Source organism: Diabrotica undecimpunctata, chromosome 1 (genome assembly GCF_040954645.1).
Source record: "Diabrotica undecimpunctata isolate CICGRU chromosome 1, icDiaUnde3, whole genome shotgun sequence".
Classification (NCBI taxonomy): domain Eukaryota; kingdom Metazoa; phylum Arthropoda; class Insecta; order Coleoptera; family Chrysomelidae; genus Diabrotica; species Diabrotica undecimpunctata.
In genome coordinates this window covers 196,465,240-196,709,032 of record NC_092803.1, presented here as the reverse complement: position 1 = coordinate 196,709,032, position 243,793 = coordinate 196,465,240, and the positions used below count along the sequence as shown (strand labels likewise).

The window sequence follows — 243,793 nt, the reverse complement described above, 5'->3', positions numbered from 1 at the left end:
ATTAATTATAGGAGCCGATTTCCTAGTATTTAAAAATCACAGAATTACTCATCTCTACTCTATAATTAGTAACGCATTCGCTCCTATTCCTTTTTACTTAATCAACTTCTGCAAAATATCTTATTTCAGTTGGATGTTGGATTATTTCATAATTTATTTTACTAAATTCGTTCGCGAAGCTATTCTAAACATTTTTTTCCATTTGTTATAACTGAAGATTAGCGTAACTGACTCCTCTCAATGTCACAAAATTGTCACATTTATAAAGAAATTCATCTAAAAATATTCGATTGAATCCTTAAATAACCACCAACCAGAGTATATACCCCCCTCTGACCACCAACAACTCAAAAACATGCAAATTCTGCTTAAAATAAAATCTTGGTTTAGGCCCTAACTTAGAATTAAAATACATAAAATCGTTGTAATCTATGAAACAAGATTAATCGATGATTAAATAGCTACTCTATCACTGAAGAAGCAAATACACACATTCTTCGATTAAAATTGAATTAAAATACTCTAAAGATAATCATAGGGCAACGGCGTAATTTTTGTACCATTTCGAAAGAGGCGGATGTGTTTAAACGTTGAAGCATTGTTTGTTGAAGCTTCTTTAAGTATAACCGAATCAACTTTATTTTTGGTAAATTTTAGGTAACAGAAAAATTTAGAAAAAAATTTGTTTCAATTATTAAAGCAGTAATGTTTTGTTTCTAGATGAAAAATAAAATTTCTTTAAAAACCTAATTGAGAAAAAGTACAATAAGCTAAAAAAGAAGAAAAATAAAAAATGATATCTTCTGTACTATGACCAGTAAATATTATTATTAAAATCATTTTTATATATTGGCCATTATAATAAACAACTGACATAAAAATAATTTTTTCTTATTCTGTTGTTGAGATCTTGGAGTTATACATAGTAATAATAAAATGTTTTAAAAAATTATAATATAGTCGGTTCTCTATTCTCAGTCCTAACTGTCTAGTGAATTTAGTCATTATTTTTTTGCGAAGTTAGTTACTTTTTACAGTTACAAGTTAGTTACGAAGTTAGTTACAGACTAGAAGTGGCTGGAAATTACTATACAACCAAACACACGTACTCACAGCCAATATTAATAGTAAACAAACTAAATATTAAATAAAATGTAACTTTACGTATTACCGACAATCAATGTTTATTTATTTGCACCATATAATACATGGTTATGTTAAATTATAACAACTGAAATATATTTTTTAAATATATACTACCCAAAATTTTATGGGTTTAGTATACACTTCCACTATTTATAAAAATTCTTCTTTTTTCAATGAAAGAAGTCTGTAATAAAAGTTTATTTAAGCTGTTAATACTGTGAGCTAGGAACTTTTGTGTTGTAGGTTTCCAGCTATGAATCTGTCAAAATATGCCCGAGTTGAGCGAATGGACTTTAAAAGCATAAGATAAAGTTGGTTTTATTTGATTGTGCTGTCACTGTCAGTGGTCAGTGGGCAAACTTTTTTGCAGCAGATGAGCCAGATTACAGATCCATGTAAAATATCCATGAAAGGAAAATATTTCTTAATGAATTAAAAAAATGGAAGAGAAATCTCACATTGATGATTTTATATGATATAGAAATGAAGCTCATACAGTTTTAACCTAAATATAGCAAATTAGCCAAATTTTTAATTTATACATAGTAAATAATTAAGGTATTTTTAATTGATGGTTAGGTTATTTAATTTATAATTGAGCTGTTTCACTATTTAGGAAAATAGCTAGAATAATTGATCAAGAAAAATGCCCCCAAAGAGAAAAAAAGGAAACACAAACCCTATTGTAGTGGGTACCGTGTCCACTAGGTCAACAAGAAGGCAAAGCATTGTAAATATTGATATTCCAAAATATAAAAGTAGATCAAATAAATCAACACCAAAAACTATAAAAGGTTTAAAAAATGTCGAAACGAATGTTGACTCGCCAGAAAGTGATCTATTTAGTAACAAAATAAAACAGTCCTTTTTAAAGGTTGTTCCAAAAAATATGAAGAAGTCGCAATCTGTAGTAAAAAGTTCACACGCTTCTGATAAAGATAAGAGAGCTTTACTAGAGATATTACAGGTGAGTGTTCAAATCTTTGACCAAAGTTTCCAGTAATGGTTTTGTTCTAAAACAAGTTGGTAGTTTCATCTACTTTCTCTAATTAGACATCTATTATGTTCTGTGTATGTACAAAAATATTGTATGAGATTTATTTGTCTTGTTAGAGCTGTATCTCTAAGAGGCAATATCAAGCATTTATCCATTAAGATATTGGTATTGCTCATAAAAAGAAATTTTAACAAGTCATTATTTTTAGGATTGGGACGATAATGATGGAGAACAGACTGAATCGCCAGAAAATAGCTTTAGTAATGAAATTTTAACAAGAAGATTCAATTTAGATGTAGTTACAACCAAAACTAGTCAAAAATATGCAAATACTGACCAAATTGAATTAACTTTATCTAATTTGCAGACTGAACATGAAGATAATGAAAGTACTTCTTCCCAAACAATAAAAGGTACCTAATATTTGTATTCTGATACATCTTTATTGGTACTAGTTGATGTATATAGGTACTATGTGTTATATACCTATATAATTATGTGTAAACATATATTTTTGGACATAACTTTTTGTCTAAATTGTGCTAGATATTTTCCTTCATTATAATCAATCTATGTATCTTTAGATACTCAGTTTCCTGTATTTTTGGACACTTCTGGATTTAATCTCGTGATATTAGTCCACTGTTTAAAAAGAATAAACACAAATAAGTACACATTTGAATGCACACTGTCAATTTCTTGGGAGAAAAAAATGCTTTCAGTTGGTAAAATATTTGACAGGCAAGAGAGAATTACAAATATCTCCTTTAGTATTTTTTTTAAGTATGGTTTATAAGTTGGCTCTAGGTTGTATTCGAGAAAAGAAATTTGTTGGTAAATAGTAGGAAATAACTTCAGATTTAGATATTAATTTTGTAATTTATTGTTTAGATTCGATAAAAACAGTGGAATCTACAGACGAGAGTTCCAAAGAGAGTGCAATGGGGGTCAAAACAGGTAATTATTATTCTAAATCACCTATTGTTAGTCTACAGTTCGTTTTCAGTAAACAGACAATAGATCAATAGGATAAAACATTTATTTTTTAATTTGTCCAGCTGTATGTGCAAGTAGATGGCATTTCACATATCGCACCCGTCAAGGAATACAGTAACATCTCAAAATTTGTAAATATGAGTTTATTACGCCATTCAACTCGAGTTTGTGAGTAAATTATCTGCGAAAGACTGAGATAATATTGCTTCAACAGTAGACTGGGTGATGACACTTGTTACACTTTTGCCATTGTTGGGAAAGCCCTAACCCATAAAATAATACGGAGAACATGTATCATCTCAGAAGCCTTATCTTTAAAGAAATTGAAATGTCCCTGCTGTAGAGTACTTTTGTCAGTTTGTTGAAAGAATTTCTTGCCTGTCCTATTCTTGCCTTAATCTCTTCTGTGTACTCATTATTTTCGTTAATAATTATTGTACCCAGATATTTATATTTTTCAACTTTTTTAATTTGTTCTCTATGTATTGTTATGTTTTCTTGGCGCTGTTGGGTTTTTGTAATTACCATAAATTGTGTCTTTTTTGTGTTTAGGGACAGTCCTTTTTCTTCACTGACTTCTACCACTCTGTCAACCATTTGTTGTAAATCCTACAGTTATTAAAAATATAAAACATGTAAAACAATAATATATAATATAAAAACAACTGCCTAACTATTCGTGCTTTTAATTTGGTCCATTAATTTGCTTTTAAACATTTGTACAGATGAACAACTTTTGACTGTTTGAGGAAGCTTATTAAAAGATCAAAACCCTTAAATAACAAAGGGTTTCTTTGTTTTCACAATGCCACAATGATATGGATTATAGCAAACTAATACTTATATAAAATTCTGTTTTTTTTTTCCAGGGCAATATAGAATCGAATCGGTCCAAGATATAAACCTTGAAATATCTAAAGATGAGACCTCAGTCTCGACTGGACCAGATAAAGAAGAGTTCATAATAGAAGAACAAGCCTCAATTCCGTTTGCAGATGATATGATTGTCGATGAGAAACCAGATATGTTAGAATCCGATAGTAACTCTCAAATATCATCTACAAAAAATGTCTCTGAAGTTAATATCGATGAAGCTGAAATTTTGGAAGACAATGCTAGATTTGCAGAAGATCAAGCTGAATTTTCTGATGCGAATCAACCAGACAGCATCGACAGTTTGACTAATAAAAATGAAGGGAATAGTTTGCCTGTCAGTAATGAGCAAAGTAGGGATATGGAATATACAGTAGAGGAAGCTCCTATGAAAATTAAAGAAAATCTAAGTGACGATATAAGCAATTTAGAACTACAAGCTGAAGGAACGGAAGGATCTAATAGCATGGATGCCAAAATTGAGGAAAATGCTGAATTATTTATAGAAAACAATAAAATAGAAGAGGAAACTAGTCTTCCATCGTTTGTGGAGGAGGCAAAAGTTGAAGAAATTGTAGATATAGTAGAACATAGTAAAATTGAAGAAGAGAATAAGAGAAGTGTGTTATTAGGTGATGTAAGAGATGAAGGAAATAGTAATATATCTTTCATAGGAGATAATGCAATGGAAGTAGATAGTAGTATGTTTTTCAATGAAGATAAATATATAGATGAGCACATTGAAGAATGCGAAAAAATGGATCATAGTGAAAACGAAAGTAGTAAAGTTGACGAAGAAAACAATTTAGAAAGCCGAATAGCTGATATGAAATTAGAGGAAAGCCAAATATCCACGTATAATGCAGTTACTAAGACGGAAAGTGAAAAATCTAGCGAAGATAGTTCACCAAAAAAGAGTAAGTCCAAAGAAACTGTAGAAATTGAAAGTAGTGGAGACAAGAAAAAAAGTAGTTCCAAAAATAAAAGCACAAGGACTTCAAGTGAAGATAAAAATAAGAAATCACCTGAGGTACAAGTTAAAGGTAAAACGCTGGTGCCGATTCCATTATTTCTTGAAGATGTTGCCAGTAATCTTCCCGTATTTAAAAATAAAAGAAAGCCAAGATCAAGATCTAAAACAAACGAACCGGTTTCGCTTAAACCTGAAAGTAAACCAGCCACTAAACCGACAAAAGCTCAAACCGATAAAGCACCTACTTTTAAAATCAAAAAAGACACCAGACCAAAAGAACCCAAAAGTAAGAAGATAACTCCTCAGAAAGAAAAGGATGATAATAAAGAAGCTAGTAAATTGGGAAAGAGCGACAAGAAAGTCGCAAAATCTGAAGAAACTGTTAAAATCGGCAGTAACAAATCTGAAAGTGAAGCAGATGATGAAAAAGTGAGGCGATCTTCGAGAATCAAATCCATCAGTGTTCTTAATAAGAAAACCACCGGCTGGGGCTTGGTTAAATCAAAATCGGAATCCTCTGTATTCGAAAGCGACGTTTCAGACAGTAACTCCTTACAAACTGAGTCAGATAAAAGCACACCTACGGCCTCCCCCAAAGTAAATTCGAAAGACCGCAAATGGAAGCCGTTTTCAGAAACTCAGTCTCCTACGATCAAGTCAGACAATCAGGTCACGATGCCGTTCAAATCCGTCGAAGAGCTCAACAAAAGACCTCATAAAGATCCCGTGGTAGAAGGCAGGCTAAAACAGTTCGTGCATCTTAAAGAAAATCAATACAGGACCGATAGGATGGTTTGTAAGGAAGCTAAAAAAATGGTTTGCGATTGTTTTTTAACTTCCGAAGAGCTAGTTGCTAATGAATACGGATGCGGGGAAGATTGTCTGAATAGATTGCTATTAATCGAGTGGTAAGTTTCTCGTATATTATTATTTTATATATATAATGGATGTCTCAAAATTCACGCAAGCTTTTAATTTGCCGCCAAACAGGAGCTGGCAACAAGAAAACAAAAACAGTTTGACAGCTGACAGTTAAGGCTTAGTAAGAATCATAGAGGGCCGGTTGTTCGAACGCGAATTAAAACTTGATTGTAATCAAATATTTAATTAAAATCAAATGCGTCACATTTTGAGGTTATGTTGATCGAATCATTTTATTATTTTGCGTTTTAATTTAAAATAAACCTTAATTAAACTCTTTCTGATGTTAATTTCCTGTTTTTTAATTTACAAATCAATAATAATAAGCAATTTGTAATAATTTTGACAGCTGCTGTGGCATATTTGCTTGTAATTAAATATTTGATTACAATCAAGTTTTGATTAGCGTTCGAACAACCGGCCCTTAAAATAATATAAATAGGCTGTGCGTTTCATCAGGCAAAGTGAAGGGACCATCTTTCTTTTTTCCTCTTTAATTTCTTTCAAACTTGTTTCCTCTGTCTCTGTCTTTTTGTACGGAGGTGTGTGTGAGAGAGAGGGAGGGAGGTAAAATAACGAGCTAGAGAGAGAGATAGAGGAAATTAGTTGAGGAATCTCGCTGACATTAGAAAATGCCGACTGGCTTAGTCTATTGAAGAATGAAGCGTTACAAGAGAACAACCCGTTCTCATTGTTAAACAATATTTTAAAAACTAGTGATTCTGCCCGTCACTCTGTATTAATTTAAATAATAAATAAAGAGATAAATCCTCTGATTTTAGCGGAAGTTTATGTGTCGTTGGAGACAGATGCACGAACAAAAGATTCCAGAAAAATGCTTTTGCTCCGGTCGAAGTCTTCAATACCGACAAGAAAGGTCTCGGACTTCGAGCTGCAGCTAATATTCCCTTGTAAGTACAATAGTTTTTATTATTTAACTACCCAATTTTATAATTTGATTCCGCAAATTTTTCACATTTGGTCTCGATGAAGATAGCCTCAAATGAGTTTGACAGAACGAAATATTGGTGTTTGGCAGTGTTGAAATTTACATTATAAATGAAACATGCAATCATAAGCAATAAGATATTTAAAAATTAATAGTTTGGAATAAGAATTACCAAAAAAGTAAAGTAAATACACTGCGCTCCAAAATGAACGCATAATTTTAAAATTCTTATTTTGAGTTGTAATTAAAACATTTTTGTTTGTTCTTTTCTGCTTTATGGTTGTTTTAGAACATCTTAAATAAAAAACATTTCTTTTTTACAAAAAATGTATTGAAATTAATAATATAACAACATACATCTAAACAAACTAACATTATAAATTAATGACGAAATTGAAATTTTTAAAGTTGAAGAAAATACTAGTACCGTGTACTAGTATCGAGTATTGCCTCCTCTGGCATTTATTACTGTTTGACAATGATCTCTCATACTGAGAATAATCGTTCTGATTTCTTCTTGATCAATTTGATCCCAAATTTCAACCAATAGCAAAAACAGTTCATCTAATGTGTTTGGTGCATTAGGTAGTTGTCGTAGTCGTCTGCCTATGATGTCCCAAACATGTTCTATTGGGTTGAGGTCAGGACTTCTCGCAGGAACCTCCTGACGATACTGCTGCACAATTATTGCCGTGTGTGGACTGGCATTATCTTGCATAAGCATGAAATTATCCCCAATAAATGGTGCAAATGGCACGACATGCTCTTCTAAAATGTCTGTTATATACCTCTACGATGTAACCCGACCGCGATCTATTAAATTAATCCTCTAGTGTTCGTAGGTGCGTAGCGTTCCCCAGGCCTTCTATACACTCGGTTTCTCCTGTAATCAGAAAAAAGACAGTACCTGGATTCATCGGTGAACAATATTCTTCCCCAATCGTCATTATTCCAATCAACATGTTCACGATCAAAATGCAATATTTGCCTTCTATGGTCTCTGGTCAATAATGGGCCAATTGGTGCCCTTCCAGGTTGTAGGTCATTTTCGGCAAGTCTTCTTCTAATCTATTTTGGCTGATTCTAAAGTTGTAACGATCCAAAAATTTATTTTGTAGAGAAGTACTGGTAACAAACCTTTGTCTCAGTGTCATCATCATCATCAACTAGCCTCTAACGGCCACTGCTGAACATAGGCCTCTCGCGTGCTTTTCCACTTAGTCCGATTTTGCGCCATCTGAATCCAATTTGTAGTCACTCTTTTTATGTCATCTGTCCATCTCGTTGGGGGTCGACCTCTATTTCTGTTAGCTTGTATTCGGGGTCTCCATTCCAAAATTCTTTTTGTCCACCGGTCATCAACTGATCTTGCTACATGACCTGCCCAGTTCCACTTTAGTGTTGTTATCCTTTCAATAACGTCTGCTACTCCTGATCTTTTTCGTATAGTAGCATTGGGTATTCAATCATGTAGAGAAATCCTTAACATTATTATTATTATTATATTATTAACAAACCAACGCACGGCCATATCTAAGCAAATAAAGGCTTCAATTATGTTTTCATCTTCATTATCTGAACTTGCAGTTGATGAGGTGCTAGATGTGGTGGCAGTTTTATTATTCATTTGCTCTATAATTTCACTATCTTGCATAATTTGGTACCCGGGATCATCGTCGTCGAAATCCATCCCTTGTTGAACTTCTTCTTCATCACATCTGTCGCAATTGAGTTTTTTTAGCATATCTATCATTTCAGACTTATCTTCGTGTTTTTCATTTGCATATTCTCTTTTTTCCACTATTTCACTATTTTTCACTAAATACAAAACTTTATTCCACGTTTTTCTCAATTTCTGCTCTTTTACACAGTTCCATGCTGCTCCGATCATGTAGGACGCGTCCTTCAAATCAATTTTTCCACGATTTCTTGTCAGGCTTTCTTCTCCCTCCTCTTATTTTTCCAAAAGTAACTTACATAACAATTCTTTTCTATAAAACCGTTTGAAAGTTTTAATAACGCCTTGATCCATGGGCTGTAATAATGAAGTACCATTAGGTGGAAGAAACATGACTTTTATAAAATCGTCTTTTTCATGTAAGATGTCACATGATGGCTGAGTTGGGGCGTTATCAAGAAGCAATAATATTTTCTCTTTTTTATGATTTTTTAATTGATGAGCTTTAACGGAGGGTATAAAAGTTCCTATAAACCATCCCATGAAAATTGTACTATTCATCCAAGCACTCTTTTGCGAAGTATAAACGATAGACATCGCATTCATATTAACGTGTTTAAAACAACTTGGTTTCTTGCTTTTACCAATAACAAGCAACGATCAACGCTTTAACGCCGTGACGCAAGAGTTTTTCGTGGCAAAGCTTTCCAATTGAGCCGGGTTTCGGCTGCATTGTAGACGTTTTCGAGAGCGTAATTTTCTTCCTTCAGTACTTAATTAACTTCGTCTTATTTTGAATTACTCTGCTGCTGATGAATCAGCAGATAGTTTTTCTCATTGTATTTGAAGCTCACGAATGCCATGTCTCGACTTAAATCGTTTTAACCAGCCTGTGGTTGTTTGAAAATTTGACGAACTTTCTCGTTTTTCATTGAATTGAACTGCTTTTTCACACAGAATCGGACCAGAAATAGTTCTCCTGGGAGAACCTATTTGGTTAGAATGTCCTGGATGAGAAATTTAAGACAGTGGTTTGGCTGTACCACTAACGAATTATTCAAAACAGCAGTAAATAAAATTAGAATCGCCCTAATGATATCCAATCTCCGATACGAGAGGCACTCAAAGAAGAAGAAGACACAATGAATTCTCATACTTGTATTTCACTATTTCTACTATTAATATTTATAGAAATCAGCGCACATATTTTGATTATTTTATCTTCTAAATATTTTAGCGGTGAATTTATATTGGAGTACGTGGGAGAGGTCTTGGACAGTGATGAATTTGACAAAAGAGCCGAAGTTTATTCTCAGGATAAAAATATCCATTACTATTTTATGGCTTTGCGAGCTGACGCTATCATCGATGCAACCATGAAAGGTAAATATAGCTAATTTTAATCTATTTAAAGCTTATTTCTTGTGGCATTTTAAAGTAATTACTATTTTAATGGGAATAACCCACAATTGACGGTTAAAGTAAGTTTATTGACGTTTCAATTTCCACTTCGGAAATTGTTCTCAAAAAACTTTTATTTAATTTATTTTGGGAACGATTTCCGAAGTGGAAATTGAAACGTCAATAAACTTACTTTAACCGTCAATTGTGGTTTATTCCCATTAAAATTAGTAAAAACTATTTCATATTTTTATACTATACCAGAAATCGAACAATGATAATTGAATGCGTTATAGTTGCCAAAAGTTCCAGAGGAAGATTACCATTGAGTACATCATTTTCCAGCTTGTAAGGTACTTAATTCCTGGATATCTGCTGACCAATGTCTTTCCAGTTGTTACGCTTTAACGTGCTCCTCATTCAAGCTCTTTCACCTGCTTTGGTTACGACATTTATGCATCTTGTCCAGCAGTAAGCTAGTAGGTACTGTATTCACATTCCTTTATTGCTCATGATCAGGACTTACCACAGCTATTTTTGGTCGTTAGATGTCAAAGTACATCATCGAGATGAATGAATATACCTACTTATTAACAGCTGAGTTACGGATTTCTAGCGTGATTTGAAGCTCCCGTGTAGTTAAATTCTAAAATCCCATCTGGCAACTCTGGCTTGGTCTCGCTGGCTGTTCAGATATAGCAACGATTTAATCTCCTGTTGAACTGGGAAAAGTAAAGTTTTATCGCGTATATACGTTTTTTAACGGGTTGAAATCTTTTAGGAGGCACATGTAACTATTGAGGGCGATTCGCGACCTGAACTACCGTCAACGTTAAAAGCAGACAACATCCAAAAAATTGGTAAATTGGGCATCGAAAATCGCAGTCTGATCGCAATTGTGAAATCCCAAGAATTAAAAAAGAAAGTATCTAACATCTGGCAGATTTTGCATAAATCATTCATTCAAAAATTTTACCATAGCTTCTTGCACAGCAAAGGAAATCGAGAATAATTGTACTACCCACTGTATTAGCCTGATCTGGCCCCGTGTGATTTTTTTTTGTTTCCCACTCTAAATACGAGCTTAAGTGGACACATTTGACATAATGTGGACTCACTGAAAGCAAAAGCAATACATGTTCTCAAGAAACTGCCAGGGGCAGACTTCCGGGACTTTCAACAATGAAAAATTCATATGGAGCATTGTAGGGATCGGTAAGGAGAGTATATTGAAGGAGATTAACTGTAATTGGTGATTACAAGCTCTTTCACCTGCTTTGGTTACGACATTTATGCATCTTGTCCAGCAGTAAGCTAGTAGGTACTGTATTCACATTCCTTTATTGCTCATGATCAGGACTTACCACAGCTATTTTTGGTCGTTAGATGTCAAAGTACATCATCGAGATGAATGAATATACCTACTTATTAACAGCTGAGTTACGGATTTCTAGCGTGATTTGAAGCTCCCGTGTAGTTAAATTCTAAAATCCCATCTGGCAACTCTGGCTTGGTCTCGCTGGCTGTTCAGATATAGCAACGATTTAATCTCCTGTTGAACTGGGAAAAGTAAAGTTTTATCGCGTATATACGTTTTTTAACGGGTTGAAATCTTTTAGGAGGCACATGTAACTATTGAGGGCGATTCGCGACCTGAACTACCGTCAACGTTAAAAGCAGACAACATCCAAAAAATTGGTAAATTGGGCATCGAAAATCGCAGTCTGATCGCAATTGTGAAATCCCAAGAATTAAAAAAGAAAGTATCTAACATCTGGCAGATTTTGCATAAATCATTCATTCAAAAATTTTACCATAGCTTCTTGCACAGCAAAGGAAATCGAGAATAATTGTACTACCCACTGTATTAGCCTGATCTGGCCCCGTGTGATTTTTTTTTGTTTCCCACTCTAAATACGAGCTTAAGTGGACACATTTGACATAATGTGGACTCACTGAAAGCAAAAGCAATACATGTTCTCAAGAAACTGCCAGGGGCAGACTTCCGGGACTTTCAACAATGAAAAATTCATATGGAGCATTGTAGGGATCGGTAAGGAGAGTATATTGAAGGAGATTAACTGTAATTGGTGATTAAAAGAATGTTTTATAGCACCGCTCTAGTTGTTTAATTGTCACACTTCGTTTACACTCATTCTTTGGAGCGAAACTGCTCGTAAAAAAGGCAGACCAATGGACAGCAATGGTTAACCGAATGGTATGGTATCACTGCTTACTTATAAAGGAGAGAGAGTACTAGCAACTAAAGATTATAATAAGATACTTTATTAACAGATAGGAGATTAAAGATGGTGCTAACAATTTCCTGTTCCCTTCCCATTCTAGATAAGTAAGTAATTTTGAAAAGAAGGAATCTACATATAAATGAAGGACCAGTCTCCATTCTTTCCTATTCTTCTGCTTGGTTTAGATCAGAGTACTTTTTAACGCCTAGGTACAGAAAAACTTAACGAGTATAAAGAGAGGCTTGCTCAGAGTAGTATTTAACGATCAGGTACAGGAAAACTTAAGAATATTGAGAATACGAAACTGGAAGATCCAGGCGAAGAACCAAGAGTCACGTGAAGCTGAAATGGGAGTAAAGTTAACATTTATAGAGAGCCAGAAATTGTTAGACAGAAGGAAAGTGAGAAGGAATGCAACTAGAACGGATTCAAACCAAAGTTACATAATAAAATGAAACCTTAGTAACATATCCTTGTCTTAAAGAAAATTCTGTGCAAGCAGATTGTAATATAAAACATCTAACCTGAATTAAACAGAATGTCGAACAATTGGTCCACGACGATGCTATTCTCTTTTACATATATTTAAATTGGAAAAAATATATTCGTTCGAAAAATTCAAAGTTATTTTTTGTAGGAAACATCTCCCGGTTTATCAATCACTCCTGCGATCCAAATGCGGAAACACAGAAGTGGACTGTTAACGGTGAGTTGAGGATTGGATTTTTTAGTACCAGAACGATCTTAGCTGGCGAGGAAATTACTTTTGACTATCGGTTCCAAAGATATGGGTAAGTACCTGTATTTAAGAAACATTAGAAATTATATTTGAGGTTTGATTTTTTGTTACAATTTGAATTTTATAAAAAGATGACACAAAAGTCTCTTATATGATAATTATGACTTTCTTAAGATCATTTTTATTTGTAATATTTGCAATTTGTTTATTGTTATTGAAATATTCTCTTATATTATCTATGATGTGGAATGGTAAATGGCCGGAGCATAAAGTTTTTCAAATTAAAGTCTCCAAAAATGGGAAGCGGAAACTTAGGAAGGTTTAGGCTAGGTCATCTAAAGTTTCTGAGAAAATTGAGTGTATCTGTAGTACTGAAGATATTGGGCAGGTATATATAAAGATCCAAGGATAAAGCAGTTTATACATGTTCAAACTGTAATGAAGACCTGCTTATTTTTGTTTTATTTACAAACATTGTCGCATCAACCTCTGAGGTTATTAGCGGCATATACAGGGTGAGTCATAACTATTTGGACATAGACTAAGGACAGGTTATTTGGACCAAAATATGGCTATTGGGCCAAATATGCCTTAATAAAATGTTGCTGAGAAAAAAATACAGGGCGGTAAAGTTAATTTTTGTTTTTCGTTTTTTGCTAATAGTTTTCCTGTATATTTATAAATTGCTATCAAAATTGGAACAGAGGCATAATCTTAAACCAGAAATAGTATTTTATTTACAATTCCACTATCAAATACCAAACTAATAAACAAAGTTGCAACTAACGTAAGGTTTCCGTTTTGACGATAAATCAAAACTAAACACACTTTAACTTAAAAGAACTCACAAAAACTCAAACTAAATGTTCTACATGGTCTCCTCCGATTTCTATGCCTTTTCTAATTCTTTTTATAAAGGATTTTCAGATGTTAAAAAAATATTATTCTGTCCCCTTATAAGATTAGCTGCATTTTGAATGTATCTCCAAAGATCGTCTCGTGTATTAATTTCATTGGCATAAACTAAGGACTTCATATGTCCCCAAAAATAAAAATCTAGTGGGTTGTACTCAGGACTTCTTGGTGGCCATTGAAAATCACTGCCTCTGCCAATCCATCGTTGAGGAAATACGTCATTAAGATGATTTCTAACAGCTAATGAAAAATGAGGTGGCATCCTGTATAAACCACATTTTTCTTCTTACATCCAGTGACAGATCATCTAAAATATCACTAAGAGTATTTTCCAAAAAGAATAACTAAGAATCTCCATTTAAATTCGGAGGAAGAACATAAGGCCCTAGTAGTTGGTCGCCTATAATGCCACACCAAATATTCAATTTAAACTCATGCTGAAAATGTCTAGCTTTAATAGCATGCGGGTTTTCTTCTTCCCAATAATGACTATTTCGCCAATTAAAAACCCCTCGTCTGGTAAAAGTTGCTTTGTCGGTGAACATAATATTCTTAATAAAGTGTCTGTCATTGCGATGTTTATTCAGAATACGTTGGCAAAACTGTAACTGTCGTGGAAGATCTATTGAAAGTAAATTTTGAACAGGAGTGAAGTGATAAGGATGGAGGTTCTCTTTTTTTAGAATTGTAACAATAGACGACTGACTTACTCCTGTTGCTGCTGATAGGTGTCGTGAACTTATTTCAGGATTTTCATCTACTCGAACCCAAAGTTCATCTTCTTGATTAGGTGTGATTTGTTTCGGTCGACCACCCCATTTTTAGTGTGAAATGACCAGTTTCACCTAAACTATGATATAATCTTGCAAAAGTTTTGTGATTTGGTTGCCTTCTGTTTGCGTATAACATTCCATACCTTCTGGCTGCCGAGCGACCGCAAAAATTTTCTTGTGCGTATACGCAAATCATATCTAGCATTTCTTCATTAGTAAAATAATTGTGACGAGGCATTTCAATCAAAAAAAGTAATGATTACTTTTAAAAAATGCAACATTACACTACACTGTCACATCAAAAATAATTTACTCTGAACAAATGACATTTACCAACAACAATTATCTGACAGTCCAAAGCATACTTTTCATAAATGAAATAATATTTGAAATCCTTTTTTAAGACTCTAAGCAGTTCGACTGCGTTTTTATCGAAAACGGTTGAAATTATCATGTTTAAACAAGAGTACCAATTTTACGTAAAAATGATGTTTACGTCATATTTTTTAATAAAAATTACTAAAAAGTTTCATCAGAAAAAGTTTAGACTCAATTTGATCATTAGGAATGATCCACGTGGCGCCCTCTATGACAAAACGTAAAATTGTAAATAGAATACTATTTTTTGTCTAAGATTATGCCTCTGTGCCAATTTTGATAGCAATTTATAAATATACAGGGAAACTATTAGCAAAAAACGAAAAACAAAAATTAACTTTAACACTCTGTATCTTTTTTCTCAGCGACATTTTATTAAGGCATATTCGGCCCAATAGCCATATTTTGGTCCAAATAACCTGTCCTTAGTCTATGTCCCAATAGTTATGACTCACCCTGTATACATATACATGAGATAATTTACTTATAAATATTAAATTTTGTTAAGTATATTAATGTCTTTAAGGAATTTTACCAATTGTTCAATTTTACATTTTTCTCCTAAGATTTCACTTGTTGATCCGATGATGTGGTTGGTCTGTCTCTGCAACTGGTATCTTGGACACTATAAGGACATGCTTAACACTGAGTGGAACATTACAATTGTCACATAAAGTAGGATTAGTGCGGCCGATTATATGCCTGTGGGTAAGTCGGGTGTGTCTTAGACGAAGTCGGGTAATAACGACTTGAGCTCTGTCGGAAATTTGATATTTCCACGGTTTTACATATGTTTTCACTTCGCGAAATTTTGAAGTTGAACTGTGCCACTGCATTTCTCGCGTCACTCGCGGTTTCACTGTTTCTTGCTTGTTGGGCAATGTGGTCCGCTTCTTCGTTCCCTTGAAGTCCAATGTGTGAAGGAACCCATAGAAATTATACAGTATGGTTGCTGCTTTGTATGGTAGCTAGTTCTTTTTTAATTCGGAGAGCAATTGGATGTGTTATGTAAAGCTGGTTAATGGTATTGATGGAACTGAGGGAATCGGTAATTATAATAGCTTTGGATATATTACCCGAGTTAATATGACTGAGAACTTGGTAGATGGCATATAGCTCGCCGGTATGTATGCAGCTTAAGGATGGTAGTTTATACTCAAGTGTAATATTTGAAGTAACGACAGCTGCCCCAACCCCAGTAGATGTTTTAGAGGCATCTGTGTATACGTGATAGAAGTTAGAAAATTTTGTAAGTTTGTTGATGAAGGTCTTTTTTATTAAGGAGTAGGGAGTATCGTTCTTTCTAAAGATATTTAATGATGTGTCGGAATGATGAATGATTATTGTCTAAGGAGGAGGAATTCTTATGAAGTTGGAATAGGTATTTGGTATCGGAATTTGTAAAGCCATGAGGATTTGCCTAACTCTTTCGTAGAATGGTGGTTTCACATTCATATTTTCAGTATATAAGTTTTTAAAACAATCAGTAAATATGTTGTATCTAGTTGGATTGTTCGGATTAGAATTAGCGGCAAATGCATATGTGAGAGTCAAATGCATACTTCTATATTTAAGTGGTGCCTCTCCAGTTTCTGTTCTCAAACTTTCTGTTGGGCTGTTCCTGAATGCTCCTGTGTCCTATTCTTATTGCCGTAGTTTGAATAACGTCAAGTTGATGTAATAAAGATTCTTTGGCAAATGCATATACTATGGAAACGTAATCTATACTTCTATACCTGTCTACAAATAGTTTACTTACTTATTTACTCCGTGGCTTTACAACCCTTCGTGGGTTTTAGCCGACTCTACAACATGCCTCCACTGTTTTCTGTCTTGAGCAACCTCTATCCAATTCTCCACGCCCATAGTGCTTAGGTCTCCTGCTAGATTATCTCGCCACCGTAAACGAGGGCGTCCGCGTGGTCTCCTTCCAGTTGGGACCTCCTCCCACACCAGTCTTACTGTTCGTTCGTCAGAATGTCTTCTGAGGTGTCCTGCCCATTGGAATCTTCTGAACTTTATTTCTTTTATGATGTTGGCGTCTGGGTAAAGTTCTTCGAGCTCTTTGTTAGTTCTTATCCTATATTGTCCTGATGCTTCATCCAGCGCAGGGTCAAAGATCTTCCTTAGGATTCTTTCTTCGTTTGCTTTTGTTATCGTCCACGTTTCGCTTCCATACATCACAACGGGTCGTATGATTATTTCATAGACCTGTATCTTCGTACGTCTTGTTAGTTGTTTCGATTTTTAGCAACGGATAGGCACTATAAGAAGAAGGTTGGGTTTGACAAATTCTAGTTTGTGTTATAATCCCTAGAGAGCTGGCGGATGTTTTTAATAAAAACGGAATCTATGTTTTTACGAGCGTAAGAGTGGTGTAAATCCGCTCACCTTTGATTTCTCTCATTTCATTTTCAGTAATCCTTAATAAAAAAAGTATCCCTTGATTAAGACGGTGTTCCGTCAATAAACAAGATTTATAACCCGGTCGATAAAGGCGCTGATAACCAAATTTTTCCGTAGTTTATATAAAAACTTTTGGTAATGGTTGTAACATGAAGGTTTGGTCGAGCAACAAACCACTTTTGATGATTTTTATTTGTAGGATCGAGATCCGCACCAAGAATTTTTTTTATTAATTTTTTAACTGTTACCTTTTTTAATTTTTTTAATATTACCGTTAATTTTTATATATAAATGAATATAACTTATTGCTTGTTTATTAAATTATGATAATCTTAGTTTAATATATAATAATTCAGGACCCAATGATAGGTAAGGCTTACATGTAAGCTATGGGGCAAGGCTACCGAGAAGTCGCTTTAGGCATATTAAAACAGAAAAGATCACTACAAAAAGACAAAACGTTTACTAGCTTACAGTGATGCGTGACCTGAATAGAACTGCAACATAAAGTTGTCGCTAATATGGAAGGGTCTTGTTGAAGATCCAATTTTGAATCCAAATTGATTTGATCCAAAATTGAAACGATTGGTCACAAATTCATGTTCTCAGGTCACTATTTCTTACCAAATGGCCGGGATTTTGGAAATATCGAATTGATATCTATATGTTTTGTCCTAGAGACTAGGTCAAAATACTAAGGGATGCTAGAAGTAAAAACAAATTTATGTTTTGTGAAATAACACATTTTTTTTCTTATCACCACTTTTAGAAATTCAGATTTACATTTACTATACTTCCATTAACAATTTTTTTATAAAATATAGCAAAGAAGCCCAAAAATGCTATTGTGGCGCAGGTATCTGCCGAGGTTGGCTTGGCGAACAACCAGATTCTGATGAAGAAGAGGAAGAAGAGGAGGAAGAGGAAGAAGAAGAAGTTGAAGAAGCTAAACCAATTCTACCCGAGCTTCCTCAAATCGATAAAACTGGAATATCCGAAATTCCTGGTAAATTGATCTAAATATCGAAAAAAAGCAGTTTGGAGTGTTTGTTAATGTGTAGGGTTTCTTATGGGAAGGAATGACGAAAAATTTACTAAATAGTTAAAACTCTTTTATATTGGTAACACCACACAATTACTTGTGTAAGTGACAATTGTTGAGATTTTTTATTTAACATCCCAATTCTATTATAATGTGCCTATTATTCACAAAATCGTATAAATATCATTATCATCATCATTATCCTCGATACAGTCCATGGTAATCTTAGTCTTTTCCACAATTTGTCTTTAGTTTTTTCTCCTCTTTACCACATCTCTCCACTTTTTCACGTCCTGTTGCCATTGCTTCCTTGGTCCTTTCATTATTTTGTAAAAAATTTCCCTTTAGAACCTTTCCAGGTGATTCTTTCTACATGTCAAAGCCTCGTCAGTCTTATCGAATTTACAAACTTTTTTTAGTTGCTATTTTGCCAGATTAAGAACCTAAGAAGATATCCATTAAATTCTGACAGGCAACGGGTGGGGGGGGGGGGGGGGTAATCTTTTTTGGACATCTACGTCACGGAACAAGACACCCTGGCATCTTTCGGCCGAGTCCCAGGGTAGTGCCGGATTAACCCGTTCCAGAGAGGTGGTCTTGCCACTCATAAATTTTAGATCCCTGGCTCAATTTCCTCATCTGTCCCCCTGCTCCTTTTTCTTCATCGCAACAGAAATCAGACAGTGTACTTCTCTCCATTCTTTTTCTCATCTCAACATTATGTTTACACCGTTTCTTTCATCCAGTTCGAAACCCATTCTCCTCTCGAAATCTCCCCTCTCATTTGCCCATCTCTGGCAGTTAAAAATTTGGGCGGGAGCGTCCAGTACCCCACAAACAGTACAGTCTGCCGAGACAGATTTGCCTATTCTATTTGTGAAGGTGCTAAAACTACCATGTCCGGTCAGAAACTGCGTCAGGAAGTTGCCTTTCCGCTATCATTCGCCCATTCTCTCTGCCACTCTACTATCGTTCTTTCTCTCTCATTTTCATCTATATTTACATCCATCCTCCTCGCATACACCCTCGCTCGCTCTTTGCACAACAAAACGATCGGTATCACCGCTCCAATGACATATAGAGCCTCATTTGAAACTGTCTTATATGCGCCAGATACCCTGAAGAGCATTCGCCTTTGAGAAGTCTCCATCAGCTTAGCGTATTTCGCAGTGTTTAGTACGCTACACCACACGGGGGCAGCGTAGGTTACCACCGACTGGAAAACTCCATTTAACACCTTTCTTTTGGTGCTACCTGGGCCTCCAATGTTTGGCATCAACCGTATCAACGCCTCCAGATCTCGGTTCGTCTTTTCTACCGTCTTTTGAATGTGTACTCAGAACCTTAGTCCTTCCGACAACCAGTCTCCCAGATACTTAATCGATTTAACCGGTGCAACCTTCACACCTTCCACTATAAAGCGAAGAGAGGATTTTTCCCGGCTCCCTTTGAGAACGAACACCTCAGTTTTCTGAGGCGCTAGCTGTAGATCGTTCTCGCTGATCCACCTACTAATGCGACGCAGTCGTAGTGTTCGTCATTTTATGTTTTTTCGAATAATTGTTATAAATGACTTAATTAGTAAACATTGTGCTGACCAAAGAAAACTCCCACAATCCCGAGCTGCTTTTTTAAGACTTCTTATATAATAGGCGAGATAACGAACACTAAACCTACCAATTTTCCCCAGCAATATGAATCGCTATGCAATTTTTTGTATTTTATTGAGAAAGTGTAAGGAAAGCTTGTGAGCAAGATTCATGGTGGTCACATGAAAATTACATTTTGTGCATTAGGAAAATGCATTTTCAAAGTGCATAGAAAATGATAACGACGATGGTCCTCAAACTACTTGGTGTCCAGTTTCATGTTATTTTCATTCTTAATCAGTCGACAATCAACTCAGGGGGTTTTAGAGGTCGCTGAACAAGAATATGGTAACGACGACAGTTCTCGAGCAACCTGGTGCCTCAGGGGGACCACGTCTCCTTGAGTTTTATGATATTTTCATTCGAAATCAGTCGAAACTCATTACTCGGGGGTTTTCGATGTGGCTGAACACGAATATTATGTCGGCGATGGTTCTCGAGAAACCTGGTGCCCAAGGTGAACCTCGTTTCCTGGAGTGTTATGTTATTTTCATTTGAAATCAGTCAAAAGTAATTAATCGGCGGTTTAAAGTCGCCGAACAACAATATTATGACGGCGATGGTCCTCAAGCTACCTGGTCTTAGCAGTTTTTATTCACGAAGTTGCAGTAGCATGGAATGAGATACCTCAACAGGAATTCGACGACGTCATCAGAACGATGCCCAGGCGTGTCAATGAGTGTATAAAAAATTATGAACCCTTAACACATTATTGAACCAGCTTCTAGAGTAGTTTCGGCTGTAATAGAATTGGACACTTCTCTTTTTCGGTTTCTTAATTCATCCAAATTTTGGGCTCTAGCCTCAGGATGATGTTTTTAAATGTCCCCATAAATAGAAGTCCATGGGTGTAAGATCTGGAGATCGCGCAGGCCACTTAATATCGCCTGTTCCACTGATAACTCACTGAACACACTGAACTGTGTGAACACCATGATATAATATTGAAATAATTCTTCTTTTCTTCATTCAAACATAGAATAACTTTGGAGATAAAACATGTTGAACGAGGTCGCGATTGAACACCTTGGCTACTGCATACCTCACATCTGCCTCTTTGGGCACCATATTTTACCCAGTGGGAGCCTCAATTTGAAAAGCGTACGGGACTGAATAATTTGTTCCTCAGGTTTTCAGGGTAGACATCACTATTTTGTCTTCGTCTTCAGACATGTAGCAACTCCTTTTCGGAAATCTAAAAGATATTGCCTTTATTTTACGTCGTAGAATATTTTATAAACATTAACGAATGATATGTCTATTAATCCCCAAAATAGTCTATGCCACCATTTCTTACAGCGTTTGTCTAGTCCATAAGCTGTTCTCAAACGATCAGCATTGTCTCGTTCAAATGTGATACGTCTCGTTCTGCTGACTCAAGTTTATGGACTGAGCCAGATCTTCTACCTCTAGTGTACTTGAGTTTTCTGGTACAGCATAGTTAGAGTTATTTAACGCCTCATCATCATTATCAGATTCTTCGTCAGTTTGGAAAATTATATCATCCGGTATATTTTCAAACAAGAAATTATCAACAATATTTAATAATTCCGCATCATTTAGAGGATTTTTGCTGGTCGCTTCTATTCTTTTTTCCATGTAAAAGAAGAAAGAGGTTAGAATATAACAAGAAGCGATAGTCAAGAAACCAATTTATGACTAATAGTAAATTACTTTCAAATGCCTGATGGTACTTTTAAGTCCATAACGAAAAGTAGCATTTTTCCCAAAAACCAGTAATTATTTGTCAAAAGTAAAAATACTTAAATTTGTAGTCAAATGTTTAGTCTAGTATAATATAACCAGTTATACTCAAATTTGATGATAATTTCAAATTCATTGACACACGTGTTAAAGAAAACAAATCACAACGCCGCATTTAGGTTATGTAATAATATGGTCATTACTTTCGTGCTAAAATAATGTTATCGGTTTATTGAAATTAACGTATATTATTCCCTAAAATGTACTTTAAAGTACCTACAGGAAAAAAATTAAGATAAATATAAATAAAGGCATGTTTTAGACATATTTTAAATAAGTAGTACTTTAAAGTACCGTCGTCAACTAAGGATTAAGTAGCACGAGGTACTCTAAATCATTTTTCAACGAAATATTCGTGTTCAGCACCCCCGGTAATAACTGCCCACTGATTTAGAACGAAATTAACATGAAACTCCGGGAGATGAGGTCAACCCTGGGGTCATCAGGTAGCTCGAGGACCATCGTCGCTATCATATTTGTGTTCAGCTACCTCGAAAACCCTCTTAATAATGGCTGTTGACTGATTTAGAATGAAATTAATATGACATTCCAGGAGACGAGGTCCACCCTGGGCCCCAGGTAGCTCAAGGACCATTGTCGTTATCTTATTCATGTTCAGCGAGGTCGAAAACCTCCGCGTAACAAAATTGAACTCATTCATGTTGATATTTTATGAGTATGTTTTGCAAATTTTTCATTTTCTGTGCACTTTGCAAATGCAATTTCCTTATGCACAAAATCCAATTTTCATTTTAGCACCATGAATTTTGTTCACAAACTTTTGTGACACTTTACGGAATTGATGCGGGAAATTGGTAGGTTTAGTGCTTTATTGCCTCGCCTATAAGTGATATATATATTGTTTTATTTATTGGTTCTATAGTTCCAGCAGAAGTTAAAGACGAAGAGAAAATAGAAGGTGTGCAGGAAATTACGAAGAATAAAGATGTCAGCATACAGGAAACTCCTCAACAAGTTACAGAGATCAAGCCAAAACCTGTCAAGAAAAAACTCCAGAAGAAGAAACCGAGAATTGAAATGTTTGAAGAAGTAGACGTAAGTACCATCTGGAAACTTATGTCAAAATATTATATATTTGTTTTTTTTAGCACTTAAATGAAGAAATAGAGATGTTGGTTACCACTGGATTGAAAAATCAAGCTCATACTCTTAAACTAAGCAGATTGATGGTGAGATCTAAAGAACCTCAACAAAGAGCGAAACTCTTACGTGTTTTACGAAGAGGAGAGCTACCTTGTAGGAGGTTGTTTTTGGATTATCACGGTCTTCGTCTAATGCACGGATATATGATCGATGCTCAGCAATTGGTAATATCAAATAAACAATTTGAATCATTGAGGTATGTTTGACTTGATTGTCATCGTTTAACTAGTTTATAACAATCTATTTGTTGTTTTTCCAGATTGGAAATGCTTCAAACACTAGCAGTACTACCCATTCCTAATAAATCGATGCTTCAAGACAGCAAAGTTATTTCTACTGTAGAAAAATGGGCCACCAGTAAAACTTTAACTTCACCGCTCGATTCCGAAAGCAACTCACCGAAAACCGAAACGGACATGCCAAAATCTAACGTAAAACAAGAAATTAAAGTGCCGGTGAAAGATGAATTGGTTTCAGACAAGACTATCCAAGACCAAGAAGAAGAAATAAAATTCTTAGCCAGCAAACTCTTGGAGGAGTGGAAGAATCTAAAAGAAGTTTTTAGGATACCGAAGAAAGAGCGTATAGAGCAAATGAAAGAGCACGAAAGGGAAGCTAATAAGAAATATATGCAGACCAGCCATAACACTTATGGTGGCGACGAAGATAAAGACAGGAAAGCCGATAGGTATGTGACTACTTATTAAATATTCATTGTGTTATTGTTTGTGATGTTTTAACAATTTTTTTCATCTTTCATTGTCATATAAAATCAATATTGTAACGTTAAAATCAAATACTGCTTCTATTTCATATAGACTATTCGTTTACAACTTTTATTTATTTGTGCAATGACTTCTGAAATATATTTTTAGGTTAATGTAATTAAATCAGCGTTCTTATTTATATGTTTTGTACAATAATCGCAAGTTCTTGGGTGTTTGCACAGTTCTTGCAGGCGAGTTGAATCATTCTCTGAGTTTCTCGTACTTACTCGGATGAAATGCCGTTAGTATAGGTGCTTCGCTATATTGTCCCCTTTTAGTACTGACCAGGCCAATCGTAAGTTATAGGCAGATGCTTTTGGTGGCGAAAGCGACAGGTGTTTCCAGCTCTGGACAAACTTTTGATCAAGAAGTAATAATCTACTGGCCTTTTAAGGTCACCATTATTTTGAATTAAACCAACATACGGTAATTTATAGACCAGTCTCCCGAAAAATCACCTCAATCATGCTTTTCACTATTTTCTACTCCAAGTTTTCCAACCTATGGCCTGTCTTTGGCAAAGCCAGTTTTTTTATGCTATAATTACACATAAGTGTGCTATATGTTCTCGTAGCTTGTTCTTTCAGTAGAACACCTCTGAAGAACGATCGATTTCCATCTTCTATACGCAGCACTGTACCAACTTTAGTCTACTCACTTTTTCAGTCATCCAACCATCCTAACTTTTTGTGAAATACTGACGAGATTGGTTTGGTCATATGGAAGTCTTGAGCGACACAAACAGCTATATAGAGATACCATCCGGAAAAAAGATCTTTTTGTTTTTCGATGTCCATACCACATCTTCTGTTTGCGTAATTTGACATAAATTCGTCGGTTATTTGTATTTTGTTGAAAAGCTGTTCCTTCCTCTGGGACATTAACATTTACTTAGTATCGTTAACATTTACTTTCTCTTGTGATTCAGAATATAACGTCATTTTATTCTCTTTTTGATTTCGTCACCTACTTCGAAGCTGCCATTCGTGGATCGAGAATTATATTGAACTTTCATCCTATCACTGTCAATTCGAATATGTTGTTGTACAAAGTGATGCATGTTGCTTAGATGATGAACGTAACTTCATTTAGTCGATATAGTCTTCCCGTGCGGCGTTTTCTTCGGAATTTTTATAGCTGGCAGCGGAACTTTACGACCCTACATCAAGTAAGCGTGGATTTGACCACACATTTCATTAACAGTCGATCGGTAGATCACCAAGACCACATGAATGAATATATTTTATGTTCCTAGTCAACTTTGGAAAGATGTTTGTCCATTGTTCTATCATCCTACCTATCAGCCCACACCTGGCGCCATTTAAAATCAAACGCAATATCATTTTTATATAAACTATTTATTCTTAGGTATTCTAAAAGTTCTCACCGGTGAATTTGGCGTGAATCTTGTTAATACAGCCGGATATATGTTTAAATTTATTTTCTACCCTTGATTAAATTTTTGAAATCTGATTTTCGGATATTTTATGTCATCCATCTATCAATTGTTGTCTCCTATATTTTCATTTTTTGGCTAAGTAGTTTTATGTACTTATAATTGTTGTAGCTTCAATTCTACTGTCTTCATAAACATTGTTGAATGATATATTATAGTTTTCGAAGGGTTTATTTGACGTCCCTGCTGATGTAAGCATCACTAAGAGTTGCTCAGACTATCAGAAAAATAAATCACAGGTAGATAGATAAATAGATTTAGAGAGGTGGTCTTTTGGCCTATCCCACTGCGACCTTTTCAGGTCTATTGTGGTTCTTTAGTCCTAGATAACATTCTCTAGTCTGACCCTTTTTAAAAAGTCTAATATCTTCGAGAATGTACCTTCCTTGTAGCTATTTGCCGGTGGATTTTCTTCTCCTAATGCAAAGAACCGCACATTTGCCAGACTGTCACACTGACATAGAATGTGCTCTGCTGTTTCTTCTTCGAGGTGACAGAATCTGCACATGTCATCATCTGATAATCCCATCAGCTTCAAGTACCTATTCAGCTTACAGTGCCCTGTTAGAAGACCTACTATGGCTTTGACTGTTTTCCTGTCTTTGATTATTAGGTCTGCCGTAAATTTTGGCGAATGTTCTGTAAGGAACTGTTTCGCTTTTCTTTGTCCTGGTGAATTCCTTAACCATTCCAGAGATCTGTGAGCTACCCACTTTGTAGCCGTTCTTGTTACTGTCTTTGCCACGCCGCCTAACGATTCCGGTCCAACGAATGGCATTGACGAGCCTTGTTTGGCCATTTCATCTGTTTATTCATTGCCCTTATGACCCTCGTACTCAGGCTACCGTAACCTTGCTACGGTCTCCTAGTTTATTTAGGGCACACACACAATCTCATACTAGCTTAGAATTGACCTCTACAGGAACTGAACGGAACATTCTTTCCTGCCTTTCTGTTTCTTCCACGCAGTGATAGATTGCCGTTATTTTTGCCTTTGTGACATCCTTAGATAGACTTGCCGGGAAATGTATCCTTTGATTTGTCCCTACTATGCCGGCTCCCACACCCTCCGATGTGTTTGAGCCATCCGTCTACCAGGTAGCAGCAGCTTGTATGGGTACACCTTCATTCCAGTCTTCCCCGCCTGGTATCTTAATTGTGAACTTAGGGTAATAGCTATATAGGACATAGTAGCTTTCTGTGTGATTTTCAGAATGTGAGCATTCCATGTAAGCCTATGTTCAAAATACACCCCAAGGTATTTTGTTTCTTTGACAAATTAAATTTGTTCCTCACACCACCGGTGGTTTTAGGCATTATAGTAGTACTTTTTGTGTTTTGTGAGCTTTTTTTTGACTATCAGTCTCTCTTGCTTACAGCAGTCGTCAACTATATTTAGGGCTGCTTGCATTCTCTCAGATCTCACCTGGGCAAACCTGCCCCTGACAACGATTGCTATATCGTCAGCATATCCTAGACAGTAAAAGCCTCTGTGGACAGATCTCTTAGGAGATCATCTTCCAAGATTCTCCAAAGTAGAGGGGACCGAACTCCTTGTGGACAGCCTCCACCTACTTTTGCTTTGATGGTTGATATTACTGTCCTATTCTCTAGGGATGCCCTTATCCATTAGCATATTATCGCAGGTGCGCCTCGTCTACTCATAGCCCCTATCAAAGAGCTGGTAGTAACATTATTAAATGCCCCTTTTATATCTAAAAAAGCGGCCATTGCTATCTGTAGCAAGACAGTATGCTTTTTAGCTACTCCACTATCGTTTTACCAATACTAGAAACCAACAGCTCGTCCGTTCTGAACTGTGGCTTGCTGAACGTAGGCTTCATATTTTTTCTTGGAAACAGCTCCAGTATTTTGTTCAGAATCTTCTCTTAAATCGCTACTAAGTGTTCCACTGAAATTCTGTGGATAATGTGTAGTATTTCTACCGATATGGCGGTACTGTATATTAAAACTAAACATGAATAAGACATTTTTTTTCTATTTTTTCATGACCATTTACTTTATTTTTTTTTTGATCAGATATCGTGGACTATCAAAAAATAAATTCGAAAGAGATTTACACAAGAGACCACCAAAACCAGGCGATAAACCAAGCGCAGAATATCTAAAATTAAGTAAGTCGGAACGAAGAAAGCTGTTCGCGTTACAACACGAGATAAAAGAAGAAGAACGGAAACTGAAACAACGAGAAATGTGGAGGGAACATGAAATGAACTGTATGATGATAGGAGCTGATCCCAGATTCACAGCACCGTTCGATCCTAACAGGGGATATCAGTTGATATGGAATCCACAGATAGGTAAATTTTAAAGTTTAAATCGTCACTCTTTCAGTGCTTTTAGTTCTAGAGCTAGATTGTAGTGTTTGTAAGTAGTATGAATATATTATAAAACAAATGTGAACACAAAGTCAAACACCTGGCTTAGGAGCAGTGGAACTGAATCAATCAATGAATTAACTTTCATTGTTTTGCTAGAAAGTGTTTGATTTATTTTCACTATTTATTTACTACTTTATTATATTCTACATAATAATTTTTACGACTAAAACCCTATAAAAATAACCCGATTTTATATAGTCATTGAAAAAATTGGAGACAATTCAGGCAAGCAATCGAAAAATTCAGAAATATTATGACTAAACTTTTACGAGTAAAACCACATAAAAATAACCCTCTTTATATGGCCATTGAATAAAATTCGAGAAATTCAGGTAAGCAATCGAAAAATCGAGAAATATTCCCCAAAATCCGGCTTAAAAACATATTCTTGAACTATCTGGTGAATTACAAATATAAACCGGTCGAAGATCTCAGCAATCAATATTGTGGGGTTGACTGTAGGGATGCTGGTGATAACCTAACACGTTGTCTTATTATTTCTAGTATAATAATAAGTTATAATAACTCCACCAGAAGAGTTATTTTAATAATGACTACAGAGGGAAATTTACTTCTCGACGTCTATGTTTGCCCCTTTATGTCGACCCGTTTTTGTTTTTCAACTGTTTTGTTGGTTTTCTGCAATAACGACGAAAGTGACCTAATTTGCAATACTTCCAACACCTGAGCATACTTTTCTTCTTCCAAAGCAATATCAAGAGTTTTATCTAAGAATTTTGGTCCTGTTAATTGTTGTGTTCTCTGTACATCACTATTTCTTCCAAATTATTATCAGAGGCTTCTCTGACTAAGCTAACCACACCATACGACCAACATCTGCTTCAAAATCCTGTATTCCTGCAAAGTTCTCACTTGTACGCTGTGTTCTATTGCAGCTGCGCTTTGTGCACCTGTTGTAGATTGACATCTCCATAGCGTTTTTACAGTCGATCGAATAAGGTTTTATAGCATTTTCCTTGCTCTTTAGGAATCGATTCTGAAATGTCTGTATCACCTTGAATATCCTCAATGGTATGTTCTTCTATCAAACGATTAGTCGTTGCAATAGCTTCAAATTGTCTGAGATATTAATCTCAGATTATGCGTCGTTTCTTCTTTTATCCATTCTGTTCTTATTACGAGGCTTGTTTTTTTAGTTTTGCATATAGCCGCTTAGAGGGCACCACTAATAAAACCTTCCGACACAAATGTAACCTCAATCTTTTGTTGACATCAATCGAGAGTTTCATTGCGATACAATAAGTCGTGTAGATACAGTGAATTTTTGAAATTAGTAAGTCGGCCAAAAAATGGATCTTAGCCAAGAACATTTTCGAGCAATAATTATTTAAAATTTTTAGAAAGGATTATCCCAACAGCAATGTCTCGCTGAAATGGTTTCTATATTTGGGAATGAAGCATCACACCAGTCAACTATTTCCCGCTAATATTGCGAATTTCAACGTCCTCGCTCCAGTCTCAGCAACTAATTAAGGCCAGGTCCATCCAAAACAGCAGTCACACAGCAAAACATTGATGCGGTTCGTCAGCTAATCAAGGATTACCGCCGTGTAACATACCGGGAGATAGAGGCATCTTTGGACATTTCAAAGACCTTGATCCAAAATATCCTACATCAAGAACTGAGTATTACGAAGTTGGTTTCTCGTTTTATCCCTCATTTGCTCACAGAAGAGCAAAAAGCGGTTTGTGTCAATTGTCGAAATTTGTGTCGAAAAACATTGGAACAGTTCATTACAGGAAGCTCAGAAAACGTTTATAGTATTATAGTATTATATTTACTCATACGAACCGGAAAATAAACCACTGTGTGGGTGTTTCACGATAAGGAAAAATTAACAAAAGTGATCCGTTCTCGAAATGTGTCAAAGAAAATGGTCGTAACTTTTGTGTCAAAATCTGGTCAGGTGGCAACAATTGCTTTAGAAGGTCGAAGAATGGTTACTTCTGATTGGTATATAACCGTTTGTTTACCAAAAGTTATTGTGAAACTTTGACAAAGCAACACACAACGGCGAATTATTTTACATCAGGACAATGCAAGCGCTCACACTGTCCAAAAGACAATAGAGTTTTTGTAGCTTCAAAACATCGAATTGTTAAACCATCCACCGTATAGCACCGATCTAAGTCCCATCAACTTATTCACGTGCCCAAAGATCAAGAATTCAATGCGTGAAGTCGGCAGAAGAAGCCATCGATGCCTTTAAAACAGCAATTTTGCAGGTGTCAACTGAAAACTGGAATAACTGCTTTACCAATTGGTTTGAACATATGCAAAAGTGTATCGATCTTCATCATCATCATCTTTGGCTCGACAATCCTTTGTGGATCTTGGCCTGCTCTAAGATTCGTCGCAATTCTGTTCGGTTTCTGGCAACATGTTGCCATCTTCTGATTTTTAATATCCGTAAGTCGGTTTCAATTCCATCTAACCACCGAATTCGCGGTCGGCCTTTGCTTTTTCTTCCTACAGGTGTTCCTGTGGTTAGCTTTTTAGCAATCGTATTTTCTGGCATTCGTATTATGTGTCCAGCCCATCTAAGTCGCTGTGTTTTAATGAACGTTATGACATCTGGCTGATCAAAGAGCTGATACAATTCAAAATTATATCTTCTGCGCCACTGCCCTTGGTCGTTTATAGCTCCAAATATTTTGCGGAGTATTTTACGCTCAAATATTCCCAAAAGTCTTTCATCTTTCTGCGTTAGAGTCCATGTTTCTGCTCCATATGTGAGGACCGGCCTCAGCAATGTTTTGTATATAATAATTTTAGTTTTTCTTTGAATGTTTCTTGAGTGGAAATGCTTTTGGAGTCCATAGTATGCCCTATTTGTAAGATTTATTCGTCTTTTGATTTCTTCGCTTGTTTTATTGGTAGCTGTCAATAGCGACCCAAGGTATGTGAAGTTGTCAACACGTCCAAAGGTATGACTTCCAAAGACTGTTTCTCGTTCCTCATTTGCTATCGGATCCTTTGTAACCAACATGTACTTGGTTTTGTCTTCGTTGATGACTAGACCGACCTGTTTCGCCGCTGTTTCTAATTATAGGAGTATTGCTCAACATCTTGCTTGCTACGCCCTATTATGTCAATGTCATCAGCATATGCTAAGACTTGTATCGATCTATTGTAAATAGTACCGCCATCCCTAATTCGTTTATCGATCTTGGTGGGACATATTTTGAAAAGCAATAAAGTATTTTAAGTCTATATATTTTTTTGTCTTTATGGCTATATACAAAACGAAAAAGGGACCAAACCTATCGTTGGAACCCCTTTAGTTACATTTTATTGCGTTTTATCAACTGTTCGAGGAACTTCTTCGAATTTACTTGAAATACTTAGAATTTCGGATAGGTCTTTCTAGATACTCCTATTGTATAACTTTATAATCAGTCTTTTTACAAATTTCTGTGATTATAGTTGAATCTCTCATCGGTTTTTTGACAAAATTCTTTAGTTTCTCATGGAGTTTCAAAAACGCTTCTTCTACAGATTTTCTAGAAGTTTCATCGATTATTCCGTTTTTAATGGTCGCCTGTTGCTGATAACTTCCTTCAATTCTTCTTGAAGTTTTTTTAAACTCTTAGCATTAGAATCTTTATGTTGTTACTCCAACTGCTCCCGCAACTGCTTCACAGTAAGATGTTTTAGCAACATCGTTGAACGAACACACGCATGTTCAATAACACGTGTTTAGTTTTTCGACTTCCAACGCATATATAAATTGTTTTCACGAATAATTAACGTAACCACTTTAAATCTATTTTAGGTCAGTGGCAAAACTGTCCAATACCAACAAATCTTCGGATATATCCAACACAACCACATCCGCCGCAGATGCCAACAATGCACGTCCCACCGCCATCAGTTCACCCATACGGAAAAACATTACCGACATATCCTCCATACCCGTCTCCTCAAGGAAATCAGGTCAACATGGGAAATAATCAACCGCCTTTACCGCAGATTCCTCTACAGTTGCCTCCACATCAGTTGCCGCCGAATACACTGCCAAGCCATTTACCTCTACAACAGCCAACGATGCCACTGAATCAAATTCAAAGTCATATACCACTACCGCAAACTTCATTGCCAACACAGCTACCGCCGTTACCCGCGGGTATGCCACCTTTACCAACGACGACCTTGCCACCGCTGCCGCAAGTAAGTAAATGTTCAGTCTGTTAAATTTTTATGTTACTTTTATTACATCTTGGCATTAAATTTGTTTGTGTCTCTTACTTAGCTACCACCGATCGTTCAGTCAATTGAAGAGGACCCATCTCAAGTCAAATTCGCCGGACCTATTCCTCCACCTGTGAAATTACCCCCGAAATGGAAGTGTGCTAAAGACAAGTATGGCCGACCGTACTATTACCACATCAAGATCAGGAAAAGTCAGTGGGAGCCTCCGCCTCTCGATCCACCCGAAGAAGCTGTGGAATGTAAGTTATTAAAATCTTTTGTATTTGTAGTATAATTTCAAAGCGTTTTATCTTTTTCTAGGTTTTGCAGATCCAAAAGGTAAAAGTTTGTTTCAAGAGTTTTATTTAAAAACATTCAGTAATGGATTATAAAAAAAAACTGCCTTGAAATAAGGAATTCTTGATGCTTTATTAATTCTTCACTTTTTCTGAAACTAAAAATGTCCTGAGTAGTCTCAGGCGTATGAAAATAGATAATAATTAAAATATCAAAGTAATCTTTAATAAAGTACTTGATCTACTATGCTTTTGATGAAAAAGTAACAACAAGCTGAAGTGTTAAAAAAGTAAGAATTATAAATAGAAATCAATAGATGTAGGTCGATTGAAAGACAAAAGGATAAATTATCAGGCTGTCAATAAAATAGATCAGGATAATATTGACTATAAGACAGTCCAAATTATAGTCAGAACAAATAACATTAAAAAGTCTAGTGCTGGATAGAAAAAGCAAACGCATAATAAATATTATGTCGAGGAAATAGTCAAAGGTGGAGACAACTAAAATTTCTTCACAAAGGAATTAAAATTATATACGATGTGTGTTCAAACAATACATGGAATGGAATTTGCGTTTTTGGAAAAAAATATTTATTTATTCTTCTACATTAATGTTGTCTCCTTCAAAGTAGTCCCCATCAGATATTATGCTGTGACAATGCTTCTGCCAATCATTGAAATACATCTCAACCTCGATCTTTGGGAAGATCTTTGGTATAGCCTTTAGTTCTATCAGCTTTGAATGTCATGTATGCTTGTGAAACGATGGCACTTAAGAGTTTTCGTTATTTTTGTAAAAAGTCACACGGAGCCATCTCTGGCGAATGTGAAGGCCGGGGCATCATTACAGTATTGTTTTTGGCCAAAAATTCACAAAAACAATGAAGTGTGATTTCGTGCATTATCGTGATTCAAATGAGAAACCAAGAATGTTACGGCCTTCTCCAGCTGATTCTCCAAGGGAAAGTAAATGGTAAGAGAGGACCGGGAAGAAGACGCATTTCCTGGCTTCAAAATTTGCGAAAGTGGTATAACACGACTACCACTGAACTGTTCCGCGCTGCAATAAGCAAAGTGAAGATAGCCGTGATGATCGCCAACGTCCGGAACGGATAGGCACTTTAAGAAGAAGATCGTGATTCAAAAGCCATGAGTTGTTTTTCCACAAATCCGGTCTTTTTTCGGATTTCGGCCATTAAAATCAAATAACACAGTGAGCATAACCTTCACGTTCGACCGCACAAATTTTGCTGGCATGAGTTTCATACCCAAAAACGTTTGAAAAATTGTCGCGGTATGAGCCAATTGATATGCCAACTTTATCAACGACTTCTCTGATTGTGATTCGTCGGTCGTTCATAACCATTTCTGCCACTTTTTTTACGTTTTCATTGGTTCTTGATGGTTCATATTGGAAACGCTTACACCACTCGTAAACACTTGTTTTTTTTTTCATACCATACCATTACCATGGGCCTTTATTAACATTTCACACACTTTGTTAACACTTTTGCATTTTTTACGCAAAATTTAATAAAAATTCTTTGATCCATATTTATGATATGGGAAGGGGCTCGTACATTACGTATAAGAAGAATCATAAAACTGCCGGTTTTGACTGCCGCGAAAAATAGGAAAAACATACTAGACATGCATGTGAAATAGTATACAGTGTGTAAAAGCCAAATGGAATAAATTCATTATTTAGGTTACTGTACATATTTATAAAAAATCCCGAAACACGTCAAATTTAAATTATAACTTGACATTCTTTAACGTGAAAATGCAACCCCTACCTTCAACCCCCTTAGAATGAGAGGTACAACCCCCAATTTTTAAAATATTAAGTATAGGCTTGTGATATATCGTTTGAAAGGTCTTTTCATTCTCCATTCAAAAATGTTGTCGCTTTCAAGTTTATTAAGATTAATTAAGATAAAATAAATTAAAATCATGTGGTTACCGAAAATCACTAAAATATACTCAAAACTTATTTCCCGTTTAGGTCTTGATAATGAGAAAGTGAACAAGAACCATAACAATGTGGTTTTTAGATGGTAACCATTAAAAAACTTTAAAGAATTTCCGTGGCAACGTTATTTTAATACGCATTAGTAAATTGTTTTATTTAAGTTGTTAGTATTTGAATTTAAGTAAAAAGTTCGTTCAATTCAATTCTGAAAAATGGTTAGATTAACGGAAATGCATAAAATAACAGTTTTACAAATGATTTGTTACGGAGATAACACCCGAACATAACAAGAAGTAACTCGCCTATTTCATGAGAAATTTCCTAATTTACCGCCTATATCCCAAGGAACAATAAGTAAAATAGAGAAGCAGTTTCGCGAGTTTGGTCATGTAAGGCAGATAAAAAAAGGAGCTGCCAATGCACTGAGTGATGAACTCAAATTAGATGTGTTGCTTGAGTTTCAGGAAAATCCACATACATCGAGTAGACAGGCATCCACTACATTCAATGCTAGCCATACATCGATAGTAAACATATTAAAAGAAAATAAATTTCATCCCTATAAGATGATACCTACTCAGGAGCTCATGGAAGACGATTTTGATAGAAGAACTTTTTTTGTGAGCAAATGATGGACATGTTGGGTAACAATATTATCCAATTAGAAGACGTTATGTTTTCTGATGAGTGTACTTTTTCACTTAACGGTCATGCTAATCGGCAAAATTGCCGCTACTGGGCCACGGAAAATCCTCACTGGATGAGAGAAGAACACACTCAATACCCCCAAAAGGTTAATGTTTGGGCAGGGATTGTAGGAAACAATATCATTGGTCCCTTTTTCATTAAGGGCAACTTGAATGGCAACAATTATTTGGCACTACTTCAAAATGATGTCATTCCAACGTTGGCAAATTTATATCCTGATCCAGGAAACCCTCAAGTTCCAGCGAATACGATATGGTTTCAGCAGGATGGAGCACCACCACATTACCAACTTAATGTCCGGCAGTACCTCGATACAATATTTCCCAATCGGTGGATAGGGAGGCGAGGATCGATTGAATGGCCAGCGCGATCACCTAATCTTACATTATTAGATTTCTTTTTATGGGGATATGTGAAGAGCCATGTGTACAAAACTAAACCTTCTGATTTAAATGACTTAAAAGAACGAATAACGCTTGCGATTAGGTCGATCACGCCTGTTATGTTAAATAATGTTAGAAGACAGTTTTATTTGAGATTAGGATGTTGCCAAGACGTTCGCAGTGAACATTTTGAACATCTACTTCATTAACATTCATAGTTCTTTTTCGTGTTCTACATTTTATTACGTTTTGCATTACATTTTAGTTTTTGATTGTATTGTAGCGAATTTCGGTAACCACATGATTTTAATTTATTTTATCTTAATTAATCTTAATAAACTTGAAAGCGACAACATTTTTGAATGGAGAATGAAAAGACTTTTCAAACGATATATCACAAGCCTATACTTCCTATTTTAAAAATTGGGGGTTGTACCTGTCATTCTAAGGGGGTTGAAGGTAGGGGTTGCATTTTCACGTTAAAGAATGTCAAGTTATAATTTAAATTTAACGTGTTTCGGGATTTTTTATAAATATGTACAGTAACCTAAATAATGAATTTATTCCATTAGGCTTTTACACACTGTATAAGGAGAAACATTTATTTTCTGCCTACTTACTAACCGAAATTAAATAAATGCAGTATTTAGTTAAAAATTTCATGTATAATATACTGTCCCTATATACTGGTCGCTCGAGCGACCACAATTGTGTCTGTGTACAGCTTATTTCGATAATACGTACAGATATAAACTTTTGTTTATAATCTTGTGTGTTATTGTTTAATTAAACTTACAACTAAAACGTCAGGTTTATTTCATTTTCAGCTTCAGACTCAGACTCCAGTTCAGACACAAGTTCGGTCAGTTCGGATTCCAGCTCGGAAAATTCTGACAGCGACGAAGAAGTGGACGACACGAAGTTGCTGTTAGAAGTTCGCAGACAAATGGTACATCTACCGCAGATAAAACCTCCTGCTTTGCAACAGGACGACAGCCCACAAGGAACTCCGAGTCCGGATGGCGAAAAGTCCTACGAAAGAGAGTTCAACGTCGACGAAATAATACGCAGGAGTTTCGCGGATGACGACGTGAAAAGACCTTCGATAGACATGAGACTGAAAGAACTTGAACTGTTTAAAGATGATCATCCATCGAGGAAAAAGCGAAGAGCTGGATTGTGCGAAGAAATTATGATTAGTGTAAGTATCTTCTTCGTTTTAAGAATTAACAACCTGAGATATAATAACAAGAAATCGAAAAAAATATTGTAATTGAGATAAGCCATGGAATATTGATCACTCCCACACAATTCAAAATAAATGTAGATGACCTAACCTAAGATAATATAAAACACTTCTAAGTGCTTTTTTGTTATTTTTGTAACATATACAAGGGATCTATTTGTCAGGAATGTAATAAAACTCGTAAACAAAGTCATTCAAACATTCTTTGTGTACACAAATGTATGCAAATTTTTGAAGTATACGAAAATCGTGCGAAATGTGCTACATAAGAAACTAACCACTTTAGAATCGAGAATTCTAGTCATGTCATTGGCGTTTGCGGTGAATCAGTGACTACCTTTGAGAATTAATTTAATAATAACTTGTTTCAATCTGCCTAAATCCAATAATGAAATTGTAAAATGCATTGTATAGGAGCATTCATAAGATCACATTGGACAAATTTACAACAAAATGAATAAGGTAGTTCAGGAAAATAATTTAGAAGGGCACAAATATTTTCATGTTCGTCTGGTCAAGTATCTTTCAGTAGTAATAAATGAGAAATAAAGACTTTTACTGCCCCATAATAGGCAGCCATAATAAGTAACTGTTCATCAAACAAGTATTTCTACGTTTTATTTTTGGATGTGGATATAAAGGGTGAAGAAAATTTCAGTGTTAATGATTGTAAATTTTTAGTTTTTGTAGTTTAATTGTATAATTGTAGTTTTAACACAGAATCATAGATTCTTAACAACAAAATATTTAGTGATTGTCAAACTATACTTATAAATAATATATGTATAATATAAAATAAACAATAATGGATTTCTTAAATATTGTCATAAATCGTGTATTTCACTCGGTATTTATAGGTATTGTGACTTACCGTTAATCTACAATTTAACCCTTTAATGGGATATTTTTAAGACGAATATTTTTGAAAAATGTAAAATCAAATAGAAGTTAATAAGTTCGTAATAAAAAAAAAACAGAAATTATCTTCAAACCTTTTATTAGGTGGTTAATATTGCTACCAGTACCATCATCTGCAAATTACTGGTAAAGTTTTCTACCGCTACATTCTACCTTGAAGATCTAGATAGAAGGGATATCAATGGGATAGCCAGATTTTGCACAGCCAATTGTCCATATATTATTCCTCTCTTCGCTGGCTTCATTGACATACGGGGTCGGGCTGACTCAAAAAAGGCTCCAACTTTAATTCTAAAATAAAGGCGCTAAATACCTCTCCTAAGCTTTTTAAATCAAATTTCTTTTACAGTAGTCTCTCTTTATAACGATTTCCTATATAACGATAATTTCCCTATAACGATGAAAATAGTAAACGTTGTTTGGTTCGTCATAAGGACAATGTATTAATTATTTCTCTATTTCGATATCGTTTTCTCTTTATAGCGATGACTTTTCAGCGTTCAATAATGATGGCAAATGTGTTATTGTGTTTTTGAAAAAGACTTTTGATAGAATTGGTTGAGAACAATGATGATCTCAAACTAAACGTTCTTGACGCCATCCTAATGACTAGTAAATCCTGTGACGAGGTGACTAGCAATACGATAAAACATTCTTTTAAGCACGCAGGATGGCTGGAAGATCAAAGATTGACTTAGGGTGAAGATCCTGAACAGCTAACCTGCAGCTAGTTGTTTGGGCCAGACACTTTGAACTTCTTATCACCTACGGACCGGAAGAGCTAACATAGCAAGTTAATGAAAATGTAGCTACAACATCTGGACTTTCTGACGAGGGCATCCTACAAGCACTTCGTGTAGAAAAAGAAGAAGAAAACAGTGATCCGGAAGTGGAAGCAGAGCCAGAACCAGTTTCGACCCCTCAGCCAGAATTGGGTGCGGCAAAAATACTTCATCGGTCGTTCATCTACCAGGAAGACGATATGAGTGTTGCGGAAGATTTTATGCGTCTTCAGAACAAGGTCAGGTCAGTTCTGTGGATAGGGGAAAGGAAACGGACTAGGATGACAGACTTTTTCGTCAATGTAAGCTAAATATAGGATGAAATATTTTTTTATACCTTGATGAAAATACTGTACAGTACCATATTATTTTGTTATTGTACAGTACACTTACATTTTTTAATTGTACAGTAATTTTTTTGTATTGTATTGCTTATATCATTCTTTAATAAATCCATGTTGTGTACAGTATATACAGTGTTAATTGATTTATAATTGTTTTAATCAATTATTTAAATTACAATAGGTTAGTTAGTACAGTATTATTATTATTACAGTAACGATTTTTGTCTCTCTCTGTATAACGATCTCTCCTTATAGCGATGAAAATTACCGGTCTCTTGCAAATCGTTATAGAGAGAGAGGACTGTATTTACTTAATTTAAGCTTTTTAAATCAGCCAAAACCAAAGCTAAAGAGAAGTTTCTCCCTGCCCCTTATACTCCGTTATACTTTTTGTGCTCCCTGAATACTCCAATAAATGTTTAAAAAGTGTGAGTAATTTTTCAACTGCTTCTACAGAAGAATCTACTCGTTAAAAATATTTGAGAAAAATCATGGTGACCTTTCTGAATTGTTTTATAGTTTTTAGTGAGCTCCAAGGCTCCATGTAAAATACTTTCGAAAATGGGAGTATTTTAGTGAGTATTTTACATTATCCGAAATTCGAAAATTTAGAAGTAAATACCACTGCGAAGAGAAAAATCTAAATCGGTTAAAACCGTGACAGACAATTAGAATAGGAATTAATTCAAAAAAGTCGTTTGAAGTAATTTTGGAAATTCGGCTCATCAACAAGTATTTCTTCTGTTTCTGCTTCGTCTTCCCCTCCTTCTTCTTCATCTTTTTCTTTTAGTTCTTTGAAATATTCATTAAGAACAAAGAAAAAATTATTATCATACATATTTTGAACAATATTTTTCTTTTAAGGGTTATAGCGAGAATATACTATTTTTCTGTAAAGGCACCGAAAAAATAGTCGGCACTTGCTAGAGCGGACTACTGTTATCGAGGTGAGCCAGTATCAAAATTTTTAAGAACTTTTTCACAGTAACGACATCTTCGACCCTTTGTCGAAAAAAAAAACCAGGATGCCAAAAACATCCTTTAGTTCTTCCACAGTGACTTCTAAAAATTTTTCTAGCTGCACTACATAGATATTTGATTCCTCCAGAATTTTTTCACAGATTTCATCATTAAAAAGAGCACTGAAGAAATGCAAGAGGTGGCATTTTCTAGAAAGTCAATGTTGACATTTGAATTATGACTAAAATGAAATTAATTATAGTCTAAAATTAATTAAATCGAGTGCTACACTTAGCCGAAAAGGGTACAAGTGAAATACAGATTTCTGTATCAGACTGCATTTCTGCATAGAAACTAATTATCATCATCGGTATCATCCAGGTGTTGACAAACTTTTCCAGTTATCTTGCAGTAAGATGGCGATTGCCTTCGTATTTTCGCTCACTGAAAAAAAAGTTTCTCTAAATGTTCACCCAGAACATATTTTCGCAAAAACGTAAAAAGATATCTCATTTTTATATGAAAGACTAGAAGATACACTAACATTCTTCTTCTTCTTCTTTACGTGCCATCTCCGCGACGGAGGCCGGCAATCATCATGGCTATTCTGATCTTATGTGCATCCGTACCATTCCCTCAAGTTACGCAGTCATGAGATTCTTTTCCTTCCTACACTTCTCTTGTCCTGGACTTTCCTTTGTATAATCCATAATACATTCTTACATCATGCAATTCCTCAATTTGTTTTTTTATTCATGGAAAATAGTTGTCAAGTTTGTAAAAAAATAGGTTAGGTATGTTGGCAATGTTTAATAGATTGAATTAACCTCAATACTTAGTCTGTATTATGGCAAAACGTTTTTCACGCTATATTTTATACAACTACCCTTTTTATTTTCCAATATTTCAATGAATAAACTAAGGAAAAACTAGAATACATTACTATATCAACAACACCAGTAGAGTACTCTACACAAATTCTTCTTACTGGTAGCTATCTTTACCGCTCAACCACCTTCATTTGTGCAAGTATACACAAGTCTAGTGGTGTCTAATTTCACCAGGGATCATTTGCATCAGTACTGTTTGTGCTTGCACAAAAAAGGTTAGAAAAATAACTTTTTTCAACAGTGGTAATTATAGCTACCACTGACATTTAAAGGGTTAAATTGGACATTAAAAATTTAAAAATTATGCAAGGCTTAATACTGATGTAATAAACACCTGAATGTTTCTGCTTTTTTGCAGCACTAATTTATAATTGTTATATCCATTTTATCAAACATTTGTTACCAAGAAAGCATATTAGTCAAATATAGAGCAAATTACTTAAATACAGCTACGTAATTCATAATTCGTAGTGTAGTAAAATATTTTGCCAATCTCAGTTTTGAAAATATTTGTTTATCTAATTATGGGTATTAAAATATTCTTAGATGTCCTTATCGTCTTCATAATGTACATGCTTTGTAGTTTATTTATATAGAATAAATATTATTTTATTTATTAATTATGGAAAAAAAATAAGAAATAAATAATTGTTACACCATTCAGGTTCTGGAGCCAAGAAATTCTTCTTTTCTCCATTGTCCTCTTTTTCTATACACATTCTCCTAAAGAACGAATTGTAACAAGCCTAATATCCACTCAGTTCTCATAATATGGCCCATTCCTTGCGTACTCGTCATATATTTTTCTTTGATCGATCCTCTATATATGTACTACTGATAATGACCTCACAATTTTCTTTTTTGTCATGCGGCAGAAGCCGATTACGGCCCACTCATCTAGCACATCACCTGGGATCAAATTTGGTGAGAAGGTATGTAAATTCAGTTGATGCTAAGGTTTGGGTCATTTGTAGACCAGAAAAATATACGTGGTATGACCAGAGAATTCAACGGTATATTGGATTCCGAGCTGATAGGCCGTTGTATGGAACTGTTTCTTGTTGGTATTTCGTCCACAATTGAGACAGACATTATCAAAGGCGATGTGGCAATGATCTAAGTTCACTTTTTGACTTTGCTCAGTTAGCATCAGCAGGATAAATAACATTAAGGTTGCGATCAAACATTCTTGTAATGCACCAAATGCGGGATCCATTCTTAATTAAAGAACCATATACCAGAACCTTATACTTTAATAAAATGCTGGATTTTAATTCTGTTAATATCTAATTTAATTTTGAAACAGATTTTTACTGTTGCCACGGTAGCACATTAATAGCGAAGTAAGCACAGGTTATTTCGTTTTTATATCGTTTTTGTAGTATTTTTAAATTCTTACATCTACTTTCTTTGAAGGTAGTACCAGTTACTTTGAGGGGAGGAGAGTGATAGAAAGGTGGGAGAATATATTTACTTGGGTCATCTAATAAACTTGAGCAGACGAAACCAACACGCTAAAGTAAACCGAAGAATCCGCATGACATGGGCTGCTGTTGGCAAATTTAGAATTGTCCTCAAGAACAATAATATTCCCATAAATCTCAAGGCTTTCGATTCTTGCATCCTTCCAGTGATGACATACAGTCTAGAGACAATAATGTTGACAACATAAAAGCCGCCAACATAATAAAAGCGCACAGTGGAACGACTTATGGTGGGAATAACTTTACGGGGGTCACGTCAACATTGAAGAAATAAGAAGAAGAAGAAGACGTTATTATTTCTTATTACTATTTACTAGGATACATAGATGTTTGGTCTTTTAGATTTTGACCTTTCAATTCTAGATTTCGCACTCTTCAATTAACTGGAGCAACAGGTACTCCATATTTTCCTTATCATTTGATGTAACTTCTTGGTCATCGGAAAACTACAAAGTGTAATGGGTCATGTTTTGTATTATCACTTATCACTCCTTGAATTTTTCTTTTTCGTTGTTACAGAACTGTAGTAGCATAGATTTTGAAGAATGTTGGCAATATACAATATGCTTGTATCAAACCTTTATTCACTGAGTATTCATCCCGGATTTGGTAGAGTGTTAATAAGAGTGTGATATATCTTTTAAGACTTCTAAGAGTTTCATTGGTGCTATTTTCTTATATGCTTTGAGTAAGTCTACAAATGTTATATGTTTTTCTCAACGATTTGTTTGAGACAAAATATATTGTGGTTACATGTTCTTCTTGCACGAAATTCTTTGTTCTTCTACTTATTTGCCATTAATTTCTTCTTATATAATGTCTCTCAGTACTCGTCCGTACAATCTACTGACTGTACTAGTTACGGATAATCCTTTGTCATTTTCACATCGCTATTTGTTTTTTTTGTAGATTGATGTTATACAGATAGTGTTCCTTTCTTCTGGGACAAGATGTTCATTAATATACAAATTAAATGTGTATATTATCATATTGAATAATGTTTCGGTTTTATTTTTCATGCTTTTTAGGCTTTTTTGACAATATCCCTGATGATTTCAATATTTTAGATGATGATGATTAATTTATCCGGAAATACTTTATGCCTTGGGGGGGGGGGATATGGGAATATTCTTTCGTATTTTCTTAATTTCGATACATAAATTTATTACTGTTACAGCCAAGAACTGAGGAGGACAAACGTCAATTTAAAGAAGACATCAAAAGGTACAAAGCTAATAAGGAAAGGTTAAAACGGCAAAAGGAGAAGATCCTACAGCAAACTAAAAAACAATTAAGAGAAATAGAAATCAAGAAAACCAGAGAAAAGCGACCGAAGACGACGGTGAAGGTTAAATTGAAAGACAAGCCCGATTTTAATAGCGAGGCCGCAAAGAAAATCAAGGAGACTTTCAAGGTTAATATGGCTTCGACTGTTGTAAATGCTTTAAACGTCTACAGGAAGCCAGATTGTACAGAAGGAAGAATTACCAACACCCAGGACTTTAAACATTTAGCGAGAAAGGTAAGACATTACATGAGTAAGAGTTTTTGGAAAATCTTTATTTGATACTATTAATATTATTAAAAGTCGTTTACAAACCTGTAAATGTAAAATTGCTACTTGAATTTCCGACACGAGGCAATCCAAAAGATAGCAACATTATTTATTTGTTGCTCTCTGCCCACTGGCAAGATTTTCAATTCACTCTAGGGCTGGTCGCTTGATTCAGAATTTAACAGACTCCATTGTTTATTATAATGTTTAGAAGAAAGTTTGAATACATTTAGTGGTTCCTTACTCTATTTCGTCTGATTGTTTCCATTTTCATTAAAAATCATATACGATCTTGGATTTCTATTGTAGGTAACCATTTGATCTGGTTACCACTTCTTCTAGACATGCTTGTATACCATAACACTTCTTTGTTAAGGATAAGTCTTTGAAACTGTTATTGCAATACTTATTATATGTAGCATACCTGTGCTGCAGCTTACCATGCAGATTTTAACGTCAATTAGGCTACAGTAACTCTGAATTGATGGATGGTTCAGTTTTACGAGTCCGGATCATTATCAATTGAGATGGGAAACAACCAATATGCGTGAGAAGTATGTTACGGTATTGAAGCAACGCAATTTCTTTTACTGTTTTGTTAATTTTTTTAAGATTAAAAAAGCACAGCGAATCGAAAACTGTTAATCTAATAGAGTATTAAAAAACGTCCAAAGTAGCGAAAAGAGGGTGTAAAGTGTGTTAATGCCATGTGTATGATCTACTACTGTCGTTTTGCCGATTTTTCGTCATTTTGAATACTTTTACTTTTACTAATTATGGTTGACACTCAGAGAACCAAACTTAAAGTGCCAAAACGTTGACAACAGAATCGAAAAAGCAACAAGAAAAGATTCAAAAGCGTCGAAAAAGCATAAAAAATATGTCATCTTTTGAATTTGAAGGTAGCACGTCAAAAGGGTCAATAAATGGTTGAAAAAGTGAAAGAACCCAAAAAAGCAAAGACAAAGAATCAGAAAAGTGTCAAAGGTATCGAAAAAGGCGTCAAAAGCGTGTTAACGTTATGTCGCTGACTTGTTACTGATATTTTGTGGTCTTTTTGTTGCTTTGGATTCATTTTTGATGCTTTCCCAACTCTTTTTTCTATTTTCGTCGCATATTCTAAAATGTTGGCGTGTGATCTTGATCGCGCTGCTTGCGGGATGAAACGTACTTAATAAATGACCTACTATTGATTTTAATTATTCAATACATTGTTTCATTATTTTTGTTTCAGTTAACCCATTTCGTCATGCTAAAAGAGATAAAATACTTGATGAAGATTGAGGACTTAACTTGCACGGATAACGTCAAAATGAAAGCCCGGGAATTTATTCGAAAGTACATGAGCAAATTCGGCGAGGTTTATGTAAAACGAATCGATTCTCCGGATTTTAAAGACTAAACTGGTACGGTAATTCAGTTGGTAACTTGTAAAGTGTAATTCAAAATTAGTATATTGTACAAATTAACGACATTGGCAAATTAATTTATATCTTGAGCACTATATTTTAGACTGATTCTTCGTTAATTAAGACTTTGTTCTGTTCTTGGCCTTCAGTTGATCGGAATGTCAAATTTTCGCGCCACTTTTTGTGTTGTTGGCCTTGAACTTTTCTATTCTCTAAAACAGGGTTTTTAGTACTCTCTTTGCACTTTTTAAATTATTTAATTAGTGTAATAGACAAGTGCTGTATGCAGATGTCTTATGTAGCTTGTTTTTTGTCTCAGAATTCAAATAAAATTGCATCGAATTTTTCATTTGTTATATATTGTTTTAAATTTATTTTCAGTAACATTGTAAATAACCACGTTTGCAATGCTTCCAATGTTTATGTCACGGTTTTTCAAGGTCCATATTTCTTCTAGGAAGGAGAGGAAAAAGAAGTCATTTGGTATAAAATCAGGACTGTACACTTGACTTGATTGTCTTCCTTTTTTCACCAAAGAGTTCTTACCAATAAATTATGAATAATTGACCATTTTACGTTCCTCTAAAGGTACTGTTGCCTGATCAGTTTGTCAAGTACTTCGAATGCGAACAACTTTTGTTGGATTTGATTCATCTTGAAACTTCCATAATTTCCCAGATGTGTCTTGTTTAGGGTTAATTATTGTGAATTGGGGCTTAGATTTTTGTAGAAATATCTCTAGAAGGTTACTTATAGTTATAATATAAAAAGTTGTGGAAACTTTACAGATTCTTATTTCCTGAATATATGGAAAAGTAAAATGCAAATGTAAAAATTATAGTGGTAGAAATGAAAATTTGGGAATGGTCTTCAATTTCCTGAAAATTTGGTATAAAAAATTTGATTAATTTCCAAAATAATGGCATAAAGAAAAATACGATAATTTCCTTATTTGTTCCATACTAAACAGACCCCTCAGGGCTAATTGTATGTTTCACTTTTTATATCGAAATGAAAATAATGACAATTAAAAATATTCTAGTATTTAATTTTGTTAGGTCCGTATGTCTTTTAATGTATCTGTTGTGACTGAGCATATAATGTTCCAATATCATTTTTAAATACTACTATTGCTTTACTGTTGAGTCTTAATTCTTCAGCGTATTTACTTCTGGTGATGTAAATTTTCGATTTAACTTTTATAAATGACAATCTTTGTAAAATCCAATATTCGTTCAATTGGACTAACCGTATACAACACAAATCGTGCTCAAATAATAAAACCTTGTGAATTTTATGTTTAAATCGTCAAACTCTCTAGTGGAAACATCAGATGATAAAACTCAGTATTGAGTAGATGTAGTAGGTATGTTCTGGACTAGGAAGTGACGCCAAAAAGCTGATAACGGCAAAAATGAAATGTCACGTTCTAAATATGTTGTATTTTTACGTACAATGCGACGTAGAACGTGACGTTTGACAGGAAACGTGACGTCCCCTTTCCAACAAGACCATATACGCGATTCTGTGTTAACTTGGCGCTAACCAGAGTATTTACCCCCTGGTAAGTCCCATAGAAAGTTTTGGGAGAGTTCCTGGCGCCAAATGCGGACGGGCCGAAACTAATTTAATTTGGCGGCAAATTCAAAACGTAGGTTCTGAATTTTAGGCGGCAAATTCAAAAGATATGCTCTGAATTTCAGGCACCAAAATTCAAAAAGTATGCTTTTAATGGAAAATAAATATAGTCATAAAATAAGAAATAAAAACTTATTCTATGCCAAAAAATATGTTGTCTCTGTCCAAAAATATAGTACACACTTACGCATTTTTATATATAAATGTATAACATAATATCAGATAGAGAGAGAAATATATTATGGAACAGGAAAGTTTTTATTTAATAGTTTATGACTATATCTGTTTTCCATTACATTAACAAACCAAAGTCCTGAAAACAACAAAATTAAACACAGATATCCTGACACTTGTTTATTTGTATAATTTTCTTTGGTAAAGTAGTGGCAACAAATATCCCAGTTGGGTACTCTAAATACTATTATCTAGCTGTCTCCAAATACTGCAATCCTGTACCAGATGGACAACTTGATGTAGGGATTTTTCCACCAATGTTCAGTAAATCTTCCCATCCTCTTCCTTTTGATAAAAAAATATAGATGCCTCTATATTCATTAGTACTGGTTTGTTATAAGTTCCACACCCTCTCTAATACTCTTCCTTAAAAGACCATCTGTAGATAATAAAGTGTAAACTCTTGCATTTCTGTGATCTTGCTCTTCAGGGTCATCACTAATCAGCATGTAACTATTGCTCAGAAGTAGAAGGTCCATGAAAATGTATAATAATGAAATATTATTAAAATTAATAATGTATGACTTTTTTATAAAATAAGGCAAATTTTAGAAATGCAATTATAAGAGTTAAGAGTTTTTTTTTATAAAATAAGGCAATTTTTAGGAATGCAATTATAAGAGTTAAGAGTTTTAATGATTGAAATATATATATATATATATATATATATATATATATATATATATATACATAGTACATAAATAAAAGATTCATCTTGGTTAAGATTTAAAGGTAATTTAACTACAGAAGCAAAATGTACAAAATAGTATCGAATTTGTATTTACTAACAAAAGTTTGGTATAATTAGGCGCTATTCTTAATTGGTGCTTATAAAAATAAACTTCTAATCCTCAGAATGTCTAATAGCCCTTTAACTAACTTTCACCCATCAACAAAAAATGATTCTTTTAATTTTTTCAATTTGGAATACTATACCATTTTGGTACCTTCTTCTCTTTTAGCAATGTTTATTAGATATATTTTATCTAATTTATCTTAAATTTATGTATACTGTTTTTATCACCTATTTCTAAAATTTGGGATACGATGTTTTTATAACGCCATTTGCAACTTGCAAAGGCGTGGATTACAATGTTGCCACTTACACATTTTTTTTTTCGGTGGCTACTCAAAATTCTTTAGAAATTAGTTATTGTAAATTTAAGTGATGATTTTAGTAGAATTTGCTATAGCTCGAGTGGCTACCGTGCGTACGATCACCGCAACCTTAAAACGGCCTCTTGTCCGAATCTGTCCCTTGCCGATAGATGGATGAAGATTAGATGGTCAGCATTTTTTACTGATTTTGTTTTGTTCGGCTTTTATCAATAGAATCAAGACGCAACCACCATTTTAATTTTAATTTTTTTATTTTAGTTTAATTTTTGAATATTTTATTAAGATTTGTATAGGAATTGTATTTGTATAGGAATTGTTTGTATTAATTATCGTTTTAGTTGTTTAAGTAATGATAGTATTTAGAATCCGTTTTGTTTTTTAAAGACCTTATGGCCTTTAAAGGGGGGAGAATGTTTAAATTCAAATATGGTTGTATAAATTAATCATTACATTTTCCTCCCCTGTATTCATCCGATCCTAATAGTACCGCTGAGGCTCGGAAATACATCTCGCGAACACAAGAGCACAAGTCGTTGAGAAGAACAGACGTATCCGGCAAGTGAACCCATTCACGCATATTGAATTCGTTTTTGTTCGTTGTTTCGTAAAGTAGCGCAAACCATGGTAATTAGAGCCAGCGGTAAGTTTTTACCTAGTTTTACCTAAACCTATAAATTGGTTTTGATTGTTTATTGCAACCATTTAAATTTGGATAATTATTTGCACATATGAGTAAAAGTTCATTTATTTCGCCAGAGCTATCGAAGGAATAGTTCCTGATAATTTAATTACTATTAATTCGTAATAGTACATTATTTGTTTAATTCCCCACAGTATAATCATTATTTGGGTAATTATGCAAAACTAGTGAAACCATGGCAACAGCACTTACATCAATGTCATATGCCTCTTGCTATGTGATACCCCCCACCTAACGTGACTAGTAGGGCCGTCGTCAAGTCGCCATTACGAACGGCTTCTTCTTCTTGTGCCACTCCTAGAGGAGATTGCAAATCATCAAGGCTATCCTGACCTTGTTTACAGCTGACCTAAAGAGTTCATTAGTGGTACAGTCATACCACTCTCTGACAAACCACTGTACAGTGTACAGTCAAACCACTCACGAACGGCTGACGATCCGACCATCCAGTTTACTGTTGTCAACTTTGTGATGTCGTGTCCTTGTCCAGACCATACCTATTACATCTACTGTTGCTAAGGCTCAAAATATAAGTAGTAATTCTAATTTTACTATGATATATTTACTTTCGAGTTAAGAGTGCTAACCGCTTATCTTTGTTTATGAAACCAAAGTGCTCATTCTCTAGAAATCGCAACTAGAAGTCCCTAGAACGACATTCTCATCGGCAAATTTCAAATTAATTACAGAATTATACATTATATCGTACATAGATCTGCTGAAAAGTCTCAACACTTTAGTTGGTATTGATAAAGAGAAAATTCCAATCAGATATGCAAAATGCTTACCGAACTCACTGATCAAGTGTCTGAATCAGTTCAAAGACACAGCTGAGTAATCCGTGCTTTAGGTCAGTTGGATCTGTAATGATGGGTCTTAGAAATAGGTAATTAATTGTGAACGAACAAATTTTTAATGGGCACTCACCAAGCTAATTTATAGATATGTATTTAATTTTTTTTTTCAGAATTATGTCTATAATGTATTGTAAGGCATTCATATTATTGTAAGAATTATTTATTTAATATGTATCAGGTTCTTTATTGATTTTTTTATTACACTCATGGACAAAAATATGGAATATTTTGGAATCTTCAAATTTTTTTTTGTAGTCACTATTATTTCAAAATAATTTTATATTACTGATGATGATCATATAGTAGGCAGATGTTCTTAACTGGTTTGAAATATTTTGACGTTTATTCAGCGTTTAATGTCATTCGTTCATTTTATCATAAAAATCCTTCTTCAATTTTCTCCACATAAAACAGTGGACTCGATCTACTGTTTTATGCGGAGAAAAACTCTTCATCACAATAAACGATTTAATTGACCAGAATTAATTTGCAAAAAACAAAAACTTAAAAATTTCAAAATATTTGATATTTTTGTCCATGAGTGTGTATTTTTGGATTTGTAATAAATAGATAGTACCTAAAGGCTCAAAAGTACGAAGAACATGACATAAATATTATACCGAGTGATACCTTTTAACTTGTTTTTGTAGAAATCCAACGTTCAGCGTTTTCTTTATGTTTAACTTTATGCTTGATATTTGAATAAGGGGACGTGTAGATATAGTACGATGAATTTACATTTATATTATGATTTTGGTCGTTCGTCGTATTTTCTTTAGATACTTTAGTAGATATCTAATTTTTATTAACTTATGTTGCTCAATAGCTCCTTTAATTTATTGTATAAATGTACATACTAATGTATTATCAAACCATTTGTACAATTAAACATAATGATTTGTTAGTAGTTTTTATTACTATCCTTAACTCCTTGTTTCCAAATTAAATAAGAGGCCACATATTATTGCGAAACGGAATGAAACTGATGAACATCCTCACATTAATCCGGAATTTTGCAGCAAATTAGATTTTTATGTGATTAGTTGGTCATTAATCATCAATGATAAGAGAGTCGAAACAAACTTACTATGAGGAATAATGTAAAGAGATAGAAGATCTTCAGAACAAATATAACCTATTCAACCTATGTAAAAACATTAAATAAATGGCAGGGCTGCAAAAAAGGAACCACAACACAACTCTTTTATATCTCGTACTTATATGGTGTTTTTGCACTGGCCCGAAATCATATTTAGCGTGACTCAAAAAATCGAGAGCGTGCAGTAACTTTGCAGTATACAGTAATATACACTTTTACATATTTATAAAACGTAATTTTATTTTTTTATAACAACTCGAGAACGATCGGATCGATTTGGTTAATTTGGATTTTAAAATATTTGTATAAAATATAATAAGCTAATAAGGCGTGAGTCTAAGCTTAGAATCTACAAAACTGTAATTAGACCAGTGGTCACATATGGATGTGAAACGTGGACCCTCTCAACCACTGATGAAAATCAACTGAGAATATTTGAACGCAAAATACTAAGGAAGATATTTGGACCAACGCTATGGTTCGTGGAGAATTAAAATGAACCACGAGCTGGACGAACTAATGCAGAGCGCAGATATTGTTAGATTTGTAAAGTCACAAAGACTAAACTGGCTTGGTCACCTAGAAAGAATGCCAGATAATCGAGCTGTAAAAGTAGTCCAGAGATGAAAGCCCCAAGGAAACAGAACAAGAGAAAGGCCCCGTAAAAGATGGATAGACGACGTAGAGAGGGATCTTAAAACCATGAACATCAGGCAGTGGCGAAGGAAAGTATCCGTCAGGGCAGAATGGAAGAACATTGTTAAGCAGGCCAAGACTCACAAAGGGTTGTAGCGCCATTAGAAGAAGTAGAAGAAATATAATAAAATCTAATTGAAATAAAATAAATTACATTGTAAACCATCGCTCCGTCCGTAGCAAAAAACCATTAATTGTGTAGTAATTTATAAATGTTAATAATTTTGTTTAAAGTTATTAGCAGTTAATGAGTTATTAAAGTGTGCTAAATTTCAAATAGATCAACTAAGTTACTGAATTTGTTTATCCCTGAGAGCGATAATTTAAACAATTGTACTTGACCAGATCGGCTGGTTGATTTCTCTATTAATAAGGTACTTATAATTACAAATACCTTGTTCAAACTTCCTAAACGTAGACTATATACATGGAGGTCAACAGCTGACAATAACAACAAAATAGTCAGAAATCAAATAGATTATATTATCGTCAACAGGAGATATAGAAATTCTATAATATCCAAAACTTATCCAGGAGCGGCCATATCCTGTGATCAAAATGCGGTTGTTTTGTCGATAAGAGTGAAACTAAAGAATGTAAAGCACCCTAGCTCCAAGAAAATCATGGATACAAGACGGCTCAAACAAGACAACACAAATGCGGAAACGAAATTTAAAATAAACGAGAAATTAAGGAAAGTCAAAGAAGATAATGCAGAAACTCTAACATGACCAAAAATGGGAAAAAAATTCAACATGCCCTTGTGTCAGTTGGAAAAGAAACCCTCAAACCACTTGGGGAAAAAACAAAACCTGGGATGACAGTAGAAATTCTTGAACTTATGGAAGAACGAAGAAAACATAAAGTAAAAGACCTGAATAAATATAAAGTCACCCGCTTGTAAGTCGGCTTAATGAAAAGATGATGAAAAATCATACTTTCCAAACAAAAATAAAACCTTCAATGACCAATAGGAAGTAAGACAACTTTTTTTTTCTAAAAATCATATTTCCAGTGTTACCACCCCACTTAATTTAGTCAGACTCTCTCCAATTTTGTCTCACTCCCTCTAATTTTTCTAGTAAACGGGAGTAAATTCCTCATATCCTTCTCCAATAATTTCTCAATTCGGAGCACAGAATACACCACCCAACAAGAAGCGAAAGCTTTGCCGGTACATTTGATGTTCGTAGGACGGAAATTTCGGAGGTAGAATGACAGTTGCACTACTTAGTACACTAAGAAGAAAGGTAATGAGGAAGTCGTTGAAAACAGTAGTAAAGTTACACCGAGAAACAAAGTAATTATTAAAACTAATGTTTTTTAAGTAGATCTGTTTTGTATGATTGTATTTTTTTCTGTAAAATTTATTATAACCCATATATTAATTCTGTACTGATAAGTAAAAAGGTCTTCGATTGAATTTGAGAGTTAATTTGAAAATAGAGATGAAAATCAGTCGATTTTTATTACTTGTTATCGATTTTTTAAGGTATTAAAATGTGTATATGTATATACAAAATATGTTTAACAGTATGAAAACTCTATCGCTTCCTTGGAATAATTTTCCTTACGATGGTGTATCCACAACTTTGATGCTTACGTTTGTGTTTTTTCTCACTCTTGAGAAAACAGAACTAACATAATGTTTTATTTGTAATTAATATTGTTAGTATTTTTAATTGAACGTATCATTTCAAGAACAAAATATGAATGAAATGTTAGATGTGAGTAGTTCAGATTTTCTTTCCTAGATGGAGCTAGTATTATTTATTAAACTTATCATTTCAAGACAAAATATACTTAATTGAAATATGGTAGTTCATATTTCTTTCTCTATAATTTGTCTCTCTATCGTGTCAAATGCTGCTCTTGGGTCCATGAATGCTAATACTAGTTCCCCCGTATCTATGCTTCTTTCTGTTAGGTTCTTAATGATATATACTTATGATGTCATTTGTCTGTCTTCATTCATTCTTCGACAGTTCCATTTCCACTTCTTGTTTTATATATTTTAAAGCATACTGATGAGACATATTACTCTATAGTTGTCGCAGTTTATATGTTCTCCTTTTTTGTATATTTGCAGGATGATGTTCTGCTTGTCTTTAGAGATTGTTTGTTTTTCCCACATCTCTTTATATATTTTCCATAGCCAGGTTCTACCTTCTTCTCCCGCGTATTTTACCATTTCTGGTTCAATTTCATCATCTCCTCCTGCCTTGTCCATTTTTATGTTTGATAATCCTTCTATTACTTCTCTACTTATTTGCTTTTCCGTCGCCATCTCTAGTCCAAATCCTAATAAAATAAAACTCTTGAATTTCTAACCAAAAATATACACTTTATTGTATACGATTTACAAAATACTTTTTGTTACAAACATTAAAAATATAAAACATAAATAATATCGCTAGTTCGTAAATATATCAAATTTAACCTTCAAATATCTGTATCGAAGGTTACAACTTTTTGCCCTGCGTTACTCTTGGCGTTATTCAATAACGCAGCTTCAAAACTTTGTAAGGTCTTGTTAACTTTGGCAAACAACAGGCACAAATTATTTTCGCTTTCTGGAGGCTGCAAGGTGGCTAAAGCTTGATAAATCTGATTCATGGATGACATTACCTCATTCTTACTAATCTTTTTGGTAGATTTCTTAGTGTTAGTCCATGTCAGACTATCTACAAAGTCGCTAACGTTTTCATGTCCGTTCATATCTATTGCGTTAATTAATATATGTGTGTGCCTATTCCTCACAGGATCCTTTATTATCAAAGTATCTGACGAAAAAGTACAAGTCAATCCGTTCCTACAACACCAGTCAGTTAAAACATCCAACATGATATTATCTACTACTACATCCGTTTCATCAGTCAGTACACATTCCAATTCTTCAAGAAAGTTAGTCCTATACGGCGACAATTTTACATTATCATCAATTCTTTTCATAACTCGAACCTTCGACTCAAGCTCAGCTTTGTACTTTTCAGCCTCAGCTAATTCCTTTAGCTGCGTTACTTTGGTTTCCAAAAACCTCTTCTCCCAGTTCTTTTGAGCAGCATCTAACTGTTTTTCTGAGTCACTTAGTTTCTTTCTAAGTCCTTCTAGCTCTTCATCATGGGCATCATTACATGATGTAAGAGAAGAGGAAGATAATGAACTGCGCTCGAAGTCTTGACGCAAGGCTCGCAATCTCTCAACTTCGGAACGAAGTTCTCGTATTAGACGATCGTGTGGATTCTCGTTAACTCTAGCTCTGTTAACTATTGATCTAGCTTGACAAGCATATCTAAGCGTGGCTAGGGTTTCATCTAGATGTGTACTGGAAGGACTTATCGTTGCTAACATAGTGGTTAATGAATTGCCTCCAAGACTCTCCTAAAAATATAGTTTATTAGTAAAATAAAATAAATGTGCTGGAATTTGGACTCACTAATAAACTAATCTAAATTCTCAACAATGACAGTTTGAGAGAGGGTTAACAAGATATATATGCAACTTACATCCAAGATATTGGGTATAAGGTAGGAATATATTTTGTCTACCTTGTTGGATGATAAACAAAATCCAGACCTGTACGCCATTACATACGAGAAAGACCCCAAAACTTCTACCTACTAGGCCAGTATGGAAATCCAAACAAAGATCAACTGTTTTCTAGAATATTTCACTGGTATATAAAATCAGTTTTTGTTATTTAGTTTTCAATCTGTATTTTATACTTAAGAAACAATTATACAAGTAAATGTAATTGGAAATAAATACCAAGTATAAATTTGAGTAAGTGTAAGTGCATTTTAAATCCTGTTTCAGTGGAATACTCATTTGAATAAATTATAAACTAAACATAAATGCTGGCACAAACTTTACTAGAAGAAACATTGAACTTTCAATGTTTTAGAAGTCAAAATCAAACAATTAGACATCATGTTAACTAATGGGGCCCCAATGAAAGATGTATCACTGTGGCATAAAGTAACAGTAACAGCAAAGCATGAAAAAAGGATGATTAAAACAAGAATCTACACATCATATGAGACTCAAATTGCCACGATTTGATGAAAAGTCTTCTTGGATCATATACCTCATACTTCTAGTAATGGCATAACAGAAAAAAATGAACCACTTGAGTGTGCAAAAGACAAGAACACCAGAATGAGGGAAATGGTCATCAGGATATGGAAATAAAAAAGATGAGTTTATTATCACAGCTCAAATTCGATGTAAAAACACTGAAACAATAGGAAACATAAAATCAGTGTCAAAATACAAAAAAAAACAAATTAACGAACAAGCATTGGAAAAAATTAAAGAAATTTAAGCAAACTTTGGAAGAAATCTAATGTAAATAATCACTCTCTTATTACAGCTCTACAAAATCTGTCAAATGAAACAAAATGAAAAAATACAAATAGGAAATTGTATCACATATAAATTCTCAGTGAATAATAAATTGAGACAAGATATGTTCAAAACAGTTCCAAGGAAAATTCCTGAAATAGAACGGGAATAGAACTCTAAAATATGACCCTTTATTTTGCATCAAATAATAAGGAAAATGATGAGCAGGTTAATTGAAAAGTGTGAAATTCCAGTTTCAGGGTCAACATTCAAAAGACCAAATATCTGTATCTGCAAAGAACCTAGTGGTCCATCATTAAATAATGATAGAACCATAACACATTACCGAGATTATAATTATCTGGTAATAAATTTTGACTGAACTGGAACAGACAACAAAGAAATATAACAAATAATAAAACAGCAAAAAAGCAGTATCCTGACTCAATGGCATTCTGCAGAATAAAAACATTACAAAAAAAAAGTAAAAAGATTAGAAGCTGTTGAAGATATCTCAGGATTCCAAGAAAAGATAGAGGTAGAAATGATGGGGGTATAGGTTCAATATGAGTGGGTGCTTTACCATCCTACCACTTGACCTAAGAGGTCTATTGGGGTTATGGATGAGGGTATTGAAGGGACCATTACAGATGACATAAAGAAAAAAATAATTGACATGGTATGAAAACATACAATATATATCAGAAACAAGACTATCTCAGCTAATAATGAATTGACCACCAACAGAGCATCAGAACAGAGAAAAGCCAGAGACTAATATTTGAAACAGGGCATGACTAATGCCATGAGTGCTAGAATCATACAAGAATTGAACTATAAATACAGAAAAAAATGGAAGCAATGTTTCAAATACTTAATGTTCAATGTGTTAAAAATTTAGACATATCAACTATTGCTACACTGATAAAAATCTTACCTTGAGTAACCACGTTAGAACTGATTCCCTATAAGGCACAAATTGATTTTTCTTTTGGTCGGCTAAAGCAGAAATAACCTTTCCTAATGTCAATAAAGATTTGTTAATGCACACGCCTTCTCTAATTCTTCCTTCAGTGCCATGTGAATTCCCCAATCGTTCACTTCCAGCTAAATCAACTAAGCTTATTCTACTTTTTCGACTGGCGCTCTCTCCGTTTTTATCGTCGGATAAACAAAGTTCAATGGAAAAAATACTGTGTGACCTGGAAGATTTTTCGTTCATTGTTGTAGCTGCTGTAGCTCTATTGCGGTTGCCTACTAAAAGCCAATGCCTCAATTCCTTGTAGGATTTTACAACTTGCACACTTAAATCAACTACATATGGTCCCAATTCTGGATGTTCTCTGACTTTTAGAGGCTGTTTAGTTGATGTAGATGAACAGGCAAGCAAGTCGTGGATCTTTTCATTATATATTTCAAAATAACTAACTTCTACTGTACATATTGAGTTTTTGTCTAGTTGAGCAATTCTGTTAAAAATATCTTTACAGAACCTTGGTGTGATGCCAGAAAACACATGGCAATCCATGTCAGAAGCTTCACACATATCTTTGCCCATCATGCTGAAACTTTTACCTAAAAAATATTAAAAATGTTTAATATTTTATATTATTGTAAAAAAACTGAAAGGAAATAAGCATATATCACAAGTAAACTAAACCTCGCTAAACCTTCCTAGTGGTGACACAGAAATTAACCCTGAAAATTTAATTGACAGTCATCAGGATTTTATTAATTCGAATATAAAAGACCTGGAATGGGATTGATTGGAAAATTTAGCCGGTTTCATTGCATTTAAGTTACAAAAAAAAAGAAATACTTATATATACGTATATATTCCGGACGCTAACAATAAATCGTTTAGTTGGGTAAACCATGTTTCTGAGGGTGGTTTACTCAAACCAACACTGGAATTTGTAACTAAGTAAATGTAGTGAACTGGAACATATTTTTCGTAGTTATAATGACAACAACAAATTAAAAATAGCTAAAAATTATTTAAAAAACCTAACAGAAGCTGCAAAATACAAAAATGTTAGCGAAGATGTAAAATTACTTTTTATATGTAAAATGTATTTAATACTAATTCTAAATAAAAATAATAAAGATAATTATTACAATATCCGCAAGAAAAAAATCACGAAGATTGTAAAATAAATGTCTAAATGATATTCATAAAGTCTGAAGTATGACCTGCTTTTACTTATGTTTCAAATTCTTTACATTTTACCGGCCTTTTATATTTAATTTATGTTTTGTAGCAATATGTATTTTGTTTGTAATACACACAATCAAATCGAAGATTCATATATTTCTTTAATTAATTTTACAAATTACTTATTAATTTTCAAACAACGTTTTCACAGAAAGTAACTAGTTATGACGTAATATATAATTATAATGTAAATTGGCAGCTGATAAAGTAAAGGAACTAGCAATAGAAGAAAGGGGATATACTGCAGAATATATGAGGATGGCATATTGTATTGAACTAAGTACTGTGTGTTAGAAAGATGCAAAAACATCTAGCTTCCATTTATGTAGAATTGCAGCCTTTCAACCAACAAAGTAGTTCATTATGACAGAAAAAAAGCAGTACATTCAAGTGGACTGTGATGATTGGAAAAATGAAGAAAAGATAAGGGGATAATGTAAAAAAGATATGAAACTTTTCAAAATCAAACAAATTCAATATAAATATTGAGCTTCTATGCAAATTTTAAATGCAGCACTTCCGTTTGATTAAGTAGAGCTGTATAAATTCCATCAACCTTTCATATAGAAATGCCATGACACCTTGAAAAACAAAGTACCTGCTATGTAACCTGACAATAACATGATCAAAATCTTATATTGTATTGTACAAATATGCATTAAATGAGGAAACACTTTGCAGTGTTTGCAGAGCAGTGTTGGAATTATAAATAGAATATTTATAAAAGAATGTAAAATATAATCATACCTGAACCAGTTTGACCATAAGCAAACAGACACCCATTATATCCTTTAAAAGCACTGTTTAGTAAAGGTCTTCCTAATGTTCTAAATACATCTTCCTGAGAGGCATATGAGTCATTAGATTCATCACAAGACCAAAAAATGTGATCGTACTGAAATTGATGATCAATACTCATACCACTAGTGTTACTCTGAGCCCTGATGATTAATTCTTTGTCTCGCACTAGAACTACGTCTGTTGCCCCTACAACAACTAGTTCTCTCGCATTCATAGGTCTTATCCTTACAGCTACAGTTAAATTGCTGACTTCATCAAACTTATCTTTACTAGTCCTTCTTTTGATCACGGGGGTTTCGACTTGAACATTATTAAAACATTCTGGGGTAGTGGGTAGAGTCTCCACCTTTTTATTCTTTGGTGTAGCATAGCTAGATTTTGGAGTTTTATCGAAGATTGCTGAAGAAATCACTCGTTTCCTGGCAGAACTAGGGGTCGAAAACGCCATATATCTTAATCCTACTAAACACAGATGAAATGTTGATTTTTTCTTACTACTTTAAAACATAATAGACGTACAAATAAGTTAAAAACCACTATATTCCAAATTTTAAACATACTTCTGTCAATTTTGACAGAATAAAACAACCGTTAAGTTTCAAGATTGCAAACGTATTTTATGAAAAGGACTAAAATATTTATGTTGGTGACAGTGTTTTTTGTAAATAAAATCGAAATGTAGTTGATTTTGTCTGATAGATGGCAGCAGTTGCGTACTGCGTAATATAAGCACACGAGATTTCACCTATACTACACAAGTCCGCAGAACAAATCAGCTTTGCGCAGTGGCGATATCGTAACCAATGAGGTTTTTCCGAGGTGCGATTATTGCTAGTTGAAAACTTTAACCAATACCCCGCCATGTGCACGTGAAAAACCGTGCGCTACGGCAATTTTTGCAAACCCCTGCGGGGGTTATTAAATTAATACAAACATAAATAATTATTATTCTACATAATAAATAAAAAGTTACACTGCACTGAATAACAAATAACATTAAGAAATTAATTTTTGGATTTTAGTCGCTAAAACGAATTTTTTTTTCGACAGTCGACACAAATCAGTCATAGAAGATAAAACGAGAAGGTTGGCACTGCTGGCACGTTGGCACTTGGCTGGCAGTAACATCCAACAGTAACGAAGTGGGAAATACGAAGTTGTCACATTTATATTGGGTACATATACTACATAAATATTAAGGTCTGGATTCTACTAAGTAGACGAGAGAAAAAAAAAAGAGGACTTAAAAAACTTTATTTGTCATGTTTATTTTAAACCGTATAATATAATCTCAAACTAAATGAAATATTGAAATAGACACCTGCTACTTGTTTCACCTAGGTTTGAATCACTTTCAGAACTTGACGACATAACTATTAAATTATTGTTACGCGTACAATAAAAAATTACGCTACTAATACAATAACACGACGTTACGAGTTACGACTTCACAAACCTCAACTGACTGAAATTTAAATCTTTAAATGAGTCTGTGACTAGGAATCGAATACTTATCCGAGAAACGAAAACTCAAGTATAAAACCTTTTTACAAGGAAATATTATTCAACAAACAAACTACCGAGTTTTTATGTGAGGTGCACTCGGAAGCTTAGATTAACTATGCGTTGTTCCGTTCCTAACTTGACAAATTCCCAGAACCAAGCGGTCGGGATCACAATGGATTTGGATTCATTTATTGCATTATTAGCTTTTATGACATCGTGTACTTTGTAAAGTACCGCTTAGGTATCATTTAAGAATAAATTTTTGAATGTTTTCACACGTTTTCGTGAATACACAAAAATGCTCAATGCAAATTACACGTATCGGAAGAAAAATTGTTTTGTCTCTTACATATTTCTTCTCAAATTTAAGAATAAGTAAAAATTTCTATCTAAATATAAAAATCGGTAGAATTTAAGCCTGTGTCGGTAGATCGGTAGAAATACGTCGAAATCGGTAGATCTACCGATTTATCGGTAGGTTTGGGAACACTGGGTCATAGACACAAATTTTGTTCCTATGGCTTTTGTGGGGCTGTGTCATAGATTAAAGCAGTACCACCAGTCCACCAGTACTAAAACTTTTCATTTTTATGATTCCAGGTTCGAGTTATCTTAAAATTTAATGAATTAGCATAGTAGAATTTAATGAGCACAGTTATCTGACGGAATTATACATTAAAAACGGTTTTACTCAGAAATAATCGATAGTTGTTTAAAAACAGTTATTAGATCATATTTATTTTATAACATCTCGACTAGTAGAACGAATATAGACGTCTATATTCGTTTATATTGATATTAGTCTAAATGATTATTTTATGACAAGAAAAGAAAATACACATACATTTTAGGATTGCAAGTTAATAGTTAACCAAAGGTAACCAACAACATAAATTATTTGTGCTGGATTCGAAGTAACAAGCGAAAAGGTGAGAAGGAAAGTGTATTCGAGGCAAAAATAGAAGAAACATGAGCTGAAACATGAAAAGGAGTTAATACAATTAGGAGAAATATTGCTAGTGTTATTAGAAATAATCATTTATATAGCTAGATTCTCTGTATTATGCAGTTGTTATCCATTTTTCTGGTATTGTCTTTAGACCATCTGCTAGGTGTCTGTTTGTGTAATACCAAAGAATATGGACGCGTACCTAATACTACCGAACATAGACGCATGTTGGTAATAGTAATACGCATATATGTGTCTACATTATATGGTAATACTTATGACATCAGCAAATATGTCATTTGTATGCCATTTTCTTCACAGCTTGCTCCAAAACGATTGTAAATAGATTTGGTGGCATGGAGTCATTGTTCAAATAAATTCTTGTATATAAATAATATAATACGTTATAATAGTTCAAAAAAAATTATAAAATTAAAATACCACTAATAAATATAGCTTTTCCACGAAATACTAAAAACTTCTCTATTCCCTAATAAAAATCTTTTATATTAACAAAATTTTGCAGAATTCTGTCAACTTTAATTCTGGTTTTGCCACTAGAGGGCACATGAAGAAAGCTGTTTCTAATTTATGTTTATAATAATTATTTGTGTTTACTGTTGATTGAATATCTGAATAATATATTCAATCAACGGTTTTACTAAATAGTCACTAAATTTAAATATTATCTATCTAATATAAATATCACTAAGACATTATTAATTACCTCTTAAAAAGTAATCCAAACTTTATAAAATTTAAAGTTTGTTTTTAGGTATATCTACTCGACATAGTTTATTTTTTAATTTTATTGCAATTTACAATCTGAAATGCATATAATAATGAGTAAATATGGCGGAAGATAAATAAGGGCTTGGGTCAGGTACCATCCTTCAATGTTTCACTTTAAATTTGTGTTAATTCTTCTGGTCATAGTCTCTTGAGTCTTCTTTCCGTTGATTGGTTGAATAGTTCTCTTATTAGATGATTTTTTAGACATTAATTTTTCATGTGTAAACCATGGTATTATGATTATTGATTTTTGTTGTTTGTGTTGATTGTTCTTTGTCTTATTGTCCCTGCGGTACTACTTGTAATGTTAGCTTTTAGTTTTGATCTGGATTCGTCACCTCTGTCTATTTTTGTTTGCAATTCTGGAATGTGGGATATCTTTTCTTCCATTCGTCTTTGATAGAGATTTTAGTGCTGTCATTTTCTAGGAATTCTTCATTAAATTTTGATATAAGTAATTAGTTTCCTTTCTTCTCTTGCATTTATATTCGATAATTCGAGCTTTGCATAAGGCCAAACTATGTTATGTGATAGCAACAAGTATGTATTGTTTATAAGTACGTAATTCATTATGGAGCACAAATTTATCAGTCTTTTGTTCTTCGTTGAATCTCTGCATAGTTTTTCGTATGGTGGTACCTCCAATTCTTGATTATGAATACACATTACGACATTTATTATAATCTGAAATCTGCATTATATTCTGGTTCGTAATGGTTCGGTAACACCTACGATGCTGTTTTCAAATTTTCAAAACCTCATTTGTGATACATTTTTACTGAAAACGCATAGAAAATCCTATAAAATTAGGGCTTGCAAAGGTATTTTGTTAATAATTGCTATGAATTTGTTAAAGGTATGATGTTAATGGCTTCAAAAGTTAAAAAAATTTCTAAAAATACACAAAAATTTCTAAAAACACACAAAAATTTTGATTTCCCGTGAGAGAGAATAAGGACAATATCACAACTATTCAGTTTTAAAACTTTCAGGAAGTTTCACTTAATATTTCTTGCAAAATTGAAATTGTTTATCCCAAAAAGCTTTTATCTACAACATAGTTATGTGTAAACTATTGTGTCTACACGAATTCTGAAAGCATCAAATTGGAGAAAAAAGAAAAAGATTAAAAAAATTTTTATCAAATTAAATCATATCAAATATTGTAAAATATGTTAACGTGCTAGCTAGCTAGCTTATAAACAATTATAATAACTAAGATGCAATAACATGTAGAAAGTTAATATTTTTTATTCGCCATGTTGGCATTTTTACACGAATTAAAAAAACATAATGTTCGACCACCCTTACAACCTGAGTTAGCCCTTTTTTTTAATTCACCATGGCTTTGTTTATTTTATATACAATAAGTAATTTAAAAAGAACCCTTTTGGTGTTCCAGATTAATCACGCCTAAAGGTCGAGCATTAATGAATATCATCCAACAAAATAACTTAAAATACTTATCAACGGGAGAACCCACATACTGGCCTACGGACCCCAACAAAATCCCAGATTTGGTAGATTTTGCTATAATAGAAGGGATAGCTGACATCCATAGTACAATAGAGTCAAACTTCGATTTATCATCAGATCACAGCACAGTAATAATAACTTTAAGTACACACATAATATGCAGATCACTACCACCCAAACTCACGACTAAAGAAACAAACTGGGATGTTTTCCAAAATTCTGTAAATACAAAGATTAGAGTTGATATTGGGATAGAAGAGAACCAAGCTGTAGAGAAAGCAGTAGACTATTTAACAACAGTTTTACAAACAACAGGATGGGAAGCAACACCACAGCGCCGAAGAAGTGTGCAAGAAAACCATCATATCCCCCTTCATATAAAAGAACTTGTAGCAAAAAAAAAGAAGAGCTCGACACATATGGCAACAAACGAGAAATCCACTAAATAAAACGTACCTTAACAGGATAAGTCTTAGACTAAATTTACTCTTTCCAGTTTTATGTTTCGAACCTCTCACATGAAGACAACTCTATATGGAAAGCTATAAAAAAATTTAAACCCTGGGCCCGCACAAACGCAAAAAAAGAATAGTATTCGCAGAGCATCTTGCAACTGTATTCGCAGCACCAGATACTAATAACGATGAACAAGATGATATAAGAATGTATCTCGAAATTACATGTCAACTATATCTTCCTCTGAAAACATTTACTCCGACAGAGGTTAGACAACAAACAAAAATGCTAAATACTTCATAAGCTACAGAGAAAAGCAGTGGTGTTATTAACAATAACATACAACAGCATACTACGTCTTCGATACTTTTTAATACAATGGAAATTTGCTCAAGTTACTATGATTCCGAAACCTGGTAAGTCAGCAACGCAAGCAAATTCATATCGCCCTATAAGCCTACTCTCAATAATATCGAAAGTATTAGAAAGGCTACTATTACATAAAATCGAGCAAGTTGTTTCTATAAACGAAATTATACCACAACACCAATTCGGATTTAGACATGAATAGAACACTCAACCATCCAACAATGCCATATAATAGTAAATATGTATAATTAGTGGAGCTAATTATAATATGTATAAATAATATAAATATGTATAAAAACGAACAGTGGAGCAATGTACAGGAAATAAAGTGCCGCATAGGAAAGGCAAGAACGGTCTTTAACAAAATGAGCGCCATCTTCAAAAGTCACAACATATCCCTGGATACAAAAATGAGACATTTGAGATGCTATGTTTTCTCTGTGTTGTTGTACGGGGCGGAGGCATGGACGCTTACAGACACCCTTATTAAAAAACTTGAAGCATTTGAGATATGGCTTTATAGAAGAATGCTGAGAATATCATGGACAGCAAGGATCACGAACAAGGAAGTTCTAGAAAAAATGAAGAAGGAACCAGAGATTGTGTTTACGATCAAACGCATAAAATTGCAATATCTGGGACACGTTATGAGAAATCAGCACCGTTACTCCCTGCTGCAGTCTATATTGCAAGGTAAAGTCAAAGGTAAGCGAGGACCCGGTAGAAGGAGAATATCATGGCTGCGGAATTTTAGAACATGGTTTAAGAAAACCTCAACGGAGCTGTTTCGAGCCGAAGCGAGCAAGGTCATGATTGCCAATATGATTTCCAACATCCGAAACGGATAGGAACCAGAAGAAGAAGAAGATGTATAATTAAACCAACTCTCGAAGAGAAAAAAACGTTTTGCGATGGAGTGTTTCTAGATATGCATCAGACATTTGATAGAATAAGGCATAAAGGTCTCCCCTTCTTCTTCTTCTTGATGTGCCTATCTGTTACGAATGTTGGCGATCAGAAAAACCAGATTCTGAGGTTCTTTAACCAAGATGTACTTCTTCTTCCTGGACCTCATTTTCCAAATATTTTTCCTTGCAGGATAGCTTGAAGGTCTCCTCTACAAACTGAAATTACACCTAACAGACCAACTATACTTTATAATAAAATCGTATCTTACTGAGTGTTACTTCCGAGTCAAAATTGAAGACAGCTCCTCAAATTACCAGATCATACAATCTGGCGTACCTGAGGGTAGCGTTTTGGGTCCATTTCTGTATCTGATATTTACAGCAGACGTTCCAACCAGCAATGATACCTTCTTAGCTGCTTTTGCCGATGACACAGGAATCTTAGTAGTGGATATCGACCCTAATGTAGCATCACAAAAGTACAAATCATTTAGTCCAATTACAAAACTGGCTTAAGCGATGGAAGATCAGTGTTAATGCTAGCAAATCAGTACAAATTACTTTTACGACAAGAAAATCTACATGTCCACAAGTTTATATTAATAATACTCCCATTCCTATAAAACCAATTGTCAAATACTTAGGACTGCATCTGGATGAAAAACTTACATGGACAACGCACATTACAACTAAACGGAAACAACTAGATCTTAAACTAAAAAATATGAACTGGCTATTTAACAAAAGGTTTCAGTTATCTCTTGAAAATAAACTGCTTCTGTACAAAGCTATATTCAAGCTCCATGTTATGTATCTATCCAAACACTTCACAATGATCTGGACATCCCATTACATAAAGACATAATAAAGAATCACTCAATAAAATATAAACATCGCACCACTGATCACAACAACGAACTGATAAATAATTTATTCACCCAACCTCTTGCCGAAAGAAGATTGAGGAGAGTATGGCCAGAAGACCTACCGCAATAATACTTAGAGAACCGTCACTTGACGGTACCTAACTGACGTTAATTTACTCATATACTATTTTAGAAAAAAAAAATTAAAAACGATTCCTTTAAAAATGAGCAGTCTATGAAGCGCCAAAGATAAAAAGGGTTTAACCCTTTATAGGTCTGTGGTCGATATTTCGACCACTGCTCTTATTAATACTTATGAGCTAGTAATTGACATGAAAAGTTACCGAAGTGCAAATTCAGTGTTTGTAAATAAATTGTACCCGAAATGAACACCACAGAACAAAATACGGCAACGTGGCAGCAATGTGGTCGATTCGCCAACCACAACCCATCATACTCTGTAAGTTACCGTTGAACGTGATCACAGGTTTTTGCCGTTTGTAAAAGTTAGAAAAATAATTTACAAAAGATTTATACATCAAACTCAAGGTAACACATCACAGTATTATGGTTTTTTATTATCTATTCAGATTTTATTGGCGCTAAGATGATATATCTTGATTTACTAAACATAACCTCAAAGTAGCACATGCTGATTTTACAATTGTTCTATTGAAATGTATTTTCACTCTTGTTTATTTTAAATCTATACAATTATATTCTTTTTTTACGTAAATCTGACTTACTTGAATAATATTTCCAAGAATTAAATTGCTGTGCGGTAGATCAAGTAATTAAATTTTTCAAGTATTTGTATACAACAATGTACGTATCTTTTGCAGTAAAATGGAACACCGCAATATACTTGAAAATTTACAAAATATGACTCAGGATGATTTATTTGATTACATAGATGGTATTCCATATCAACAAGCCATAAATTCAGATTTTGAGGGTGATTCTGATGCAGAAGATAATCTTCCTATTTCCAACCGAACGTCGGTTGCATCCAACGCGACTATTACTTCATTGTCTGATGATGACAAGGTTGAATTTCTTGATGTTGATTCAGATGACTCAATGGATGATGTAGCTTTCGACCCTCAGGTAAGAACAAATCGCATTTTTGACGACGTCGATACTTCCTCAGGCGAAGACGAAATAGAAGAGAACCAAGAGAACATAGTAAAGTGCGATGATACATATAAATGGAGAAAGAACGCTTCTGATGCACAAAAATATTCGAATGCGCCGTTTACCAGACCATTTGGCCCAGCAAAACCGGTCAATATAAATTCACCATTCGACGTGTTTTCTTTGTTCATGAGCAAAGATATTATAGCTAATATAATTACACAGTCAAATCTCTATGCTCAACAACAAAATCATAATAATCTCGACCTAACTGAGGAAGAACTGAAAGCATTTCTAGGGGTTCTTATAATCATGGGGTTTCATAAACTACCTAGTTTGAGACATTATTGGTCAACTGATATTAACATGCACGTGCCAAGAGTTTCGCAAATTTTTACGCAAAAACGATTCTTAAAAATTCTTCGTTTTCTCCATCTAAACAATAACGAAAACATGGAAAGAAATAAAAATAACCCCAATTTTGACAAACTGTTCAAAGTAAGGCCTTTGATAACAGAACTGCAGCAACGCTTTCAAGAGAACTTTTATACAAGTAGAAATGTTGCGGTAGATGAAAGTATGGTTGCTTTCAAGGGGCGAAGTTCTCTCAAACAATATATGCCGAAAAAGCCCATAAAAAGAGGCTTTAAAGTTTGGGTCGTTGCATGCTCCGAAACTGGATACGTGCACAAATTTAGCATATATGAAGGCAAATCTCAATCACAACATGCTGAATATGTTTTAGGCGCTAAAACGGTATTAGACATTACCGAGTCTCTTACAGGCGCAAATTACTGCATTTATTTCGATAATTTTTTCTCGAGTTTTCCTCTTCTTAAGAAAATGTTAACCTATGATTTGTTCTGCTGTGGAACTTTTAGAATAAATCGTAAAGGCTTTCCAAAACAAATGAGAAAGGACAAAACAATGAAAATGGGAGAACACGATTATTTCATGTCCAATGATATGTCTGTTGTTAAATGGAAAGATCGGGGGCGCAAATGCGTTTTAGTCGGCAGTACTATGCATAATCCACTTGAGATTACTTCAGTTTTGCGAAGAAAACCGAATGGTGAACAAGAAAGTGTTAAGTGTCCAAAAGCCATAAGTGATTACAATCGCTATATGGGTGGAGTCGATCTATTCGATCAACTTCATGCTTCTTATCCAATTTCATGGAAATCCCGAAGATGGTATATGAAGATTATTTACTATTTGATTGATGCAGCAGTGGTAAATTCATATATAACTTATAAGACTACAATAAAAATGAGGTCCATTAAATCGAAACCAATGAGTCACCTGCATTTTAGAAGTGTATTGGCCAACGAGCTCATAGGTGATTTCTATAACAGAAAGAGACCAGGACCTAAGGTAACAATAGGAAGAAATAAACTGAAGAAAATGGGAGCAACCACTAATTCTGTTAGCGTTGAAAGCACGGTGAGACTAAGCGATGTTGGCAATCACATGCCAGAAAAAGGAACATCAAGACGTTGTGCACTCTGTTCAACGAGAGCAAAGTCAAAACGTTCAAGTAATAAATGCTCAGATTGCCAGGTTGCATTATGTATTCAATGTTTTCCATTATTTCATAATAAAAATGTTTAATTAATGTGTTTTTTTCTGTGGTCGATTATGGAACCACAACTACATTTACCAAAGTCAACATACCTAATCAGGCTGTGGTCGAAATTTCAACCACCTAAAAAAACAACAAGGAGTGAAAATAAAATGAAAATAAGAATGAAAGTTCAATAACGGATCATTCCTTATCTATAATCTGCAAAGAATTTGTTTATATTACCAAAAAATAATTCTGCCCTATAAAGGGTTAAAAGCAAAATAAATAAATATTGTCTCCTATAAAGAAGGAAGAAGAAAAAGAAAGCCAACAAGTTAAATAAATTTTAAATTGTTTCAATTATTTATTAATATGTTAAATTAGTAGGAATATTTTTGATAACTATCGTATAAGTGATTTAAAAATAAACCTCATTCTCAGTGAGAACTAAAAATATTATGATAATTATAGCTGAGGAAGTCGAAATACAAAAGAAAATTCTCTTCGCTCCTCAACCACGTTGATACATATTTGTTTCATTTTGTAAACAAACAAAACAGAAAATTAAAGAAAAAAACCAATTCGACAACCGGACGCTCCCGAACTATTAATCTACTAAATTTAACTCAAGTCACCGAGACGCGATCTGCCGCGCACCGCTCGCTTTTAGCATCGCACACACCAAACTCTTAAAATACACACATTAGTTCATAATTTTAACCTCACCAGTGAAACACCTCCATGCTTTTCAACAAAAATGATCCCATAAGGTACGTTACCCTACTTATAAGCAATTATTTCAATAAATATAATCAGCTTCGATTTGATGCAACCTAAAAATAGTACGATACATTAGTGAATTGTTATAGACACGTGTTGATGTCCAGAAATAGTTTAATTTTTATATTTTTTATTTTTTTAGATCCGGGATGGCATTTTCTATTTTCCAAGGAACATGAACATCACAAATAATGAGCTTCAAACAAAGACTCCCCCCAGAAAACACTAATCAAAATGTTGGCTGTGATCCAATCTCGAATACTTCCAAACGGAATAGTGGTCTATTTGCTTTCTTAAAATGGTTCAAGCCTTCCACGTCTCGGGAATCTATAGATACGGATCTACAAATATCTCACTCAAGTAGCTGTGATAGTTTAACCTCTTCTCATAGTGTCGGTACGGTCGCTTCTTTCTCTTATATCGCACCCGGTGATTACAAGCATAGTGTGTCGGAAAAGTGCATAACCCCCGGCCCGGAAACGGACACTTACAAAGCAAGACTGAAACAACGCGACAAAATACGCGAACGGGACAAAGACAAGAATCTTACGCTAAGAAAGAAGTATAACTTATTTTTCAACAGAGACTCGTTACTTAAGTCTAAAAATAAAAAAGAAGAAATTGAAAACTCTAAAAGTTTACCTCTTATGACGAGAGGTGTTATGGAAGAAACCCAAGAAGAGATTAATAAGGTAGTGCATCGTAGAACCAATAGTGAATCCTCAAAAATCAGAAAAGCTGGTGCGTATCTGCATGTTAAAGGTAAGCGAAAAGCCCCACAGCCCCCCGGAAACAAGCTAAATCCTCAAGACGAAACTTCAACTGCTAGTTTACGAAGAAAAAAACGCTTAGCTCCTCAGCCACCCACCATAGAAGAAAAAATAATGAAAACTGGTAAAGAAAAGACTGATGCTCCTGTATACGAAGACGTAGGAATCATTTGTAACGACTCGTTAAAACTAGATCACGGCATTTTGCGACCTGTCAAAGAATCAAATATGCCAAGTACTACTACGAATCAAAATAACACAACGCTGGCCCCTTCCTCCGCTAGAACGAGCATAGAAGCTCCTGTGTCACCGAGAGCGTGGTATAAAAGAAATTTAGCCGACAAGATAAAAAAGGATAAAACAGACAGCAGGTACGAACCCATCGAAATACTTCCGGAAGTTCAATTCTCTAGAAATTCTTCCTTGGATTTAACTTTAGAAGATGCAAAATTAGATCGAAAAAAAGAGGACAAAAGGAAGTCAGGTATGACGTTTCTTACAAATATAAGCGAACTGGACAGAGAAGCATACGAAATCGTAAAAAACAAAGAATATGAGGCTATATCGAAGTCAAATATCTCAGAAATGCCAGAATTCATGCGACCTAAAAATACCAAAGTGGAACCAGAAGAGTGGATTGTATCTCCCAAAAGAAGATCCGCAAGAGATTTAATAGCTAAATTTAACGCTATAACAAACGTACGAAAAGGAGTTTTTGGATCACAAAAGGACAAACTGTTAGACAAACAGACGAGCCTGGACGAAACTAAACGAAGACAGGAATTTCTGTTAGAAAGTCACAAAAAACGTTTGGAAGAGATAGACAAGAAAAACTCGCCTTTAATGAAGTCTGAAAGTGCCAGTGCTATTAAACCAAAGAAGGAGACTCCAAAGCTAGAGAGAAAGAGTTGGCATTGTCCAAAATGTAACGTTGAAAATGAATATTGGAGGATTATTTGCCACGTGTGCTCCAACATTAAACCATACTTTGATGATTTTTCCTCGTCATCGAAAACTGAAAGTAATGTACAAGAAAAAACAGTTATTAAAGAAACTAGTCCACCAAAAAAGACTGAAATGAATTTTGAACGATCTAAAACGCAGATAGGATTTTCTGCTTTAGTTAATTACAACAACAAACTCAAAGTAGGAAACGCATCCAGTTCGAACGATGAAAAAGTAGAAGACACAAAGAAAGAAGAAAAAGAAAAACTGAAAAAAATGTTAATAGAAATGAAAAATTCTTTACCAAAACGAAAAATAGCACAAAGAAAAAATAACGTTGCAAGTATTATCGTTGAAAATGCAGATGCAAAAGAAGAGACAATTAAAAACGAAACACCCGATAAAACAGAGGACAAACTTGAAGTTACTGATACATCAGAAAATACAGACGATAACAATATTGAAGAAAAAACTCAGGAAGAGAAAGTGGCTGATATTCTTATAGGCACAACCACAACGGTTTATGAAAATATTAAGGTTAAGAAAACAGATAATCCTAAACCTCTGAAAGTGTCCAGCTCTGCTCAAACTACAGCAGCTATAAAACAGCATCTACCAGCTTCAACCATAAGCAATTTGCTGGAAGACCAAAGAATGAAAAAAGACTTTAAATTAATGCAATCCAAAGATTTCGAAAATATTTATTCCCAATCTAGTCAATCGGCTGCCAAGATGTACGCCAACTTGGTGAGAAACGATGAGTTGTCGTTGTTTTTTAATATACCAAAAACAGTAAAAAAGGACGAAAAGACTTCAAGAAACCTAAGTCGAACGGACAGTCTACAAATTAATCGGTTGTTGAAGAAACTTGAAGTGTCAATTTCGAAGGGAGAGTTGAGTGATGCTTCGAATATCGCGCGGGAATTGGCGTTACTCAAAGTGAATTGTTCTGTTGTGAGACATAAAACTTTAGCTTCAGCGAGGGAACGGACGAAAAAAATTCAGTAAGTACAAATGCTACCAAAAAGCACATTCAATGATGAAAAATTTACCTTTAATGTATATAGGTCAAAAACAATTATTTCATTTTTGTTTTTAGTTTACATCTACATGTAAATCTGTCTGTCCATCTTATTAGAATTATTTCTGTTATCCTGTATCTCGTTAGTTGTTTTATTTACCATCTTTTTCGTAATCAATCCTGTGATCGCTTTATTATAGTCTGATTTTCTATACTATTTATATTTACATTTAAGGATATCGACAGCTGTGATCTTTAACACTTTAACTTCCAGACCCAACACAGAAAAGTTTCGGTGGAACTCAGCTATATTTTTTTAAAAATGTTTTTATAAAGTTTTACTTGATGAGTTTAAATTCCATAGTTTTTTTTTAACTTAGTATTTATAGACTAGGGCTGACAGAAAATGTTATGTGATAACTTTAGTAATAATAATTGACTATTCGTTCCTCTCAAATATGTCGAGAATATCAATAAAAAAATTAAAATATTTAAAAATTAGTAAAAACATCGTCTTTTTCAACTTTTCTGGTTTATAACTTTAAAACAATTTATTTTGGAGTAAAGTGGTCAAGTGGTACTGAAATAAAATAGCGATAATTGAATTTTTTACAAGATACGACTAGTTCAAAATGTTTTAATTGTTTACCCTTGCTGTAACATAGCGATAACCACAAAAAAGGGGGGAAAGCCTTATTCAATGTTTGCCAACCACTTATATTGCACTTAGGAACTTCATAATTCGCTTAGAAAATCTTTATAACATAATAAAACCCCAAATTTCATTGAAATCGATTTTATCTATTTCGCACAATCTTTTGCAATCTACATTAAAAAAAAATGAAATTATTTAAAATTTTTTTAATATTTTTTATGATACATTGATAAAAATGAATTTCACAACAATATAATTTTATGTTCTTCTTCTTCTTCTTCGTCTAGCCATTCACGTCCACATCTGAACATAAGCCTCTTAAAGTCTTCCTTTCCATTGTTTTTTATTGTACGCTACTTGTAGCCAATTTTTCCCGGCAGTCCTTTTCAGATCATCTGTCCATCTCATAGGAGGTCTGCCTCTGGGTCTTTTGTGTTGGTATGGTCTCCAGGTTAAAATTGATCTGTGCCATTTGTTTAGATCGCTCCTAGCTACATGTCCAGCGTATTCCCATTTCAACTTTAATGATTTTTGCACCACATCGGTGACTTTGGTTTTCTGTCTTATCCATGTGTTTGTTTTCTTGTCCTTAAGTGATATACCTAGCATTGCTCTTTCCATCGCGTGTTGAGTGACTCTAAGTATATTCATATTCTTTTTTGTGATTGTCCATGTTTGTGCCGCATAAGTTAATATCGGAATAATGCATGCATCAAAAACTTTAGATCTAAGATGTAATTGAATTTGTTGATTTCTGAGTATATAGTTCAGTTTACCGAATGCTGCCCAAGCTAACTTTCTTCTTCTTTTTATTTCTTCAGTTTGAATTTCCCTATTTAGTATTATTTTTTGTACTAAGTATATATATTCTTCAACTTTTTCTATAACTTTATCGTTTATTATTGTCACGGTGTCTTCGGAGTGCATGACTTTTGTTTTGTTTAAATTCATTTTCAGTCCTATTTTAGAAGATTCGGTATGTAGTTCTAAAAGCATGGTTTGCATTTCTTGTAGGTCAGTAGCTATCAGGATTATGTCATCTGCAAATCGTAGATTACTGAGGTAGCGGCCATTGATGTTTATTCCCTTATATTTCCAATTTAGGTTTTTAAAAACGTCCTCCAAAACTAAGGTGAACAGTTTGGGTGATAAAGTATCTCCCTGTTTGACTCCCCTGTTTAATGGTACAGGGTTCGTGTGTTCATTTTCATTTAGGTAGCTTGGTTCATAGTTTCTTTTATTAAGTTAATATATCTGCCGTCTATTCTACAATTTTGCATTGCGTTTATTACGGCCGTGTGTTCTATCATATCGAAAGCTTTTTCGTAGTCTACAAATGCTAGGAAAACTGGAAACTTGTATTCGTTACATTTTTCTATTAACATTTTTGTGGTTAACAGGTGATCGGAAGTTGAATAGCCTTTTCTAAAACCTGCCTGTTCATATGGTTGGTATTCGTCTAATTTCCTTGTTAGTCGAGTAGTTATGACTGGAGTAGGCTGATGGGTCTGTAGTTTTCCAATTTTCGACTATCACCTTTCTTGTGTAATAAGATTACTTTAGAGTTGTTCCAGCTCTTAGGGACTTTGCCCTGATGTAAACAACTGTCCACAAGCTTAGTTACAATTGCAATTAGTTCCTTAGCTCCTTCTAATATCATATCTGTGGTAATATTATCTTCTCCTGCAGCTTTATTTCTCTTCATATTTTGCAATGCTGTAGTTACCTCTGAAATTGTTACTTTTGGCATTATTTCTGATCCAACATTTTTTATTAATTTCCGTGCTGGTCTCATCTCATCATCTTGTTGATGTGTTCTGTAAAGTTCTGTGTAAAATTCTTCTATTCGTGTCAGTATGTTTTCTCTAGTTGTGATTTCATTTTCGTCTTTTCCCATTAATGATATCATCTGACGTCGTCCTTTTATGTTATTAGATTTAATTTATAGAATTTAATAAAAGTATTTTCAATATAGAAAGCATAGAAACAAAGAAACTTTCTATATGAAATAAATAAAAATTTTTAATTCAATTCTATAAATCATACGAACAAGCTGAATTTTGCTGAGAATGTCAATGATACTGCTAATTTTGAAGAAAAATGTTTATTATCACAAATCTGATAGTTTATCTGCTAATTCATTGTTGTTATTTTTGTTATCTGCATTTGTTTCCAATGGCAGCATCTCTATAACTAATTCTGTTGAAATTATGAGCATGATGTTGGGTAGGTGTATTTACATTGGGACTGTTGACAGGATTTTGAGTGGTAATTTATTTTGATTTGTCATTATATCTGACATTTAGTAGTTCACGATAAACTGAACATTCTCTATAATTAGAAGGATGGTCTCCGTTGCAGTGAGTGTTTTTTGGTTTCTTGCAGTCCTTTGTATTGTGTGATCCAGCTCATTTTACGCAATTATATGGTTTTGCACAGTAGGTTTTAGTATGACCATATTCTTGACATCGTGTACGTTGTGGCATATTTCTTTTCATTCTCGGTGGTTCTACCCTTATTTTACAATGTTGTACATACTATAGTTCAAATATTTCTGTATTGTTGGTTTGAGGCTCGAAGCCCACAAAAAAATGGTAATGGTTCACGGCTCAATCTGCGTCTGATATTTGTAATGTTCCTCACCTTATGACACTTTTTATGATTTTCGCTTTTATTTCATCTATCGGAAAGGAGGGATGTAGGTCTCGAAAAACTGCTCTGTATGCTCTTTCTTCGTTAGGTTAGTATGTATGGTGGACGATGTTTTCCTCTCGTAAGTGATGTATTTATTTTTAGTATTAGGTGTTTCGATTCAGGCGTCTTTGGTAAAATTTTTATTGTGCCGTTTGTTAAGGCTTTAGTAAAGTAAGTTTCTAGTTCTACTGCTTGAGCTAAATTATCTATTATTTTGCTATAGTCAATCAGGCCATATATAAATGTTGGAGGTGTTGTTGATATTGGCGGATTTTGATTCGTATCATTTACGGAGTTTTAAGCCTTTTTCTTTTTGATCTTATTGTTTGCCATTGATGCCTACTATTTTGAGAGTCTTCATGTTCTTCATTTGACATTGAATCATATTCATTCTGTGTTTCTGGATGGTTTTTAAGTTTAAATTAGCTTGGGAGTTTGAAGAATGAGAAGTTCGTTTGTTGGGCAACTCTTGGCTGTACCTGATATTGTTGTTGATAATTATCAAAAGGTATCACTTGGTTTACTGTTGATTGATTTGATCACAATGATGAAGCTTGAGTATTTATTTGACTTACTTGGTAATACGGATGTATTAGGTTTGTACTTTGTAGACTCGTTCTTCATTACAGTTGGAAACTGCACTGTAGCGTACTGAAAATCACTTTATCCTGGTCCTTCCCTGTTGGAAACACTTTTACTTCACTTTTATTTCATTGACTGGACACAAGTACAATATCTTCAGAAAACCGCCAAAAATTAATATTTTTCCAGGAGAAGACCAAAATTCACACTAAGTTTAACAGCTATTTTGACAATTAGTCTATAACGACTAAAGGGACAAAAGGTTCAAAGTGAATTTTAAACGTTTTAGGATGAAATAATTTATTTAAACATAGTTTTAAACACTTTTCAGCTAAATAGTACTTCACAAAAAGTTCTCTTAAATTTCTAAAAAAGAAACTCACGAAAACATTTATAAAACTTCAGGAGACAGTAATTTTTTAGTGCATTATTTTTACTAAGTATTGGCCGAACTAATCAATCAGATTTTAATTGTTGAATTTAATAGCGAATTTAGTACAAGAAACAGGTTTTAAGAAAGAAGCAAACGTTTGATTACGTTATTAAACAAGAATAAAAAAATTTCAGCTCTAAATATTATGATAATTATGATAACAATATTAATTGCTCATTAAAAAATTGACGTAATCTGATTGACTGACAAAAATAATCTAAGACTACTGTTTGTTGTATCTATTTTTTTTTATTTGTTAAGATTTAAATCCGGAAAAGTTCCAATATTCGGTTGTTGACAGGATATCTCAAAACAATCTAAAAATAGGTACTTTTATTTCTGGCGATTTCAATATTTTTTATAGCCGCATAACTTATTTTAGAATTATCGTCATATTTATTGTAACATTCGGAAGTAGAAAGTGTAACAAAGGTTGACATAAGTACAATGTATAGCTCGACTCAATAAGTCCTAGGACTAACTAATAAAATAGCAGGCAAACTTTTGGCCATTATATTTTCTGGTATGGTGCATTGTCTTGGTATAACACTTTTTTTTCTTTATCTTTGGATCAAAGCCTCTTTGGACGTTTTGGTAGTCTTTCACCTGCTTCAGTCAATACCGATTTGACTTCGATCTGAAGAGGTATATCTATGTTTCATTCAGTGTTACATATCAATGCAAAATTCTTGTTTATTGCGCTGAACCAGTTATAAAAAAACTTTTTAATCGTCCAGACACAGCAATCACATTGAAAGCAACTCTCTTATTTCTGGATTTTTTTATGTTCAGGGCAAGTTCCGATTTAAAATCAGTATTCTACCTTTTTACCAATACTTTCGATAGCGCAGAGTCTGAAACTGAATAACGCTATTAGTTTGCTTGAAAATTATTTTTCCCAGCAGGAGAGCAGTGGGTTGTCAACCCACAAAATTCATATTTTTCCTTAACACCCAAGTGGCGATTTTTACCTAAAGTAACAATTATGTTGCGAAAAGTACCGAAAAGTCGGTAAAATAACTTTGTTATTGCTTTAATCGCATTTGCGATAATAATAAATAAAACAAGAGATTTCTAACTCACTCACAACAATAAACTTTTACTGCTATTCTTATATTTTTTTTAAGTTTTCCTTACTTGGTCTCACTCTTACATACACTTTTGGCTTCACCCCTTATTGATCTTCTATTGCATAGGATAACAGCGTCTTTAAAAATATTAATTAGTTCACCATTGATTTTTACTCCAAAGTCTTTATCTTGCAAAGCCTGTTTGAAGATTATATACCAACAGATATTAAATAACAGTGAGGATCTGTGGCGCACCCAGGGGGGAGGTTTTGGGGGTTAAACCCACCCCCCAAGGGCATATAAAGTAAACAGTATATAAAGAATAGTAGAAAAATGTAACTTGTCTTTCACACACAATACAAAAAATCCAAAACGCTGATTGAATAATTAAATTACCACTTTAAATATGTAGAACACAATAATTATTGTATAAATACGCAATAATTAATAATATTTTTCATTATATTTAGATATAGATACCTAATATTAGGCTTATAAAAAATTAGACAGAACGAGTCTGTTGCGAGTAGCATGCGCCTACAGGACTGTATCTGCGGCAGCCTTGTGGACTATCACGGGTTGTGTTCCTCTGCATGTGTTAGAGCAGTAGAAAAGAAAAGAGACATCTCTATGGGAGAAGAAAGCATTTGACAACAGCTATAAAAAAAAGAAAGGGAAAGATCAATGGAAAAATGGCAAGAAGAGTGGAACAACAAGGAAGATGTTGCTCAGTGGACAAAGATGCTGATTCCGAGCCTAAGGGACTGGGTAGATTGTCTGTTTTAGGGCGTATCTTCATAGGTTCAGAAAGACAGATGCAGATAAATGCCTATACTGCGAATATTCCGACACTGTTACTCACACAATGCTGGAGTGTAATAGATGTACAGTGGAGAGAAACAGAATGTATAAAGAAATAGGTATGAACCCTGTGACTGCAAGAGATGATCGTAAAGATGACGGGAAATACGGAGGGATGGAATAGTGTTCACAATTACATCCAAGCAGTCATTAAAAAGAAAGAAGAAGAAGAGAAATACCAACCGGGCTAATGACAGAGATAAGATCTAATTACTATTTTAATGGGAATAAGTCGCAATTGAAGGTTAAAATAAGTTTATTGACGTTTGAATTTTTGATCTTTGATCTTGCACTGATAACTTGTTTATACTCCAACAATTAATATAAAAAAGAATAGCGGTTGGTACAGAAGTACATCTAGCCTTCATCGACCTAGAAAAGGCGTATAATACAGTTCCAAGACTTAAATTGTGGCAAGCTTAACAACAACTCGACATTAGTCCATACCTTTTAGGAATAATCACAGAAGTATACAGGGATAACACTACTTACCTAAAAATCGGATATAGACTATCAGAGCCAATAAAAGAAACTAAAGGACTAAAACAAGGATGCAGTATGTCACCCTTACTGTTTAATTTATATATTGAGGCAGCCCTCCAAAATTGGAAAAACCACTGCCAGGGAATGGGAATCCCCATAGGAAATGACGTACTGTTCTCCCTAAACTTTGCGGATGACCAAGTCATCCTAGCTCAAGATTCTTATGATCTAGAATTTATGATAAAATGTCTATAGAGAGAATATTTAAAATGGGGGTTACAAGTCAGCATGAAGAAAACAGAATATTTACTTAATTATCAGTTCAGATGCAAGGTTTGAAGTGTTGATAGACGAGGACGTGGAAATCAAACAAGTGAAAAAATTTAAATATTTAGATCCACTCATTGCTAAGAACGGCTTGGGAGAAACCGAAATTAAACACGAAGTAATCAGGGACGTAAAATTGTAGGATGTCTGAACTCCTTATGGTGGGATCACCACATTTCCAAAAGGAACAAAAAAGAATAGGGCAAACCATGGTTGAATCAGTTCTTTGTTCTATGGCTCTGAAGTATGGATAATTAATGTCGACCTGAAGAGAAGATTGTTGACAGTTGAAATGGATTATTTGAGAAGAAGTGCTAGAATATCAAGGCAGGAAAGGAAGACTAACGAATCTATAAGAAATAACATGAATGCTACAGAAACGGTCATTGACAGAATAGAAAGAAGAGGTTCAAAATGGTTTGGACATCAATTGAGAATGTCTGACAAACGTTGGCCCCAAAAACTTCACAAATCGAAGCCCCCTGGAAGAAAAAAAAAGAGGTAGACCTCGACGCTCTTGAAATGAAGGAATTAGAAGAGCGATGGAATCGACAGGTTTGGAGGAGGAGCATGCCTTGCACCGGGAGGATTCCCGGAGGAGAACGGGAATACGGCGATAGCCGTCTTCAAAATGTATTGTATTTACAAGTTCGATTAATGTCAAACGTCAATAACCTTATTTTAACCTTCAATTTTGGCTTATTCCCATTAAAATAGTAATTACTTTAAAATGCCACAAGAAAATAGCTTCAGAACAATAGATAAGATCTAGATAAGAGAAGGGAGTGTTCCAAAAATGTCGTCAGCCTTACAGTGGCCATCCCACTTTCGGAGTACGGTACGTGCGACAGTCAACTGCGCATAAGTAAGAGAGGGTGGTTTTAGTTGGTAGGTAAGATAATAGATACCTATCTGCTTATCTTTAGTACTTTAAATTAAACTAAAACCCAAATTGTAGGAACTCAACATGGAGGTAGCAGAAAAAAATTTCAAAACCCCCCCCCTAAGACAAATTCTGGGTGCGCCACTGGTGGGGATAGAATGCATCACTGTCTCACCCCTTTTTAAATGTAACATTTAACATTCATTTGTTAATCTGCCATCGACTCGTACGACTGCTTCAAATCAGAGCCGATTCTAGCGCACCGCACGCGGGCGGCCAAAAACAAGGGACGGCCGCAGGCCACTTTTAATTTTATTAATCAAGCAAAATTTTTCACGTATTGTCTTGTAAAGTCTTGCATATGCACACTATTGTGGGATGTGAAATAGATCCTACTCGTTGCACATATTCCGTTCTTGATGTCACATTGTTCTGATGGACAAACGGAATAAGTTGCAAGATCATTTATTATCTAACTGACTAGATAACGCGAGCTTGCTTGGAATTTAAAGAATTGGGTAAGGTGGCGGCAGGAAATCCGGAAAGACATATTTTAATATACTTCTCGAGTGGCCACAGCAGGATTCATCCGCGCATTTAATTACTTGCAAGAAATATTGCGACGTGAATGCAGAAGATTCTGCAAGTTTTTCTTCAGGTTTTCTGTATTCTGCCGAATCATCGTCCTTGTCAATGATCGAGTTTTTTCACACTGACTACAGTAAAAGTACCTACGTACAATACAGTCAAAATAACAATATTGTACAATATAATCGAGAATTCCTCGTAAAACATAAACGAAAAGGTTCATAACTTGGTTATAGGAAATCACCGAGGAAAAATTCAATGTAGAATCACTGTGGAACGACTTTACAAGAGAAATGTACGAAAGGAGGCTAGTACAAAAGATACAGCTGAAACAAATAGACGACATCGAAGATATAAATGCGAGCTGGAAGAAAATTAAAAACAACATTGAAGAAGCAGCAACAGAAGCTCTAGGAAAACGTAAAGTCATACTGAACAAAAGAAATAACAACAATATACCATGGTTCAGAAAAGAAATAAAAGAAAAATGTAAAGAGAAACGAGAGACCTACACGAAATACAAAACATCAAATACACCAGAATCCTGAGACACCTATAGAAGAATACGAAATGAAACAAAGCAGTTGGTAAGAAGAACAAAAAATGAACACTGGAAACAATTTACAAAAAGGATGGAAAGCGACTTCTACGATACACAAAAACAAATATGGAAATTCATAAGAAACCAACGGAAAGAAATGGCAGAATTGAAGGAGTACAATAACATACCAGCAAACGAATGGGAAAGATACCTGACGGAACTGTTTAAAGGAAAGTTTAATATACGAAATAAAACAAGCAGTACGTAAAGGTCATGGTTACAGAATAAATCCAAATATTACGGTACGCAGACGACGCCACATTAATCGCCGAGACAGAAGACGAGCTCCAAAGATTAACACTAATCTTCATTACAACAGTCAAGAAATACAATATGATAATATCAGCAAAAAAAACCAAATGTATGAGAACATCTAAATACCCACTACGATGTAATATCGAAATTGATGGGAAAATAATAAAGCAGGAAGCAAGGTTTAGATATCTGGGAATAGATATAACTAATTAAGGAGATGTTGAAGAAGAAGTACGACAACAAAGCTTAAAAGCAAGTAAAGCGGCGGGATCTCTTAATGACACAATCTGGAGGAACAAACACCTAAAACAAGACACAAAAACAAGAATCTATAAAGCAGCAATTAGACCTATATTAACATACACGGTGGAGACAAGACCCGATACATTTAAAACGAGATGACTACTAGAAACAACACAGATGAAAATACTTCGACGAATATCAGAGAAAAGTCTGTTGGATGCAATATAGAAGACATGAACGGATGAGTGACAAAACGAAAACAGGAGTGGAACGAACACATTAGTAGAATGACAGAGGATAGGACAGTACGAATAACACGAGATAAGTCACCAAATGGACGAATAAGTATTGGCAGACCAAGAAAAAGATGGTGCGATAATTTAAACAATTTAGGAGGCTAATATTGAAGAAGAAACAGGCTTTAAAGCCTACATACAAGAAGGCAGAAGAATAAGAAGAAGTTCGTAACTTGGGAGATTTCAATTCCATAGTTTTTTTTAAATAAAATAACTATGTAACGTAACGCATTGTTTAACTGCCCTCTCGCCCCTGTAATGCACCATAACGTTTTACAAGAACCTCTTCCCCAAATTGCGTTACGTAATACAAACGACCCCTTTCTAGTTATTAAATTAAATAGTTCTGGTAACAACATATCCAGAAAATAGTTAATTTGGTATAAAAAATAATTAGGATTATTATGCCATGACGTTTGACAAGTTATCTTGATTTAGCTCCCACACTAACTACTTATAAATCATATAATATCCGTTCTGAAATGTTGGTCATCTAATAACAATTGAAATAATCACCAATCATATCTTCAAAGAATCTAGCAATAAACATAAAAATATTTTTGTTATTTTGTTTTTAAAATAACACCAGAACGAAAATAAATACCCCGCTATATATTGTCTGTGCGCTAAAGCAACCTAAACATTTTCGTCAGAGTAATGAACCCATGAATTACGCTGATTTCTAATACCTACAACGTCTATTTAGATTGGTGCTAATTTTTAAATTAACTTCTGAATTTTCGGACGGTCTGATCGAAATATCTTGTTTATAGTAGTTCATAAACATGTTAATATCGATTATGCTACCTAATTATTTTTCGTATTGCTTTATTGAGAACATAAAGTATTTATGTAATAGTAAAATCATCAATAAGGCACTATTTATAAACTCAATCACTTGGGTTAAATAAAAATTTACGAAATAAATATAAAATATAAAATAATTCGGCAGGAAACCCTTGCCTTTGTCAAGATTCTAAAATTTACACGTATAAGACAAACAGTTATTGTAAAATATGTATATATATGACTTACCAAAACGTAAAACGGGACACAGACATTAATGAACTGATACAATAAATAAAAGTTGATATCTGATATCTCATGGTTTACTGTTATTAGTATACGTAAAGTGGAGATATGTTATGACTTTAAGAGATTTTTATGGTGTTATATTTATTATTATTTAAATCAGATTGAAATATATTTTATTTAGGTTTTGTGTATCTTTTTTGTCATTTATTGCGTAGGTATTTCTTTTTATTTCTATTGATTCGTATATCTCCCTCTTCTTTTTGTTTTGTTCTGTTTTTAAAATTTTGATGTTTTCAAAATCAAATTTATGCTTCTTCTCACTTTCATGTTTTGTGAGCGCAGTGACGTTGTTCTTGTCATGTTTGTGAGAGCGAATTCTGGATTGAAGCAGTTGACTAGTTTGACCGATATATACACCTATTGTGTAGCTTCAATTCTTGCACGAGTTGAATTTTGTAAGCACGCAAACCAAGATCTTTTCGCAAAATCTCTCTCCATTAAGTGGATGGACACATGTCCAACTGCTGTGTACGATGGCGGATAGACTGATTCGGGTCTTCCTCTATGCTACGCTCTACATCAACAACAGCTTCTTCTGTACGCGTATGACATCTCTGTGGATGCGTATTATCATTTAAAGTAAACGTGGTGCGAAAACGTTCCATGGTTAATCGAATTAATTGCTCTGATGAACGATTATGTTTACCATAAAATGAATGTAGTACACGATACTTATTTCGAACAGAACCATGATTTTGAAAATAAATTTGCACAATTTGGAAGCGTTGTTCAGGCGTCAAGTCTATTTATGCTGAAATGCCAAACCCAACTTAACATAAATCACTTTGCAGCTGTCAAAATGGCCGACAGTTAAAAAAGTGTTACCAATTTACATTTTTATACCTCTAATACAAACACCCTTTACTATAGTCTATTAGTTCTCTAATGCAAGTTTCAGAATGGTCTCGATGTGATTTCCATGTATATATAAATATATATATCTTTTTTAACTTTGACATTATAAATTGCAATATATAATTATTTTAACCGAAATAAAGCAAAAACAAAATTGTTTTCCTAAATAATGAAATTTCTAACATAAATTGGTTGTTCCAGAATAGAAATGTACGTCGAAGACAAAGTATCGCACAGAGGCCCATTTCCAGTAGATGTAAGTCCAGATCAGACGTTGGCACAACTGAAAATTCAAGTAGAACGAGAGTTTGAAATACCGATGGCATTCCAGAGGTGGATACTAGGCAAAGAATTAGTTACTGACGACAACGCTCGACTGAAAGACTATGGCATTGTTAAAGAAGGCTGTCCCGTATTTTTATATTTAGTAGCACCAGGTAAGAAGATTTATATACTTATACCAAGTTTGCTATTTGAAACAAATTGTTAATAACAGAGTATATAATTTAGTTAAATATATTAAAAAAAGGTTATTATTCGAAAATACTTCAGCCATTTGTACAGTGTGGCAATTTTAAAACTTACAATGGGCTATATCTCACGAACAAGGCTGATATAGAAAAATGCTTGAAACCGTTTCTAGGATAGTAAGGGGGAACTAAAATGACATGAAAGAGAACTCAACTCCATCAACCCCCTAGGCCCCACCCACCACAACCAAAAAAGTTTAAATTTCAAACCCCTACTTATGATACCTCATTGAAAAGACTATAAAAAATGCTATCCAATGATATAATTAATAATTATACAGGGTGAAGCAATTATTGTTAAACCTTTATCTTAAACGGAAAATTTAATGAGGTTTTTGTTGAACTACAAATTTGTTAAAAATGTCAATTAAGTAAATGTTCAAAGTGGGTTCCGTTGTTTTGTAAACAATAATACAGCCTATTTTCGAATTCTGCACGAACTTTGGCAAATGTTGTTCTAGTAATAGCTCGACATGCTTGCGTAAGTCTTTCTCGCAATTCCCCAAGTGACGCAGGTTGAGTTTTATAAACAACCGACTTGAGTTAATTCCATAGAAAAAAGTCAGGTGGCAGTAAGTCTGGTCACCTCGGTGGCCACTCAATAGGACCTCTCCTTCCAATCCATTCATTCTGATAATTAGTATCCAATCAGTGCCTAACTAAAGCTGCACAGTGAGGAGGTGTTTCATCTTGTTGGAAGTGCAGCAAATCTTCGTCTAGAGCTAGGTTGGCTTGATTTAGTTCTCTAATTAATGCACAACTAAAGATTCGATGGTGTTTTCCAGTATATCGAGATAAATGTCGCCACTTAAATTGCCTGGTATGAACAAGGGGCCAATTATAGCATCCCCTGATATTCCTGTCCAAACATTCAGTTTTTCAGGATATTGAGTCATCTGTCGATGCGGGTTCGACATGCATTGTTGTATTCATTCAGCATAAAAATACATTCATCAGTGAAACAAATATTTTTTAAAATTCTCGGTTCAACGCGAATTCAGTCATGAGTTCACAAAACTCAATTCATCGGTCTGGGTCATCATCGCCTAGTTCTTGAAGAATTTGTGTTTTGTACGGGTGAAACTTATGTAATTTCAACACCTTTCTAACCGACTCATGTGAAAGTCCTGTCATTGCAGATACTTGACGTCAGCGGCGGCCGGCCAGGTGAAGTAGGTGAAGGTGAGGTTCACCAAAAAAATATAATTAAATTGAGACAAATAAATAAAAAATGAAAGCAACATTATTATATCTAAATTCTGAAATCAATTATTTATTCTCTTTTAATTAATCTAAAAATTATAAAGACAACTAGCTTTATAAGCGGTACGTACTTGACGGTCAAGTCCTGACCTGCGTCACTAGCCGTGTACTGAATCTTAGTATTCAGGAATAGGTGAATATAATTTTTGAAATTCGGAATGCATCTGCATGAGCGTTCACGGTTGCCATGGCAACGTGACGTCAGCCTATCCTTAGTGATAGCTGAGAAAACTGGTGAGTGCAGTTCCGACTATAAATATATTATTCGTCTTCAGCCACTGTTGGATGTGTATTTGGTATTCCTATTTTTCGGAAATTTCTCTCAGCGACAATATTTTGAAATTTAGTCTATTATATAGATATTTTTTATATAGAATAGTGTATAGTATAGTATTTATTAGTTTAGTTTAGTCACAGTATTAATTTTATTTGTTTAGTGCACTTTATTAATACATTTCTCTGTGGTTTGTTTCGGATTTCGGATATAAAGTGTTCTCGTGGATTTCGTTTGAACAAAAATAATTTTAGACAGACATAAATCCAATTAATGACTTCTTCTTCTTCTTCCTATGCCGTCTCCATTAAAGGAGGTTGGCGACCACGTTTCCAAAAGTTTCTCTGTCTTTTGCAACGTGGAATAATTCATCTACAGTCATGTTTGTCCAGTCTCGAATATTTCGCAGCCATGATTTCCTCTTTCTACTTATTCCCTTTTTGCCATCGACTCTATCCTGCATGATGACCTGCAGAAGACTATATTAAATGGTGGCTAAATTAATGACTTGGTGTGTAATATATTAGAGACTCCGCTTAGGCATTGGAAAAATGAAGATAAAAGGGATGTTCTTTTACATGGTCGACCAACCAGTATTTTAAACATCTGCGTCTGATCCAGAGTGGTCAGCTGCAATCAGCATCTGACTCAGAGTGGGCGGCTGAATCGAAACTCACCAACCCGTTTAAGCAGGCGTGGTGATTTAATCGCCAAAAAACCCTCAATGAAATGTCAAGGTTCAGAACTAAAATACCCCAGGACAGCAGAACAAATCGTATCTAGTATAAGTGCCCTAAAAAACTGTTTTCAAGTTATTAGGGCCCTAAACTCTATACATTTTTTTAACAAATTTTTAATGAGTTTTGGGCGAGACGTAGGTACCAAACCTCCTTTTGGTCCGGCAAGCTTTCCTCATCTTCACCACTTTTATAGGCCACGAGCCGCCGCTGCTTGACGTGTTGATGTAGTCAACAGGCTCTATTGCAAAATTTCCAAGGACCTCAATTTAGGATGCTTCATTCAGTAATCTTGGGGCATCACTTTTTTTATTTTGCACTGATCCCGTTTCCCTTAACTTTTTAACTAAATCGCGGACTGATACTAGCACCCTGTATAATTATTAAACAATAATTATATAGGGTCATCTACAGAATCAACAAAAACCCCATTACATTTTCTATTTAAGCCAAAGTTTCACAATTATTGCTTCACCCTGTATAATTATTATGTATACCATTGGATAGCATTTTTTTATAGTTTTTTCAATGATGTATTACAAGTAGAGGTTTGCAATTTAAACTTTTTTGTTTGTGGTGGGTGGGGCCTAGGGGGTTAATGGAGGTGAGTTTTCTTTTATGTCATTTTAGTTCTCCCTTACTATACTAACTTACTGAGCGTAAAAACTCAAAATTTGTGAGTTTTAATCCGACAATTTTTACTAAAAAAATTTTTTTACCAAAAAAATATGGTAATTACTATTTAAATGGGAATAAGCCACAATTAAAGGTTAACGTATGCTTATTGACGTTTCAATTTCCACTTCAGAAATTGAAAAAAAAAGTGGAAATTGAAACGTCAATAAACGTACTTTAACCTTTAATTGTGGCTTATTCCCATTTAAATAGTAATTACTTTAAAATGCCACAAGAAACTAGCTTCAGAATAATATTAAAAAAATATGGGAAAACAAAATGTAAGATATAAATCAGTCCATTGCAAAAGTTCTATACATATATTTGTTTTCATTGCTAATATGATTAGAAATTAATTTAATTTACCAATTCTAAAGACACTTTAATTTAAATTTCTATAACATTTTTCTAAAACCTGAGCCTAAGACTACTTCCGGTGAAAAGGTATATCAAGTAGCCAACTTATTCGTATTATATTTTTAACTGCATGTTTTATTTTAGGATTCTCTCTAAATCATGAAATACCACACGTTCTGTCTGAAATAATTGGGATATCGGGTAAAAAATTTAGTATTTTACGTTTATTCAACGGGATTTTTGTTTTTTATTTAACATTTCAAATCTGGTACAAAGGGTCCAGATAATACCTAAATAAATAAATAGATAGTACCTAAATCATAAAAAACAGGACTTCCGCCAAAATAATACATGAAAAGGGATGCAATTAAGTTGTGTTTTGTCGTTTTGATTCTTTTTTCAGATAAAGAGCTTATTTTCATAAATATCTTTATGAAAGCTCTCGAAAAAAATGTAATAATTCGTCATATTCTTTGCCTTTATCCCTGTTATGGGTTAGCTTCCCCAATTAACTGTCTTCTTAAGTTTCTATCTATAATCATACCAACATCACTACCCTTTACCGATATGTGCTGCCTTTCAAGGTATCTTTCCAAGACTTCTTTTGTCTTCCTCTCCTATTCTTTATAGGAATTAACAAATCAGCTATTCCTCGTATTGGATGATTGGTCCTTAATCATTGGTGCAACATCTAGATTTTTGTCACTTTCATCAACCTCAACCTTCTTATTTGCGCCGCATACAATCGTTGTTTCTCTTTCTTTTAAACTGCTAAACATTCAGTTCCGTACATAATCGTTGATCTTAAAGCAGTTTCATAGAATTTTCCTTTCAGTTTCATTGAAATCTTTCTGTCACACAACGCACTATTTGCTTTCTTACATTTCATCCAGGCCACCTTAACTCTACTACATCTCTCACTCGTGCCGTTTCCCCAGGATCGTGATTTCTTCCAATATTCCTAACAATTTTTCTCCATTGGTCTCTTCAGCTGCTTTGAGAGCTTCGCAGAATGAGTTTCCAGCTGAATTCTTAATTTGGTCTGGCCATCTAGTTAGTGATAGTCCTCTTGATCTTCTCCCCGGAACGTTTTCAGAAACAATTAATCTCTACAGATCATCACCTCTGCGAACCACGTGACCGAAAAATTGCATTGCAGACATATTGTGGACAGTCTTTTTTAATCTAGAGTTGGTTTGGATTGAAAACGTTTGTCCTATGAGCTATCCAAGGTATGAGCAGCATTCTTCTCCAGCACCACATCTCAAAAGCATCAATTTTTTGGCACTCGCGTCCGCGAAGAGTCCAAGTCTCTACTCCCATATAAAAATACAAGGGTATTCACCAGTATTCATCTTGATATTTTGAGAGATAGATCAGTCTTTTCAAACTTTAGTTAGGCGACTCATCGAATTTTTTGCCATTTCAATATGTCTCCTAACTTCTGCTTTACAGTTACCATCGTTAATTATACTAGACCCGAGATAGACAAAACTGTCCACTATCTGGTATTCCTGTAACATATTAGTCAGTTGAATAGTGTGGAATCTGTCGACCACCATTATTTTTATCTAACCTTTATTGAATTTCAGACCAACTTTATTGCTTTCATACTCAATTCTTCGCAGGAGATTAAACATTTCTTGCTCATTTGCTGCTACAAGTGTAGTGTTATCAGAAAATCTTAAATTGGATATTTTCCTACCAGCCACTGTGACTCCACCGGCCCCCCATCTATCTAAAGCCATCCTCATGGTATGTTCACCATAAATATTGAATAAGTCAAGTGACTACAGGCATTCTTATCTAACACCTCTCTCGGTCTTGAATTGGTTTAAGAACTTCTGATCTAGTCGTGCTGTTGCTATATTCGACTGGTACAGATTTTTAATAAGTGTCACCAGATGCATTGGTGTGCCCATTTCTATTAAAACCACAGACGAAGCATATAATGATAGGTACTTGAAATTCTCTAGACTTTTCAATGAGTTGTCTCAGGTTTAGGATTTGTTCCCATGTACCTTTAACCTTTACAAACCCTGCTTGTTCCTGAGGTATTTGGGAATGTAGATAGATTTTTAATCTGTTTTTGATGATATGCAACAAGCCTTTACTAGTATGTGTTATTAGTGACAGGGTGCGGTAGTTTTCACATCTGGTAGTAGTTCCCTTTTTGTGTAGCGTGATATAAATTGAGGTACACCAATCAGATGGCCATTTTCCTAAATTCCAAACAGCGACACAGATAAAATGGATGATATGTAATCCTTTGTTATCTAGTAACTGTAGTATTTCACCTGGTAGTGAATGAATGCCTGGGGATTTATTTCCCAGTAGGTTCTCTAGGGTATTCAGGGGGCCATTGATTTTCTGCTGACACCTCGTTATTTTTATATGCTGCTACATGCGTCTCCATATATTTACCCCATTACTATGTAATATCGATCCTAGGTATTTAAAAGGTATCACTTTTGACATTTATTTCATCATCCAAAGTTATCATTTTATTTGCAGTACTTCTATCTTTAAATTAATGTTAAAATACTCTGTTTTTGTCCTACTAAGTTTCTAAACTTTTTTTAAGAGATTATCTCCACTGTTCCAGTTTTTGTTGTACATCTCTTTCCATATTCCTACTATCTATCAATTACTTTCTATCAAATTTTCATGCTGTGACTAAACTCTAATTTCACTATTTGGGAGAGTGAGTCATCGTTTGAAGTCGTAGAAGTGGGGAAAGTCGTATGAAAATCCAGTGGCGTACACTCACTTTTATTTTAACGTTAATTATATTATATTGTTTACATATTATTGTTCAAAATAGGCCACAATATATTTATCTGCAGGTTTTTACTGAAGTTTCCATCTCTATATCCAAAGACCGTTTTCAAAGATATAAATTATAGTTATATTTATTTTATTTGTTTATTATTTTATATTTATATATTCTTATATTATTTTCTTTTTTTTTTCTTAACTTTAAAAACGGTCTCTGTACTAGAGATCGAAACGTCAGTAAAATAAACATGTAAATAGATGTATTGTGGTTTATTTCCAACATTCTCCCTAAAAATACGGAATGCCACAAGCAAAAATCCACAGAAAAATAAATATTGCTATCATTTGTATATTTGAAAACGATCTCTTTATATAGAGATCGAAACGTCAGTAAATTAAACATTTCAATTAAATATATTGTTACTTATTCCCAACATTATTTCTAAATATACAGAACGGCAAGCAAAAAGCCATAGAAAAATAAATATTACTATCACTTGTATATTTGAAAACGATGTCTTTATATAGAGATCAAAAAATCAGTAAATTAAACCTATAAATAAATATTTTGTGGCTTATTCCATACAGTCTCCTAAAAATACAGAATGCCACAAACAAAAAGCTATAAAAAACAAGTAATTTTGCAGAAAGCTTACTGATGCCACCAGGCTGTCGCGGAAGTTACGCTAAAACGTCTTTTGACGTGACCCGTCCTTAAAGAGTTACACAATGAAATTTTTTTAAAACAAATTTTAAGACAATTTCCACACCACCCGAGAGGTATGTCTTGTGGCGCGTCACTTTTTTTTAAATGGGTGTTCGCCAAGAGCCATATTTTCCCATTAAATAAAATAAACAAAACACTTAAACGGTATAAAACAAAACAAAATAAAATCCTATAAAATAAAATAAAATTCTATAAAAACAAAATAAAAATAATTTTGGATGTAACAAAACATTGTACTATTCTATTTAAACACAAACACTATACACACTTACTATGTTCTTCTCGTTTTTTTTTGTTTTTAGTTTTTTTATGCTGATGCCTACTAAACTATTAGAAAATATTATTCGCTGTCTAAATCTGAAGATGCAGTGCTGCTATCGCTGTCATTATCTTCACCTGGTGTAATTATAATTGGCTCTAGTAAAACTTTGACATGAGTGTCAAGTTCCCACATACGATATTCTTCTTTAATTATGTGGCCTATACATTTAGCCCATTTCTCTGGAGTTACATGGATAATTGCTTGAATCAAAAGTTCCTTAACTTCGTTTAATTTGAGCGTTTTGTTATTGCGTGCTACTTTTCCTTTCACTTGCGCCCAGATAAGTTCAACGGGATTAAGTTCGCAATGATAAGGTGGTAGACGTAGAACTTTGACATCATAATCTTTTGCAGTTTCATCCACAACATATTTAAGATATTCACTTTTCCTTAACCGTGCAATGTCAAGTAGTTGAATTTTGAGCATTGATTCTTCGTATGCAATCCCCTTTTCTGTAAGCCATTCTTGAATTCTCCCTTTCCGCCATGCCGTCGTCGGTAATTGTTCTAGTCTGCGGCTATGATATGGCGCATTGTCCATAACAACCACAGACCCAGATTCCAATTTTGGTAAGATTCTCTTAAACCAGCGCTCAAATACTTCGGAAGTCATTTCTTTATGATAATCACCTGTTTTTTTCGACTCAAATTGAAGCAAATCATCATCAAAGAACCCTGTATCACTTCCTATATGGGTGATGATTAAACGCCGTCCCTTTCCTGATGGAGCTTTTAATCCTGTAGACCAGCCTTCTATAAATGCTTCGCGTTTACTTTTGACATTTAAATCTTGCCAAACTTTTCCAACTGTATGACCTTCGTTAATCCAGGTTTCATCCAAATAATATATTTTGCATCCAGTGCTGCGAATTTTTCGTATTTCTTCTAAATATTTTCTTCTCCATAGAATAATTTCATTTTTTTCTAATAGCATACTTTTTCTGTTGCGTTTTACATATCGAAAGTTCATTTCGCGCATGGTTCTGATTAAGACCCTATGAGATATCTTGGGTAAAGAGTCATCTTTTTTGAGCTCTTCAGAATTTTTTTTCAGTGTTGGAATTTCACTCCGAAAATAAAATGAATGAATTTTTCGACGTATAATATTCCTTGTCTCGTCATCGAAAACAATGCTTTTCCTACCTCTAGTTTTACCTTTTTCTTCCTTTTTATTTTCCGATGTATTTTTAAGTACACGATAAATACAGCTAACGGATACTTTTGTTAAACTGCTACAAATGTCGACCGCTTAGCTAACATTTAATGCCATTTTTCTGCCGACAATTCCTTCATAAACGTTTCGTATCATTACCTTCTCTTCGGACGTTAACATTTTCCGTCTCTTTTGCGGCTTTTCATTTTTGGAATCAACATCAGAATTTTGCTGTCTTCTCTTGGAACAACTCGGTTTTTCGTCCAACTCCAATAAAACTCAAACCAAATAATCACAGAATATAACTAAAAATTTACTATAAAACGACAAACTATAACACTCGTATTATCAATAACACATTTTATCAATAACACAAACTTATCGCATAAAATATATTCACAAAATGCAACACATGCCCTACCCTTAGAAACGCCTATGTAAATGAACTATTGTTGCTGGGCACTTGCTCGACAAAAACTAGTTTTACGGATTTCTGCGGGTCGGAATTCCGTCGCTAATTCCAAAGTTGCCAAACTATTGAAAAATATTGTTTTAAAATATCGATTTTTATTTTATAATTTTAAATATGTAACGAAACGAAACATATAAATAAAATTTATTTAATTACAATTTTGTACTTAATTTTTACTATTGAAAAAATAATATTTTTTGGTATTTTTATGACGGTAATAATCGCTGCGTGGAAGAATACAGGTTTTGTATGACCATAATTACTACTTGTGAACAAGAATTGGCTACACTGTACGACAACTTCTGGTCAGTTTTTCTATAGAGAAGCACAAATAAATATACTACTTTAAATATTCTGTAATTTCTTATGAGGAAACGCAAATTGCAATCGAGAAAACAGGCAGTTTTCGAGGGACGCTGTGTACATTTACATTTGAGGATATTCGGCGTTTAAACTATGAAATCACTCTTCTGAATTGAGGGTTTCTACTATAAGTAGTTTTATGGTCCTTTAGCATATCTCCTTTGTTTTTCAAAACTACTTCCCCATTCATCTGGCATTTGTCCCAATTTACAGAAAAATGGACTATTCAAAGGGACACAGATGATCCTTTCTCTTCTCAGAAGAATTAGAAGAATACTCTTTTTTATGAGACTTATAATTTTTTCAGATGGGGCAACAGTTTTTTTCAAATGGAACCGTCTCGTGACAACTTTTTCGCTGATAATCTAAGGAAAATCCACATTTTACAATCAAGGCTCGTGACCAATGTTCATTTAAAACGAAGATGTTGTGTTTATAAAAACATATTAATTTGACTGTATATTTTCCACCAATCTATCAATTATGACTTACAGATACTCAGATGTTTTTTGGCCTGCTTAATCCCCTGATTTAACTCCTCTGGATTATTTTTTATCAGGTTACTTAAAAACAAAAAGTTTACTATCAAGTTTACGATATACTGTATGATTGCATTTTAGGCCCTTCAATATGCTGTGAAACATTAAGAAATGCATCATAAATAGCTAAAATCCAACACTGCAATATTGTGAAATTCATACCTAGAATTAGAGTAACATTATTTGTGACTCATACTACAAAGAAAATTGAATTGCTCACTGAAGGGTCAAGTTTAGAACCATTACAATAAATTGTTATTCATTTTATACAATGATTTCGTTGCTATTATATAATTAGATGCATCAGTGTGGACTAACAAGTCATTAACTTGAATGAACCCGAAAATTGGCACATATCCGAAATCGTTAGTCATCTGCGACAGTTATAAATACAACTTCATTGTTCAAAGAATTATTATAACAGGAGCTAAAATCAGAGGAGTGAAGAATATTGAGGAAGGTCTGTCTCGAAAAAATAAACTTGAGGAAATGTGTTCCGAAACAGATGTAGGTTAAATATTTAAACACTTTCGACATCTCTTAACCTGCTTTTCACAAATTGGTTACAATGTTTATATTTGGTAGTTTATTGTTGTAGCTGTAGTATAGACTTATGTACCAAAACATTATAATAACTTGGCAAGTAGATTTGAGTTGAGAGTCACTTGAAGAAAAGATTTTAATCAAAGCAGTTAAAATTATAATTCAACATTGCATATCTGAAGTGGTTTTTCCTTTAAGATTAAGGGAGTAATGGTGGTGCTCAAACAAATCAATCTTCACTTCAGGTTTTCCTTACTGAAACAAACGAAATTTAAGGACCATGATATAAGGACCATACTAAAACGATGATGATTGAAAATAAAAAAAAAGTTTGAATAACACCCTGTTGACAGGACGTACCTTGTATTTTGAATTAAATACAATGCATATCCAATTTTAGCTGTGACTAAGACCCCCGGTGTCACTTGTGATATAAAAAGCTTGTATTCATTTATGAATCATCATTTGACCTTTTCAAAAATTTCCAGTTAAAATATCAAAACCGAGAAAACAAACAATAAGTTGACTAAAATACATGTTAGTAAGTTGACAACATAATGGAAAACATTTTTGTATTAATTTTATTAATTAACGTTATTAATTTTAGAAAAGTGAATGATTTTTTATAAAAACTTCTGCAATTACTAAAATCTAAAATGCAATCATAAATCATCAAATTCTTTCAGTCGTATTCGACGTTTGTCAAAAAATATTAATGTTGCTTGGGAGTAAAGCACACATTTTATTTTTGACAATATCGAATTTCGTCTACTCAACTCTTTTTTTGGTCTTCCAATAGGTCTTTTTCCTTACATTCTTGCGTTTAGTAATTATCACGTCCTGGCTATCGTAATCGCAACTGGTTTGCCAGTTGTTATTTTCACTTTTCATTTTACAAAGATATTGTAAACTTCAAGATTGAAGTCTTCAATTAAGTAGAGAGATTCCTCTATAATTCTAACATAATAATGTGTTTCCTCCTTGCTTGTATAGTGCTGCCGGTATTTTATCTGTTCCCAGCGTTTTATTACTTTTTGTATTTGGATTGTCATTCGAACCTCCTCTAGCGTTGAAAGTTTAGTTAGTTCATTTTCTTCTTCATCTTCAATCAGTTTTTGTTGTTGTACTTCTTGTTGTTCCCGCTTCCTTCATTGTACCCTTATTGCAGTGGTTCGTTTAATAGTTCCCTAACTCACATCATCCAGTTTTCTTAATTTTCTGCGTATTACTAATGATTTCACCCTTCTTATTTCTGCATAGGCTTATATCTATGTCTAAAATATTTGATAAGTTAATATACTCTGCGTATTTCGTTTTCCTTTAACTCCCTCCTTATGTTTAATATCGACTAGTTTTCGTGCTTTCTGCATAGTTAATCTCTTCGTCTTTTGTTCTCAAACTCTATGTTTTTCTCTGTAGTTCATCTGAGCATCATCATCATTTTGACTTTACAACCCTTCGTGGGTCCTTGCCACCTCAAGAATTTCCCTCCAGTCGTCCCTATCCATCGTCTTCCTCCACCAAGCACGTGTTCTCATATTTCTCATGTCTTCATGGATGTTATCAAGGAACCTTGTTCTGGGTTTTCCTCTTCTTCTCTGACCAATGGGTCTATCAAGGAGCGTTTTTCTATCCACCTCAGACGTCCTATCTTAATATGTTTTACGATATCTGGATCCTGGTATATTCGATAAAGTTCGAAGTTATATCGTCTTCTCCACACTCCATTGTCATTCACTGCTCCATAGGTTCGCCTTAGTACTTTTCTTTCGAAACATCCCAACATTTTTTTAATACTTTTTGTTAGAGTCCAGGTCTCTGAACCATATGCTAGGACTGGGCGTATTATTGTTTTGTAGAATTTTAATTTTTGAAATTGTCGATATAATTGTGGATTTAAGGAGAAGATTGAGCCAAAAATAGCATTTGTTGGTAGTGAAAATTCTGCGACCAAACAAATGGGTGTACTGCGAACAAGGTATACAAATTCGTTCACTGCTTCGATGACGTCGTTTTCTTTAACAAGTGGTCGTAGGGTTTGTGGTTGCGTGCTTAATTTCATATACTTCGTTTTGTTGGTGTTTATTATTAAACCCATTTTTGTAGCTGGTTATTTTAATGCTACATGCTCCTCTCGTACAGCGTTCTCGGTTCTCCCAACAATATTGATAACATGATTATATGCTGTATTTCTTTCCTGAATTACTTGTTTACATTCTTTATCCAACCATTCTTCTTTTCGTTGCGTTCCTAGGACTTTTTTTGCTATGTTCAGTATGATGCTGCTTATGGTATTCCACTAATATTCTATTGCGGATTCTTCTGTATTCTTTTCTTTTCATAATCTTTCATCCACTTGTCTTACAAAAATTTATTTACTATAAATATTTATATACTTATTCCTTCCTCCATTTTGGCATGTTTTGCTCACGATAGCCTCTAGAAATGTATTTCTTAGCTGTAGAAATTACTGCTTCTCTAAACCTTTTCATCAATCATTTTTGTTATTAAAGTTCTAGCGTGATTGAGGAATGATTGTAACCAATGGAATTTGGATATAAATCGCAATAATAATTGACATATGCTCGCTATGTGGAAAGTGGAAAAGAATTTCTCTCTTGATCAGTAAACTTACTTACTTGTTTTTTACTTACAAAATATAAATCTATCTCCATATAGGATATAGATAAGAAAAAAGACAGACTTGATTGCAAGACAAACGAACAATAGAACATAATTTTTTTATAAATTATATATTTTTTATACTTACTTTTAGAGGAGGTCTGCGTTCGATAGTGGACAAATTTGGCGGTGCGACGATGATGTTAAAATGAGTTTGACTCGATTAAATGTTAACAAAATGTCGTTGTTGTAACTGCAATTGGTCGTATGTCAAAAACAAGTTGTTTTCAAAAGTTTGTCAACATACAAACTCCAATAGATCGTATGTCCATGGGCCAAAAGAATATCGACTATTATTTTCATTGAAAAAGTGGAATCATCTACATGTATGTATATGGATGTTTTACTTCCTTCTGAAAACTGTTTTAGCTTTCATATACGACCTATTGTAGTTACCACAATGATATATTATTTTCTTCTTGGAATCCATTTAGTTCTCAGTTGGTTTTTGGGCCTAAAAATTTTGGTTCGTCGTACACGTCATTTCTAATTATTGTACAATGAGTTTTATATATTAATCTCTTGTCGTTATTTTTTTCTGTAGTCGTTTTTACATTATTAGTCCGGTTCTAAGGCTTCTAAGGCAATAATTTTGGATAGGACCGGCAGTAAGGCAATAGGTCTATAGTTGCAGACATCCGATTTTTCACTACCCTTACGAAGAGGGTTAATAATGGCTGTCTTTAGGCACTCTGGAAATATACCTTTTTCAAAAGAATCGTTAATTAGTGATTCCAGGACTTCCAACACATGTTTTGGGAGATTAAAGAAAATTTTTATGGATAGTCTAACAGCACTACAGGAAGATTTGCTTTTGATACTATTGATTGTTTGGATCAGTTCAGATTTATCAACTGGTCTTATAAAGAATGCATTCGAGACCTTTTTTGGATTGGGGAGATAAAAAATAGGATCTTATTGTGGCAAAACTTGATGTTATATTTTTACTCACATTAACGAAGTATTTAGATTTTCATGGTTTGGAAGAATAAATGTTTGAGCTGTGTTAGTTTTATTTCGAAGATCGTTTATTATGGAAAAAATTTCTCTTGCAACATTTTTAGAGCTTTCCAGATGATTTTGATAGTACATGTTTTAGCTGAAAATTTAGCATTGAAAATACAGACAAGCTTATCTAAAAAATCACTGAAATTGTAGTCCACGTCCACAGAGGGAAAGTGCCACCCAGAAGATAAGCACAAATTTTGGAATTTACGAAAGTTCTGAGCGGAAAAAATCCTACCTAAACGTTGGGTTTTCGAGGATTGTTTGTTAAGAGTGTTAAACTTGGTATCTACTGCTTTATGATTAGATAATTGGTATATACTGCATTATTAATTGTAGAGCGTACATCAAGGGGTGAGAACTCTGAGACAATATAATTAATTATGGTAGATGTTGATAAGGCACTATGGGACAGAGCTAGAAGTGCAGATGTACGACGTAGATGTAAAGTGAAGAACTTTAAGGACTGGGTAAGAAAGAAAATTAGAATGTAACGATCATATGAGTAGAAATACAACAATAAAATAGTAAAGAGCCGAGAAATGGTTCTCCAACAGGAAGACGATCAGTGGAATGAAATAATGTTTAATAACTATTGTTGTATTACTTTATTGATTGTATTGATCTATTGTAATTACTTAACCTAGAAATAGAAAAGAATATTAAAATTTTTCAGCCTGATTATAGAGAAGAAAAATAACAATTATTAAGCGAATAGATTATAATAGACTCATTAAACAAATAGAATTTTAAGAATGGTATTAGTTTAAAAATTGCCGGCCGGGCCGTTTAGAAACTCTTGGATATTTTCCAAGAGAGTTTATTCATTTCTGTGTTCATATGTTTTTTTTTTATTTAAGCAGTTATCTGGAGTTCGTGTTCTTCGGGTATTTATAAAGTTTCAATGCCAAACATCCAAAACAAATGTGGAAAACTACTTAAAATTTTAACAAGTCGTTAGTAGCAAATCTATCAGAATTAAACAAAATTTGATATTGGAAAAAATTAGAAGATGTCCACCGTGAAATAATAGCAAATCAATTATTGTTACATGATTTATTTGTGATGACCTATGTTGGTAGAATAAACTAACACATTTTCAAAGACTAAATGTACAAATATACTCTGAACTCGATTTCGATTTCCACTCCAAAAATGGTTTTCAAAAAAGATTATTTAAATAATTTAAAACATTTTTGTTTTAGTGTATAACCGCCAAAGGCTTGACGAGGTTATGTATCTCATTTCACGGAAACTACAATAAAACATTTGTTTTTAATTTTTATATTAAAAATTTACATTGGCGCACAAATTTCCCATAAACGAACACAAACAATTTAGACAATATTTTGAAAATAAATAAAGTGTACAATTTTGTTCAAACTGTTTATTTTTAAAACTTTGATTGTGTTCAGCTAATATCCGAAAGTAAAATTGCACATGGTGTTTACGAAAAATCCATCATTACTTATAATTTACACCTAATCACAGGAATAATGATACCACTAATCAGGCCCGGACTGGTCCGCAGATCCACTGACCCGCTGGCCGGTGCTCCTTTAGATTTAATTAGCATGTTTTTTAACAGGTCGTCACACAATATTCTTCACTCGAATTATTCATCTTGACATACTGCCGCGAAAAGATCCAAACATGGAAGACTGTCATGCCTTGCTAGACTAATAGTTGGACAACGTCGGTTGTTTACCAGCGCGGCGCTGAAAACGTTCGTTTTTAACCAGTATGATTATTTACCTGAATGTATATCTGAAATTCTTATAAAATGGACATCGCTTGTTTTTTATCCTGACCCTTCAAATGATCAGCAACGATTAAAACCATTATTATCCTTGAAGAATTGATTATCGTTTGAAGAGAATCGAAACGAATATCGCAATTGCAGTTGATATGTCATTTAATAAGTTACACAGCCTTATATTTAAGGAATTAACCAAGATATTAGTTCTGAGTGTACGTGTATAAAATAAAGAAGGATAGGGCAAAGCCTAGATATCTAAAAAAATTTACATAATAGATCAGTCAATTCACAGTCAGAATCTTAAATAATTTAAAATAAAAAATGTATTAAGAAGGGTTTTGTGGTTAAATCCTCTTCTGCGATAAACGCCAAGTGACTTGAAGTAATTTGAGCTTTTCTGATTCGTTTTTCGGAGGATCACTTCGCATTTTCTTTATTTTCTTCCTTGACAGGTTATTGTGTGATTTCGCAATTCCTTTCTATTTGCTATTTTTGTTCTTCAGTTAGGAATATTCATTCTGTTGATATCTTCTTTTACCTGATCTTCCCATCTGCACTTTGGTCCAGTGACGGATCCCCGGGTCACGGCGTCATGACCCTCCCCATACAAAATTAAATATTAAACAAATAATCCTAAAAAAAAATAATTTAAAACCCATCAACGCTATAAACAGGAAGTCAAGAGTTGAAATGATTCAAACTATACCCTATACTCTAGGGGTAAGTGTAGAATTTTGCGGAAGCCTTTTTATATTGCTCTTTAAAAAAAATCAACAATTCTGAATACAGTAATACCTCGACGAACGCTACCCCGACTTCCGCGCGAATTCATAGTTACGCGATTTTCAAATTTTATCAATTCATCATTTGAGTGCCAGAGAATAAGATGGGATAGAATTACCGCCCACACATTATTGCTCATTCCATATACATGACATGACTTTTCGCATGAAATCAGCACATTTTTATTTTGTATTTAGGTATTTCTTATCTTCAGTTTTGTCTACGAATTGGTTGTTTGTAATTTGAATATGTATTAATAGTGAATATTAATAGTGAATATTGTTGTTGCATTAGCTCTGTCTGATACGTTAGTGAATACAAATAAAGGAACTGGGGACTGCTATCGAAGGTATTTGTGAAACTCGTTGGGTTGAAAGGCATTAAGGTCATCTTCAGTTCCAGGGCGAATCAATCATCAAAATATATAACGCTCTTGAAACAATTTCTACGTGGAAGGACAGTAAAATGTCAGCTGATACATTTTCATTAATGCAATCTATTGGGAGCCCAGAATTTCTCATTTCACTAGTTTTTCTTAGTGATGTTGTAGGTTCAACTGTATCACTTAGTCGTTTACTTCAGTCAAAATTAGATTTGAAGAAAGGTACTGAGGCCATAGAGGACACTACATGCACAAAATAAAAGATCAAATGCTGAATCTGTTTTTAGCAAACTTTACTATGAGTTAAATGAAATAGCTGAACAACCAGACATTGAATTGAAGATGGTATAGTTTCTCGTCAAAACCAATCTGCTAACTCTTGCGAAGAATATTTCAGAAGATTTATTTATTTATCCCTTTTAGACAATATCTTTACTGATTTAGAAGAACGACTTTCACAGAAAGTTATGAATCTATTTATTCTTCCAGTTGTTTTACCTAAAACTAATAACAGACCAGAAGATAAATTTGCATTAAAAAAATTGTTGACTTGGGAATTGTTAAAGATATTGTTGGACCATCTACTGCGTATTCCACAATAGAACAAGAGTTTTCAATGTGGATTCAAAAGTGGAAAAGAGTCGTGCAAAATAATGGAAAACTTCCTGATTCTATTTTAAAAGTAATAGAAAATTGCGATTGTGTATCAAAATATTTCTGCAAATGTTAATTCTACTGCCAGTCACTGCAGCAACAGCACAGCTTAGTTTTTCTACACTTAAGCGTCTAAAGACTTAGCTTAGAAATAGAACTTCGGAGGAAAAGTTAAGTGGTTTAGCACTCATCAATGTGCATCCTGATTTTCTCTAGATGTTGATGCAATCATATAGCGATTTGCTAAATCGGATAGGTGAAAAGAATACATTTTATAAAATTATATAATATTTACTTATCTTATTCTTATAGTATTTTTAATCACTGAATTTTTATTTACCACTCGTTGCCGGCTGTTGCTGACAATTCGTGAGAAAAATTACAATACCGAGTAAAAAAATATTTCACTCACTTGTAGCCTAATATGCCTAATTATAGAAATAACTATTCTTAAATTATATTATGTTTTTTGTTGAATAAATTAAATTAAATAAAATACTGTTTACACTTCTTCTTAAGGTTCCTTCTTCATTACGGAAGGGTGGCTATAACTACAGCAAACTGCTCTCTATCTTGAGCTGTTCTTAGTATCGAATGTGTGTTCATGCCTGTCCAGTCTGTTACATTCTTCAGCCAGGAGCATTTTCTTTTTCCTGGACCTCTTTTTCCTTCTACTTTTCCTTCCGTATTTTTCTTCTTTGTAAATAAGTCCTAGATAACTCGTTCTTCTGTTGTTTACAATATTTAGGAGTTCTCTCTCAGTCTTCATTCTTCTCAGCATCTTGTTGTTGGTCACGTGCTCTGTCCACGAAATATTCAGCATCCTTCACAAAACACACATTTCAAAGGCTCATACATGGCAATAAGAAATAAATAAATGTTTTTACAAATTGATATCGGATATTCAACGATAAAATGGAGTTTATTAGGAATATTTAATATATTCAATAATGTTTACACTTACATTGAGTTATTGTATTTAAATTACTTAACTTTGGTTTATACTTACTTATCCTTGGTTTGTTCTTGATTTTGTAGCCATAGGATAGGTGGGTTTAAATTAATTGTCTTTAAAATAACTAGTTTAAATTGACAGTCCTTGATTTTTCAGTATTTATATTTTAATAACTTTCTTTTGGTTTAATAGTCTTGTACACTTGATTTTACTGTCATAAAGCATGTGGGTTTAGATTTTTTTTTTTAATAATTATTGAGGAAATGGATCCCTTACATGAAGCAAAAATCATATCAATTGTAAGGGTACAAAAATCTAAATCCTATAACAAAATCACCTTCAAGACTCATGACTCCCCACTACAAAAATTTCTGGGGATCAGCCACTGAAAGGTGCAAAAACCTAAATCCTATATCAAAATCACCCTTAAGACCCATGACCCCCTCCGACAATAATTTCTAGATCCGCCATTGCTTTGGTCTCCGTCTAGGCCTTGTGGTTGTAAGTATTATTTCGTTGAGCTTGTGTTCTTATTATTTTGATTTTTAATTTTACCATTATAAATATCTGGTTTTAATCAGTGTTTGCTCCTCTGTACAATCTGACATCTTGATATCTTTTCTTCGGCCGAAAAAAGGGCATGTTATTTTATTGAATTGAATGAATTGTTTCTTTCTCTGCAACTTCCCTATTATTCCCCTCTTTTCCAAACTTAGCATTGAACTCTCTTATTATTATCAGAATCTCGTTTCTGTTGCTCGTAGAAATTGAATTTGTCTTAATTACTTGCATCTTCTGTTGGAGCGTAAACATTTGTGATTGGCATGTTGGCTTGTGTTCTTGATTGTGATATATGAAATTCTTCCACTAATTGCTCTGAAATCCATGACTCTGTTTCTTAGTTTTTTACCGATCATAAATGCAGTTTCATTTTTTCCCTGCTTATTTTCTCCAGAGGAATAATATAGTGTGAAGTTTTTCTTTTCTATTTTTTCCTCCTTTTTCCAGAGATATCTAGTTCATATTTTCTAACCTGTTAGGCTAATTCCTGCAGTTTTCTCACTACTAGTATGGATTTTATATTCCAAGTTCCTATTTTTACTTTAACTTTTTTCTTGTTTTTTACTTTTATTTGGTATACTTTTCAGTTTTCCCAATTGTTTGTTCTCTACTTCTGTTTCCATAGTTATTCCTTTTCATTTGCCTGGGCTCTTTCTTCTACGTCCGTTCTTCCTTTATGTATCAGTGTTATGATCTTTCTAGCGTTGAGGTTTCTTTGTTTCAATTCCAAACTTCTCTTTCATTTTTCAGTTTAGTAAAAGCTATTTTAACTTGATTTGGGACACAATTTCTCCCGCTACATGGATTTTTGGAGGTAATTAAGGCTCATGTGGACAGGTTCGTATCCCTGAAGATCATAGACCTGCAATCCATGCTTAATCGATAAAATATAAACTATAATTTAAGTGGTCAATCAATAAAACCAACTCATATTACTAAATTTGAAATATCGTATTAAATAATATAGCAAGATTTGCTTCATCTTAATTTACATTAATAAAATGTATTTTTTTTGTTTTTAGAAAAAACTGCTGAGCCAGAGAAGAAGCTTTTAGTCAATTTAAAAGACGTACCATCAACATCAAAAGAAACCAACTTTGTGAAGCCAGTAGAAACTAAAGTAAACGGTATATCGTCGTCTAACCCGTTTGATAGAAATAAAAGTAATATTCCAAAATTGGATTTAGCCACTAATGCTGCTAATGCTTCGAAAATAGATCAAAATGGTTTAACCGACTTGGATCATACACCAAAAATAGTAAACGTAATACCCAAAATAACAGAAATAATAACGAAAATCCCTAATGCGTCTGGTTTACCTAAAAAAGAGATTGCAGACAAATCAAAAATATTGAAAAAAGAAACTTCCCCGCCAAAAACAGAAGTCAAGCTAACACAAAAACCTCCAATACCAACAGATGTCCTAAAAGTCGAAATAAAAAGCTCACAAATACCAGTAACAGTTGTAGAAACTGTAAAAATGGAAGTAAAGACAAAAGAAACGCCCACAACTACTAAAATTGTTAGTTCCGTTTATAAATCTGAGGCTTCTGTGGAAGAGAAGCGAATTGACACTAGTGTCGCTGCAAAATCTCAAGCCTCCAATGTTTTAATAAAACCAAAAACACCACCGGCGAATTTGGATCCCAATTTAGAAGTAAAACCAATAGTTCAGCACGTTTTTCCAACAATTCAAAATTCCTATCAACCTCAAATTAATTTAGATGACTTAGAAAAAGCAGTCCAACTGCCACCACATAAGATAGATTTACCACCACCTTCTTCTTCTTCAGTATCCGGAGCTGAACAAAAAATTAAACTTTTACCTGAGTCTACACCAGGATCTTCTAATACTCCCCCTAAAGCAAAAGAAGAGGAAGATTTTTCAGATTACGAATCGAAAACATTGAAGCCTGTTAAAGAATGGGAATGTCATTTATGTACATTATTAAATCCCTTAACAAGTAACATTTGCGCTGTATGTTCGACGATTAGACTGCGCACAAAAACGGAACCAGCAGAAGAAAAGAAGCAAGAAGAAAAGAGGGTTAAAATAAAGCCGGTTACATTGGAAGAAGAGAAAACGGAGCAACGTACAGAAGACAATCAGCCCCAAACGTATATGCAATTGCTGAATTTAGACAATAGAGATTTAATAGAGAATACTGAAACATTTACTTGTTTAGTTTGTTTCATTGACATAGCCCCAAGAGAAGGAGTAACGTTAAGAGAGTGTTTACACCAGTTTTGTAAGCCATGTTTATCTCAAACAGTAGAGTTTTCCGATGAAGCTGAAGTTAAATGTCCATACAGGGACGATAACTACGCCTGCAACCTGAGTCTTCAAGACAGAGAGATTAAAGCATTAGTCAGTACGGCTGTGTATGATCAACATCTGGCAAAGTCGGTAGCTCAAGCAGAAAACCGAATTGACAATTCGTTTCACTGTAAGACTCCTGATTGTAAGGGATGGTGTGTTTATGAAGATAATGTTAACGAATTCAAATGTCCAGTGTGCAAGAGAACTAACTGTTTAACCTGTCAGGTGGGTAATCCATTATAATTTATAATACTCATAATATATTCAATAATGACTACTATATTGAATGGCTATTAGTTGAATGAGTATTATATTTGCTGTAGTCCAGTGGTCTGGAATGCATCTTAATGTTAGGCTGTTCATAAATATACCTGCTAAGATTTTCCAGGTTTTTTGCCAGCGTATTTAAGCAGTTCCACTGTTATACCATATATTTCAGCTGCTTTACCGCTTTTCATCTTTGTGAGTGTCGATTCTATTTCTCCGTGAGGACTTTTGGTACGTCTTCTTGGTCGTTGGTTGCCTCTTCGGCTTTGTTTTAGCATCATTCTTATTTAATCAGACAGTTTCGTGGTCATTCTCTTATTGCGGGCATCCAAGGATGATTTCAATTAATTGAGAACTGTCGATTTGGTCGTGAAATATTTCATTGATTGTCCTTTGGTACTGACTTTTCTTTTAGGTTGTTGATATTTATATCGGTTACTGTTGGTTTTGTGATTAATTTTATTCTTTCTAGTTTTGGATCTACAACAACTCTTGCTCTGCTTAGTCAATGATCGCTACCTGTTTGGAATTTATTGATTACACTGGCATCTTTTATTGTAGCAATATTGTTGGTTATAATAAAGTCGATTTTGTTCTTAGTGGTTCCATTTAGTTTAACTGAACCAGTCTTTCTCCCCTTTTATTTCTCTTATCGACTCCATACTTTCCCATAACTTGTTCCTTACCGTTTCTATTTCCCACTTAGCCATTAATTACTTAAAGTGATTCTTATTTTTATTTAATGCTTCAGTTATGTCATTGTAGAGTTCCTCTATTTCTTTGTCAGTGTGGGTAATCCTTGTATCTCTGATAGTTGTATGATTAACTCAATTCGAATACTCTTATCTTCAATCTCTTATCTCCAATAGCTCTTTATCTTTCCGTTACCGTACGATACAGTTTCTTTTTCCAGTTCTTCAAGTCTGGATTGGTTTAATAGCGAGCGGTAGATATATGTAGCTATATAAAGCGTTGTTATGTTCCCAAAAGCTACCCAGTTCAGAGCCATTTAAGCCTACGGAGAATGATGAAAGCACCCATGAATTGGGTGTGTCTTCCATCTTTCATATTAGGAGTTGTGAGACGTATTTTACCAAGCTACCTTAGTGCGGGTTGGTAACGGTTAGCTGGTGTGTTCCAGTTTTAAGTCGCCAAAGCCAGCCTTTCTCCTTCCTTCTTAAACTATATAACATACTCCCATAGTACGTCATAAATTGCCTAGGAATTACGCGATTTATATATTCGTGGACTTAGGAGGTAGGATTCGTTTTTAGATCAGCTCTAATTTATTTGTCATTATCACTTAGAAATTTACTGGAAATTTTAATTGTTTAATTGAATTTTAATGGTCAGCAAAAAACAACCCCTTCTATCTACCTACACCAACATTTAATTCGTTAATTAATATGGAAAGACAATTACGTATGTATATATATTTTTTTAAATTGTAGGCAATCCATATGGGAATTAACTGCCGCCAATTCCAAGAGAGAATAAAAGACGACGCTAATCTAGATGAGGATGGCAAGAAGACCAAAGCTATGTTGGAAGAAATGGTACAGAAGGGAGAAGCGATAGAGTGTCCTACGTGCAGAGTGATTTTAATGAAAAAGTGGGGGTGCGACTGGTTGAGGTGCTCCATGTGTAAAACTGAAATTTGTTGGGTAACTAGGGGGCCACGGTGGGGGCCAATGGGTAAAGGTGATACCTCTGGAGGTTGTCAGTGTGGCGTGAATGGAGTCAAGTGCCATCCGAAATGCAATTACTGCCATTAGTATAATTTATATTGTTTGTTTTAAGCTGTTTAAATTACACAATTTTTTCACACGAAAGTCCAATAGGAAAAATTGAAATATCGAAATTATTATTTTTTTGGCGTTGGAGTGATCCAATCTCGTCAGATCCGTAAAAGACCATATCCTCAATAAAGACCATGGTGTGTACGAGATACCTTGTTCCAATTGCCCACGTAAATACATAGGACAGACAAACCGACGAAACCATAACCGTATTTACGAACATTCTATATATCTAAAACATTCCGATATTACTTTCGAAAAAGAAAAAACCATCGCTCCGCACGTAAAGAGGATGATCGGGATTGCAGACAGGCGCCAAGAACCACACTACTCAATTTCAGCAAGCAAAACAAAATATATGTCACGTTGAGCGAAAGGCAATCTCAATCACAACGACAGCATTTTGTGGTAGCAGAAACACGGCAAGATGACGTTGAAAAGTAGAATTGACATAATATATAATAGTCTCCCGTTTTATACCGCTCGCGGCTTTGGGAGTATAGCAGGGTAGTCTGCTATATCTAGGGCCTACGGTAAACAAGGAAGGTAACATGGCCAGTGCTACGCTTCAACCGCCTATTATTACCCCTGGTTTTACCCAAGGTACTCACTTTATTCAGGCTGAGTCGACCTGGGGCCTATAGACATTTTTTTAAAAATGTCTAGTTGTTCTTGCCGGCGGTAGGATTCGAACTCCGGACCACCGGCATGCGAGGCAAGCATCCTACCGCTTGCGCTACGCAGGCCCTAGAATTGACATATAAGTCTATAATAATAGATAATTTAAATTACGGAACATTTACAATTTACATTTACAAGATAGATATGAGTAAATAAACTTAACGGCCAAGTTGGACCTTGTTGTGCAAGAATTGAGACGAAAGTACTCTAGTCTCGAGTTAATTAGGGCTCAGAATGCTGTGGAGAAGGAGAAGCAAGACTAGCCCTAATTATGGGTTACGCACATGGAACCATTTCGAATCAACGGGAGTTTATCTTTTTATAAACTCGATATTTGACTAGAGAAAATACATCAGTATGAGTTCTTGGAACATAAAGGCCTTAAGGATACAATGGAATGCCACTTTCAGTAATAAAGAAATCGAGACATGACCCGTCCCGTGGATTTGTTAGCTCATTGGAAAATACTTTGGACATACTTCAGTATTGATAACCAGTTTTGACTTATCTTTCTTCTATATCACTTAACTATTGTCAATATTTCTATTCACAGTTTCTATATTTCATATAGTATATAATATCTCTCTAGTCTAACTTGTACAATATTTGAAAAATATACAAGATCAAGTAGTTGTATTTAAAAATTTCGATAAATTTGCGCAAATATAGAAAAAAAAATAAGAACCAGCTGATACGCATTGTACTTCAATGTAAAATCAAAAATTGTGTAATTCTAAATGGTATAATTTAGTAAAATATATTATTTCAATACGATTTACATATTATATATTTTACGTTTTGACTCAATTCTTGTTTTTGCATATGCTTTCAATATACAGTGAGAAAATAAAGTCTTACTCACCCCCCTTTCCCCCCGCCAATTCCTATACTTTAACGATAAAACAAAATCGTTCAGATACGTCGATTTTTAATAATTTCTAATATCTAACAGTATCAAAGTTTCGGTATTTCGATGAAACACTTTCAGATGACAGCTACGCCCCCATTTTTTTATTATAAAATTATGAGACAGCAAATTATTATGAAACATTATTATAATTATTATCAACATTATGAAACGCGTTTCTAATTCTAACCTTTATGCCATTAATTGTTGTCTGAGGTTCATGGTACACTAGACTTTTAATATAGCCTAAGAAGAAGAATTCACTTTACTTAATTCTGGTGATCTAGCTGGTCAATAGTCAATAAATTGGTCCTTCTCTTCCTATCCACCTGTTAGAAAATTGCTCATTAAAGTCACCTGAGTGCATTATGATGAGAAGGACCTCCTTCATGTCTTCTTCTTCAAGTGCCATCTCCGCGGCGGAGGTCGGCAATCATCATAGCTATTCGAACTTTTGAGACGGCTGCTCTGAAAAGTTCATTTGATTTGAAAAGTAAACTATCCTTCATGTAAACTATCATAATTGTTGATGGATGTTGAGTGGCACGTTTTTAGGTAAAATAAGTAGGAATTATTTACTAAAAAGTCTAAATCAACTTCTCCGTTTACTGTTTCCTCAAAGAAGAAAGGGTCTATTAGATAATTACTTAAAATATTACCCCAAACGTTTAAGGAACACCTAGTTTCGTTCTTTGTAATTATTTAGTATGTATTTGTTGTGGAGTAATACTGGAAGTTATGCCAATTGACACATCCGTTTTTGTGAAACGTTACTTCATCTCTGAATAAAACAAAATCAAAAAAATTTTGAAAAATATTTTCTATTATTGATATAAGGTTGAATGCTCGAATAAATGAACTTTGAAAAATTAAAGGCAAATATCGAGCACAATTTTAATAATCAAATCTTGCCCAAGTACTTTCGCTTTCTACAGCATCATCAGGGGCATTTGGTCAAATTTGGGCTATCCAGCAAGCGCAGAATGTGATAAACATGAAATTAAACATAAATTGTACATAACACATGTGTTAGGTTAGGTTAGGTTATGTACAATTTATGTTTAATTTCATGTTTATCACATTCTGCGCTTGCTGGATAGCCCAAATTTTACGTAATGCCCATGATGATGCTGTAGAAAGCGAAAGTACTTGGGCAAGATTTGATTATTAAAATTGTGCTTGATATTTGCCTTTAATTTTTCAAAGTTCATTTTCTATTATGCCCATTCATCATTCGCAGACAATTCTTATCGTCGCTGGTGTGGTATGGGAGCATGTGGTGGACAATGCCAAAACAATTTAATTTAAAACATATATTCATAGCAACCCTGATTTTAATGGTATATTTTTATTTAATTTTTGATTTTTTTATGTGTTGCTTTAAAATCTTTGTAATTTGTATATTAAAAATAATAAATTTGATTTATGAAGAAAATATAGGGTAATGCATTCAAAAAATACTGAGCTAATAATGAATTTGTATTTCGACTTACTAGTAGATTTAAAGAGTATTAGCAAAATCAATCATTTTATAAATTTTGACAGTGACTTAAAAAACTAAGGCTACAAACTAGTGGTTGCTTTTGTAACACTTTTCAATTATACAGGGTGTTGAACTTGTTACGATTTTTATTGAAACTTTTTAACTACATTTCATAACAGAAAATAACTTTATATTCTTGTAACGAGGAAATGAAGCGGATTTTAAATTGAAAATAAAATACAGGGTCATTCACAAAAACATATCTTTGATGCGATACAGTGTTATGGAAGACCATGTATATTTATACAGGGTCTTCCACAACACATATACAGGTCCTTATTTTTTCAACTGCTTTTGTTTGTACCTATGTTTTATATTAATAAATGTAACGGACTTTGTCACAAAAGTCATCCTGTATCTATATTATTGGTATATATTTTTCAAATCAGATTTTTGCAACCTTTTAAAGGAAGTGTGGCATGACCCCCTTTGCTATTTAAAAAAATTGAGGGTGTGGCTGTGACCTGAATGTGTTTTATCAAAATACCGAAATTTTTATATCCGCAGATATTAAAAAAAAGTTTAGAAAACGATATATCCCATTCCCATACCCAAGTCTCTAAAATAATCTCTCAGTGTCTGATATTAGGAAAAGATTTTTCTTTGTTTTATTAAGTTGTTAGTTCCTTTACAGTAAATTCAAAGAATATAGACGCATAGCATACTATATTATTTGGTAAATTGATCAAAACCCCATTAAACTACAATTTTCTGTAAGGCCATTATGCCCTAATCATGCAGGATATAATAGCGACTAGATTTTGTTTTGAAAATAGATTATATTCAAAAAATAAATAATATAATTGTAACCAAACACTGTTTACTTATACTAGGACGGTTAAAGGCATATTTTGTGATTTTGATAATTCCAAATCAATCTAAAGTCAATTCAAACATTCAGAAAATCTTAGCCTGGCCGTTATGCCGACTTTCAGTTGATTGTTTTTTTTTTAATGAAAGATATTAAATATACCTAATTATGAACTCTCCTTATATTTTTTCAATATATTTTCTGATTTCCTTATAATTATAACTTGCTATACGGATTCTGGGAAAGAGTTCTAAAAATGGAGAAAAAAATTTACCAATTTTAAATGTTTTTTTTTTTTAATTTTTGATATTGATCGCCAAATGCAAAAATTCTTTGAGTTCCGAACGCTACTTTTTTGTTATCTCTATGTTAAACATTATTTAAATTTTTGTAAAGATTTGAACTTTCTAAAGGGAAACGTTATTTGTCTTTTGTTTAAATTGAGATGTAGACACTTATATGATATTACATATTGTGATTATTTACTAGTGAATAATTTAGTATCTACATTAAGTTTCTCACTCACACATCAAGTGTTCACAAAATACAATGAGTTAGTATGTAATTAAATAAAATGTTTTCATTAAGTATTTGTTTTATTATTAGTGTTCTACCAATATTTAATCAACCTCGTTCACATATATATCTTCATTTTACACTGGAAATAATAGTTTACACCAATTAGGCTGAAAAGCCAGAAAAGTCTGATTTACTATGGATTTACAACAAATCAAAAAGAATAGTTAACAATTCTAATTAAACAAAAAGAAATCAATGAAGTTGATGAATACATATATTTGGGATTGACGATAAAACTGTACAAACTATACATAAGTGGAGTTTCAAAAAAACAACAATCAAAAAGTGAATTAATAGTAATTGAACCCTTGTGCTACCAACCAAATAAATTTACACTATTGGCCAACCAGGGGACCTGTGTCCCCTGGTTGTCCAATAGTGTAAATTTATTATTACAATTAGTACTGTGACAGGTACTAATTTTTATGTAAAATTCCACTGCAACTTACAATTATCTCATACATTAGATGCAGATTGAAGATATTATGAGCGAAATAAGATTATAGAATTACATAGAATGGCCTTCAATCCTATAATCTCAATTCAGGTATAAAAAAACGCAAACTGCATATTACCTGCCTAGCGATTTTTTTCTTTATAATTAGATATGGTAGCAAGAAGGGTCTATATATTCTTTTATACATGAGAAACATTTGAAAAAAACATACACATTTGAAAAGCAGTTTAGGTTAGTTCGTACTGACCACTCAGATGAGTAAGACATGTAGTGTACATGTGTTGTACTTATATTTTAACCGTATTTATAAGCAGTTCATGGAGATTTTTTTTTGTTTATAAAATTAAGAACAATAGTTTCAATCTACTTATTTTGTATGGTATATAAAAGATGGAGAAGATCTCGAGAGCAGAATTTTTGAGGTATGATTCTTGGCAAAAATATTGCTAATTTGAAGTTATATGAAAAGGCCTACACACATGAAAGAAGCATAAAAGTTTAGTGAATATGTGATACAAAAAATTGTTTTCTGCTCAAAGGAATTGTTTATACAAGCAAGATAGGTAATACTCAATATGTCAGTCAAAAAAAAATAGTTGGACCCTAACTATCGTTGGCACTTAAAAAACAACAAGCTATAAACTCTTGAAGAAATGAAAGCTTCGAAAACAAGAGAACACTTTGCAAACTTTTTTCATCTTTCGTGCAAAAGTTATAGTGCCCTATGATGATAACACGTCTGATGCAATACATAAGAGACCAGAAATGATTTTGTTTTATAATAAAACCAAAACTGTTCTTGATACAATGAATCAAATGTGCGTGAAATACACTATGCAATGGCAAACGTGTAGATGGTCATTTGCTTTTTTCTACAAAATCCTTGACATCTCTCTTGCTGCTTATATTGTTTATTACTAAAATAATACCAAAAAGAATGACTCAATGGAGACCTTTTTGTGCCAGCTTGCTGAAGAATTGGCTATACCATTGATCGAAGAGCAAGCTTCAAATCAGCAGATCATACCACAGTATTCGACAAAACTAGCAATTGAAACTTATTATAAGCTGATTGCAGTTCAATGAACTGCTAATAATTTAGCACGAGACCACACTGACAGGAAACTTGTTGGATTGTGCTATATTTGTCAAGTCACCTATTTGCAAACAAAGAAAGACCAAAAGGTGATGTGTTGAATTCCAAAAGCCAGTCAGAGATGAGCATACCACAAAAATATCAAAATGTAGATATTTAGTTTTTTATTAATTTCTTAAAATATGATTAAATGTTTATAATAAATAAATAAATCATTCATTTTATATGAAATCTATGATTTTCATAAGCAGATACCTGGGTGTGTCTTTATTTTCAAAGCAAATATTTTCTTGGTTCAAATAAATAAAATAAATCTGTAAGCTCATACATCTATGGAGAATTAGTTAAATCATGGGCATTTGGTAGGTTATTAGAGAATTAGAAAAAAATTATTTGGCAAAATGTATGTTGATGGATAGGTGGGAACCAAAAAATCCTTTTCTCTTTCGTATTTAATTCTATTGCGAGATAGTAGCTTTTTATTAATTAGATTTTCTCTAGTCTAATTTGGTTTTTATTTCTTCTTGTTGCCTGATGAATGTTTATTATTAATCCAAACTTCATTCATATAAACACACTTGAAGAATAGCAGAATTGAAGACTTCGATTACCATATCAAATAATTATTATATTTCATGATAATCCAAACAGACAACTAATCATTCTGCAAATTTTGAAGATTACACATGTCTTGTAGTTGGGTAACTGATCAGTCATTCAAAACTTATTTCCAAAAATTTAGCATCAATCTCTGAATCTACTCATCTACTCCCGTCTTCAAAAATTGGAAACAAAAACTAACAGTGATACAAAAAATTAAATAAAGATATATTTTTCGTTCTATATTAACAAAAGTTGTATTCTGTATTCAAGTCAAAACTAAAAATACAATGGTACTATGATCATATTAATCTTATACATGCAAAACTCACTTAACCCAAAACTGTGTAAATTTACACAAAATTAAAGTTGACTTAATCACTAATTAATTAAAAAGGTCTTGGAGGTCCAGGTGGTCCACCTCTCATCATACCAGGTGGCGGTCCCCTCATTCCCATTGGCGGCGGTCCTCCACGTCCCATTCCCATTTGGGGAGCCATGCCCATCATTCCAGGAGGAGGTCCCATCATACCTATAAAAAAAAATATGTCAATATAAAAAATTTTATAATTTTTTTAATTTGCAACTTCTTCAAAACTTTTGGCATTGTGCCAATGAAGAGTTGATTTAAATGGATCTTGTATAGGCTCTAGGATATTATCAGTCCTTCTGGTAGAATTTCAGAAAATGTCCAGTTGGTTATTACTTTGTCAATACTTAATGGCTGATTATTAAAAAAAATTTGTCAAGACCATTATAATTTTGGTACCTCATCTAAAGAATCTCGTTTATAAAATATGACAATATTTATCATATGAAATATATTTGTTCCGCATTTGAAGGAAAGATGGGAGACTAACGTTTCTTATTGGGCTAAAATTAGTGTCTTTTAAGACAAAAATTAACAAACACAATAATTGCAGAACATAGGATAGAAGAAAAGTAGCTTCTTTAAAAGAACAGCACAGGTCTGTGGTGCTGATGGAATATAATGAGAAATAGTAAAATGGTTGGAGGAATATGGAAGAAAATAGGAGAAGAGCTTTTTAAATTTTATAGACTTTAATAGCCTCAAGCAAAATTTGTGTCACAGTTTCTTTACTAATGTCCACATGTTTAGTAGTGGTCCTATGAGTCAATCAACAGTCTTTAAAATGCAACTTATATTCGCCTATTAGAAGTCTGGATACAAGCATATTACATACTTTTCTCATGTTAGTTCCTTATGTAAAATTTGGCACATACTTTATTAATATACACAGGCTGGATGAGTGTAACCATTTTTCAACTATCTTATTTGATAATTACAAAACTGTTGCAGCGACTTAATTTACCATTTTTGCGACCATTTTTACCCAAGGCCAACATTACATTTTCTTATTTGTGAATTACACAAAATAAAAGGCTCTTATTATAAAATAGCTTAAAAAGTTTACCTGGCGGTGGTCCTCCCATCCTTGGTGGTCCTTGATTCATTTGTGGAGGAGCTGATACTTGGCCTCTACCTCCTGGTGTCATAACCTGTTGGGATGGTCCTCCCACTCCTCTTACAGGTCCTTGCAAGCCTACGGGTACACCTGCCATGCCTGGTGGCATTCCTCTACCTCCAGCTCTACCAATTCCTGTAAGTAAAAGGTTGTGGTATATTTCAAAATTCGAACTATTATTATTGCAACAATTATTGAGTATATATAAAAGAAATTAGCCCTAATAGTAGAGATCGGAATAAATGAACATTTTAGCTATAAACTTGAACATTAAATTCATATTTTTAGTGATGAATGATTTGTGTACTTTTACTGATTTTTAAATTAGTTATTTACAATTACAAATTATTATTTACTGATAGTTTACTTGTTACATCAACTACTAATATGTCTACAATAGTATCAACCCAAACAAAATTATTAAAATTGAAGTATATAACATATTTATAAAATGTTGAATATAAGTCATGAATTTGTATTGAAGAAATGAACCCTAGATTATTAATTGTCTTTTTTAAAAACAAGAGAATTACATTTATAAACGCGGAAAACACTTTCAAGATAAGTTGAAAGATTAACAATATTCATTAATAGGTAATGTACTCTGTAATAATATATTGTTTACTTTATATATCTTAATTACCTGGTCCTGGGGCTGCGCCAGGAATTGGTACTCTGGGCAAACCTTCTTCTGGAGGGGGAGGACCTTCTATTGTCAAAGAAACTATGCTTTCTCCTCTCAGTAAAACAAATCCTAATACTCGTTTTTCCTCACGTTCAACTTTGGACATTTTTGATTTAATTTTTCGAAACTCTTCACAGTCTCCTAATATCATATTCATGTGCTTGTCGAAGGCTTTAAAAGTTCCTATGAAAGTACGAGAGTCTTGCAGAGTTACCCGAACTCTGAAGTTTATGTGTTGTACCATTTTATTATTTTTTCCTATCGTCTAAAAATCAAAGTATAAATCACTAAGATCTCGTTATTTATTTAATGTGAACTTACCATTTTGAATTATGTTTTTATTTACTGTAATCTTAAATTAATAATAACTAACGTAAGCTTTTGGTTTTTTCAAACATAACCTATTTTTTGTTTTAATAAAACGCCGCTTCCCAGTATAAAACCAGAATAGCCAACTTTTGAATTTTTTGTAACCTATTTTAAGAGAAAAATTAATTTGTTACTTAGAATTTTGTCTGTTTAAATTTTAATTGTAACTGTTAGATTTAAATCTACAATTTAAAATTAAATGTAAAACAGAATTAAAAATAACTTTCGTTTGAAAGTTTTACAAGAGGAAGTGACGTCATGCATATTAATCTACGAATTATTATTTTATTATTAAAACATGATTGTTACATAAGATGTAATTAAAATTTATTAAATTTAAAAGCATATTTATATTTATTTGTGAATTGTGAAATAAATATTATAATATACTAATTTTATAATTTTTTGTTGGCAATGCGGATGTCATTGGTCAACTGTGATACATCCGGCTGTCTTCCCTGTCGCTCTTTTTCGGTTTCAGTGGAAGCATGACAGGTTTTAGTGAAAAAGTAAGCAATTTTCAAAAGATTTTTGGGATTATATTAAGTTTTAAAATAATTTTAAGTATTCTAGTTTGTTCATCTAAGAATTTGTAACACATTTGACATTATAGTTCGTAATAATAACATAGTTTGTATCATTTTAAAAACTTCCATTGTAACACGTGTTAACAACATTCATTTTATTTTCAGGCCATCCTAATCGATGGCAGAGGCCATTTATTGGGCCGTTTAGCGGCTATCGTGTCCAAAGCACTCTTAGAAGGTAACAAAGTCACAGTAGTAAGATGTGAACAATTAAATATTTCCGGAAATTTTTACAGGTTAGTTATACTTCTATAATCAAAATATGGTGGTGTTGTTTATGAATACTCTACTTGGTTTTATTTATATTTTTCAGAAATAAGTTGAAGTTTATGTCATTCCTCCGAAAGAGGTGTAATGTGAACCCAGCTAGGGGACCATTTCACTTCAGAGCTCCCTCAAGAATTTTCTGGAAGACTGTAAGAGGTATGTCATTTAGAGTATTTAAAATGAATTAGAATTGCAACAACATGTTTCAAGTTAGGCACTTCTAGCTTACCCTTGTATTTTTTGTGAATCAAGAATACTCTATAGACTTGTTACTTTAATTTATTAATGAAAGTTGAATTGAAACACCTATAGCATACTGAATGTCCCTTAGTTCTACAAAACATGTAAAACAGCAAATCTTGCTAAATATGCATCCAAATACACATTAATTGCCCATTTTAATGTTTGTCCATACTAATCTAGTCTTTACAATATAATGACTCCAGCCCTTATGTTCTACCCACAGATCTTCTACTTTCGTGGGTGATATCTTGTACTAATATCTCTATTGTGCAAATCCATTTTCCTCATACTTTCTTTCGGTGCTTTTACTTGACATTTTGTTGTTGGCTTGGCTCGTTTATTGTTTTGTTTTGTAATCCTTAATTGTTTTTGTTAATGTGGTTATCATATTATATAGTATGATTTGATTCTGCCAGAAATGTCTCATGTAGTTATTTTGAGGTACTTTTTATTGTACATGGTTGTTCTTTAATTTTGATACGTAATCAACTCTAAATCATATAGTACTCTTAAGATATTTTAGTAAGGTAATTAAATGTTTTAAAGCAAAGAAATATCAAATAAATTTGTTTTAAAACAAAGAAGATTGGTAAGAAAACCAAAACTTTTAGCCACACATATACATATTCTAAAAACAGCAATCTTATTTTTCAAACAGAATTCAAAATGGGCTGTTGCAGCCTTGGTATCTTCTTAAGAATAAATTCTACATGGACTTTATTACCTTTCAGTGCCTTTGCTTAAAACATTGTATGTGGGTGATTGGTGAAAATGAAAAATATTAAATTCTTCACATGATTAAAAACATCTTACCTACATTATTTGATAAAGATGAAATGCCTCATTTTTTGTATGATTTTTTGTAAAAATTACTTCTTTTATTATATTTATAGATCAACTTGTTAATGAAAGATTTTTTTCAGGAATGTTACCACACAAATCAGAAAGGGGAAAGCAAGCTCTTCGTAGACTAAAGGCATACGAAGGTATCCCTCCCCCATATGATCGCAGGAAGCGTGTTGTTGTGCCTGGTGCACTTAGAGTAATTTGCCTTAAACCAGGCCGTAAAGTAAGTTTTTTGCATTATATTTTTTTAATAATTCAGTCACACAGAATTTACAGTTCACTTTCTAATGAAGTTGTTAAATTAGTTAAATTAGAAACAGTTAGTTTTTATCTGCATTTATTTGACATTTAAAGTAGACAATTCTGTAATAGCTTGCAGTAAACAATTTTAGTATTATTGATCTAATTATTTTATTTTCCTTAACACTTTTCTACCAAAAAAAGTTGTTCAATATGCTAGTGAAGTCTATTTAACCGAGAATTTTAATGTGACTGTAGTGTTGCCTGACTATGTTTACAGTTTATTGTGCCATCTGCCAGTATCTTCGTTAAAACATCCCAAATTAAATTAAAAATAACCTTAGAATAGAATTCTCAATATATTATAATGTTAGTTTACTAAAAAGGTGGTATATTTGTAATAGATCAAGTCATCTTATAGGTCTTGTCCATTATGTATGATTTATAGATCTTCTTTATTATTCTCTCTCTACAATGGCGCTACTGCCCAAATTGAGCCTTGACCTCCAAACTATGCCTCCAACCTTGCCGGTCCTGCACCGATCTTCTCTAGGTTCTCACGTTTAGCAAATTTTCTGCATCTGCTGCCACTTTATCCTCTCACTTTTTCTCTGGTCTTCCTTTTGGTCTTGGGCCCCTCATTTTACTATTTAGGGCTCTTTTTAGCAATCTTCAGGTCTCTATTCTGACTACATGACCATGTTCTTTATTATTGGTTTCAGAAATTTTTATGTGTGGAGTTATCTTATAAATATTTACCATAAAATGTAGAGTTTTTACTATGATTATTTACCTACATTATTTGACATGATGATGATGTAACTATTTTTAAATGAGTGTAGATCTATTTAATGAAAATTGCTCCATTGTTTTTTTTTCCTGAAATTAAAAACATATTTTTATTGTTTCAGTTCTGTCATGTAGGCCGTCTTTCACATGAAGTTGGATGGAAATACCAATCTGTTGTACGTACATTGGAAAGCAAACGTAAAGTTAAGGCTGTATTGGCTATCCGCAAACGTGACAAACTTAAGAAGCTCACACAACAAGCTTCTGAGAAGGTTGCCAAGCAAACTAAACCATTCACAAGTCTTATCAATTCTTATGGTTATAATTAAAGTTTTTATTAATAAATGACTTATAATTTATTTTGAGTTTCATTGATATTGCGATTTTTAAAGGTTTTATAATTGTAAAAAAATTGTAAAATCTTGATAAAAACAACTCAAGAAGATAAAATTTTTTTCTAAATGTACATATCTTATTAAACATGTTAAAAAGGTTTTATCTTACAAAAACATTAGTAAATCTTGCCTCAATTATTACCAAGTTCCCAGTTATAGTCCCCAGACTAATATCCAGTTTTAAATTAATACCACCAAACAGTGTAATTGTTATGGACAAAGCATCTTTTCGTAATAGAAAATTAAATAAATAGAAAGTTCAAGGCTAGAACCTTTCCTTCTTAAACCCCTCTGTATTTATTGGTTGGTTTTCTGCTTGTAAAAATTATGCACAAGTCAACTCACTATATTGATGAATGTACCTTATGTTATAAACCGATATGGTATGAAGAAATCAGAGAAAAATCAATCTTTACAAAAAAATATGAATGAAACGTTAGATGTGAGTAGTTCAGATTTTCTTTCCTAGATGGCGCTAGTATTATTTATTAAACTTATGGTTTCAAGACAAAATATAATTGAAATATGGTAGTTCATATTTCTCTATAATTTATCTCTATCGTGTCAAATGCTGCTCTTGGGTCCATGAATGCTAATACTAGTTCCCCCCGCATCTGTGCTTCTTTCTGTTAGGTTCTTAATGATATATACCTATGTTGTCATTTGTCTGTCTTCATTTATTCTTCGTCAGTTCCATTTCCACTTCTTGTTTTCTATATTTTAGAGTATACTGATGAGACATATTACTCTATAGTTGTCGCAGTTTATATGTTCTCCTTTTTTGTATATTTGCACGATGATGTTCTGCTTGTCTTTAGAGATTGTTTGTTTTTCCCACATCTCTATATATTTTCCATAGCCAGGTTCTACCTTCTTCTCCCGCGTATTTTACCATTTCTGGTTCAATTTCATCATCTCTACTTGCTTTGTCCATTTTTATGTTTGATCTATTACTTCTCTACTTATTTGCTCTAGCTCTATGTTTTTTTCGCCTCCATTTCCGCCGCCATCCCTAGTCCAAATTCTAATAAAATAAAACGCTTGAATTTCTAGCTTCAAAACTTTGTAAGGTCTTGTTAACTTTGGCAAACAACAGGCAAAAATTATTTTTGCTTTCTGGAGGCTGCAAGGTGGCTAAAGCTTGATAAATCTGATTCATGGATGACATTACCTCATTCTTACTAATCTTTTTGGTGGATTTCTTAGTGTTAGTCCATGTCAGACTATCTACAAAGTCGCTAACGTTTTCATGTCCGTTCATATCCATTGCGTTAATTAATATATGTGTGTGCCTATTCCTAACAGGATCCTTTATTATCAAATTATCTGACGAAAAAGTACAAGTCAATCTGTTCCTACAACACCAGTCAGTTAAAACATCCAACATGATATTATCTACTACTACATCCGTTTCATCAGTCAGTACACATTTCAATTCTTCAAGAAAGTTAGTCCTATACGGCGACAAGTTTACATTATCATCAATTCTTTTCATAACTCGAACCTTCGACTCAAGCTCAGCTTTGTACTTTTCAGCCTCAGCTAATTCCTTTAGCTGCGTTTCTTTGGTTTACAAAAACCTCTTCATCTTAAAGATGAAATAAAAATGAGTTCTAAAACATACTTTTCATATCTCTTTTTTTATGTATTTGTGTTGCGTTTATTTTAGAAATAAGGTTTGATTTTTGGAATGTCTTAATATTTTTGTAAACTTTGGTAATATGCGTACTCTTAAACATATAGATGCGTACTCTTATGCAAATTTGTGTATAAGAGTACGCATTAGCAGCTTCGCAAACAAAATTAAATATTTCTTATTTGAATACAAACATGGTTGAAAACTATTCTAAAACATCTTTTTAAATGATTGATTAACGTGAGGAATGATAAATAGTCTATTTTCGTAAAAATAAAAAACTGTCGTACTTTTAATATTAAGTGCGTACTCTTATACGCATTTACTTTTAGTGAATCAAATATAGCGAACTTAAATTTTGGTTTTAATAAATCCTACACTTTTATTAATTAATGAAAACAAATTTGGGTAGTAGTAAAGAAATGTACTTTCTTTGACAATATATTTTAATTATATCAAAAAACTAAATAAAGAATACTTTTTTATTGACGTTGCGATCGGCTATATTAGGATTACAGGTCTATTATTGCCACCCATGTCAATATTAAGCAATGCAGAACTGCAGTTAAAAGTAACACATTTTTTTGAACAAAATAAATTCAATTAAGTGATATAAAAGTATAAACGTAACAAACATTTCTAAAAAATATAACTTAAGAACTTTGAGGGCAAGTAAATTTTTCTTTGTCACCTTTACTCAGTTCTACACAGGCCTCGTGAACATAACGATAACACACTATGTATATATCTTCTTTACTACAGATGATACAAAGAAAACGTTACCACGATTCTTCATTACTTGATTTCTTTGTCGTGCTGTAGGAAAAACTGTAGAACTTCATGGTACCAAAATGTCTCAAAGCTTTTAAACACTGATTTGTCCATAGGTTGCAACTCTTGTGCCGTGTTGCTAGGAAGACAAAATAAACTTATGTCCATGCGGTAAGCTGCCTCAACTAGGAAATATCTAGGTGACTTTTAGCTCCGTCAAATATTAGTAGGGTAGGACCAGGGTTTCTAAATGAAGAGAAATAGTCAAGCCACAAAACAAACGCTTCGCATGTGACAATAGCTTTTAGGCCAGAGGGCAAGTGATCCGACCATTCAGGTTTAAGAGCGTAGGCGCAAAATTTCGGGCCAATGCTTTTTAAATGCATTCATTTTTTTCGAATCCTGAGAAAACTAACAAATATTTTTGAAAAATTTAAACGCAGAATGAAAGATTACATTATTACCGAGGGCCAAAATTCCCTTAGAATAAACAAAAAGTTTTTTTGAATGAGATATTTAAAATTAAAAATCACACTAACTTTTTTCTTTTTTTTCACCCCTGTAACTTATTAAAATAAACATTATAGAAGTTTTCAGAGACTTTCGGCCCCCGATAATAATGTATTCTTTCATTCTGCGTTTAAATTTTTCAAAAATATTTATTAGTTTTCTCAGGATTCGAAAACAAAAAGAATGCATTTAAAAAGCATTGGTCCGAAATTTTGCGCCTACGCTCTTAAATCTTTGGCCATTACTAAGCACAAAAGGCGGTACAGGTTGCGCATTTCCGCAATCTACAGTTGGCACGTTTTCTCCGTGCTCGGGTGCTGTTATACATACCCGTTTTGCTCCCCTTTAGCAAAAACAATTTGTTGCTTATGGATTGTCAATCTGCATCCTTTTTAGTCTATATTGTACATGCTACCAGGTTTCAAATAGGTTTAGTTTTTCTATAGTAAGTATCTCTCAATTTATGAAAGAAGTCATTGACGATGAAGTGATTGTTTTATTCATTTTTTGGGCTTGAGCCATATTCATTTGTTGAGCTTTTCCCTTAGCTACGTCTGGATGCCTGCACAAGAATAACTTAGCTATTTTCTACCAGCTTTATTTTTGACTCATTAGAAAACGAATTTTGTATATGAGTTGTTGTAGCGTAAGAAAACACACTTTTCATTAGAATCTTGCTTGTAACATGCATACCTACCTCAGCTAATCTGTCAATTCTTTCGATAAGATCATTTTCTTGTGCTGCAGACAACACTGGTGATCTTCCAAGCTTTCTTACGGAATTTTGTGTTCTGTGATGAAGACCTAGCGTCAAGTGGGGAATGTTAATGGCTTGGCAGCACCTTTGATTCCATTCGCTATGGCTTGCAGCGCCGAGCGTAGATCTTCTGACCACTCAGCTAGTTTTCTTGGCATTCTGCAAAAGAGTTTAATATTTAGTCCCCAATATTGCCGCTGGCAATATTAGGAATTATTAGCGACGGCCATATTAGTAACAAATGACGTGCAGAAAAAAAATCCGTAAATTAAAATTGCATTTGAAATAATTCATGCAATTTATGCTGGAGTGTACCTAAACTTAATTACAAAAATCCAGAAAATTTTAATATATCTTGCGTAGGGTGAAAGGAAACGCGTTTCCTGTAAGAAAAAACAGGTTTATTTATAACGAGGACACGAAAATCAAATAGCTGCTTCTTATTCGTCTGACTAGGATTACTCCTGTTTGTCTGCCTCTTATTCTGTTTCAGTCGTTGGCTGTACATTATCTTTGGCTGTCTTCTGCTATATGGCTTATTGTTTTTACAGATGTTCGCTAATCTATCTGGTCCCATTCGGTTTACATGTTCGTTCTATTTTTTTTCTGTTTTTATCCACCTGTTAATATTTTGAATTTTGCATTGTTCGCGTATACTTCTGTCTGTTTTTCTGTCTCTTAATGATATGCCCGCTATTGATTGTTGATTTGTTGTTTCGTCTTTCTTGTATCGGTCCTTGTCTCCGCTGCATATGTTAGGATTAGTCTTACTGTTGTCTTGTATACTTTCATTTTGTTTTCCATGGTCAGATATTTGTTTCTCCATATGGTCTCTCGGAGGCAACTACTTACTCTTGCCGCTTTTGATGCTTGCCTTGTGGTCTCTGTTCTTATATCCCTGTCACTAGTGATCTCTACTCCTAGGTAATTTCATTACTTGTTCTACAATTTTGCCGTCTATTTCTAGTTTGCATCTACGCGGCTCTTTACTGATCACTATACATTTAGTTTTTTCTACTGATATTCACATATTAAGTTTGTTTGCTGTGATATTGAAGGTGTGGAGCTGCCTTTGTAAGTCATCTTCGTTATCAACAATTAGTACTGCATCATCGGCATAGCATAGTATCGTGATTTTATGCGCTCATATGTGGTATTCGTGTCGTTTTCTTACTTCGTCGTGAATTATTTGATTTATCACCATATTGAATAACAATGGGCTGAGCGAGTCTACTTGGCGGGTTCCTCCTTTTAGTTCTAAGCATTTTGTTTCCCCTGTTGGCATCATAACTCTGGTCTTGGTGTTCTTGTTAATTTCATTAATTGTCCTTATTATCTGATGGTCTATTTGTTCAACTTGTAATAAATTTAAGAAGTCATTTCGCTTCACCCTGTCAAAAGCACTTTTTAAATCTACAAAGCACATGTATGCTGGTTTTCCATATTAAATAGACTTTTCTATTATTTGTTTGATAATAAAAGTTGCGTCTATTGTGCTGCGGTTCTTCCGGAAGCCTTGTTCATCTGCCATGTTCGCTTTTTCCTCGATTTTATCTTTTATGACTACCGTTAAGAATTTTAATGTACTATTCATCAGATTAATGCCTCTATAATTTTCAGGATTTCTCGAGTCTGCCTTTTCAAATATCGGTAGGAGGAGACTTTCCTTCCATTCCACTGGTACTACTCCGGTATTTATTATATCAACGAATAATTTTAGGAGCCATTTGCGTAGTGTTGTTCCTCCATATTTTAGCAGTTTATTGTTTATCTTATCAGGACCAGGTGCTTTTCTGTTTTTTAATTTTTTCATTCGTTCTTGTAGCTCTTCTTCTGATATTAGTACTCTATCGTGAGTTTCGGTTATGATTCTTTCTCTGTTCTCTTCTTCTCCTTCTCCATATAATTTCGTGAAATGCTCAGTCCATTGTTCCTCCGTAATGTTATCTATGCGTACAAATTCATTCATTTCTGTTTTGTCTCTCCTTATTATCTTCCACACCTTTTTCTGGGATCCATAGAGGTCGTATTCCATATCTTTGGTAAATTTCTCCCAGTGTTCCTTTTTGATGTTATCTATTTCTTGGTTTAGTCTATTCCTGATTCTCACGTAGTCTTCTCGTGCCTCCGGTGTCTTCACTCCTTGTATGTTAGGAAAGCTTGTTTCAATCAAATAGCGAGCTCCTAAATCTGATGGATACCATAGACTATAGACTAAAACCGCCGGATAGAAAACTAGTTGCTGATAGACAAAGAGACTTGCCACTGTTGCCACCTTACTTGCAACGTCGATACTATCTGTGTCATCACTATCATATTTTTGTACATTAAGTACTGATTTTTCTGTTCGATATCTTGTCCGACAGTGAATATAACTAATTTTTCCTAGTTTTATCTCAGAAACAGCACCTGAGTCTTGGCTCACAAAACTTTTACGTAATTAGTGAAGAGTTAAGCTAGCCAGACGATTCATACGTTACGATTTTGTTGTTCTTGTTTAGTTTACAAAATACCCGAATTTTCCCGAATACCCCTCGTATCGACGTGATAGAAATTGAGTAACACTTGTGGACTTACAACCTTTATAAAACGCTCAAATATTTCGAAATCAAATGTTCCGCCAGTGCATGATAAAAATGCTCCTCTATAATTTGTAACGCATCATTTGGGAGCCGAACGGTATATATCTTCTGAACGCATCTTAAGATTTAAATTCTCAGCAGAGGGGTTCTCTATGAATAATTCATATTGGCAAATATAGCAATATAGAGATATCGATGAAGGTGTGGGGTGAAATGCGGGTGATGGGGTATTAATTAACTTAGGGTTTCTTTACACGCCTTACAGTAACTATTAATCACTGCATGAAGCGGGTGTGGATTTAATCTGTGCACTTGTAGAATTAATGTCGCACTCCTGCCCTCTTTAGGAAGGTAAAGCACTTTATCATTTTTACTGAAAGTACTATCAGACAAAAAAAAAACATTTATCGGGTGATCTTGGTAGAAACTTGCTCTCAGGAATACATTGAATATTTTTTTATTACCTTCTGATAAGGTTTTTTTCTTAATATCAAATGGTGGATGTTAAAATCGAGAAGCAACGTTTATACAGAACAAAAATAGTAAAATAAATAAGGCCTAATAAAATTTGTAGAAATGTGGTTAGTATTAAATATCATGTGTATATGGGATTAAGCCAAAATTGACTGTAATGAAAATTATATTTTATAGTGGATGCTTATAATTTATGATTAGTATTATTAGAAATAGTGGTGTTGGAATATTTACCTGAAAAATCCTACCAACTACCCGTATTTCTTGCCTTCGCAGACTATGAAAAGACATTGGACAGTATCGTGATGTGGGCCATAGAACAAGCTATTAATAATTGTAGAAAAGATTCGAGATATAGGTATAGTATAGTAGTATAGATATAGATAACTAATACCTACATAATATATCGACACCCCCCATCGAACAAGATTGTAAGTCAAGTTAGATCTATTTTCAGATTTCAATTCTCAATAGTTTTACTAATACATACTCCGTTGAAAAAAGTTGTGTACTTTAACTTTTTTTTTAATTGCCGTATTGCCAGATTCCAGTAAGAGCCTAAGAAGGTATCCATTGAATTCTGACAGGCAACGGCGGGGGAAATTTTTTTTTGGATTCTATGTCTACGTCATTTGAACGATCGTAATCTACGTCATCTACGTACCTGGGATCTTCTGACCTACATATTAGGTCAGAAGACCCCAGGGTAGTGCCGGATTAACCGTGTTCCGACTAAAACCTTAACCACCGTTCCAGAGAGGTGGTGTTGTCACTCCATAAACAACTAAAAAAATAAAAAATTAAAAATTTATAAATAACCATACCTATTACCGTAAATTAAAAAATGTTTAAGACGTGAGGCCATAAACTAATAAATAATATTAACCATAAATTTCAGAACCCTGGCTCAATTTTCTCCTCTGTCCTCCTGCTCCTTTTTCTTCATCATCCCAGAAATCAGACAGTGTACTTCTCTCCATTCTTTCTCTGCTCTCAACATTATGTTTACAACGTTTCTTTCATCCAGCCCAAAACCCATTCGCCTCTCGAAATTTTCCCTCTCATTTGCCCATCTCTGGCAGTTAAAAATGTGGGCGAGAGCGTCCGTTACCCCACAAACAGTATAGTTTGCCGAGGCAGATTTGCCTATTCTATTTGTGAAGGTGCTAAAACTACCATGTCCGGTCAGAAACTGCGTCAGGAAGTAGTCTAGTTTCCTGAACTTAAATTCCCACCACGGCCTCAGATCGAGAATAAACTTTTTCATCCACCTTGCCTTTCCGTTATCATTCGCCTATTCTCTCTGCTACTCTACTATCGTTCCTTCTCTCTCATTATCATCTATATTTACATCTATCCTCCTCGCATACACCCATGCTCGCTCTTTGCACAACAAAACTATCAGTATCACCGTTCCAATGACATATAGAGCCTCATTTGAAACTGTCCTATATGCGCTAGATACCCTGAGGAGCATTCGCCTTTGCGAAGTCCCCATCAGCTTAGCGTATTTCGCAGTGTTTAGTGCGCTACACTACACGGGGCAGCGTAGGTTATTACCGACTGGAAAACTGCATTTAACACCTTTCTTTTGGTGCTATCTGGGCCTCCAATGTTTGGCATCAGCCGTATCAACGCCTCCAGATTTCGGTTCGCATTCTCTACCGTCTTTGAGATGTGTACTCCGAACCTTAGTCCTTCCTACAACCAGACTCCCAGATACTTAATCGATTTAACCGGTGCAACCTCCACACCTTCCACTATAAAGCGAGAGGATTTTTCCCGGCTCCCTTTGAGAACTAACATCTCAGTTTTCTGAGGCGCTAGCTGTAGATCGTTTTCTCTGATCCACCACTACTGCGACGCAGGGCTGTGTTAGCAGCATTAGCCATGTCCGTTTTCTGACTCGCCTTCGCAGCCCACTCAAGGAACTACAAATTACGGGGGAGAGGAACATAAATTGCAGTGAAATGGAACAAGTCCAAGAATATATCTATCTAGACCAAATTCGAAAACTTCTAAAACAAATAAAACCAAATTGCGGAAATTACTAGAAGAGCATGACTAGCATGGGCACGATTTGGAAAACTCAGTTGGACACTGAAGAACCGCAAAATACCTCAATACTTAAGGAGCAAAGTGTTCAACTAGTGTATCCTTTCTATCATGACATATGGATGTCAAACGAAGGCAAATATGGAATAAGCCAAGCTCAAATGGAGCTTCACAGGACACACTGCTAAACAAAAAGACCACGTTGGAATGCCACAATTCAACATTGGAGACCTTACAAAGATGGACGACTAAGAGGAAGACCACATATGAGATGGGTAGAGGACGTCAAAAAGATACTCGGAACAAATTAGAAGTACAGTACGGTAGCGTTAATCCGAACCCAAGGTCGTCCGAACGACGCGGTAGTCCGAACGAGCTCATAGCACGACGGCTCCACGTAAACAAGCGACTTCGCTACTGACTATCGAATAAAAGACCAAAATTCTCAAGTTGATACAGCAAGGAACTAGCTGCAGTTTCATTTCAAAACAGTTCGGTATTGGCAAATCTACCATTACGCATATTAAAAAGAACAAAGAAAAGATCGAAAAGTTCGTCAGCGAAACGGAAAGTGGTCCAGGGAAGAGGAAAACCATCAACCTACCGAATATCCGAAGGAAGAAAGTACGTTGTTTAAGTGGTTCCTATAACAGCGGAGAAAGCATGTTCCGGTGAGTGTTGTGTTGTGTGAAAAAGCCCGTCATTTCCATCGTGAAATGTCATCAAATCACCAAGCTTTTAGAGCATGTAAGGGTTGGTTGGACAACTTCAAACGATGTCATGGAGTTAGACATCTAAAAATTACTGGTGAGAAACTTTCGAGTAATGCCGACGGCATCGAACCATTAAGAACTGCATTTGAAGAACTTGTGATGTGATTAAAAACAATTTGACACCTGAGCAAATTTACAATGCAGATGAAAGTGGGTTATTTTGGCACATGTTATTAGACCACACATTGGCGTCATCTCAAGTAAAGAACGCTCTTGGTCGAAAAATTATGAAAGAAAGAATCACCTTTATGCCTCGTGCAAATGCTTCAGCGACTTACAAACTTCGTTTGCTTGTTGTGGGGACGGCTAACAAGCCTCGTGCATTTAAATCTGGTGATATTCCCGTATAGTATCAAGGCAAGAAAGTGCATGGGTGACAAGAGATTTGTTCATGGATTGGTTCAAAATTGAATTCGTCCCTCAGGAGGCTGGACAGATACCAAGGTTAGACAACTGTCCTGGTCATTCATCCGCTGATGAACTTCGTAGTGAAGATGGTAAATTCTTTACCACCCAACACGACAGCTATAATTCAACTAATGGACCAGAATGTCATCTAAAACACAAAACTGCGCTATTAAAAAGCTTTACTCTCCAACATTCTTGCTGACGAGCAAAGTGGTACGGATCTGGTAGTAGCTTTGAAGAGAGTTAGTCTCAAGGACGTCGTTTTCAATTTGGCAAATTGTTGGTCATCCATTTCAGAACTTTTGATTCAACTTTCTTGGAAAAACTTGAGCCCAAACTTAGTGGCTGTTGACGACTCTTTATTCAACGAAAAAGACATCATTTTAAGCTCCCTTGTCCCCCCTTAAGACAATACGACCATAATTACTGAATCTGAGGTAGAATGGGCATCAGACGGCTGTGAAAAAGAAATTGACACCCAAGAAATGCTCACGGGTTAAGAAATTGTAAGGTCCATTTAAAATGAAGAAACGGAAGAGGAGGATGTCGATGATGAACCACCTGCTTCGCAAACTTCTGCTGCTGAAGCTGTTAAAGCCTTGACCACGGCCATCAGTTGGGCAGAAGACAACCTCAACAGAGCTTTTGATCAGCACGTCGAGACTAACGTTCAGAAAAATATTACAGATATTTTTACTGCTTCTCATTGAAATGAATATAGATAATATGTATTTATTAAATATATTGTATATATATATATATATATATATATATATATATATATATATATATATATATATATATATATATATTTGCATAATATAGTAATTTATTAATATTCATAAAGCATTTTCAGTCATTTTCATTGTGTTTTTGCAGTTTTTCTTCTCCCAATAAAAAAGTAATAGGTAATCCGAACGATGCGATCATCCGAACATACCGTTTCCCCGATTCCGTTGGGATTAACGCCACCGTCTTGTATGTTACTCAGGATAAAGATCGATGGAAGGAGTTAGGAGAAGTCTATGTCCAAAAATAGCCCATTTAAGTCTAAGAAGAAGAAAATGTAGTCTGGCGAGAAGAGGTCTAGTGGCCGACCTCATATTTTTCTTCCAAATTTTACGACTGGTGGAAGTTCTGTTTCTCAAAACACTGTTTTATACGCTACTTTTATTTCTTTTTATTTATCATTCAACTTATCAACAAAATAAGCAGAGGTGGGATAATTTGGTCCAGGAGTGTGGTTTCAGAACCTAAATTGTAATTTACTCCCATTAAAAATAAGTATTTATTTACTTTTATTGACATTCTAAAGCTTTGTTAGGACACGCTTTATATACAGAAGTCATAAAAAGAATGGAAACAAAATGAGAAACTTTGTACGAAATAAATAAACGGATGATACAATTTTTTTTTGAAATTGTATGTATAATATTGATTTGGTATACTATACACATACAACCACCAAAAAATTCCTATACAGTTCATTTCCTAAAACTAAACTTTCTGATGCATTGGTAGGAAAAAGAAAACGAAAAAGATTAAAATTTTATATATTATTACTCTGTTTTATATGCCTCCCTTCCATAAATATTTGATTAGCGAAGAACATGTCCCAAACCCAAATCCTAATTTAAAAAACAAAAATTTAATGCCTAAAAGCAATAAAATAAAGTAAAAAATCACCCAAGCACCCTGTAAATGCATATAAATATCCAGTAAACATCTTCCCTCTATAAATCTAGTATTGAATGTTCTAGTAGAACATAAACGCACTAAAAGGGCTGACCCGATCGTCTCAAACCGGGACAGAAATGCCCACACAGCATATTTTATAAATCTATAAAGGCCGCAGGCCGGGGCTGCCCGTTCCCTTTTTCTTTGCTGTCCGCTTTTCAGCCCGAACTTTCGTCACTTTTCTTTTCACTTCGACCAAATTTAATTTAAATGAGTTTTCTTTGACCCTTTTTACAGTTTCGTTTTGATAACTTTGATAGAGGTAAAAAATATTGAAACGTACATATAAAACCGACAACCGATAAATATAAAGATCGTGTCTCGGTAAAACAGAAAGAGATGTCTTTGTTGTCGAAATGGAAAAATAAAATATTAGAATATGGTTAGGGGTGAACGCTAACCAAAAAAAACTTTTTTTAAACTATTATATATTAATTAAAACTTAAGAATGTTTAGTTTATTATTTTCTTCTTTTTTTGTCTCTATGGCTTCCACGCCGCGCGCCGTGGTGATACGCCAGCTCAATTTGGTGGTAACCACGAAGAAGTCTGGCTCTAAACCAAATCGTGGCCACTTACTTTTTTTTTTAACTAATTAGATGGCTTTGGTAAAGACCAATTAGCCAGACGATTTTTTTTTCTCTAACTATAATAATTAAAAAAAAAAATAAACAAAAAAAAACTTTACAGAAATTTAAAGAAAACTCATCCTTCTTCACAATAAAAATGCTTAAAGTATTAGTAGTGTAAAAGTTAAGTGTGAGCAGTGTAAGTTTTTTTTTGTGTTATTTTTTTTGTGTTATTTTTTTTTTTTTTAATTTTTTCGTCGCCCACTTACAAAATCTAACTATGTAGTTGCAGAATTGCTAAGAAAGAGATGGTTAGCAATTTACAATTTCATTTTGCACCTTTTGGCGTGATTCCAAATTCATGGCCAAATTCAGTTTGAAAAGATGTTGATTTGTTAAAGAATGACCGGTCCGCATTCATATAATAGTTGTATTGTGTCTCCCATCTTTATATTAAAAGTTTTGAAACCAAGTGTTATTAGGGAAAAAATATTTTGTACTCTGTAATATTGATACGATTTTTTACTCGATGTTTTTTACTAATTAAAGTTTTTCAGTTGCTGTCGAACTGGCAGCTAAACTAAAATGGAAATGGGCTGGACATAACGAATGTCTTACAGATGGCCGACGGAATAAAGAAAATGTGAAGCCAAAAGACCACGAGGAAGACCGCAAATGCGATGGAGCGACGATATTAAAAGAACTGCAGGGCCAATGTGGAAACGTCTTCGGCAAATCCGAATAGAGAAAAGGGCTTAAAAAAAAAGTTTTTCAAGTGTTTTTGAATTTATTTTTATGGATATCACGTCTTGGGAATCTAATTTCATATCAAAGGAACATAAGATCTCTCCCTATTTTGGTCAGTGTGTCAGCTTGTAGGTTGCCCGGTATATCGGAATAATCCGGTATCCATGAGATAAGTATTTAAAACACGTTTCTATTTGCAGATGAAATAAGATTTTTTGTTTTAAGGCACCAATAATCTACCGAAACAGAAATATTGTTATTATTAATTTTAGAAATTGCACTAAGAGAATCGGAGAAGATAATAACTTTATTGATGTGTATATTAATGGTATTAATGGACAAATTAACTGCTTGATATATAGCCATGTTTTCTGCTTTGCATATGCACAGTTCATCAGGTAGTTGGGATGAAAATTTGTAATTGATACTAGGAATATAAATGCTCAAACCTACTTTGTTACAATTTTTTGAGGTATCCGAATAAATCAAAGTAAAATCATACATTTTTCAGTAAATAATGAAAATTTTTCTTTAATCATATATTCATACTTTGTTATTTTGCAATTGAACGATTTTACTGGATTGACTAATGTATCAAAATCCATCTCATAACATAGGAAATTATTACCTTTTGTATATTTTGTTAAAATATGGAAAAAAGTATTCTAGTGTTGAAACTTAGTAAAGTATGTTATCTTCATTATAAAAATTAGGTTTGATTATAAGTTTATTCCGTAAGTTAATAAGGGATAAAATCAAAGGATGGTTTTTGATATTAACGATCTTGCTTAAAAATTTAGTAGCTAATATTAAACTTCTATGTTTTAAATCATATTGCGCCGATTCTGCTACCAGAGCCAAGTGAGGGGCAGATTTCATTCAACCTAAAGAAAGTCTTAAGCCTTCAAAAAATACTGTGTTAAGTTTATTAATACATTTCTGAGATATATAGGTCTGAATACGAACGAACCATAGTCTAAGTGAGATCTTATTAAAGCATTAAAGACAATTTGCAAATTGCACGTAAAAAAATGATATTTTTCTTTGTTTTGACTAAAATATTATCAACATGTTTGCCCCTCTTACGATGATATTCAAAAATTATACCTAAAAATTTAACTTAATCTTTCAATGGTATAATTGTCTTACTAAGTTTGATTCCTGGGGTAACAATTTTGCGTTTTCCCTTTTCCCTTCGAAAATCTTACAGCTTTACATTTGTCTATAGAGAGAGATAGGTCATGTTCTAACAACCATTCTTGTACATTGTACAATGCCATATTTACTTTATTAACCATTTGTTGGATAACTGATCCTTTAATATATAAAACCAAATCGTCAGCATACCCATTAATATTTATATCTCTAGGAAGAATGGAAAATAGATCCAATAGGAATATATATTAAATAAAATTCCTGGGGTAAACATTTGATTGCTAAAGATGGGCCCAAAAAGTCATCGTTATTTGATCTAGTATAATACCTGTTTTGCAAAATTTTGTAATTTATTGTAAAGTTTATATATATATATATATATATATATATATATATATTCACATTATCATTATTGAAATAATTCAATATGCAGACGATATATGTTTATATACCAGCCATAAATCCTATGTTGAATCTAAAACTTAGCTTTAGTAACATAGATAAGTGGGTGAAACAAATGGGTTTTAGTACATCACAAGAAAAATCTTCGATTGTATGTTTCACTAGACGTAGACAAAAAGTCACAGGCAAATGCCAGATAGGTGATTATAATTTCCCCTTAGCAGAAGAGTATAAGTATCTAGGCATGATCCTAGATAAAAAACTCTTGTGGTCCAGCCATATAAAGTACGTAAAACAAAAGTGCGAGCGTGGAATTAACCTTCTGCTTTTCGTTTCTAAAAAAAGATGGGGTGCAGATCAAAATATCTCTTTAATGTTTTATAGATCCTACATACGATCCATTCTGGATTACGGTTGTATTCTTTACGGTTCAACATGCAAAACAAATCTATTAACTCTTGACAGAATACAATTTAAATCAATAAAAATTTGTCTAGGAGCTATGATGTCTTCACCAAACCAAGCAGTTCTCGCAGAAGCCCAGGAACCACATTTACACATACGTAGGCAAATGTTAGCCAACAAACGTCTAATAACATACAGATCGTTTAATACAACTATGGTTCACAAAATAGGTTTACTTTTGACAGAAAATTTAACAAATTCTTACTGGAGAATAAAAAATTCTCCTCCTCTTGCAGAATCTTTTATCGATACGAATTCATTTCAATCTTATATATTACAGCTACCAAAATTTCCTTTTTACGTACAATACTTTGAAGCTCTGATAGACAAACCAACCATTATAATGCCCTCTTATTCAGATTTGCCAACTTTAACTAATCTGATATTCAAATCCATACTAAGCAAATTAGGAGAAGATTTAACAATGATTTATACAGATGGATCAAAAACTGTTGAAAGTACTGGTTTCACTTTTTTTGTTTCAAACAGAAATTATGTTGAGAAATATCGAATTCCTGAATGTTGTTCTATTTTTACAGCCGAGGCTGTTGCTATACAGAAAGCACTAACTTGGTGTGTCACTAATTATTGTGAGGACATCGTAATAGTATCAGATTCTCAGGCAGTATTACAAGCTATTCGTAGCCATCCATTGGATAGTTTTTAAAACTCCATTATACTTGATATCAAAAAATTATTACATGATCTAAAATTCACAAAAAAAACAGTTACTTTACTCTGGGTTAAAGGACACAATGGAGTAATTGGAACGAATTAGTGGATGGTATGGCAAAAAATGCATCTGAGATATCCGCAATTACAAATTTTTACTACTTTAAAGATCTTTTTTCTATTATCAGGAGTATTGGCAGGGAAAGATGGATGTCAAAATATAAAGAGGTTCAGAAGACTTCAAGAAACCATTACTTTTCTATTCATCCATGCTTACCAAAAAATATTCCCCATTTTAATTTTAACTATAATAAAGTACATTCTTCGTTAATAACCCCGCTAAAACTTAACCATAGCCTCTTTCCAAAACATCTGCATAGGATTGGAATCTATGAAACTCCTTTCTGTCCTTGTGATGGTAAATCTGTCGGAGATTTGAACCACTTATTTTTCGATTGTCCTAATCATAGAGAATAGACTCGAAGCCTATATTTGGGTTTAATTGATCTCAATATTAGCCTACCAGTTAACATCAGCAATCTGTTATCTTATTCTGACAAATCTATATATAATATTCTAATTAAGTTTATAAACGATTCTAAAATAAAAATTTCAACATCCTTATAACAATTTTCTGTGGCAAAAAGAATTTTTGTCTAATGCCATCTCTCCCTCTCACACACACACACAGGTTGTTTATATTTGATTATATTAAAAACACAGTTCGTAACAACTCAAACAAAAAAACAAAATATATTTTAATTAACGTATACTTGTTTCTCCGTTTTTCTGAGACATTAAAAAGAATCACCTATTATTTTTTTACGGAATTCTTTATCAATAAAAGAAATTCCCCTTTTCCCTTGTTTTCAATACAGCGCAATTTATCACCCCAGCCGATATCTCGATACTCCCCCAAATCCCGTCGAATCTCCAGAACGGACAACGTTATATTTAATTCGTTCTGGAGTTTTGGTTCGACCACGTTATGCGGCGGATTATAAATATTCCAATCGTATAAATCTGCGAGGACATGGTGCGGCAAAAGGGCCGTTCTCCTTTCCAATAAATCTTCCACGAACTTTGTACAGATTCTTAATGGAATATTTGGGCCGGGATTATATCTTAACTGATACTTTGTTTAGCCGAATCCAATTTTCAGACATCATCTACTTCAAAGCTTCGAAGCGGCTCTTCGAAGCGCAATCAAAATCAAATGTGGACCCGATCCAGTAAATAGACTATAACTGCGGATCAAGTCGAGTTTTGTATTTGGAAGTTCGGACAGAGGGAAATTATAGGGATTTGCCGAACAGTTTAGAACTTCAAGATGGTAACTGGATTTTATGGAAAAGGCCGACAACTTAGTATAAAACAAAGTATTACAAGATTGAAGTATATAACTTTTGCACACATAATCATACAGACAATGTGTATTTATTACCATTATATATTTATGCCAAATAAGGAATAAACACACAGAAAAATGACCATAAAAATATTTTTATTTAATGTTTGAAAACACCTTTGAAAAAAGAAGAATGTTTTTTACCGTCTCATGATTTTAAATTGTTAGGTAGATAATGCGTTTCACTACTGACTTTTTTGTTTTTTCTAACTTCGAAAACTTCTAACTTTGTAACTAACAAAAAATAGAATAGAAATAGGCTAAACAAAGATAGATTCAAGTGTGAGTTACTTCAATTACTGGACAAAATCTGGGATGACCCCAACATTTTATGTGATGAAATAATTAGAACCTTTCAAAGAAACCTCGTACAAGTTAAACTAAAAAATCCTTTTCGAAGAAATAGTGCCCCCTGGTTTAATGTTGACATACTAAAATTAGTACTAGAAAGAAACTATTACTATAAAAGGTCTAATGTGTACCCCAATACTGTGGCGCACCCAGGCCATATAAAGTAAACAATATATAAAGAATAGTAGGACACTTTAAATGTAGAACACAATAATTATTGTATAAATACACAATAATTAATACACAATTATTAATAATATTTTCACTATATTTAGATATAGAAACCTAATATTAGGCTTATGAAAAAGTAGACAGAACGAGTCTGTTGCGAGTAGCATGCGCCTACAGGACTGTATCTGCGGCGGCCTTGTGAACTATCACGGGTTGTGTTCCTCTGCATGTATTAGCAGTAGAAAAGAGACATCTCTATGAGAGAAGAGAGCATTTGACAACAGCTATAAAAAAAAGAAGAAAGGGAAAGATCAATGGAAAGATGGCAAGAAGAGTGGAACAACAAGGAAGATGTTGCCCAGTGGACCAAGATGTTGATCCCGAGTCTAAGAGACTGGGTAGATTGTCTGTTTTAGGGCTTATCTTCATAGGTTCAGAAAGACAGATACAGATAAATGCCTATACTGCGAATATTCCGACATTATTACTCACACAATGCTAGAGTGTAATAGATGTACAGTGGAGAGAAACAGAATGTATAAAGAAATAGGTGTGAACCCTGTAACCGTAAGAGAGATGATCGTGAAGATAACCGAAATACGGAGGGATGGAATAGTGTTCACAATTACATCCGAGCAGTTAAACAGAATAATTAAACAGAAAGAAGAAGAAGAGATCTAATTACTATTTTAATGGGAATATGTCGCAATTGAAGGTTAAAATAGGTTTATTGAAGTTTGAATTTTTGATCTTTGATCTTGCACTGCTAACTTACTCCAACAATTAATAGAAAAAAGAATAGCGATTGGTACCGAAGTACATCTAGCCTTCATCGACCTAGAAAAGGCGTATGATACAGTTCCAAGACTTAAATTGTGGCAAGCTTTACAACAACTGGACATTAGTCCATACCTTTTAGGAATAATTACGGAAGTATACAGGGATAACACTACTTGCCTAAAAATCGGATATAGACTATCAGAGCCAATAAAAGTAACTAAAGGACTAAAACAAGGATGCAGTATGTCACCCTTACTCTTTAATTTATATATTGAGACAGCCCTCCAAAATTGGAAAAATCACTGCCAGAAAATGGGGATCCCCATAGGCAATGACGTACTCTCCCTGAACTTTGCGGATGACCAAGTCGTCCTAGCTCAAGATTCTTATGATCTAGAATTTATGATAAAGCGTCTATACAGAGAATATTTAATATGGGGGTTACAAGTCAGCATCAAGAAAACAGAATATTTAGTTATCAATTCAGATGCAAGGTTTGAAGTGTTGATAGACGAGGACGTGGAAATCAAAAAAGTGGAAAAATTTAAATAATTAGCACTTATTGCTAAGAACGGCTTGGGAGAAACCGAAATTAAATACCGAATTAATCAGGGACGTAAAATTGTAGGATGTCTGAACTCCTTATGGTGGGATCACAACATTTCCAAAAGGAACAAAAAGAATAGAGCAAACCATGGTTGAATCAGTTCTTTGTTATGGCTCTGAAGTATGGACAATTAATGCCGACCTGAAGAGAAGATTGTTGGCAGTTGAAATATATTATTTGAGAAGAAGTGCTAGCACATCAAGGCAGGAAAGGAAGACCAACGAATCTATAAGAAATAACATGAGTTCTACAGAAACGGTCATTGACAGAATAGAAAGAAGAGGTTCAAAATGGTTTGGACACCTATTGAGAATGCCTGACGAACGTTGGCCCCAAAAACTTCACAAATGGAAGCCCCCTGGAAGAAGAAAATGAGGTAGACCTCGACGCTCATGGAATAAAGGAATTAGAAGAGCGATGGAATCGAGAAGTTTGGAGGAGGAGCATGCCTTGGACCGGGACAATTGGCTGAGGAGAACGGGAATACGGCGATAGCCGTCTCCAAAATATATTGTATTTACAAGTTGGATTAATGTCAAACGTAAATAAACTTATTTTAACCTTCAATTGTGGCTTATTTCCATTAAAATAGTAATGACTTTAAAATGCCACAAGAAAATAGCTTCAGAATAATAGATAAGATCTAGATAAGAGAAGGGAGCGTTCCAAAAATGTCGTCAGCCTTACAGCGGGCACCCCACTTTCGGAGTACGGTACGTGCGACAGTCAACTGCGCACAAGTAAGAGAGGGTGGTTTTAGTTGGTAGGCAGGATAATAGATACCTGAATAAAACCCAAATTTTACGGATTCAAAATGGAGGTAGCATAAAAAAAATTCAAAACCCCCCCTCAGACAAATTCTGGGTGCGCCACTGCCCCAATACTAACTATTTACTTCAACTTTATAAAACATCTCAGAAGACACTCACAGAAAACATTATACAGAGAAAAAGAGAATTTTATCAAATGGAGATAATAGAAGCTGAAAATGATCCAAAAAATTGGAGTACATTAAACACCATAATACATAATAATAAGCTAACTAAAAAACCAACAACTATCTCCAAACTTATAATAGACAATTTAATTATTGATGATCCTAACCTTATCTCTAACAAGCTCAATAACTACTTTGCTACAGTTGGTTCGGAACTTGCTCAGGCCATTCAACCCTGTGGATATGTTCCACCAGGACCACCGTTAATAAACAACATTTTTTCTTGAAGCTTCACAACAAAGGAGGAAATTGAAGATATAAAAAATAAATTTAAGGGTATTTCCATAGGGAAGGGCCGTATTCCTCACTAACTGAATAAACTCTTTCCATTACCTGTTGTAATTCGTCTATGGTACTGGCAAGGATCACCGTGTCGTCTGCATATGTTATATAGTTCGTTAACTCGCAGTTTATTTTTATGCCCCCATTTGCATTTTCCATACATTTGTTAAATATTTACTCGGAATAAATATTGAATAGGAGTGGGGATAAGATACACCCCTGATGGATACCTCTTTTGATCTGCACCCTTCCAGTGAGTTCGAGTTTATCTATTTACTGATGGAAAAAAAGGTCTGGGCCACCGTAACCTGTTAAAACTTGTAAATGTAACGAGCCAGTTGAATATACATTAAGACCAACTTTATTTTGTTCCGAAAGTGAATACAATTGACAGTTTACATTGTACCAACCTTATCTTCCAGTAAATGACATACGGCGCTAAAATTTAAATTTTGTTTAGTTGATATCAATATTTTAACAATACAACCCCAATAGCCTTTTTAATAATTTAAATAAATGCACAAAACAGGCTAAACAGACCCAAAAACAACGACGTAATAAATAGATTCTAAGATTTTAAATTGTTTTAATTAATTTAAATTAATAATTTCAAGTGAGGAAAATCGTGTTCCTTTTTTAAACATAAGACCATGGACGTATAAACACAGATGGACTCAGTTATTTACATAAAAATGTGAAGCCAAAATTATTTGACTAGGTCACATTCTCAGCACCTTCAAATGTCACATTTTTTTATTAAAATATCTTATTCAGGTATCGCTGAAAATATTACTATATTTATTTTATACTCTACAGGTGCTATCAAACCCAAATAATAATTTATTACTTATATTAATATATTTAATTGTAATTAAAACCAAATGTGCACATAGTGTGCATATCATTTAATAATAGCGTATAACAGATATCAACCAATTATTTTATATGTAGAAGCACTGAAACCTATTTATTAATGGCAACGGTGTTTACATTTCTCTGTCTTATGGCTCTACGTCAAACTTCAAATGCTATTCCATGTCATGTCCATGTTTGTTTACTTTTTACCCAAGATGAGGAAAAGTTGTTTTTTGATATTTTGGCTGTATTTTAAGTGATATTTGTAAATAGTGAAATAAACAAATTATAATAATGGTGCTACAGATTTGCATTTGCAAAAAAAATGAAATATTTACATCCCAATGTCTCATTTAATTTGTAAGTACTGTTTGTTTACATTATTTAAGATGAGGAACTGAGGAAGCCTGTGTGTTTACATTTTAAAATATGTCTTTCATAGGCGTACCATTGGGTTTATTCATATTAATTAATGTATTGAACAAGATATTAGTTCATGAAATAAGTATAGACATTTTTAAATTGTAAGTAGACATCATCTGATTAAAAAGATCTGTTTAGTAGCTTTTTAATTTAATATTTCTCATGAATTAACAATAAATTAGTCAAATGAATAAAACTCATTTATTTTTCTATGTAGGTTTCCAAATAATATTGATTAATGATGAAACTTACTCTAAACTTCAGCAGAGAAAACAGTATAAAAAAAACCTTTCAAAAGCATCCTTTTTGGTTATTTAAACTTGTAAGGAAGCTGAAAAATATTTCAGATTTTTTAATAAAACTATAAATATCTACAAATGACTAGTTAAAAACCTTATGAATATTTTGATTAATAAAACCATACAAAATGTCCCAAAATCAATCTATGAGCATTTTGGTGACCATATGTATGATGAAGATGCAATCGATGGTCACTCTATTCAACTTTTAAAATTGGTTCTTGAGAAATATTTTTGTAGTATATTATAATAGAGAAAAGAAGAGGAAGTCATAACACATGTCAATGTCAATTGTACATAAATATTTCGACCGTTAGTTAAAAATATAAGTAATTTAAACCATGCCTAATCCTTTATATTCTTCCCTCACATCACACTAATTTGGCGACGAGGATGGGATCCGAACCCACGCGGGCAAAGCCCGCGATCACTGTACTACAGGTGTATCACCCTCCAGTCTTGTATTTAAACATAAAGTTAAAACCCGATTAGATTTATTATGGACATGTAGTGAGAATCAGAGTTCTAAATTAATTGATAATAAATTAAATAGTAATGGACGAATTGAAACTTTTCAAGTGGGGGATAAAGTCCTTTGTAGAGATTATCGTTATCCTAATCGTAAAACATGGGCAAAAGCAATAATAGATGAACTTTTAGGTGACAGGATATATTTGTGTAAGTTAACACAGGAAGGTTTAATTTGGAAAAGACATTTGGACCAGATTTTGCGAGATAAAGGATCTGATTCTAACTACGATAGTCTTAATGAAACCATTGTAACTGATATAACTAATAATAATAATACAATTAGTAACAGTGTTGGACCCCTCTCAGCTCTAAGAGAAGGGGAAGTGTTAAAACAAAGTGATATTGAAGCAAGAAATTTTGAAGAGTCTGGTAATGAAGTACCAAGTGAAGCAGTGGTTAGTGAGGTTAATGAGAAACCAGAGACCAAAGAAAGTGTGACAGCAGTTCCAAGTAGGCCAAAAAGAAATGTAAAACCACCTGTGCGTTTAAACTTATAGTGGGGAGGTATTGTAGTATATTATAATAGAGAAAAGAAGAGGAAGTCATAACATATGTCAATGTCAATTGTACATAAATATTTCGACCGTTAGTTAAAAATATAAGTAATTTAAACCATGCCTAATCCTTTATATTCTTCCCTCACATCACACTAATTTTAAAATTGGAATTCATCATGTAACGAGGACTACTTTAGATGCTAACACCGTGCGCATAAGAAGCGTTCTTATTAAGACTGTTTTATTTCGCAATCAATAAAAATTTATTTCTATACCAACGTCTTCTATTATAACTATTTACCATTTTTTACTTTAATATTTCTGTTCGGTAAATAGCTTTCCAATAATTTATTCATTTTCACGCCTACTTTTTAATAAGTAGGTATATTTGCAAATAATTTTATGTCAAATGCCAGCAAGAGCTTTGGAATGATCAATAAATAATTTTGTAGCAGAAACCCTTACTACGTGGAATCTATTGATATTGTATTAAAACAAATTTGTCACTATTTGAAAAAACATGTTTTAACACATTATCAATAAATGTAGGTATGTACTTAAATTTGACAAATGTATATTTTTTAATTGTTTTTTTTATCGCAGGATTATTTGATACCTATTAAAAAATTAACTTGAGCTCAACTATATTTTATTGTATTAATTTTAAAGCAAATAAAATTGTATTTTATTTTTTATATAAAAACGTGTTTATACATTATTACTACTTCGAATTATTAACGTCTAAATAATTATCCCCGCGAGTAAAAATTCAAGCACGCTTATGCTCATTGAGGAAGTATCACAGTCTATCGATACCCGTTTTACTCCCCTTTACCCTCTTGTCCAGGAATATCGAAGCTTCAAAACAGTGTGTGTTTAAGGTATCTTATTGCTGGGTCCATCTATGTTTATACGTCCATGCATAAGACCTCTTATCAAATTGCTTATTGCATCTGCAGATTGCTAATAAATTCGGAATTATCCAAAAAATCAGTCAATAGTTCGAGATTCAATCTTCTATATACCAATTAGTCTATCAATGCAAGTTTCTCGGCCTTTCAAACTCATTTGTTCATATTCTATATGTAATTTTTTTCTTATGAAGACCACTACTTTTGATTTTTATATTTGTTTTGTATAACATATTCACCCTTGATGGAAATTAAAAGGAAACATTGTTTGCATTTAGCAGTGAAGTTTAAAATAATCAGAAATACTTATTGTTGAAGTCAACACAGAAGTGTGCTGGCCACCCCACTCGGCATCCACATTCACATAATGCGGAAATGTTTGAGGGCAGATGATTTCCCAAGTTAGTCGATAAGTTAAGTGCCTGTACCCTTCTACTATAACGTTGTGTACCGACTGGCAACCCTCATTAATATGCATAAATTGACATTGTACTACATTCTGATATTAATGCAAAAATTTCTCTTGAATGTTAATATGTTGACATTTGTTTGAACGATGAACCGCCGGCAGATGAGAGAGTTGGAGGCCATATTTGAACATTGTAATATTGATGGGCAAACCCGCCATCTCTGAATTAGGCCAGTTTGTTTAAAATATATGCAATGTTATCGGAATAAAATCGTTTAGTTGTATCAATATGTCTATTTTATGTAGTTTTTTTGACAAACTAATTCTCTATTTTGTATATAACATGTTGTATTATACAATGCTTGTAGATTAAGATTCTCTATTTTGAATTAAAAGTTTCAGTATTAAAAAATACCTTGACACAGATATATTCTTCATAAGCTATACAAACTTAATTTTCAATATTAAGAATTGTTACTTACTATTTATTTACTCTGCTCCTATTTACAACCTATAGTGGGTCTTGGTTGACTGTACTACCTGCCTCCATTTCTTCCGGTTCATTATAAGTATGTCAATCACTAAGCCTATGGTATTCAGATCTTGTGCGATGCTGTCTCTCCATCTAGTGCATTATCGTCCTTATAGGTATCTTCCCTCTGATATATACGCATATATACGTCAGTCGTAAGTACGACATGAATAATTAATGAATGTCCTGAAATCAAAGAAGATTGACTACAACGACTTCAGGATCATATCAAATTTATACTACAGTATACTCCCTTTATAACGAACACGGTTATTACGAGGTTTCGCTTATAACGAGATACATTAGATGTCCCGTGAAATTTCTATTGAACTATAACCGTCTGTAGCGAGGCAAATTTGGTTATAACGAAAGATATATTATAAATAAGATCCAAAAACGTGTTTTTTGGAAAGTGTTTTTTACGTTTTTAGTCGGGTCGTGGCTATAAATAAATACCTTTTCAAACAGCCCCTCAATAAACTTAACTGCAGCCCGCAATAAACTTCTTTACAATGAATAAATACAACTGTTTCACATCTTTAGAAAATATATGATAGAATGATACTGGACCATTTAAAGCAGTTAAAAATAACAGAGTTCTTAAAATTGCAGAAGCAATAGTTTGTTATCCTTGAAAATACGATTTATACATTATGTAGTTGGAAAAAAATTTAAGTACAGCTTTTTTGTTTTAACGTATATCATTGATAATAAAAGTAAACAACTCTTTTATGTTTTAATATATTTCATTGACAATAAAATTAAATAACTTTTTTTCAAAAACGCCATTCAAACAATATTTATTAGCATCTTATATTGCTCCGAATGGCTTCACTATAGGAAGTTAATGGTTTAGAAAACTACAGATTCATATGTATGCACAGTATTATGATTGTCTGATATAACGAGATCGGCTTATAACGAGGTAATTAGTCTGTCATTTTAGTTCTCGTTATAGAGGGAGTCTACTGTATATACAGCGAGCAAAAGTACTTGGTAACGAACAGCTGTCAAAATATTACTACATGGCATAAATGTGTGCAACACGTTGAACAAAAAGTCAAGTCCAAAATGTAAAAGTTGGACAACATAATAGAGACCCATACGGAATCAATAAAGCAGGAAATGTAGCTCCTCGGACTCTCAATAATTCAAATGGTATGTTTTGAAAAGCTTTTGATGATACTGCTTTATTCAAAATACTTTGTTATGTATATCTTGGTTAATAAATATTTTATTTTAGCTCATTTTTCTTCAATGGAACATTAAATTTTCTTTTCTCTGTCGCTCATATGAGTAAATCCTGTCTGGTGAGTCCAAGTCGCATGGATAGGCATCTCTTGCTTTAGTAAGCCGGAGCTAATATCAGAAGCTTATTTGCAAAAGGAAAGCTACAAAATCTAATTCAGAAAATTAACAGAATTGCCATAGATATTCTCGGCATAAGAGAATTGTGATGTTAAGGCACAGGAATAATCAGTACTAGTGGAAAAACCCTTAACTACTCATGCAATGATAGCACAGATTATAATCACAGGCATGGGGTTGGAGTTCTGATGTCTACATGAAGAACTTTGTTCTTAGTAATAGAGTAAGAGAAGTCTATGAGGAAGTTTTAATCTCAATTAAAAACAGTGAATATCCAACTGTCATTCTTGGTGACCTCAGTCGTGCTTTTGATTGTGTGCAACACGATATATCCCTCGATAGATTATACAGATATGGTGTTAGGGGAGTTACCGATAGTTGGTTTGGTTCCTCTCTGAAAGACCGACACCAAATAGATAAAATAAAAATAACTTCAACATTTCAATGTCTGGCCCGATTGTTAATAAGAATGGAGTACCACAGTGCTGATAACTAAAAATTTTAAAGTTTTATTTTCATGAATAAATCCCTTATGTTTTTTATTAAACTAAATACGGTTTGTTATTATTTTATACAGTGTGTAAAAGCCAAATGGAATAAATTCATTATTTAGGTTACTGTACATATTTATAAAAAATCCCGAAACACGTCAAATTTAAATTATAACTTGACATTTTTGTAACGTGAAAATGCAACCCCTACCTTCAACCCCCTTAGAATGACAGGTACAACCCCCAATTTTTAAAATAGGAAGTATAAGCTTGTGATATATCGTTTGAAAGGTCTTTTCATTCTCCATTCAAAAATGTTGTCGCTTTCAAGTTTATTAAGATTAATTAAGATAAAATAAATTAAAATCATGTGGTTACCGAAATTCGCTACAATACAATCAAAAACTAAAATGTAATGCAAAACGTAATAAAATGTAGAACACGAAAAAGAACTATGAATGTTAATGAAGTAGATGTTCAAAATGTTCACCGCGAACGTCTTGGCAACATCCTAATCTCAAATAAAACTGTCTTCTAACATTATTTAACATAACAGGAGTGATCGACTTAATCGCAAGCGTTATTCGTTCTTTTAAGTCATTTAAATCAGAAGGTTTAGTTTTGTACATATGGCTCTTCACATATCCCCATAAAAAAAAATCTAATAATGTAAGATCAGGTGATCGCGCTGGCCATTCAATCGATCCTCGCCTCCCTATCCACCGATTGGGAAATATTGTATCGAGGTACTGCCGGACATTAAGTTGGTAATGTGGTGATGCTCCATCCTGCTGAAACCATATCGTATTCGCTGGAACTTGAGGGTTTCCTGGATCAGGATATAAATTTGCCAACGTTGGAATGACATCATTTTGAAGTAGTGCCAAATAATTGTTGCCATTCAAGTTGCCCTCAATGAAAAAGGGACCAATGATATTGTTTCCTACAATCCCTGCCCAAACATTAACCTTTTGAGGGTATTGAGTGTGTTCTTCTCTCATCCAGTGAGGATTTTCCGTGGCCCAGTAGCGGCAGTTTTGCCGATTAGCATGACCGTTAAGTGAAAAAGTACACTCATCAGAAAACATAACGTCTTCTAATTGGATAATATTGTTATCCAACATGTCCATCATTTGCTCACAAAAAAAAGTTCTCCTATCAAAATCGTCTTCCATGAGCTCCTGAGTAGGTATCATCTCATAGGGATGCAATATATTATCTTTTAATATGTTTACTATCAATGTATGGCTAGCATTGAATGTAGTGGATGCCTGTCTACTCGATGTATGTGGATTTTCCTGAAACTCAAGCAACACATCTAATTTGAGTTCATCACTCAGTGCATTGGCAGCTGCTTTTTTTATCTGCCTTACATGACCAAACTCGCGAAACTGCTTCTCTATTTTACTTATTGTTCCTTGGTATGTAGGCGGTAAATTAGGAAATTTCTCATGAAATAGGCGAGTTACTTCCTGTTGTGTTCGGGTGTTATCTCCGTTAATCTAACCATTTTTCAGAATTGAATTGAACGAACTTGTTACTTAGATTAAATTACTGACAACTTAAATAAAACAATTTACTAATGCGTGTTAAAATAACGTTTCCACGAAAATTCTTTGAAGTTTTTTAATGGTTACCATCTAAAAACCACATTGCTATGGTTTTTGTTCACTTTCTCATTATCAAGACCTAAACGGGAAATAAGTTTTGAGTATATTGTAGCGAATTTCGGTAACCACATGATTTTAATTTATTTTATCTTAATAAACTTGAAAGCGACAACATTTTTGAATGGAGAATGAAAAGACCTTTCAAACGATATATCACAAGCCTATACTTCCTATTTTAAAAATTGGTGGTTGTACCTGTCATTCTAAGAGGGTTGAAGGTAGGGGTAGCATTTTCACGTTAAAGAATGTCAAGTTATAATTTAAATTTGACGTGTTTCGGGATTTTTTATAAATATGTACAGTAACCTAAATAATGAATTTATTCCATTTGGCTTTTACACACTGAATATTTTTGGCTAGAAACTTCTAATTTCTATTTCTATTCTAAGCAATATTAATAAAAAATTCTTTATGTTCTGAGCTAAATACTACTCGGCCGTTAATCGTTTTTTTCGATTTTTCTCAAAAAATGACTTTCGAGCAAAGAGCAAGTTTTGCAAATAATGGCCTCAAATTCCAGTTTAGTCACATAAAACGTTTCGGTGGAATACTGGCCTAAATGTGTTTGAATTTGTTTGAACATGTGCTCTAACTGTGGTCCTCGTGTTAATTCTGGCCGAACGGATTTCCATTTCAAGATTACAAACGGCTATTTATTGCGTTTACCTCTACTTTGTGTTGGCGAGCGATAGTATGAATTTTATGTTTTTTAATTATTAGATAAGTACCTCCACTACGAGTGGTTTATATGTTTGAAAAGAGTATTTGCAGCTACGGATGTGAATGTTAGCACGCTTGACATACCCTAAATTTATATAAAAACTGTGATTTGGGATATTTATGGCGTGAGGTGAGATGTTGATAAAAATGAATGAGTATTTTTGAACTGATAATCGGAACACGCTAAAAATATTAATCATGATCAGATGATGACAGTGCCTGAGCCATGTATAATTTTTTTTATTGTTACATACTATCTTCAATCTTCTTTCGGCAAATAGTTGGGTGAATAAATTATTTATCAGTTCGTTGTTGTGATCAATGGTACAATTTTTATATTTTATTGAGTGATTCTTTATTATGTCCTTAAGTAATGGAATGTCCAGATCACTGTGAAATGTTTGGTTAGATACATACCATGGAGCTTTAATTATCATACGAAGTATTTTGGATTGGAATGTTTGAAGTATCTTCGTATTTGATAGTTTACTACAGCCCCATAGTTTTATTCCATATGCCCAAACTGGTATAAATATAGCTTTGTACAGAAGCAGTTCATTTTTAAGAGATAACTGAGACCTTTGTCTCCATGAAGTCTAGCCATGAAATCAACAGCATATTGACGATATCTACCATGATGTTCCTTAATTATTGTCATTAGTTCTGATTTAACTATGTACTCTATAAATGAAATACATTTTTCTCTTAGCCAGCTCTGCATGATGGATTTTCTATCATTCAGCATTGGAATGCGTTTAACAAGGCGGCTGTGGTAAGATGCATTATCCAATACTATGATAATTCTAGAACCACTTCTTGAATCATATGGAGTTCATGTCTTCATGACAGTCTCCAGTTTTCTTTGATATAAAAACAAGAACACCATTTTGCAGAAAACCAGTATCGCTGCCAATATGAGCGACAGTTAAACGCTAGCACTTTCATGACGGCGCTCGCAATCTTGTCAATAAACCTTCAACAAAAGATTTTTGTGCATTTGTAACTGTTCTATCTTGGCAAACTTTGGCGACTGTAAAAGTCTCGTCAAGGTAATAAATTTTTCGTTTTGTCGCACGATATTTATGAATTGAGCGTAGATAATTACGTCGCCATGATATAATTTCCTCTTTGGCCCTGATTCTAATTGAGATTTCGACTCAAAACATGTCGAAATTAATATGGCAACGTCGAAATGCGACTTTGCGAGCCTTGTGGATTTCAGCTAAACTAACCAAACGACGTCACTAATTTTCGATTTATCGAAATTAATTTCAACTTCAAGAAAGTGGTTGAAATTTCATTTTGAGTCAAAATTAATCTGACGACTGGCTGGGCTGGGAGAAGTGAACTTAGGTTCAGTTTAGGCGGTGTTGTGTTTTGATTCTTGCAAGGAAAACTGAGGCAAAAAGTATTAATATGGCTGCGTTTTACGGACATTTGCTGGTTTTGGAGGAATTAGAGAGGATAGATATCCGACGCTCACAACGGAGGATAAGAAGAATGTTACGGGATACTCAAAATCCTTTTTCGCTAAGTGATGCTCAATTTAGACAGCAATTCCGGCTTCATAAACAAGCTGCAAATTATTTGATAAGGGTATTAGAACCATATTTGGAGGAGGGTGTTTATGCCTCTAGGATACCCAAAATGTTTAGGGTAAGTATTACTAAGCTGCACTAAATTTAAAAATACAGTATACTCCCTCTATAACGCACACGGTTATTACGAGGTTTCGCTTATAACGAGGTACATTAGATGTCCTGTGAAATTTCTATTGAAATGTAACCCTCTATAGCGAGGTAAATTTGCTTATAACGAGCGAAAAAAAGATTGAAAAACGTGTTTTTTACGTTTTGGCCCGGCTGTAGCTATAAATAAATACCCTTTTTAACTGCGGGTCGCCCGCAATAAACTTCTTACAATTTATGATTCTTAGTCGGAAATGTAAAATTTATGATTCACAAGTGTCATTGTATTGGGTTTACCATTCACACCTAATAATATGGGTCCTAATAGACAAGATGTGAAAAGTGTTTTGAAGGTTGTCAGAAACTTTATCCAATGACAAAACGCAAATGAAGAAGCATAAAACTGTTTCACATCTTTAGAAAATATGATAGATAGAATACTGGACAATTTAAAGTAGTCAAAAATGACAAAATAACTTTATACGCTTTATACATATTTACAGAATACAGATTTTTTGTTTTAACGTATATCATTGACAGTAAAAGTAAACAACTCTTTTTTGTTTTAATGCATTTCATTGACAATAAAAGTAAACAACTTTGTTTTAAAAACGCCATTTAAACAATATTTATTAGCATCTTATATTGCTCCGAATGGCTTCACTATATAAAGTGAATGTTTTAGAAAACTACATATTCATATGTATGCACAGTATTATTGTTGTTGGATATAACGAGATACGCTTATAACGAGGTAATTAGTCTGCCATTTCAGTTCTCGTTATAGAGGGAGTCTACTGTATATTAGAATATAACCACTAAGTCAAATCTTAGTGGTTATATTAACCTTAGTGGTTATAACTTAAGGATCTCCCACATGGCCTTTTTTCTTTCCTTGCCATCATGGCCAAGGAGTTTGTCCTTAGCAAAATCAGCATGGTCCTCCAAAAAAGCCACCATGAATTTCTTTTGCTCCACAGACAATTTAGTGCCACGATCACCGACAACCTCTCCATACATTTTCTTTCAATTCAAAATATAATTGAGAATGGCCACTATATGATTTAACAACTCAAACCAGAAAAAAAAGACGTTCACGTAACGTAAACAAAACAAACATTCAACAAGCGTTGTGCAGCGTGCAGCCAATAAACAAGAGGGCCAACCCAAATTTTCAGCAATGTCAAAATTATACAAAATCGTTTGTATAATCCGTGCATAACCTGCCATGGCACGTCATTCTTCATCACTTTAAGGCCACAGAACACCATAACAAGGATTAAGAGAAGTATTACACTTTCTACACCAAATATTTCTATACCAACCGATAAATGTTTTAACATGGGTGGTAAAACTGCAGTCCTACTGTGGTGGAATCAAATCAGCGAAGAGACTATTAAAAAAGTAAAGAATGTTTATCGCGTAAAAGTAACAAAGAACTTTGGAGAACTATATAAATTGAAAAAATGAAATTGCAAAGACAACAGTTTTTCAAATTTTAAGATAAAGTTTCAACATATTTCTAAATCCTAGAATGAAAAAAATAATGATGGTGTAGATTATTGTAAAAAATAATAAAACCCTTGTCTGTTCGAAAATTTAACTAGCTTCTACGATTTTCTATGGTCGGATATTAGCAATCTTCTCATTAGTATTATTTTATTTCGACGTGACATTTTAGAAATTAAAATGTCAATTCTAGGTTTTAAAAATAAAGACATTAGAAAATTGTTGTATAAATGTTAAAAACACCTAAATATATAAGTGTACGGAAAGCTGTACCAATAATTATTTTACTATTCATATATTAGACAGCACCGATATAATGGTAAAACTTAAACCATTTAAAGACACTGGATCCCCATGCTGTTGCTGTAAAAACCTAATCTACAAAGTTGAGTTGCTTCGAAATGATATCGGTAAGTTAAAAAGAGAAAAGCGATGTCTAAATAATAAACTGAATGATGCAATATCATCACAGCATAAAGCAATGTACAAAGCAATACATTTAGCAGATAGAAACAAGCTGCTAGAAGATGAAATGAAAGCTATCGATGCTCTTGCTTTGAAAGTTGAAGAAGAAAGCAATTACACTAATGCTACGAATATAAACAAAATAAGATTGCTAGAAGATCAACTAAATACAACAGAAATAGCTTTGCAATTGAGCAAGTGTGAAATTACAAAGCTAAAAAATAAATACGATCAGCTAACAGATCAATTAGATACAATTAAAGGTGAAAATAATAAACTTAGTTTACTTTTGGAAGCAGCAATCAACGAGAAACAGCTTTTAATTAGTAAACTAAACACTGCTCAAATAATAGAGGAAGCTTTAAATCAGGAAATTGATAAGTTACAAACCCGTGTAGGTAAACAAAATCGGCTTATATCAGACTTACAATTTGAGAGCAGAACTGCACAGTTTAATGGTAACCAAAGCAATAATGGATCTATAAAAGATTTAGAAGATCAAAATGGGAGTAAAGAAGAATCAGTATCTTTAGAAAATAGCCAGAACCACAGAGAATCAAAAAGAGCTTCAACTGATGAAAATCAACCAGAATATAGACGAAAAGTAAATAAAGCTAAAAATACTGGCGGAAAAACAAGGAAAATAAGAAGAGCTATAACATCTGTGAAAGATTTAGAAGATCAAAGTGAAACTATGGAAGAGTCATTAGTTTTAGAAAACAATCGGAACCATAGAAGATTAAAAAGAGCTTCAACTGAAGAAACTACTAAACCAGAATATAGAAGAGTGGTAAATAAATCGAAAAATAGCGTACGAAGCAAAAGCACAGAATCAGGAAAAGCAACCGATAAGAAAAAAGAAACTGATAACCTTATTCGTGCTGTAAAACATAAAAATAATCACCGCAAAAAAGAAAAAGATTGTATAGGAACAAAATTAATTGACCCAGCTGATACAATACCTCGTGGTTATCATTTAAATCATTTAACACCAGCTTCTTCTTCTGCAAGAAAGATTTATTCAGGTACATTAAGGAAAAATAATAATAGCACAAACATGGCTAATGTGCCATCCACGTCTCAAGATAACGGTGCCAATGAAACTGTATTTTCAGATACTCTTATCAATTTAAATTCTAAATAACAAGTAAAACTTAGAATACACTTTAAATATAGGTTATTATCTAGTTAAAAACCGAAAACATTACTAAAAATATATTTCATTAATTTGATACCCACCTTACAGTTCAGAAACATTTTTTTTGTGGCATTTCTTTATTATGCACTTTATTTAATGGGAATCAAACACAATTTTAATTCAAAATACGCTCTATTTGACGTTTAGATTCCCATTAAATATAGAAGATACCAACTTTTAGAGTCATAATTATTATTTATCCGTTTCTATTCCATTTTTACATAAATAGTTGACAACTATATTATTGCAAGCAAGCAATAGTGTTTAACCCAGCTTGAGAGACCTTAACTGAAAGAATGACATTCGGGCGATAGAATGCATTGGAGCAAGGAGGATTAACTCGTGTAAACAGGAATCACGTCACCCCGTCCCAATGCTCCTGACCATGCGCTGTAGAGGCTCTGTTATCAGCAAAGTGCTTATCATGCGGGAGTCCTGGGTACAAGGTCTCCTACACGAAATCCTACCCCGAACAACGCAGGCCAGCGTACGGCTCTTCATTTCCGTCATCTCTAGTGAATTTTCTTTGATCTGCATTGTTTGCTCGGTCCTCGAGGCCCCGCAGGTCTAGTTGGGTGACTTGGCGCTCGAGGATGTGGGCCCCTCTTGCCCGTTTTTTGAGTTTTGTTAGTATTTTTTGGTGGCTTGCGCCTTTTGTTAGTGTTTTATTAATTTTTTTTTTGTGGCCGAAGCTGTTTTTTGTAGATTCTTTTGAGGTCTTTCTGAAACTAATAAAATTAACATTAGTAATACACTAAGAAGCTATAGGTGAGGGCGTTGTCTTCTTTTGATAGAGCTACGATTATCTAGACTTTATTATATATTTGCTAATATTTGCGTTTTGGGTTTTCCGTACTTCCATTTATGGTATACCTTCATATCTCTTGCAGGATCCGGTTTGGGTGATCTTTTAGCTCAGCGAATTTTGTTCTGGCTTTTTCCTCCATCATATCCAGTACCCTTATTTGTTTTTTTGTATTTGTCTTTGTTTTTCCCCTATTTCTTGTGGATTGTAAATTGTAGGAACGTCTATTTCTAGGAGTATAGGGTTGTGGTGTCCTGATCCTTCCTTTAAGGTTGGGATGTCTGTTTGTAGTCCTAGATTTTTAGCCACTACTATATCCAAATGGATTGGTGAAGCATTTCCTTTGTTCACTAGATAATTATTTAATAAATTGTTCACAGAATACAGGCTGGTTGGTTTAACTGGACACGAATGAGCGGGGTACTTTGTGGTTGAAAGAGGGCTGAAAGAAAAGATATAGAAGAGTGTGGTGAGACCTACGTTGGTGTGCGGCGATGAAGTGTACCTATAAGTAAGATTCAGGAAAAGAAATGGAGGTAGCTGAAATAAAAATGTTACGGCGGATGTTGGGTAAGACTAGAAGGGACAGGATCAGCAACGATTTGATTAGGGAAAGAGCCGAGGTGACTAAAGTCTCAAAAAAGATTCAAGAACAAATACTGCAATGGTTTGGTCTATTAGACGTAGGGATGGGAACTATGAATGAATACGTGTTTTTACTATGTTTAGGCTTTATCGCTTCTTCAATGGTGGGGTTTTTATTACGTAAACGTCAATCTGCATATTGCTGCTCTCTGGAACTAAGTGGTGGCTGTAAAGCAGTAGTGTCAGAAGAATTTCCTGCCTTTAAGTGCCGGTTGGACTAAGCCCGCAACTAAGTACAAGTTCTATTGGAAAAACAGCCCTTTTCAGATTGTTGGCCTTTTTGTTTTATTCAGGTTAAACGCGCGGAGGATAGCTATGGCTATGTCTTTTGTGATTTTGAATGCGACTCTTAAGGCGTGTACGGGGAGCTCACTGTTTAGTGTTTGGTGTGTGTAGATTGTGCGGATTTCTGTAGTTATTGGTTCTGTGTTGTTGGCTTGTTTCTTTTTGGTGTTTGTATGTTTATGATTTGTGACCTTGGGTGGAGGTAAAGTGTATGTGTGGATAAATGATAAGTGTATATATGAATATGAATAATGAAGGTGTGTGTTGTATTGTGTGTCTATCTGCGGAGTTGAGTGAAAGTTTGGTTTGTGGATTTGTAGCAGGAGGTTGATATTGCATACCCATAAAGTGCATTGGACATTTGATTTAAATACCGGATTGCGTCACTCCTCTTTTCAGGAACGACATTGAAGAGGATCATGGATGTAAAGTGGATTAGGGATTTCATTTCCGAGGATAGATCGTATGAGGGAATTTGCTTGGAAATGTGTATGGGTTGTATTTGTTTTGTGTCTTTTGGTTTGTTTCTGCGGTGTGGGCATTTTTCTGAAAGTGCCGGGTGACCTCAATTACAGTTCGGACATTTGGGAACATCTATCGTGGGGCATGGAGTAGACCTGTGGTGTTGTCCACAGTATGGACAGATAATTGATTTTTCGAGGCATTCGTTGCACAGGTGTCCGCTTTTGCAGCATTTCGAACAGTATTTTAGTAGAACCGGAACGGAATTGCTTGATCTTGGAATCCAGCATTTCAATCGTTCTCTTTCGATCTTAATATCATTCGAGAGTACATCAGCGAATTTAGTTTCAGAGTTTGTGAAAACTCTATTGAAAGAGGTGGATTGATTTGTAGAGCGGGCAATTATACGAATTATTTTGGTGAATGGCAATTTGTTTTCGGATAGATTATCTTCGATGATTATTTGAGATAGTTTTTTGTCGATGCCGGCAATGACTAAATGAAAGTTTTGTTGATGATTTAGAACGAGTTGCGAATAAGCTTGGCTTTTAGATTTGAAACCTAACTTTATAGAAATATCGCTCTCTCCGAACAGTATTAACCCACACCCGCTTGCATTGGTCTGTATAGACGAGGCTCCGTACTATAAGGTCTGCTCTATAAGCCAGTATATTGTTTGTGTGCCTCCACTCCATTGTGTGTAGTGTGCCTCCACTTGGAGGCACGTATTTTATTCGGGATACAGGCTATGGCTATAGAATAATGGATTTAATGGCTTGACGTGTTATTTCTATTGTTTTTTAAAGTGGTATGCTGACTTTAAACGCCATCGTACAGGCATAAGAAGTACTGATCGATCTTATTGCCCAAATTCGGTTCCAAAGTTGTTCCAAAAAATATATAAAAATCACAAAATTAGCAGCTAGTGGCTGCAGTTATTGCCTCATGGTCGACCATGTGCTGCAGAATTCTTCAGTCAAAAAGGTTTATAAAAAGTATTTAGGCCAAAAAAACTAAAAAAAGTAACCTTGCGTTAGCCACTGCATGTGTTTTAAAATATTTTCTTGCCATTTGAAGGTAACGATCAAGAAAATAATTACAATGTTAAATAAAAAATAGCAAATTAATTCGGAAGACCCGATAGATAAATGAGTTTACAGCTCATATATGAGTCGCAGGACAGTGAACGTGTTAACAATCATCATATCCAGTGCTAATGGTAGTTGCAGCATATCATCTCCAGCGTCATTTCTAATTTCAAAGCCTAATCACCAACTTAATGTTTCATGTGCATTAAAATCACCTCCTATTGGTTTTCTCTATTTGTTGAATAAGAAAATAAATAGGGAAAAATTAGTTACACCAAAATTTTACCAATATTCATATCTTTGGGATTTGGTAAATTGTTCTCGTCTTCTGGTAATAGTTCTTCTGCAAAGTGATGACTTTTTTTATCCACCTTCAATTAAGAAAAAAAGTAGTATCTAAAATATTTGCTATATTAACTTCCGCGTCAAATACATTTTCTTTAAAACATTGTTCCTTTCTTCCAGTTTCCTTTCCAATAATTTTAGTAGATCATAACTCTATTGTTTAATCGTCTTAAAACCCTTAATACTATTAAAGTACATCTTTTTATTGTCTTCTGGTCCAGTCCTGTCTTTAAAGAGAAAAATAACAAAAGAGCGAACCGGGGTCATGGCAGGAGGAGGGGGATGAAAGAGTGCACACTTTTTATCGGGCCAAGCATCTAACGAGGGTGGTTGTTGGCAACATTCAGGGGGTCAGATCTTTGATACGTCACGTCCGTTCTCGTTTTCCACGGCATCCCTTGATCACCTCGATATTGACACGCCGGTAAACTACCGCCGGAGTAATCTTGTCGTGAATACAAATCGACAGTAGTGCTAGTTGTATCACAAGTGGATGTCCAAATGATATAAGCAGTTTATTTAATTTTAAAATAAAACTAATTATTGGATTGTCTTCATATAAGTTACGAGTACACATTTTATCCAGTCGTTGATAAAATATACATATAACAAGTAAAGTCATCCTAATGTTGAAACAACCGTCACATAATGCTGAAGGGTCTTTATTTAACAATACCAAACAAACTTAGTTGAGTATTTAATTCAAACTCATGTAGTATTAACTGAAATAAAGTTTCCAATAAAAAACGCTGCAGGTGTGCCTCATACTATCTAAATAGCTTCCGAGAAGAAAAACTTAAAAAATGTTTTGATTTGGTGTTTTGATAAAATTTTTTAAATGGAATCAAAACTTCTTCTGGTGGATGTCCGTTCCGAACGTTGGCGATCATTCTAGCTATGATGACTTTGTTGGTTGCTATACGGAATATCTGTGTTGAGGTCTTTCTATACCATGCTCTCAGATTAGCAAGCCAGGATATTCTTCTTCGTCCTGGGGCCCTTTCCCTTCAATTTTACGTTATAAAATGCATTGGAGTAGTTCATATCTGCCTTAATTTCTCATTATATGTCCCAAGTACTGCAGCTTACGGTCCTTCACGGTGTTGATCAAATCCGCAGTTGTGTTCATCCACCATAGTACTTCTTCATTGGTGACGTTGTCTGTCCATGGTATTTTCAGGATACTTCTGTATAACCATAGCTCAAAAGCCTGAAGTTTTGATAGAGTTTCTGCCTTTAATGTCCACGTTTCTACTCCATACAGAAGGACTAAGTACACGTAACATTTAAGGAGTCTTATTTTTGTTTCTAGGGTGAGGCCATAGCTCTTGAACACAGAGCTCATAGTCAAAAATGCACTTTTGCCTTTTCGATGCGACATTTAATCTCTTGGGTATTATCCCACGACTCATTGATTATAGTTCCCAAGTAGTTGTACTGTGAGAAATATTCAATTCTCATTTGGTTTACATACAGATTTGCTCCATCATCTACAGCTACAGATCATTAGCTTGGTTTTGCTGGTGTTTATATCCAGTCCATATGTTCTACTTGTTTCCGTTATTTTGTTCATTAAGTTTTGCAGTCATTCTATGGTATTGAAAAACACTATTGTATCATCTGTATACCGGAGGTTATTGAGCTTGTCTCCATTTATTGAGATGCCTTCATCAATATCTTTTAGAGCCTCTTCAAAAATATGCTCCGAGTACAGATTGAATATCAGTGGTAAAATTATGCACCCCTGTCTCACTTCCCTTAAGATTTTGACCTGATCTGTATATTCTCCATCTATTCGGAGCACCACTGATTGAATCTAATACAGGTTAGCTATTATTTTTAGGTCCCTTCAGTCAATCCCAGTCCTCTTCACGCTTCCATCATTTGTTCATGCCTGACTCTATCGAAAGCATTCTTGTAGTCAATCAGGCATGCAAAAACATCACAGCTGACATCTACATTTCTGAAACAATACCTTCACGCTAAATAAAGCTTCCCTCGTACCAACGGCGTTCACAAATCCAAACTGATTGGGCGCAATTTGTTCCTCGCATTTCCGGTAAATTCTTTTGTGGATGACTTTTAAAAACAGCTTCATCAGATGGCTCAGTAGGCTTATGGTCCTATAGTCTTTACAAACTTTTGCTCCTGGTTTCATGGGCAATGGTACGAACTCCGATTTCAGCCACTCTATTGGTATTTTCCCTGTCTTGCATGTTTCATTAAATATTTCAGTTAATATTTTTATTTGTTCTTCATCTAATAGCTTCAGGAGTTCTGCAGGAATTTCATCAAGTCCCGGTACTTTTCCATCCTTCATTTATCTGACGGCTGCCGGATTTCTTCTGGCAGGATTTCGGGACCTCAATTTTCTTCAATGGTGGGTTCTTATGTTGTTCCAAGGTCGTGCAAAAGTTTCTCCAAGCATTCTTCCCATACTTTCTTTTTATCTTCTTTGGTTATGGCAAGATTGCCTTCATTTTCTGTTATTTTTCCGCCGTTGCATTTTCGGAACTTTCCACCTATTTCCTTCACCTTTCGATGGACATTGAAGTTATCATATCGACTCTTATACTCTTCTATTTCTTGACATTGCTTTGTTTTTTGTTTCTCTTTGGTTTCTCTTATCTTTCTTCTGACGATGGTATGTATTCTCTTATATTCTTGGAGGTTTTCTATTTTTTTTTCTCTGATCCATAAGTTCAAGTATTTCGTCGGTCATCCACGATTTCTGTTTGTCTGTATCTTTCTTCAGGTGTTGTTCTTTTATTTCTCTCACTGTTTCTTGTATGATGGTGAGACTTTCCTCTATAGTTCCTGCATTCCTGCATTTTAGCACCTATGTATTGAGGTTTTCACTCACCTTCAGTCGAACATTGGGATCTTTCAGTTTTCTAACATCATACTTTTTCATCGACTTACTTGTAACCTTCTTCATTCTGACTTTAAAAGTACCTACAACTGGTACGTGATCAGAATTTATGTCTGCCTCCGGGTATGTTTTGACAGATGTACAGCTGTTCCTATACCTCTTATTTACTAGCATGTAATCAATCTGATTTCTTACAATCCTTCCGACAGAATTCTGTGGAAATTTCCAGGTGTACCATTTCCTTCGATGTAGCTTAAACCAACTGTTCATTATTACTAATTAATATGCTTCCGCAAAAATCTCCAATGCATCTCCCCGATGGTTCCGGTTCTCTAGTTGGAAACCGGAAATGGTAAAACTGCAAATATGAAAATACTCACTTTTCTCAATTTCACAAATTGATGAAGTAAGTCACACAAGAACGAAGAAATAAATTTAAAAGTAAAAATCATAGATCATAAACTAGATTCTAAGACAGTTACAGTATTTCTTCGAAATGAGCTGAAAATCCATAACGACTAATTTTCTCCCCAAAATGTAGATCAAAAAAGTAATTCCATATAAGAGGGGTCTCTACTTAGACTAGTAGGAAAATATAGTAAAGGGGCTGGTTTTAAAAATAATCTATACTCGAGTAAATATTTAAAAAATTATTTTTTATCAAAATTAAGAATAAATAAAAAGAGATGAAATAGAAAATAACTTTATTTCGTTATTTCATATAAGTTTTTGTTGTCCTTGTTGTTTGTTCCTTCAATTGTTTTCGTTAAGTTATCGTAATTTTTTAAGGCTTTTATCATAAAGATACACTATTATGTATTCTATTCGGTTGAAGGATAAAAATATACTAAAACTCCAATACTATAATAAAGCCCGATTTATTGGCTACGTTTGATATTTTTAATAAAAGAAATATTCAAGGAAATTTCAGCTAAGAAAGAATCTGAAAATACGAAAACGTTACCAAGAAGCAGCTTGAATATTTGGTGGAGAGGATGAAACTTCCATAAACCTACTCTAGTGATTTAAGAAATGCCAGATTATAACAATTAATTGTATAAAAAATAGAAGAAAAATACAATAGATGTCAGTGTGAATATGTCTTGATATTTCAACATACATAGTGACGTCTGTTTGCTGTTTTTTCATCATTTATCCTGCTACCTAACTATAATATTCCAGTACTACCAGTATATTTAATAGCAATACCATTGATGGGTTCACCACTGTCACCGGTAATAGCTAATCCTGTTTATGCAAAAAATAGAACAACGAGCAACAGGAACAGCCTAACACAAACCCAAACTTTGGCTTAGGTACGTGGATGGTACTTTTATAATCTGGACACATGGAGAAAAAAAACTAAAGGTATTTTTAGAACACATCAATAATATCCACCACAAAATCCAGTATATTATGGAACTGGAAGATAACGAACAACTACCATTTTTAGATGTGTTAATAATAAAGAAGAAACACGGGCACATGGGACATACAGTATACCGAAAACATATATAGGTACGAATATTTACATGCCGATTCACATCACCATCCCGCACAATTACATTCAGTCCCAACGGAAGATGCAAAACCGATTGCAAAAGTAAACCTTACAATATGTAAAGGGTAAAACTGAGAAAATAGCGAGAGTGCTGAAGAAAACATAAAATAGAAACGATATTTAATACCGACAGGAAAATTTCAACTATTTTACATTTTACAGCAGAAGAACATCGAAATGCCATCGAAAGGCTAGTTAACATTGAAATTAAAAGAAAACGCGAAATCAGAGAATCAATAGAAATGTAAAAAAATCAAAACAGTCTAAATCAAAGAGATGATGCTCAAATACATAATAAATAAATATGAATATATAATGAAATACTCAACACTACAAAGAAAAGAAAAATGAGCTACTTTGGTCACATACTAAGAAACGAGAAATACGAATTGATGCGGCTGGTCATACAAGGGAAGGTGGAAGGCAAAAGAGGACCGGGGAGAAGACGCACGTCCTGGCTGAAGAATCTGAGACAATGGAGTGGGAAGACGTCAATAGAACTTTTCAGAACGGCTGCAGATAGAGTCAAATGGGCCACGATGAGTGCCAATGTCCTTAGGGATGGGACACGTTAAGAAGAAGATTTTCAAAGGCTTCCAACAACATGGAAAACGGTATTAAAGAAAAAGTCAAAAATACACCAGACCACAAGACTGACTGGTAGGACCCCTCCTACCTACACACGGACAGGACCAATCACAAGAAGCTTTGCCAAGGACCGTTTGAGAAGCGCGCCTCGATCGGCTATATAAGTAACCGCATCGACCAGAAGAGTCAGTTTACTTAAGCACCAGCAATGGCAGTTACTACCTGACTTGACAATGGCAAGTGCTTCTTCTTACGATGCCTGTCCGTTCCGAACGTTGTCGATCATTCTGGCTATGATGACTTTGTTGGTTGCTATACGGAATAGCTGTGTTGAGGTCTTTCTATACCATGCTCTCAGGTTAGCAAGCCAGGATATTCTTCTTCGTTTTGGGGCACTTTTTCCTTCAATTTTACCTTGCAAAATGCATTGGAGTAGCTCGTATCTGCCTTGATTTCTCATTATATGTCCCAAGTACTGCATACTCACGATGTTGACCAAATCCGCGGTTCTTCATTGGTGATTTTGTCTGTCTATGGTATCTTCAGGATCCTTCTGTATAACCATAGCTCAAAAGCCTGAAGTTTTGATAGAGTTTCCGTCTTCAATGCGACCCTACCGAAACGTCGTCAAAATAATGGCTTTTTTCAAAACCAAAATTATTCAACGCTGAGTTACACTCGGAAAACCACAGAAAGCACATATAGTTCCCGCGGAAATTTCAAGTAAAACACATGCAGCAGCTGCTGGAGAAGTGGAAGTAGCAGGGCACATTCGCGGGCTTTCTGTGTATAAGTTTGTATCTACCCGACTGCCTGAAGTCGTAGGGGATGCAGAAATAACGTTATAACAGTCTATTGGTAACTATTCACATACGGAAAGTTTGACGAATTGTGATCCTTTCGCCGTTTATTTATATATTCGGCGTATCAAAAAATTGATGAACTTACCTATAACTTTGTTTATCTCAGAACTTCTCCGTGGCTCAGTATCAATTATGTTGTATTTGCAAGTATGAGGATAAAAAGGAATAAAAAATACACAAAACAATACCATATGTACCTTTTATCAATGTATTATACTATAGAAAATCAAATATATCAGCTGTATAAAATTAAATTTACATAAAAAAAACAAGATTATACCATATAATTATCAATATAAATAAAGGTAGATCATAAGATCCTAATGTTCTCTCCAGCCCTATAAATTTATAAAAAAAAACTGTCTCTATTCAATCAAATATCCAAAACAAAAATTCGCTTCGGATCTCTAAGCATATCTTTTGTTTCAATAAAACAAAAATTAACTTTAAGTTGTTTCTCCTTATGCTGCTTCTCCAACCCTCCTGATCTCCTTTACTCTTGATACCAAACATATGCGGCCTCATCTCAAATAATTCTTAAATTAAAAGAAAAACTTACAAATTGTGGATTTGAAGATCTCTGCTTACTCAGGTTTTACACTGATTCAAACAAATTCACAAAAACTTTCTTTCACGATTCACTATTTTATCCTTCAACGTAAAAACACCTTTTTTCTCATCACAGGAACATCCTTTCCTCTTGTAGTTCTATCTTAGACTCATCTCTTTTTTTCTTTCTTCAAATTAACAAACTAACTATCCTTTCCTCTTTCTTATCAAAATATCCCTCTCGAACCAATCAAATCACTCAAAACAAACAAATCTTACCATCTCCTCTATTTCTCTACTCAAAATATTTCCTTATGATTGACTGCGCCTTCTTTTACTAAACAAAACCATCAAATTGCTTCGTCAAAAAACCACTAACAACCTTTTTTATTGTTTTCAAGTTGAATAGACAGCTTTCATTTTTACACAATTTACATTACCTGGAAACCGGAGTCCAATTTTATATTATACAAATCCTTACTTTTTAAGTCCAAGTTAAATGACTAATTAAAAGGAAATAATTAGATATACAAATAGTTCTTAATATCCGAATATTAGGAAAACCCAAACACATTGTCCCGTTTTGTTTGCACAAGATTTAATACACTTTTTAAACTTTGTTTATTTGATGACGCACTTTCCCTACATTGATAACATAATTATTCTTAATCTAAAGGTTCATAATATATATATATATATATATATATATATATATATATATATATATATATAATATAAAATTAGTATTTCTTGGGTTTAGGTTCAATAAGATTTATTACATCTGGAACTAGATTTTATTTTCCATAGCAATCAACGTTTCGGCAGGAAACCCTTGCCTTTGTCAAGATTCTAAAATGTACATGTATAAGAACAAACATTTATTGTAAAATATGTATATATATGACTTACCAAAACGTAAAACGGGACACAGACATTAATGAACTGACAAATAAAAGTTGATATCTGATATCTCATGGTTTACTGTCATTAGTATATAATTAATCTAACTAGCTTCTATATATATATATATATATATATATATATATATATATATATATATATATATATATATATATATATAATTTTTAACAACCACAATCTTTTAGCTCCCGAATTACGGGATTGGGGTTCTCTATTTTGGTCTATCGAGGGATATGAGAACAATAAGTTAATATAGACAGCGTCATTGGGTAAGTTAGTGCGACGCACCCTGTTATCTCTTATCTTGTTTGTTTGTTTTGTGAAACTTCCTGATTTTATTGGAACTAGACGGCGATTATTTCTGGAACTGTTAAAGATTAGGCTGGATTTTCTGGATATCTATATTTCATGTTTTTATGGGCCTAGTAGATTTAGTAGATTTTTAAATGATTTAACATCACGGACAATTCTACTGAAAAATAATTAGAATCACAAAAAGTACAAACGGCTAAAAAATGTTTACTATCAGTCATGATAAAATATATTGAAAAAATTAAGAGTGTTTTTGTTGCTTAATCATTTAAAACTACTACTTCAGCCATAAAGGGGGTGTAACCTCGTGTCTACAAATATTTTTGGACAGATATTCTTCCCAATTCATGTCTGAGTAACGTTCAGAAGAACCATTGATTTTTCGTTTCATTTGATCATATTTTTGTTCATTCTTTCCTCGTCTTCCATTATTAAATATTATTCCAGGACGGTGGGACTGACTTATAGTTGGCTTTAGCGTATTCAAATGCTAAGGTTCGCAAATTGCGACATAAAAGTCCATAATGCATATGACTCTCTCGAGTTAAATACTGACACAAGTCGTTCTCGCATCACTAGAAAATACTTTTCGGACTGCGCCATCACTATAAGAGAGGAAATTGTCTGGACCACGGACCACAAATCTTTTAAGTTTCGTCATTGATACATGAAATTCCTTTGCAACTGCTGGAGCCGATATTTGCCTTTCTTTAATTACATTGTATGCTTTTAATAGCCGTTCGTGATCTGGAAGAGCTTGTTTACGTCGGTTTGGGTTCTAGGCATCTGTAAAGAAAAATGGAAATATATGTATGCTCAATTATTTAACCACGTGCGTTGGGCCGCGGCCTCGTATCAATATGTAATATTGATCAAACGTACAAGACTCGGCTAAAAAAAAAACTAATGTGAGTTTAACGAAAAGAAAACTATTTTTTCATATTTCCTACTACTTTATTTAAGTAGCTATTAGTTTAGACAGACATACTCTGTAATTTAATTTACTCTATCTGCTAACACTAGAATTAAACAGAAAATTATTTATCTTAGTTATTATTACTTAACCTAACCTCACCTAACCTAACCTATAAATACTACTTAATTTTCACGAAATAAAACAATAAATTTTTACAAAAGCAGCAAACGATTTTTAATCGAGTTTAACAATCAACCACAGAATAACGAAGATTATAGAAGAACTTGACATAGGATACGTAGGAGTTCGAGAGTCAAATATGAAAAAATTAGATGTCCCATGGTACAAGCTTCTTTATAGGCAACTGTAATGTATATCTATATAAAAGGCTATGATGACAAGTCACACCGTTTGTCTAGTGTCTAGTAAACTAACGACGCCATCCAGGAACGAAATCAGAACTACCACCATTTGACATTTCAATCACATTTTGTTTTTAAACGATCCATTTAATTAATAATACAAAAAATATTAATTACATATTAATATAATTAATAAATAATATTATTAATATTTTTAAAGTATGATTTAATACAAAATAATTTAAAATTTTATGTTAGCGTAGATTTAAAATTCTAGCGTCACCTAGGAAAGAAAGCTGAACAGATAAACTGACAGATAAAATAAATTAAAATTATCTGACATTTATAAAATATAAAATATTTATTTGCCAAAAATAAAGCACTGAATAAAAAGTTATCTGCAAAATAAATTGTAGTTCGTTATTATGTTGTAGGTTATCGCGAAATCAAAAATATTACCTAAATATTGTTGTTTAGTGTAGGTTAGAGACATGGATAATAAAAGATTTAATGAAACCGGAGAGTATGATCCGTATGATGTTTAATGTTAATTTTTCTAATGATAACGACTTTTTTAAAAGGTTAAGATTAAGTAAACCGACAGTGATCTGTATTCTGAGAAAACATTCTGAGTAAATACTTGTTAATAAATGATTATAACAGTAGGTGTATACATATTTTCATTTACTTAGTTTAGGGATTTAATATTTTCATAATCTTGATAATTAAAAAATGGATTAATTAACCATTTTCAGCGCCAAGAAAACATAACAATACATGGAGAACAAATTAAAAAAGTTGAAAAATATAAATATTTGGGTACAATAATTAACGAAAATAATGAGTACACTTCTTCTTCTTCTTCTGGTTCCTATCCGTTTCGGATGTTGGAAATCATATTGGCAATCATGACCTTGCTCGCTGCGGCTCGAAACAGCTCCGTTGAGGTTTTCTTAAACCATGTTCTTAAATCCGCAGCCATGATATTCTCCTTCTACCGGGTCCTCGCTTACCTTTGACTTTACCTTGCAATATAGACTGCAGCAGGGAGTAACGGTGCTGATTTCTCATAACGTGTCCCAGATATTGCAATTTTATGCGTTTGATCGTAAACACAATCTCTGGTTCCTTCTTCATTTTTTCTAGAACTTCCTTGTTCGTGATCCTTGCTGTCCATGATATTCTCAGCATTCTTCTATAAAGCCACATCTCAAATGCTTCAAGTTTTTTAATAGTGGTGTCTGTAAGCGTCCATGCCTCCGCCCCGTACAACAACACAGAGAAAACATAGCATCTCAAATGTCTCATTTTTGTATCCAGGGATATGTTGTGACTTTTGAAGATGGCGCTCATTTTGTTAAAGACCGTTCTTGCCTTTCCTATGCGGCACTTTATTTCCTGTACATTGCTCCACTGTTCGTTTATAATAGTTCCCAGGTAGCAATACTGTTTTACTCGCTCTATCTGCGTCCCATTAATGTATAGATGAGCCCCATTTATATTCTCCTTGCTGACAATCATTTGTTTGGTTTTGTGGGTATTAATGTTTAGTCCGTACTGTTGACTGTACTCGTTTATTCTGTCCATTAGCCTCTGAAGTCCCTCTAAACTATCTGCTATAACCATGGTGTCGTCGGCATATCTAACATTGTTTACTCTTTCACCATTTAGAAGGATGCCTTCGTCTATTCCGTAAAGAGCCTCGTTAAAAATTTTTTCTGAGTACATATTAAATATCAACGGCGATAGAATACATCCCTGTCCAACTCCGCGTAGTATTTTTATGTGATCTGTTTCTTCTCCGTTAATTTTCATGTATGCGGTCTGATTCCAGTATAGTTCTGAAATTATTCTGAGGTCTTTGTCATCCAGGTCTGCTTCTTTTAAAATGTTTATCATCTTTTGATGTTGAACTCTGTCAAATGCCTTTTCATAGTCGATCAAGCACGCGTATACGTCGCAGTTAACGTCCCTGCATCTTTGAATCAGTACCTGTACTCCGAAAAGTGCCTCTCTGGTACCCACTGCGTTAATGAAGCCGAACTGTCTGTCTGATATTTGTTCCTCGCACTTCTTATAAATTCTTCCATGGATGACTCTAAGAAACAGTTTCAACATGTGGCTCATTAGGCTGATTGTTCGATATTCTTCGCACTTTTTAGCCCCCTGTTTTTTAGGTATCGCTATGAATTCTGATTCTAGCCAATTATCATTGATGATTCCTGTATTGTATATTTTATTGAAGACAGCCGTGATCCAATTTATTCCTTCATCCTCCAAGAGTTTTAAAAATTCAGCTTCGATATTATCAGGCCCTACAGCTTTTCTGCTTTTCATCCGTTTTATTGCTTCTTCTACCTCGGATTTAAGTATGTCCGGGCCCGTCATCCTCCCTGAAAATGGATGCCTATAATCCGTTCTTTGATCTTGAAAAAGTGTCTCCAAATATATTCTTCATTTGTCCTTCATCTCTTGGGTGTCAATGATTAATTTTCCATTGGTGTCTATGAGTTTCATTTGTGTTCTCTTTTTAAAAGTACCCGTTATTTCTTTTACCTTTTTGTGTACATTAAAATTGTCATGCTTGGCTTGTAGTCTTTCTATTTCTTTACATTTCTCTACAGCTTCTTTTTCTTTAGCTTCTCTTATTTTTCTTCTGATGTAAGCCTGCATTTTTTTGTGTTCATCTTTATTTCCTTTAATTAACCTTCTGCGTTCCATTAAGTGAAGGATTTCTGGAGTCATCCAAGATTTCTTCTTTGTTTCTTTGTTTGGTTTTAGGAGATCGTGTTTAGTTTTCTTAATTATTTCTTCGAATTGATTGATTTCTCGTTGGATGTTATTTTCTTCTTTTAGTTGTTTAACTTGGTTGTTAATATATTCCCCCACTTGCTTTTTAACTTCCGGATGTTGCAGGGCTGTCATGTCGTAGTTAGGTCTAGACTTTTTCTTTATTGTCTTCAGTCTCACATCCATGACTCCCACTAAAGGTATGTGGTCAGATTCGATGTCCGCTCCTGGATATGTTTTGACAGATTTAAAACTGTTTCTGAATCTTCTATTTGCCAATATATAATCTATCTGGTTTCTAATTACGTTATGGGGTTTATCTGCTGGTGCCTTCCATGTATACAATCTCCTCGGTGATAGTTTATAAAATGTGTTTAGAACCACTAGCTTGTTATCTTCTGCGAATATTTCTAGTCTGTCACCTCTTTCGTTTCTTTGTCCTAACCCAAAAGGTCCGATTAGAGACGTTTTCCGTTCGGCCCCAAGTTTTGCATTGAAATCCCCCATTATGATGCTGACTTCGTGTTTAGGTATTCGTTCTAATATATCCTCTTATTTGTTACTGTGACTGTGACTTATTTGTTATGAAAGTTGTACAACAGATTAAAATATTATTCCGTTGTCGTCATAGCCTTAAATAGGAGGAAGACAGAAAAAAATAAGTGGAGTGATTGTAGATGCAATTGATTGGATCCCCTGTCACATGGTGACGGGCAAAATCACTAGTTTTATTATATTCATTCATTACAGAGAATCACATTAATAACAAACAACTGTTATTCAACTTTCAAAGTTTCTACTAAAAGTCTGACGAGATGAGATAGTTAAAACTATATGAACCAAATTTTTTGTAATTTTAATTCTTACTAGCAAAACTATACCGACCTCTGGTGTAACAAAAATGGGGAAATAAACATTTTAAGTGAAGTGACAATTGATAATAACCCAATGTTTGGTTGAAATTGTCTGCAGTAACTCAAAATTAAGAGATCAACTTTACGACAGAGTAAGTAGTTGATGAAATAACCGTTTCATTATAAAATTATCATTAAATGAAATTGTTATCAATTTCAGTCGCCACCTCTGCGAGTCGTAATCGCGCCACTGCAGGCAATAATATAAGCTATTACTATTCTATTGCTCGCCTCGAGTCCCGTCGAATAAACCCTAAGCTTTTTAAATACCCTCTGAGAGGACGATTTTCGTAATATAATAATTTTTGCGATTGCGTCTCAGATGACAGAACTAAATTAAAAAGTTATTAAGAACATTCCGGATTACGGCTGATTTGAATAAAATATAGGGGAAGAACTTGGCCGATGTAGGTTTGTGCGCTAAATATGGTACAATCAGAAAGTAATTTGAACAACATGCTCGTTGTTTTTATTTATTTATTGCAATTTATTATTTAATCTATTCAATAAATATTGTTCTGAAACTATTTTCTTATGGAATTTTTACATTTTTTGCCATCTTTATTTTTACCAGATGTGGCTCGTAACAAATGACTCTGCGTGGGTCCTAGCCTCCTCAAGAATTTCTCTCCAGTCGTCCCTATCCATCGCCTCCCTTCGCCCAGCACGTATCCCCATATTTCTCATGTCTTCATCGATGTTATCAAGGAACCTTGTTCTGGGTCTTCCTCTTCTTCTCTGACCAATGGGTCTATCAAGGAGCGTTTTTGTAGCTGGGTCATTTTGTTCCATCCACATTACATGCCCTATTCATCTCAGACGTCCTATCTTAATATGTTTTACGATATCAGGTTCCTGGTATACTCTATAAAGTTCCAAGTTGTATCGTCTTCTCCACACTGCATTGTTATTCACTGCTACATAGATTCAATTCAGTACTTTTCTTTTAAAACATCCTACCATGTTTTCATTATTTTTTGTTAGAGTCCAGGTCTCTGAACCATATAATAATAATAATAATAATAATAATAGTCTCGAACATTATCAAAGAGCTTCATAACTGGAAATCTCCTGGGCCAGACGGAGTTCAAAACTTCTGGCTAAAGAAGTTTTGGAGTGTTCATGAGCTTTTAACAGTATTTATTAATAATATTATTTCTAATTCACAGGAAATACCATCATTTCTTACTCAGGGAACCACTTATCTAATACCGAAGGATCAAAGTAACACCCAAGATCCAGCAAAGTACCGCCCAATTACTTGTCTTCCAACTTTGTACAAATTGGTCACATCCTGTATGGCCCGGCGTATCTACCAACATTGTGCTCTGAACAATATCATAGAGCCTCAACAGAAAGGATGCGCTAAGGGGTCCATGGGCTGCAAGGAACAACTTATTATCGACTCAGTCATTTCTAACCAGGCATACAATAAAAAAAGAAACCTTTTTACTGCCTTCATTGACTACAAGAAGGCTTTTGATTCAGTGCCGCATGAATGGCTTATAGATATATTGAAAATATATAAAGTCGATGATAATCTCGTGACCTTTTTGAAGCATATAATGGCAGAGTGGAAGACTAAAATTCACCTTCAAATACCGGGTGAAATTAATATCGAAACTGAAGATATCCCTATTAACCGGGGGCTTTTCCAGGGGGACTCGTTAAGTCCACTTTGGTTTTGCCTAGCAATGAACCCACTATCTCAGCTGCTGAACTCTACTGACTCAGGTTTTAGCATCAAAAATAACAACACTGTTGTAGCGAAGCTTAATCATCTGTTGTATATGGATGATTTAAAATTAATGGCTTCCACTCGAAACCACCTAGATGAGATGCTAAAAACTGTAGAAAATTTCTCAAATGATATCAGTATGAATTTTGGACTAGACAAGTGCCGTATACTAAACATAGTCAGAGGAAAGGTTCAGCCCGGAGGTTTCGATATGCAAGATGGCCAAAACATCGAGGCAATGGGTGAAAATGATATGTACAAATATCTTGGAGTAAAACAAGCGCGGAAAATTGACCATAAACAAATGAAAACCGAACTAACTTCGGAGTTCGTGCGAAGAGTAAGACAACTAAATCGGTCATATCTTAACAGTAAAAATTTGTTTAAGGCATTAAATACGTACGCCTGTTCCGCGCTGAGCTACTCATTTGGTATTATAAAGTGGTCAAAAACGGATATAGAGGGTCTTCAGCGGAAAGTAAGAACACTTCTCACAAAGGCGCAAAAACATCATCCACGTAGTGCAGTAGAGAGAACAACATTACCGCGGTATCAAGGGGGAAGAGGACTTATGGATATAGGTGAGCAATTGGATAAACAAATTGCTAATTTAAGAACTTATTTTCAGGTACAGGCTGAGACATCTACTTTACATCGAGCAATTTGCGCAGTAGATGATACGACGCCGCTTAAACTGAGGGAACAAGAAATGCGCATAAACCACCTGACTAAGCAAGACAAAATGCGCGCCTGGATGAGTAAACCTCTGCATGGGCGACATCTTAATGAGATCAGCCAAGAATATGTCGACAATACAGCGTCGAACTATTGGTTGACATCAGGAAAGATGTTTCCCGAGACTGAGGGTTTCCTACTTGCCATTCAGGATCAGGTTATTCCAACTAAAAATTACCTGAAATATATTGTTAAAGATCCTCAAGTCCAAAATGACAAATGCCGATATGGATGCCAAGCCCAAGAAACTATCCAACATCTTACCGGTGGCTGCCAGGCATTTGTCGGTACTGATTATAAAGACTGTCATGACTCAGTAGGAAAGATTATCCACCAAGAACTAGCTGACAAACTGGGACTTCTCCAAACCGACCATCTTCCTTATTATCAATACGTCCCTGATAGAATGCTTGAAAATGACAACTACAAGCTATACTGGGACCGCACTGTGCTTACAGACCAACCAGTGGCCCATAATAGACCCGATCTCATACTAGTTAATAAAATTACTAAGCAAACAACACTTATTGATGTGGCGATACCCAACACCAATAATTTACGTGTTAAATACAACGAAAAGATCGCCAAGTACAGAGATCTAGAAATACAAATCAGGAGACAATGGAGAATGGAAAGTACCCAGACGATACCTATTATTCTTTCTACCACTGGAGTCATCCCGAAGAGCCTCCTAGAAAACATAAAAAAGCTGGGTCTAAATGAACATCTATATAAGATTATGCAGAAAGCTGTGTTACTTTCGACGTCCAGATGCGTACGAAAATTTTTGGGAGATACACCGACATACCTAGGACTCGATAACATGGAAAGAGTCCCACCAGAGCTCAATCCTTTTGATACCGTAGGTATCTGGGATGAGTGAATTTTCCCCTTAGAGGGAGTGTGAGCCGTATGGCTAAATCTGGATAATAATAATAATAGCGTTTATTGTCCAACAGAATCCATTTATAGGACAAAATACAATACTAAAGTTAAATAATAATAATAATTCATAAGTACTAACTAAATAACACATTTATCGAGTATTTTTCCTTAACATAAAGAAACTACTCAATCACCAAGGTAGATCTCAGCCATCCTAGTAAGCTGCTTTAAACTGAAGTGAAATATATCGCAGTAAGCACTTAAGGAATTATAATAGTTGCACATGAGAAATAGAGGAGAATTTAACATAAGATTAGTTCTAGCTTGTGTATTTCTGAACGTAATCGAATTTCTCACTGGATAAGATGGAACGTTAAAATTTATTTGTCGAAGAATATCAGGGCAGTCAATGAGATTATGTAGTAGCTTGTACAGGAATATTAGGGAGGCATTAATTCGTCTAGATTCTAATGATACTAAGTCCAAACCGCTACACAACTCACATATGTTAGGATCGGGCGAATTATTGTTTTGTAGAGTTTTATTTTTGTATTTCTCGATATAATTGTGGATTTAAGTAGTAGGTATTATGCGGTAGTATTATTTTCAGTGTTAAGGAACGCTCCCAGGTATACAAATTTGTTCACTGCTTCGATGACCTCGTTTTCTATACCAAGTGGTCGTAGGATTTGTGGTTGCGTACTTAGTTTCATATACTTCATTTTTTTGGTGTTTATTATTAAACCCATTTTTGTAGCTGTTTCTTTTAAAGCTCCATCCGCTTCTCGTACAGCGTTTTCCGTTCTCCCAACAATATTGATATCATCAGCATAGGCCAAGATTTGCACTGATTTATTATATATTGAACCAGTGGTTGTGATTTGTGACATACGTATTACTTTTTCCAGAGCCAGATTGAACTGTATACAGGACAGAGGGTCCCTCTGGCGCAGCCAGTTATTTGTTTTAAAAGGTTCAAAAAGGTCCCCCTCAATTCGTAGTCTACATTCAATTTTTTCAAGAGTTGGTTTTGTTAAATTTACCAACTGATTTGGTATTCGTAGCTCCTTTATTGATTTGAATATTTCTCTTCTATTCACAGAGTCGTAGGCTGCTTGTACATGGCTTGGCTATTCCAGTGTTTTCTCCAAAATTTGTTTCAGGGTTGCAATCTGATGAATTGTCGATTTACCACATTTGAAACCAGCCTGGTATTTTCCTACTATCCGTTCAGCGATGCCATACGATGACATACTACTGTGGAAAATATTTTATACGCTGTATTTAGAAGCGTAATTCCTCTGTGGTTAGAGCATTCAAAGATATCTCCTTTTTTGTGTATGGTGCAAAGTATTCCAATATTCCAATTATTGTGGGGAATTTCTGGATCCATATTTCTTTTATAAGCTGCTATAATGCCCTTATGGTATCATGGCCACATTTTTTATATAGTTCAGCTGGAAGATTATCTATTCCGGGTGATTTGTTTCCGGCTAATTTTTCAACTGCATCTTTAACTTCAAGAATCGTTGGTGTTTCCTCTTCTAACAAATGACTCACAGGATGGAAAATGCAATGTATGGGCCAATAGAAAAGTAAAAAGAGCAACTAATAGAGAAAATAACAAGACATGGAAAAGAAAATGTGTCGAAATAAATAGATATATGAGCCTAATAAAGTCTAGGAAAGTATGGAAGACCATCTAAAACTTTCGCACTAATCGGAGGGACGTGAAGCATCTGGAAATTATAAGCATGTGCAAATGAGAAGATCACTACCTAAAATTAATAAAGGAATACAGAATAAATGACTTACCAGAAACAACATGGATACGCTTCACGACAGCAATGAAGAGGAGGATCAAGAAAATTACGACATCTCAACGAATAAAATCAAAAAGGTTCTTCTTCTTATTGCGTCGTCTACTTTCAAAGGCTGGCGATCCAAATGGCAATTGTAGCTTTTTAAACTGCTACACGAAAGATTTGAGCGGTCAAACCATCTCCTCAGGTCTTTTAGCCAAGAGTTCTGACATCTTACAACTAATCTTTTGGCCTAATCTTTCACCTCTCAACACCTGACCCAAGTATTGTGTTCTCTCTTTTATTATGCTGAGTAATTCTTTTTGTTTGCTCATTCGCCTAAGTTCCTCACCATTGGTCACTTTTTGTATTCATGGAATTCTTAGTATCCGTCTGTATATATACATTTCAAAGGCATCTATTCTTTTTTCTGTTTCAGAGTCCATTGTCCAACTTTCGCAGCCATACATAGGATATCTTTTTTTGGAAACATTTAGATGTAAATCGAACATTTCCCTATGACGAACTACCGAATTTATTATATTTTGTAGTTCTTGCTAATGGGAAGAACCTAATGTTGTCTATGCTGGTTCCGTTAACCTTGATTCCACCTTGAACCTCGTCTGATGGTTTTCTGAATATAGATTCCGAATACAGATTAAACAATAGTGGTCGCCCTCCTCGTCGGATTCATATGTCTTCGGATGTTGTGTGCTTTATTTCAATTGCTGCCGTTTGGTGCCAATATAGTTCTGAGATAATTCGCAAGTCTTGTTCGTCAATTCCAGTTGTTCAATCCAAGTTGTTCGTCAATATACGTCTACATTCATGTCTCTGCATCGTTGTGTTAACACATTTAAGGCAAAAAGAGCTTCTCGTGTTCCCAATCCATTTCGAAATCCGAATTGAGTATCACTCATCTGAAATTCACACTTCTTGTAAATTTGTGTATGAATGATTCTGAGAAAAGTTTTAAGGACATCAGATATCATGTTTAATATTCGATAGCCATCGCAGTGTAAGGTATTTGATTTTTTTGTTAATGTTACGAATGTTATTTTTAGCCTGTCTGATGGTATTTTACCTGTGCCATATATCTTATTGAATAGTGCTGTTATTAAGTCAAGGCTTTTACTTTCGTTGTATACAATTGATTTAAGTATTTCGACATTAATATTGTCTGGACCAGTGGCCTTTCCGTTCTTCTGAGCTTTTACTGCATAAATATCTTCTTCTTATGATATTTTTGGACCTTTTTCATTTATTAGATCATCCGTGGATGGTGGAGAAGAAGGTCTATCATCATCAAAAAGTGTCTGAATGTATTCTTTCCATCTCTCCAGTTTGTCTTCTGTACCTATAACTATCTCGTTATTATTATTTCTTAATATTGTTTCTGGTCTCCTTCTGTGTCTATCAATCATTTCTTTCACTTTTTTATGGACATTAAAGGTGCTTAATTTCTAGGTATTTGATTGACATTAAGTTTTCTTTAGCTTCTCTGCACTTTTTTCTAATGATTTTATTGACTCGTTTGTATTCTATTTGGTTTGTTTTATGTTTTCGTCTTACGTCCATGAGGTCCATGATCTCTTGCGTTATCTATTCTTGTTTTCTGTTGTTTCGTGAACCCGATGTCGTCTTCTTGTATCTTTGTTATTTTCGGTTTTAGAGTAGTCCATGTTACTTCAGCGTCTGTCTGTACCAAGTTCTCTAGCGTTTCTATTTTTTTCTCAACCTTGATACTTATTTTTCTTTTCAGGGTTCTTCTGTTGTAAGATGTCTATTTTTCTTGACACTTTTTCTTGACACTTTCTTAATTTTTAGAAACCTTTTTAGTTTAAAATCCATTATAACTGGATTGTGATCGCTATGAACATCAGTTCCAGGATATGTTATAGTAGATTTTATGTATTTCTTGAAGTTGTTATCGAGCAAAATGAAGTCAATTTGATTTCTAACAATTTTATCTTTTCTGTCTGCAGGTGGTTTCCAAGTCTATAGCCTCTATATCTAGGATGTTGTTTGAAGAAGGTTTTGGCTACTAACAGGTTGTTCTCTACGCTGAATTGTACCAGTCTATCTCCATTATTTTTTCTTGTACCGAGACCGTCTGCTCCTATGTGTCTCCTTCGGCACCATGACCAATTTTGGCGTTAAAGTCACACATAAGTATCGTTATCTCGTCTTTTTTGCCAGTCGCATTATTTCATCTATATTGTTATAAAAGTTTTCAATTTCTTCCTCTGATTTGTCACTTGTTGGAGCATAAACCTGAATAACATTTAGGTTTCTATGGTTGTTCTTAATTTTAACATTGCTACTTTATTATTTATATGGATAAAGTCTATGACTGACTGCGCAATTTTGTTCGATACTAATATAGCCATTCCATCTTGATGTTCTGGTTCGATTCCTCCTGGCCAACAGATTTTCCATCTTTTGTTTTTTATTTTTGCAAACAGTGATTGCAAGTTTCCCAGACATGAATAAGCTGCGTACGTTGCAGGTGGCAATGCGTACTATCCTGTCATATATTTGGATTATTTGTCTACTTCCTTGGACCTCAGTAGTAGTTGTGGGGGAATTCTTCGCACCCTCTCCCCATTTAAGGGGTGCCCTGGACTGAGTGCCATTTTCTTGTTTTCGTCTGCCATTTAGATTTATGGGAAATATAACGGGGTGGTTTTCCCGTTGCCTTCCCCATCGCAGTACCACAACCGTTCAAACTTCTCCAGTCATGCTCGTAGTATTCCAATTTAAAGCCTGTCCAGGATCATTTCCTCTGCGCCCTGAGCTGGTTCTGATGATCGCTGCTGCCCTTCACCAGGGAGGGATAAAAAGTAGGTAACTAGATTTTGAAAGGACAAAGGGATAGTACATGATTTCTCTCAGTAAGGAATTCAGAGCAAAGCATTGCTAGCGTGGGCAGGGTGGCTTCCCTGAAGTAGGCCTATTCTCTACCGGGACCGTCGAAAAGTGTCTACCCGCTGGTATAAAAGGTTATAAGATGCTTATAACGCAGTTCAGATGAACATAAAAGAAATACCAGTTTATAAGGTATGAAAGGGCTGAAAAAAATGGATAAATCAAGAACTGAGAAGCAGGAGTATCCATGTTTCTTACCAGCATCCTTTTTGGGATCTGCTGGCTAATTTATTATATGAGTCAATCAGTGAAACTTGATACTTCAAAATAGTAACTCATACAAACTTCGTCTTCAGATATACCCGCTTATTTTTTAAGAAATTGAGGCTGTTTTAATTCAGTTACCTTCTAGACATTGCTGAAATTCAACAAAACCAAAAGCTTTAAACGTTACTCTGTGATTCTTTTATTTCAATTACATATCACTTTGACGTTTATTTCTAAATAGGACCTATTTAGAAATAGGGCTACGACGGAACATAGTTAGAGAGTTGACATTAGTAGGCCAGTCTTAAAGCGCACATATTTGAAACGTCGGTGACATTTCTATCATTTATTTTTTAAATAGTTTTACAAATTAAAGATCTTAAAATAGTTTATGAATGAGAATGCTATGCTATCATAGACTGGTTGTTGTTGTTCCTGTGTTTATTATAACTCAAAGTCAAAGTGCTTCAGTACAATTGGATTTTTCTATTACTTTTACATTTTTTGTTGTCTCTAGTTAATGAAGTACTTAGTATATTTACAAATTGGATGGGATTCTGCAGAAATAATCCTATCCACACTTATTTAAAACTGGAAAAATCAGCTTTACAATAAAATTTAAAATTCTCTGTTAAAAATATTCTCAAAATGATTAGTCTTAAAATATTTAATTTAAGAAAACAATTGTTAAAAAAAACCCAACTTGGTGGCTTGGTTTTCTCGTACAAAACAACTTAAATGGAGCTCCAAGTTAACAAACATTTATTTTTCATTATAAAGTTACATAACCAGGTTTGTATTATAAAAAAGTTAGTAAGAAATTACTGGACGGAGGCATATATGATATCTATATTTAAGAAAGGAGATAGAAACGATGCGAAAACTACAGAGAAATAAGCGTAATATCATCAATAGGAAAATTATGTGGGAAGATAGACCAAGCGATAAAAGGCAAAATCGGGGAGGATCAGGCAGGCTTCACGGCAGAAAGATCATGCATAGACCACATATACACATTGGAACAACTGTTGGAAAAGAAAAAAGCAAAAAATAGAGATATGCATTTGGGGACCTGAGAAAGGCGTATGACTGTGTACCAAGGTCAGAACTATGGAAGGCAATGTACAAATTAGAAATACAGACGGAACTCATAGAAGCTACAAAAGCGCTGTATAAAGAAAATAAAGTGTCTATTAAAATGGGAACAAGAATCATAGGAGACTTCACCACAACAAAAGGGCTCCTGCAGGGTTGTTCCACATCTCCAACCCAATTCAAAACATACTTAGAGAAAGCCTTGACTACATGGAAAAGAAAATGCGAAGGCATGGGAGTACCGGTAAGAAACGAATACCTATATACGTTAAGCTTTGCAGACCATCAAGTAGTGATTGCACAACACCAAGAAGACCTCAGTTACATGATAAAGAATTTACAAGAAGAATATACCAAGGCTGGCGTAGACATTAACCTCGCGAAAACAGAGTACCATCTACAAGTGAAGAAGACATAAAAGATCTACAGATTGACGACAACGTAACAATCAAAGGAAAGGATAAATTCAAATACATTGGGTTTATAATCACGAAAAAGGCAACAACAGAGGAAGAAATTAACCAAAGATTTGGACAAACAAGAACATCAATCCGACAACTTAACTCAGTATGGTGGGATAGACACCTAAATATGAAAAAAACACAGATTTATAAAACATTAGTGCGAAGTATTATGACATATGGAGCTAAAAATTGGATTATAAACAAGAAAAACAGCAGTATACGCAACAGAGATAGTAGAAACAGAGATGGAATGACTGCGAAGATGCCGCAGAGTAACAAGAATGAATAGGAGAAGTAATGACGAAATAAAGCAAAGAGCATCAATAGAAACAGACATACTAACATATATAGAACAAAAAAGACTAAAGTGGTATGGACATGTAAGAAGAACTAGCGACAGCAGATGGATAAAGCGAATAACCGAATGGAGCCCCACAAGAAGGAGGAAAACAGGATGACGCCGAAGATCCTGGAGGAACGAAGTAGACGATGCCATGAGTAAGAGAGGACTAAACGATGGAGAATGGGACAACAGAGAGAGATGGAAACGGTTTAGTCATCTTCCAAGTATGCATCCCTTACAAACTTTTGTCAAAAAGCCTGGCAATCTTCGGGAATAAGATGTATTATAGACATGATGACAATTTATCATTCAACGGAATTAATTGCTCCACAAGGAAGCCAGCGAAAAATAAGAACTGACGTGATTTAACATTTTGCTTCACTTAATACCTCCCAAAAGTGCAGAGTCGTGCCGTTTCTTTAGCAACCAAGTTGAGGGTTTATCCGCCACATATATCAAACCATATCACAAGATTTTTAATTTCCGATGACACATTCTCGTAGATATATTTCATCAAGCAAGAATAAATCTCTCGGCCTGGCTTACTTATATTCCTATTCCATACTTATTCCATCCAAATATTGAATTAATTTTTCCCGAACGTATTTCTAGATTCTAAAGCCGAATTTGCCTTTTGTAGAATATAATACCAGTAGAAAGTCTTGATAAAGGTAATGTTTTTCTAGATCAAAACATAGACGTTCCTACCAATTGCATTCTACTGCTTTGCTCATATCATCTTTCATTTTTCGTCTAGCTTCTTGTAATATATGAGTACGCTCTTCACGCACGCTACTTTCTTCCTCTTCATTTGGATAATGATTAATTTTGACTTGAATTTTATCCGTGAATTTTATTTTTATTTTTACCACCATGAAGCTTTCTTCGTTTGTCTGTTATGGTTGATGATCTCAACCCTAACAGTTATCCAAGTATCCAAGACGTCCAATGAATTTTTGAATTAGGTTTGACAACATCACTGGTGTAATTTGTTGCATTTTAGTACGAATTCTCTTTTTGAGGTCTACCAAATTGATAGGTCGGTTTACATATGCATTATTTTTCAAATAATCCCAAATAGAAAAGTCCATGGGATTCAAATCTGGCGACCTAGCAGGCCATTTAATGTGGCCGCGTCGTCCAATCCAGCGATTGGGAAAAGTTGCATTTCGAAAATTTCTATCCATTACAGAATAATGTGGACTTGCTCCATCCTGATGAAACCAAATGGTCGGATCTATTTGACCAGGATTATTGATATCTGGAAATGTTGCGGTTAAAAATGGAACTACGTAGGTTTGCAACATCTCTAAATATCTTTAACCCGTCACAGTACCGTCAAAAAGATACGGTCCTATAATAGTATTCTTAACAATCCCCACCCATACATTAACTTTTTGGGGACATCGGGTATTAACTCCTGTTATCCAATTGAAACAAGTGGGTCTGCCCACTAAATAAAAAATGAAGTTAGTTTTATCTTTAATACTATATTTTAATCTTAAACAATTCAATAATGTTACCTAAAGTCAAAATTAAAATTTAACTGATTATAAATAAATTGTTGAAAGTGCATTCTCATGATCTTTCTAGTTCTTTACACATAAAAATCTTAATGTTTTTTACTTAAGTTTTTATAATAACTTTTTTTATGTACATGTATGATTATCACATGTTCTTTTGCTCTGCTAATTCTGTTAATTTGTAAACTATACCTAGTTTCAATTTATTGTTTTATACAACTTTAACTCTAAATGTCCAGTATCGTAAGCTTTTTCATATTTTTAACATCATTGACTGCTACATGTCTTTGTAAGGTAACACACATGTTTTTAACTTCTCTATGGATGTTTGGTTTCATATTGTTCTTTTTAGATGAACTGATGATGCTTTCTGAGCAGAAAGACTTTATTTAAGCGTCTTTACAACTTTAATATCACTGACTGCTACATATCTTTTTAAGGTAACACATGTAACAACTTTTCCATGCTTGTGTGGTTTTTTCATATTGTTCTTTTTAGATGAACTGATGATGCTTTCTGATTAAGAAAGCGAAACGTCTTCAATAAATAGATGAAGTAGCCATCAACTTCGTCTTTTTTCTCCACCTTTTGACCGAAAAAACCCACCACTCTTCCGAGTGATCCTTAATTTATATATATATATATATATATATATATATATATATATATATATATATATATATATATATATATACAAAATATGGAAAAATGGAAATTTGAAGTGTGTAGAACGTTTAAACGCTCTTTGATGATTTGGACTGGCCTATGCAACGAGAGGTCTACATTAAAGTAACGATTTCCACTTTTTCCACTATAACAATGTCGTTAGGCACCCGCATTGCAAATAAGCATCAGTGTGAACACGATTGGTGTGGGGCAGAAGACCGCGATTTTCCAAGAAATAATACTGAATGCAGGTCGAGTCCGCCACAAATATCTTTTTCTTTTCCTCCGTTTTCCACGAGTTTTCTCCGAATTTTCTGAAGACACAGAGGCACACACGCATCGAGGAAATCGAAATTACCCTTATAAATTGAAATAGGATGTTGTTCAGTGACGGAGACATTATTCGAAGGAGAAATTGTAATGGATTTGGTAAAGGTTATGTGCTGATGTTATTTTATCATTGAATTTAAATATCACTGTAGTGGATAAAAGTAAGTAAGGGTATATAATTTGGATTCTAAAAACGTTTAAATGATTATAAATACTAAATATACGTATGAATGTTTTTTTAATATTGGATTAAGTCACAATTGCTTGTAATAAAAATTACATTTTACATTTGGACTTGCAAGCACGTATTCCCATATTTCTCATGTCTTCATCGATGTTATCAAGGAATCTTGTTCTGAATATTCCTCTTCGTCTCTGACCAATGGGTCTATCAAGGAGCGTTTTTGTTTCTGGGTCATTTTGTTCCAACTACTTGGTCTCGACATTGCAGGCAAATGGCCATGTTTTTGAGTTGAAATTCTGCGGGTAACAGGCAACTCACTAAGAACAAAAACTGCTTGTTCTGGAAATGGATTTTTAGTGCAGATCAGTAGGTATATCCAGAATGAAGCACGTAATAAATGAAATAATAAGAAAAATCTTGCACAGGACAACCACCATCATAAAATAAATATAATAAAAACAACGTATTTGATACGGACATGTACAGAGAATGTCAGACCTTCGCCTATCGAAGTTAATATTGGATTGGCAAACACTTGAGCGAAAGAAAACAAACGAAGAAGACCAAAAACAACATGGCTTAATGGAGTTAAAAGTCAATATCATAGAGAGATCTACGAACAGGAGCTTGGGCTGATAGACATAAATGCAGACTGGGAACCGGAAGACGTAGAAAGAACTCTATGAATCGGACATTATATATAGTTCTGAGGGAGATGTTTAACCCTTCAGTTAATTATACATCAAATTCCTACATAAAACAAACTATTAAAATTAACACGCTTACCTATATAATATAACAAAAATAGAAAAACTTATCGCTAATACGAGTTATCAACACTATACTATACTTAAAAAGACGTCTTTGTGAGTTAACATGTGCCCTCTTTGGACACCAAAATGGATCTGCCTCAAATCATAATAAAAATAAAAATGAAAACGTAAATAAAATTTATATTTCACACTTAAGATATTGCAAACCTAAGATATTTTAACCTTCTTTTTTCTGGTATTCCGCTTTTGTACTATCTACTGTTTGAATAGCATCCTCTTCGGGTATATGGTTATTTCTGTTATGGACTACTTGGCATCTTTTACTGTAGGTACTTGTTTTGGCATCGTACCTACTTTCTTGGTTGGTTGTCTTCGGCAACTGGTTAGAGATCAGATGGTCGTTTAGTCAGTATTTTTCTTTGTACATCCTATTTGTTCGATTTTTGTCGAGGATATTCCTGGTTTTTAGGAATCTTCTTGTGGTGGAAGAAGTATCTTGTCCTATTCTCAACCATCTCCCTTAGTGGTGTGTACTGGAGCTTTTCTCTGATGACTGCATTTTTCCTTCTGTCTTTCTATGTTGACCCGCCGATTATTCTGTAACACGATGTTTGTTCTTTTTAGTTGGTCTCTGCTGTGAAACTCCATACTGGAACTGCATATAGTTTCATCGATCTAAGGTAGCTGTGGCGCACCCGGGGGGGGGGGGGGGTTTGGGGGTTAAACCCCCCCCCCCCAGGGCATATAAAGTAAACAATATATAAAGAATAGTAGAAAAATGTAACTTGTCTTTCACACACAATACAAAAAATCCAAAACGCTGATTGAATAATAGGCTTATAAAAAATTAGACAGAACGAGTCTGTTGCGAGTAGCATGCGCCTACAGGACTGTATCTGCGGCGGCCTTGTGGACTATCACGGGTTGTGTTCCTCTGCATGTGTTAGAGCAGTAGAAAAGAAAAGAGACATCTCTATGGGAGAAGAAAGCATTTGACAACAGCTATAAAAAAAGAAAGGGAAAGATCAATGGAAAAATGGCAAGAAGAGTGGAACAACAAGGAAGATGTATCTTCATAGGTTCAGAAAGACAGATGCAGATAAATGCCTATACTGCGAATATTCCGACACTGTTACTCACACAATGCTGGAGTGTAATAGATGTACAGTGGAGAGAAACAGAATGTATAAAGAAATAGGTATGAACCCTGTGACTGTAAGAGATGATCGTAAAGATGATGGGAAATACGGAGGGATGGAATAGTGTTCACAATTACATCCAAGCAGTCATTAAAAAGAAAGAAGAAGAAGAGAAATACCAACCGGGCTAATGACAGAGATAAGATCTAATTACTATTTTAATGGGAATAAGTCGCAATTGAAGGTTAAAATAAGTTTATTGACGTTTGAATTTTTGATCTTTGATCTTGCACTGATAACTTGTTTATACTCACTATACAATTAATATAAAAAAGAATAGCGGTTGGTACAGAAGTACATCTAGCCTTCATCGACCTAGAAAAGGCGTATAATACAGTTCCAAGACTTAAATTGTGGCAAGCTTAACAACAACTCGACATTAGTCCATACCTTTTAGGAATAATCACAGAAGTATACAGGGATAACACTACTTACCTAAAAATCGGATATAGACTATCAGAGCCAATAAAAGAAACTAAAGGACTAAAACAAGGATGCAGTATGTCACCCTTACTGTTTAATTTATATATTGAGGCAGCCCTCCAAAATTGGAAAAACCACTGCCAGAGAATGGGAATCCCCATAGGAAATGGCGTACTGTTCTCCCTAAACTTTGCGGATGACCAAGTCATCCTAGCTCAAGATTCTTATGATCTAGAATTTATGATAAAGTGTCTATAGAGAGAATATTTAAAATGGGGGTTACAAGTCAGCATGAAGAAAACAGAATATTTACTTAATTATCAGTTCAGATGCAAGGTTTGAAGTGTTAATAGACGAGGACGTGGAAATCAAACAAGTGAAAAAATTTAAATATTTAGATCCACTCATTGCTAAGAACGGCTTGGGAGAAACCGAAATTAAACACGAAGTAATCAGGGACGTAAAATTGTAGGATGTCTGAACTCCTTATGGTGGGATCACCACATTTCCAAAAGGAACAAAAAAAGAATAGGGCAAACCATGGTTGAATCAGTTCTTTGTTCTATGGCTCTGAAGTATGGACAATTAATGCAGACCTGAAGAGAAGATTGTTGACAGTTGAAATGGATTATTTGAGAAGAAGTGCTAGAATATCAAGGCAGGAAAGGAAGACTAACGAATCTATAAGAAATAACATGAATGCTACAGAACCGGTCATTGACAGAATAGAAAGAAGAGGTTCAAAATGGTTTGGACATCAATTGAGAATGTCTGACAAACGTTGGCCCCAAAAACTTCACAAATCGAAGCCCCCTGGAAGAAAAAAAAGAGGTAGACCTCGACGCTCTTGAAATGAAGGAATTAGAAGAGCGATGGAATCGACAGGTTTGGAGGAGGAGCATGCCTTGCACCGGGAGGATTCCCGGAGGAGAACGGGAATACGGCGATAGCCGTCTTCAAAATGTATTGTATTTACAAGTTCGATTAATGTCAAACGTCAATAACCTTATTTTAACCTTCAATTTTGGCTTATTCCAATTAAAATAGTAATTACTTTAAAATGCCACAAGAAAATAGCTTCAGAACAATAGATAAGATCTAGATAAGAGAAGGGAGTGTTCCAAAAATGTCGTCAGCCTTACAGTGGCCATCCCACTTTCGGAGTACGGTACGTGCGACTGTTAACTGCGCACAAGTAAGAGAGGGTGGTTTTAGTTGGTAGGTAGGATAATAGATACCTGAATCTTTGGAACTGCTATCTTTAGTACTTTAAATTAAACTAAAACCCAAATTGTAGGGACTCAACATGGAGGTAGCATAAAAAAATTTCAAAACCCCCCCCCCCTAAGACAAATTCTGGGTGCGCCACTGTAAGGTAGGTCTGGTAAAAGTTGGATTTTCTTGACCTCCACATTAGCTTTTACCTTGATTTGTTGGGTATTCTTCGTGAATTTAATTTCCCGTCGAGGTGGACTTCTAGGTATTTTACTGAAGCTTCTGATTGGATGATGTTTCCTCTCATCGCAAGTTCGACTACTGGTGAATTATGCTACTGTGTGAAGATGATGAAATGCGTCCTTTTAAAATTGATTTTGATCTTCCATTTATCAGTAAAGTCTGCAATTATTCCTAAGTTATTTTCTAGTACATGGACAATTAATTCTTCTGTCATCTTTTCCTGTTGCATATATGGCCGTGTCGTCTGCGTACAGGGCTGTACTTGTTCTTGCATCTGCTGGTAAATCTGAAACAAATGTTTTATATAAAATGGGCAATAAAATACTGTCCTAAGACATTCCTTCTTGGATATCTTGCATTTTGGACATCTCTTGCTAAGCTGAAACTTGAAATGTTCTATTAGTTAAATATGTGTCACAAATACCAACTAAGTATTGTGACAATTAAGCTCTGTATATCTTGTAGATAAGAGCTTTCTTCTAGATCATGTCGTAGGTTTTTTCGATGTCTAGGATGGCCATTCCGGTTTTCTGTTTTCTATTTAATGAGATATTCATGTCGCTTATGACTCCTGCAAGTTGGAGTTCGCAGTTTCCTCCACTTCTGAATTCGAACTGGTCTTCTTGGATGATTATTCTTCTTTCTGCATGTTTCATTAATCTTCTGTAGATGATTTTCTCCAAAATTTTTCCCAAGGTTTCCAGGGGGGATATTGGCCTATAGCTTTCTGGTTTTCTTCCGTTCTTTCTTGGTTTACTAGAGGGATGATTTTAGCATGTTTCCAGTTGGTCGGAAAATGCGCTTGTTGCAGGCAAAAGCTAAACCGTAGTAAATTTGTTCTATTATTTTCTTCTGCAGTTCTTTGAGTGCTATGTCGTGGATGGCTTCTACTCCAGGTGCTCTGCTTTTCTTCAGTCTTGGATGATTTTAGCAACTTCAGGTAGTCTCTACTAAAAATTCGTTTCTTCTTTGCCTCAAATCTTCGTGTCTGCATATTAATTATACTCAGAATCAAATTACTTAAAACGTAATCTTAACATAAACATTTTAATAGATAATTCGAGACAAAAAGTGCGCCATTATGTGCTTATAATACAAAATCGCTTATAAGGCAAAAGTAATAGATAGATACTTTTTAAATAGAGTTAATATGGTAGACATAAATTATTTGGAAACTTAAAACTAGGGCGTAATTCTACGAATTATAAACACTTCACGGGATGGCATACAGAACAATCAAAATTTTAGGTCATTATGACTAAAAAATACTGAAAACCTTACCTGGTACCACATTAAAAAAACATAATTTTTAAAAAATTCGAAAAATGCTTTCTTATCTGTAATTTTATATGTATTTATCATTCAAGAAGTAATTTTGTTTTATTGACGTAAATTCTAGTTTCATTTAGAGAGTTCCGATTTTTATTTTTTTCTGATCGAAAGTAAGTAACGACCTCCCCGCAACATTAACTGTGAGGACAAATAAAGATGCGTCTGAGGCTGTCGCCCTAACTGCTCCCGTCTAATAGCACCTCATTCATCGTTCGGGAATTTACTCCCACTGACCACCCTTATAGAATAGGAGCTGATAAAAAAGTTGGCTTTGTCTTTGAATTTTTACGCACTTGAGAAAACAGTGCTCTCTATAATTAAAATAGTGAACCACTCTTACTAGAACATGTTTAGATTATATAATAGTATATAATATTATGTAATATAAAAGTACGTAAAAGAGTATTAAATTTAGATTATATAGAAGAGTTTGAAAATTGTTGTAAATAATTATATATTATAAGTAGGTATCGCCATTACTTGTAATTATCCCTTATATTATTTTTAGCTTATTCTTTTTTCAGTTTCTCATGTATGTAGAATAATCAATATTGTCGTTTTATTTACCTTCAGCTCCAAAGGGTTAGATTCCCTTATTACATTTCTCCATAAGATACACAATATTCTGCTACCACAGATATGGGAGAAAATTAAAAACAACATTGAAGAAGCAGCAACAAAAAATCTAGACAAACGCAAAGTCATAATGAACAAAAGAAACAACAACAATACACCATGGTTCAGAGAAGAATTAAAAGAAAAATAAAGAAAATCACAGAAAAGGCCATCCAGTACAATAAACCAGCATATCTATGTTTTATAGACCTGACAAAGGCTTTCGATCGCATCCAAGTCGAAGACGTCTTACACCTACTGTATAAAAGAAACATACCAATCAATATTATACAAACCATCGAAAACATCTACTTTCATAATCGAATACAGGCAAAGATAAATAGAAAACTAATACAGTGTATACCAGTACAAAGCGGAGTCAGACAGGGTGACTCGTTAAGCCCACTTCTCTTTAATATAATAATAGACGAAATAATACAAGCAGTGCGTAAAGGTCATGGTTACAGAATGGGGAACAAAGAAATCCAAATATTACGTTATGCAGACGACGCCGCATTAATCGCCAGACAGAAGGCGAGCTCCAAAGATTAACACACATCTTCAATACAACAGCCAAGAAATACAATATGATAATATCAGCAGAAAAAACCAAGTGTATAACAATATTTAAATACTCACTACGATGTAAAATCGAAATTGATGGGAAAATAATAAAGCAGGAAGCAAGGTTTAGATATCTGGGAATAGATATAACTAGTTACAGAGATGTTGAAGAAGAAGTTCGACAACAAAGCTTAAAGCTAGTAAGGCGGCAGGATCCCTTAATGACACAATCTGGAAGAACAAACACCTAAGACAAAACACAAAAACAAGAATCTATAAAGCAACAATTAGACCTATATTAACATACACGGCGGAGACAAGACCTGACACATCTAAAACGAGACGACTACTAGAAACAATCGAGATGAAAATACTCCGACGAATATCAGGGAAAAGCCTGTTGGATAGGGAGAGAAGCGAAAACATAAGAAGAGCATGCAATATAGAAGGCATAAATGGATGGGCGACAAAACGGAAAAAGAGTGGAACGAACATATTAGTAGAATGGCAGAGGATAAGATAGTACGAATAGCACAAGATAAGTCTCAAAATGGGCGACGAGGTATTGACAGACCGAGAAAAAGATAGTGCGATAATTTAAACAATTTAGAAGGCTAGTATTGAAGAAGAAACACGCTTTAAAGCATACATAAAAGAAGGAAAAAGAAGAAAAAGACATTTCTCCATACTATCTTGAGTTGTACCAATATTAATGACCTTTAAAAATAATGTCTTGTTTAACAGTCTTTTACTTTTATTTGAGGTTAGGTTGTTTATTGTCGGCTTTAAAGAATTGCACTAAGGCGGTGGTTCCTGCGTGTTGTAAAAGAAAGCTAATGTATGGAACTCCGAACAAGAGATATAGTAAAATAAAACTACAATTGTGATGCCGGAAACGCAGCAACGACACAGGACACAGGACGCTATCTGCTAGAGCTTCGTGTAAGAAGTAACGTGACTATCGCTATGACTAAGAAAATACCGAAAGCATAAGCGTCTATCACAAGCAGGACATGTTTCGCCTGGCCATCAACTGGGGGAGAAGATTGGTCGAGAAATGTGCTGCCGATGTACACTTGCAATCAGCTGGTTGCTGAGAGTGCTCACAGATTGCGGGACCGTTGTTTAATACAGAGACCACGAGAACGGTTATGGCAAATGTACCACCTTCATTTGGAGATGGAATGGTAAGAGCATTGTGGCTTTGTATACCATAGGATAGTTATCTTATCTCTACGAAAGCTTTAATTCTGGTCGGTTATGATATAGTCCAGTGCTGGGACTCTCCACATATTTTCCATGTATGGGATGAATCTTTACATTAATTTTTTGTTAATACAGTCCCTAGAAAGAGTATGGAGGCTGGTAAATTCTTGGGCTGCACAAACATTCGAATCTCGCCTACTTCACAAGCGTTTCTTATAACACGAGAAGCATACAGCGGGACTCCTCGTAGGCCAGAAGATGTCGTTGTACATAACACTCACAGTTGCTAATGGAAATGCAATTCAAGTGGTGCTAGGATCCTCAAGTATGCGAAATTAAGACGCTGTAATCTGTTGAGGATCCAACGACGGATTTGCCAGTACCTAGGAAGTATCTGAGCAGATTATAACCGTTTAGACAGTGATCAACGCTATCAGCCATTTGGATCTTATATGAGTACTCCAGTATCTGACTTGAAAAGCCACTCAAGATGTTATATGGGTGTCGGTTGGATCAGCCTATTACAGTTGAAGCTAGTATCCAAGTTGAGAAGCTCAGAAGAACAGATTTCTTCCCAGTAATTTCAAACCATATACTGAAGATGCTTTCTTGAGTTTTTCTCGTCAGTGTTTACGACTATCACCAGATTATCAGTATAAATTTAACCATTGAAGTGTTGTTGTAACACTTTGCTGTTATCTCATCTAACTATAATGTTTCAATTAGATTATCTCTTAAAAAGAAGACATTTATAGAGACATGTTGCAGAGACATGTTACTTCCAAACGTTAGTATGTGCCTGCGTATTTTTTTCTCCATAATGGTCGCAAATTTAAGTGGTGAACGCTCTCTTTCGACACTAAAAAGGGTAATGACCTACTTCGGAAATGCAATTTCCCAAGAAAATTTGAACTCCTTAGCAGTTTTATCCATTACCGAGGACCTGCTAAATGAATTAAATATAAATGATATCATCGAAAACTTCGCTTCAGTACAAGCAAGGAAACAAGCTTTTCAATAGTAAAGGTATTTGATTACCTACCTCATGTTACCTGTTTGAATGTTATTAGGTACATTCTTATTTTACTTTTTCAAGTTCGCCCTTAATTTTCTTCTTATATTTTGTTCCATCCATCCAATGGCACTACAGCCCAAATCGGGCCTTGGCCTCCTTCAACAGGCTTCTCCAATCATCTCGATTTACCGCTGTTCTTTTCCATGAACGCGTTCACAGGCAGGTCCTGGCATCCTCATCGACTTCGTCTTCCCATCTCTTTTTGGGTCTTCCAACAGGTCTTTTTCCCTGCATTCTTGCATTTAGTAATTTTCTGGGGATTCTATTCTCATGCATGCTTATATTTTGTTAGTATTCATTTAAGTTTGAAACCAAAAAAAGTTGTAATTGTTTTCCTTATTTTAATAAACTTGTATTCAAAATATGTTTTGTTGAATTGAAATAAAGCTAAAAAATATTTGGGCGGCAGACTGTGTTAAACCGGCACTGCATGCAACAGGTCTTCTAAGTTTGCTGGAGGTCGCGGTTATCGATTTAAGTTTAGACCTATTATATCCCACACATGTTCGATGGGTGATAAATCGGCTTGTCTTGATGGTCACTCCAAATTCTCTATACCAAATTCTTGTATGAAGTCCATGGCTTCATGGGCAATACGCGGTTTTGCGTTATCCTGTTGAAAGATCACATTTGGAATGGTTTGTAGATGGGGATGTAAAACCAGTTGTAATACTGTCGTTAATAGCAACTAGAGGTGATCTGCTTCCCAAACATATAGCACCAAATACCATAATGCTTGAATGTCTTGCTTTACGGCGTTTAACAGCCAAGTCTATACTTCGTCTCTCACCTCGAAAAACCTTACCCTTATGAGCCCATTAGAATCACCCAAACAAAACCGAGATTAATCACTGAAGCAGACAAAATTTCATTGACCATTCCAGTTATGCCGAGATCTGCACAATTCTAAGCGTCAAGCCTTATGCTGTGGTGTCAAAGGTAAAACCAAAATCGGTCGGTAAGCTCAGTCCCATTCCAAATAATCTTTGATTAACTATTACTCTTGAGACTATTTCTCCCGTCTATTTCTGAGAGCAATCAAATATTCTACGCACGGCCTTGCAATATTCTAGTGCGCCCAGCCCTCCACGACGCCTATAAGTCTCATAATTGGACCACCTTCTATAAACTGTTGATGGATTAATGAATTAACTTCAACTCTTCATGAAATTTCACGTAAACCAAAACCGGCCTCTTTCAAGCCTACACTGCGTCCTTGTCCTTTTTCGAAGTTGCTTAAATGACGAAATTGCCGAAGACCGCGAACTCTTGGCATTTTAAATTGTTTGGGTAAATAAAAAACAATCCCAATCATAAATAAACTAAAGTTAAATACAAAGAAATAATCTTTCTTATCTTTTTTGTCTTTTCCGAAAAAAAAAAACTTCAGTTGAAGAAGAGATAACCAGGAAAAACTTTATCACTTATATATTATTAGATAAGACTTTTTAAAGAAATACTTTTGATTCAAATAAATGACTGTATACAGAGTGTTTTTTTGGATATAAGTGTTTACAATGAAAAATAAAAAATCGTAATAATAGGTAGTCTTATTAACAAAAAATAAATGTAAATATTGATGTCAGACATTTATTTCGACATTTATTTATTTTTAAATAAACTCTTGTGTCTTGAGTAATTGTATATACGAGTATTTTCCGAAAAAAATCCCTTTCCGAAATTTAACAGTATATTTTCTCAATTGTTTGCCTACAATACAGTGGCTAACGATAAAGCCCTTGTACTATGATTTTACCTCGTCTTCGGCGATCGCCTTCACAACCACCCCTGCTGACCACCCTCACATACTTTCTATTCTTTCCGCAACCGCGGCTAATTGAGCGCGGGCGACACGATGTGGCGCGGCGCGACGCGGCGGGCCGGCCGGTAATGAAGTTACCTTCCATGCCGGTCGGCCTAATGGGCGCAAAGCGGAGAACGGAGCTCCGGGCTTTGATAAAGCTTCTGGCGTGTTAGTGTATATGGGAAACAGAACTGGACTTCAAATAAGTGGGAATAATATGCATAGATACTCTAATAAGGGTTCTGGTTTTAGATCCATATGGTCAAATTACAAATTCAAAATAAAAAAAGACTATTATGTTGGAAACTAGTCTTTATGATAATTTAACTGAAACTATATAGCATAACTATATATAATTTTTACACATTTTAGAGCTAACGCGCACTACAGCAGCTCCGGCCACGACCACTGGCACTGGTCGGACCTTGGCCGTATCGAGTTCGACTTAAGTTTCCGTTCACTGGATCCGGAAAGCTGCGAACTGCGAAAGTGCGAATGCGGACAAATACCGTTATAACGAAATCGTGTGAACGCCGATCGTCTATTGCCTCAGTATTCGTGCGAACTCTATGATGTAATGATGGATCTACGGAACTGTATTTCTGATTCGGATGAAGAATTGTTCTTTTTGGAACAATCTCCTTTGATTCATTGACGTGTCAGGCAATATAGACGAAGAAGAGAAGTGTGGGTAAATCATATTTACGCAAAAAGAAACTGGCTCATTTGTGGTACGATCTCCAAGTCGACGATTACCACCACTTCTCACTATTGTCGAATGAAAAAGGACACATTTCAATACATTCTTGGCCTTCACATATCTGGAAATTTCATTTAAGTAGAAACCTCCTTCCACAATTGTTTTTGTACAAATTACATCTGGTACTTCTATTCAGGTTGATCCCATAGATATTTTCCCTCCAGTATGAACAAAATTAACCGTTCACAGTCCATTGTGTCAATCTCACCTGAAGTTTCGCATCATTTCGCAATTAGATCCCAACAGGCTGGGACGAAAACGTACGAACAATAAGGACCAGTGGACGCTCTCCTCTCCTAGCCACATGTTTGGATCTTTCGTCCGTTTTCGAGCAAATTCGGATGAATTGATTTCGCAACTTTTCTAGTCCAGGGGACGGGAGGCCTTACAATGCGATCAGCCGATTCTTCTACGTTAGCCGCACTTCTGGCCCGGCTATCTACATTCATTCTTCTTTTCAATTACGAGATGGCTCTCACGGAGATAGCCGTTACTGTGTATACGTATAATCGTATAATTAAACTACAGGACAAAAGTATTAGGTAAATCCCATTTTTAAATAGGACAAATAAACATAACCTATTCAACACACGTACAGATTACTGTCAATAGTGTGCGTTATCTCTTACATCGAAGGCCACCTACAGTTACGTCAGTATTTGTAAGGTGTTCTGCTAGAACGACCTTTAAAGGTTTAATGTCATACAAGTTTCTCAAATCTTCCAGTAAAGGCTACTACCAGACAGTCTCCCTTCTTGTGGTGATGGAGAGTTTTATGACGGGTAGATCTGCGCACAACGCAGGAATTTCTGTCTGGACTTAATTTTCCAGTTGTTTGTGGTCTGTTGTATAAGAATCGTTGGTGGCTCCACTTCTCCTTCATCTGTTTCGCTTACCTCATCCCTTTCGCCTTCAAAGTTTTCCTTTTCCGCCTCTATATTAAGTGTCAGACTTAATACTTGTTTCTTTGCCAGAAATGGCTCTTTACTCAAGCTTTTGCATTGGTTCGTCGTCGTATTAAATTTTTTTCTGTTAGTGTGTACCATACTTAGTGATCTAGATTGTGATGAATTAATCTTAGAACACCGGTACACAATAGGCTCGAAGGACCAGTTGCTCAGTTCGGGTAGATTATGGGCGAGGTCGTTCAGACAGTGGATTTAAGTAGAGATACTAGTTGAGACCAATTAGAAATAGTACTTTGTATACTACTTAACCAAGTAACAGCATTATCTGAGAAAAGTTCGATTGCTGATCTGAAAATCATGGTATCGTAGACATTTCGCGATACTGCTAAATCACGTATCTTTTCCAAAAAATTGAAAACCAATTTGGAATCTCATAAAAACTTTAGATTGATCGAAGTGTTGAGTTGTACAATTGACGTTACTATAAGAGAAGGTTTATCAACAGACGAGAGAGACGAATTTTGTGACGACGGTTAAGTAATTTTATCATCCAGTTATTATTATTATTATTATGCAGCAAATAAGCGCAGAGGAGCGAGCTCGTCTTATGTCCAAAAACAAAGAAAATATCATTACAAAACTAATAACCATGATAAAGTTACAATTAAGTACATCAAACAAAGAAGTGTCTTGATCCAAATTATTCCAGATATTAAATATTTTATTTGACAAGAAGTTCACCCTGTCATCTGTTCCCTCTTTAATTTATAACGATGGCCTCTTAATCTTTCGTATTGATTTAAACTAAATATAGTGTTTAGGTTCAGAAAATTATATTTTAAAATACGGAAGCCAATAATTAGGTCACCTCGAAGACGTCGATCATACGAGAGAGCCATGGAGAGTATATCTTCATAATTAGGCCTTACACGGCTGAATGCCAGTCTTGTGACTATATACTGAACATTTTCAAGTAAGATTTTATCACGACTGAGATCTGGACTCCACACTAGCCCGGGAAAACTCAACTATACAACCGGGTCGACGGTATATTGAGTAATGTTTACTAACAGAGGTTAGAGATAGATAAAACACGTGTAAAACATTTACGGATCAGAAGCCGTTTCAAATTTGCACGTTTACACACCGACACTACGTAATCAGACTAATTTAAGTCATAAATTATCACTCCAAAATCATTGTGGAAAATTACTGACTTTATGGGATGTCCATTCATAAAGTACGGTAGTGATGGGTTATTTTTGCCAATATGTAGTACAACGCATTTTAAATTGTTAAGCGGAAATAACCATTCTGAGGACTATTTGAATACTGCGTCAAGATCGTGTTGAAGAACATGTTGGTTAATAATTCGATTCACATATAGTTTATATCATCAGCGTAAATGGAATCCTTACTGGATACAATGAGTGAAAGATCACTAGTGTAAATACAAAGGAGTAGTGTTTCAAGTAATGATCCTTGTCCCCAATACGAACCCGTAAGTATCAGTCGGATAGAAAATTTTGGATCCAAATGTTTAACTTTCCGCGGATAGCACAGCGATCCAATTTATCTAGTAATTGACGTTTGGGAACACGATCGAAAGCTTTGGAGAAGTGTAAGTAGACTACACAGAATGCCGACCGAATTGTGTAAAGATGACGACCAATCGTTTACACAATAAACTAAGTTTGTGATCGTAGAACGACTCGTGATAAAACCATGCTGTTGGTGAGTGATGACATTTTCTTGAAGGAGAAACTCAGACATAGCGTTTGAAATAATCGATTCCATAACCTTGCCAACAATAGGAACCTGGCTTATTGGACGATAATTATTGCAATCAAGTTTATTTCCTTTCTTGAATACAGGAATAACCGAAGCCAATTTCCAGGTCGAGGGAAGAGAACCCTGATTAAAGAAGCATTCATAATGAGGAATATAGGAATGGCTATAGGTTCTACACATTATTAAAGGAAAAAAAAATACGTCTATTTCAGGTGATTAATTATTGCATAGTTTCCATAAATGATGTTTAATTGCATCCGGTGTGAAAGAGATAAAATCAAAAGTTGTAAGGAAACTTGGACACTTTATTTGAGGAATGGTATCATTAGATTCATCTGTAAGGACTTGAGAAAAAAATAACAGTAAACATTCCGAAAATTCATTATTCGAACAAATATTGACCTTAAGCCTGTACTGTCTGAGAAGTCGAAATAATGGCGGTGGCAGTCTCCTGTATCACTTATCATGGTTGTAAATAACGGTGTGCTTTGTCGCACTGATTATATGTCGTTAAGTGCTAGATCATCGGTCTTTATGGCGCGTAAATGTGACCGTTTACTGGCCAAATGCCGATTCGCTATGAAGCTTTGGTTTAAACTCAATTAACACCCGTGATGATGATTTCATTATTTCATATCATGAATTGGTAATCTATCGGTTGTGAGTCTGTATGGAGTCGTGATTAAACTAATCAATTGCATGAAATATATTTTTTGCAAACCTTTGGATTCATTCATAATAATTATTGTATAGAGTGTTTTGATCACAGAATAATCTTGTCAATGAGCCATTTGCTGAAGATATTCCTTAAAATATTTTACAAGCGCAATAGCAGAAGCTGGAATTGATATTAGCGATATCAGATGAGATTTAGTAAAGGGTTAGGTACTAGGGAGGCTCTGTTTGCTCTAAATATACTCACACAGCGATACTTGCATATAATTATAGGTGCGGTAAGAAATATAGTAAAACGCTCACATTTGTAGGTTTTAATAGGTCTGCTTTAAGCTATAGTACACAGTGGCACACCCAGGGGGAGTTTTTGAGATTAAACCCCCCCAGGGCCCTATTCCGACACTGTTACTCACACATTTTAAGGACTCAAAATGAAGGTAGCATCATTAAAAAAAAATTCGGTGACCAACCAAAATCCGTCCCCCCAGAGGCAAATTCTAGGTGCGCTACTGATAGTACAGCGGCTGGTTGTTCTAGTAAGTAATATAAAATGAAAAATATTTATTTTTTACTTGGAAATATACCCTTAAAACATGACATGTCGTATGGGCTAAAATTAATTTTGATTATTTTTTATATACATGTAACCTTACAGGGACCCACCCTCTTACCGCATGCTTGCGTTGATAAATGATAGATAGGTAGAATAGTTTTTGTAATTACTTTTTTTATTGTTAGAACTATTGATACTAAAAGAACTTTATGAAAACAGTTAGATCCAAAATTAACACGTTAACCGCCAAAAAAATTAGTTTAAATTCTTTTCCAACTTTAAGAAATTTAGAACCAACATTCTATACACGAGCGCATGCATGGTTTCGGCTGCGAGACTCGTAAGTCGGTTCTCTCATGGTTGCCCTTTGTTCTTGACCTGCTTTTTATGCTTGATTCATAGTTCTTATACATTTACTGTCTTCTTTATGTGCCGTCTTCTACCGAAGGTTGCAACCATCAAACGAGAGGTTTCTCTGCCTTCAACCTTCTACCTTCTACACTTACTGTCAGTGAGAATGATTATTACGAAAAAAATTTGGTTTGCAAAAGTTATGGAATGAAATTTTTTCTGAAGAAGAAAATGAAGAGGAATAGCCATTTAAAGGCGATTCTTCGGATGAATATAAACCTTTGGATGAGAAAGTTTTACGGCCGAAAAAAGTGAAAAGGTGAGAGTGTGGCTTTATTGTTTTGATTATTGATAGTATATATACAGTGAGCGGTAATTCTGGGATTTATTTTACATTATTGTACTTTATCCAAAACTTTTTTGTTTTGTAATATTCTTACCCGAGTATTTTTGCCTTGCCCCCAGTTTTTAATTGTATAATAACATTATTTTCAGGTCATTCAATAACGTTTATGATAATGCTGAACCTATCCAAAAAGATATAATCGCTGTTGCTTCGACATCTAAAAGCGGCTTCCCACGATCGGCGATATTGCGGACGGACGCGGACCAGCTTGCAGCGACGCACCATGGGAAATGTCGTTCGTGGTAGCACAGGCACGTCTGTGCTGGTGCCTCGTATACATCGAGAGTCGGTAACATCAAAGGTGCGGTACATGCCTGTGCGACGCGATCCAAGTCCGTTCGTGTTTTAACAGACAAGCTTAAGTCAGAAATTGTTCATTTGCTGAGACGAGTAGTTGTCTGTAGTGTTGTTAAAGTTGTTTTGCACTTTTTTGTTAAATAATGGAACGGACAAAGTTATTTTTGATTTGTTAAATTTGTATGAAAATAAAACAAGTTTATGGAATTCTACGGCGCCAGAGCGTAAGAACTGGAACGATATATACGATGCATGGAACAGAATAAAAAATCAATTGAAGAATAGTACTATTTCGATTAAAGACTTAAAAAAGAAAAGGGATAATTTAATGTCGACATACAGAAGGAAAAAAACAAAAGTAGAGACCAACCCAGACTGTTATCTCAGACCATAGAAAGAGCTCTGTCTGCGGTGCGTTGCCGTCCGTGCTCATCGGCTGTGCATGATGATCTGTAGAATCGCCGATCGTGGGAAGCCGCTATATGCAGTCTTCTTATGTTACGAATGTACAATTCTTAGAACATACCATAGAAGCGATGATATCTCAGTACTGTACTCAAGAAAATGAAAATAAGATTGAATATAATAAAGATTGCGAAATCATGAATTGGGGACTACTTACCGGTGGGTCTCTAAAACATTTTGATTTCTCAGTCGATTCCGTGAGACCAAGAGATGAAATTGTAGAGACTTATTAAGCAAAAAGTCCTATCGATTTTTTCAACACATTTTTTGATGAAAATGTAGTCAGTAGTCAGTCGTCTTATTACTGAAACAATTCGGTATGCACAACAAAAGCTCAGTATTAGGATATAGCCGAACTCTTGACTTCACAGATTGATTGCAAGAATATTGATGCAGAAGAAATAAGAATATTCTTTGCTATTGGTTTGTGGATGGGTCTGGCAAGATTCCCCAAAATATCAGACTACAGATCATTTGGTAAAATTGAGTCCTTTGCTGCAGCTTTTGACAAATAAATTTAGGGATGTTTATGTCTCATAACACAAAATTTGTATTGGTGAAACATTAGTTCCATTTAGGGAACGCTTAAGCTTCAAACAGTACATAAAAAATAAAAGATATAAGTTTGAGATAAAGTTATATAAACTTTGTTGTAAAGGAGGGTAGACCTATGATCTTAGAGTTTGTTGTGGAAAAGATAAGGTTCCAAGTGTAAGTAGTTCAACAAAAATTATATGTTGTAATACAACCACTGATAGATCAAGGCAGAATTCTCTTTACCGACAATTTTTAAACAGATGTTACCTTTGCTCAAGAGCTTATAAAGCGAGAAACGCACTTGGTGGGCACCCAAAGAAAAAATCGCGAATTGAATCTCACTGAGGCAACAGCTAAGAAACTCAAAAGGTAAGATTATCGCAAGGGAACATCATGGAGTGGTTGTTCTAAAGTGGCAAGATAAACGAGATGTGCTTTGTCTGAGTACAAACCACACATCAAGTACAAAGAAAATTACAAGACGAGGTGAGGAAATACAAAAACCAACCGTTATTTGCGATTATAACGATAGCAAAGATAGAAACCTACGGTTGAATTTGCATAATCATATTTGACTTTAATTCTCAGAGAAAAAAAAAAAAAAGAAAATTAGTTCTAAAAATAATATAAATAAAATAAAAAAAGTCTCCATTATACAATTGATAAGCTATCTTGTGACCAATCATTTGGTACACAGGTTTGGTATTTATTCAACCATTAATTTCTTGACCCACTTTCTTGTGATTATAATTTTCCAATATTTATTTATTTTTAAATTTTTTTAATTTTATATTTATCTTTTATCTTTTCTTGATATTGTTTGATAATGTTTTTATTATTGGAATGATTTTTACTTTTTTTATTTACTTTTTTTTTGTTTATTTTATTTTAATATTTTTTATTTATTTGTTTTTTAAAATCTATTATAAGTATTACCAGTTTTTTTATATTGTATGTAAATTTTTTAATAACAATCGGCTACAAGCTACAATCGAATTTCTGAAACTACTTTTAAAATAATATATCCATGTAATACAAAACTTGAGAATCTGTATTAACATTGTACATCCTCGAAAAAAAAATTAATAACGTATTTAATTACTGACAAGTTAAGATATATATGGTGGCTAGGACGAGAAACAAGTTATCAACGTCTAGAATGAGAAATTGAATGGACTATTTTCCCTTTAGTCTCATCAGGACTGGTGGTTAGCGGTTACTAATGACAGTATTGTCAACGACTCCCGCGAGACTAACGGGATTTACACTCTCTTTGCCTTTTCCTAGCCTCCGAAAGCGTTCGTCGAAAGATTTTGTTAATTATCTGATTTGGTAAATGTCATCAATCGATCGATTAGGGGAGGAAGCAGACATGTCTGAAGTGCATTAAACGAAACGACTTTTTATATACAAGGTACTTACAAACTTTCTTCAATGATTGGATGTAAATCACTTTGTACGAAAATGCTTCCTAAAAAATACAACTCTTCAAATACGGTACTGTTTCGAAAAACATCTAAAAATAATGTCTGATTGAACATCTCAAGTTTAATTAATTATACAACCCCTTAGGCCCACTGCTGAACTTAAGAATCCTCCTCTTGTGTTCAAATTTTTATTAATTGTCTTTACGTCGTCGATTGTGTTGGTTACCGCCTGACTCTTAGTTGTCCTTATGTGATCTCAATTTCAATAGTCTATTTGTCCAACAGCCAGGTGTTATTCTCACTATGTGGCTTACCCAGCTCTCACATTGTCGTCATAGATAGATTGTCGTGAGAGATATTCCTCATTTTAAGTCATGTGTTTGAATAGCTCTGTAAATCTTAAGTTCATGTCTAATATTTCTATTTATATATCAGTTCTACTTATTTTCTGGCTATGTTAATGTGCTGTTTGGATACTAAATTTATCATTACAGTAGTGTTCGTTTTCTTTATGTTTAAAATATTAAAACTCTGTCTGACTTAGTTGTGGGATGAATGGAGTAGCTCTACACTCGATTCAAGCGGTCCCAAGCACAGAAAATGAGTAAAAATAGAGGAGTATCACCAGAAGGCCTAGATGATAGCACCTTCTAAGAGCTTCGGCTTAAGATACAATGGGAGAATGGTCAAAGGCGGATGACACAAACTTAAAGGGCGGAAGAACCAGAAAATGAAGGCTAATCTTTTAAGTCATGGTCGACAATTGACCTAGAGGAAGAAAACCTCGATAAAGAACTTTACTGATCCTCCAGGTTGGGAGTTGAGACTAAGACGAAAGATCTGCACTCCATCTCCCATAAAAAAAGTTTTTGCAAATAGGGGCAAAAGTAATTACCTACCCCATATTCATTTGCTGTATTTTTTTTTAATATAATTTAATATAATGAAAATCTTTGGCTCTGCTTGTGAAAATTGTTTATTTAATTCATTAGAATTTATTCCATCAAGTCGAGAAAATGATATCGGCCAACTCACAGCCGCCAGAGTTGATGATCTTACAGACCTGTTTTATGGCATTTTCTATCACTCTTGCCAGAACATAAAAAGAATTCTAGATCGGTTAAATCGGGTGATTAGGCCGGCCAGTGCAAATCATCAAAACGGCTACCCGGAAATGGTTCCTTCAGAATATCGGTTGTGGATCGAGAAGTGTGCGTCGTTGCACCATCCTGTTGAAACCACATGTTCTCCAGTCACCATTCATTTAATTGAGAAAAAATTCGGTAATTATGACTCTGTAGCGCGCGCTGTCCACAGTTGTCAATTGGCCTGCGGCGTTCTCAAAGAAAATAGCCAGATGACTCCTCAAGCTTAAACAACACAACACGCAGTAACTTTTAACATGTTAATGGCTCTTTGTGAGTGATGCACGGATTTTTGAGTCCCAGAACTGATACTTTTAGTACCAGTTACCTCTAGAAGATGGACAGAAAATACGGAATTCGAACTAAACGACAAAAATAGATTAGGAATTGCGCAAGTTGACATATACAAGTTGATTGGAACAAAATTAGAAGTAATATATTTATTATGATCCTTAGAAATAGTTTCTAACAAAAATATCACAAGAAACTAGCTACAGAAAAAATAATTGATTAAGGTTGAATATAGATATAAAGAAGCAAGCGAAGAATGTGCGTTTAGAGCAGGACTTTCGTGTGTGTATCGTGAAGAAGTCACTTATTTTTCACCTTATTAACCAGTTTTGAAGAAAGAAAGTTCTACTGCCAAACTTCGAGTAGTATCTAATAGTTCATCATATTCAAATGGTGGGTCCTATTGTTCAGAGTAACCTTATTTCTATTCTTTTACGCTTTCATCGGCATGTATAGTTATTTCTGCTAATATAGCAAGATCTATCGACAGGTTCTAGTAGATCTCAACCAGCGAAGCCTTTAACAAATGGTTTGGTGATTTGATCCAGAAGAGGAACTAAACTCATATCAACTGAACACTTGGTACTGCGTCTGAATCCTTTCCCGCTACAAGGTATTTGACTCAACTTTCTACAAAATATTCGAAAAAATATCCCGAAACTTCCAAAGTAGTTTTATCTGATTTCTATGTTGATGATCTGCTGATCTCATTTCTATGTCGATGATCTGCTGCCTGGTTTTGATTGAACTTTGGAACTTGCTCGTTTAAGTATTGAAATTAATGGAATACTGCAAAATGGTTTCCTTTGAGGAAATGGGTTTCAAGTTGTCCTACCATTATTCAGAATTTTAATTCTTCTCCCGTAGATTCTAATTTTTTGCGTATTGATGACCACACCAAAGCTTTAGGTATTTTATACAGATGTTCTTAAATCTCATATTAAGAATTTTACTTCAAGTTCAGTCAGCAAGCGCTTCATTCTTTCTAACATTTCACAAATATTCGATCCTTTGGGTTTATCATTATATTATCATTAGGGCTAAAATTCTTATTCCAAAAATTTGACTTGGGCATTTAGAATGGGATCAATCAGGTTCTATTAATATTCATTTAAAATGGATGGCAATCTTAGATGAACTTCATTAATATCTGATACCGCAAATACCACGTCATATCGAATGCAAGGATTCTATTTTTATTGAAATACACGGTTTCTCAAATGCTTCTGAGCAGGCTTATGGGGCTTGCATTTACATAAGAACTATTAATTCTTATGCCGAAGGTTCAGTTAGACTTCTTTGTGTTGCAAGGTTGCTCCTCTAAAGAAAATTATTTTTAGACTGGAAGTCAAAGAAGTTCTTATTATCTCTCCAATTTCTTCCTATGGTTTGACTCAATAATAGTTCTTGGGTGGATAGAAAGTGCAACCAATCTTCTAAAAACGTTTGTGGCTAATAGACTCTCTAAAATATCATCTAATACAAATCACAGCAAATGGCTGCATGTCGGTTTCAAAGAAAACCTTGCAGATTTGCTTATAACAGGCATTAACTCTCAGTCACTTCGTTCTTCTAGCTTATGGTGGCATGGCCCTACATTTCTTCAATGTACACCGATTTTTTGACCAATTCAACCTTCTCAATTAAGCAAAGAACTTCCAGAATTTAAAAAACATTCAGTAGCATTTATCGCATTACCGGAAATTGATTTTCCATTTCATAGATTCTCTACTTTCAATCGACTTTTGCGTTGTGCTGCATATTGCCTTCATTTCATACATAATTCTAAAAATTCAAATTTACAACAATTATCTGGAGTACTTTCTGTCCAAGAATTACACAATGCAGAGAAATGTGTAATTAAAATAGTTCAATGCCAGACATTTAAGCAAGAGTTTCATATTCTTCTCTCCTCCTCAGGCAAACCTCCTCCTTCCAAAATAATGTAGTATCTCTATTTTCGACAAAAACAAAGGACAACCAATTCTTCTGCCATTAGTAGTTATTATTATAGTCCCTGTTCTATTTTTTTTTAATTTTTCCGTTTTGTACGTTTCTTTTAAAAAGTTTAATTACCGCGAAAAATCACACATAAGTAAAGAACGTAACCATTTCACACATTCCGACCTATTTTCCTCAAATATTGTATCTAAAACAAAATTAATTGATACAGTGTGAACACCGATTAAATCGTTTCCCGTTCGCAGTTCATTGTTCACCTCTCTCGGCCGGTAATGGCTGACATTCAAATGATAGTTAGCGGTGGTTTGCGGTGCAGTAGCACAGTGAGCGAGATTCACCTGATTCAGCAGAATCAGACGGCGCGTCAACTCCGACCTCATTAATCAGAAAAGCAAAGCTTTACCACCATAGAGCATAAAGTTACCGTATTATATTATGAGCTTTACCCGAAAGGTAGCACGTTTTAATTTTATACATTTATCTTACTTTGTAAACTCATCATCGTTACGGGATTATATTCACATCACCAGATTTGAACTCTAAAGTGTATTTGACATAAAACACTTAACACAGATAGTGGTGTTATATATATATATATATATATATATATATATATATATATATATATATATATATATATATATATATATATATATATATATATATATATCTATATACGTGTTGGTAAGTTATGTCATGTTTTACAATAACATCTTATATTCAATTTTTGAAAATTTTAGAATTTTTTTTACAAACACAAGGATTACCTGCTGAAACGTTGATTGTAATGGAATAATAAAATCTGGTTTCAAATTTAACAGTAATTATTAAAATTAAACCCAACATATTGTAATATTTTTATTAATTTAATTTATTGTTTTTATTTATTATCAAAGGTTCTATTTATAACACTTACAAATTTATTAAAGTCTTATTACTAATTTATATTACAATATTTATTTATCGCGAACAATTATATTTTCGGACTCAAACTAACTGTTCTTCAAAAACTTTCGTGTTTATATATAAAGCACCGTTAACCTAGAATCTCGTCCAAGGATGTCGACCTGACCCTTGGCGAAAAGACTGGTAGGTCACGCCATACTGGTTTTATTCGGCCTAGGAGACCCGTCGATCTTCTTACTAGAAAATACTCGAATGAATAAGGATATTAGTAATAAATATGTTTACAGTTTTGAGTCATATGATGCGTCATTATCTATCGTAACAATATACTGATTTTATATTAAAATATATATAAAATAAGATTTATTAAATGTAGTTCACTACGATAGTGGAGGGTTCTCGGTCGGATGTTGGAGAATAAAAGAAAGGATAGCAGCTAATTCATCCTTTTATTGAAGACGTTTCGTGTATTAATTCATACATATCAAAAGTTCATCTACAAATTAGTTAAATAAGCAATTTAACTTTAGGTAGCATTATCTAATAAGCCTGTTGAAAAGCAGTAAATGACAATGTAATATTATTGGCGAGGCACCATACGCATTATGCACGTAATTTCAAATTTTAAATACGATAACATATATCAGGATGTTGCCAAAGTTAGTGTAAGTTGACATCAATAAAGTAAACAATCTTTCATAAACATCTCTATCATTAATGTCGATCTCAACTTTGCTTTAACCTGTGAGGACACAAGTAGTACTTACATACAACACTAATGGGTCAAATGAATAAATCATGGTGGTTAATCTTTGGTTCACTACACTTTACAAATTTAAAATTATGTAAATGGAACTAAAGTATATATTTAATTATATTATATTTAATTAATTATTTATTTATTAACCCTACAAAATACAGAATTAAATGAAAATGACTACGACCGTAGACTACAGTTTATTGAGGTAATGATGAAGAGAAAGGTAACTGATGAAAATTTAAGGTATTGGAGTGAGGTAAACCCACACTGAATACGTGAAAACCATACTGAACGACCACAAAACCTTAATGTATGGTCAAGTGTAGTGGGTACTCAGTTAATTGGCCCGTTTTTTATAGAAAGAAATTAAACAAGCGATAATTATAAAAAGATTCTTAGAAATGTAAGTGTACCTGCCCTGAAAAACAAGTTTGGAGGTAATTTTAATGAGATATAGTTTCAAGCCCATTTTTGGTGAAAATGTTAATTATCAGCCTTATTTAGATCAGATGCTTCCCGGACGATTAATTGGTAAATTAGGTAGTATTGAATGGCCTCCTCGTTCACCCGATTTGAATCCAAATGATTATTTTTATTTTGGATACTTAAAAAGTAAAATTATTTAAGATACTGTCAAATTAACAACAAAGGACATCTTGAACACTTGACTAGGTGGACAATAATTTAGCAGTGTAGTAAACTTTTAATTCTTTTCTTCAAATTTAGTTGAAGTAGATCTAAATCTCTAATTGGATCTGTCACTAAGTAAACCGCAAAGCCAAGATCATTTTTTGTTGACAGTTTTTATAGCATGTTTGCCAATTCTCCATTCTTCGAAAGAGTTATTCTTTATAAGAATTTATAGCTTAATAACAATTAGATATCTACCTATTAAAAATATTATTATACTAATTGCGTTATCTTTTATTATACAAAAATTAATGTACTACAACAAACGCATAGGGGTGGGAAATGTGACATTACTTGGGCTTTTAATTATGACCAGACACCGCCAACCACCCATACCTACTCGTAACACAGCATCGCATCGAAAGCGGCCACGGGCACGGGCACGGGAACGGCGCCTATATAAGTTATTACTAATAAATCTAGCTAGTGTAATTGTGGTTGTTCCGGTTTGTTGGCTGTAATTTATTGCGGGAACGGTATCAGTACGCCTGCCCCGCCGCCACCCTCGCTATATTAATTTCATCTGAATAATTTTTTCCCGGGTAGTATTTCACAACTTCCAAATGTGTAATATGTTTCCAAAAAGTACGAATAAAACATAATCAATGTATCTATTGATCACAGATATATATGTATATATATATATATATATATATATATATATATATATAATATATATATATATATATATATATATATATATATATATATATATATATATATATATATATATATCTTCTTCTTCTTCTTCTTCTAATGGCGCTACAACCCTTTGTGAGTCTGGGTCTGCTTAACAATGTTTTTCCATTCTGCCCTGTCGGATACTTTCCTTCGCCACTGCCGGATATTCATGGTTTTAAGATCCCTCTCTACGTCGTATATCCATCTTTTACGGGGCCTTCCTCTTGTTCTGTTTCCTTGGGGCTTCCATCTCTGGACTACTTTTACAGCTCGATTATCTGGTATTCTTTCTAGGTGACCAAGCCAGTTTAGTCTTTGTGACTTATTACTTTCACTACATAAAATTTTAATGTTAGAACCCCAACATGGTTTCCTAACCGAATTCAAAACTCAGGACAGCGCATTGTCGCTATATTCCTGTTATCTAAATGTGGCTTATCCGCGAACTAAAATTGCTTACTTGGGCCTCAAGTCTCCGCTTTGAGCTAGGCTCAGTTCGGCGACTTGGTGCTCAAGGTGTTGGGCCTTACGTGCCCGGGTCTTTGGGATTTTTGTTAGTTTTTTTTTTGTTGGCTTGCGTCGGTTTTTGTTAGTATTTTTTGATTTTTTTGGTGGCCGAGGCCGTTTTTTGTGTATTTTTTAATTTTTTTTTTGTAGATAGCCCTGAAACAAAAATCATAATTAGTACAATATCTATATTATAACATTGAAAAACATATAAACTAATACAAATATGAGACAATATAACAATATAGAGTTTGTCCTCTTATGGCAACTGGGTCCACGTTGTATTTAGCGATTATCCACGAGTGTTATGAGCTACGAACTATCTTCATTGTGCGTTGTTGTTTTTTAAAGTGTTTTCTCTCTGGAGTATTGTTTTTTCTCTGTTGCGATTGTTGATTTTCTCTCTAGTATTATGATTTTATTCTACTATTTGTTGTTTGGGCCTTTTGTGCTTCCATCTATCGTACCTTATTATCTCTTGCAATATGTGACTGGGATGGTTCTCTATTTCCGCGAACTTTGTCCTATCTTTTTCTTTCATTATATCAGTCACTCTGATTTGTTGTAGTTCTCTAAAGAGGAATCTTTTTGCAACGTATCTCGGTATGTTGACTGCTTCTCTTAGGCTGTTGTTATGTGCCGCTTGTATTTTCTTTTTTGATGTTTAACATATGTGTCCCCATGCGAGAGATGCATATGTCAATATAGAAAGAATTATACTATTTATTAATCTTATTTTAGTTTTCAATCTGAGTTTGCTTTTTCCTCCTGCTAGGCCTCTTATTGATGCTCTTGCCATGTTGGCTTTTTGTACTGTAGCGTCAACATGTTTACTAAACAGTAAGCCTTTGGCCATGATTACTTCGAGGTATTTTGCTTCGCTTTTCCACCCTCGAGAGTACTCCTCATTACCTCTGCTTTTTCCACTGTGGTGTAGACTATTCCGTTTTCTCCGTGTAATGGAGGGATTGGTTTTCTATCATTTCTCAGTATTCTCTGAAGCCTCCAAATATTTTGCATATTTGGTCCTTGCTCCTCCATGTCTCTTATGTGGTTTTCTCAGCTTTCACTACGGTGTTGTTGTAGTGCTGTTTCGACCTCTTTGTTTAGCCTATTTGCTCTATTTTTGTCTGCCTGGTTTCTTGTCCTTCTTGCTGTCTACTTTGCTCTCTTCTTTTCCCTTATCAAGTCTTTTATTTCTTGTGGTATATCCTTAAATCTTCCCGTGTGCATTTCTACTTCCTTTTATGTAGTGCTGTTTCCGAGTGCTTGTTGGATGATGTTTTTTCCAACTCTAGGACTCTGTCTTCTATTTCTCGTGGGTTGTCTATCACTGGAACTATATTAATTCCAGTGCTTCAGTCTTTTGAAGCTCGTCCACTTTGTTTTCTTTTTAACTCTTTGCTCTGTTCCTAGTTCTAATAGGATGGGGTTCTGGTCCGTTGTGCCATCGTTTAATGTTTGAAATTCGGGTTTCAAAATATATGATACAAACACAACTCTTATGTCAAAAACAATTTGACTGACCTTTAATGTAATGTCCGCGATGTTTTTCGACGGACACCTATTGATTCTCCTGATTGTGTTCTCACAAAGCTGTACAAATTCTCCAAGACGTGTTTCTCTGCTTTCTCCTTCCAAAACTGTTGCGAAAAACAGCACTCGTTCAAACTCTCCACAAATTAAATCTCCTTTCAAAATAACAATTTCCTCTTTCAGCCCAAAAGTTTTTTCGCCTCGACTGGGTGTCTTGTGCAAATATAATTTTTCTTTTCTTTACTTACACAATTTGGAATCTCTTCGGACACAAGGAGTTTGGAATTTTTGACTTGGTTTCGGTTCGCCTTCCACTATTCTGCAATCATCAGCTTAGCCCATAAAACAACACAACTTCTGTTTTTCGAAAATCCCTACTTTAATTTTTAAGAAATCAAGCGTATTGTACCCACTTGGTTTTTTCCTAAATTTATAGAAGATAATCTGAATAACATTTCCTTTATGTTTACAGGCAAATCCGTATTTGTAAAAACAACGTCTGGTTCGTACCATTACCTTTGAGGAAAATAATACCGAAGGCATTGTCTATCTTATATACTAAAAGGCTAAGCCCTTTTCTTGTGCGCAATACTCCTCCTAAACGGTGATAGATAGGAGAATAATTTTTTCGAATAATTAAACAGATTGTTGAGTAGATTCCCCCTAAGGTTTAAAATTTAAAAAAATCGAACCGGTTTAAAAATGGCGGCCATAAAATGAATTTTTCCTATAGTAAAGTATAGGAATTCAATATTATACACAATGCAACAACGCGTCAATTCTAGAATGCTAGAATGCACCAATAAGTGTTTCCACTTAAGGAATAACGATAATGACCACTCAAAATTCGGGATCCTCCTGTCTCCGATTTTAATTTATGGGGTCTGTTTTACACTATCTGATGAGTTGGTATTTTTTTATTTTTATGTTTAGTTAGAAAGTATTCTGTTTCCAACAAGTGCAGCGTGTGTGAGGTGTTGTGATTGATATTTAGAGATTTAGACTACGTTTTGAGTTTAATACTTGAAGAATTAAATAATGAGGTAAGCATTACTTTGTTTTTAATTTATTAGTTAGAAATATGTTATTAATTTTGTTGGGAATAAGCCACAATTTTACTTTAAATTAGGTTTATTTTAAATAAAAAAATAAAAAATAAACTTATTATAAAGTAAAATTGTGGCGTATTTTCCAAAAAGTGGAACAGTAGCCGGTAGTGTAGACTAGCGCGGAGCATCATACTGTTTTCTGTATTTTTTAAATTTAAATAATATTTAAATATAAATTTAGTTAGTTAGTTAGTTAGTTAGAGTTCTCAAACCGACTTCTTTTTCTTAAACGTGGCATTTTACAATCTAAAATATGCAAAAAAAAAGTTACTTCCGGTTTTACTTCCATTTTTTATTTAAGAGGGGCGGAGTCTAACAATCATATTGTTTCCGTTTCCTAATGTAAATATTCCTGAAAATCCTAAAAAACTACTGTATCGATTTTCAATTTAAAATAATTGTCGTCGATACAGTTTATTTTTAGGATTTTTGGAACATTTACACCAGGCGACGGAAACGATGGATCGTTAGACTCCGCCCCTCTTAAATATCAGCAAAACTTACATCAAAACTCGATGTCGAGTTGGTCCGCTAGTAAAATATTAATTTGAAATTCTTTTCTGATACAAAACCAAAACGTTTTGTTTAATAATCCTAAATTTCTAAGATATTTTCTTGTAAAGCCTGTGTATAATTATTTTTAAGATTTTAAACAGTTTTTAGTAACTTTCTAAATAACCCGAAACGTTTTTCTACATAAATTGTTCTAAGAAACTAAATCACTATAAAAGTCCACTCTTCTGCGAAACCACTTCTTAATTCTAAATAATTATATTTACAAATTTTTAACCTATACAGGGTCTTGAAAATTTATGTTCTCGTGGTATTTTGCATACAAATATTTATTTTATATTTTATTTTTGACTTTTTTTAGAACTATAACAATAATATGTAATTTAAGTTACTATGTGATGGATTTATTATTGGTCTACCAGTTTTTTACCAATTTAAGGACAATACATCCGTATTATTAATATACCAACTCGTATGGCTAGTTCTTTCGTAATTTTCGATACAACACACGAACCGATTTTATTACATCGAAAGAAGTGACCATAAAACAGTGAACATCATCACATTATCATCAACATTCGGTGAAATATGTCAATTCTTGTGGACGCTCCCGTGGGACGGGGTTAAGCGCTCGATTTGTCGGGAGAAGTCATTAAAGTTGGCGGTAGCTGTAGCGTTGGAGGCATCACTTGGCGGCGGCAAAGAGCGGAAAGTGGCTGCTCCCTAGGCGCTCGTTGACAAGATTACCCTCTAAACGTAATCCAATCACGGCAATACGAACTTTATTTGTGCTGGCTATTACCGTCCTCGGTATATTGTCCTCAATGTAAAAAAGCAATGATTTTATTATTGTCTTGATTTTATTGATCTGTGACTCAATTTAGTAGGTACATTTCAAGCAACAGAAAATGCACCGAAAAATAATACAACAAAAGTATTGGATATGATCTTAAACCAATTTTTCAAATATTATAAAATAAAATATTGGAGAAAATATTATCATCTTGACTGCTAAAGCTAAATATTTAATTTACTATACCTATACGATATACATGCCCCCGAAGATACGTTATTGTCTATTTTTTAACATACCGCATGTGGCATGAATGTGCATACACTAGTGGCCAAAATTCTGGAAACTTTACAAAAATTTCAGTTTTGTTATCAGAATTCCTCTTTTTCACGAGACTTATGTTATTTATAAGTTTATCTATAATTTTATCGCATCGTTTTATGCTTCTACTTAATATTCAACATCTATTTTAAGAACAAAAACTCTCTAAAAATTTAAAAAGAAATAAAACAGCAGCAGTAGCTATTAGTAGATATATTTAAAAAAAAATGGTACAATGATTATTATTAGACTTAGGCAAATATGCAAATTGCATATTTTGCATATAATGCATAAAAAATGCAAAAATGTCCAATTTTGCATATTTTTATAAAAGTGAGCATAAAGTGCATATAATTTGAAAATTTGGTGTTAACTATATATTTTTATATTCAAACTTACAGATAGCATGAAAACGCAAATATTTAATTTTGTTTTATAATCACTTGGTATTCAAATTCTTGATATAGTAACTAATAAAAGACAGCGGCTTATAGTTTTGTCACGTTTTGTCCTGGAATTAAGGGTTTGTGTTTGCCAGTTTATGTCTCTAGGTAAAAATTTTTATTTTGACGGTCAGTTTCACTTGGTTTCACTTTTGTTGTAAAATTGGAGGCGTAAACAACGTGTATTTCTAATTGTGAATAATTATTGAGCTTTGAAAATGCCGAAAATAAGCAATGTTTCAACTTGGATAAAACCTTACAAAGAGCTATCTATGGATATGGATAAAGTTTATTGCTCATGTTGTGGCAAAACTGTAAGTACATACGTATTATTTTTTATTTTATTTTAAAAATTTACACGGTGGTACAAACAAAGATTTTAAAATTGGAGATTATGTTTAAGAAAAGTACCGACACAACGCTAGTTCGCAATAAATCGATGTATTTTTTCTTTTTTCAAGCATTTTTTAAACTCCTTGCGATAAAAAATAGGATACCTATTTAAAATTCAAATCATTCAATAGTCTACTGAAAGGTCGTTAACATCTTAACAACTAAAACTAACTCATAACATCGTTACATATATATACCAAAAGTATTATTCTAGAATAATCCAAAGTAGTCCCACCTCTAATTCGCCTACGTGACCGGTTGTTCTCTCTCGCACTCGATACATCGCGAAAGTTCTCGAAGCGTTTTCGAGATGCCACCGTTACATGGGCCATACCGAAAGCATGTTCGTAACAATATATATTGGACTTAATTAGGTGCTTTTAATTTATGCTCATAGTATTTTTTCTTTAAATGTAAACAGAAAAGACCAAGAGCCTCTTGTAAATATTTGGAGGTTCTTCTTTCTTGTACATACATTTCTTGACATTTTCCAGATTACTACACCGATTTTTATTTGATTTCATTTAAATATTTTAATTGTTATGCAAAAACGGTTCATTTTTAGTTTATTTCTACAATCTTAGATTTTAAAAATGGGTACAACTATAGAATATTTATATCCTTTTTTAGATTTTATCTGAAAAAAAATTTCAAATACATCAGCATGTCAGAACCGCGAAACATTTAACTAAAAAAGTAAAAACCACATCCGGTGAAAAATATCAACCTTCAGTGTCCAAGTGCTTTCAGTCAAGTTCCAAAAAACAAACCAAACAAGAAATTTTTAACAAAGACTTGTGTCGTGTATTAGTATCTTCTAATAAAATTATCTAATGAAAACTTTAGTTCTTTTTTAAAAAATTATTGCAAACAAAACATTCCCAGTGAACGAACTCTAAAGAGAAATAATGTCAAGTTGTTATACTCCTCAGTTATCCACAACATAAAAGCCGAAATAGGTAATAATTACTTTTACATATGTGTGGACGAGACCACTGACTCGTCAGGAAGATACATTGTGCACTTTTTGATTAGTGTACTTAGCGATGAAACCTTTCCAAAATCGTATTTAATTTCCTGTAAGCAAGTGGAAAAAACCAACGCTTTAACAATATCACGGTTTCTACAAGAAGCATTAGCAAACTTTTTTCTTCCTGCTGCTGTGCCTAATGATAAATTATTCCTTATTTTATCTGATGCCGCACCATATGTGGTGAAAGCAGGACAAAATTTAAAAATATTTTACCCAAACTTAATACATGTCACTTGTTTAGCGCATGGAATAAACAGAGTTGCGGAGGAAGTAAGAAAATAATTTCCACTAGTTAACAGTTTAATAGCGAGCGTCAAAAAGGTGTTCCTGAAATCACCTGTAAGAATACAATGTTACAGAGATATGCTTCCTGCTGTTCCACTGCCACCGCAACCCATTTTAACACGTTGGGGAATATGGTTGGAAGCAAGCTAATTTCTATGCTGATCATTTTGTTGATTAAAAAAAAATAATTAACCATTTTACGGATGATAGTTGCCAATCTTTATTGGAAGCTAAGCAAGCCTTTCAAAATAACATCCTCTAACAGCAACTGTCATTCATAAAATCAAATTATAGTTTTGTCCAGAAAACTATAACTCAATTAGAATCCTCAAAATTATCATTGTTAGAGAGTAGTTTTAATAAAAGAATTTGAGTCTTTGTGTCAAAACGTTAAAGGTACTATAGGAAAGGAAATTTTTCAAAAATTTAAAGTAACCATGGAAAAACATAGTGGTTACCAGGTTCTTTCTGAAGTAGTTCAAGTACTAGCTGGGACATTTTCCGAACCACTTAATTTAGAACCATCTATTAGAGTAAATTTGAAAAATGCCCCAGTTACATCAGTTGATGTCGAAAGAAGTTTTTCTATTTACAAATATATGTATTCAGATAGAAGCTATAAGTTTTTATTAGAAAATTTTGAACATCATTTAATAATCTATTGTTACCACAATTCAAAATAATATTTGTATGTTAAAATAATTGTATATGTTATGTATTTATAATATTTAAGTATTTTGTAAATAAAAAAATATTGTAAATATTTTTTATTACATGCATATTTTCTAGATAAATATGCATATTTTGCATAAAATACTGCATATTTATGCGCATATTTCATACTTTTTTATTTGCATATTTGCCTAAGTCTAATTATTATCAAGAAAATTAGTATTTTGTCGGATAACTTTCGTTTTTTAGGACAGACTGGATTCTGCGAGGCATTTAGTTTATAAGAAGAGCCAAATCTTTTGGTGTAATAACTCTAAACCAGTTTTGAATATTGGCTTCCATCAGTTCTCTCTTGTTACTTGGGTTTCGGCGTGATACTAACACTTTCAACCTTGACCATAAATTTTCTATTGGATTTAGATCGGGACTATTTACAGGCCAAGGCAGGACAGTAACGTCATGGTTTCTCAACCATTCCATGGAAGTTCTAGCCCCATAGGGGAAGTCCCATAAGGATTTTTCGTAGTTTCTTTCTGTTGTTTACGAAGATATCTCTCATATTTTTCTCTCGTCTTTGGATGTAGTGACATGCTTTTGATCACATTTTTACGCACGTTGATGAGTCAGGCATTTATTGGTATCAATTTTTTTTATATTGCTTACTGTTGCTAACGCTACTTGGCACTGTTGAGCTATCTGACGTTGGGAAAGCTTTGTATTCCATAAAAGTGTGTTTATCTCCACTATTTTAGTTTCAGGAATGTCTTTAGCCTTACCCATTATGATTTTATTCTCAAAAATCGATATTTTTTTAAAATATCTTCAAAATTAAAACTGATAGTTTTTTTTTCACTCACAATTACTAGTAATACATTATTTAAACATACTTCATAGATAAAACGATATTACTCTTTCAAAAACAAAATAAAAACTGACAAATTCAATTTTAACTTCTAAGCGCAAATTCACCATAATGTCTATGTTGTGACATAATTTGAGACAAATGACAGTTCTAGAGCGGTCAACGTCAAAAAAGTAAGGTTATTAGTGGCAAAACACATTGGAATACCTTAATTGTGTAGCACCATAATTATAATTTTACTATAAAACCTTCGAACAAATGTGAAAAACTTAAAATTTTGTAACTTATCTTAATAATTTGATCACCTACTCTATGTCTATGTTTCTAGGCAAATGTCTTAAAATTGTAAAGTTAGAAAAAATTTTGTGGTAAATCCTTCAAACATGTTTTGAGTATAATATGAGCTCTTTTACTATTGGCAATATGGGCCAGGGCCCAAATTATGATCATTTGATGATAACGTATTTTGTTGCAGATTCATTATGGGCAATAACAGAAAATCTCCTAAAAATAGAATTAGGAAGGTATGGAAAGAAAGCGACATGGTATTGGCGATACAAAGTGTGTTACTTGATGTTACTTGAACAACACTACAGAGATTTGTGCAACAATGTCAAGAATCAAGTGATAAACCGTCTGAAGTAGTTCGGTCAAAATTGGGAAGAAAAACAGTATTGAGAAAAGAACTAGAAGCTGAGTTAGTACAGTATGTCTTAGCAATGAAGGCAGTCTTTCATGGTTTGACCAAAACGGACCATATGTACTATGGCATACTTATTAGCTGTGAGGAATGGAATAAGACATCTTTTTAAAAACGAAACAACAAGACGCAGTTGGATAGACTCATTTTTGATGAGGCATAAAACAGTTTTTTTATTACGTAGGCCAACTGGAACTTCGTTTGATAGAGCTCTCGGATTTAACAAGGAACATGTTAACGAATTTTTCAACTAATTGGAATTTGAATATTCAAAACATAATTTTGAACCGCATAGTGGTGCAAAGTAAAATTCCTAGAGTTGTGGGGCGCAAAGACAAAATGCAGATTACTGCATTAACATCAGCAGAGCGTGGATCACTGGTAACACTACTTGTTTCTATGAGTGCTGGAGGTCAACATATTACACCGATGTTAATTTTTCCTAGGAAAAATAGAAACGGCCAACTGATGCGTGGAGGTCCAGCTGGATCAATTTATGAACTTTATTCTAGCGGTTGTGTTCAACAGAATAGATAATAGTTATCATTTCGTTGCCGCGTCACATGACTCATAAGCTCCAGCCCGTAAATAAAACCAACGAGCTTCAACTCAGTATGATTTGGCAGAGTTACTTGGTAAAGCGTTTCTTAAATATCAAAAAGCTAAAATTGCAGCTTTCAAGGCTTCAAGGTCACTGGAATTTGGCCCTTTATTAGGAACATATTTTCTGAAATAGATTTCATTGCAGAAAAAGCAGCAAAGAACTGCAGTTCTGCTTGTTCAGAGAACCCTAGTAAACAAAATGATGCACCACCAAAATTGGTAAAAGATCTTTCAAAAGACATCGAGTATCAACGTAAAAGTAGCAAAGAAATATATATATTTTATTATTCAAGCGATTCTGTAGCCAAGGCAGTTGTATTACCAAAATCGACAACAGACATTAAGTCGCAACCGGGATGCAGCAAAAACATCTATTCTCCTAGCTGTTCAAGAAAATATATAGCAAAAGCTGATAAGTGTTGTTCTCAATTTCACATATCACTTTTACCAGCTATTAAAGAAAAACAGCCACACGAGGCAGAAAGCCTGCTAAATCAAAAATTATAACTTCGTCGCTGTACAAACTGTGGGAGATCTCATTGGAAAAAGCAGCTACAGAAAAAGAAAGGTCTTTGCTACTTCTGAATTAGCAAACAAAAAGGCAGGAAAAAAGCAGAAGAAACCTGAAAGCGGTTCAGAAGAAGATGAAGATTTTATACCAGCTGACGAAGACGAAGATTTAGAAGAAATAGGTAACATTTCAGAAAACAATCAAAACACAGAGTGCATGTTTTGTGATGGTCGATTTTCAGAAGACAAAGTACCTAAGCTGTGAATACAGCTGTGGATTTGTTTTCTCATGTGCCAATTATGGGCACATAAACAATGTTCTGGAGGAGAACAGGACAATTATATTTGTGATTTTTGCAAACAAATGTTATAAAATGTGTTTTGTGTTGTGTTAGGTGACAGAAGGGGGCCCATAAGACCGTTTTATATTTTTTTGAATATCATTTTTACTTAATTTTTTTTTTGGAAAACAGAATGCACTACGGAATGCAATAAATATAAAGAAATTAGTAAACCATTGAAAGTGTTATCCTATAAAACAAAAGTCCACATTCGAACCATTTCCTTTACAAAAATAAGGGTTTTGCAATTATTTCGGTGTCAATTATTTATCTATTTTAATTTCGATTCGCAAATTAAAGAACTTTTAAGAGCTACAATTTTTTTTTTGAACCATTTTTCTTTAAAATGTATAAGAAATGTTTTATAGGCAAACACTAATTTTTTCACCTTTTATGATTGTTAAAAAAAAACAAAGCCAAATCAGCTGTACGTATTTAAGGATTGGTCCTCAGCTAATCCCTCAAATTAACTGTGGTAAACCTACTTTCCAAAAGTTTCGTACTCTTATCTCAATTATTATCACAGATAATGCCACAGCCACCTAAATGCGGAATTATATAAACAATTTCATTGATGATTACCCGTGACTGATTGATCAATCAACTTACATGTTTGTTTGGTTGCACCCATAATAACCTGATAATTTTCTGCAACATTGTAGAAAACCCACGTGTAGTACAATAACGATAACCTCTGTAACGTAATTTCTAAATAACAATTTAAAATCATCTCCACATGTACACCTATCAGTATATTTTTTCTCTTTATAAAATAAACTTCCGTTGAAGAAATATATCTTAGTTGCAGTTTATAATTATGTAGTGATAATGGATTACCTTTTTTTTGTTAAGACGAGATAAACTATAACTAATTATATACTAATTTTAGATTACAATTGAAGTGTAATATATTTTATATATAATATGTTTCTTCTGTAATAAAATCTCTCTGATTTTTTGAACGCCTGACCTATATCAGTTTTGGCCTTTCTGTTTTCCTTCTTTGGGCTGGTACCCATTAGCTGGTACTAATTGATACTGGTATTAGCTTTGGATATTTGGATCTTTGGTCTTTTATTCAATTTTTGGGATATGCTCATAATAAATTAAAAAAGTATGAAGAATCAAGAGAATCAAATCAAAGAGTCAAAAGAATTTAAGAAAAATGCTAAGAAGACATTAATCTAACCTAAAAATGAATAGTTTTTTATACCTTCGGAACAGTTACAAACTCCAATCAACATTATTTTTACCCCGAAGGTTATAACTTATTTTTTCGTCTTTTATGAAGTGGGGTGGTCCAAATGTTCGAAACATACCTCAGTCCTAGAAGGTGGACAGAACCGCCTTCCAGCCTCGGTTATGCAGGATTCCTCCAGCGTGGCCACGATGATATCCGAGACCGCACGCAGGGATTGTTGCTACGCTATGGCCGGCAATGTCAGAGACCTACCTGCTAAAAAAACATCCTCCTCAACCGTGAATTACCGGCCGGACCGTCCTGATTGGAACGCAACGTGGGTACGGCATTCACCCGCTCTCTCATTCACGCACAATTCTCAGGCATCTGAAGCTCTTTCTCACTACAACTGAATCCTTTTCTTCCTCTGTTTCTCTCTGTTCATATTCAATCTCTCCCGTTCTCATTCTGCCTTATCTTCGTGCTTGCTCCTGGACACCCTGACTCTCTTCTGATCGTATTTCTTTATTCTTCTTGTTCCTTTCTCTCCAATGTTCTGTTCACATATCTTTGAACTACTCTCCAATGACCTGACGACCTGAAAGCATCTCCTCCACCAGTTCCGTGACTGATTGCATCTTACTTCCTAGCTTTCTCTCAAGCAGGCTTTTCTCGTATATCCATCTATCGCATACCAATAAAGTGTGTGAGAAAGTGTCCGATATTTCACAGTACAGGCATTTGTCATTTTCTGCCTTTAGAAATCTGTAAAGGTATAAGCAACCGTGTCCTGTGAGCGTCTGCATCAGAAAATAATCCAAACGCCGATGCCCGCAGTCCATTCATCTTCCCTGATTAGGAATGAGCTTCTTTTTTAATCGTTCTATTGCTACCTATTCTCAATTTCTTCTCTCCTATATTCTTCCTAGTATTTCACTAGCACGTGCATCGGAATACACCCGGTCATAAATGGAAAATGTAAAAAAATGAAAGTAACATAACGCTATCAAACAGGGGCAACTTAATTATAGATTAATTCATATTAGAAGCAATTTCGACCATCCTAAAAAAGCTAATTTGTAACAACACTATTTTAGATGACCACCTTCTTCTTAATCCGTACATTACATTAGAATTAAACGAATTATTAAACCAACAGCTACAAAATAAAAAATCTGAAAGCTTTGATGAAACCTCTGCGTTTTTACTGAACAAGGTTGTTTTTTTTAAATAGCCATTACCATATTTAGTTAATATATTGTTTTTAAATAGTGACTTTCCAGATTGTATAAAAAACTGGAAAATTGCTATCAATTCATAAAAAAGTGACCAAAAATAAGTAAGTAATTACAACCCGATAACAATTCCTTACGCGCACCACAGTCTCACTCGAGAGTAAAGGCTTTTCTGTTGGCTGTCAGAGAGTAAAGGCTGTCTGCTAAACTTCTAAACATAACGAGCAACGAACTTCCTGATGAGTACTAAAACATCCTTGAAAAAATCTCCCTAAAATATGGCAGACAATAGTCAGCAATAATTGTCAAAAATTCTGATACAAGAGCCGTTCCTAAAATAAAATAGACTTACTACCTTCCAACCTGAGCGAGTACTGAGAGCTAAAAACCCATACTCATATCCTAGCATTTACTACAATTGTCCACCCCAATACCAATGTACGTTTACAAAGTTTCTCCTTTGCTCCTCCTCCCGATATCACTTTGTATTATGCTATCAGCACATATGCCGCTGTTTATTCTTATTCTGTTCAGCGTAGTCCTTATGGTGCATTTCATATGGAGAGTCACTCTCACAGTGTCTTCTTTAGGCGTTGGTTAAACTAAAATGTTTCTGATGTAAGGGTCCTCTAATAACAATAGAGAATATCTGGAGCGCAGTCTATTAATTTCGATATCAAACTTGTCATGGCGGATGGACAGTTGGTGGTTAAAAAAATTGAAACAACTGATTAATAATACGGGTAATCACCTGATTTAAACTTTGATGAGACTGCTAGAAGAAGAATAAAAGTTTTTGTGTTTTTTTTTTCAAATATAATTTTTGGAATTAGGAATTAGTCAACAAATTACAAAATCAAATGTCTATTTGTTATAGAACATTGCAAAGGCAACAGCACAAATAAAATAGATAATGTCGTTTTTTAATTTTTGAAAGTTTATTCTGTTAGCGCATAGCAAAATTTTTGTCTTTTTGTCAACGTATTTCTAATTAGCAAAATAATAAAAAATGCACAGCTGAAAGCACGCGTTTTCCATATGTCTACCCTCGTTATACGAAAACAGAATTTGTTTTGATAATGCAGTATCCATCTACGGACTTTCTAAACTTGTGGAAACTTCTCTACAAGAAAGTTTCGCAGTTGTTAACACTTTGAAGTTTCAATTTAAAAGTTGCGAAAGAATGTGTTTAGGAGTGCACCGTTTTTCTAATAGCCACTAGTAAAGTTAAGAGGATAATTTATGTGAGAAAATTGGATTTTACTACACATTTTTAGACAGGCAAATATTCCCAACGCATATTTTATGGAACTAGTAAACTTTTGCTACTAGTAAAATGCATAAAAACACCAAAGTAATGACCGTATTTAGATATAATGCATTTAAATGTTCTTGGTATTTTACAATAGATAAAAATCTCATTAATAACAGGGAGAAATGCCCATTATTCGTAGTTTGTTAAATACAAATCTGTTGTTGGAAATTTTAGAAGATATAGATAATATTCGGTATTTTAGAAGCATTAGAAAATAGACAGACAATATTTGTGTACGACCTAAAGGAGCCATGGCCGGTGAGAAAATGTATAAAATAATAATTTAACCGTCTGAACCTACATTTTGACCATAATAATTATTACCATATCAGGAAATAACAATTTGGCCAACTGAGCCTTCACCGTCACCGTATAAAAGGGTAGAATGCACAATCTGAAGGTACATTATTCTTTTGAGAGCACTTGGACCGTCGATGTTTGGCATAATTTTTATTAATGCTGCGGTTCTCTCTACTGTTCTTTGGACTAATTTCATGAGGTGCTTTGTAAATCTTAAAACTGTGTCTAGTTGGATGCCCAGATAATTAGCAGAGTACTACAAAGGCCTTATCCTTGAGCTGTAACGAAATATTTTGCCTACCACATAGGGTATTACTATGGGGGTGGAAATCTTGGGAGAGAAACTATTGGGCTAGAGATAGGTCAAGCAAAACAAATCGAAACTTATGCGAACGGCACTCAGGGTTTATTTGGAGAGCTGGGGTCGCGGATAAGTTGAATGGCAAGGTGTCGGATTGGGGCAACTACAAAAATGAAACAAAAAGAGGATACTTACATGAATCTCCTGGATCAATGGGCAAAGAAAAACAATAAGAAAGGCCTCTAGCTATTTAAAATAAGGACGCCGCTTCGATGGATGAAGGAAAAAGGCTCTTCCTTCCTAAAAAAGAAATACAAAAAGGGTTAGGAGACTTTTCTAAAATAAATAAACAAAAATGATTTAGAGAAATAAATTAAACATTTATTATGAAATGAAAAAGACAGTCAAGATTTGATTTCACGTACAAAGTGTCTATGTATCTGTTTATACGTATTTCGCCCTAATAGGGCTCATCAGAACAGATATTCATAGGCTTTCTCAACGTGAAAAATAAATCTTTTCTGTCTTTAAGAAGCAACAATAAAATGGCTTATTTTTGTGTTTCGAAACTATTTTACGGATTTAAAAATGTATTGTTGTCTCAACACAAACAGTTACAAAATATAGATGGCACAAAAATAGTTACGGTATAAATAATTACAAAGATTTATATCAAAATATTAAAGAATAAAAACTTACATATGTCCTATTCGTTTACAAACTTTGTTTACAAGTGGGAGATGCTACAAAACTTACAAAAAATTGTTACTGAGCTATAAACTACTGGACTATTAACTGTGACAGAAATAAATCATTACAAAATAAAAAAATCTTTTAAAATGAACTATGTATAATAGAGGTTAACCTTCTTTAAAAACAAAAAAAACTTAAGTCAAAAAAATAATAAAGCTAGTTACTAACTGTCATATGTCAACATTTAATTTTACGACTGAACAAAATAAAATGACGGCATAGCCACACCCTAAGATTTACAATATTACATATCAAAATTTTAAATTGTATGAAAACAATTATTATTTTAATGTTTATTTTAAAACAAAAAAGAGTTCAAACAAAAAGGTTACCTGGATTTCACTAAACACACTAAGATTTCTGGGGTTACCTTCTCTGCCACTCGATCAAATCCATCTCCAAATTGTTAGAGATACTCTGGGACGGTTTCTTAGGACAAATAATACAAACTTGAGGTTGAAAGTCTGGAATACAAACTTTGGACCGGGCTTCTTAAAAAAAGGAACATGTAAAGCTGGACACACCCTAGAAACAGCTTTTTACAAAACTGGAACCATCTTATTTACTTTCAAATCTCTTGTCCATGACACAAATCTCTTAGATACTTAGAAAAAGAAATAGTGATTACTCTTCCAAATTTGACATATTACATAGAGTATATTTACCGGTTTTTTAACCAACTCACTAAAGCGTCTGCATAGCTCCGTTACCCTTCCCAACCTGACTTGAATTTCCCTCGACCTCTGTCTAATACAGGCCGGCTATCTATGTCGCCCTTTTCCCCGCGGATCAAAATGGGACTAGCGAACCCTAAATTGTTGTTAGACCGCTTCAAAACTATCGTAAAATAACCTTGAATCACTTCCAGTTTTTAAAATCGTAGAAATAATTACGTATTATATTGATTATTTTAACTTCGTTACCCGATTCTTTCTTTGGGGGATTTGAATGTAAACAAAGACGCCAAAATTTATATATAGAGATATATCTGCTGCTGTAGATCACAAGATATAATATAGCTACCTGAGATTTTAGCAATTTATCTCCATCTTTTATTTTTATGACAAAGCTGTCACAAATAGAGCAAGTGTCAACTCTAAGCCTTTGAAAAATTTGAAAAGTTGACATAACTAAGTGATCATCATCATTGGTGCTACATCCCTATAAAAGAGCCTCGACCTTCCCAAGTCTATTACGCCAGTCAGTTCTATCCATTGCCAACTGTTGTCAGTTTGCTGCGCCTATTTGTCTACCATCCTCATCTACACCATCCCTCCATCTGAGTTTTGGCCTACCCCTACTTCTACTTCCCACAGGTTGTGACATAAGGATTCTTCTAGGAGGGTAGTTCTGCTGTGATCTTGACAGATGTCCTACCCATCTTAGTCTTCCTATTTTTATAAAGGATACTACGTCTTTACCACCAAAGATATGTTTATATCTGTGATATATCTCGTAGTTGTACCTCCTTCTCCAAACACCATTTTCACAGATGACACCGAATATTTCTCTCAAGATCCTTCGTTCAAATTTAAGCAGGAGATTTTCATCTGCCTTGGAAATGGTCCATGTCTCCGACCCATATGTCAACACTGGTTGTATAAGGGTTTTGTATGGTTATTTTTGTTTTTTGGCTTCTCATATGTCTACTCAGTCCAAAATATCATTTGTTTGCTAGGCTTATTCTTCGCTTGATTTCTTCCGTCATGACGTACTCCTTGGTGATCAGGGAGCCTAAGTATGTGAATTTGTCCACCACTTCAAAGGTAGAGTTATCAACCGTGAATTGGTGGCCGATGTTTCTGGCTCTATTGTTGAGTGTTGATGCCATTATCTTAGTTTTCTCCTCATTTACTTGCAGGCCCATATTTTTTGAGGCGTTTGACAAGGTAGTATACATTTCTTCTAGCTTGCGTGTTGTGCGGGCAACTAGTTCAACATCATCTGCATAGGCCAACATTTGGGATGATTTATTAAAAATGTTTCCTCTGTTGTCTATTTGGGCATCCCTGACCGCCTTTTCCAGAACTAAGTGTTACCAGAAATAATTAAGTGATACCAGAAAGAGTTTTACCTTCTACTCTCAGATGGATGGTCATATTGTCCATATCTACGTCTTTTTGTAGACACAGAGAAGAAGGTTGGAGAAGAACCAATATTTGAAGCAATACCTGTTATTTATTGTAACAAGCGAGCCGGGTCATAATTTTTTTTTATTTAATTCCTCACGGTAATCTAGACGAATGCTTCGAAAACACATTTACAGGTCATCAATTTTTGCCAATTTTTCTACATCCTTGTTTTTCTTGATCTCTTATTGATCTTGAATTCACATCAAACTTGTCTTTTTATTCGACCTCAGTTTTTAAGAGGATATTTGCATTGCCAAATTAGCTTTAACTCATAAGTAGACTTCAGAATCTTTAAAATTGCTTGGTTGCTTGATTAATTATCCGTTTAAAGTTCTACATGTAAACTAGAGTTCCAAGAAATTTGTTTGTTTATTGTACGTTTCAACGTTTTAATAATATCTCATTCAACATGAGTTGGATATTGAGATATTTTTTAATTTTTTTACTCTACTGTAAATTTATTTCTGTAAAAAATAATTTACGTGCATCTGTTTTTAATAAATTCGTCCATTTACACATATATCCTGAGCATATAAGTTTACAGATACCATTACAATACGGAAGCTTTCAAGTACAAAACGTATTTTTTATATATATTGGGGAATGAAGTTGTGTCTTCATCCTAGAAAATCCCTTTTTTACTTGCAAGGGAAACAGTAAAATTGGCGACAAGGGGCAGGCGAAGCACGCATCTAATTGGGATATTCTTGGACCCATTTGATTATAGCCGTAGTCTATCTCTCGACTGAAACGACTTTGAGACAGTATTCGCATATTGTGTATTCCGCCTTCATCGAGGGGTCAAAATCTAAATGGTCATTACATTTATACGGGTGTTGACAGATAAGTAGATGTTGACTAAAGTAGAAATTGCCTTAAACATTTAGAGACGTTTTCTAATATATATTTTTAACAAAATTTGAGGAACTATTAACTTTTCTGTTCTTTGTCTCCTTTATTAGTAAATATGTTTATGAAAGACTTTAAACAGCAGTATTCTAATACTGAGAAAAAGCATTTTTGAAGACAAACATATGATTTGTACATGTTGCTAAATTGAGCACTCTGCTTTATATTGTAGCTATTGTTGACATGATAGGATTACCTCAACTATTTGTTGTGATAAAAACCGGTTCTGTAATGGCTTCCACAGAACTCAAGATGGTCCTGCGACATCACCTACTTCGAATAGATAAATCAAACCCTGAGTTTAATATCACATTACAAATGATGTCAACAGTGCGGGATAATTTGTTCAAATAATTTATACACTAAAAATAAACTGTGACAAAAATTAAAATAAATAAATAACTGTTGAAGTGCAACAGTTATTTAATATTAAAAATATAATTTCTAAAAAATTTTTAAAAGATTTTAGCACGAAGGAGTTTCGAGATCAGTGAAAACAGCGGTTCTCAACCTTTTAGCACTGGCGCCTCCTTTAAACACTGAAGATAGCTCACGCCTCCCCTCCAGCCAATAATTGGTTGGCTCAAGTTAGAACACTGAAGTTGTAAAACTGACGATGCTAACTCTACGTCAGCAAAAGCTGGGATGCAAAATAAAATCCAGATATATTTAAATACGAAAGTTTATTTGATCTCTCATTAAACTTAACATTGTTTATTTATTTGAGAAAAAGAATAATCAAAAAATCAAATACGCATATAAAGTTGAAAGTCTTATATGAGTGTTTTTGAACTTTTAATGAAAGGGTTGGCATTGTCTGTTCTTGACAAGTTTCTCGATATTCGGTTGAAACTGTGTCAGAGCATACCTCAAGTCACTTTCAACGCCCAGCCTTGAACGGTATTTTGATTTTATATACGCCAATGCAGAAAAACCAGATACGCAAAGATATGTGGATGAAAACTGGACTAATAACTTCGCAGATACTAAAGCCACTTCTGGGTAAACACGAAAGTAGGTTAATCAAAATAATTCTTCCAAGTCCATGTTTGCAAAATCTGCTTTGGCTTGTGAATCATATTTTAGGTCCATTGCCTGCTCTTGAAGGTTAACTGGAAGAATGTCAACTTCGATATGAAAAGGATCTCTTAAATTCCCAGTTTTCCGAGCTAACATCTGGAAAGTACTTTCGAATTTGATTTTTCAGTTCTTCCAAATGCCGTGATATGACGTCTTTCAAATCCGAAACTAGATGTAGTGGAAGGGTTTGAATATCATCGAGGAGGTCGTTCAGTTTAGGAAAAGAGGAAAAGTTTGGCTTGGAACGAGAACGCGGCGTTGCCAAAGCGATATTTTTTCTATAAACCCCTTAATTGCATCATAACTGTTTAAGAGGTTTTTACGGCCTTGAAGCTTCAGAATCAGGACATGAAGTGTCTCATATTTATCTGGAGGTGAAAAGACCAACCCTTTCATGGAAGAAGTTTATTCTATTAAAAATTTAATTTTTAACTCGTTTGAAAGTTTGTTGATTCTAAATAATTGACTGCGAATTTGGTGATCGGTAAAAAATATAATATAAAACTCTAGCTTTCTAGGTAAAAAGTGACTTATTTGTTATGCAAGTTGCACAACAGACTAAAATATCATTTCATTTACGTCCTAGCATTAAATAGGAGGAAATCAGAAACAATTGACTGGATTGTCTGTAGATGGAAATTGATTGGATCCACCGTAGCATAGTGATGAGCAAAATCGCTAGTTTTTTTTTTATTTTTTAAGCCATATCTAGCTGACCATAAATTTTGGCATATGCATTTTAACCTTCCCCCGTACATTCATTGGAAATAGCGGAGAGGTGCCCCATCGGAACTATTTATTGACTGCTGCTGGACATCGCCCATAAAATATATCGGTTCCGGTACGTCCGGACCAGGAGCGCGGGATGGGGGTTGAATAGGAGATCGGGATGCCGGGCACCCATTACGCGCCGGGACATCGAAGTCGTAAAAAGTTAGCGTCATCGACGTCGTTGTAGCAGTGAACCATGCGTCATTACGGCACACACCAGATACAAACAGCTTCTTATCTATGGAGAAAACGCACAATAGAGTTACCCGGAATTTTGACACGATTTTCTTTATTAACTGCACTGACCGTTCGTTATCGAAACGAAGGGAGGACTATTTAATCATGCTAAGATTAAAGAAGAATATATTTTAATAAGATATGATTTAAGATTCTTTTGACTCGTTTATTTGTATATATATATATATATATATATATATATATATATATATATATATATATATATATATATTGTTATGATGTGTTTTTTGTGTTTGAATGATGAGCAATGAGTATTTTTAATAATATAATATATAGGGTTTTTATCGCGGTTCTCAAAGAATTAGCTTGTAAGTACTTTTTTAAATTATCTTTATTATAACTATTATGAAACACACATATATATCTAACTTAGCCAATGTAAATTTAAAATAAACTATCTTTAAATTGATATTCTTATAAAACTAATTAAATTCTATAGACAATCTACAATTTAAACAAAACTATCTTCAAAATTGAAATTGTTATGACACTAACTAAATTATATTAACAAAATTTTGTACCTTTCTTTCACTGAATGCCTAAATGAACTGTTTTCTACTATATATATTCTAATCACCACTGAATGTCTTCGTACTTCAGTTATCCTTGTTTTTTGTGAAATTACTTTTTCCAATTATCAGCTTCTACCAATTTAAGATATAGTTTTCTTCACCAGCATTTATACACCACCAACCAAACCAGCAAACAGCATTTATATTTATTCTTCTTTTCAATATACCAATATCCAATTATTATAAGTTGATTTATACTAATCTCCAACCATAATATAATTTAATTTCTTCCAATATACCTTTTTTTATCTTCAATAATTATTTGTGCATAATTATAAATGTGCATTAAATTATATGCATAATTTTTAATCTTCATTTAACTCACTATATTAAACTATTGGACTATTTGTACTTGATTCACTGACTCTAACTAACTTTCATAATAAACTGCTTGACTTCTGACTAAAAACTTAAAAACTGCCATCTTGAATCCAAATCACGGGTATTTATATGTTTTTGGATTTCTAGAACCATCTCGTAAGATATCATGTTCTAATTTGTTCTATTTCATACTTGTATGAATTTTCTGGAACAAACCATTTCGCAAACATGGCCATCTCCGGAGATCCAGAGAATTCCATTGTTTTCTATTAATAATTTTGTTTACATTTAGGCTTTTCAGATCAGAATATATAATTAAATTAGTAACTAACACTCTAATTTAATAAAATACACATTTCAAACAATATATTATATAACCCCACTTTATATTCCCTTATGATTAATTTCTATCTGTCAAATTACTCCGAGAGTATTTTTGGTTGCCTATGCACATGGCTCACTTATATATATTTACAATATTAAAATACAACTTTTTACAATTATTATATGCTAATTTCTTAAAATGCCCTCACATAAATATATTTTTATAAAATTCTCTAGTATATAACTTATTTAAAATAATCAAATACTTTTTTATATCTAATATTATGTAGTATATAACTTATAAATTATTTTCTATAAACCCTAATTGTCACAATATATATATATATATATATATATATATATATATATATATATATATATATATATATATATATATATATATGATGTTTTTTGTTTGTGTATAGTTTTATGAGCAATGAGTGTTTTTAAATAACATATATATAGGGTTTTTATCGCGGTTCTCAAAGAATTAGTTTGTAAGCACTTTTTGAAATTATCTTTATTATAATTATTATGAAACACACACATATATATATATATATATATATATATATATATATCTAATATAGACAATGTAAATTTAAAACAAACTATCTTTAAATTGAAATTCTTATGACACTAATTAAATTATATTAACAAAATTTGGTACCTTTTTGTCACTGAATGCCTAAATGAAACTGTTTTCCAAAATAAAGATTTTAATCACCACTCAATGTCTTCGTTGTCAGCCTCGTTTATTCTTCTTTTTGTGAACTTGCATTGCCAAATACACCACAATGTTTTAATTATCAGCTTCCACCATTTTAAAATATTTTTCTTCTTAATAGCATTTATAAATCGGTAAAATATTCTTCCTTTTTTAATGCTTTTTTGTTTATTCTTCTTTCTAATAATCTTTTTTTTCTCTTCCAATCTCCAATCACCATATACATAATATAATTTTTAATCTCCAACTAATACTCTCTTCCAATCACCATAAACATAATATAATTTTTAATCTCCAATTAATACTCTCTTAATTCTATTTTTTAATCTTCATCTAATATACTTTCCAGCTACTGAATCACTGATTACTGACTATCTTGAATACTGCATTATTGAATACTGTACTAATACCCTAATACTCTAATACTGACCATACTGACTAACTGTACTGACTGACTGACTGACTATACTAACTGACCATTTTGAATCCAAATCACATCGTATTTATATCATTTCAATGTTCACGAATATTCTTGAAAGAAAATATATTCGAATCCTTCTATTTCATCGACACTACAATGTTCGCGAACATTCTATTCCGAAAAAAGGTTTAATTCTTTCTATTGACATCTTATTTTAGAGTTCTAGATAATTCTTTACTCTTCTATCGAGAATTTTATGGAAATTTAGGCTTTTCAGATCAGAATATAAACTTATATATAAATTAACAAATAACACTATATCAAATCCATAATCACTTACAAAAGCTCCCACAACCAAATTTATTTCAGTGTATATTTGGTTGCCTATAAAGATGGCACACTCAAATATATTTATAATATCATAATTATTATTAAAATAATCAAATATATTCCAAAATAAAAAACTTATTAAACTTATTATTATACTAATTTCTTAAGAATGCCCTCATATAAATACTTTTTATAATATTCTCTAGTATATAACTTATAAATTATTTCTTTAATCACTATTTAAGTTCATTCTAGATTACCTTCGTTTCTCCTATATTTAATATTATATATATATATATATATATATATATATATATATATATAAAATGTATATATATATATATAATATATATATATATAAAATGTATATATATATATATATATATATATATATATACATATATATATATATATATATATATATATATATATATATATATATATATATATATATATAAACCAAAATTTTGAGGTTGCAGTCATTAATAGGGGGACAAGATAAGTACAACTCTATGTTAATATCTTTAGCTTTTGCAAAATGTATTTGCTTCTTCAGGATATGCTAAAATATGGTTATAATTATTTTATCAGTAAATACAATGAAATTAAACTAAAAAACCGTTATATAAAACAAGCACAGAAACTTACAACATGAGGTTAATCCATTGAAATTTGAACTTCATAAAACATTAAACTTAACTTATTAAAAGTATATAATATGCAATTACAATGTTTTAATTTCATTTTATTTTAGAAATCATGATTGATAATAATTACTATGATGTTTAATTTATGTCAGAAAGACACTCGTTTCTCTTTATTATATTTTTCGTTGTTAATAACTAGTTTTTGATTGGTATCTGGTTGTGTACTATACAAATTAGAATGATGAAGTATTTAAGTTGTCATCTGATTATTTAAACAACAAATTAAAGTGGCGCCAAATATGAATATTTAAATTTTTTTGAATTTAGTCAGAAAATTTAATATTAGTGAATTATAGTATTAATTTTCATAAGAGAGAATGTAATTATAGGTATTGCTTAATTTGGTACAGCCAATAAAGACAGCAAGCTAACAATATTTAGAGTAGCACGCCCTGATAAAGGCTCAAGAAATGAGGAGGAGGAATTTTAACAATTGAAGGTGCAGTAAATAAAAAGAAAAAGGAATTTGATATAGGATTTATAGTTGTTATTATTCCAATTCACCATCCAGCCTTAAAAGTCCACTGTTGAGCATAGACCTTCCTCGTGTTTCCTACCTTGTAGGTATAGCTTACACCACTCTCATCCAGTTTTTATTTTGTCGCCTTAAATTTTCAGTCCATCGTGAAGGTGATTGCCCCACGCTTGTCTTGTTTTGCCTTGGTCATCATTCCAATAACCTCTTTGTCTATCGCCCATCCGCCATTCTAGCTATGTGTCCTGCCCATTTCCATTTTAGTCTGGCTATCCTTTCGATGACGTCGAAAATATTGCACAGAGACCAATGGGAGTAGAATTGGGATGCGACGGATAGGTGTGGTCTACGGCATTCACAAGACATAGTCAATTCTCCTGCCATACAGTCGACCTGCTATATGCTCGTAGTAGAATCGGAAGGCTGCATGACAGGTGTATCCAAGCATTACGTTTGATACTGCTATCCTGGCATCCCATACAGATCCATCAACTGGAGCATCAAGAAATCTTCAATCAAACCTAAATAGAATTCAGCAATGGATGAAAGTATGGCGCATCAAATCTAATGGAACTAAGTCAATACATGTTACATTTACACTACGTAGAGAAACATGCCCCCCTGTATATATTGATAATTGTCTAATTCCACAATCCGAGGACGCTTAATATCTTGGTATGAACTTGGAACGCCGTCTAACTTGGAAAAAACATATTTTTAAGAAACGAAAACAGCTTGGACTTAAAAAAATTAGAAATATGTATTGGGTCATTGGACGCAATTCAAAACTATCTTTGGATAACAAAATTTTACTCTACAAGTCCATCCTCAAGCCCATGGACTTATGGGATTCAGCTTTGGGGCACTGCTAGCGTTTCCAATACAAATATCTTACAGAGATTCCAAAATCAGGTGCTGCGTGTTATAGTCAATGCGCCATACTATGTATCCAACGAGGTTATTCAAGAGACATTACCCTAGAATCCGTGAAAGAAGCCATACAACGTTTTAGTGCTAAATACTGTGAACGAATGCTAGTGCATCCTAATGCGTTTGCTCGACAACTAAATGTGCGGAATGTCTTTGAAGTGCGTAGACTAAAATGGCAATTGCCATCCGACTTGTCCAACTGAACATAATAAGTGTATTCAAACTAATAAAATTATAATTTTAGAATTGTAAAGAGGTTACTCACTGTAGTAACTCTCTACATGTCTGCATTTTTTACCACACCAAATGCTTAATGCCCAATGGGCAGATTGTTGTACTCAATGGAGTTAATAAAAAAAACAAAGTATTACGTCAATACAGTTTCGTCTTCCGACAAGTGTCCTATTGTGTTCATTCAAAACATTGTGTCATGGATATTGAAAAATTTATTAATCAAATGTTTGTGGCACCAGAGTGAGTCCAGTTATTACAGATTCCAATCGTATCTATATTCTTACCCAGATAGACATAAACAAACACACATACATACACATACAACGTTCAGCAATGTATACCTTTCGAGTCTGATGGGACGTATGTATCCCATCATGAAATCATCAAGCCTGTTGGACTAAATCTGAACCGTTTTACATGAATTTTTATCATAACCGACTTTTTAAGAACTTAATAACAATTTTAAAAGAATAATTTGTATAAACAACACTATTGCGAACCGTTTTCGTGCTGTATTTTTCCGTGATGTTGATATGTGGAATGTGTTTATGTAGTTTTGTTGATGATTACCACATGAACAGTTGTGCGCTATTACTGTTCTTGCGAATTTGTTTTTGTGAGTGGAGCTACCTACAAAAATGGTAAATATATTCAATAAAACTAGTTTTTTGTTTTATGGGTGAAATTGTCCCAACCGACATTTATGGTGGACATTGATGCAGTATGAGCTAGAGGAGGAGGCAGCAACCATTTTTGCCAGCGATACACAATCAAAAGTCCATCCTTTTGAGACTAGTGGGTCTGATGATAAAGACTACAATCCATCAGAATGTAACGCTTCTGTGCTACAATAATATTACAAGGCCAGAATCGCTCGTTGTCGAAGAGAATAGGGCGGGGTTATAGAAACTATATCGTATTTTAAATTCAAGCACAATTAGATAATATGAAATTATTATTTATTATTGGACGCCACCCCTGGTTTATCCTCGAAGGGGAAGAGCAAAAAAAAAAATTAAGATTTATTGAAAGTTTACAAGAAAACTATTCTTTATTATTTCTTAGTAATGAACAAAAAGAAAACATTAAAAGTTACGTCATCCCAAAGGGATTCCAAAATATTATTTTATGTTAACATTATCATAAACAAAAAATCTTTGTATCGTATTAAATTAAGAATTGGTTATAAAGAAAATGAATGTATATATATATTAACCCCAAATTTCGAAATTTGTTTACATTGAAAATAATATAGTTATTTATCAACTAGGAACAATGAAGAAAATAAACCTTTAAATTAAATTAGAACACTTCACTATATTTTCATTTTTTTTTTTTTGAGTTCATAATCATTTCTGTTGTCTTGAAAGTAGGTATAATAAAAATTGGTACAACCTTAATCTGCTCTGTTTCTCTTCTTGTTTAATAAGTCACCAAATAAACCATTGATTCAGCTACGTACTATATAAAATCACCACCATCCTAGATAAGAGGGGTTAGGGATTCCAAAAAAAGATACTGCTACTGGGCCATGATCTGGAATAACTCCATAGCAATACTATCTTGCGACAATGTATTAGAAATATAATATCAGCATTATAGCCTCTCCAATAAGGGTCTCTGAATTGAGACCCACTTTGGAAACACGTCTTAACGGTTGGACGGTCTTAACAGAAAAAAGCGAAGCGCTGTCATGGCGCCTGAATCTGGAAATTGGGCGTGAGTGACAAGTTGAAAAATATGCTCATCTACCGGATATATTTGGGAATTACAGAAGAATCCTTGAGTCGGCTACAGGTAGGTACTTGACAGATAGATGGGGCTATTAGTTTTATTAAAAAAAAATATAATCGAAACATATAATGAGTTTCTTTTAAATCTTTTGAAACGGTTACACAGCCCTCCCCACGATTTCAACTGGGTACCAGCGTGGAATCGGACTAGGCATGGTGGCACACCATACTAACCTTTTCAAAAGTGGGAATAGATATACGGAGAGGTAAGACAAACAGAATGGACAAATGTAGCTACAATCTGGACTCACAGAATCCTTCTTTCACAACTCACGTGGGAACAACTCAAAGATTTCAGAACAAAGCGAAACAGAACGCATAGAATCTTTATGACTCAACTATAAAAATGTAAACAAAAAAAAATTGCATTCTCACTCTCAAAATGCATAGGGTATTTCACCTATAACCAATATCATGAACAAAGCGGAATAAAACAAAACATATCTACAAATCATTATTTGAGACCAAATGCTCGCATTCAATCGAAACAATATAATTAAGATATTATTATTTGAAATTTCATAAGTAATATAAAGCAAAACATACTAGTGTTGTCACCAAGATACAAAACAGATAATTTACTGCGTAGTCGTTATGAGACCTAACACAATAAAACACAAAAAAAAATAATGTTATCGTTTGTTCGGAAGCGTAGAGTCTTTCATCTATGACTTAATCCACGAATAACATAAGAATAATAATACAATCGTATCATTAACGCCATAAAATACAAAATACAAATGTGTCATCGTTTGTTCGGAAGCATAGAGTCTTTCATCTATGACTTAATCCACGAATAACATAAGGTAATAACGCAGCGCGTCATTATAGACACATTTAGAAATACACAAATAAAAGGAAAGAGTTACTAATAGTTCAAAATTGGGTACATTAAAGTTCTACAAAGACAAGCCTTAATAAGTTTACTGGGAAAGGTAGACATCAGAATTTCTGTAAGACACATCTATATTTAGAAACAAAAAAAGGCTGATGTTTAGTTATTAGTATGACAACTAGAATTTGTGATATCTAACGTGTATCATCCGCCTATAATAGGGACAACATCGGTAGGTCAACTTCGGGTAGGGTCAACTTCGGGTAGGGTCTAAATAATTCTAGATTACATAACTAAACAGGTATTGGAGAACTAAAAAAAGTTTCCTGACGCGGGAGGCTGTTATTCTAGATTTATTACTGAAATACAATTATGAATGGCTTATCATTCCGACGAGTCAACTAGCGGGAATCCGCTTACTTCATCCCTAGCCTTCCTCAGTGTCTGGCCATTCAGAATATAGGATGTTAGACAGCAATAATCTTTTCAAACATTATTTTGGGGGGTTTCGAATAGAGAGTCGAAATTCGAAGGTCTTCACACTAAGAGTAAAACTTAGGCAAATGAACAGATACTATAATGAACTATCATTGGTAACTAGACAGAGGAATCTTGATATCTTTGGTATAGATACCAAAAAAATTACTTGGATTTATAAATCCGTAAAATAAGACAAATTGAATTTTGTATCCACTTGAAGACAACTAAAGGTATGTACAATTTATTGTAATATAAACTAACATAAGCATAAAAATATCACATTCTACCAAGGCATTCTAAAAATAAAATGAGATTAAATTTTGCAAACACCCTTAAAATCAATATAGGTTCTTGGTCGGGGTAGCATAAACTTAAGATCTCGATCAATACAAACTAGAGAGAGAATAATACCGAAGTAGAATAAGATAAGATAAAAATAAAATTTATGTCGAAAAGAAATACGACATATATACATATATATAGACATATTGAACACAATAAATGATCAATATTATAATAATAAAAAGTAAAACAGTTCAACGAACTGGGGTGCGAGCCAAACTGAGTTGCTCTGGAGATCGACGTGCGGAGTCTCCTACACTACTTCCAGAGGCTCGTCTTTTTGCGACAACATCTGAGATACACAAAATTATTAATTGGAATAGGGATAGGTCCACTAATCCACTTGACTATAGCAGGATGCTCCCTGACTAATAGTCAACACCACCGACATAAAACAAGGGTTGTCGAGACAGCTCAAAAAAAAAAATTGAAACGTGTCAACTTCCTGAAGGGAAAGAAGCACTAAGGGACAGATTTGCCGAAGCAAAGTGGTATTCAATGTACTAAGTACTAGGGTATCAGTGCTGTACTGACCCCACGCCAAAAAAATTTGGAAAGGAAACGAATCCTCTCCAGGATAAAGTTCGCGTTAGCGCAACTCTTCCTGTACACGGGCCACGGAGGGGTTGAATAGTCGCTGGAGAAGGTAGCAAAGATTAAGTACGCAAGGTGTAAAGGGAATCAACTAAAAAATTAAAAATTAAGAATGGACTGAACATTTTAGAAGAAAGGCAGGATGGCCAATAGTTCCATAAGAATATCCTCTGGGATTGATCACAGTGGAAAATTTCCAAGCAAGAAGACTGGCAAAAGGACAAAAGAAGAAAATAAATCCAAACCGTTAATACACAATCTTGGAGAAGAAGAAAGAAAATGGGTTTATGGCATACAAACCATAATCGATACACAAACAGTTTAGTCTAAAACTGTTGTTTCCAAAAGAAACAAAAAAAAATCATAAGAGTCTTCCACGAAACAAAAACTTACGATAAGACTTAAAAGGAACGGAAGAATCATTATAATCTTCCAAAGAAATAGAAAAATATTACAGTCCATCGTCAATAATGAAAAAATCATGATGTTGGATGTAACACACCACAACAATAAAAAAAGGTTGAACAGTAAAACATTTTTGACACCTAATTGAATCCAATATGGTCGTCATACAAATCACAAAGAAATGTTTACCATTCTTTAGCAGAACTCCAATAGAGTCAAAATAATATAAACTTTTAATTCTCAGTGGGTCATTTACGGTAGCACCAGAACTATTTCAATTGTTAAACAAACGTGGTCTTAACGTCGACATAAAGATAAAAGGTAAATTCACAATAGGCGGCAGCGGGTTGTTTCACCTCTGTTTATACAAAGAGTCACAATAGACAACAGCAAACTACTTCAACCTCACTTGTACCATATCATGAACACAAGATAATAAATGAAAGCTTTTGAGCCTTAGCTAAAAAGTCTAATATCAAAGCAAAAAGATATATGTGGTCTAATAAACTATTAGAAGACCGCAAAAATGTCAACGACAAAAAAAGAAAGCTGCTGCTTATACAACAGTCTGACATCACACAAATAACTCAAGATACAATAATACAGGTCACGTGCCTGTACGTCCTACAGGACATCTCGAGAAAAAAAAGGTAAAACCACAAATAACAATAAGTTCCAGTACCAAAAACATACTTCTACTACATCTGACCACACAAAGACATAAAATTAACATAACAGAAGGAGAATAACAATATTTCCGCTCTATATTCTCAACAAAGACGCCTTAGGCAGAGAGAAACGAAGTCATATCATTACTTCCTTATACATTCAAAACAAAAGAACCATGGACTGTAAAATATAGAAAGCATTTTCCTTTTCAGGAAATAAAATTTTCTTTTCAAAGTACGAAAAAGTTAAACTATGAAAAAATACATTTTTAAAATAAACGAAAACAAATTAAAAAGAAAATTTAACAGATAACAGATATTATATCAAAAACACCCAAAAAAGTATTCTGCAAAAATCCAGATAACACATTTTAAAATTACGTAGGTCGGGACAGCCTGTATATAGGTATAATTCCCAGCTGTGTGCCGCAAATAAAAACCATGAATCAAGGTTAAGAAATAAAATTCACTTAATTGATTTTTCAAATAACGAACGCTAAAAGCCATTTCGTTTATTTAAAATAAACACATTGAGGAATATAATTATTATGGTTCCTATAAACAAAAAGACTGAACTGCAAAGAAAATGAATTGAGGACTAGAATATAAAATTAAAATGCTTGCTTGAACATATAAGCCCGAATAAATTCAAGCTAAACACTTCAAAGAGATAAACAAAATTCATTTTTCACTTATGGAATGTTTACATAGACGGACTGGGAATAAACAGACGATTATCTTACCATTCAAAATACGACCATTAAAATGCACACGTAATAAACATTCCAAATACGTATTATGTATTTCACAAAATTAAAAATACGACGAGAATATTTCTACGCAATTTTACGAAGATTAAATTAAAGGAAAACGAAAATCGTACCAGTTAAACTGATTAAACAAAAATTGGGTAAAAGCAAATACACAAACAACTTGAGTCTAAAATACGAAATGTAAACAGAAATCATAAACATATTACGTTGTTTTTATAATGAAGATACACGCTCCACGATTGGCGCGCCATTTATGTAACACTTGCCGTGCTACAATAATATTACAAGGCCAGAATCGCTCGTTGTCGAAGAGAATAGGGCGGGGTTATAGAAACTATATCGTATTTTAAATTCAAGCACAATTAGATAATATGAAATTATTATTTATTATTGGACGCCACCCCTGGTTTATCCTCGAAGGGGAAGAGCAAAAAAAAAAAATTAAGATTTATTGAAAGTTTACAAGAAAACTATTCTTTATTATTTCTTAGTAATGAACAAAAAGAAAACATTAAAAGTTACGTCATCCCAAAGGGATTCCAAAATATTATTTTATGTTAACATTATCATAAACAAAAAATCTTTGTATCGTATTAAATTAAGAATTGGTTATAAAGAAAATGAATGTATATATATATATATTAACCCCAAATTTCGAAATTTGTTTACATTGAAAATAATATAGTTATTTATCAACTAGGAACAATGAAGAAAATAAACCTTTAAATTAAATTAGAACACTTCACTATATTTTCATTTTTTTTTTTTGAGTTCATAATCATTTCTGTTGTCTTGAAAGTAGGTATAATAAAAATTGGTACAACCTTAATCTGCTCTGTTTCTCTTCTTGTTTAATAAGTCACCAAATAAACCATTGATTCAGCTACGTACTATATAAAATCACCACCATCCTAGATAAGAGGGGTTAGGGATTCCAAAAAAAGATACTGCTACTGGGCCATGATCTGGAATAACTCCATAGCAATACTATCTTGCGACAATGTATTAGAAATATAATATCAGCATTATAGCCTCTCCAATAAGGGTCTCTGAATTGAGACCCACTTTGGAAACACGTCTTAACGGTTGGACGGTCTTAACAGAAAAAAGCGAAGCGCTGTCATGGCGCCTGAATCTGGAAATTGGGCGTGAGTGACAAGTTGAAAAATATGCTCATCTACCGGATATATTTGGGAATTACAGAAGAATCCTTGAGTCGGCTACAGGTAGGTACTTGACAGATAGATGGGGCTATTAGTTTTATTAAAAAAAAATATAATCGAAACATATAATGAGTTTCTTTTAAATCTTTTGAAACGGTTACAAGAATGCGAAGGAGAAGTAGACCGGGAGCGGCACGAAATAGATTTAGGTTTCGAGGGCAATATGATGGATGAAGAGAATCAGATGATAAGTGACAAAAGTGAAGAAGAAAACGGTAGTGACGAAAATGATCAAGAAGGCGAAGGTACGTACCAACCAGGTATTTGGTTTCATAGCGATGGTACTTTTTTTACCGCGTTTTTCGCTTCCATCCCAAAAAAAAGTCGATTGTACTCTTCCTCATACCATGACCGAAATAGAAATATTTCTAAAAGTTTTTCCCAGAAGCCCCATTCGACATATTGCACATTGTATGAATTTACGTTTAGCGAAATATGGAAACGACACCAAGAAAAAAGGAATTTCTACCGATGAACATGAAATTATGATTGTATTGTGTGTCACACTAATCATGGTATACAATCGAGTTCCATTTTTCAATGATTATTGGTCACAAAATGATTCTTTAGGAAATTTAGCAATAAAAAGGGCGATTTCTCAAGACCACTGTAAACTGATCCTTGCCAAAATCTATTTCGCTGATATTATAAAGCCTGACAATGCGAGAAAATCATATTACATCGAGGATGTCGCTAATTATTTAAAAATAACATTTCCAAAATATCGAACAGGAGCGGCTTTTCAAAGCATTGATAAGCCAATGGCGAAATTTAAAGGAAGGTCTTCCCTAAAACAGTTCCTGCCTATGAAACCTATTAAACGGGAAGTAATGATATGGGTACGAAGCAACTCTGTAACAGGATATGTATACGATTTTAATATATACGAGGGAAAGGAAACAGGAAATAATACTAGTTTATAATTGAGAGAAAGAGTAGTTACCAAATTAGTTAGTACTATAAGCGGAACTGATGTATTATAGTATTTTGACAGATTTTTCTTATCTATTAGACTACTTGATAATCTATCTTATCCAGCGATAGAGTAAATGTGCCTAAATTTGTTGGGAAATTAAATCGTGGTGGCTCAGAATTCGGAGTAAATAACCACGGTACCATAGTTTGCAGATGGCGAGATACTAAAGACTTATTAGCAGTAAGCAGTTGCTTTGGAGATATGCGAGTATAAAAGAAACGAAAAATGAAGAATGGCTCTAAAATGAATGTGCGATGTTCTGAAAAATTCTCGACATGTACAATAGGAAAATGGTCGGCGTAGATCTAACAGATCATATTTTGGGCTTGTATGACTTTAATAGGAAGTCTACCAAATGTTGAAAAAAAGTATTTTTTCGCTTTCTGATGATGGCCGTTGAAATTTCTCATGTACTACACAATAATTTAAAAAGAAAAAAAAACACCATTTTTGCCTTTTATAATTAGTGTAGCTGAGAAACTTATTTCATTGGGAAGAAGCCATGCTACTGTTTAAAGAAAAGCCTCCACTTCACTTGGACGTCCTCCAGCAAAGACACAAAAAAAAATGTTTAACGTGGGAGAACATTTACCTATCGAAGAAAAGACTCGTAGAAGATGTCAACGATGGTCTTCTCAGAAAAGAGAAAAACAAACCACCACACTATGTCAGAGCTGCAATGTACCCTTGTGCAAAACATTAAACACACCTTTTCATTTACATTAAATATTGATCTTAGTTTTAGTCCTTTTGTTTTCACAATATGAGATTTTATTTGTATTTTCGATTTTTCTTTACTAAAATAAAGCAATAATTTGGTGTCTGCTGGAATATTATAATCCCACATATATGTTCCAAAAAAGTCTGATTGGGACATATATGTCCCGGACCAAATGTCGGATCTCAAGAATAAAATTAATCCCAATCACTTTTACTTTTGCACAATTATACGTTTTAAACAAAAAAAGTTCTAAATTCCATACCGATCCTGAAAAAAAAAATTCGAAAGTATTATCAAGTACAAATTTCACTGACAGCACAATTTATATTTCTCATCTAGTTCTTCCGTCCTCAGTCATCAAGTTTTATTATTACATATTTTGAAAAAACAAATTATTAAAGATAAATTTTTTGCAACTAGTTTATCATTGATCCCGTGTCCTTAATTTATTTTAGCAAATATTTATTTTAAAATACTTATATTTAAAAAAATATTTATTTGGTTTTAACTTCAATCTCTTAATTTAGAAGAAAAGGACATTA

At 33.9% G+C, this 243,793-nt stretch overlaps 5 protein-coding genes and 1 non-coding gene across 7 annotated transcripts; 4 read left to right on the top strand and 2 right to left on the bottom strand.

Moving 5' to 3' along the window:
• The first annotated feature begins 1,475 nt into the window (after window positions 1-1,475).
• Window positions 1,476-50,250, top strand: Set2 (SET domain containing 2). 2 transcript variants are annotated; one of them, XM_072520954.1, is made up of 19 exons: window positions 1,476-1,704; window positions 1,763-2,113; window positions 2,352-2,556; window positions 3,035-3,100; window positions 4,009-5,893; window positions 6,689-6,817; window positions 9,771-9,916; window positions 12,818-12,971; window positions 18,216-18,397; window positions 22,730-22,902; window positions 22,956-23,206; window positions 23,270-23,698; window positions 27,274-27,554; window positions 31,433-31,827; window positions 31,910-32,108; window positions 32,170-32,187; window positions 36,038-36,411; window positions 43,012-43,356; window positions 44,624-50,250. In XM_072520954.1, the coding sequence occupies exons 2-19, from the start codon at window positions 1,793-1,795 to the stop codon at window positions 44,789-44,791; spliced, it is 5,721 nt and encodes a 1,906-aa protein (XP_072377055.1). In that variant the 5' UTR covers window positions 1,476-1,704; window positions 1,763-1,792; the 3' UTR covers window positions 44,792-50,250. The 2 variants fall into 2 exon arrangements, with proteins under 2 accessions (XP_072377055.1, XP_072377056.1); XM_072520955.1 differs by lacking the exon at window positions 32,170-32,187 and having other exon boundaries at window positions 1,476-2,113.
• A 3,214-nt stretch (window positions 50,251-53,464) lies between these two features.
• neb (kinesin family member nebbish) lies at window positions 53,465-59,130 on the bottom strand. Its single transcript, XM_072520953.1, has 3 exons — window positions 58,448-59,130; window positions 56,423-57,060; window positions 53,465-54,522 (listed from the first exon to the last, which is right to left on the bottom strand). The coding sequence occupies exons 1-3, from the start codon at window positions 58,947-58,949 to the stop codon at window positions 53,584-53,586; spliced, it is 2,079 nt and encodes a 692-aa protein (XP_072377054.1). The 5' UTR covers window positions 58,950-59,130; the 3' UTR covers window positions 53,465-53,583.
• A 145-nt stretch (window positions 59,131-59,275) lies between these two features.
• Window positions 59,276-59,416, top strand: LOC140432937 (U4 spliceosomal RNA). The gene has a single exon (XR_011949844.1). It is a non-coding gene; the product is annotated as a U4 spliceosomal RNA (small nuclear RNA).
• A 9,751-nt stretch (window positions 59,417-69,167) lies between these two features.
• Window positions 69,168-112,387, top strand: LOC140432824 (uncharacterized). The gene is made up of 5 exons (XM_072520950.1): window positions 69,168-69,291; window positions 69,444-72,020; window positions 84,160-84,395; window positions 104,494-106,016; window positions 107,510-112,387. The coding sequence occupies exons 2-5, from the start codon at window positions 69,493-69,495 to the stop codon at window positions 107,831-107,833; spliced, it is 4,611 nt and encodes a 1,536-aa protein (XP_072377051.1). The 5' UTR covers window positions 69,168-69,291; window positions 69,444-69,492; the 3' UTR covers window positions 107,834-112,387.
• A 2,351-nt stretch (window positions 112,388-114,738) lies between these two features.
• SmB (small ribonucleoprotein particle protein SmB) lies at window positions 114,739-117,175 on the bottom strand. The gene is made up of 4 exons (XM_072520951.1): window positions 117,025-117,175; window positions 116,662-116,968; window positions 115,968-116,153; window positions 114,739-115,063 (listed from the first exon to the last, which is right to left on the bottom strand). The coding sequence occupies exons 1-4, from the start codon at window positions 117,025-117,027 to the stop codon at window positions 114,921-114,923; spliced, it is 639 nt and encodes a 212-aa protein (XP_072377052.1). The 5' UTR covers window positions 117,028-117,175; the 3' UTR covers window positions 114,739-114,920.
• Window positions 117,176-117,428: 253 nt separating this feature from the next.
• RpL13A (ribosomal protein L13A) lies at window positions 117,429-120,403 on the top strand. Its single transcript, XM_072520952.1, has 5 exons — window positions 117,429-117,581; window positions 117,765-117,895; window positions 117,973-118,082; window positions 119,093-119,238; window positions 120,167-120,403. The coding sequence occupies exons 1-5, from the start codon at window positions 117,561-117,563 to the stop codon at window positions 120,371-120,373; spliced, it is 615 nt and encodes a 204-aa protein (XP_072377053.1). The 5' UTR covers window positions 117,429-117,560; the 3' UTR covers window positions 120,374-120,403.
• The last annotated feature ends 123,390 nt before the right edge of the window (window positions 120,404-243,793 follow it).

Bases quoted from the DNA above. Each gene is read 5' to 3' on its own strand.
- LOC140432824 (XM_072520950.1), top strand. From the start codon at position 69,493: ATGAGCTTCAAACAAAGACTCCCCCCAGAAAACACTAATCAAAATGTT. The intron at 72,021-84,159 runs GTAAGTACAAAT...TGGTTGTTCCAG, and splicing joins GAACGGACGAAAAAAATTCA to AATAGAAATGTACGTCGAAG. The intron at 84,396-104,493 runs GTAAGAAGATTT...TTTTGTTTTTAG, and splicing joins TTTATATTTAGTAGCACCAG to AAAAAACTGCTGAGCCAGAG.
- neb (XM_072520953.1), bottom strand. From the start codon at position 58,949: ATGGCGTTTTCGACCCCTAGTTCTGCCAGGAAACGAGTGATTTCTTCA. The intron at 57,061-58,447 runs GTATGATTATAT...AATATTTTTTAG, and splicing joins TTATGGTCAAACTGGTTCAG to GTAAAAGTTTCAGCATGATG. The intron at 54,523-56,422 runs GTAAGATTTTTA...CTATATTTTTAG, and splicing joins TTCTAACGTGGTTACTCAAG to GAGAGTCTTGGAGGCAATTC.
- SmB (XM_072520951.1), bottom strand. The intron at 116,154-116,661 runs GTAATTAAGATA...TTTTACTTACAG, and splicing joins TGGCGCAGCCCCAGGACCAG to GAATTGGTAGAGCTGGAGGT. The intron at 115,064-115,967 runs GTAAACTTTTTA...TTTTTTTTATAG, and splicing joins GATGGGAGGACCACCGCCAG to GTATGATGGGACCTCCTCCT.
- RpL13A (XM_072520952.1), top strand. From the start codon at position 117,561: ATGACAGGTTTTAGTGAAAAA. The intron at 117,582-117,764 runs GTAAGCAATTTT...TTTTATTTTCAG, and splicing joins TGACAGGTTTTAGTGAAAAA to GCCATCCTAATCGATGGCAG. The intron at 118,083-119,092 runs GTATGTCATTTA...GATTTTTTTCAG, and splicing joins TTTCTGGAAGACTGTAAGAG to GAATGTTACCACACAAATCA.
- Set2 (XM_072520954.1), top strand. From the start codon at position 1,793: ATGCCCCCAAAGAGAAAAAAAGGAAACACAAACCCTATTGTAGTGGGT. The intron at 27,555-31,432 runs GTAAATTTTAAA...AATCTATTTTAG, and splicing joins GATATGGAATCCACAGATAG to GTCAGTGGCAAAACTGTCCA. The intron at 43,357-44,623 runs GTAAGACATTAC...TTTTTGTTTCAG, and splicing joins TTAAACATTTAGCGAGAAAG to TTAACCCATTTCGTCATGCT.